The 279524-nt window shown below is 35.6% G+C and overlaps 36 protein-coding genes across 68 annotated transcripts; 6 read left to right on the top strand and 30 right to left on the bottom strand.

Moving 5' to 3' along the window:
• The first annotated feature begins 32071 nt into the window (after positions 1 to 32071).
• LOC18588655 (E3 ubiquitin-protein ligase At4g11680-like) lies at positions 32072 to 35378 on the top strand. 4 transcript variants are annotated; one of them, XM_018126475.2, is made up of 6 exons: positions 32072 to 32155; positions 32281 to 32314; positions 33011 to 33484; positions 34392 to 34514; positions 34606 to 34861; positions 34977 to 35378. In XM_018126475.2, exons 3-6 carry the CDS (start codon positions 33135 to 33137, stop codon positions 35127 to 35129), a joined length of 882 nt encoding a protein of 293 aa, XP_017981964.1. In that variant the 5' UTR covers positions 32072 to 32155; positions 32281 to 32314; positions 33011 to 33134; the 3' UTR covers positions 35130 to 35378. The 4 variants fall into 4 exon arrangements, with proteins under 4 accessions (XP_017981964.1, XP_007013275.2, XP_017981962.1 ...); XM_007013213.3 differs by having other exon boundaries at positions 32098 to 32314; XM_018126473.2 differs by having other exon boundaries at positions 32098 to 32314; positions 32965 to 33484.
• A 150-nt stretch (positions 35379 to 35528) lies between these two features.
• LOC148760653 (non-specific lipid transfer protein GPI-anchored 14-like) lies at positions 35529 to 37240 on the top strand. The gene is made up of 2 exons (XM_088810393.1): positions 35529 to 36637; positions 36727 to 37240. The coding sequence occupies exons 1-2, from the start codon at positions 36304 to 36306 to the stop codon at positions 36969 to 36971; spliced, it is 579 nt and encodes a 192-aa protein (XP_088666519.1). The 5' UTR covers positions 35529 to 36303; the 3' UTR covers positions 36972 to 37240.
• Positions 37241 to 38123: 883 nt separating this feature from the next.
• Positions 38124 to 53129, bottom strand: GRV2 (DNAJ heat shock N-terminal domain-containing protein). Its single transcript, XM_007013210.3, has 22 exons — positions 52193 to 53129; positions 51255 to 51488; positions 50665 to 50752; positions 50318 to 50526; positions 49714 to 49815; positions 49574 to 49636; positions 47195 to 49429; positions 46662 to 47024; positions 45952 to 46092; positions 45379 to 45771; positions 43815 to 44309; positions 43439 to 43662; positions 42990 to 43334; positions 41808 to 42102; positions 41277 to 41732; positions 40860 to 41205; positions 40437 to 40780; positions 39904 to 40362; positions 39521 to 39645; positions 39125 to 39248; positions 38839 to 38907; positions 38124 to 38666 (listed from the first exon to the last, which is right to left on the bottom strand). Exons 1-22 carry the CDS (start codon positions 52604 to 52606, stop codon positions 38463 to 38465), a joined length of 7728 nt encoding a protein of 2575 aa, XP_007013272.3. The 5' UTR covers positions 52607 to 53129; the 3' UTR covers positions 38124 to 38462.
• A 536-nt stretch (positions 53130 to 53665) lies between these two features.
• LOC18588652 (HXXXD-type acyl-transferase family protein) lies at positions 53666 to 55155 on the bottom strand. The gene has a single exon (XM_007013209.3). The coding sequence runs from the start codon at positions 55040 to 55042 to the stop codon at positions 53666 to 53668; it is 1377 nt and encodes a 458-aa protein (XP_007013271.3). The 5' UTR covers positions 55043 to 55155.
• A 683-nt stretch (positions 55156 to 55838) lies between these two features.
• LOC18588651 (uncharacterized) lies at positions 55839 to 60391 on the bottom strand. Its single transcript, XM_007013208.3, has 3 exons — positions 59875 to 60391; positions 57636 to 57891; positions 55839 to 56392 (listed from the first exon to the last, which is right to left on the bottom strand). Exons 1-3 carry the CDS (start codon positions 60190 to 60192, stop codon positions 56007 to 56009), a joined length of 960 nt encoding a protein of 319 aa, XP_007013270.1. The 5' UTR covers positions 60193 to 60391; the 3' UTR covers positions 55839 to 56006.
• Positions 60392 to 65335: 4944 nt separating this feature from the next.
• LOC18588650 (uncharacterized) lies at positions 65336 to 69114 on the bottom strand. Its single transcript, XM_018127584.2, has 3 exons — positions 68660 to 69114; positions 66475 to 66730; positions 65336 to 65835 (listed from the first exon to the last, which is right to left on the bottom strand). Exons 1-3 carry the CDS (start codon positions 68975 to 68977, stop codon positions 65450 to 65452), a joined length of 960 nt encoding a protein of 319 aa, XP_017983073.1. The 5' UTR covers positions 68978 to 69114; the 3' UTR covers positions 65336 to 65449.
• Positions 69115 to 70208: 1094 nt separating this feature from the next.
• On the bottom strand, positions 70209 to 74806 carry LOC18588649 (serine/arginine repetitive matrix protein, putative (DUF936)). The gene is made up of 4 exons (XM_007013206.3): positions 73249 to 74806; positions 72575 to 72799; positions 71337 to 71428; positions 70209 to 71059 (listed from the first exon to the last, which is right to left on the bottom strand). Exons 1-4 carry the CDS (start codon positions 74353 to 74355, stop codon positions 70357 to 70359), a joined length of 2127 nt encoding a protein of 708 aa, XP_007013268.3. The 5' UTR covers positions 74356 to 74806; the 3' UTR covers positions 70209 to 70356.
• Positions 74807 to 75029: 223 nt separating this feature from the next.
• On the bottom strand, positions 75030 to 79991 carry LOC18588648 (syntaxin-32-like). Its single transcript, XM_007013204.3, has 5 exons — positions 79373 to 79991; positions 77161 to 77411; positions 76886 to 77058; positions 76114 to 76317; positions 75030 to 75441 (listed from the first exon to the last, which is right to left on the bottom strand). Exons 1-5 carry the CDS (start codon positions 79620 to 79622, stop codon positions 75282 to 75284), a joined length of 1038 nt encoding a protein of 345 aa, XP_007013266.3. The 5' UTR covers positions 79623 to 79991; the 3' UTR covers positions 75030 to 75281.
• Positions 79992 to 81185: 1194 nt separating this feature from the next.
• Positions 81186 to 85919, bottom strand: LOC18588647 (syntaxin-32-like). The gene is made up of 5 exons (XM_007013203.3): positions 85366 to 85919; positions 83216 to 83466; positions 82939 to 83111; positions 82143 to 82346; positions 81186 to 81502 (listed from the first exon to the last, which is right to left on the bottom strand). Exons 1-5 carry the CDS (start codon positions 85613 to 85615, stop codon positions 81343 to 81345), a joined length of 1038 nt encoding a protein of 345 aa, XP_007013265.3. The 5' UTR covers positions 85616 to 85919; the 3' UTR covers positions 81186 to 81342.
• Positions 85920 to 86401: 482 nt separating this feature from the next.
• Positions 86402 to 88956, bottom strand: LOC18588646 (O-Glycosyl hydrolases family 17 protein). The gene is made up of 2 exons (XM_007013201.3): positions 88480 to 88956; positions 86402 to 87565 (listed from the first exon to the last, which is right to left on the bottom strand). Exons 1-2 carry the CDS (start codon positions 88947 to 88949, stop codon positions 86443 to 86445), a joined length of 1593 nt encoding a protein of 530 aa, XP_007013263.3. The 5' UTR covers positions 88950 to 88956; the 3' UTR covers positions 86402 to 86442.
• A 1646-nt stretch (positions 88957 to 90602) lies between these two features.
• On the bottom strand, positions 90603 to 95392 carry LOC18588645 (S-adenosyl-L-methionine-dependent methyltransferases superfamily protein). 2 transcript variants are annotated; one of them, XM_088809471.1, is made up of 11 exons: positions 95001 to 95388; positions 94826 to 94923; positions 94616 to 94720; positions 94447 to 94507; positions 94234 to 94309; positions 93263 to 93788; positions 93062 to 93184; positions 92744 to 92887; positions 91533 to 91639; positions 91124 to 91198; positions 90603 to 90994 (listed from the first exon to the last, which is right to left on the bottom strand). In XM_088809471.1, the coding sequence occupies exons 1-11, from the start codon at positions 95093 to 95095 to the stop codon at positions 90905 to 90907; spliced, it is 1500 nt and encodes a 499-aa protein (XP_088665597.1). In that variant the 5' UTR covers positions 95096 to 95388; the 3' UTR covers positions 90603 to 90904. The 2 variants fall into 2 exon arrangements, with proteins under 2 accessions (XP_088665597.1, XP_088665599.1); XM_088809473.1 differs by lacking the exons at positions 90603 to 90994; positions 91124 to 91198; positions 91533 to 91639 and adding an exon at positions 91685 to 92619 and having other exon boundaries at positions 95001 to 95392.
• Positions 95393 to 99801: 4409 nt separating this feature from the next.
• RTFL12 (ROTUNDIFOLIA like 12) lies at positions 99802 to 100460 on the bottom strand. The gene has a single exon (XM_018126685.2). It carries the CDS (start codon positions 100364 to 100366, stop codon positions 100184 to 100186), a length of 183 nt encoding a protein of 60 aa, XP_017982174.1. The 5' UTR covers positions 100367 to 100460; the 3' UTR covers positions 99802 to 100183.
• Positions 100461 to 102999: 2539 nt separating this feature from the next.
• Positions 103000 to 109527, bottom strand: LOC18588643 (2-oxoglutarate (2OG) and Fe(II)-dependent oxygenase superfamily protein). The gene is made up of 15 exons (XM_007013195.3): positions 109190 to 109527; positions 108846 to 108923; positions 108661 to 108710; positions 108517 to 108570; positions 108259 to 108311; positions 107467 to 107539; positions 106930 to 106991; positions 106673 to 106741; positions 106220 to 106325; positions 106035 to 106105; positions 105252 to 105352; positions 104006 to 104101; positions 103827 to 103894; positions 103548 to 103593; positions 103000 to 103279 (listed from the first exon to the last, which is right to left on the bottom strand). Exons 1-15 carry the CDS (start codon positions 109391 to 109393, stop codon positions 103202 to 103204), a joined length of 1209 nt encoding a protein of 402 aa, XP_007013257.3. The 5' UTR covers positions 109394 to 109527; the 3' UTR covers positions 103000 to 103201.
• Positions 109528 to 109615: 88 nt separating this feature from the next.
• LOC18588642 (nudix hydrolase 20, chloroplastic-like) lies at positions 109616 to 112974 on the top strand. Of its 3 annotated transcripts, XM_007013193.3 has the most exons (9): positions 109616 to 110018; positions 110168 to 110232; positions 110360 to 110537; positions 110751 to 110831; positions 111007 to 111132; positions 111930 to 112009; positions 112223 to 112338; positions 112495 to 112615; positions 112725 to 112974. In XM_007013193.3, the coding sequence occupies exons 1-9, from the start codon at positions 109713 to 109715 to the stop codon at positions 112792 to 112794; spliced, it is 1143 nt and encodes a 380-aa protein (XP_007013255.3). In that variant the 5' UTR covers positions 109616 to 109712; the 3' UTR covers positions 112795 to 112974. The 3 variants fall into 3 exon arrangements, with proteins under 3 accessions (XP_007013255.3, XP_007013256.3, XP_017982982.2); XM_007013194.3 differs by lacking the exon at positions 112725 to 112974 and having other exon boundaries at positions 112223 to 112405; positions 112495 to 112621; XM_018127493.2 differs by lacking the exon at positions 112725 to 112974 and having other exon boundaries at positions 112444 to 112582.
• Positions 112975 to 113074: 100 nt separating this feature from the next.
• On the bottom strand, positions 113075 to 118128 carry LOC18588641 (3-hydroxyisobutyryl-CoA hydrolase-like protein 3, mitochondrial). 3 transcript variants are annotated; one of them, XM_088809548.1, is made up of 11 exons: positions 117763 to 118128; positions 117154 to 117255; positions 116906 to 116983; positions 116540 to 116592; positions 115427 to 115561; positions 115217 to 115313; positions 114798 to 114927; positions 114195 to 114373; positions 113924 to 114051; positions 113697 to 113798; positions 113075 to 113379 (listed from the first exon to the last, which is right to left on the bottom strand). In XM_088809548.1, exons 1-11 carry the CDS (start codon positions 118085 to 118087, stop codon positions 113278 to 113280), a joined length of 1431 nt encoding a protein of 476 aa, XP_088665674.1. In that variant the 5' UTR covers positions 118088 to 118128; the 3' UTR covers positions 113075 to 113277. The 3 variants fall into 3 exon arrangements, with proteins under 3 accessions (XP_088665674.1, XP_007013254.3, XP_007013253.3); XM_007013192.3 differs by lacking the exon at positions 116906 to 116983 and having other exon boundaries at positions 117763 to 118126; XM_007013191.3 differs by lacking the exon at positions 116540 to 116592 and having other exon boundaries at positions 116919 to 116983; positions 117763 to 118125.
• A 676-nt stretch (positions 118129 to 118804) lies between these two features.
• LOC18588640 (alpha/beta-Hydrolases superfamily protein) lies at positions 118805 to 120886 on the bottom strand. Its single transcript, XM_018128515.2, has 2 exons — positions 120393 to 120886; positions 118805 to 119394 (listed from the first exon to the last, which is right to left on the bottom strand). Exons 1-2 carry the CDS (start codon positions 120773 to 120775, stop codon positions 118959 to 118961), a joined length of 819 nt encoding a protein of 272 aa, XP_017984004.2. The 5' UTR covers positions 120776 to 120886; the 3' UTR covers positions 118805 to 118958.
• Positions 120887 to 129679: 8793 nt separating this feature from the next.
• HCF101 (ATP binding protein) lies at positions 129680 to 135668 on the bottom strand. The gene is made up of 15 exons (XM_018128275.2): positions 135509 to 135668; positions 135283 to 135423; positions 134406 to 134548; positions 134263 to 134313; positions 133796 to 133951; positions 133495 to 133638; positions 133281 to 133423; positions 133041 to 133110; positions 132702 to 132797; positions 132363 to 132452; positions 132181 to 132234; positions 131657 to 131780; positions 131441 to 131565; positions 130732 to 130854; positions 129680 to 130015 (listed from the first exon to the last, which is right to left on the bottom strand). The coding sequence occupies exons 1-15, from the start codon at positions 135576 to 135578 to the stop codon at positions 129941 to 129943; spliced, it is 1605 nt and encodes a 534-aa protein (XP_017983764.2). The 5' UTR covers positions 135579 to 135668; the 3' UTR covers positions 129680 to 129940.
• A 1346-nt stretch (positions 135669 to 137014) lies between these two features.
• Positions 137015 to 143794, bottom strand: VRN5 (Fibronectin type III domain-containing protein). Its single transcript, XM_007013184.3, has 5 exons — positions 143594 to 143794; positions 142723 to 142793; positions 139409 to 140048; positions 138669 to 138979; positions 137015 to 138582 (listed from the first exon to the last, which is right to left on the bottom strand). The coding sequence occupies exons 2-5, from the start codon at positions 142751 to 142753 to the stop codon at positions 137402 to 137404; spliced, it is 2163 nt and encodes a 720-aa protein (XP_007013246.3). The 5' UTR covers positions 142754 to 142793; positions 143594 to 143794; the 3' UTR covers positions 137015 to 137401.
• Positions 143795 to 148112: 4318 nt separating this feature from the next.
• Positions 148113 to 150510, bottom strand: LOC18588637 (DUF538 family protein (Protein of unknown function, DUF538)). Its single transcript, XM_007013183.3, has 2 exons — positions 149855 to 150510; positions 148113 to 148343 (listed from the first exon to the last, which is right to left on the bottom strand). The coding sequence occupies exon 1, from the start codon at positions 150343 to 150345 to the stop codon at positions 149878 to 149880; it is 468 nt and encodes a 155-aa protein (XP_007013245.1). The 5' UTR covers positions 150346 to 150510; the 3' UTR covers positions 148113 to 148343; positions 149855 to 149877.
• A 1558-nt stretch (positions 150511 to 152068) lies between these two features.
• LOC18588636 (Heavy metal transport/detoxification superfamily protein) lies at positions 152069 to 154333 on the bottom strand. Its single transcript, XM_007013182.3, has 3 exons — positions 153439 to 154333; positions 153210 to 153285; positions 152069 to 152665 (listed from the first exon to the last, which is right to left on the bottom strand). Exons 1-3 carry the CDS (start codon positions 153634 to 153636, stop codon positions 152538 to 152540), a joined length of 402 nt encoding a protein of 133 aa, XP_007013244.3. The 5' UTR covers positions 153637 to 154333; the 3' UTR covers positions 152069 to 152537.
• A 2637-nt stretch (positions 154334 to 156970) lies between these two features.
• Positions 156971 to 164696, bottom strand: LOC18588635 (protein MLN51 homolog). 11 transcript variants are annotated; one of them, XM_007013174.3, is made up of 13 exons: positions 163949 to 164696; positions 162886 to 162991; positions 162535 to 162737; positions 162367 to 162438; positions 162192 to 162263; positions 162032 to 162100; positions 161163 to 161938; positions 160477 to 160591; positions 159539 to 159655; positions 158577 to 158659; positions 158432 to 158498; positions 158251 to 158357; positions 156971 to 157287 (listed from the first exon to the last, which is right to left on the bottom strand). In XM_007013174.3, exons 1-12 carry the CDS (start codon positions 164386 to 164388, stop codon positions 158330 to 158332), a joined length of 2148 nt encoding a protein of 715 aa, XP_007013236.3. In that variant the 5' UTR covers positions 164389 to 164696; the 3' UTR covers positions 156971 to 157287; positions 158251 to 158329. The 11 variants fall into 11 exon arrangements, with proteins under 11 accessions (XP_007013236.3, XP_017983771.2, XP_017983773.2 ...); XM_018128282.2 differs by having other exon boundaries at positions 158251 to 158498; positions 161163 to 161706; positions 161797 to 161938; XM_018128284.2 differs by having other exon boundaries at positions 158251 to 158498; positions 161163 to 161706; positions 161836 to 161938.
• Positions 164697 to 166720: 2024 nt separating this feature from the next.
• NIG (NSP (nuclear shuttle protein)-interacting GTPase) lies at positions 166721 to 173870 on the top strand. 5 transcript variants are annotated; one of them, XM_088809599.1, is made up of 14 exons: positions 166721 to 166960; positions 167480 to 167584; positions 168371 to 168432; positions 168579 to 168666; positions 168786 to 168847; positions 168927 to 169023; positions 169222 to 169698; positions 170635 to 171306; positions 171401 to 171565; positions 171644 to 171748; positions 171863 to 171946; positions 172525 to 172699; positions 172781 to 172826; positions 173205 to 173870. In XM_088809599.1, exons 2-14 carry the CDS (start codon positions 167486 to 167488, stop codon positions 173332 to 173334), a joined length of 2262 nt encoding a protein of 753 aa, XP_088665725.1. In that variant the 5' UTR covers positions 166721 to 166960; positions 167480 to 167485; the 3' UTR covers positions 173335 to 173870. The 5 variants fall into 5 exon arrangements, with proteins under 5 accessions (XP_088665725.1, XP_007013235.3, XP_088665724.1 ...); XM_007013173.3 differs by having other exon boundaries at positions 167476 to 167584; XM_088809598.1 differs by having other exon boundaries at positions 166721 to 166998.
• A 453-nt stretch (positions 173871 to 174323) lies between these two features.
• Positions 174324 to 181047, bottom strand: LOC18588633 (uncharacterized). 4 transcript variants are annotated; one of them, XM_088809450.1, is made up of 13 exons: positions 180760 to 181047; positions 179295 to 179500; positions 179067 to 179140; positions 178032 to 178191; positions 177835 to 177859; positions 177592 to 177681; positions 176629 to 176800; positions 176472 to 176545; positions 175989 to 176058; positions 175659 to 175730; positions 175449 to 175588; positions 175116 to 175189; positions 174324 to 174881 (listed from the first exon to the last, which is right to left on the bottom strand). In XM_088809450.1, exons 1-13 carry the CDS (start codon positions 181041 to 181043, stop codon positions 174823 to 174825), a joined length of 1500 nt encoding a protein of 499 aa, XP_088665576.1. In that variant the 5' UTR covers positions 181044 to 181047; the 3' UTR covers positions 174324 to 174822. The 4 variants fall into 4 exon arrangements, with proteins under 4 accessions (XP_088665576.1, XP_088665577.1, XP_017983802.2 ...); XM_088809451.1 differs by having other exon boundaries at positions 175449 to 175582; positions 180760 to 181046; XM_018128313.2 differs by having other exon boundaries at positions 179295 to 179578; positions 180760 to 180902.
• A 5429-nt stretch (positions 181048 to 186476) lies between these two features.
• LOC18588631 (leucine-rich repeat extensin-like protein 4) lies at positions 186477 to 189795 on the bottom strand. Its single transcript, XM_018127865.2, has one exon. The coding sequence runs from the start codon at positions 189363 to 189365 to the stop codon at positions 187095 to 187097; it is 2271 nt and encodes a 756-aa protein (XP_017983354.2). The 5' UTR covers positions 189366 to 189795; the 3' UTR covers positions 186477 to 187094.
• A 12578-nt stretch (positions 189796 to 202373) lies between these two features.
• SULTR3;5 (sulfate transporter 3;5) lies at positions 202374 to 208065 on the bottom strand. Its single transcript, XM_018126641.2, has 12 exons — positions 207707 to 208065; positions 207331 to 207538; positions 207042 to 207213; positions 206834 to 206899; positions 205868 to 205981; positions 205605 to 205721; positions 204284 to 204410; positions 203877 to 204163; positions 203594 to 203784; positions 203395 to 203477; positions 203087 to 203163; positions 202374 to 202998 (listed from the first exon to the last, which is right to left on the bottom strand). The coding sequence occupies exons 1-12, from the start codon at positions 208008 to 208010 to the stop codon at positions 202816 to 202818; spliced, it is 1929 nt and encodes a 642-aa protein (XP_017982130.2). The 5' UTR covers positions 208011 to 208065; the 3' UTR covers positions 202374 to 202815.
• A 9015-nt stretch (positions 208066 to 217080) lies between these two features.
• On the top strand, positions 217081 to 219884 carry LOC18588629 (Alcohol dehydrogenase transcription factor Myb/SANT-like family protein). The gene is made up of 2 exons (XM_007013161.3): positions 217081 to 218278; positions 219518 to 219884. The coding sequence occupies exon 1, from the start codon at positions 217221 to 217223 to the stop codon at positions 218268 to 218270; it is 1050 nt and encodes a 349-aa protein (XP_007013223.3). The 5' UTR covers positions 217081 to 217220; the 3' UTR covers positions 218271 to 218278; positions 219518 to 219884.
• Positions 219885 to 220221: 337 nt separating this feature from the next.
• LOC148760652 (uncharacterized) lies at positions 220222 to 221297 on the bottom strand. Its single transcript, XM_088810174.1, has one exon. It carries the CDS (start codon positions 221209 to 221211, stop codon positions 220315 to 220317), a length of 897 nt encoding a protein of 298 aa, XP_088666300.1. The 5' UTR covers positions 221212 to 221297; the 3' UTR covers positions 220222 to 220314.
• A 773-nt stretch (positions 221298 to 222070) lies between these two features.
• GNL2 (GNOM-like 2) lies at positions 222071 to 226307 on the bottom strand. Its single transcript, XM_018126714.2, has 2 exons — positions 225262 to 226307; positions 222071 to 225161 (listed from the first exon to the last, which is right to left on the bottom strand). Exons 1-2 carry the CDS (start codon positions 226305 to 226307, stop codon positions 222071 to 222073), a joined length of 4137 nt encoding a protein of 1378 aa, XP_017982203.2.
• Positions 226308 to 227687: 1380 nt separating this feature from the next.
• MSH7 (MUTS homolog 7) lies at positions 227688 to 236968 on the bottom strand. Its single transcript, XM_007013155.3, has 17 exons — positions 236261 to 236968; positions 235476 to 235950; positions 234943 to 235038; positions 234698 to 234753; positions 234317 to 234383; positions 233811 to 233906; positions 232991 to 233122; positions 232874 to 232907; positions 232726 to 232773; positions 232055 to 232254; positions 231838 to 231964; positions 231481 to 231758; positions 230930 to 231124; positions 229846 to 230259; positions 229616 to 229712; positions 229106 to 229233; positions 227688 to 228453 (listed from the first exon to the last, which is right to left on the bottom strand). The coding sequence occupies exons 1-17, from the start codon at positions 236569 to 236571 to the stop codon at positions 227977 to 227979; spliced, it is 3231 nt and encodes a 1076-aa protein (XP_007013217.3). The 5' UTR covers positions 236572 to 236968; the 3' UTR covers positions 227688 to 227976.
• Positions 236969 to 237034: 66 nt separating this feature from the next.
• On the top strand, positions 237035 to 237687 carry MBF1C (multiprotein bridging factor 1C). Its single transcript, XM_007013154.3, is given in 2 exon segments — positions 237035 to 237402; positions 237404 to 237687. Coding segments are annotated over 2 exon segments (432 nt in total). The 5' UTR covers positions 237035 to 237115; the 3' UTR covers positions 237549 to 237687.
• Positions 237688 to 238032: 345 nt separating this feature from the next.
• ALDH2C4 (aldehyde dehydrogenase 2C4) lies at positions 238033 to 241913 on the bottom strand. 2 transcript variants are annotated; one of them, XM_018127674.2, is made up of 9 exons: positions 241680 to 241913; positions 241367 to 241509; positions 239665 to 240048; positions 239446 to 239535; positions 239190 to 239363; positions 238958 to 239095; positions 238729 to 238866; positions 238571 to 238632; positions 238033 to 238496 (listed from the first exon to the last, which is right to left on the bottom strand). In XM_018127674.2, the coding sequence occupies exons 1-9, from the start codon at positions 241789 to 241791 to the stop codon at positions 238223 to 238225; spliced, it is 1515 nt and encodes a 504-aa protein (XP_017983163.2). In that variant the 5' UTR covers positions 241792 to 241913; the 3' UTR covers positions 238033 to 238222. The 2 variants fall into 2 exon arrangements, with proteins under 2 accessions (XP_017983163.2, XP_017983164.2); XM_018127675.2 differs by lacking the exons at positions 241367 to 241509; positions 241680 to 241913 and adding an exon at positions 240592 to 241348.
• Positions 241914 to 247242: 5329 nt separating this feature from the next.
• On the bottom strand, positions 247243 to 251397 carry LOC18588623 (FRIGIDA-like protein 4a). 2 transcript variants are annotated; one of them, XM_018128217.2, is made up of 3 exons: positions 250099 to 251397; positions 248058 to 248233; positions 247243 to 247946 (listed from the first exon to the last, which is right to left on the bottom strand). In XM_018128217.2, exons 1-3 carry the CDS (start codon positions 250952 to 250954, stop codon positions 247371 to 247373), a joined length of 1608 nt encoding a protein of 535 aa, XP_017983706.2. In that variant the 5' UTR covers positions 250955 to 251397; the 3' UTR covers positions 247243 to 247370. The 2 variants fall into 2 exon arrangements, with proteins under 2 accessions (XP_017983706.2, XP_007013214.3); XM_007013152.3 differs by having other exon boundaries at positions 247243 to 247943; positions 250099 to 251391.
• A 1238-nt stretch (positions 251398 to 252635) lies between these two features.
• Positions 252636 to 253378, bottom strand: LOC148760651 (uncharacterized). The gene has a single exon (XM_088809437.1). The coding sequence runs from the start codon at positions 253239 to 253241 to the stop codon at positions 252924 to 252926; it is 318 nt and encodes a 105-aa protein (XP_088665563.1). The 5' UTR covers positions 253242 to 253378; the 3' UTR covers positions 252636 to 252923.
• Positions 253379 to 255898: 2520 nt separating this feature from the next.
• On the bottom strand, positions 255899 to 263755 carry LOC18588620 (casein kinase 1-like protein HD16). Of its 6 annotated transcripts, none has more exons than XM_018128088.2 (19): positions 263440 to 263755; positions 262539 to 262636; positions 262261 to 262448; positions 261809 to 261934; positions 261643 to 261716; positions 261490 to 261559; positions 261333 to 261388; positions 261132 to 261203; positions 260949 to 261043; positions 260782 to 260848; positions 260413 to 260542; positions 260099 to 260317; positions 259872 to 260002; positions 259242 to 259416; positions 259053 to 259143; positions 258408 to 258565; positions 258139 to 258327; positions 257542 to 257647; positions 255899 to 256176 (listed from the first exon to the last, which is right to left on the bottom strand). In XM_018128088.2, the coding sequence occupies exons 2-18, from the start codon at positions 262633 to 262635 to the stop codon at positions 257588 to 257590; spliced, it is 1998 nt and encodes a 665-aa protein (XP_017983577.2). In that variant the 5' UTR covers position 262636; positions 263440 to 263755; the 3' UTR covers positions 255899 to 256176; positions 257542 to 257587. The 6 variants fall into 6 exon arrangements, with proteins under 6 accessions (XP_017983577.2, XP_007013211.3, XP_007013205.3 ...); XM_007013149.3 differs by having other exon boundaries at positions 262539 to 262665; positions 263546 to 263755; XM_007013143.3 differs by having other exon boundaries at positions 263546 to 263755.
• Positions 263756 to 266436: 2681 nt separating this feature from the next.
• Positions 266437 to 267111, bottom strand: LOC148760650 (uncharacterized). The gene has a single exon (XM_088810407.1). It carries the CDS (start codon positions 267109 to 267111, stop codon positions 266437 to 266439), a length of 675 nt encoding a protein of 224 aa, XP_088666533.1.
• An 8422-nt stretch (positions 267112 to 275533) lies between these two features.
• On the bottom strand, positions 275534 to 278825 carry LOC18588615 (Late embryogenesis abundant (LEA) hydroxyproline-rich glycoprotein family). The gene is made up of 3 exons (XM_018128185.2): positions 278167 to 278825; positions 276386 to 276457; positions 275534 to 275756 (listed from the first exon to the last, which is right to left on the bottom strand). Exons 1-3 carry the CDS (start codon positions 278734 to 278736, stop codon positions 275754 to 275756), a joined length of 645 nt encoding a protein of 214 aa, XP_017983674.2. The 5' UTR covers positions 278737 to 278825; the 3' UTR covers positions 275534 to 275753.
• Between the last annotated feature and the right edge of the window lie 699 nt (positions 278826 to 279524).

Here is a 279524-nt window from a genome sequence, read left to right as displayed (position 1 = left end):
TCCGTGTGGACGACAGTGAGGAGCGATTTGGGAACCTTTAGCTCCATTTTCAACCCAAACTCAGCATGTAAAATACCGAGAGTCGCCTTTGCTTAGGTAGAGCTTCACCCGTGAGAATATACCTTTTGATTAGGTACACATGAAGGAATTTTCATAATCCCCTTGTTCTAAATTCTTCTCCGCGAATAATAAAGGTATCAGGTTACTAATTACTTTCATTTATCTTTTGGAATTTTTGTTTATAGTGCTAACTTGAACTTTTTACATATGCATGTTTGCATCATAATTTTGTATATAGGAAAAGTATGTCATTTGACAACCATTGACAAAGTAGATGCAAAAGATGACTCCTGAATTGCAACAAGAAACAATAGCTTATGCATTGAATTACTTTGTTGAGGGGTGTTATGTGACAGATACTTTTAGTACATGATCATTCACATGTGCATAAATCCTCATTTCATGACAATAAGTATTTTCACCTGTAAATAAAGATAAGGGGTTCATTTTCTTCATTCATACATGCATCTAATTCACGTTTATGATTACAATAAGGTTCCAAAAATAGCTCGACCACCTAAGCCAAGTGACCAACGTGTTCATAATACGCGTCGACGAGCAAGGATCATGGAAGAAGAACAAAGTGAGCGAATGGATAGAATGGAGAGAGCTCAAGAAGAAATAAGAGAACAGTTAGCAAAGATGATGGAATTGATGATGAGTCTCAGTAAAGGAAAAAGAGCGATCGAAGAGCCAGCTCCGTTAGAAAACCCACCAGCACAAGACAGTGAAAACCAAAGGGACGATCCATCCTATCCCCCAGGGTTCACTCCACCACATGCCCAAACCTCTCAAAGGGTCCACCCTCAAGTGATGCCATCCATCTATTACAATGCACCACCCCCGCTAGGCCATCAACCGACTCAGGGGCAATTTGGGCCATACCTTGGGATAAATCCTGCTGAACCAATACACGTCCCAGATTTAGACGACCCAAAAGAACAAGAGAAACTGAGAAAAGACTCGTCGCAAACAGGAGAAAATGAAAAAGACCAGAAGAAGTACGACTTATTGGAAGAGCGTCTTCGTGCTATCGAAGGAGTTGATAGGTTTGGTACCATAGACGCAACCGAGCTATGCTTAGTGCCAGATGTATTGATCCCTGCCAAGTTCAAGGTTCCGGAATTTGAAAAATATGACGGAACAAAATGTCCCATGGCACATATCACCATGTACTGTCGGAAGATGGCTGCACAGTCTCACGATGATAAGTTACTGATCCATTTTTTTCAAGACAGTTTGACTGGGTCAGCTGCTCGGTGGTACGTACAGCTAGATCGAAACCGTATTAAGACTTGGAAAGACTTAGCAAGAGCCTTCATAGCCCAATACAAGCATGTGGCTGAATTAGCCCCTGATCGTTTGTCATTACAAACTATGGAGAAGAAGCAAAGCGAGAACTTCAAGGAATATGCCCAAAGGTGGAGAGATACAGCAGCGCAAGTTCAGCCACCTCTCACTGATAAGGAGATGACTGTCTTGTTCATAAATACCCTCCGAGCTCCATTCTATGAGCGCTTGATCGGCAATGCCACAAAAAACTTTGCAGATCTGGTCTTATCGGGAGAAATAATAGAAGGAGCTATCAAAAGCGGAAAAATTGAAGGGCATGAAGTTGCCAGCTCAAAGAAATGGAGTACGCCCAAAAAGAAAGAAGGGGATGTGCAAGCAGTTGCTCGCGACAGCCAACAAGCTCACAACTTTAACCCATATTACCCGTACCCTCCATACCAACCCTTCTATCCGCACATAGGCAACATCACACAAAACCCATATGTGTACCAACCCGTCCCGCAACCAACATTTCAAACCAATGTTCTTCCACAAACTCCACCACCAAGACCGGTAGCTTCAACCAATAATCCTAGCCATGGTCAAAGAGGACCTAAAACTACCCCAGAAAGACCAAAGTTTGATCCTATTCCAGTCCCTTACACTACATTGCTGCCACAACTCATAGAAAATCGACTCCTTGCTCGAACCCCTTTAGAACCACTCCGACCACCTTTCCCGAAATGGTATGACCCGAATGCACATTGTGATTACCATTTTGGAATTCAAGGGCACTCCACCGAGAATTGTACTGCTTTAAAACATAAGGTCCAAGCGCTCATTAAAGCAGGACTTCTAAATTTTGCCAAAAAAGACAATTCAAATGTTGATGGGAATCCATTGCCTAACCATGGAGGTCCGACAGTGAATGCAATACATGAAAGGATGATTCGAAGGGTGAAAAAGAATGTCAACGAGATTCGAACACCGATGGATAGAGTGTTTGAGGCGTTGTCCAAAATAAAAGCCATCACTCCAGAACCGATAGAGATAAAAGAAGTAGGACATGATCTCACCCTTTCTTGCAAATTCCATATGGGGGTTGTTGGACATTCCATTCAAAATTGTGATGGCTTTCGTCTTAAGTTGCAAGAGTTGATGGATTTGTCAGAAATCGAGTTTTATGAAGAAAGTGAGGAGGAAGAATTTTGGAAAAAAACAATTCCCTTTTTGTATGAAACCTTTCGATTCGTGGGGTGCAAGGCATCGGACGAGGTCAATCAGGTTCCACGGGTGTTTGATGAGCTATCAATTCATATGATCAAAGATGAAGAACCTGATGGGAAGATCCCTGTGGTGTATCCAGTACTGCCAGGAGAGGAGCTAAGCAATTGGACAGCCACGGAACTGCCCATCATCTTTAAGTCTTCGAAAATGTAATGAACAATTTTATCTAAATGCCTATGCCCAATGGTGTTAAGATTAATTTCCTGTTTAAGTAGGGCTTTCTGTTACCTTCACCATTTGAATAAATGACAATGCATAATGTGTTTCATAACTCATCAATCTTTTTGCATATTTCCATTCATCTATTCTTTTAGCCAATAAATACTTGCCCATACACCCGTCCAACTTTACCTGTTTGCAGGTCTTTAAATAATGAACACGAAGACAATCTAGACAACGATTTGAATATCGATTTTGAGATAATCCCGAACATTGATGAATTGAAAAATGAAGAGGAGGTGGATGACTACAGCTTACCCCCTGATTTGTCGAGAATGTTGGAACAGGAAGAAAAGGAGATTTTACCTCATCAGGAACTCACGGAAATGATTGACCTCGGAAGTGGGGAAGAGAAGAAAGAGGTTAAGATTGGCACCTCGCTGTCATCCGATGAACGGCAAAAGCTGGAAGAATTGCTCCGTGAATATGTGGACGTGTTTGCTTGGTCATATCAGGACATGCCAGGTCTTAATACTGACATGGTTGTTCACAAGTTACCTTTGGAACCAGATTGCAAGCCTATTAAACAGAAGTTGAGAAGGATGAAGCCAGAGATGTTGCTGAAGATTAAAGAGGAAGTAAAAAGGCAATTCGATGCTGGATTTTTGGAGGTGGCTAAGTACCCTGAATGGGTAGCTAATATAGTTCCAGTTCCTAAGAAGGATGGAAAAGTTCGAATGTGCGTCGACTATAGGGATTTGAACAGAGCGAGTCCGAAGGATAGCTTCCCTTTGCCACATATTGATACTCTTGTGGACAACACGGCAAAACATGCTTTGTTCTCATTCATGGATGGCTTTTCTGGTTACAATCAGATTAAGATGGCACCCGAAGATATGGAAAAAACAACGTTCGTGACCATGTGGGGAACGTTTTGTTACAAAGTAATGCCATTTGGATTGAAGAATGCAGGCGCCACTTACCAAAGGGCAATGGTAGCTTTGTTCCACGATATGATGCATAAAGAGATAGAGGTATACGTGGATGACATGATTGCAAAATCTCATACAGAAATGGATCATACTGTCAATCTCAAGAAACTGTTCGAGAGATTGCGGAAGTTCCAGCTCAAGTTGAATCCTGCAAAATGCACTTTCGGTGTAACCTCTGGGAAATTGTTGGGGTTCATAGTCAGTGAAAAAGGAATCGAAGTGGACCCGGATAAAATAACGAGCTATTCAAGAGCTACCACCTCCCAAAACGCAAAAAGAAGTGAGAGGATTTTTAGGGAGGCTGAATTACATTGCTCGATTTATATCCCAGCTCACCTGCAAATGTGATCCAATCTTCAAGCTGCTTCGGAAACGAGACCCAGGAGAGTGGAATGAAGAATGTCAAATAGCCTTTGATAAAATCAAAGAATATCTCACAAATCCACCGGTGTTGATGCCACCGATGGTCGAAAAACCTCTCATTTTGTATTTGACTGTGAACAAGAATTCTATGGGATGTGTGTTGGCACAACATGATGAAACTGGGAAGAAAGAACGAGCCGTATATTACTTGAGCAAGAAATTCATGGAGTATGAGTCCAAATATTCTGCGCTCGAAAAGATGTGTTGTGCACTAGCATGGACCGCTCAGAGGCTCCGGCAGTATATGTTGTATCACACAACATGGTTGGTGGCGAAATTAGATCCCATCAAGTATATTTTTGAAAAACCCTGCCTGTCCGGAAGAATAGCTCGATGGCAAGTGCTATTGTCTGAGTATGACATTGTGTATGTGTCCCAAAAATCAATCAAAGGGAGCGCCATCGCCGATTTCCTTGCAGATCGAGCTAATGAAGATTATGAATCTGTAAGTTTCGATTTCCCAGATGAAGATTTGATGGCCGTCTTGCATATAGAAGAGGTTGGTCCCAATGAACTTAATCCATGGAAGGTGTATTTTGATGGGGCATCCAATGCTTTGGGGCACGGAATTGGGGCAGTGTTGATTTCTCCAAATGGAAAGTACTATCCGGCCACGGCAAGATTGAATTTCAATTGTACTAACAATATGGCGGAGTATGAGGCGTTGGTACTGGGATTACAAGCAGCAATTGATATGAAGGCTGATGCGATAGATGTTTACGGAGATTCGGCTTTAGTGATATGTCAAATGAAAGGTGAATGGGAAACTAGAGATCCTAAACTAGTTCCATATAAAAAGCTAGTTACAGAATTAAGCAAACAGTTCAAAGAAATCAGCTTCAACCATTTGCCTCGAGAAGAGAATCAGATTGCTGATGCTTTAGCCACCCTCGCAGCGATGTTCAAAATAAAAGAGGCGGCCGATGTACGCCCTTTTGATTTAGAAGTCCGTGAAGTCTCCGCACACTGCTTGAATGTTGAAGAAGAGGTTGATGGTAAGCCGTGGTATCATGATATCATGCAATACATCAAGCACCAGACATACCCTGAGAATGTCACGGATAATGACAAGCGAACTCTTAGAAGGTTAGCAATGGGTTTCTTCCTTAGCGGAGAAGTGCTCTACAAAAGGAGTCGAGACCAAGTACTCTTGAGATGTGTGGATGTTGCGGAAGCCAATAAAATAATGAAAGAAGTCCATGAAGGAACTTGTGGAGCTCATGCTAATGGGCATATGTTGGCTAGACAAATTATGAGAGCTGGTTATTATTGGTTGACATTGGAATCAGACTGCATAAACTTTGCTCGAAAATGCCACAAGTGTCAAGTATACGCTGATAGGATCCATGCTCCACCAGCCCCATTGCATGTTTTCACAGCACCTTGGCCATTTTCAATGTGGGGAATGGATGTGATTGGACTTATTACGCCAAAAGCCTCTAATGGACATCGATTCATATTGGTGGCCATCGATTATTTCACGAAATGGGTAGAAGCAGCTTCCTATGCCAATGTGACACAAAAGGGGGTGTGTAGGTTCATCCAAAAGGAGATCATATGTCGGTATGGACTTCCAGAAAGGATCATTACGGATAACGCAAGCAATTTGAATGGTGCGATGGTGAAGGATGTTTGCGCTAAATTCAAGATCAAGCATCATAACTCGACAACTTACCGTCCGAAGATGAACGGAGCGGTAGAGGCAGCCAACAAAAACATCAAGAAGATTGTCGAAAAGATGACTGAAGTTTATAAAGATTGGCATGAGAAACTTTCGTTTGCCCTACATGCATATCGAACTTCTGTGCGTACCTCCACCGGGGCAACTCCGTACTCATTAGTATACGGTGCCGAAGCAGTCCTACCTGTTGAAGTAGAAATCCCATCATTGAGGGTGTTGATGGAAACGGAATTGGAAGATGCTGAGTGGGCCCGCTCCCGTTACGAACAGTTGAATCTGATTGAGGAGAAAAGGCTGACGGCTCTTTGTCATGGTCAAATGTACCAACGAAGGATGATGCGAGCATACGAGAAAAAAGTTCATCCCAGGCAGTTTCGAGAAGGAGAGTTGGTTCTCAAAAGAATACTCCCTAATCAAACTGATTTTCGGGGAAAATGGATGCCGAATTGGGAAGGGCCATACGTGGTAAAGAAAGCTTTTTCAGGAGGAGCTTTGATTTTGGCTAACATGGATGGGGGAGATTTGCCTAATCCAATAAATGCGGATGCGGTGAAGAAGTACTATGCCTAAAAAAAAAAAAAAAAAAAAAAAAAAAAAAAAACGGAGCGGGGTTCGTGCTGAAAACCCGAAAAGGGCGGCTCGTACCTAAAGGAGGGGGTTCGTGCTGAAAATCCGAAAAGGGCAGCTCGTACCTAAGGGAGGAGGCTCATGCCGAAAACCCGAAAAAGGGCGGCTTGAAGCCAAAAAAAAAACAGGAAGATAGAATGGAATTTGGGGATGTCAGCCTAAAGATTGAGGTAGAAATACACCATGGACGGAGCTCCACAATTTCACAAAGTAGGGGAAGTTAAGGAATCTGCAACCTACAGATTTGCTCAAAGCATCAATCAAGGACAATTCTTGAAGTCGAATATCAGATTGTTTTCTCTTGGTGGTCTGGGTGTTCATTATTGAAAAGATCTAATGTCTGCCCTGTAAATTCTGTTTACCTTGAACTATTTGATTCCTCATATATGAAGTTTTTCTTCGCCTCTTTATTTCAACTCTTTCGTTATTTACCATCCCATGATTCACATAATGATTGTCATGGAAAGGAATGATGATTGGTAAAAGAAATAAACTAATTAAGCAAGAAGTTACACTCATTGTTCAGTAAAAGACTTAATGATGAAAAAAAAAAAAAAAAAAAAAAAAAAAGAGGAGTGACAGAGCCCTGAACCAAAGGCAAAGCCAGATGTCAAGAGAGAGGGTACTTAAAGGAAAATTTGGAGTTACCTGAATTCTACAGGAGGAAAGAAAACAGGCAAAGAAGATCGAAAGTTGCAGTGAAAAATCGGATGAAGCAAGAGGAAGGTCTTGGAACCTTAATGAATCGTAAACATGAAAAGCATTCAATCATGTCAATCATGCATACATGCCTAGCCATGCACTCGACAAGAATCAAAATTAATTCATGTTCCAAGCGTCAAAGGTAGAAAGTCACTCGACCTAAAGGGTTGAGATTGTAAAACTTCAATGGAAGGATTTGAGTCTTTTCATTTCATGTTATTCCAATTAAGTTAGCATTAAAGGAATTTTTAAATCGAACCTGTTGTGAGATAGGTCGAGCCTAGATTAAGTCTAGGAATTTTAATTTTCTTTAAATCGAACCTGTTGTGAGATAGGTCGAGCCTAGATTAAGTCTAGGAACTTCAATTTTTTAAATCGAACCTGTTGTGAGATAGGTCGAGCCTAGATTAAGTCTAGGAACTTCAATTTTTAGATCAAACTTGTTGTGAGATAGGTCGAGCCTAGATTAAGTCTAGGAATTTTAATTTTGTTTGAATCGAACCTGTTGTGAGATAGGTCGACCCTAGATTAAGTCTAGGAATTTCAATTTTGTTTAAATCGAACCTGTTGTGAGATAGGTCGAGCCTAGATTAAGTCTAGGAACTTCAATTGTTTAAATCAAACCTGTTGTGAGATAGGACAAGCCTAGATTAAGTCTAGGAATTTTAATTTTGTTCAAATCGAACCTGTTGTGAGATAGGTCGAGCCAAGATTAAGTCTAAGAATTTTAATTGAATTTGTCCTAACATGGGTCAAGCCCAGATCAAGTCTATAAATTTCGTTTTTGTTTAAAATCGAACTTATTTTGAGATAAGTCGATTCTAGATCGATTTGATTAAACCAACTGGCTTCGAGATAAGCTAAATGTGGTGTCTACGTCTTTGCACTATCCTTGATTCTCAAGAATGTGCAAAGAGGGGCAACTGTAGACACATAAATAATAAAAAAAAATAATAAAATAAATAAATAAAATAAATAAAAAAATAATAATAAAAAAAAAAAAAAAAATCGGGATGGCTGGGCGTACGCCCAGCCATCCCGTCGCCGTCCCATCCCCCACCCACTACGCGGGATGGGGGTTCTGGCCACCAACCCCAGGGGTGCCAGAACCCCCCCCCTCACCGGGTTGTCCAAAAAATTGGACAACCCGGCTCCTTAAAACCCTGAAAAAAGAAAGAAAACAGCAGTTAGCCACAACACAAAAAAAACAAAAAAATCATCAAGAGAATTAGCCACAAAAAGAGGAGAGAAAGAACAAAAAGAAAAACAAGGAGAAAAGGGTGAGATCCGGGAGAAAAGGGGGAGGCCGACGGAAGGGGAGATCCGAGTGAAGAGAGAGAGAGATCGACGGAAGGTTCAGATCTGAGCGAAGAAAGAGAGAGATCTGCCGGCAAGTAGGGAGAAGAGAGAGGGAGGTCGGCGAGAAGACGGGAAGACACCGGCGCCGGCGGGGAGAGGAAGAGTTTTAGAGAGAAGGCAGAGGGAGAGTTTGGCTAGAGAGAGAAAAAAAGTGAGAAAATGAATAAAAAAAGCCGAAAAGGGATTTTATACCCAGAGTAAGTACGCCTAAACGGCGCCGTTTCAGTGAAGTGAAGGATTCCAAGGGTCGGCGCCTAAACGACGTCGTTTGAGGGAGTCTCCTGAGCCCAAAACGGTGCGTTTAAGAGAAGCCCAAGCGGACCAAGGAAGCGGGCCAGGCAGACTTCCGCGCAGCCCAGACCACTTGGGCCATCCGTCCAGCCCAACAAGGTATGACCCATTTCCTCTTTTTTTTTTTTTTTTTTTTTTTTGTTTTGTTTTGTTTTGTTGGGCTTCATGGTGTTGGGTCTAGCCCATTTTAATAAAAATATATTTTTTAGGAAAGAAATATTTATACTTAATATTAAAAATCAAAAAATTAAAATAAAAAAATTCATAAAATTAAAAATTAAAATATATATGTAAATAATAACAATGATAAATAATAAAAAATGTTAATATTATAAATATATTTGGAGGCTAAAAATAATAATAATAAAATAATAATAATAATAATTAATGATGCGAATATATATATTTATATATTATATTATATTTTTTAAATAAAAAAATATAAAAATATAAAAATATAAAAAATAATAATAAAAAATAATAATGATAATAATAAAAATGAAAAATAAATAAATAAATATAATAAATAATATAATTGAAATAAATATTTGAGTATTACCATCAAAAAGGGGCAAAGAGTTGCCTCTTTCCGGTGGATATTTTCGGGTACAAAGTCAGAGACGGATTTTCACCGAAGCGTCGGGATAAATCCGAACTCTAAACTCCAAAACCCATTAAGCCTAATAATCATTGTTAGAAAAATATATATAATATATGAAAATTTTTGTTAATTTAAATAAATATTACTAAACAATCCAATCGTTTAAAAGTTAATTAATTAATTATTTAGATAAGCTTTGTAAACAAGTAAAAAAATTGATCAACAACAAACATGGATTTAAATAACCAAAAAATAAAGTATATATTTAAAAAATAATAATAATAATAATAAATAACAAATAATCAAAATTTTTAAATAATCAATAAACGCGTGCATGTAGATACCATCATTTTATACTGTCATTGCATGCCACTCTTATTTTGCAAATGGCGCGGGAATCCCGATGATGGGATTTCCCCGAGGAGCTCGTAGAGACGAGTTCTTCCGGGATATCTCTAGGTGAGGAGGATTTCGAGACTTCACCAAAGCGTTGGGATAGTCTTCGAATAATTTTCCAATAAAAGATTACCGACTCCATCTGTAAAACCCGACCCTATAAATACATGTCATGACATACATGCACTGAGTAGCATGTTATTATGCTAGGAAAGCACATAAGAAAAGACGAAACCCGATATCGTACCTAACGGTACACTTGAGTTGATTTAACCTCGAACTAGTTCAAATAGGAATTGTAGGATGAAATTTAATATTTTATAGTTCAGGAATGACTAAAAATGATTGTTCGGAGTTCGAGGGTTCATTTGGGGTAAAATTAGAAATTTTGATATTCAAGGGCAAAATCGTCATTTTGCCACCTAAGATAATAATTTGATCATGGAGTGAAATTTTTGACCAAGATTAACTATTTGGAGTATAATTTAATGATAGGAAGTGAAAAAAGTTTAATTCTGGTGATTTTTGGAGTGTAGGGGCAAAATCGTAATTTTACCACCCATGGACAAAATTTGAGATTTTGAGAGAATTTTGATCAAATTTGACAAATTGGAGAATGGTATGAGTATAAGGGATGAAAAATATGTCTATGGGCAATTTTTCAATTTTTGGGGCAAAAATGTAATTTTTGACTTTTACGGGGGCAAAAGTGTAAATTGTAAAAATTACTCCACCGAGACTTTGGATGAGTCTGAGAATTTTATCTAAGCTATGAATATATGAGACAAGTGTATGGTGAAAATTTGGAAACAAATGGATGAAATTTTAAAAATGGGCCAATGGGAAAGTGACCCATGGCATTTTTTAATGAAATAATATTATTTTAATGAAAAGTCAGCCATTTAAACCCAAATTTTGAGTGCTGGCCGGCCATAAGGAAGAAAAACAGAGGAAATAGAGAGGAAAGGAAGAAGAAAAGAAAAACCAAAGAGAAACAAGAAAATTCAAAGAGAAATTCGCGGTTTTCGACCGTTTACGCGTCTAACGGTAAGATTTTTCGATTTTAGCTTGATTTCTACCTTTCCTATGCCTTTATTTCCATTTAGCATGCTTGAGGAGAGAGATCAAAAAGTGATATCAAGGGCTGGACGAAATTCTAGGAGAGAGAAATTGAAATTTTTAGGTTTTGATTTTTAGTTAAATTGATAGTTTTAGTTAGTTAAATGTGTTTAGAAATTAAATTGGGCAAGAAATCAGTAAATTTTCACAATACCCACTCTTGGCTGGATGCTCAATGCTGTACAATGATGATGAATTGATTTTATTCTAAGGAAAATGAAGAGAAATGATGAAAAACGATTAAACGTGATAGAAAAACAAAGTAGAAAATTTACCGAGTTAATGTCCCATTTTTGGCTGAATTTTCCAAGGAAGGGAGTGAGCTGATTTTGTTGTTTTTAGAAGGTTATTGGCTGATATTTAATGGTTAGAAATGTTGGAGAGAGAATGGGATGATTTAGAGCTAAAATGGAGCGCGTTAGCAATTTATCGGGCAAAGTGCCAAAAATAGGTTAATACCGCATTTAAGTCGTTTTAGGCTATTGCATTTCATACCATGCATTAGTATAGGATTTAAGTTAATTATATAGTGATTTAGCATCAATGTGATGAATTGTGTAAATTTTTGTAATGTGTCTAGGAGGAGAGCCTTCCGGAAAAGGCAAAGAAGTCGTACCCGACGAGTAGTGATCGGGGCGCTTGAAAGCTTTTATTTTGTACAAACGGTGAGTAAACTTATTATTATTGTAAATTATCTAGAGTTTATTTTAAATGCCCTTTATGTATTTTATGAAATGAGAACGAGATTAAAACGGGATTTTTGATGTTTTAGGAATAAATGTGACAAATAAAAATATATTGTATTGATTATGAAATTGAGTAATTGGAGGCTACAAATTGACTTGAAAAATATATATTTTCCTAGGAATGGCTTATGAGAAATGAGCATATGTGGCTATATTTTGTGAATGCATTGGGAAATTTATGTAAGTTGATTTTACTATGCAGGCTGGATAAATAAATAAAAGCCACGCTATACTGTCGAAATTTTATTAAAATTGGTGGGTTAGTCACTGCAGTGACGGGTTTCCGTGGACTGCCTATTAGAGGGGCACGGTAAACCCAGTTATATAGTTACTCCGGTTGTAGAGGCGAGGAGGGTAACTCCCGGGGTAGTATTAGAGCTCACTTCACGTCGAACCCCCACGTGAATGTGTAACTCGGCCAACGCCAAGGGACGGCTGGTTTTAAAAATAAAAATGTGTTTCACGTGTGAATATTTTAACACCCTTGGCGGACTCGGTTAGATGCCTCGGCCAAGGTATCCCCGAGGATTAGTTTTGGCTTGAGCCTTGTTTTAATAAAAGACATAAGCCTTAACAATTGTTTTGGTAAATTACAAATATTTTATGGTTTAAGAAATAAATTGAAAACATTATGAAATGGGTTGAAATTTATTGTTTAAACTTGCCTCCATTTTACTCGCCTTTAGATATTTATGATAATGTCTGTTTACTCATTGGGATTGCAAAATCTCACCCAACTCCTTTCCACCCATTTCAGGTTCAGTATAGACTGTAGATAGCTGATCTCATCGAGGACTACTATTGGATCTGCATTTTCCAAATCGTAGGTTCACAGTCCTCTTTACTTTTGTTTATTCGGGGGCCCTCTGGTTATTGTAAATTAAATTAAATATTTTGGCTTACTGTATTTCAGTATGTATAAATTTATTTAGCTTTTACGCTATAAAAATTATTCATGTATAACTTTATAAATATTGTTTTATAAGAAAATAGAATATTTCCCTTAATATTTCTTTTATTTTCTTATTTTATTCAAATAATCGTAATTTCGTTTTAAATGAAGATTTTAGACTTTTAAACTCATTTTGAATATGAATTATGTATTTTGTACTTGTATATTACGTTTTAGCCAGTTTTGAAATTTTTGAGAAAAAAATGACCAAAATACCCCTATGTGGCGAAAATTTTATTTTGATTGTTTTTGATCTAAAATAGTATATATTCTCTAAAGACTCGATATCTAACAATGATTGCTCACAAGAAAGGAAAGAAACTGATATGTAAGCCTTGCGGGGTTCCGGTTGGCATTCCGGATAATGAGTGTCAATCGGGACGTCGCGGCGATTGTCATGGGCCTGAGGGAGGTTCCGGGTCGTGACACCATCATTTAAAATAAACAAGTCACGACCTCATTCTACGCCTGCATCATATGCATACGTAAGACCAAGTGAAAAACTCAGTCTGACAATTCAATAAAAATTTAATTAATAAAAGAGGGATTAAACTAAGAAAAGGCAATATTAAGATAACTTAAGATTAAATGGTACCGTTCGCAGAACGGGCGTCACGGAGGTGCTAACCCTTCTCCGTGCGTAACCGCACTCCCGAACCCATCTTTAAAAAACGTGGACCAGTTCTCGTTATTTCGACGGACCTAAAATTAATTTAGGATTTCGTCGATTAAGAACCGGGTTAATAGGTGACCAATCACACCTAGATAAAAAAGATTGGTGGCGACTCCCACACCTTGCGATTTTAATTTTCGCCCCGCGTCTGGCGGACGGGTTCCCGGACCCGCACGTCACGACACTCACCTCTATCTCAACCAACATCTAGTGGATAATTTCTATTTCCACAAAAGTTTAAACTATTAATTTTTTAAAAAAATATCAAACAAATAGCTAATTTTGAATTAATGGTATTCTTATAATTTTATTAGATTAAATTAACCACTTAATCTTGTGAAAACATAAGTGATTCATAGAATGCAAATTGAAAAAATAGATACGCATGAATTTTTAATTAAATAAAAAATCAAAAGATGTTACATAAAAAAAATTAAAAACCATGTGTGGTGTAAGTAAAATTTATTCTTAATTATTTATACTATTAAAAATTAATTTAAACTATAATTAGACCATGACTTGTAGGTATTAAATAATAAATAAAATAAAAACTTTAAACACGTCATTAAAAAATATAAATTCAATCTAAACCAAACTTTAAACTTATATCATTTAAAATATATAACTTGTAATTTCATATTAATATAGATTTATAAATAAATAAAACTAATATTAAATTACTATGATTATGATTTGTATACGTACGTATGGTACTCTAATATATTTTAAATATATTATTAATTAAATTAACTATCAATTCTTCTTAATATATAAAAAATATTACATATATTAATATATATATATAAATATATAAAAAATTAGTTTGGTATTTTAGGTGGATTGGTCCAAAAATTTTAAAACCAATAACCGACTAAAAAATCAATTAGACCAAATATTGTGGATCAATTGATCTAATGGACCAATTAAATCGAATCGTTTTACCCAAATTGTATTTGGTTTGGATGGGTAATTGGTCAGAATTGATTTTGCTCACCTCTATCTCAACCAACATCTAGTGGATAATTTCTATTTCCACAAAAGTTTAAACTATTAATTTTTTAAAAAAATATCAAACAAATAGCTAATTTTGAATTAATGGTATTCTTATAATTTTATTAGATTAAATTAACCACTTAATCTTGTGAAAACATAAGTGATTCATAGAATGCAAATTGAAAAAATAGATACGCATGAATTTTTAATTAAATAAAAAATCAAAAGATGTTACATAAAAAAAATTAAAAACCATGTGTGGTGTAAGTAAAATTTATTCTTAATTATTTATACTATTAAAAATTAATTTAAACTATAATTACACCACGACTTGTAGGTATTAAATAATAAATAAAATAAAAACTTTAAACACGTCATTAAAAAATATAAATTCAATCTAAACCAAGCTAGGTATTTTAAAGAGAAAAAATTGTCACATCTTATTTTTGGAATGATCATGACTAACATGCATATCCATTCACATCATAAATTTCACAAGTAAATCACCAAAATCACATTATTACGAAACTTGCCAACATAATGTGTGGTTTCCATTCCATTTCATATAACATTCACAATGTATATATATATAACATCTGTGGTCCGACACACATTTTGTGCCTTTATCTTTATAGTCCTTTGACCATAGTTTTAATATTCTCATACACCCATTTTCAGGGCTCAAAACAATATTCACAATGATAAACAAATAAGGGCTTATCAACATTTATTACATATTCAAGTATCATTTAAGTATCATATCCAAGCATTTAGTTCATTTGTTGGTGCATGATCTCCCTACTTAAAAAGTAAAATTTGACTCGACACACCGTTAACTGTAATGACTAAGAAAGGTTGAAAATGAAGCACTACCACACCTACCAAGTACAAGCTAAGCTATTACTCCACAAGGTGTCTAGTCAAACGAGCTACTGATTTGTAAAACAAAAATAAGGAAAAATAGCGAGTAAGTCACAAAACTCTGTGGGTGGATATAAGGAAGGGAACAAGCTAATGGGAAGAGTTTTTACAATGAACCATACTTTGCGAATTCTTTCAAATGTCAATAACCTTATTCCAACATTTTTCAATGAATGCATTTAAAACCCAAGATGCATAAAAGAGTTTGTTCAACATATATAACTCAAAGCACAAAACATTTACAAGGAGAAAACAAGAAAAGTTCTCAACCCACGAGTTCAATATCATTCATTCATAGCATGAATGCATCATTTGATAGTCAATCATCACATCATTTCCACATAAGCACAATAATCATCAAATCATCTCTCATGGGTGTCACAATTTTTAGTTGATAAATTAGAAGTTAATTCATACCTTTGACAAATGATAAGGGGAAGATGGATATTTTTGCCCAATTCATCCCTATGGTATTCTTATCCCCACACCAAGCTTTATGAGGGAAAAAAGAGAGTACATTCGCCCAACTAGACCCTGTGCTATTCTTATCCCCACATTGGGCTTTAAAAGGGAAAAAGATGGGTACATTCCTCCAACTAAACCTTGTGGTATTATTACCTCCACACCGGGCTTTATGAATGGAAAAGATGGATACATTCAGGTAACTAAATCCTGTTGTATTCTTGCTTCCACACTTAGCTTTAGGAGGGAAAAAATAGGTGTATTCACCCAACTAGACCTTGTGGTATTTTTGCCCCCACACTAGTCTTTAGAAGGGGAAAAGATAAGGACATTTGCCAAACTACACTCTATGATATTCTTTCCCCCACACCGAGTTTTATTCAAATCATAACACAATGAGAATTCATCCAATAATTTACCAAAACCAAGTATTATACATCACATTATGACATTCATTTATCGGATTCAATAATGGGTATCTTTACGTCCACATAATCCTTAAATGGTGGAGACTTACTCATCTACTTTCACATTCTATTTTAATGGGCACTATAGCAATCACATTCACCTTTACACATAACTGTCTCTAATTGTCCACACCAGCACATATGCCTTGGTGGTTTCTCTAATTTTCCACAATCACATTTATTTGGGTGGTTATCTATTAATCCATCTAGGCCTCATTTTAGCCATGCACCAATCGTGCAACATACAACCAATTGAGAAGTATTTAAGTAAAAGCATTTGAAAAGGCTTATCTCTCCTGTTAAAAACTAATTAGTAAAGATATTTACTTATATAATATATTCGAAAACTTTATTGAAAACATTTGTACTTAAACATTTAGATTTATCAATATCACAATAGCATTCAAAATACGCAAGTGAAACCAAGTCAATAAATCATGCTAGGTTTATCGTGTAAAGTACTTTAAGAGGTGTATCCACTCACCTTGACAAGAAGCATATTCTTTTCCTAAGCTTCAAGTCACCAAAATCTTGCTTGTCAACATTCTTGAACTCTAATAATCACCTAAGAAAATAAATCCTATCACAAGTTCCTAGTTTGTAGCAAAAACCCATTTTCAAAACTAGTAAATTTATTGAATAACCTCTCTTTAAGTTTCAATAAATTTCTAAACTTCAAACTCAATCCATAAACTGAAAATTTTAACTTTCCTTACCTTCACAACCTACTTGAAAAAGCAAAATCCCTAAAATTCTTAGTTAAAAATGAAATAAATGAATTGAAGTTTGTAAAATCCTAGAATAGGTCATATCCACGAGATTTAAACTCAAAAATATGAAATCTTATCTTAGAATCGAGTTTGGAAGGTTGAATCTTTGTCTAATTGGGTTTGGAGAGGTTGGGAGATGGTTTGGATGGTGTTAGGAACAAGTTCGAGGCTAAAAAAGTGAAAAATGAATTTTAAGGCACGAGATGAGTTTTATATATTTTTTTTCACATTGGAACCTTGGGATCAACACCTTGACTTTAATTATCGATATTGGGCTTTAAATTTTTTACCTAGACTTACTGAGATCGACCCTTGGTCTTTAGAGCATCGATCCTACCAATTTCAATAGCTAATTTTTTATTCTTTTGTTATTGGGATTGACCCTTTAGTCATTGGGGGTCGATCCTTGAGTTTCTAGAAACTGTTTTAAGTGTTCCATCTTGTGATGATCGACCTTTCCTTGCTTGGAGTCGATCCTTGGCATTTCTAGTAGTCATTTAAGGATCTTGCACTCATTAGGATCAACCCTTCAAGCTTAAACTTAGGAAAATACATATCTTTGGTTTATTTTTTTCAACCATTCTTCCCACCATCATGCTTTTATGAACGTGACACAATAATACGGAGATATTAAGATCAAATATCAAGAGATTCTTATTCAAAATCATCACTAAAATATAATTCATAAAAATTCAAAATTTCACCAATTTCCATAACATAAAAAATTGGGGTTTCACAAAAATTAATAGTATGACATGAATTTCTAGAATTATTCTCAATTTGGTGAAGATAAAATGCGACAAGAAGTAGACTACTCCTAGTTATTGCAAAGATAGGCAATAAAGTTGTCATCTTCAATTTGATTAGGCGGTTAGGGTTATACATTTATAACTCATTAGTTAGGAATTAGAATCGTAATAGGCTATAAGTTTTGTTTTTCAACTTATATTTCATGTTTATTAATTATGAGCAAAAATTATTCCACGTCAAAAAACGCAACCATTTCAACTCTACCTTTTCCTAGCTAAAACCTCTTTCTCTCATTAATTTGCCAAAATTTCATTATTCAAACTGTTTGTGCTTGAAAATAGTGGGATGGATTCTTCTCTACCAATAAGAGGATGGTACTAGTTCATGCTTTATTAGTAGGATAAGGACTTTAATTTAGGTATCTTAAATTAATTTTGATACGGACTCATGTACTTAAAGTTAAAATGTAATAGTTAATTGGGTTGTTATTGGTTAAAAGAAAATAAAGAACAAAATGTTGTATTCCATGAAATGATCATTTTGGATCAAAAATAAGGAGGAGAGCCATGGGATTTGAACTAAAAATCTACACTCAATTTTCCTTTCTACCGAATCAATTGATCCAAATCCAAGAGAGAACCTAATTGGATTTTTTTTTTACTATTTATAAGAAAACAAAGAACAATTAAAAATTATAAACTAAATTACAAATTTTTAAATGCTTCAAAATATTGAAGAAAATGTGTTGGGTTAACTTATCGACAACAAAAACATCTTCTTCTTTTTTTCAAACAAAATTAGATAAATCCTATTTGTCCCAACTCTTTTACCCAATAAGATGTAATACTAATTTATTGACCATTAACACCTAAGTAAACTCTACCATATATTGCAATTAATTACTCTCGCATTGGACACAATTAGTTAGAAACAAATTGCATTACTCAAAATAAAAGCAATTGCAACATGGGGAAGTGGATTTTTATCTAAACTAATTAGACCAAGTAGTCCATTCTTTTTTAATTGACCCAAAACAATTAGGAGTATTCCCTTGAGTCCACCCTTTAGTTATAAACATTAGATGTCACTTCCTCATCTAACAAATTATCTATAAATGCCACTTCATTTATATATATATATATATATATATATATATATATAATGTAGTATAAAATTTAGAAAAACACTCAATCTTGACAGTTTTCATTTTTTTTAATAGATCATTTTAGTAACTGATCGGCCAAACGTTGAGAAAGGCATGAATTAGCCCATAACAATTTCTTTTGACGAGTCAAATCCATGTGCTATTAGCCAGTGACAATGACTACCACGTGCGCTTGGCTATTGAAAGGTAATACAAGCATCGAGGGCAGGCGATGGCTTCAACGATAAAAGAGAAGCCAAAGTAAAATACCAGTCTAAACTCTAAAATTGCTTGTGCACATAATTTCTTTTCATGTAGGACCAGAAATAAATTAAAATTAAATACGCTTTATGACACTTGAGCCAAATTATGTTGAAGTTAGGTATGCAAATCTCTTCTGCAAACTCGCTATTCAAATTGGAATTTTCTTTCTTTTCATCTCTCCTTTGTTTTTTTTTTTTTATACAAGTTATCCTGAAATAGCTTCATATGTCAAATTTGACTAAAAAATAATGGGATGGATATGGGGAAGAGTCGCTCAACTACATGAAACGAAAAGCAATGATCTCCAACACGTTAAATCCTTCGGCAAGGTTTTGACTTTTAATTTTCCCTTTTCGTTCCTGCCGGAGTCAATTCTTCAGTCTGCGGGCTTCAATCTTTTTTCCAACCCTTCCGGAAACATCGATTTGAAAATTTATTTCAAGCACCCTTAATTACCCGTTAGTGGTTTATGGAAGAGGCTTAATCTATTAGAGCGGCACAAATAGTGTAATGAACTATATTTAAGTGTGTTAAACCCCATTTACTACTTTTTTAATTTTAGGTTCAGGACTAATTTTATGGTTTGCCTGAAGTTAATATAAAAGGGTTTTTTTTTAAAAAAAAAAATTGGTTGTATAATCGTGTTAAAAAATCGGAAAGCAAACAAAGCTCCTATAAAAGTAATTAAAGCTAAAAGATTTAGTATAGGTGAGTTTTGAGGTAAGCTTGATTAATGTAATTTTTGATCTTTGATAATAAGTTATATATATGTAGAGAGAGATAAAAACTAGGTTCTCGAATCACATATATAGTATATGTTCTCTCTTTATGAATTTTTTATGTTTTGTTGCATTGATTTTGATTAGTCTAATTTCTAAATTAGTTAATTCGGTCGTTGCAACTGTGATTTGGATTGAGGTTTAAATTATAACAGAATGTTTTCAAGTGTTGAAACCAAATTCATTAATCAAGAATATTTGTCTTATATTTAGAGTAGTTGATAAGAATAGAATATAATTTTTTTATTCAAACTGGAAAAATAGTATTTCTAAGCTTAATCTTTTAAAGCCATCTATAGCTCATTCATGAATTTATTCAAATTTTTAAGTATTGTTTTACGAGATTAGATGTATAAATAAAAATTATAATAACCATTAAATAATTCTCAACATATATAGCATGCAATAAATTAATATCTACACACACACAAAAAAAACTAATGAAAAAACAACAAAGATAAATCAATATATAATGAAAGAAATTATCATAAAATTAAGATATAATATCGAAAAAGGTCTTTTAACTATTTAGAAAAATTCAAATAAATTTCTATACTTTTATTACGTTCAATTAAATTCTTGTATTTTTATTTTGAGTTAAAAGCCCTTATACTTTTATTTTGAGTCAAATAAATCTTTATAATTAATTATTGATTTAGCAAAAATATCATTTATTATTTCATACCGCTTGACGTTGATGTAATACACTAACATATCATAATTAATGATAATATAATATATTAAAATATCATAATTAATAATGACGTGATATATTAATTTGACATGATAACATGTTCATATAGTATTTTCATCATTCACACCAATACCATGTCAATATCATATGGATATGAAATGACAAGTGGCATTTTGAGTAATAGCAATTAATCAATCATTAATTATAAGAGCATATTTAATTTAAAATAAAAATATAAGTACTTGTTTAAACACAAAAGAATAAAGATTTATTTAAATTTTTTTAAAAAATTTAAAAATTTATTTAAGTATTATACCTAAAATTAAAATAACTCACACGTAATAGAACTCGAATTTAAAATTAAAATTTCAAGTCATTCTCGTAGTCAACAAGAAATTATTCAATTTTTTTGTTAAGCATTTAGAAAATTATTAGTTTGGTAATAAATTAATTAAAAGGAGAAGCATCATGTGGAAAAATTAGAACTATCATTAAGACAATTAAGAGATCTAGACGCCTATTCTAATTGATGAAAAGCCTAAATATCTTAAATTAAGCCGCATTAGGACATAATCCAAATGATGATCCTTAACATTAAGCTTTGAAATGGGTCTAATTTTTTTTTTTTTGGGAGGATGGCCCTTGTTGAACCAAAATGTGGCTAGATCTAGAGATCGTAGACAAAGGAAAAAAAAAAAAAAACAGGGCAGAATAGGTAGGCAAAAGTGGATACGGCCTAAAGCAATATCAGCCGAAAGAAGTTTTCAAAAACTAAATTAAAGCAATTAAAAACTAAATTAAATATATGGAAAGAGACTCGGCGAGTCTTTAATAAAAGAAAACCAATTATTAGAAAGAAAGTTCAGATTATCTTCAAGGGCAGGCCGGTTAACTAATATTTTTGTCCTGTTTGGTGTTTGACCAGGCTGGTCTCTTTGGAAAGTCCAAGGAAGCTTTGGTTAACGTTAACTTCAAAATCTGGAGGCTTCTAATTGCTCTGTCACATGCATTTTCCGCGCAGTGGCAGTCTCGTTATGATATTATTGGAGTTTAGGAAGGACAACGATGCAAAGTAAGAAACGGTTGTGGAGGGGGCCGTTAAGGGGGCTTTGAAATTTGAATACTCCTGGGGTACCTTTTTAGTTGTCCCGTCCCGTTGCCCGTTGGAAACCAGCGCTTTTTGGAGGGAACTTTACAATATTATTACATTACAAATTTACAACCTGTAAATAAATTTGTCATTGTTAGAATATGAAATATTATTAATTTATTTTTTGGGGTTTGATTAATCATTGAAATACTAAAAAAATATATAATTTTGGTGCATAAGAAATGTTAATTCTTGTTCCTTGATCTATGGAGCATTATTATATATGATAAATCCAAAGCAAAAGGAAAAGGCAATTCAATACAAATCTTAATTACTTTTAGGGCCATTATGAACCACTTTTCCATGGAAATTCATTCGCAGATATAATCTTTATTTTCAATAAGGAAATACTATGCATTGTTGGAAAGCCGTAACTTAGACAAAAAGCCAACTTAATTTTGGTATGAAATTAATTTGTTTCAACTAAAAAATTCGAAACATGCGATATAATTATTTTATTATAAAAAAGATTAAAAAGGAAAATCATTTGTACCGCTTCGTTAATTGGCTCATTAATGTAGAGCCATACAGCTTTGATGACATGGCTGTGATCCGTCTAATGTGGGCAAAAAGGCTTATGTCACAAGAAGAAGAAGAAATTTGAGAAAGATAACGTGGCAAAAATTCTTGATACTGTCCCAGGGAAGCATTTGGATGAAAAGCTAGCCAATTTTGGTCATCATGCGCCAACTAAGCCATCATGAGATTTGAGAAGTCATGCAAACCAAAAATGTGATGGCTCTTTTTGCCCATATCACTTGTCAAATCTTGTCTCAGTTTGTTTTTGCAAACGCATTAATTAAGTGTAGAAGGTTGGTGCTGGTTATGGTATGAAACTCGGCAACTCGCATTTTATATATATTTTAAAAGTCTCGTGCGTCGGTAAATGTCACGGCTAGCAAGTACCACCATCGCCTCATCCTTTTAATTGAGTTTCGTTGTACCTTAATTTATCTGTCACAAATTTTTTTCACCCAAAAAGAAAGAGAAATAGTTAAGCAATGCTGTCCACTTGCTCAGAGATAGAAACCAGAAGAACATTCGCTTTCGCCACTGAGGAACTCCACTGCATATTCAGCAGGGAAGTAATAGTCCTCCACCTCATTAATGGAGCCAAAATAACGCCCACCGTTGGCAACGCTAGGGGGTGACTGTGGGCGCTGTCTGTTTTTGAAACGACCTCGTTCCAGCCTCAGGGTTTGGGCTGCAGTGTTAGTGTGCTTTGTGCATTAAAGAGGAGCAGAAGAAAACGATATGTCAATATTGTACCAGCGAATCTGCAGATAACTTGACAAAGAGAAGAAGATCATGGGTTTTTGCACACGTCTTTTTAAAGATGAACCGAATCTTTATCTCTGCTGCAGTGTCTGCCTTTTTGTTTTTGGTCACAGGCTATTGTACAAGTGCCATTGATCATCAGTTTCAGTTACACTCTGTTCTTTTTTCTTCTTTTTTTCTTAGTTCCATTTTGTTCTTTCCCAGACGAAAATAAAAGGAAATTCCTACTTCTTTCCTTTTTATAATATTATTACTGAAGCAAATGATGGCTCATCTAATTAATTAACCAGAAAAAAAAGGGTAATGTGCTGCGTGTGGGCAATGCATTTCTTTGGACTCCAACTAGTATTTAAGTTTCTTTTCTTTCTTCTTTTCCTTTAAAGTAGTTAGCAAGCAAAAAGCACTTCCCAATTCCCATCACATCAAATTAAATCAAGCATTAAAAGACCAATGAAACTTGCTTTACAGCATGGACCAAGCATGCATATATGCCATTATTTTTAATTAAAAGTAACAAAATTTAAAATATTTCATGGAATATTTTGTTAATACAATTAACAAATGTCCATCAATTTCATTATTTTATATTAAAAAATCAACATATTTGATAATACAATGTCAATTTCCAACTTAATTAAAATACAATAGCAAATTCAATATTAACCTATAATATAATGGTAAATTTGAACTTAATTTTTTTTTCAATTTCATCGGGTGACTGATCTTTTAAATATTGTACTTCACCTTTCAACCAATTTTAAGTTTCTTTTCTTGCCCATACTCGATGTAAATGAGTGCATTTGTCGCATTATGAAACGTAATATTTGACAATCCTGTCTGTCTCTTGGAGTTAGCATAAGTGTTAAAAATGAAATGAGATTTGAATAAATATTTTAGAGTCATGTCATTGTGTTTCATGTTGTACCTGAAATTAACAATCTTCTTGATAAGTCTTATAAAAAATCTTCTAATATTTTAGTTCTAATATATATCTTAAGACTATTTTATAACATATCGGTGCTTATGTTATATATATATATTCTATACATTTTTAGTGAAGAGTTTAAATTTTACAAGCGAAATTAAAATATTATCTTATGTCTTTTTATTATTATATTTATATATTATTTTATTTAAATATATCTCAATGAGATATGTGAAAATTTTTTAATCTTTAGGTGAAAGTTAAAAACTCCATTGATTTTGTATTGTATATTTTTTATTAAATATGTATTGTATAATTATTCATATATATATATATATATATATATATAATTCATAGAGATGTCTCAGTAAAAAGAAGAGGAAAACAAACAGACGAAATTATAGCACATGCAGGGCCAGCATACTGCACATGTGAAATTATGAGAAATATACATTATAGGAATATTGAAATGAGATAATAATAATCCTGTAACTGTATCCCATTCTGGTACTTCAATTGCTGCTCTGATTGGAGTATAATTAATACACCTGAGCCTTTAATACATCAAAATTTTAAGGTCATAAACTGATAATTAAGAATTGTCTTAGTCATATACATAAGTAGTAGTCAATTCTTTTGCCTTAAAAAAAATAATATTATCAATCCTGTTGTGCTTTCTGTTTACTATGAAAGATTGATTTGGGGCACGTGTCGGTCTTACCAGCAAATGAATGAGACAGAAATCAGTCTTGATACAACTTTATTTTCAGGAATTAATGCTAAGGTTTGAATCATTGAAGGTTTTGCTCTCTTCTAAAATAAGCAACTCATTAATTGCTGTCGTAGAAGTTATATTCCTTTCAGTAGATTTTATTGTATACGTTGCATATTCGTTTGCCGTTAGGAGAATAATTGAGCTAAAGCTTGAGTCGCATTAATCATGAAAAGAATGGAATCAAAACTAGGCAAAAATATGGTTAGATTGTCAATTAAGCATCTTCCAAGCCACACAACCACCTTCTTCTTTCAGATATCAATTATAAGATGCTAATAAAATCTTCCAGTTTCAAATTGGAGTCTCATCATATATAAGTATAGATTCAGCCTAATTTTTATATTAATTTACTTAATTATTTGTTTCATTATTATTATAGTTACTACACTTGTACTGTATATGTAATTTCATATAAAAAAATCAAGTGATTCTTTAACATTTTTAGATAAGATAGTGCTTTGGATCTTCACAAGTCAAAATATTCTCCATTGATATATCTATAATTCATGAGGGAATTTCACACGAAATGTAAGCTATAATTCCATATTTCTACCTACACTCTTTGTAGTTAAAATTTTTCTCACATGGCATTTTGTTATTTTTTTTAACAACACATTGTGGATATTATTTTTCTCAATTAGCTCAATGCGAATAACATATATTTTTATAAGAGATTAAACTGTTAATTTTGTCTAATAAAATTTATCAAAATATTCTCAATTTAGAAGCAAAAATAACCCTTGTAATATATGGAGGAACGTTTCTTCAAAAAATATAAAGAGAGGAAAAAAAAAGATGATTCCTGCAATATTATTCTTTACGGTAAAAAAAGTAAATGGTGATTTTAAGTAAAAATTGTAAGTTTAAATTCTGGACAGATTGGTAAATCAATGTAGCAAAAAATTTTGGGATAATAACTAAAACACCCAGTAAATTTTTTCCCCTTTTTTACACATTTTTGATTGAAACCCACCAAGTTTTTTGCTTTATTGTTTCAATTTGATTTGTTTTTTAAGATGGACCTTGTTGATTGACATTCTTGGTTTCTCTTTATTTCAAACAAATTAAGTTCAAGAATTACATGTACTATGTTAGTCCAGTTTAAATTAAGCTATAGTTATTGATAAGCAAATAAGGTGAATAGATTAGAACTCCAAGTCACCAACTTTGGTGGTGCAAGAAACTTCTAGAGTTCAACTTAATGAATTTTGGTCCCAAAATGAGGTGACAGTCCAATTTTCAAAGAATCTAATTCTGGCATTAATATTCCCAAATCTAAAATTCCATTCATCGTTTCAGTAGAATCTGATCCCCAGTAGCTGGTCCACACATCATATATTCATTTGGAAAATGCTATTACATCAACACTTTTTACTTAATATAGTAGTGCCATTTTGTTTCCATAAATATTAATTAAAAGTATAAATTGGATTATATTCACTATTCATTCTCCCTTGTATGATCTTAATTTTTATAACAAAAGTTTGTTAAAGCATAAACATATTCATATCGATAAACTTGCATAAATATAAGATAAGAACTTGAACCAGTAAATTAAGTTAATTACATATTTGATATCTAAAATTTTGATAAATGCACAAATTATTAATTGAAAAAGATTACATAATTTACACTTGAAACTTTCACATCATGTATCATTTTAATCCAAACTCTAACACTGTTAAAACATTCGATCTCTACATGAAATGTAACCTGTAATCAATATTATCATGATTCATGACATTCGTGCATCACATAAAACCATTAACATCCTTTCCAACACCAATTAAAAAAATGTATTTTATTTCACTTAGGTGGTCAAAATCTCATCAACATCAACCAATTGTCAGATGTCACATGACAGCCACAAAAAGCTTTCACGAAGAGTGTCGTAATTATATTGATAAGATATACCCACATAAACAAATTTAGTTAACAGGTGTTAAAGTTTGAATTAATATATTTTTTTTGGAAAAATGGTGTTTTTATTGCTTTCATTGTCATTATGCCATTGTCAAGTCTCACACGGCTACGTAAGACTTTTCATGTTTGAATTAACACTTAACATGTTGAAGCTCAAAATTATACATTTATTTTCTCTTGAAGTATCAATTTGTATATTTCACTATAACTTGTGCATCGCTTACGTAATTAACTTTTAAATTAAAATTAAAAGAGTTTACAATGTTTTATTTCATAACAATACGTCTCTATTAACATGGATTGACGAAGTACATATATATATATATATATATATATATATAATATAATATATATGGTATGATATAAAAATTAGGTTACGGTCGCATTAAATCAAAACAGTTCGTTGCTCCAAAAATCTCGTGGTGCACAGAAAATAGTGACACCTTGAAGCTCACAACTAATTTTGCCTTCTCTCATGGAATCATTCCCTTCTTTTTATTTTTTTTCTTCTTGTTTTCTAAGGTGATCATTAATCCCGTGGTTAGAGTAGGTCAGAGTTTGTTGAACCATAATCCCTGGGGGCGTGGATCATGGATGGGTTGAAGGGTATAAGCTTTACCTCTCTTCTTCAGCTTCAGCCAGCCGCCTGCTGGGAATGGTCCAATTTTGTTGCCTCCCGTCTTCGTTTGCTTGCCAACTAAGGCACATCTTGAGCCCTGGAGATCCATGCACCACACGCATATCTGAAAAGCTAAGCACAATTCAAATGACAAAAGTATTAGACGTAAAGATACGGTAGGTAGTTGTTGAAGCTATATATATACACTTTCTCCATTCCATATTTATTGAATATAGAAAATAGATATAAATTTAAAATAATTTAAAAGGAAAAGATACACCTTCAATTTGGGATTGAAAGATATTAAATATTGAATATAGTCTTTTGAGCTGTGAGGCTTGATTGTTAGATAGCAAAATCTAACTAATCCTCCGACTCTTAGTTCTCAATCACGTCAAGTTAATGCAATTTACGTATACATAGTAAACAGTGTGTTTAGATTGATAGAATAGAGTATTTGAAAACAGATAGAGAAGTGAGATATCCGTACAAACTGAGTTTGTCTAATAATGTGGACGCCATTATAAATTTATATCAAGCATTTTATTGCACATATTTTCGAGTGGGTATACTTATCTAAACCATGTTAATTATTAGCAAATAGCTAAGGACATGCAATTTTTCTGTATTGCAAGCACATTGTTTGTTGTGTTGATTAGATTAGTCAAAATTGACAACCACCTGGTAAAATTTATATTAGAAAAATCAAGATTATAATTTGCAATGGATAAGATAATATATATTTTAGCTGATTTCTCATGTACTTTGCAATTTGTATCCTTAATTTTTTTCCCACTTGTGCAAAATCTATGTATAGCTTGCAAAACATAATAAATATGAGATTTTTTTTATCACCATTTTAATAATTTTTTTCATGTATAAAGACAATGAACTCATCATGTAACGATTAAATATAAAAAAAGCCCATTATAAAGAGAATAAATTTTAAATAAATATCGAATTTAAAATCAATTAGTAAAAAATGAAATGACCCTTATAATATTTATATATGTAGACACCTCCAACTTAATCGAAGAACGATTCTTTTATCATCACTCTAATACTATTAATTAATTAGATAAGTCAATTCTTTTGAGTCGTTGGTAATGTGATTGATGGTATTGCTCACGATTACTCCAAGCATCTGCCAACAATAAAACTCAATAAATAATAAGGAGCCAGGTTAAAGAAATTAATTAGCAAGGAATACTGATTAGGTGACAGTTAACTGTTTATCCATGATCACAATTAATATATTTAATCAGATTAAGACCTTCGAATTACCATCGATTATACACCTAATTAACCTGGACATATAATTTTCAAGAATCAACCAGCTGAAACTGCAGCTGGGGCATGGATTAATCGATCCCTCGTTACGTTGCCTTACATCGAATCGTCCTTTTCGGCAAACCAATAATTAATTAATTAACCGAAGGAATTAGATTTGATGAGTAAGTAGATGGGAAACAATGAACGCGCATGGAAATTAATAGGGGTAGAGGTATACAAGCGGGTAGCATCAAAGAGACATGGAGCACAGTGCTTGACGGGACCAGCTGGAGTGATGGGCCGCAGAGTTTATTTTCTTTTGTTTGTCCAAGTTTGTGCTAAGTTGTTATTAAAGGAAAAAGTAGTTTATGATACTTTCCTTAATTTGTTTTCCTAAAGATGCGACATTGTCTTCTTGAAATTCAGCAACAAAAAATGTTAGTATTGATGTATATAAGTCAGGGTGCCAAGGCTTTTATATATATATATATATACATTAAAATGTTTTCTTTTTCTTGTAATGAAAGACAATATTTGCATGCAAATATTACGATCATGACATGCTTAAGAAAGTCTTAGCGATATTTATGAATAAACCAACTTTAGTGCTTACTTTCTCAAGAAATTTTTTTTTTTTATTTTCTTAACATTGGAAACTACTAATATGGCAAGATGCCAACCACCTAATGAAAGAAACAGAGTTTTTTTCTTACAAGAAAGCCAACAAGAACTGCATCCAGATACTGATTAATTCAAATGAAGAATCTATCTAAAATAAAATAAAATTAAAATGTCTTGGACTTAAAGAAGATTGCATTTGACATTTGCTGCAATCACTTCAACGTCTGTCCGGATGGCATGATAAATATATATATATATATATATATATATGCAAATAATGTTTGAAAAATAATGACTTGAAATATATATTATTCTTATGGAAAAGGTCCCTAGTCCAATACGTCACATGCAACGCACAAGTTTCTTACTTTTGTTTTTTTTTTGTTATTAAAATGTTGTCAATGAATTTTCTCTTCCCTATATATGAATGGACAGAATGGTATCAGTTAAATTTGCTCTACCTAATGCATTAATTTAAAAGATATGATTTATATAGCTGTGGTTTGACAATCAATAGTCAATGCAGTTCAATTAACCCAATACTATCCCAAGCTATCCTCACTCTTCCCCAACTACTTGGCATAATGTATGCTTTCTTGCAAATTAATCAAAACCCATCGCAATTACAACTGTTTCTAACATGTCAAACATATTGGATTATGGAACAAGTGATGGTGAGTGTTTTCGTAAAAAGAAATGCCTTTGCCTTGTTCTTTTTTTCTTCTTAAATTTATATGTAAAAAGAGGATTATGCATGGACCTAAATTAATAAAAAATGAACATCTGAATATTTGATTCATTGATTGATGTATTATTTTTTTATCTAATAAAAAATAGAGTTCAAATTTTTTCTCTTTTAATTATAAAAAAAAAAAAAACTAATAAGAGATGACATAGGGGAAGTGATTTGCGAGAGGTGCCTAAGCGCCTAGCTACTCTTTGGAGTGGCGTCATCGTTGTGGACAAGTCTTTTGTCATCTGCTAATTCGGCAACGTTAATGAATCAGAAAAAGAGGGTGCTACCTAACACAATATCATAAAGTTTCTTTATGACTGTCAATATACGGTCATGAGTACATTTCTAGGTGAAGACAATGTTCTGTTAAAATTTTCATGAGAATCCATGGGAATTCAGCTTGGCAAGACTAGCATCTATGGGCCTTTTCCTTGTGGGCTTTGTCCTATTACATCTGACCCTGTTTCTGTTCGGCTGTTGCTATCTTTTGGGCCACATTGGCTTCGTTTTGCACTATCATCAAACTATTGCAAAGGAGGTCTGTTTCACTTGATATAATTAATAAAAACTTCTTTGCATTCTGATTTCTATTCACTCGCAAAAGCACTTGCCCCTAACACACATTTTTGACTCACAAACAGAAGGGCGAGGTCTGGAGCAGTCATTATCCCTCGCACAAGTTGAAAACGAGGCGGGTTGATTAATAGGCTGCTCTTCTTCAGCTTGTTCATAATCTAAACAAGTGCAAGAGCCGTTTTCGCAACGGTATGCCCCTTTACAGTATTGCTTGCACTGGTAGTCATGGGTGCAGAGAACTGGTATAGTTCTTGAAGCTTCAACTTGTAGCAGTTTTTCAAGAGGCCTACCTGCAAAAAAAAAAAAAAAAAAAAAGAAAAATCCTTGCCAATTAGTCACCCTTAGCTAGTAAAATTGGGCAATGGTGAATGAGGTAGAGAGCAATTAAACTTTCAAGATGTGATGGCCAAAACACAAACCGAAAGAGTAAGCTTTCCTGAAACCAAATCCATGTCTTCTGACTTGAGAGCTGAGTTCAAGCAGAGAAAATTGTTAAAATATATATGAAAATGGCACTACCGCATTAATAAAGCAGTTTGTGAGACTTCTGGCATTGACATTTATAGTGGGGAAGAACATACCAGAAACTAATAAATTTGGAAAGATACTTATTAATTGTGGGGTTAATTCGAAGATTACATTTTTGCTGGTACAGCCAAAGAATATTCTGCTCAGTGAATGTGTTTTTCTCTCCTACTTAATATTAAACCATTAGCCTATATGATTTATTTGGAATGATAAGGTATAATATTTTAATTTTTTTAAAAATTTAAATAATATTTTATTATTTTATTGCATTCAATAAAGTTATTATATCTTCATTTTGTATTAAAAAAGTTTTTATGATTAATGATTTATTAATTATCATTAGTTAAAATGTCACTTGTTATTTTATATTCATGTAAAATAAACACGGAGAGTAAGAATAACACGTAATTTTATAATTAGATCATCATTGATTATGTCATATCAATAAGTCATGTTTATGTAGTACCAAAAAAACGAGTGATTTTTGATAAATAATAGTTAATCAATTGTTAGTGATAAATACTATTTGATATTAAAAAATATAAAAAATTAATTAATAAAAGAATAAAAAATTATTTAAAAATTTTTAAATAATTCAAAGAATTTTATTAAGTATTATATCTAAACGGTATTTATTAAAAGAGCTTTTAATTTAATTAATGTTAAAGAGTTGCTCAAATTAATTTTTTTTTTTAGAGTGTGGTGAGAGTTCAAAAAATGTATACGAAGTTTGTCATTTGTTAGAGAATGTGCTTCAAGGATTCTAGGAATTACAATAAGAAAGCCTCCAAACTTCCAGCCCTCTCTCCCAATTATTTCTTTTATATTTTTCGTTAACTCTCTTTTTCCTTTTTTTGGGCCTGATATTTTCTATTGGTTGAATTACACTTCTTTCACTGTGTACTGTTAGACAAACACACCACAGTTATTAACAAATTTTTAGACATGATTTTAGTAATTTTGCGACAAGTGGCAAGAAAGGCTACTTGTCACCGCCGTAACCGCTGATGATGATATTCATGGTAAATACAGTAATGGGATTGATTTATTTGTAAAAAAATGGTGAGAATCAGGGGAGGCCACCACTATATATTCTAAGGCCCCGTTTGGATTTCAAAAGGAAGGGGGGAAATGCAAACGAAAAACGAGCTCAAAACGTCCAAAGCAAGTACTTGCCTTCCACCGTTTTGTTTTCTTTCTTTTTAAATGTTTTTCTTCTCTCTTTTTACTTCCCAAAATCTTACGTTGAAGAAATTCTTTTGCCCCTTTTTGTGTTTCCCTTTCAACAAACAGTGAATAGTCAAATGGCAAAAACCAAATAGATACTGTAAGTTCATTTCTTTTTTCTGTTCTTGTTGTAGTGAAAAAGAAAAGGAAAGGAATATTTAATCGAAAATTTACAGTCTTTTCAATCTTTAAGCAGATTGATTTTTTTTTTAACTTTTTTCATCTGTGATATGAATAAAAAAAATTTTGGTCTATGGTGAGTTTTTTGTTACTTATTGTTTTTTAAGTTGAAAATTCTAGTACCTGGAAGCTCTTACTTCTTGTTTGGATGCTGAGAAAACTGGAAAGATTAAAACAAAAAAAATCTTTGAATCAAAATATGCAAAGAGTTTTGAACTTGAGCATAATCTTGAGTTAAAGTTTTTTATTTTTCTTGAGTCCCAGAGAAATTGGAAACATTTTTGGTTGCTGGGAAAAATGAAGAAAGAGAACAAAAAAAAAAAAAAAAGAAAAAGCTGAATATTTTGCATTCATTTGATTTATTCCAAGAAGAGTTAAGATTCTTTGATCTTTGTGGCTTTTTATTCAAAACTAGGGGATCAAACGATTATTTTACATTATAATCGCTGAGAAATTCGAGGAAAGAAAGAACATGTTGTATAATTGTCTCATTTTATTATCTTTTTGCTATGAATAGAAATTCTTGTTTGGGAGCATATGTTTTTGACTTATAATAAATATATGCAATAGAAATTGGAGGCTTAACCGAGGACTAATTTTTGTTGGTTTGCTAAAGATATCAGAATCCCATATGGCAGCTGATAAGATTGAGGGCAAAAGAAGAACAGGTTGATCAAAGGCTTTCACATATGCTGCTTCTCTTGTCCTACTTAAGAAAGCAAGAAAAAAAACTTTAGCAAATGGAGCAGCCACCTGAAAACCTCCATGAAAAAAATGATCATGTTCTTGATATTCCAAATGATTGTCAACATGGGAATAATGTTGTATCAAGCAGTTCTCAACAACCTGTGATTCAGCCCACTCCTTCTGGTGGATCAAGTCATAGGAGTTTTATATCATCTTTTTGCTTTTGGATTTACATTAGACTAGTTTTTAATATAAGCCAGATTGTTGCATCAGTAGCTGTTCTAGTAGCTTCAAGGAACGAGAAGTCACAAGCTCCATTGCACATTTGGATTGTGGGTTATGCTGCAGGGTGTGCTGCTACTATTCCCATCCTTTTCCAGCATTGTTTCCTTCCGTATCCTACGTAAGCTTTTACCTTTTTTGTTTGATATTGTTCAATGCTAAATCCTTATTGATGTGCATAATTACATATATAGTTTAAAACGGCTTCTCAGTGTTCTGTTCTTTTTGGTGTGGAATCATTTGCTTGAATTAATTATGCTTCTTCATTTACCTTGCCTTGTTTGGGGGGCAATGGCTCTTTTATTCTCCTCATGTTCTATGCTGAATTGACATAACAACTAGCTTAGAAGAATGGAAATTTGGAGGTTTGAAGATTTTGCCTTGTCCTCTAACAGAATTTGTCAGCATTGACAAAATAGTTTAACCCTTAGTCCTTGCTACCAGAGACTCACATATCCTCAGACTGGAAACTTCTTCAACTAATTACAGTCGGTTTCATGTTGCATGATCTCTTTTACATGTCTTTGTTTCCAAACTTCAACTTGAAGTTTGGTTTTTGTTCTCGGAACCAGTCGTGTATTCCTATGGAAAGTGCTGTACTGATAATCATGTGTTAGAAGATCTTGTATCAGAAAAATTTGCATTTGGCTTGTCCAGCGAAGGAACAAAATAACTCATTGAGTCATTCCTAGATTCGTAGGAATTCATCTTTTATTGTTTCACATTCTATATTTCAAATGACAGAAGTGCTCTTTGCTGCACAGTGTTATATTTTATTTGGATAATTTCCACAGTTACTGAAAACAAGATAAACATTCAGAAATCTATTCATTGTTGTGTTCATGTTTAAGAAACATGTATTTCAGGAGTAAATTGAAGCCTCAGACAGTATGTATATATCAGTCCAATTACTAGCGCTTTTCTGTTTGGTCCTAACATTGAATTTTTCATTTTCCAAGTGTTTTAGAGATACCTTTCATCAATCTTATTTGTGAATGGTGATGCATTTTGCATGATAACATTGGCAGGCTTAGCAGATTATTTGAGCGCTTTAAATGGATGCTAAAAGTTTACTTCTTTATCTGGTTTGTTGTTGGCAATGTTTGGCTATTTGGGGGGTACTCTTCTTCAGGGGCTCCAAATTTGCGCAGGTATCAACACTGGCCTGTATAATTATTATGCTTTTTTTTTTTTGGCTTTTCTCTGTCTGAAAATCAACCAGTTTCTTCGGCTTCATTGTAGGTTATGTGTAATGTTTCTTGTCTTTAGCTATCTTGAGTTTACCATGCCCTTCATCCTGTGTGCTGTTTTAGCATGCTGCTGTGGGGACCTAGGTCTAATTAAAGGAGCCACTTCAGAGTGCATCAATTCTCTGCCAACATACACTTTCAAGTTACAGAAAGATGGTACTGGCAGCATCATGAAAACCAATTCAGAAGTTAGAGGGGTTCAAGTGGCAGGAGCAGAAAAGGACTCTGCTATTTCAGGGGATGATGCAGTAAGTTCTGGAAGGATCACTCATAAGACTAATACTTTGTTTAATATTTGAGGAATTATTATTATTACATTGTTTTGCTTTGAATTGAAGCTTATGTTACATGGACATTGTACAGGTTTGTTGCATTTGTTTGGCAAGTTATGCAGATAATGATGTGCTGAAGGAGCTCCCTTGCTCTCATTTCTTCCATACTAACTGTGTAGATAAATGGCTAAAGATGAAAGCACTCTGTCCGCTTTGCAAATGCACAATTTTGTCAAAGAAATGAGGGATTGCTTTTTACCATTGGCTGAGGTTAGCTTAGTTGGTATTCACCATTCCACTTACATTCCTCTCCCGGTAACCTTCTTACTCTGATCAGCAATCAGAGAAGGCCGAAAAATGAGAAGAAAAGAAGAAATCTTAGCGACAAAGATTGTACACACCGAGGATATTTATCATACTTAAATACAATCCTGTTGATATTAACCTTTTTATCTTTTTATTCATTTTTATAAAAATGAGAGTTAATCTTCCAGTCGGCTGCTTCATACTTTTTCTGAAGGTGAATCCGAGGATGTTCCTATGAGAAGCTCACACTTCTGTTTTTGTTTGTTTTTTAATTTAAACTCCTTGGTGCAATAGCGTGGAAGTTGCATTTAATCTTGGATTAGTTTGTCTTATCCCTTGTATCCCTCAAGAATAAACAGGCTTGAAGATCAATTTAAAAATGGTGTTTAAAGTAGGTTAGATCTCTAAACAATGACTAGAGATTACATTACTTCATTTGAGAGTGATGTTTTTGTTTCTAGTTTGTGTGACTCTCCCCAAAGAAAAGGAGGGATAAGAAGAATTTGCATGCATGCTTTGAAAGAATAACAAGGAAGAAAGCAACTTTTGGTATTTTCTGAAGGCAAATTTTGACTGGTTTATGTAAATCCAAGTAAGGTTTCTTGGTAGAAGTAATATCTCATATGCACATTTTCTTGTCACCAAAGTGTATAGGAAAGAAAGACCTTGTCAATTTTGATTGTGCATTGCAGGTGAAGAACTCTTGAATCAAATGCGGATGTCATTGGGAATGGCAAGCTCAATAAATTTGTATTGAATTACATCTTTCATTGGGATACGGGATACCTTTTCTCAAGGAATTCCATAAATTAAGTCTTACCCTTGCATCACAATTAATTAATTTCAGCTTCTTTGTTCCCTACCGATATTTTTACAGATAAAAGATTAGCAAAACAATGCAAAGACAGCTTATGGAGGGAAGAGTAATCGTAACAGTTAATATCAATATGATTGCAGCAGGAAGTTCAGATTACCGAAACTACCTAACTCTATATATGCCTAAGCATTTTCCAAACCCAAAAACCAGAAGGAACCTTGAAAAAACAAAAAGGAGTTGCCTAAAAGCAACAAACAAAAACACCCACAAAGAGTAGAAATCTTTTAGGCCAGAGATGGGGTTAAACAAAAAGATGATGGTGTTTTGCATTGTAGTAGCATCATGGGCCATGGCATCATCAATGGGGACAATGCAGGATGATGAGAAGGAATGTGCTGATCAGCTGGCAAACCTTGCATCTTGCATTGCCTTCGTGAGCGGAACTGCAACGAAGCCAACACTGCAGTGTTGCCAAGATACACAGAAAGTGAAGGCCACCAAGCCTAAGTGCCTGTGCGTTCTCATCAAAGAGAGCACTGACCCTTCCATGGGGCTTCCTGTCAATACCACTTTGGCTCTTCAAATGCCATCTGCTTGCAGCATTGATGCCAAAGTGTCTGACTGCCCAAGTATGATTAGATCAGCACATCGTAGAATGTATTACGATTGCTTCCTAACACATAAATGATTGTTGTTTGATTTTTGATGATGTTTGTAGCTATTCTGAACCTGCCACCGGATTCACCGGACGCAAAGATCTTTGAAGAAGCTGATCAAGGTTCTACCACTACTTCAACAACAAACTCCCCACCAACTTCATCCTCCTCTTCTTCATCAGCTGGGACCAGTTCGAGCTCAGTATCAAACGCAACCCCAAGCAGCAACAATGGAGCCAAAGTGAAGGTATTTCTGGGAGGAAATTGGCTTGTGTTGATGGCTTCAATAGCATGGATGTTGATATGAAGGCTCCAGCTATTACTATAACAAAATGGCTTGTTTGTGCCACAACAAAATTAGAGTATTATGTAGAGAAGTAACAGTCGACTGTATGGTTCTGGCTAAGCATGTTTTCTTTCTAATTCATAATAACAGTAATAGCAGGACTGTCAGACGATCGTCCTTTGCATGAATATGAGAAGGTTATGAGGTCGATTATTATTGTATCGGGTAACATAAACAGACCTAACTGCGACTTGTTTACATGGAATAAGCAAAGCCAAATGCATCTTTGTTTTGCCTTAAATGTTTTTTAAAGATTGAGATTCTGCTGCATCCAAAGCCCTTTTGCTTTCGTCAACAAAAGACAAACTAATGAAATGAGCTGCTCCATCCTCCCCGTCGCGTCGAAGAACCTGAGCTAGCAAAGCCTCAAGCTTGAACCCCATTGTTTAATCTCATTAATTAATGAATGAAACACTGTGTTAATAATAAAACCCAGAGCATGAAAAACAAAAGCACAATCAGTCTTCACAGTGAAACCTTCACTTGCAAAATAAAGCAATTATGACTGTTTAGACATGTAACTAGTTCTACCAGTTTTAAGCATGTAAGAATAAATATTACCACTACTACTACCTTTTAGTAACTTTCTAACAAAATGTTACGCGTTCTATTTATTTGTCTTTTGGCACTTTGCGTTCATATATACTTTGATTGGGTTTTTATATAAAATTAATAAAATTTATCTAATAATAATTTTAAAATTAATAACAAATAAAATTATTTTTTTTAATTTAAAAAAAACTTTAATTGTTGACTAACAACTGAATTTAGTGTCCAACGAAAGATTTTTTTTAAGACAGACGGTCTATTTTTCAAACTAATGAACCCATTTGAAATTATAATTAAAACTTAAAAAGTTTTAACTATTTTACTCAAAAAAAAAATTTAACTTTAATACTTTTTGCAATTTTCTAAATCTCCTTTATTTTTTATTTCAATTTTTTTTTACGAAATAAAGACTTTATTAATAAATAAATAAATTTAAGAGTTAAAAATCTTAAAAAATAAATAATTATTTTTATTTATTTTTTGACTTCTATTTTGTTGATTACCATCCACCATTCCGACAAATTAATAGCAGAACCATTATTGAAAAAGCTGGCGAACACAAACTGGGAAAACAGGCAGCATATATAGCTTGGCTAACAAAAATTGGTATAATGAACTAACCAAAAAATCCCCTCAACTATCTACTGATAATCCTCCACAACAGACCCATTTTCAATTTACAATCATCTGTATTTTTCTTTACACAGGAAAATCAATACTTTCCTTCCTCTCTTCAACGTATATATTGTAGATATCCTTTTCACTGGGAAAAATGCAACCACCACCTTGGAGAGAGAGTGGGTAAAAAGAAGCGGGATGCAAAACGGTAAGAAAACTGTACACAGTGCCTATACAAATGTGTCCTGTATAATTCTTTACTGATTATTCCTTCCAATCCTCGCATTATCGAAGCTCATCCTGCGTTCCATTTGAATCAGATACTGTGGGAGCAGATATTCTTACCTGTGTGGTCGGTGGCGGAGCTGTGAGGGCATAAGTGAGTCTAGATGAGGAATTCTCAATTAGACCAGCAACTCCGGCCGCAGCAGATTGGGCATTTGAAGGAAGGAAAAGATCATGTTTCTGATCTTTATAAGCACTCCAAACCTGCAAAATGCACACAATAACCACTAAGATATGAGATGCGTTGTAAGTATACAGATGCATAATTGCAAAAACCAGTACTAACGATACAAAAAATACATTGAAACTATCAATAATATGTCGTTTTAAAGGTTCATAAAACTTGTATCTACAGAATGCATGTGTGAGGACTTACATCAGACGCATTCAATATGTCACGCACTTTAATACAATGAGCCCCTTCGGTTGCAAATGCATGCAAAACCTGGATCACAAAAGACATAATTTCAGATATCTCGAGCACTTAAAAAGAAACGCAAAAAAATTGGCTTCAAAAGAAAAACTATATATGAATTTCAATGCAAATATAATTTAGAATGATACAATTTAAAGAAGTAATCACAAAAGAGAAATAGCAATAGCGATGATGATGTACTAGAGTCAGTCAAAGGTGAAAGTTAGCCATATGATTGCAATCTAACCTCAATTGCAAGCACCCTGCCAATAGATGCTTCTGATTCATTCCATTTCATCTGAGCGCAAAGTCCATTCCTTCCCCCAGCTCTCCAATCAAGAAGCCCCAGAAGTACTTCAACCAGACCAACCCTGCATTATTTACAGATTTTGTTTCAACATCAGAAACCACAGAACAGATTTCGAATAAAAACACAATACGAAACTCTTACACCTAAGCAAATCTAATAGCATCAGGGACATAATATTAATAGATGAATCAAATATTGAACTCATCAAGAAGGTTTCTCAGTAAAATGCCACAAGTCTTAAAAAATATTTCTTCTACTAAGCAAGAGAGATTATGCGTCTTTGTACGAATGTATTTTCAACATTTATTCACATAGCCTATAAAAATTACTTACTTAAGTCCTTGGGCGACAAGTGCATCCCTAGCTCGATTTCCAGCACCCACAACACGCTTAAGTGTTTCAAGAGCTAGAATGCTTCCACCTTGCCATCCTATAGCTTTCATTAGAAGTGGAACAACCTACAATAATATTTTCTTGGGTAAATAAGAGGATACAAATATCAAGGGCAGAACATTGCATTAATCAAAAGTATATATACAAGCTAAACAACCCATTCTGCTTGCGCATAAAGATATTTTCAAAGAAGATCAAACAGAAAGGGAAAACCAAAGTACCATGAAAACCAATGACAATGAAGAATGCATGAAACTGAAGGAATTAAGTGACAACAGAAACAGCAAGAACATAACACATAAGGCAGTTGTTTGAACACACACCTGAGGTGTTCCAACACTAGTTGCTGCCATGGCTTCAGCACATATTGTACTGGCAGCAAGTTGATGCAGAACTCGCAAACAACTGAGGCGCACACGTTCTTGTGGAGTTTGTGCAGGCTGCTCATCAGATTCATATGTTCTGTCTGCCATATTATTGCCATCTTTCATCTCCCCTGATGACATTGTTTCTCGCCTTCCCTCATAAGCCACAGCAGCAACAAGTTTGGGCACATACCCAAGATAACCAACATGGTCTGCAAGTGCAGGGTGCACTCGCAATAATGAAACCAAAGCAGCAGAAAGAAGCAAAGGAAGCTCAGGGTCAACAGATTGTGACTCATAATGTGTGGCAGCAATACATGACAAGTACTGATCTAGTAGCCCTTCCAGGAATCTCTTGGGATTTCTAAGTGGAAATTTGGGATCTTTTAGGAATAGCCTGACATAGATCCCACCAACCTACATGATTATGAACTTATTAGTTCCCCAGCACATAACTATTAGAAAATTTAGATAAAGAATATAATTAATACCTGTGGCTCATCTCTCATTTCCTGCTGTGCAGAAGCTTGCTCAGGTACATCCCAGTCAATGACACGGCCTTTCATCTGTTCACGGTACAGGTCTGACACCATAGTAGCAATTTGTGCAGACAGAGAAGCTGCCATGGCTGGTGTCCATACAAGTTCTGGTGTTTCTGTATTCTGTTCAAGGGCAGACACAACAGCTTCGCCAGGCCCATCCCTTATGACTGATACTAGGCCATCTGGAAGAAACCTTGCCAGTGTTATAGCAACTCTAGGTCCATGCATCGGCTGTGAAACAAGCTTGCCCAATAAAGAGGCTGCTGCTGCTCTTTGCTGCAAGGGAATTTCTTCTGCACATAGGCATTTCTAACATCAATAAGATCGTCTTCTAAATAGAAAAGGGTGGGAAAACCAGAATGAAATTATTACCTTGTAAAGGCAAGAGAAGTTCAAGAATGTAAACAACACCACCATGCTTGGCAGCTGCCCAAGCAAGTTCAGGCGTGCTTGCCAAAGCATAGAGAACATGAAGTGCCCCTTCACGGCAAGCTGGGGCAGAGTGGAGCATTTGCAACAAAAGAAGAAGACTAGATCCATCTGCGACCATGGCTTCCAAGCAAGGAGCATATGTAGTCAAGAGAGAGAGAACATTCAGGCAAAGTTGAGGAATGTTGCTTTCTGATGCAACAGGCACAGAAAAGCATTCAAAAAGTGGTAATAGCTTCTCTTTAGTAGAAAATATGGATGCCAAATTTGGGTATGTTGTCAGCAAGTTCTGCAAAAGAAAAATAGTGTCAGACATATTAAATTCTATAATAACCTAGTGCACACAAGAAAGTAAATTACCTGAAGTGAGGTAAGTCCAAATTGAAGGTTCTTAATCAGCACATTTTCTTCCTTATCTTTCACCTTTTTATCAGACACGGCTGGAGAATCATCAGGAACTTGCTGTTCATCTACCGATGCACCAGTTGTGTCACTTCGATGCTCGAACTTCAGCGATAAGTTGCTAGTATTAAGATTTTCCTTAACATCAGAATCCATAGAGCACTGATTGTGCACTAGAGAAGCTATGAAATCAATCAAAGCCACACAAAATGCTTCTGGTTCACTGATCTCAAAGTCTGGTTGATCATTATAAACCCTCAAATAAACATTGCCAACAAAGAGTTCCTTTGACAGTGCTTCATAGGCAAAGATGTGTGAATCTTTCAGGTCATACGAACCATCTGGACCCTGGCTAGCACGCTGCTGATCCACAAATTTCAGCAATTCTGCTCGAGTTGAAGAGTTCCATATGATCTATGATAAAGAACGAGTGAGACATGAATGAATATCAAGTTGATTAACATGAGACAAAAAAAGCACATTCTTTACCTCTGGTGACTCCAAATTTGTGTTCAACTTGGACAGTAGGTCTTTTGGTACCCTATCTCTCAACATACTGGCAAGTTTTGGAGTTAGCAAAGCTCTGAGCGCATTGACTACAGGTGCATTATAAGGTGTTGAGCTCTCATCACTGCACAACCCACTAAGCCTAGATAGAGCCTGAGATGCTTGAACAGCATGCATGTTTTTTGCAATTTGAACACTAGCACCAACACCATGGGACTCTGCTGTATCAGATTCCTCTGCAGTTGAGTCAAACTGAAGCAACAATGGCAAAAGGTACCTATACAAACCATATTAACCAATTAAAACAAGTTAATCAAGTGATTGAGAATCATAGACATAGTATACATGATTACCAAAGAACTTCTCAAGATATCAAATCCAAAACCTGTTAATCAAACAAGTAGAAACATAAAGAATAACAGCTTCAGCAGCAAGAATGCAAAACACATGATCATACAAAAAATTATCTGAACTCGGTCTCTTGCAATTCCATAATGTCACTTTCATGCATGTCCAGTAGATAATGTAAACATATGAAGATTGGTCTTTAGATGAAGCAAAAAAAAGAATCCTCACAGCTTAATATAATAGAAAAACCTAGTACAGACATTAATGACACAAAAAGGCTTGAAAATCACCCATATGTGCAGCTGCAGAAAACAAAAGGCCAACTATTCAGCCCCAGTTTGGCATTGTGACTTCTTCAATAAGCAATCGCAATCATAAAATTCCTATCTGCTTTTATGATTGGCAACAAATTCACCGGAATCGGGATTTTTAATCAGAATTTTGCGTCTTGTCTGGCATTGCATTTGGCAATCAAATTTGATGATTGCAATCAAATGCAGATCAATCCCAATACCAAACAGGCTCCTAGTCTTCTATAAGTTTCTAAATTGAAGAGGATGTTCCCTGGTAATTTAGGGGAGTAATTGACTTCAAGCAAAAGAATGACAATAGTCCCAATAGACAGAATAATGGAAAGACTAAATGCAGTTTGACAGCAGATGCAAAGAAAATATTGTGAATAGTGCAACTATGTAAGAACAGAACAAGTACCAATCAGACTAAATGTGGCCACAGATAAATTAACTAACAATGGTGCAAACATGCATGCAACTAACAGCACATGGATCAAATAGACTGAAAGGTAAGCCGATTTACCATAGCACTCCAGCCTTTATCAAGGCATCTTGCAAATCAAAGGAAACGGAAACATGAGCAATAGTCTGGAGGGCAGTATCAACAGCAGCAGGTACAAGCTCAAGTTCAGTGCAGTGCACTATGTCCTCAACAAGTCCAGGAAACTCAAGAATCTCAATCCTGGCAGTCTCAAACTGACTCAGGACAGAAAAGGTTCGCATCACGTTTGTAACGATGATAGAAGATGGTTCGTTTGCAGGAGTAGTTGGTTGAACTACACACATGCAACGAGAAAGAAGTGTTGCAAGAAGTTGTATCCCACCATCTCTTACAAGTTCTTCACCATTCAATGAGGAAGACGCACACCTAACATTAAAAAGAAAATAGGTATGAAGCAATGAAATCTCCAAGTCAAATTTAACTAGTAAACCTAAATTTACAAAAGTTTATATTGGCAAGAGGGAGTTTACGTAAGCCAAACAAGCTCGGATGCTGCAACAAGAAGAGGTGCTCTATCTGAGGAAAGAAAATTATTATCTTCCTTGTCAACAGTAACTGCATTGAGCAACATGGGATAACCAGCATATTTAAATGGTTCCAACACATCTCCATATCGTCTGTACAAGATGCATTGTCCTTTCAACAAAAGCAACAGCCTCCAGGGCTGAGGACCTTGCAGACCTTGCATTGTAGCCTATATAAAGAGAAATATAAGGTAAATTGTCTTGCAAATTAAAAGAATACGATGAATTGAGGGTACATAGGATAAATTATTCGAAAACTTCTACTTTCTTTAATTTGATACAAGCAAGTTAGTATGCATTAAGCTCAGGAGCAAACATCTACCTGAAGTCGTTCATAAGCCTTTTGTACAGCAAGAAATTTCTCCCTCCCTTCAGGATTTTTATCAGGATGGTATTTCATTGCAAGTTTCCTATATTGTCGCTTAAGCTTTTCTTCATCAATGTTCTCAATTTGTTTGGATATGCTAGAAATCTCTCCAGTCACCTCATGAGAATACTTCTGATCAGCATCATCACTAGATACTTCTTCCAAGGTAATCTCTAATATTTTGCAAGCTTCTTCCTCAGAAAGATCCATTGGTTTTCGCGTCAACTCTTCTCGCCACATTACTAGCAGGGACTGTAGAAACTCTACATGCTCAACAATTGGCCAGTTTGGAAAACGGATCTCATCACATAAATTTCGAAGATAATAACGGTGACACCACATTTCGTCTCTGAGCTCTGGATAAGTCACTGGTGGCATAGGAGCATACTCGTATAAAGAATGGCAGTGTTGTGACAATTTCTGGGGGAAATCACCAAGATGCTGCAAAACCTTTGGAAAGGAATAAAAAATGTATCAGATGAAGGTTTACCAAGTAACATTGCAACCTTTGTCCTTTATATTTGGCCTCAAAAGATATTATTCTTCTAGCTAAAGTTTGGCTAAGTAGTTTCTGATTTGCATTTTTCTGAACACAATTAGGTTCATGCATTCAGAAAAACAATAAGTTGCAAAGGAGAAGAGAGGGAACAACTTCTTTGCAAAAAAAAAAAAAAAAGCAAAGAAGAAGAAAAGGATCTCTCTCTCTCTCTCTCTCTCTCTCTCACACACACACACACACGTAAAATTTCAAATTTTCTATTATATAAAGTAGTTTATCTATTTTTCTTTAAAACCCTAGTTGTCTATTTGTCAATAAACGATAAATTAGCAAATGTAATTTCTTTAACATAATGAAACATTGATGCCAGAAGGGGTGAGCATATTTCAGTTTAAACCAAAACAATTGACCGAATCAATTGAATTAGGTTAATTCAGTTCAGGTTTTTCAGTTTCAGTATTAATCAGTTAGGACAAGAAATGTATTTCGTTATTTTAGTTTATTTTTTATATCCAAAATTTACAACCGAACTGAGTGAAAAATTGATCATTGAGAATATTATTTTTAATATAAAAATATTGTTCATATTTTTAAAATATAAATATTATTAATATATTATAAATAGATATCATATATAAATATAAAATAACACAAATATTATTAATATTTTTATAATATACATATTAGAACATATTAGAACCGACCGAGATAAGCTGGTTTTGGTTATTTTCGGTTTTTTATTACAGTTTGGTCGATTTCGACTAATTTTTAGGGGAGTTCAATTAATTCAGTTTTTGAAATTTTAGACTGAACCGACCGAATGCTCATCCCTAGATGAGAGAATTGATTCAATAAGGCATCAAGCTACTTTATATTACATCATTATCTATAGACTATACTTAAATTTCATATGGGTCCCTAAAGAAAAATCCTAGTTCTGCCCTGCCAACATCCATGCAAGTGAAAGTGCAAAGTTAAGACCTGACGTATCAGATATAGCAAATTAAAAATATGATTCACCTGACGGATCAGATTTTCTGCTCGCATTTTGTGCGTCCAAATGATCTCTGGAGTGTCAGAGTCAGAAACCATTGCTGCAGCAAATGCAAGATGTCCACTACGCTCCAATACATACAGCAAAGATTCAGGGAGAAGTCCACCCAATACGCTACGTTTAGCAAGGGGTAATGAAGAGGAAACGGCAGCCTCTTCACCACCATGAAAAGCTTGATGTACATGAGTTACCGCGAAGAGTTGCGCAATCGAAAGGAGGTTGGATCCAGGGTATGCCAGGGCAAAATAAAATGCACCTGTGCTGTATAGACGGATCATGGCCTTGGGATTTCTTGTAACAACAGCCTTCAGCAAAGCAGCAGCAGCCTCTACAATACTTGGCTCACCAGAAAGCATAGCCTTTCAAGGAAAAAGAAATAGATGCAACTGCATAAGTAAAACACTTCACAGATGGATTATACCATTTATCAACAGAAGCATATCTTACAAATCTTTCCTGCAAAAATAAAAAGTGATTCTGCAACTTCCTATTTGAAAAATCTGAAGGCGTGACTAAATTATCAATTAAAAAAAAAATACCTGTGCAATATGAGGAAGGCAACGCGGACTTGACAAAATCCGTTTTACCCTTGGAGTTGGAGTAACTATCTCACCAGCGTCATCTAAGTCCGAATGTGCAGAAACCATGCTATGTAACACAGACAATGCAGCCTCTCCTACCTGCAAACAGAATTATCAATTAGAAGGCATCAAGAAAAAGGCACATTATTAGAGAGATGTCTATTATTATATTTAATAGTAAAGCAACACTTGTGCACTAGCCAATTTGTGCTTAATTACAATATCTGTATCACAAATATGTACGATCATACATCTTCAATGTTCCCAAACATTGAATTGGGCTCAAAGAAAGATCACTTAAGAAACTAAAATGCAAACAACAGATCAATAATGCCCATTTAACAGTGCTTTAAGTAAGGCTAGTAAAACATTTCAGAAGCTATGTTCCATACAATATAAAAGAAGAAATTCAAACATGATTCAAAATACCCAATTACACACAGAATCTCCAAAAAAAGAAAAGGGAATAAAAAACTCAACAGACAATCAAATCGCATATAGAAATTCAGATTTCAAGCATTGACAAGCAGAAATTGAATAACAAGAAGAGTCCAACCAGTTAATAGAGCAAAATTATCACTCTTTAAGTGAACACTGCAAACCATCATCGAGATGCAAAAGCACTCGTGCAAGCAGTATAATGCAGACAAGCATGAGACTGACAATACCTGAGTTGGTGTAAGGACAGGAACCCGAACGGACAGTGCCCAACGAAGCTCACGAATATCTCGTAATCTCTTCCAGTCCAGCATCCCTGAAGCCCAGCACCTTGTTGTCCAATCTATAGATTTCTTCGACCACAACCTTCTGATAGCATCCTTCTCTAACGGTCCAACTTGTGCACCATCTTTCTCAGTATACATCCATTCCTTAAGTGGCTCCATAAAAGCAGTGGCAGCTATCAAATTTGATTGTAAAGGGATAGCAGTCCTCTCTGAAGCTTCATGAACCACTGTTAGTAAATCAACAGCTAGTACGCAACCTCCCACCAAAACACAAGATTCCACATTTGCTAAAATCTTCATCAAAACCTGCACATTCATCAATACAGAGTTGCTATTACTTTCAAATTATCACGACTAGAAACCAAAATCAATTTTTGACAAAAAATCAATCCTACTCCATCTACTGGCTCCATAAAATCTTACACATTAAACCTTATAGTTTGAAATATGCAATGCACCTAAATATATGTTAGTACCTTCAAAAGAAGAAGTAGACGGTGCCTCAAAGCTCTATCATCTGTCCTGTCCAAGAGAACTGTAATATGTGCAGTCCCTTCAAAAGGGCCTATTGTATTGCAATGTTGTTCATACACTATTGCCATTGCCCTAGCACAAAGCTCCCTAACTGAAGAGCCTCCACCTCCTCCAAAGCCATCTAATCTTCCCATATCACACCAATCATCAGATGAACCCATTTCATCTGGAACAGCACCATCGACCATAAGGCCTATATCAGCATCACATAAGAATCGGTGATAGAGGGCTCTGAAGAAAGCAACAGGATCACGAAGTGGAAAATCCTGTGCCCTGCCACTACTACCACTCTCAAGCAACAAGCGCAGATAATATTGACCAACACAAACCTCCTTGGATAAACTAGGATAACTAACTGAGAACTCAGAATAATTCCAAGAGATCCTTGGAACACTATCTTGGTCACTCATACTCTCCACTGTAGCACCTCCAGGAACAATATCTTCAGTGCGCTCCTTCTCAACATCCAATTTATGAACCTCAGCTTGCAAAGCTTCCCTCAACTCTTGCCTAGTACGCTCATTCCAGATCAAATCTGCACGGTTGTGATCAAGGCTAAAAGCACGCCAGAATTCAGGCCAATTACAAAGTAGACGACCGGAACCAACAGGAGTGTTCTCCACAACAACCTGAGCAGGTGCTGGAAGACCCGTGTTATTTGACCCAACTACATTGCCATCAGAATCAACTGAATTTGAAGCATTTGCTTCTGATGCTCCAGGCACATTTGCTGATGGGGCATCAGTGGAAGCAGCTGTTATGGAATGGCCATTTTGAGAAATTCCTCTGGAATATGCATCACTGGTCACACTTTGTACGGTGTGAGCAGCAGAAGATTGGGTTGAAGCTTGACTGGAATTAGGGTCTACAGTAGATTTATGATTGTTATCTGGCACTCTATGGATGCCAGTATTTATCTGCCTCACTGCATCACCTGCCTCATAACTATTAACAGAAGGTAAGGATTGCTCTTGTGATGTAATCCCCCGCCCTGTACGACCTCTCCTCTGCTGAAGTAAACGCCTCTGTCTTTTACTGGTCAATGATCCCTCTTGAATAGAATCTTCAGGTACCCCATCAGATCGCGTGTGCAAATAAGCAACAAGTCCTGGAGGCAAAACTCTAGACAGTAAATCTAGAGCTGGTTGGTAGGAATCTGCCCATAGAGCAACAAGCTGTTGACTAACCTCACGCCGCTCACCAGGAGGAAGGAAAAATGCATGTAATAAATGCCTCAAAAGAGCACCATCACGTAAAGCAGCATCTCGCATTGACTCTGCGGCAATTGCATCTTCCTCTGCAATAGTACGCATTATTACAGCAACTGTTTCCCTAACACTCTCTGCAGGATGGCCAAACAAGGCAAATAAACGGCGCCGCAAACCAGCTACTTGGCGCAATAGCTCAACAAAAACTGTGTATTGGGTAGTTTCACCATGTGGATCACATATCATAGCCTCCAGAACTTCAACAACAGCCATGGACAATAAAGGCGATACAGACATAGGTTTCAATCTGTTGACAAGGATAATTACATAACCATGCTGAGAGAATAATACAGACTTAGAGTGCATAATTGTGGCATGTTGCTCTCCTTTAGAATCTGTTAGTAAATTTGTATCCCCAGGACCACCTCCGATGAGTGCTGCAACAAGCCCTGCCGCTTCAGCAGCTACACCTTCAGATCCATTTCTCAGTAAGCCCATAATTCTTCCAACAGCAGCAGGAAAAGACATAACGTGAGAAGCAGCACTTTTGGAAGCCAACAATCTGCGTAAACATGCAACAAAGCCCATCACTGTTGCAGCTGCTTTAGGTGAAGGAGGCGGCAAGGGAGGAGACTCTGGAGGAAGATTTGGTGTTGCTGGAAGCATTGTTATCAAGGCCATCAGAGTCACCTCGGGTACTTCAATATTAGGAGGCACTCCACCATATGAAATGCATGCATTGAACTCCCTTATTCTACGCCATAGCTTAGCTCTTGAACCAGGAATAGAACCACCTTCAGCAACAGCATCTTTGGCAGAAGCAGCTAAGTGTTTCAAATGCATGGATGCACCATCCACATCAGCAAGAGGGCGTTGTTGCCCAAATTGCAAAGTAACTCTCCCACAAGGTGGATCAATGCGATGACCAGGCATTGTCAACCTTGGCAAAACAGGTACTGGGCACTGACCCTGAACAAGCAGAAGGTCAACCAAACCACATTAACTATTTATCTAGCACTAATAGAACTTATAGGTACTGACAAATAAAGCAAGTATGACAATTTAGAGAAAAGAAACCCCTGTTTGTATACTAGATAGAAAACATATACCTACTTCTGTTTGCAACACGTCACAAATTGCTGCCAGTAAGCTATCCCGTGAAGTGCTTGCATAGACCTGTAAACCATGGAATACATATTAGTTGCATACCTTAAAAAATGTTACGCTTTCAAATAAAAATAATTTATTCTCACATGGATAGGGCATCCATCATTGAATTCGATTGCAAACATCTGGGGCTCCTCTGCAAATCGAACAAGTGAGCTCACTGCAGATAAAGGACGAACAATAACAGCCTGCACACATCTAAGGAAGATTTTCAGCATTTGATTAATTCTACTTCAGAAAATTTCTCAAAAAGGATTAAGCATGTAATATTAGCCATCTGCATTGTGAAACATGTAACACTTGCCTCTATATGTTGAACTAATACTTTGATGCTTTTATTGGATATCTATGTATCCTCTGATGCTTTTTAGAACCATTAGTAGACCGATGCATTTTTCAACTTTGAATTTGTTAAAAGCCATAGTTTACCAGCAATAATTTTACACCATTAAAAACTTGAATGATTGTGATTTAGGTGTATGCATCATACTCTGCCTTTTGGCTTAACATATTAGCAAAGATGGTCGTATCTAGCATTCAGCCAACCCCAATTCAAAAGCGATTCCTAATTCTAACTCCATGTAGCCATGGACTAATAAGGCAAGTTATGCAACCAGTATACAGCATCTACAAACAAGTATAAAATACTAATTCTGATTTTGTATCAAAGGATTAAGGTTGTTAGCTTACTTCATAGTTATCTGGCCGCCTTTCAACAAGGGAGGCTTTTGTGAGGATGAGTTGACGAGAGACAGCATCACCATGCTCTCCAAGTCCTCCTTTTGGGCCAACATTGAAACTCAATCCAGGAACATTTAAAGTTCCATGAGCAGCAGAACGCAATCTTGTCACAGACCAACCTCCACAAGGGGTTTCTTCTGCTCCAACTGCCTCTTTAGCTATGTTTGATATATTTTTACAATATTAATCAAAGAAACACCAAAAGAATCATATCCAAGAAAGAGAAGAGGCAAAAAATGAGGATGAAGAGGAAGTTAAGGACTGAAAACAGGAGGAAGTTTGTTTTAGTAAGCTACCTCTTTGCTTTATATATTCTGTTGCAGTGAGAGATTGAGAATTGTCCACAGATAGAGAAACTCCAACCATTGATTTCGCAGTTTTAGTCTGCACAGATATATTTAATATTAAATTATCAATATAAATTATAAAGTAAAAGAATAATATGATCTAGAAGGATACTGAATCCAGGATAGAGCAACTTCTTTGAATTGAAAGAATTTCAAGATAAATGGAAACACAACTGCTATGTTGAAACATGAACTTTGGAGAATGGATTTGGTTTTGGTTTCTTACAGAAATAGTGAGGGATGGAGGTAAACATAATCTAAAAACTAGTTAAAACTCAATATACCTAATGTATTTGCGAGGGTATAAGCAGATGAAATTCAAATTTCCTAAATTATTAAGGTATTCCAAATGCACTACTTAATAGAGATCTAACAAGTTCATGACTTCAAAATAATAAAAAAAAAAGTCATGTTTTCACGAGTTCTATCACCTACTTTTGTACTAATTTCAAATCTTAATCACTTCTTTGAAATCCAAGTTCCCAATCTCAACCAAGGTGAAAAAACTAATGAAAGTAAATTAAAGAAGTTGTCAATACCAGGTTCAAAATGATAGCAGAATTTGTGGTCCCTGAAGCAGCTTGAAAAGCTTTAGATTTCCTTCCATATAAAGGGCAAAGAACGAAACCACCATGATCAACGTTTTTCTTCCCATAAGCATCAGCAAGTAGAACAATGGCAGGGGAGGACATATCTCTAAAATCTAAGCACCAGCGAGGATCTCCAGATTTTAAGTCAATAAGTTCAATCCCAACATATGTGACCTTCAATTTCTGTACAGACAATCAGTTGTTAACAACTTGAAAGGGCACATTCAATACATAAATTGGAAGTAACCAGTAGTAAATACTAAATCAAGACCATAGACAGTTATAAAACTACTTCTGCTATTTAGAAATTAAAATTGAGCTAGAAGCAGCTAATTTCAGACAAATTATCAGAAACAATCTGATCTCAATTACCAAAATCTCTAATCTCAAATCTCAGTAGTCAAATTTCGAATCTTTATATCTCCAATTATCAAAATCTCAACACTCAATATGTCAATAACTCAAGTCTCAATAGTTCCTAATACTCCAAAGCACCAGAAACAAAAATAACATAAGCACTAAACCCAAGTATATCACAAAATACACTAAATATAACCCAAAAAAAGCCCTAAATACTAGAAATTATAACAAAAACTTGCGAGATACAACTAGTTTAAATTAAATCCTGACTAGTTCTAATTTTTCTAGTCACTTTTTCTATCTTTTGCATCATTCTCCCAGAATATATGCTCTGAGTTTTACAATGCTGAAATAAAAGTTAAGAGAACTTAAAAGTACATTTGAATACTACGATGTTATAGAATAATCAAAAGGTAAGAGCCAAAATCAATCCAATTAGTAACTAATTTCATTAAAAATTCAAGTTTTAGAACTTTACAAAGTCAATCAACAAAAGCAAGAGCAAAATAAATCCGGCAAAAACTTACAAAAGGGGCCCACTCGGCACGGCGTCTCCGTAGATGCAACACCGGGAACTCCGCCACGGGTCCTAATCGATTCCACCTAATCCTATGCAATTCCGTTAAAATACTCGCCCGGTAACGCGACGAAAACTTTATCGCCTTAAATTTCCCTTTTCCATCGGTCCTCACATTCATATTAAACTCAGTAGAATTCTCATCCCTGCTGGTTATCGGCGTGGCAGCTTCGAAATCGGTCGATACATCGTACGAATTCGTTACCGACAAAGTCGAGGGGTCGAGCGTGATGATCGCAACATTCGAAATGCAAAGGATTCGCTTGTAACGACCGCGCCACGAGTGTTTGATGACGATGTAACGGGCGAGATACTCGGGTTCTTCCTGGGGAGGAGGGGTAGTAGCCGGATGGTGGTGTTCCATAGAGGAAGTGGGTCGGGGATCGGGTCGGGTCGGAGGTAAGGGCCGGGTTGTTACGGAGTCGAGGTAGTGGAGAGTGTGGAGAGGAGGGACATTGTTAGGGCGGAGGAAGTACCAGAGTCCCACACGTGGCGCCGGGGGGGTACGGTGAGACTGTGACTGATTAGCCCCCAGCTTCTAACCGTATTTACGAAATCTGCCACTCTGGCCAGTTTCTTTTATTTCTTTTCCGATCAGTTTTAAACACCTAAAAAAACTAACCCTAAATTCGCATCGGAAAAACGAGATCGGATTCTCAGTGTGTCCAATTTGAGCTTGAAAACCTTTCTTCTCGATTAGGAAATTGTTAATAAAATTAGTTAAGGATTAATTGAAGGGAAAATCAATCGAGAGAGAAAGAGAAAGAGAAATTGGATTGAAACGAAGAGAAGAGAGAGAGAGTGGACAGCTTGGAGAAGAGAGGAAGAGTTGTTTGCTTCGTTGTTGCGAGCAACCTTCATCACTGTCAAAACAATTCTATTGCGGTGTGGGATACCGTCACAGGTCGGTGAGTCACGGGTTTATTTGTATTTTCCTTTTCCTTTTTTTTTGGCATAACAATAATAAAGTAAAAGCCGTGTCAGCCATGGCCCCTTTGCTGACCCCGATAACAGCAACAACAAACTTTCAACTCAAGTTTTAGCTTTGATCAATCAGTAATCTTCGGTTTTTACCACCTTACATTTTGCACGTCTCATTTAATTGACAAAATCCCTTCCAAAAATTGTGATTTTGCATTAGTTATATTTAACATTGAAAAATGATGTAAATTTTTGAAATGAAATTGAAAATTTTTATTTTATCGTAAAGTTATTTATAAATATACTTTTATATAAAAATATCACCACAAATATCAATATTTTATAAAATAATATTTAATACATTTCAATATATACCAATAATTACGTATAATAATATAATTCTCATTACATATCTATTTTACAAAAATTTTCAACTTAATTGAAAAAAAAAATGACCATCCGAGTACATGGCGCGCAGCAGACTAGTTATTCACCGTTGCAATCATACGGAATCCTTTAAACATAGAAACTCTGTAAATTTATTGGTGGCAGACTCAGGCAAGCAGATACAAACCACCATAGTTCCACTAGAATCAGCGCCTCCTTCTGGCAAGAATACACAAACCTGTGGTGTTGGGGTCAGGTCTATCGGACCAGCATAAATTGGCCTTCCCCACCCAAAATCAGCAGATTCATAAATGGAAAATCTAGTCCACTGTGTTATGGTCAATTTCCCTCCGAATTCAAGCCTTCTTGGCCTGTCTGCTTCAACATAGTCAACTGTAGATCTTACATACTCTTCTGATACGCCAAGCCTGGCTTCGCGAACCAATCGAGCAGTCTCCGAGAGATGCCCCCTGATAAGATCATATACAGGGCTCATTGCACATGCCAGACAAACTACATTACCATAAAACCCTTCTTTCAATGGTGGGTTTTTCAGCTTGGGACGAGCATTGACTGAAAATGTAAGCCTAAGTTCATAGTCAAGTGGTTTTACATCAAGTGCTTTCACCCATGACCTCCAAACATGAGCTGCCATAGCATCAAAGGTAGAGCATGCAAGCATGCCATCAGGCTGAGCTAGAGATTTTAGTTGAGCTTGGAACTGAGGGCTAACTCTGTAACACTTTTGAACAGGCTTGGCTCTCCATAGACTCATCGTTAAGCTTGAACCTTCATCAATTCTCATAAATTCAGGATGTAGATACTTTATCATTGGTGGATCTCGAGGCTGGAAAAATTCCCTGTCCCAACAAGGCTCAGGGTTTGTTACCAATGCACCTGCTTTTGCTGTGGCAGCCCATGCACCAAGAAACTGCATAGCACCAAGGCCATCACAGATGCAATGGCAAAGTCTCAGGCCAAGGCTAAAGCCACCACAGCAAAAAACGGTCACCTGAGCTATAACTAATGGCATGTCAAGAACCTTATATGGCTCTTCACTGGGGAACCTATAGACTAATGGCGCCCATGCTGGGTTTGGCACTGCAAGGTCTCCTAATTCAGCCAATGCCATATTGGAGTGTGCCTCTACCACAAGTGCACCTTGTTCTCGTCCAAAAAACACTTCTAGTTTCCCATTTTTGGCCTCTCTGAGCCTACCAGATAAAGGATAATAAGGAACCAAAACTCTGGCTAGTGCATCACACAATGTTTTTATGACTGGGTCTCTAGCAGAAATCAAGTCTTTTGATCTGTAAAAGAACACAGTTGGTGTGAAAACACGTGCTCCAATCATATCATCAAGGTTTGACAGGTAAAGGCTGCTGCCAGGGCCAACAGGAATAGGAGCAGCCGGCATGACTTGAATCCTCCGATCAATGGTTATAGGGATTTGCAGGTGAGGAAAATGAAGCTCTTGAACCCCAGAAGCCATGTGAGAGAGGTCATGCCAAGCAATAGCACTCGTAGACGATTGATTTTTATTGAGCACAAAGATGCTTACATTATATTAGGGGATTTTCAAGGATTGTTGGTATGAAACAGTTGAGGCTCATATCTTTCATGTTCCACAGAAAAGGGATCTAAGATTGCATCATACTGGGCGAGATTTATTTGTTACCAACTGTGTTTTTGCATCTTGATAACAATCTTTTATGGGATAACTTATATTCTACTATGAATTTAAGATCGGGAAAAGATTAGATTCATGATGAGGGCATGAAATGAAGTCGTTGACAACAACCCCTGCCATTGTGCAGAAAACTATATGCAGACGAAAAACATGCAACTTGGAAATGAAAACATCGAATAGAGAAAGGCAATTGGTTGCAGGAAACCCCATATAAATTGGGAGGATGGGTAAGGTTGATTGCATGAGCAACGTTCCCATCCCCAATCTGCCCCTATATTAATAAACAAATCAACCAAAATAACTCTTTCCAATCCAATCTTGCACTCCACCCATTACTACCATTACTTATTTCATTTCCACTCTTTAAGGATGGGGTATGACACACCAAACAGATGCAGTATTTATGACACAAGCACTTTGCATTTCAAGTGCACCATAGACCATATTATGCTCTGCAGTCTGCATCTTACATTAAGTTCCTAGTATAAATTGCTAAAGAGAACTATCAGCACCAGGCATAACAATACAAAATATTAATTTTGATCTAGCATATAAAGAATTTTCTGCTAACATCCAACACAAAGAAGAAATACCAAGATTAAAGGAACTGATTTTTTTCTCTGAGAACAAAAGTGCCCCGATGAGAGTCACATCCACAAAAACCATTTACTGATGTTTATTTCGCATTAACAAAATGAACAGGAGAAGGTACATGTTCATATGTGAGGAGTTAAAAAGAAAAGCAAAACTCAAAGCTCTTCCCAAATTACCGCACTGGCTGCTGATTGTAGTGACTCTTCACCTTTTTCTTTGCAGCAGCAAGCCTTGCAGTCCTTGCAGCAGCCTCACTGGCAGCAGCTCGGGCAGCAGCATCCATCTCTTTACTTGATTTTTTCTTCTTTGTAGAAACCACTTTCTTCAGCCGCTCCTTCACATCAACAGCAGATGTCCCTTCAGGCTTCTCAGTTTCACCAGTCTCTTCGGTGTGATTTCCAGCATCAATGCCTTCAGGCTGGCCCTGCGATGATTCTTTCACCTCCTTTGACAATTTGTCTTTCTTTTTCTTCTTTTTGGCACTTTTGCTCTCTGCAGGAGCATTCTCTTTCTTTTCCATTTCTCCATTGCTCTCTGATTTTTCCCCCTGTGCAATGGCTGCAATCAGGAAAAGATAATTTCATGTAAGAAAAACTACTAAGTAATCAATCACGGCAAGCAATTAACAGTGGAATAGTCAACACCAAATATATAGTACAATAGCAATAACAACCACCACTTAAAGGAAAGTCTCAGTTCTGAGCCATAAGGCATGTCATAGAAGTCCAAGCTTAGAAGATTACAATTTCAACCCATTACTTTCTCATATAAATCCTCAAAAACACACTAGCAAAAGATTGCTATCTAAGTCTTGCAGTATAGCTAGTAGGTAATATCAGTAGGAAAATGTGGCAAGCAAACCATTTTAGGACAGGAGACATAAATAACATTAAGAGTAAACAGTATTACAGTTCACCAGATGGAGCTTAACCAGACACTTGTAACAAATGAACCAAGAAACATAATGACTTCAAAAGAGTGAACACTTGCTAAATTCTTCATTGTTAAACCAGGAAAAGGCATATTAATCTTGTAGACACCATTTATATATATATATATATATATATATATATATATATATAAAATTAATATTTATATATGAGTTTTTATTTTTTATGTGCTTTATTTTATTTTGATTATTTTATTTTATTTTATTTTTAGTCAAATTCCATTAGGTGTCCAATGGGCTTAATGAATAGACCCAAACACTGGGCCTGTTAGTAAAAGTAATTAAATACTTCCTATTTTCATGGTAGATATATGTTTTCTTAGACCTGCTTCAGCATTAAACTAATGTTCCATTACAACAAAACCAGACTAAGAGCCTGTTTGGCCTGACTTTTTTCTAACTTAAAAGCTATTATGAAGCTCTTATGAAAAATAATAGCTTTTAAAATTAAGCTAAAGTTGTTTGGTAAATTTTTTTTACAAGTTTTTTTCTATAAGTTATAATTTTTGTTAAAATTATCATAAAATGTATATTTTTTTAAGAAGGTAATATTGTAATTATTTTTAATAAATGAGGATATTTTTGGAACAAAAATAAAATTTTTTTTGTATTTTTAAAAGAAGAGAAGAAAAAGCTCCTCCTTGGAGCCTTTTTTTAAGTCTTTTTTTTTTAAATTTTGTTCTTAAAAAAAAAATTACTTTTTTTTTAAGAGCTTCTCAAAAGATCATGTTTGGCATGTCTTTTGCTTTTAAGATGTAAATAACCTGAAAAAAAGCTAGGCCAAACATGCACTAAACATGCATCTAAGAATGAGGAGAGACTAATATTCAGCTGCGCAATAAGCTAAATTACCATGGGAGTCATCTGGGCTGCTTGTCTCCTGTTTGGTATATCCTAACTCAGCAAGAACAGCATCCAGTTCCTCAAGCCCTTTCTTCTTCAGTTCCTTCTTTGAAAGCTGTCTTTCTGTCTCCTTAATGACCATAGCAGCTTCAGGAGGCTTCTTCATAACTGGCTGCTCTTCTACCTGGGCCTTAGCTTCATTTTCATGTTCTTCTTCAACATCATCATCAACTTCATCAAGACCTTCTTCCTCACTTTCACTTTCCTGGAATGGAAAATTAAAAAAAAAAAAACTACTACCTGATAAAAACCAAATAATGATGGCATTCATAAGACATTTACATAGTAAAAACCAGGTCCAAGATATCCTTAACACATTTTCAAGAGTTTTTATCACTCAAATTGAAATATAGTAGTAAAAGAATAATTTACAAAGACCGAAAGGGTAAACCCCCATTCCCCCTCTCATTCCTATAAACTACAGTTTGACGTTACTCAGACATTTGTCATTGAAATTGTAACCACTGCTCAGCCATTTTGCCAACTAGAATCATTTTAATCAAAGACTGACTTAACAAAGACAGTCTAGGCTGCACCCAACAAGTTATACAATCAATTAGGACCTATAATTTTCCCCACTATGAATCGCACTTTCTATAAATATCTTTTTCCATGACAGAATCTTTTTAGGCATCTAATCACACATTTATCCACAGTATCATTTAAAATTTACGTTTAAATATCTTCATGAGATAATACCAGTTTTAGTAGTAATATTGCACCTGACAAGAAGATAAATAATCTTATCTACAATCTCTAAAAAGCATTTCCTAGGCTATTGATAGAAATTTTTTGTAGCAGTTCATTTCACTCTTGCAATAAATAAAAAAAAGGCTCATGCAACAACAACAATAATTTTAGTTCCAAAGGTTCATGGTGGGGAGGCGTTTAATAATTTCAGCTGATCCATGAGCAGAGGATAGCACCAAGTCAACCAGAAACATATACGCCAAAGAGTTTCCTCCATGTACACAGGCTGATTTCACATTTAATGTATTGAATCCGACAAACTAAGTGACGACATCCTATACATTTGTTCATAATAGCAAAAAAGAAACTAATCTAAGAGTTTAATGATGACAATCAAATTATTTGGTATATCTGATCATAGTCAAAATGACCAAAAATGACTAAACATATGTGTAAAACGAATAAAGTGGCACCCAACCCTCAAACACGGGACTATAGACACCTGTTTGGTTTAAGAATCAAGTTTAGTCTCATATAACTAAATGATCAGATCTTAGAAGACCGACACAAAATCGACATCCAAAGTTCAACGTGAAGACAACCCCATACACATATAAATCTTAAAACAGTGAATACAACCAAAATGGCAATTGTGTACACATGAACACCAGGTAGAGCAGAACCATAAACAGATTACATCATACAAATGTTAGTTTTCAGAATCAAGTTTAATTTCATGCAACCAAAAGACCAGAAGAATGATCAAAGCAAGCAAACCCTGCATTTTGGATGTGGAGGAAAAAAATCTAACTCAGTAACTACAGCATGTATATTATCAACATTATTCATTCATTAAACATAATAAGCACAAAGATATAAACAATTCCTTTTATAAAGAAAATATACTTCTTTGGCAAAAAAGGATAGGAAAAAACTGATTGCTATTGAAAACAATGCATAACAGGAATGGATATGTAACCTCCATACAGAATTACTCATCATGGTGCTCATAAATCCAAAAGCATTCTCGGATCCATATTATAAGTTTCATTTCCTAGTATCTAGTGAAGCGCAGATAAACCAACTGCAAGAAATTTTAGTCAGAATCACATATAATTAAAACATTTTTCCAGAACAAACAATTTCTCTTTAAAGGAAGCATAATCATCATCTATCATAGTCCAACCCTTTTATTGAATAGATAAAAAAAAATCCAAAACCCACATTTACTAAACTAAAAAATACACAGCTTCTGGGGGAAAAAAACAGTCCACATTGATGAAAAAGCATTCCGTTCATCACCAGACAAAAGCCATACTTCATGAATAGATGACAATGCATTACATCATATCCATTATCATAAACATAATACTAAATCTTATCATCATTTGGATGATCCAAATACCAACAAAAACCAAAGAGAAAAAAATATCAAAACAAAAACTCATCATCATCTAATCATGAAAACGATAATTGAAACAAAAAACAAAGTCCTGACCTCTAAAGCAGGCTCAGGTTCTTTATGAGTGTCCCAAGCAGAACCAGGAGGAGCCATGGAGGCATAATAATCATCATCATCTTCGTCATCAACGTCAGCCCAAGACTTCGTCTTGAGAGGTGATGGGGCCCAGAACACCTCTTTCTTCTCCGCTTCCTTCTCCCCTCCCTTTTTCCCTCTGGTCTTAGAAGAGGAGCCTTGATGTTCCTTTTCACTTCCCTTCTTCTTCTTCTTCTTCAAACTCCCAAGCGCCGCAAAAACATTGGTGCTGTTAATCACCAAAGGCTCATCCCTCCTGCTATTCCCTCCTCCCACCATTTTTATATCCCCACCCTCGTAACCAAACACACCCAAAAACTTTTGAACACTTCTGAATTCTAAATGAGCAGAAGTTTACCAAACGATTTTTAAGCAATGAAAAATTCTGGGGTTGTAAAAAAAATATATGTTCTTGATTTAAAAAGCAGAAATTGAGATTTTATTCAACTATTAGTGGAATATAACGAAAAACCGATTAAAAAAAGTTCAATTTTAATTTGCGGTTTTCCCAGATGATCTGAAAAATGCCTGAACGGATTGTTATCAACGTTTTAATTCGGGAAATGGTAAGAAGAAGAAGAAGATAAGGCAAGTTAAGGCAAGGTGTTCTTCAAATCTAAGATAAGGCAAGGTAAGGCAAGGTGTTCTTCAAATCTAGGTTAAGTGTTTTCAAGTTTTCAATATAAATAGAAGGAAGGAAAAAATGAGAAATGAAGTAAGAAAACCCTTCTCTTCTTCTTTCTGTTACTTTTTTTTTTTTTTCTGCTGTGAATTTGGACTGTTTTTTTTTTTCGTCAAAAAAACGTGGGATTTGATGGGGCTGCTTAGGGCAAATGCACGTAAAAGGTTAAATTTCTTTTTTTTTTCCTCTTAATCTATGGTAAAAGTTAATTGATTAATTACGTTAATAAATCGTAAGTTATATAAAAAAGTTTTTATTATATTCAAATAAATTTTTAAATTTTTATTTTAAATTACATAAACTCCTCACATTAATCATTGATTAATAAAAATTAGTTAATGTCACGTTATTTTTTATGTGATAGATTAACGTGCCATCTTGATAACATCAATGTCAAGTATTAAATGACATGATATAAAAAATTATTAATTAAAAATTAAAAATTAAAAATTTTTATTTATTCAGATATTTAAAATTATTAATTACAAATTTTAAAAAATTTAAAAAAATAATTAGTTCAAACTAAGCCATCCTTTTTTAATAAAAAAATCTTTCACTTTTTTCAACATTTTTTAAACCTAACATACTTTATAGTTAAAATATGTAAAAAAATATAAACAGAAAATCTATTATTATTAATAAATAAAATGCAACACCATTAGATTCTTTTTTATAAATTTAAAAAAAGAAAAAAATATCATATTTTCCTTACAAATTTTATAAAAAGAAAAGAAAGATTTAATTTTCTTTTACAGATTATGGGGAAGAAAAAAAAATCGAATTTTCTTTACATATTATAGGGAAGAAAAGAAATTAAATTTTCCTTACAAATTTTAAGAAAGAAAAGAGAATAATTTGATTCTATTTTATTGTAAAATAATATTGTGTCTTTGTTAGTTTCAATATTATAAATGTTGTGTGTTATACCTTTACTCTTTTTCTTTTCAAAATTGTTTCTGGGTATTCTCATATCTCTCTGCACCAAATTTCAATCAACTAACAATAGCTTCAATCAAACTATAAAAAAATAGATTAGGTTTTTTTTGTTAGGAAAGATAACTTCAATTAAAAAGATAATATTAGTTAAGAAACGATGGTAATCAATTTGAAATAATTAAATTTTTTTAATTTTTTATTTTAGATCCTTAATCAATAATTTTTGGATATTTAAAAAGGAAAATATACAATTTCAAGTCAATAATTTTTAATAACATGTCATATATTGATATCATCAAGATCACACATCAACATGTCATGTGATAGCTAATGTGTCATAAAAAATTATTGAATGTATTTTTGACTAATGGAAGTTAGTCAACAGTTAATGAGAGAGGTTTATTTGATAAAAATAAAAAATCAGAAGTTTATTAGAATATAATAAAAAGATAAAGAGTTAAATTGACTTTTTTGACATAATTAAGAACTTTATTTGAGTATTTAATCAAGTTAATTTTATGGTAAAAATTAACGGTGTGGGTTTTAAGGTCAAGTGGGGAGGGGACTGAAGATTGCTTTTAGATGTTGGAATTTTAGCGTAGTTGGGTGAATGTGAGTCGTTGGATCTGATGATGATCAGATTAGATTTTATGTTTGAGATGAAGTGGGTCCTATAATGTGGGGCCCAAGCCCATTGAACCTTTTGGCATCTAACATCTTGTTGTGAAAAAAAGAAAATGTATGGTGTGAAACAGGTGGATAAGAAGCCAACAAATTAACAAGACATATGGCTGGCATGCAAACATGTTGGACCCACTTGATAGATGTAACTGAAATTTGGATGAGCAGGTGATTGTAATTTGTTGTATCTATTACCAGCTTACCACTGGTAATAGAAAATATTATTTGTAATAAATTTTTTTGTATTTATTACAATAATTAATAATTTATATGATAAGTTTTAATATATTAAAAAATATTAGTTAACATAATAATTTAAAAAAAGGATTTCAAGATACTCATAAATGTAAAAAAATGGATGTCCTTAGAACACTCTTTAAAGTTAGTTAAAATTCTATATATAATAATATTTATGCATTATATGCGTTGAAAGTTAATACGATAAATTTTAATAAATCGAGAGAAAATATTACTATTTTATATTATAACTTTTTAAAATATATTAACCCGTTTATTAGTAAAATTTTATAAATATAAATATAAGATAAATTATTGAATTTCTCAAATAAAATTAAGACCATAGGAGAACTATAAATATTTAATAAGGTTAGATTTCAAATTTTTAATCATTTAGGATGGAGATGGATATATGGACACTAATTAAGTTTACCCTTTGTTGGTGGTCTCTTTCTTCTTTTTGGCATGTCTTTACTATGCTTAATATTTCTTGTCTATTTGTAGTTTTTATACATTCAAAAGAAATGCTTTTCTTTCCTTTTTTTGCTTAATTAATTTCTTTCCCTTTTTCTATCTAGATACTTAGAAAAAATATTGCTACTACCACTATCTTTTTACTTTAAAGAAGGGAAAAGAAATAAAAACAGATGAGCATGGTGCAACTTACGGTCCAATAAATGTTGTCGTTTTATGTGAGAAAATAGGAGGGTTTAGCACATGTGCTAGGTGGGGAATATTGATTAGAATCCCATTAACATTATAAACTAGTACTAGGAGGGTGGATTGAGGAAAAAGCAAAACAAAAATATCCCATGTTGGGTTAAACACGCATGAACAGAAGGTCCCATTGGAGCAGGGGCCATGGCCATGGGGTCAGAAATTAAAGTGCGGCAATGTTCACGTTTTTGTTATTCTATTGGTCTTTACAATAACATACAGTTCTTTTACCATTGTCCTTTGGCTTTTGATCTGGGCAGTTTCCTCTATTTGTAACTTGTAAGGGAAAGATCCACCATTTAAAGTGTACACTAGAGGATAAAATAGACAAGTTTGACTACAGAACAAAACAAATATTTGAGAAAGTTAAATCCTGTCAAATCTTTTGGCTTGTTTGGATAAAATCTGCATTAGTAACGTGAGGATCATCTCTATCCGGACAGTGAATAAGGTAAAACCAAATAAGCATTCCTGCTTTAAGTAAGTTTAAACAAGCACAAAAAGTAGACCAAGAATCAAGATGCACGGAATGGTGAAAAGTGGTTCCCACGTGCCGAATGACGAAGCTAGGGATTTTTTTACCTCTTCAATTTCTCGACCTTGTCTACCAATGGCTCATCCCCGTTTGAAACGGCACCAGCTACGATACAACAACTGCTGCAATGGAGCCACAGTCCAAAGGCAAATTACTACAACAAGCACACTCTCTTAGCACCCGGAAACCGGCATTCCTGGGACTCCTCAATGAAGCGAAGAAACCACATTCACTTCGCACACTTCAACTTCATTGGAAAATGCACTGTCTCTTTCATTCCACATTGCAGCGATGAAGTAGCTTTTTGAGGATTTTTTGGCGGAAGCATGATGAGATTGCCCTTTCGACGAACTTTCTCTGCAGAGCAGATGGAGACCCATTGTTCTGAGGGGTTAGAAAGGAGGTTATCTCAAGATCAGCAGCCAGTGCAACTTCAACCCGTAGAGAAGAGGATTTCGAATGCTCCGAGGAGGCATTTTCTGTGTCAGAATTGTGGCTGGCTGCAACAGACTCGACAAGCACAGTGTACTTGACAACAACATCATAAATAGATAAAAATTGGTCGACGGTGGGTAAAGAGTTCCCAGCCTTGGATTTAGAGGAGAGTTCTGAAAACAGGCTGGAAAATATAGGGGCATAAAATTAGGCACAGAAAATTTTTGCTATTCAAAGACTGATTCTCTGGTGGAACTCTAGTCTTTTGATCTACTGAAAAACACACAGTTGGTGTCAAAACACGTGCTCCAATCATAATGTCTAGGTTCGACAGGTAAAAGCTGCCGCCAGGAACAGCAGGAATAGGAGCAGCCAGCGGCATGACTGGAATCGTTCCATCAATGGTTGTAAGGATGTGCAGGTGAGGACAATGAAGCTCTTGAACCCAAGGAGCCATGGGAGAGTGGTGAGAGAGGTCATGCAAGCAGTGGCACTCGTAGACGATTGTTTTTCACTGACCATAAAGACGCTTGCATTTTATTAGGAGATTTCAGCTATGAATTAAGACAAGGAAAAAAAGATTAGATTCATGATGAAGCCATGAACGAAGTCGTTTTTATATGCAGACCAAAAACATGCAACTTGGAAATGAAAACATCGAAAAGGGGAGGGCAACTGGTTGGAGAAAACCCAGTATAAATCGGGAGGATGGGTAGGGGTTAATTGCACGAGCAGCGTTGCGTTCCTACCCTCAATCTGCCCCTATATTAGTAAACAAATCAGCACGAATTGTGAGTATCCCAATCTGCCCCATATCTCCTAAGGCTTGCTCATGAATTGTGAGTCCTGCACGACTGTGATTCATCATGAGAGGTGTAGAATAGAGACTGCTGTTTTAAAGAGTATCCCTATCTTTAAGTATGGGGTGTAACACACCAAAACAGCTGCAGTATTTATGACACAAGCACTTTGATTTTCATGTGCACTTTAGACCATACCATGCTATGCACTCTGCCTTTTACTCCGAGTTCCTATAAAATTGCTAAAGAGAACCACCAGCAACTAGGTGTACTGATATACAATATTAATTTTGACCTAGCATATAAGGAATTTCCTGCTACCATACAGAAAAAGGAAACACCAAGGTTAAACCAAGTGAATTTTCCTCTGAGAACAAAAGCGGCCTGCTAAAGGTCACATTCACAAAAACCATTTACTGAAGTTTATTTTGCATTGACAAAAGAAACAGGAGAGGGTACATGTTCATATGTGAGAATTTAAAATGAAAAGCAAAACCCGAAGCTCTTCCCAGATTACCGCATTGGTTGCTGATTGTAGTGATTCTTCTCCTTTTTCTTAGCAGCAGCAAACCTTGCACTCCTTGCAGCAGCCTCATTGGCAGCTCCTCGGGCAGCAGCATCCATCTCTTTACTTGATTTTTTCTTCTTCATAGAAACTACTTTTTTCAGCCGTTCTTTCACATCAACTGCAGATGTCTCTTCTGGCTTCTCAGTTTCACCAGTTTCTTCAGCATCATTTCCAGTATCAATGCCTTCAGGCTGGCCCTGCGATGATTCTGTCACCTCCTTTGACGATTTATCCTTCTTTTTCTTCTTTTTGGCACTTTTGCTCTCAGCAGGAGCATTCTCTTTCTTTTCCATTTCTCCATTGCTCTCTGATTTTTTCCCCTGTGCAATGCCTGCAATCAGGAAATTGTTCATCTCACGTAAGAAAAACTACTAAAAAATCAATCAAAGAAAGCAATAAACAGAGCAGAATATTAACACCAAATAAGCAATGCAATAGTGAACAAAAAATATTCACCACTGAAATAAGTCTCAGTTCCAAGTCATATGGCAAGCCATAGATGTCCGACTCCAACCTTTAGAAGATTACAATTTCAACCCATTACATTCTCAGATAAATGATTAAAGAACATGCTGGCGAATAATTGCTATCCCGGTCTTGTACTACAGCTAGTAAATGATAGCAGTACAAAAACGTGGAAAGCAAACCATTTAGGACAAGAGACAGAAAACATGAAGATTAACAAGAGTTCCTGTTCACGAGATTGAGCTTAACCAGACACATAACAAATGAACCAAGAAAAATAATGACTTCTAAAGAGAGAGTGCTTCCTGAATTCTTCATTGTTAAACTAGGAAAGCATTTCAGTCTCCAAAAGGTAATGAAACACTTCCGATTTCTATAGTGGATATATGTTTTCTTCTAACTATTTCAGCATTAAAATTATGTCCCATTGAAAAGAAATCAGACTAAACATCTATCTGAGAATGAGGGGAGACTAATACACATGTGCGTAATAAGAGTAAATTACCATGGGAGTCATTTGGGCCACTTGTCTCTGGTTTGGTTAATCCTAACTCTGCAAGAACAGCATCCAGTTCCTCAAGCCCCTTCTTCTTCAGTTCCTTCTTTGAAAGCTGTCTTTCTGTCTCCTTAGTGACCATAGACGCTTCAGGAGGCTTCTTAACAACTGGCTGCACTTCTACCTGAGCCTCAGCTTCATTTTCATGTTCCTCTTCAACGTCATCATCAGCTTCATCAAGGCATTCTTCCTCACTCTCACTTTCCTGGAATGGAAAACAAAAAAAAATAAACAACTACTTGATAAAAACCAAGTAATGGTAGCATTCAGAAGACATTTAGGTAGTAAAGATCAGGTTCACCATATCCTTATCACATGTTCTAGAGTTTGTTTACATTGAATGGAAATATACTAGTAAAATATAGCTTTCAAATATACTTAAGACAACATTCACAACATCAAGTTAAAAGACTGGAAAGATAAACCCCCACTGCCCCCATTTCCCCTCTCTTTCCACAAACTATGGTTTAATGTTACTTGGTGACATTTGTCATTGATATTATAACCGCTACACTGCCATTTTGCCAACTGGTGTCATATTAATCAAGACTGACTTAATAAAGACAGTCTAGGCTGCATCCAACAAGGAATGCAATTAATTTGGATCTAACATTTTCTCCACTAATAAATTACACTACTGTAAATATCTATTCCCATGAAAGAATCTTTTTAGGCTCTGGTCGCATGTTTATCCATGTTATGTTTTAAGATCTCACAATATAATGAGCAATTTTATAAGTAACATTGCAACTGACATTTGACATAAATTGGTCTTGGATAGCCACAGAATAACCTACAATTTCAAAACAGCCTTTCCTAGACTACTGATGGAAAATTTTAATAGCAGAACATTAATTTCACTTTAGCAAAAAAATAAATTATAGCTCAGATGCAACAACAACAACAACAATTTAAATTCCGAGGATTCACTATGGCGAGGCATTTAAGCTGATACAGGAGCAGAGGATAGCACGAAGTGAACCGGCAATATATACCCACAAGAGTTTCCTCCATCCCCACATGCTGAATTTATGCTAATGTATTGAATCCGACAAACTATGAGACTATATCTTATACATCTGTTTGTAATAGCAAAAAACAACTAATCCAAAAAGTTCAACTTGACGACAATCAAATAACTTGATATGTCTGAAAATAGTGAATTCGAACAAAAATGACTAAATACATGTGTAAACCGAATTAAGTGGCATCCAACACACAAACACAGGGCATTACAGACCTATTCAATTTAAGAATCAAGTATGGTTTTGTATAACTAAGGACTGAAAATCAACATCCAAAGTTCAACATGAAGACAAGCACATTTGCGCTCGCGCACACACACACACACACATATCTTAAAAAAGTGAAAACCACCAAAATGATCGAGTATGTACATCAGGTAGAGTGGAACCTCTACACATGTTACCTTTGAGAATCAGGTTTAATGTCATGCAACTAAAAGACCAGGAGAATGATCAAAGCAAGAGAACCATGCACCAGCATCCTAAGAATCCAGGGGGAAATTATCTAACTTGGCAACTTCTGCAATATTTATTTGGTATTTATCATCAACATAATTTATTCATTAAATATTTAAAGCACAGAGATATAAACAATTCCTTTTAAAAGAAAATATACTCCTTTGGCACAAAATGAAAAGGAAGAAACTGATTGCTTTTGAAAACAATGCATAACAGGAATGGATATGAATCCTCCATAATTAAAACCATTTTCCAGTACAAACAATTTCTCTTAAAAAAAGCATAATCATCATCTATCATAGTACAACTCTTTACTTAGAAAAAAAATACAACACCCGCATTTAGTACAACAAAAAATACACATCTTATGGGAAAAAAAAGTCCACATTGATGAAAAAAAAACATTCCGTTTATCACCCAGACAAAACCCAAACTTCATGAGGATCTTTAGAAAACAAAATACCATCAAAACTTTATAGATGATCATACATTAAATCATTTTCATTATCACCAACACAATACCAAATCTTATCATCATTTAGATAATCCACATACCAACAAAAACCAAAATGAAAAAAAGGATCAAAACAAAAATTCATCATCATCTAATCATGAAAACAATATATTGAAACAAAAAACAAAGTCCTGACCTCTAAAGCAGGCTCAGGTTCTTTATGGGTGTCCCAAGAAGAAACAGGAGGAGCCATGGTGGCATAATAATCATCATCATCTTCGTCATCAACGTCAGCCCAAGACTTCGTCTTGAGAGGTGATGGGGCCCAGAACACCTCTTTCTTCTCCGCTTCCTTCTCCCCTCCCTTTTTCCCTTTGGTCTTAGAAGAGGAGCCTGGATGTTCCTTTTCACTTCCCTTCTTCTTTTTCTTCTTCAAACTCCCAAGCGCCGCAAAAACATTGGTGCTGTTAATCACCAAAGACTCGTCCCTCCTGCTATTCCCTCCTCCCACCATCTTTTTCCCTTATCCAATCCTCACCCCGTCGCCAAACACACCAAACCTTTGAATTATAAATACAACAGTAGTTCGTCAAAGAAACGGATATTAAGCGATGGAAAATTCCTCGATTGCAGAAAAATTTGTCCTCGATTTAAACAAAAAAAACGGAAAATTTGAGATTTTTATTGAAATATTAATGGAGAAACTGATTAAAAGGTTAGATTTTCTTTTTTGCTGGTTTTCCCAGATGATCTGCGAAATGCCTGAATGGATTGTGATGAACCAAAGCGTTAACGTTTTGGCTCTGCAAATGGGAAAATGGAATCAAAAAGAAGAAGATAAGGCAAGGTGAAGCAAGGTCTTCTTCAAATCTAGGTTAAGTGTTTTCAAGTTCTCAATATAAAGAGAAGAAGGATGAGAAATGAGGGAAGAAACCCTTGTCCGCTTCTCTTCAAGCAGAGGATGAAATGGGCCGCGGCCCACTTATGTGCAGAACTGAGCCTTTTGAAGTCCAAATGTGAACATTTGTAACCATGCTCTTTACCGACCATTAATAAATATATTTATTAAAGATCCAAAATTTAAAATATAAATTCTGCATGATAGAAAAGAAAAGGTTTGAATATAAAATAAGATAAAATATTTATCAATACTGTCGGGATAAATAAGAATTTTACTTAAATTTTGTCCAGATTTCAAGTGTTTGACATCAAATCCTACTGTATTGACAGAGAAATTACTTTCAAATGAAAAAATGTTAAGCTAAGTTATAGAGAATATGAATAAATGGATCAAAATCAATTAAATTCGATTTGTTTATTTTAATTTTAATCTATTTTTTAATTTAGTTTATTTGATTATTTAGATTTATTTTTTATATTTAAAATTTAGAATTGAATTATCGAAAAACTAATTGTTAAAAATGCCTTTTTAAGTATATTATATATGTAATATGTAAAGTATAAATATTAATAAACATTATTATTATTTTTAACTAATATTTTATGTATAATAGAAATAATAAACAAAATAATAAAATGGATCAAATCATTTAATTTTAAAATATAATTTGGTCGATTTAATTATTTGTTTATGAAATCTTTATAAATTTAATTTTTAAACTTTTAAGATTTAAAGGATCAAATTGATCAAACAAATTTGGGTGCTGGTTGGGACCTAAGGCATTGAAAATGTTTAACCTTTCAAGTTGTTAGGCTTGTTTTAGCTCAACAAATTAAGACAAACAGAAACGAAATGAATTCTGATATTACCAAAATGATGCAACCTGCATTTGTTACATGAGGATCATCTTTATCCGGGAAGCGGATAGCGTAAAAACAAATAAACATCCCTGTTTAAGTAAGTTCAAACAAGCACAAAAGGTAGACCAATGATCAAGACGAAGAAAGATGCATGGAATTGTCAAAAGTGGTTCCCACATGCTGAATGACAAAGCCATAGATTTTCCTCTTCAATTTCTCGACCTTGTCTACCAATGGCTCATCCCCGTTTGAAACCGCACGGTCTAGCCAATCATTGACCCGTTTCAACTGCGATAGAACTGCTGCGATGGAGCCACAGTCCAAAGGCAATGTTTTACTACCAGAACCACACTCTCCGAGCACCCGGAAACCGGCATCCAGGGACTCCTCAATGAAGCGAAGAAACCACATTTGCATCTCAGACTTCAACTCCATTGCAAAATGCACTGTCTCTTTCATTCCCTGACCTCTAGTCCACATTGCAGCATTAGGTTCTGAATGTGGCAATGAAGTAGCTTTGAGTTGGTTTTTGGCTGAAGCATGATGAGATTGCCGCCCTTTTGACAAACTTCTCTGCAGAGCTGATGGAGACTCATTGTTCTGAGGGGTTAGAAGGGAGACTATCTCAAGATCAGTAGCCATTGCAGCTTCAACCCATAGCGAAGAGGATTTTGAGTGCTTCGAGGAGGCATTTTCTGTGTCAGAATTGTGGCTAGCTGCAATGGACTCGGCAATCCCAGTGTGCTTCACAACATCATCATAAATTGATAAAAATTGGTCAATGGTGGGTATAGGATTCCCAGCCTTGGATTTAGAGGAGAGTTCTGAAAACATGCTGGAAAATATAGGGGCATAAAATTAGGCACAGAAAAACTTTGCTGACAAAATATGATGTTTGGCCTACTTAACGCATAATTAATTGATTTTCACAAAACAAAATGCATAAATATTTTGTATCAAATAAATTAAGCTGATAATCCCGACTATGAGATATAGCAAAAACTTTGGAGATGCGTCAAGTTACTTCTCACATAATTTGTTTGCTAAACATCACAACACTTGATGTAATGGGCACGAGTTGCATATAATTGCATGTGAGGATTGACCCTTACCTTAAATTCCTGATAACAGTTTCAGTAGCAATGGCCTCTTCCAATGCCTCTGCTGCAGCTTTAGAGGCAAGAACTCTCCTTTGCATAGCCTCCTACATTAAGACAGGGTAATCAAAATCCAAATTCAGTCCTTCAAAATATACCAAGATTTTAGCTTTGCATGTCTCTTGGCTAAATTAAAGCTACATTCTAGTCAAACCAATATTTCAGGTAAGCGAATTTTTGTTTTTATTTCATCTATGTAATTATGAGAATAAATAATTTAGAATTGCTAAACATTAAATTTGTGTTAAGTATATCAGCATTCCTCTGCATCCTATTCAAAGCATAAGGGCAGACTGTTGCATTGAAAAGATCAATTATTATCCTCTGGATCCAAATCAAGCAAACAAATGCAGATTTTAAATGATCAGAAATTAAAAGCATTGGTCTATGGCTAGATTGTTTATGGTTACAACTCCAATGTCACAGTGTTTTATCTAGTATTTACCCCAAAGCTTCTAAGTGCATAATGTCAACCATTGCTAACCTCACTGGACCTCACTTTCACATAAGCAGCATAATTTTTCTAAAAGCATAACTACTAAATCTAAACTTTATGATTATAACAGTCTAATTATAATGAATATTCAATCACATCTCTAATTTTTAATTCTTGAGCTACACTATTCCAATGATGGTGATACGCACTCATAGAAGGTGATGCCAGTTTTTGTACACAATCATAGCATCGTAGCTACATGTTTATAATGAGAGTACGATACGGTTTAATAGCATTAAGACATTCAAATAAGCAATAACATATATTGACAAATTATATACAAAGCTGGTTGGTCGGTAAAATCCACCCAATATTAAAGACAAAAACAGAATGAAGTTAAACCTTTCCCAAAAGCTATAATATACTTATTTGTACTCTACCAAAGCAATTGGTAGGAATCGATAGAGCAATCTAGCAGAAACATTAGGCACTCACACGTAGCTCTTTGACCTAAATCATTCCTATACCAAAAAGATAATGATAAGACGTTTTTCTCAACTTCACCCTTTCTCAATTTAGACTAGAAGATAATATCAGAAACGCAGCACTTTAAATAGGAAATTCTAATCAAACAAAAGCACTATCTTTAATGGGAAGCAAACAAAAATGCAAAAGTACAACGCAAATTTGTATAGTATTTTTAAGTCAAAAGGCAGATTTGATTAGCTTCTTGATAATTCCTGAAACCGCCCCATACCTTTCCCAGCGTTGCAAGGTCAGCAGAAAGGGTATCCCATGAAACACTGCCATCAGTCCATTTCTTTTCATGAATGGTGATTCCCAAAGCCCCACCCGCACATGTTAGTTTTGCTGTGGCCAGACTATCTTCGGATGGGCTATCTGTTGTTTTCTCATTGCTTGAGGAATTTTCATCATTAGATTTTTGACCATGCACATCACTTAAACGTCTTGAAATGGCCGCCTGGGAAAAATATCGTGTCAGAAAGTATTCGACATAAGAGGCACATATAATTCAAATTCTACAATGATAATATATTAAATATGATTATATGAAATTCCTAAACAAAAATTTCATACCCTCATTCCTGATTCTTTGAAAGCATAGTTAATTATGTTTCCACTTTCTTTAAATAGCAATCTTACATAGTTTTAAACATCGTGTGATGGTTCAGACTTCAGAGATGAACTCAGTTGAAAAAAGTTTAAACATTTCACTCTTTCTAAAAACCCATTGTGGGATATTTTCAGGTGAATAATTAGTAGTTGAAATGAAAAAAAAAAAAAAAACAATACCCAATTCTGCTAAATGCAATTATATATCGCCTTCAAATAAGTCTCAACATTTCTTTGGGCTTTTAATGATTAATTTATCAAGCATAGAAATCTACTAAAGAAAGTTAATTTAGTTACCTGTGTCCGCAAAATAGCTTGCAGATCCGGTTTACTCTTAGAAGAACCTTTCTCCTTTTGTTCCCCTGAACCTTTCTCTGGCTGCTCATCCCAGCTCTTCCTACTACTCTTCGCCGACCCCACCAGTGCTTCGGACACCTTGGAAATTCCAGCAACGATCGTTGCCATCTTCTTCTTCGAATCCCCTACAGCCGGCGAGACCTTCAACACCCCGGACAACCTCCTCCCTGGAGAAAGAGATCCTCTTCGAGCACTCGGTGATGCCTGCTTCCTTCCGTTAGGCGAAGGTTGCCTATACCTCGAGGGTACTACGATCGCCGGCTCTCTCGCCACTTTCCTGTTCTCTTCCTTCGCTGCCATCAAGCTCGGTACCACGCATTTTGACGGTACCGGAGATGCAGATCTTTTCCCTTTGCCAGCCGGAGATGGATCCCTCTCCACAACTGCCGCATTGGTTTTCTTAACAGCTGAAACGGAACGTTTGGCGGTGGCCGGAGACGAAAATCTTTGCGGCGGCTTTTCAGTAACCTTTGATTCAGATTCCAAATTTTCATTAACTCTAACATTATCTCTAGGCGCGAGAGGCTGCCTTGTTTTCGGCTTTTCAATTTTCGAATCCTTGTTTTCAGTCGGTGTTTGCTGTTGCTCCAATTTTTTGTTGGACAAGTAAACCGCAATTGGATCCACGGAGTATTCGGATTCGGAAACGGGTTGTATAACGAAATCCCTTTTGGATGACGAAATGCGGGCTATGAGAGGGTCAGGGGAACCAACGAAAGGGTGACGACCTGCAATTGGGCGGATCCCGGAGACACGTGGCACGGGAGAGTCAAAATGGAAGCGATCAACGTAGACGAACTGGCCGAGCTGGAGTCGGTTGGAGAGGATTAATTCGGTGTCGCGCTCGGAGAGGGAGACGTAGGTCGAGTTGAGGGAATCAGAGAGTTGGACGTAGAAGCCGTGGTTTGGCCAGAGGTCGGAGCCGGCAAGAGCTGGGACGATGCCGATCACTTGGAGGAGAGCGGAGCGGTGGTCACCGGTGACGCGCGTGGGGGAGTTCATGGATTGGAGGAGCTTTAGTAGGATTCCTGGAGTAAGCGAAGCCATCGCGAACGGGCGTAAGAGAGAGAGAGAGAGAAAGAGAGAGATAACGGGGAGGAGGGTTGGGTTGCTGGGGAGGATGATAGGGAAGGGGCGAGTAAAGAATAGGAAAGGGAGGATTAAGCCGTTACGACATTCAAATTCAAAAGCCCGCTAATTTGTTTCTATTGTTTGAACTCAGGTGGGGACAGGTCTCAATTCTCTCGTGAAAAAGCTGTGCCCGTACGGTTACGCTATCTGGGTAGGGTAAATAGGGGGAAGTAAGGTTGCGGCCAGTAGATCAGAGTCGGAGTATCAAATTCCTATCATCGCTCACCACGTGGCTTCTTTCTGTCTATCCCGGGAGGACGATGTGGCATCACCTACGTGAAGCGTTAATGGGCATCAGTTCATAATATTTTTTTGTGTATTTTATAATCTTTTAGAGTACTAGTACTTCTACAAAATTCAATGCGAAATTGTCAATCTTAATGCACAATAATACTGATAATAAACTATAGTATATAGAGTTCTATTTTAGAGAACCGAGAGATTCGATTATACTCCTTGACTAGAGAATGCAAATTTAAATACAGTTTAATCTCTAGTTGAATCAAATGAAAAGGTGCCTAACAGTTTTTGTGTGTGTGTGTGTGTATATATAAACTTTTTCAAAAAAGCAAAAACCTCTCTCAACGGAATAGGAGAATGAATGTGAAATTATATTTGCTCATGAGATAATTGGTTGCATTTAGCAACTAAAGTCTACAAACGAATGTGTAATTTGAAAGTTGGAGCACTAGGAGGAGGAAGAGTTCAACACAATCTGTTGGTGGAAGAGTTTACTACTCAAAAAAGGTGGGGTGAAAGTACCCTGACATTGCATACTCATAGAGACACAGAGAAGAACACTCTTATATCCTTTATTTTTTTTTCTATTTCCTTCAATATATTTATGCCACAAAAAATAAGAAAAACATGAGGAATACAATCAATATAAAGAATATCTTGATCATCAGCCAACGGTTGGATGAAATACTGTTAAGGTATCGGACCAACTGGCTCTGTGCCCCCTCCACATTTGCCAATGACTCATCCATGTTCTCGTCAATCCTGCCAACCAAAGCAGTGTACCCCGATAAAGCTCAAATCCTCGCCTTGCAAACAGTTTTCAACAAAAAACAAACAAGCACAATACATTTGAACATAGCCACTTTCCTACCATAATTTGAGTTTGACCAAACTAACACAAGGCTTATTGTAGACATGCAAGGTCCAAAGTCTTTTCCCATATACATAAGCCTTCCACATGCCTTTGATCACAACCATATCATCACTCGTGCTTTTGCTTTATTTGATTAGACAGATTAACAATTGAAACAATGTCGAAAAAATCATCTCAACATGTAAAACGTAGTGTGCAGATATGGCCAAGTAAAAACTTATATAGAGCATTTCTAAAGCACTCTCTTTGTCATTATGCATTCAAAGTGCTGTCATTTCACCAAAGGTGTTAATGAAATTATGCTGTTGATAAGCCCCAAGTTTTCAAAGATTTGAGAGCAGCATCTCAATCGTCAACATTCCAAAGAAAATATAATAATATACAGTTTATTCTAATATTCCTTTTGCTTCAAAGCTTGGCAACTAGTAATAGCAACAAGGAAAATCCAATCATATGAAATAACAAAAGTTAGCTTAAATACCAATCCAATTTGGAGCATATTCTTTCCCTTGGGGATTGGAAAAATTAATAAAAAAAAAAAGTTGAGATGATGGATAAACCTGATTGCAAGTTCCCCTTGTTGAGAAACCATGGTTGCTAGTTGTGTAAAGATATTGCTTAGTTCATGAATTGTTGACTCCACATTATGAAGAGCTTCAGCTCGACTCTGCATATAGCTGTCTTGCAGGGGAACCAATTGCTGGTGCTGTTGCTGTTGATGCTGCTGCTGTAATAAAGGCTGCGACTCCCCATCTGCCTGTTTGCTGTGAAGGAAAAACAAAATATAAGATAGAACGTAATGAAACTGTTCTTTTCTGCTCCTGTTCTTAGGTTCATATATGTCAACTGGAAAGACCTAGTCCTTATTCAGTGAGAAGTTGCTGTCTTGATTTGAAACACAACTAACTAATTAATCACGAGAAAATGAAACTTTATGTTTCTAAAGATTTCAAGAGACTTTCTATCAGAAAGCTATGGACAAAAGCTATAGCAGTACATGATCATACTAAGTACTAACAGTAGTCACAAATCCTAGCAACCAGAGATATGGCATCACCATCCAAAACAGAGAAAAATCTTTTAGTTTGCTCTTTCTTCCTCAAACATGGAAAAATTCTTACATAGACTTAACAGTCAAGAGCTAAAAGAAGATATGATCATTTAAGTTTTTATATGGACGCACAGACAGTAGTTCCGCATACAGCAAGTGGCCCACCATGTTTCTCTTCTCCTTCTGCATGCAATACCAATAACAAGATATGTTGATAGCATACGCACCCCCATCCCTCCCAAAAAAACAGAAAAAAGAAGAAGGCTTGCTAGAATTTATACCTTGGAAATAACTGGGATGATGATGTGGAACCGTTAGCCCAAGGGGGAGGACTTGTTGATGATGTAGCTGCTGATCTAGTAACCAGAGGTCGCTGGCGAATAAAAGGATTTGTAGTATCTTTTGAAGCAGTTGAAGAAAACAATTGCCTTCTATTCTCATGAACCTTCATGTTCTGCATGAATACAAGAATACCAAAATTTAGACATGGCACTGACATGAAGAAAATGTTATCACATTCTAAAACAACAATGTTGTACCACAACATTCAAACTACCTCTGTTCGCATGGTGAGGACTTCTTTAAACTCTTTAGTGGTGCTCATTAGTCGATTCTTTAGGTTATCTACAACTGTGGTTGAATGGGTTGTGGTGTCACTGGAGATATTTCCACTTTCATTTTGTGAGTTGCAAAGCAGTTGGAGGTCCACTACAGCAGAATTAAGTGCAGTAATATCTTGCTTTATTACAGATGTCAGTTCTTGGATCTCAGCAGTTGGATCATCAAACACAGATGTTCTCTTTGCCACTGGGAACACAAAAATAATACTTCAAAGTAAACAATACTGTTTAACTTCTATCATAATCACAAAATAATTTCGTTCCCATGACGGTTAGCACTCTCTGCAGTATTTAGAAGCACTGAATTCCAATATTTGGAGTCTTCGTATAAAGCAACAAAGCAATACATGATCATATGTGGAAAATGGATCAATAACATGATGATATTGAGAACATAAACAGAACAAAACAATGCAAGTAGCAACACTTGTAAAAACAATTGCAACAAGCCTTCAAGCCAATAAGACCCCAAAAAGTAATGTATCTCCACAGGAGTTTATTCTGGTATTCAATCGTCTGGGACAATACTTAAAAAAAGATGGGCCCATATGAAGCAATTTTCAGTAACTTTAGGAAATGGAATGTAAGAAAATGCCATTCCATAAATAAGCACAGAGAAGTTTACATGTAAAAATCCAAAGAACTGCAATAGTAATTGGTGCAATTACAACTACATCGAAGGAAAAGCTATGGTGATTGAAAAGGAAATGATCCGACAGTGTAAACTGTTGCTTGTAGTCTTAAGCTAATCTCATTCATTAACAGGTGCAAAGTTATGATTGCCCAGATCAACTTGATATGTTAGACATCTTGGAATTTTTTTTGTTGCATGCAATAAATTTAGCTTCAACATGGGTATGAATCATGAGTTTACCAACAAAATGATACAAATAATACCTGCCTAAGTATTAATTTCAATTTGAAATTATCAACCAAGTAACAAATCTAACAGTCATTTTCTATTAAAATCCAATTGAAACCCAAGCACTCAAACTGAAATCAATTCTTCTTATTAGCCAGCATCGCTACATGATCTCACATGTACAAATAGAAATCAGCAGTAACAATATACTGAAGCCTTTATTCAACCAAAATTTAAGCTAGCCTATGCACAGAATGACCCTACAGTACAATTCTTAAATAACATCAGTGCAACAGAATTGTGTTTAATCATTATGCCTTCAATAATTCATGGAACAAGTCCTCATTACATTCTTTAGTTTAAGGCCAAATGTACCCTCTTCAGAGGACACTCCTCCACAAACCATCTAAGGTCTGAAACATCAGAACAACTCAAGACATCAAGCGAGCGTAAGACCCTTTTGCCAGACATTCAGCTAGATTTAGTTCATAACATATCAAAAACAATGCTTGTGCAACGTGTCAACTCACAATCTAATAGCGTTTGGTTAAATCTATCATGACTCAGGGAGTTGCTGCATGTTCTAAAATCAAGTTTATGGCTTCCTGCTCTATGCTTGGTTATAGGAATATAACTAATTTTACAAAAATGATACTTTTATAGCTTCCAGCATAAGTTGTATAGTTTTTTTTTCCATCTATTTATAACGAAAGCATGTCCACACGTGAGACACTCACCTCCATTAGCCCATATTCACTGCATGCATTATATAAAAAAACCTAAAGTCATAACCATGATAGAAACACACCAAGCACTCAATGTTGCAGTCATCACCACATCACACCATAGCTGTCAAACATACAAGATAATTCGCCACCATTTTCACAACTCCATCTGCATCACTACTATTATAATCATCTTACCCTAAAGCAAAGACTAAAACCACACTGCAAACCGACATAATCTATCGCCCCATATGATAATGCATCACATAACAACTAGACGAATACTAGTTTCATTCCAGACAACAGCACTGTCAACCTGGGAAACCTCACAAAACCCCAAAAACCTTTCTATTCCTGAAAAATTAAAAAAAGAGTAAATAATTCACAAATACAAATTCAATCAGAACTTGGTAATTCCTCTGCCCTAACTTCCTCATTAAGAATGCAAATGAGCTAATTTCTCCCAGGTAAAAAAAATCTCAAAGAGACATTCAAACAATTAATTACAGAAAAGCAAATAAACAGATGAAGTATAAAATTCTATAAATTGTATCAACTCACATTTTGCGAGCTTAGCTAGCTTCTGGGATGTCTGGTGGATACCGAACCCGATCTTTGAGGCCCTTTTGTTGAACTCCGACTGAATCGCCACGGCAGATCTCCGATTCTCGGGCTTGGCGCCAACGCTACCGCTGCTATTACTCAACGACGCATTATTGACCGACGAAATTGTCTTTTTTAGCCTTTCCGCAACGCTCAGAAACTCCTGCGTTCGGTCCCGACACGACGATTGCCCAGATTTCACAGGCATTTTTTTTGTACAATTGTATTTACCAGACAATTAATGTTTCATAAAAAAAGAAAAGTTCGAGGAATTTCAACACGTTTCTTTGATAATTCTAACCATTTTAAAGGCACGAGGGAGGAAAATTTTGTGAAAATCTGAAAATGAATTGAGCAAATCTGAAACCGTAAATTAAAGAGATTGGTGAAGGTGTGATTTGGGAAGGGCGCACCTCGTCGTTTGTGAAGAAATAAGGAAAATGGTAAAGATTAAGAGAAGAGATCGGATCCAGCTGCTCCCCGCAAGCAAGAATTGCAGAGAACAAGAAAGAACTAAGAACCATCCAGCAGATCTACCAATTATCAGTTCGGGTTTGGGTCACATAGGTTCCGTACGGTGTCGTATCAACACAACACGGTGGTTTGAATTTGATTCTTACATTTAATTTAGATAAGGTCACATTTTAATGATGACAACATATAGTTTTTTGAGTTACATGGTACGTATTAATTTTAAAAAATCATATTTTTTAATAAAATAATAATTAATCATTTAAAATAAAAAATAAAACATTGTATTTTTCTGTTAATAAAAGCTTTTTTTTTTTGTAATAATGTATGTTACGCGACAAAAACTTCAAAGTCGGCAAGTATGACTGAATTTTTAAATGACAAAATTTTAATATTATTATTAATTATCTTTAAATTAATTTTTAATAAAAATATGAAAATTAAATTTATTAAAATTAAAATTAAAAAAAAAAAACGAAATTTAAACTTGGAACTTATATCCTGCTGGTTTATTAAAACTTGTAAATAGGCGTCAATATTCATTTTTTCTTTACCAATGTTATATTAGTTAATTTTATGGTGTTAGTTCTAGTTGGACATAATAATTAAAGCGTGACACTCTATCATATTTAAAAATGAAGGTCATCGTACATCTATATTTACACGATAATAATTTCAGACAACGTATCACATATTATAATTTTTAAGTAACTAAAAATATTCTATTACTATCACTATTCGCATTTACGAGATGATAACAGAATATAATGTCCATGTTTTTGCATAGAAATTCGTTTTTACTAAAATCATAATATCATAACAGATACGAAAATGATAGAACAAATACTCCAACAATTCTCAGTAAAATATCCAGAAGATTACCATGAAGAAGCATGGAACAACGATAAGCTAATTCTATCATGACTGGGAACTGAACTTTCTTGGAGTCTCATCAGTGACTATAGCCAGACCAGAGAAATCACGGTCCCAAAGGTGCTGGTTATTAACCTTATAGTACATGTTGAAAGCATAAGATGCATTTCCTTCAGCAGTTCAGTGATTACAGGAGGAACCGTAACCCAAAGCAGGACAGTCTGGTAAGCTGCAACTGCAAGCATAATTAACACTTTCGGGCAACTCTCCCGTATCAGTTGCTTCAGGGTTGGGAACAAGCCATCTTTCTAGTTGGAATTTTACATCCTTCACTGGAGTTAGCCTACTATCAACTTCCAAACCTGTTAAATCCAATTCATATTTTGGCTTTCCAAACCTGTTCAATCCTTTTAGCATTTTCATGGGGGAGACTAAATTCCCCAGTTGCATTTTTAGCAACTGAAGTTTATTGGCAGAAGGCTTTACTACTCAAAAATGGGGGTGAAAGTACCCTGAGATTGCATATATATATATTGAGAGAGAGAACTCATATATCCTTTAATTTTCTATTTCCTTCAATATATTTATGCCACAAAAAATAAGAAAAACATGAGGAATACAATCAATATAAAGAATATCTTGATCATCAGCCAACGGTTGGATGAAATACTGTTAAGGTATCGGACCAACTGGCTCTGTGCCCCCTCCACATTTGCCAGTGACTCATCCATGTTCTCGTCAATCCTACCAACCAAAGCAGCGTAATCTAATAAGCTCAAATCCTCATACATCAATTAAAAAAAAACACAATAAATTTGAACTAAGCTACTTTCCTACCATAATTTTGAGTTTTGACCAAACAAAAAGAGGTTTATTGTAGACATGCAAGGTCCAAAGTCTTTTACTACAAATATGAGCCTTCTGCATGCCTTTGATCAGCATATCACACATGCTTTCACTCTATTTGATCCAACAGGTTAACAATTGAAACGATCTGGACGAAATCATGCCAAAATGTGAAAGTAGCGTGCAGATGTGACCAAGTAGAAACTTAGAAAGAGAGTTTCTAAATCATTATATTTCTCATTATGCATTCAAAGTGCTGTTATTTCACCAAAGGTGTTATGGAAGTATGCTGTTAATGAGCCCGTAATTTAAAAAGAAATTGCGGGCAGCATCTTAATCTTCAACACTCCAAAGTAAACACAATAATCTACAGTTTAATATACCATTCCTTTTGCTTTCAGAGTTCAGGAACCAGTAATAGTAATAAGGAAAATCCTATCATATGTAAGAACCAGAAGTTAGCTTAAATTCCTATACAATTTCAAGCATTTCTTTTGGTATTGGGAAAATTAAGAAACAATTGAGATGATAGATAAACCTGATTGCAAGCTCCCCTTGTTGAGAAACCATGGTTGCTAGCTGTGTGAAGATATTGCTAAGTTCATGAATTGTTGACTCCACGTTATGAAGAGCTTCAGCTCGACTCTGCATGTAACTATCTTGCAGGGGAACCAACTGCTGGTGCTGTTGCTGTTGATGCTGCTGCTGTAATAAAGGCTGAGAGTCCCCATCTGCCAGCTTGCTGCGAAGAAAAAAACAAGAAATAAGATAAAAGGTAGGAAACTTTTTTTTCTGCTCCTGTTCTTAAAGTCAAAGATGTCAATTGGAAACACCTAATTCTTATTCAGTGAGAATTTACAGTCACAATTTAAAACGAAATAACCAATTACTCACAAGTAAGTGAAAACTAATGTTTCCAAAGTTGTCAAAAGACTTGCTACCAGAAAGCTGCGGACAAAAACTGAACTACTCTATGATCATACTAAAAATAGTCACTAATCCTAGCAACCAGAAATAAGGCATCACCATCCAAAATGGTAAACAATGTTTCAGTTTGCTCTTTCCTTCTTTTGCACACTTCAAACAGGTAACAAGCATGGAAGATCTTACATAGACGGTTTTAAGCTAAAAAACGCAATAATCATTTAAGTTTTTACATAGAGCCATATACAGTCGTTCCACATATAGCAAGTGGCAAAACATGTTTCTGTCCCCCTTCTACAAGCAATAACAAAAACAAGATAGAATGTTGATAGCATGAGTATCCCCCACTCCCAACCCTCCCAAAAAATAGGAAAAAGAAAAAGAAGAAGAAGGCTTGGTAGGGTTTATACCTCGGAAATAACTGGGATGATGATGTGGGACCATTAGCCCAGGGGGGAGGACCTGATGATGAAGTAGATGTTGATCTAGTAGCCAGTGGTCGCTGGCGAATAAAAGGATTTGTAGAGTCTTTTGAAGCATTTGAAGAAAACAATTGCCTTCTATTCTCATGAACCTTGATGTTCTGCATGAATACAAGAATCCCACAATTTAGACATGGCAATAACACAAAGACAATGTCCTACCACATTCTAAAACAACAATGTTGTACCACAACATTCAAACTACCTCTGTTCGCATGGTGAGGACTTCTTTAAACTCTTTAGTGGTGCTCATTAGTCGATTCTTTAGGTTATCTACAACTGTTGTTGAATGGGTTGTGGTGTCACTGGAGATATTCCCACTTTCATTTTGTGAATTACAAAGTAGTTGGAGGTCCACTACAGCAGAATTAAGTGCAGTAATGTCTTGCTTTATTACAGATGTCAGTTCTTGGATCTCAGCAGTTGGATCATCAAACACTGATGTTCTCTTTGCCACTGATAAGACACAAAAATAATACTGTTTAACTTCTACCATAATCACAAAATAAATTTCAACCCATGTTAATTGCACTCTCTGCAGTATCAATTTTACAGCACTGAAATCCAATATTTGGTGTCTTAAAACAAAGCAATGAGCGGTCATAAGTGGAAAATGGGTCAATTAGATGGAGATATTTCACACACAAAAAGAAGAAAACAAAGCAAATAGCAACACTCGCAAAAACTATTGGAATGAGTGCTTAAGCTAATGAGACCCAACAAAACGAAATGTATCTTCACAGGAGTTCATTCTAATAATCAATCATCTAGAAAGGTACTTAAAAAAAGGATGCGCTCATATGAAGCATTTTTCAACTTAAGGAAACAAAATGTAAGAAAATGACATTCCACAAAGAAATACATAAAAGTTTACATGTAAAAATCCAAAGAACTGTTATGTCCTTATTGCAAATACAACTAAATCGACTGAAAAGTTATAGATTGAAAAGGAAATGATCAGATAATGTATCCTGTTGCTTGTAATCTCAAGATAATTCCATAAATTTACAGGTGCAATGTTTCATGATTACAAAGATCAACATGAAATTATAGATATCCTGGAATTTCTTTTGTTGCATGCAATAAATATTAAGGTTCAATATGGTTATGAATCTTGTGGTTACAAACAAATTGATAAAAGTAATACTTGCCTAAGTATTAAGTTCAATTTGCAATTATCAACCAAATAACAATTCTAGCTGTCATTCTCTATAAGAATCCAATAGGCAAGCAAGCACTCTGCTGAAATCAATTCTCCTTATTAGCCAGCTTGCTACGTGATCTCACATGTAGAAATGGAAATCCTGAAGCCTTTATTCAACCAATTTTTAAGCCAACCTATGCCCCGTATGACCATCCAGTAGATAAATTCAGTACAACATAATTGTGCTTAATCCTTATGCCTTCCAATAACTTGTGGAACAAGTCCTCATTACATCTTTATTTTAAGGCCAAAGATACCCGGTTTGGAGGACATCTCCTCCGGAAACTTACTGAAGGTCCAAAATCAGAACCATTCAGATATTATAAGAACATAAAACCCTTTTGGCAAACATTCAGCTAGATTTCGCTCATACAAGATCGAAAAAAATGCCATTTCAAAGTGTGGACCACAACCTTTAAGCATTTGGATCAATCTATCGTGACTCTGGACTCACTGTATCTCTAAAATCAAGTTTCTGGCCTCCTGCTCAATGCTTAGTCATAGGTATATAACTAATTTTATAAAAATGACACTTGTGTAGCTTTCAGCGTAAGTGGTGTAATGTTTTTCCATTTATTCCTAATAATCGCATGTCATGCGTGACACTCACCTCCATCCTGCTGTGCACCTAAGATCTAGAAAAGAACCAAACTCATAACAACGATAGACACACACCTAGCCCAGCATGTTCATATCATCACCACGTCACACCATAGCTATCAGATATACAAGATGCTTTGCCACCATTTTCATGACTCCATCCGCATCATTACTAATGAAATCATCTTACCCAAAAGCAACCACTAAAACCACCCTGCAAACCAAGACAAGCTACCGCCGCAATCACATGCATCAAATACCAACCAGAGGAATACTACTTTCATTCCAAACAACAGCATTGTCAAACTGGAAAACCTCATAACACCTCCTAAAACCTTTCTAATCGTGACAAATTAAAAACAGAGGAAAGAAACAAATTCACAAATACAAATTCAATCAACGGTAACTCCTCTGCCCTAACTTCCTCGTTAAGGATGCAATTAAGTTAAGTTTTCCTAGTGAAAATGCATTCAAAAAGACATTCAAACAACTAATTACAGAATATCAAATAAGTAAATAAGTACAAAATTCTATAAACTCTAACAACTCACGCTTTGCGAGATTGGCTAGCTTCTGCGATGTCTGGTGGATACCGAACCCGATCTTCGAGGCCCTTTTGTTGAACTCCGAATGAACCGCCACTGCAGATCTCCGATCCTCGGTCTTCCCGCCGTCGCTACTGCTACTATTACTCAACGCCGCATTGTTGGACGATGGAAATGACTTTTTTAGCGTTTCCGCTACGCTCAAAAACTCCTGCGTTCGGTCCCGGTAAGACGATTGCCCAGATTTTCCAGGCATTTTTTTTGTTTACAATTGTATCTAAAAACAATTTTTCCTAAACATGAAAAATTCGCGTAATTTCAACACATTTTTGTGATAAATACTATCATTTTTCTTTGAGTGCGATGGGAGAAAATTTTGTGAAAATCTGAGAATGAATTGGTAAAATTCCGAAACCGTAAATTAAGAAATTGGTTAAAAGTGTGAAGCTGGAAACGTCGTCGTAAGCAAAACGGGAAGCAGGAAGGTATCGAGCTTAGCTAGAATTACAGGGAACACGGAAGACGCAAGAAACCCAGCAGATCTAATGACCTACCTTAAGTCGATTCGGGTTCGGGTTAAATAGGTTCTGCCAGCCTCGCGCGCTCTCGTATCAAGCCTTACCACAAAACACAACCTTCTTTGTCGTTTTATCAGGCCAGTACATTAAACTTAAAACGTGCCAATATTCCTTTTTTTTTTTAACCAATATTACTATATAGGTTATTTTTATTACTAGTTGTGGCTGGACATGATAATCAAAAGGTGCGACACTTCATAATTAAAAATGAAGATCTTTCATAGTTTATATTATCATGATAATTTCAAACAACTTATTACATGATATAATTATTAAATATATTATTATTAGTAAATTTTATTTATATTTTTATATAATTTTAACTTTTTTTGCGTAATATTTTATAATATAATAAAATTTATTTTATTATCACATATGTGAAAAGAAAGATATATTATATATATATATATATATAATAATCAGCGGTAGCATTTATGGGATGATGATAAAAAGAATATAATCCACATGGTTTGTATAGAAATTTGTTCTTACTAAGATCATAATTTCATAGCAGAAATGAAAATAGTACAACAAATACTCCAACAAGTCTCAGTGAAACATCCAAAAGATCACCACCATGAAGCAGCATGGAAGAACCATAAGCTATCATGACTGGGAACTGGCAACCTTCCTCAGATGGATTCTCATCAGTGACTGTAGCCAGACCAGAGAAATCGCAGTCCCAAAAGTGCTGGTTGTTAACTTGATAGTACATGTTGAAAGCATAGGATGCATTTCCTTCAGCAGTTAGGTGGTTACAGGAGGAACCATAACCCAAAGCCGTACAATCTGATAAGCTGCAAGCATAGTCAATACTTTTAGGCAATTCTCCCATGTCAGTTGCTTGAGTGTTGAGAACACACCATCTTTTTTGTTGGTATTTCACATCCTCTACTGGAGCTAGGCCTTTATCAACTTCCAAGCCTGTTAAATCCAATTCATATTTTGGCTTTCCATCGAACTCGAAAATTCCCCAATGTCTCTCAAAGCCACCAGGTTCAATGCTTTTAGCATTTTCATCAAGGAGGCTGAATAGATAAACTTCAATCTTACCTTTCCGAGCTGGGGTTCCCGTTCCACTCAAAGCATGCTTGATCAATCCTTGGTTAAACCTCTTTGCATTCTGGATGTTGGCGTTTTTGTCACCATCAGTTGGCCACCCAACTTCTCCAACTATGACCTCCATGTCAGAGAATCCAGCTTTACTCAAAGCATAAATGAGAGTATCAAGGTTTGCATCAAATGCATTTCTGTAAACATTAGTACCATCTCTAAGAGGCTTGCTTGCTCCATCAAAAAATGCAAACTCCACAGGGAAATAATCGTTGCCATAAAGGCTGAGGAATGGATAGATGTTGACGGTGAACGGTGCCTCATGCAAATATAAGAACTGGATTATTTCAATAGCAAGGTCCTTGACCTCGGGCCTAAAGTCACCAGCAGATGGAACTGGATTGGATTCTGGGGAGTTGTAGATGTCAGCATTAAAGGGAACCGTGGCCTTGTAATGACACTTAACCCCAGATTCATCAAGGGCTTTCTGGATATTTTTAAGAGCTGGTAATGTGTACGGTAGATAGGTGCCATTGTATGTTTGAAGGAAAGGTTCATTTCCTACGGCTACATACCTGCAAAACCAATTTTCCGAAGTAAATCCATGTTTAAAAAAGCAAAACTGGTTTTAGAATTTTTGTTTTCCAGACAGCCAACAACAGTAAAATTAGTTACGTAAGGACGGAACTTCAACTATCAAGCAGGACATGGAAAATGACTACTTTGATATGCAGCGTGTTCAAAAGCCCAAAAATGACCACATGAAAGGGTTTTACTGAGCTAAAATGTTGCCAGAAGATCCTGGAGAATCCAAGTAGATGTTTTCCCTTTCCCCCTTTTAGATATGCAAATACAAGGTCAGACATCCAAGTGGGAAAACCCCTGTGAAATGAGTCACCTCCAGCTAATTTGCATGGGAGAGGATGCCTTTTGACTGGATGCGGTTCTACAAATGTGTGTGACCTTTTTTAGAAGTGGAGTGTGTTGCTGTCAAGGCTTGGCAGGACCTCAGACAAATTGCCATATTGACATTGACGGCTAAAGAGGTGGGCCATTGACATAAAAATCCACTTACAAGGAAGAGTAGGGCTCTAGATGCCCAACAAAAAAAGACTCAATATTCTTTAACAGAATCAAGGAGTCTGCCCATCCTAGTCTCATGGAGAATAAAGGCTTAAAAGATGAAAGTTAAAACCCTTGAAGAGAATAATAACCAGTGTAATAAACCAGGAGGAACCATTTGAAAACTGCAAGCTGATTTCCAAGAAAGCAGAGAAACAGGCTGAAGAACTAACATCATGACTGACAAAGAAAAGAACTAACAATGAAAAAGAGAAATGAGAAACCCGACTCAAGAAGTCCATTGAAAGATTAAGAAAAAATGAGAATCTTGTGAGTGAAAAATTTATAAAACGGTCCAAGAAGAATGGAGCCTGAAGAAATGTGAGGCAAGAAAAATCATGAACTGGGAGAAACTTTGTTACTCAACTTGATATTGACTCCCCCATCATAGCAATAACCACTGATGTTATTATAAACATAAGAAGCAGCAGCTGCTGGATCCTCACTCATCTCCTTCAACATGCTATTAGGAATTCCCACCATCACTTCAATATCTGTCCCTGTGAGAGCCGTCATAATCCCCTCATTGTACTCAAAAAGCTTCAACTTATCGACCCCATTATCTCTCAGCATATTCACCACCTTATTTGGAGGGAGTTGGTGAGTTGCCATGGTTCCCCAGTTCACTCCAACAAGATTTCCATTTGGAACCAGAGGCATTAGGGCAAGAAACAACAATACCAAGAGATATCGGCAGTCTAACATCCTTTTTGGTGACATTTTTGGTTTCTTTAAAGGGGTTCTCTTGGAATCTTTCTTGGATTCAGAAAGAATCAAGAATGATGATTGGGAGCAAAAACAATGATTGGGTTTTGGAAGGTGGAGGTATTGGATCATGCAAGATAGTTGGAGAGGGAAAGGGGAATATTTCTGGTGCTTAGTCCGGATTTTATTGGCCCTGGAACACGGAAAACGAGTAGGGTACAACACGGAAAACGAGTAGAGTACAACACTCTCTCTCTCTCTCTCTCTCTCTCTCTCTCACACACACACACACACACTTTATTTGCTTTTGAGAAGCTTCATGGCCAAGTTGAGGGATTTCTTTTGCTGGTTTGGCTTTACTATACAAAAGCAGAAAAAAAAGAGAATGGAAGATTCGTTGCTTAATTCAGTTATTCAGTTAAATCGTTTCCAGAGCAAGATGATTTGTGTCTCAAAATGGTTTAGCTATATTTGTTTAAAGACAGAAGCTCTTCCCTTTTGACACGCTTCATAACTCGTCCTCGCCTTCACAATAAAAAGATCACTCATCTTCACATAACATTGTTTAACTTTGTGACCATGAATTCAGATTAGATCATATAACAAATGCTATCCGGAGTGTATTTTTCTGAGTTTAGCCTCAAAGAAATATTCTAAAAGGTCATCTACACTAGTTAGCGTATCAAGCTTGGTATTGACTTCGGAGTCAAGGCACGGTGAAAATAAAGAGACAAATTCATCTAGCACAACACGATACAAAGTTGGGAGACCTTGGCATTAGCTTTGCAGCTTGAGTTGAAATCCCATTGACTGCTTTTTTGAACAAGATAAAAAGAATCCTCTAAATGTTAACTTTACACCCAACCTACGTGTCTAGGTTTAATTCGTTTTTACCTTGCCTTGTTTTTTGTTTGCACCAATGTATCTGGGAGATTTCAGAGGCCAATCCCCCTACCACTGCCAGTGGGGCACAGGCTTTTTTTATTTCTAATAGGAGAAAGGGGCTTTTCTTTCTTTTTTATCGTTTTGTTGTAAAGTATAGGGCAAAGTTCACCTCTACGCGTTAGGCCTTTTATGTATGTTTACACAAGGGATCTAGCAGAGGATACGGTTGTACTATTATAAGGAAACCATGGCCAAAAAAAATTGCTAACTTCACCCTGCGAGATACTCTGCTTCCCAAAAGCCTTCTCTGAAAAAATGCCACTTAGGATACTAGGGCCTACCGGGACGAAAGAGCCTGGATTATGAGCCCAAGTGTTGGAGCAACCTAACTCTCTCCAGATGGTCCATTGACTGAATCAAAACAGGATCACTACAATCATCTTTTTGTTTTCTTCTTCATAGCAGTTTTCAGCGTTGGCTGGCTTAGATCGAATCCAATTTTTATACAGGGCAACGTTTTTTTGTGATGCTAAACAACAACTATCGGCCAGTTTTTACATTGAATTTAACTTTGGTCTAATCTTCATGAAGATGGATTGTATGATAAAGGTGATTCAATCCTAGCTATAGGATCAAAATCATAGTGTAAAAATTGAACAGTGATGGCTTTAGGAAGAACAGCTTGTTAACAAAATAATCAGTTACCAGTTACCAATGTTTACAACTCAACGTCAGGATGATTTCTTGGATGAAAACTGAAAACCAATGGCCCCTTTTTTGGCCCAAACTCTGAACTTAAGGAAGCAACGCATTTGCAATTTACATGCAAGACTAAACTCCATACCAACGTTCAGTTAACAGGGCATCCAGGAGTTTAGGTAGACTTGAGAGAAAGAGAGATCCATAAAGAAAGAATTTCCACTATTAATATTCGGTAATTGAAAATTTATTGCACCATCGTATACATGAAAGATAAAGTTTTTTCCCCTTTTAATACATCCAGTAATAACACCATTTGTGCAGGTGGGATCGATTAAATTAGTTGTCTTCCAAGTGACAACAAAAGGTGAATATCCATCCATGACAAAACAAAAGTCTAAGCAAACGAAAAAAGAATGCTGGGTTAGCAGCACTGTCAAATTTCTTTAGTTTTTCAGCTATTTAGTGTTAGAATGCCACAATAGTGACAGCGAAGAGACGTGTCATAATCCACCAGTAGTATGACAGGTACTGTCAGTGATGTCTTCAATAAAGCATGCTTCTGGCAGCCTAAAGCTTAAGCAAAACATCGCCTGCGCCGTAGAGCATTGGTCAAAATAGAGGCCGCAATTGCAATCCATGCAAATTCCTACTCCATTCTAAAGAGGGATTGAGGGGGGAAACAAAAAATTATGACAGATGCAAATGCCACTAGTTTGTACCTTGTTCGGAGCTACATCCCTAACCCTATGAAATAGTGGGTCCTGTATTTTGGCATTTAAGGCAGTCTCTGCCTCCTGTAGAAGATATGAGAAATCAGATACAGATAACAACATGAATTAAACAATGACATTAACCAAGAAATTTTTGCATCCTATGGACCTTGCCAGATGAACTAGATTGAAAGTGGCTTATGTAAAGGGCAAGATATTAAAGGGAAAGAAAGCCATCCATGTTGTGGACTGATATAAGCAACTTCAAGTAGTTGGTAGAAAGATTTGGAAAAAAAAAAAAGAATAATGAAATGACCTAAAACTTCTCAATCCAAGAACTTACACCAGATAACATACAAAACTATTTAAACAAATTACGAGAGAAATACAACTTACAACGCAGCAAAGCAAGACTTACAGATATTATAAATTCTTTAGTTTCAGTTGCTCGTATGAAGCAATAGCAGTGAACCAAGGGAAGAGGCCCCTTCCAATGTTTTCTTGAGAAAATACCCCTAAATGCATCTGCAAAAAAAAAAAAAAAACTATTTTGACTAGATATTCTGTGCAGAGAACAATCATGAGGCAAAATACAGCACACTGAAATGGACAAGTAATTACAAATAATAAATGTTGTTCTCTCAAAAGAAGATAGCAGAAAACAGTGCTTAAAAAACCAAACTGGACCGGCCAATCCACCAGTTCAATCAGAAACCAAAGGCCTGCTTGGTCCAAAAGAGTCATTGAACCACCTTCAGTATCAAACTGATCAAGAACCGGTTAGACCACTTTGAACCAGAATTAAACTGGTTTTATCTCATTAATTTACTCTTTATTCTTTCAAATAATGTTGTAATTGGTGAGATTCAGACCCATTCCTGCTTAGCCTTTACCTAGAGGCTTTTATCATTAAGCCAAACGTGTTTTTGTTAAGCATAGACCATATTTAATATACCAATAACAAAAATGTATTTTTAAATAAAACAACCTTCAATTGGACCAGTTGAAGCAGGAACAGGCCCCCTCACCGGTTCAAAAACTGGTCCAGTGATTAAATCCTTAGAAAAAGCATCAGCATTGGGTGAAGAGTTGTATGTGTGGACTGGTGATCACCCAGTCCCTTTAACTAGGGACTATTTTCCCCTCACCTCCACCCTGGGGTTGGGGAAAAAAGATGCATTTGTAATGAAGAAACAAGATTAACAGGATGCATCTCTCCAATGAAAGGATTAAGTACAAACAACACTAATCGGATGGATTTAGAACGTAATTTGAATGGTGCCAGTTCATTGTAACGAACTCGATATTCAAGAAAAACTGAGCATTAATAATATACAAACATAAAAAGGCTAGTTTACCAGCTAAAAATCTTTTGGAATGTCAATATTTTTTACATAAGTAGAGTTCCTCAATTGGAACACAAATCCTAAAAGAAGAAAAAGAAAGAATCCAGAAGGAAGGAAAGATGAATTGACAGTAACTGTAGAATCAACATATCTGTCCACCTGGTCAGCCAAAAGTTTATGTGTTCCATAAGGAATAATGGACCAGTAGGTCGCAGAGCAAGCACAAACACACACAAACAAACATATATTGATATAGAAAGATCACATTAGACAGAATTTATACCTAAGAATTGTAAAGCAGAAGCAGGAAGATTCATTATCACATGATCAACATGCTCCCAGGCCTTAGCTTTGGACAAAACAGACCCTTTCATCCTCTTCTGTGTATTTCCTTTTTTCTTATTTACACTCTGGGCATTTCCATTCTCTGCAATGTGAAGGCAAAATTCTCACTATTTCAATTTGAAGAAGCAAGAACTAAATAATTACATATGTAGATTCTAACTTTCCAATCTGGTGGAATATGAAAAAACTAGCAAATATATGATCACTGCATGTGCTTTGGGGATAACCTAATGCCTGATGCAGGTGCTTGTCATACCTTCTGTGAAACAATCTGAAGGTCTTTTAATTGCAACTACAGATGCATATACAGTCCTAGAAGAATTTTTCATGCCCTCCAGCTCATCTTTGGCATCATTACCAGCTACTTCTTTCTCCTCAACTGAAAAAGATAAGAAAATTTGGATAAACTTATACCAACTTAAAGGAAGATGATGCATAAGATAATAACAGACAATACCACCAAGCTTTCTGTCTTCTGCCTTTGCATCATGAATGCCCTTCATGCTGAAAGTATCACAAGCTTTGATCATGGAATCATTAGATTCTAAATTAACTTCAGAAACTGGTACTGCCATCAATTGAGAAACGAATTTCCTAGCATCCACATTATATGCAAAAACACAATCATCAACCTTATTGAGTTTTGCATTGATCTTCAAATAGTGAATGCTGTCTGGATTTAAATCATTTGCATACACTAAGCATCCTTTCTGTGCTGCTGGAATTGCAAATGGTCCAATACCAGCAAACATGTCACAAATTGTCTCCCCTGGCCGGAACAGAGATACAACCCTTATGTGTTCATGTTCCAATCTCGAATTCCAATAGACCAAGCAGTAATCTAGCTTGAATGTTGCCCCATATTGCTTCACTTCAGTAACCATATCACTTTCTCCTGCTAAAATTTCAAACTTTGGCACTCGAAACTCATTTGTAATTGTTCCAACTTTATTCACAACAGTTTTAATTCTTGGGTAATTTTTCTGCCAAGAGATTATATTTGGAGCAATCAGTACCACATATGGACAACTGGAAGCAAAGTAGTAACGAAAATCATAATACTACAGCAACTCAATGTTCAAGAACTGCAGACACTGAACAGCAAGTGGTATACGGTCAACAAAAGAACTGGAAATAGATCCAATAATATTAATATCAATACAAGAATCTCTGCAAACAGAAGGTTTCAAATAGAAACCTAGCAAGGAAAATTTATATATTAAGTGCCATAAAAGATTAGTTTTATCAAATAGAAAGCAAAGCCTAGGACTAGAGTTGCTCTAACATAGAATGATTAATATAGAAAAGGACATTGAATGCAAGTAACAGGTCCAATACAGTAAAAGAAAAAACGAAAAACCCTTATTTCCTTAAGATGCCAATGAAGAATGACTGAAATGTTCAGGACAGAGACAAATGAAAACTTACATCATAAATGACTTTTGCAATCACATCCTTGAAAGGAAGTAGCTCATCATGTATGTTTAGATGGGCAACGTGACCTGCAGAGGAAATACAAATTGTTAGCCACCAATGATATGGAGAGCGACAGGAGGCCAGCAAAAGGTAACAGGAGTCCGAAAGGAAATAGAGGGTGAAAAAACTTAAAGCTCAATCGGAAGGTAAGTTAAATACTTAACTATTGTTTCAAACGATGAAGGTACCTCGACTCCAGGAGGCAGAATCTGTTTCAATATATGATCTACAAAATTGTAAACCACCCTTTAGACACGGATTAAGACTATACATAAATAAACTTGAAGAGAATCGACTCGACTGGCATTTAATTAGAGAGAAGACGGCAACTCACCAGCCGTCCAATAGGAATATCCGAGAGTCAATGAATATGGAACTACTTCAACCTCACATAACTTCCTGAGTTCGTCAAGTTTTTGGCTTGGAATGTCTGATAAATCTGTTCTATATAAAAAAAAATTCAGTAGTGAGGGGAAAAGAACAGAAAAAATTAAATTTTAAACAACAAAAATTAAGACATTTTCCTATGTTTCTTATTTCTTACCAGGATTTTGAACTTGTTCAGACAAAATCATGTAACGGTTCTTTTCACTTGTTGGATCTTCAGTTATAGGTTTAACACGAGGCTTATCCAGCAAGTATCTGCAACACCAAAATCTTTTACAAAAATCCTAACAATAAAATAACAGAAATTTAAAAAGAAAAAAGAGCTGGCGTACCCGTTGAGTAAACGAGTGGCGATCTTGCAGAACTCGCGAGGGATTCGAAGTGCTAGCAATTGGAAGTTCACATCAAACTTACTTTCATCCAACATTTTCACGGTTTCTTTTCTCCTTCTATTTTTTTAAAAAATTTTTGGAGGGTTTAAGTTTTCGCGGTTTGATTGATTTGGACCTCCAACAAAAGGAGGGAAAAAAAATCAAGTTCTACCGAGAATTGAGAAGAAAAACAAGCTAAACAATGGAGCTTCAACAAAATTTAAAAGCAAGGTTGAAAATATAACTTGGAAAACCAGCTCCGATAACAGTTGCAGCAGCTCAAGAGTTTAAAGTTTTAGGGTTTATGGCGATCCAATTTAAAACATATTGATTCCTAGGTTGAGAAGGGCACATGCAACATTGTTCTACTTTTTCATATGGGTTTGGACTTTGGTTTGGGTTTTGATTTTCGAGCTTTTTAAAGAGGCAGTTTGGGCTGGGTTTTCCTATTTTATCCACGTATAAATATTATTATGAGTATTAGTTTTATTGTTTTTACAAACTGATTAACGAATTTTATTGGCTTTTGACCGATGGAGGGTTTTTTTATAATTTAGAATTTATAAAACGGTACCGTTACAACATACAACAAAAGTATTGCTTGAATTACAACAATACAAATGTCACTTGAAAAGCTAAATTAGTATTAAACAAACCAAAAACAACAAAAAACAAAACAAAATTCACTTGAATCTAAAATATTTTGTTCTATGATAAATCTGACAATTCGTATTTTCGTGTCGTAAACGTGTCAGATACGATTAGATACGAAATACGTTAAAGCTAAACACGAACACGACATGTTTAATATTCGTGTCTTAAATTTAAAATACGTACATGCATACGTTTAATAAACGTGTAATACGACACGATACGATTAATACGTTTATTAATCGTGTCAATATATGATACGATACGATTACTAACGCGTTTGACACGATTAAATAAAAATATTTATAATTAAATATAATTTTATTATTTAAATATAAAATCTATAATTATAAAAATAATTATAGCAAAATAAAAAAAATAATAACATCAAATATAATAAAATTTAATATAAATAACATATATAAAATTCATTATCATATAATATGATAAAATACATCATTAACATCTAACCTTCAAATACTAATAATATTAAAAATTATTCATAATTTTCAATTGTAATAATTACATTATTACCTTTATAAAATTAAAAAAAAATTATTAAAATAAGTATTTAAAATTATTTATATAAAGTTAAAATAATCTTTAATTATTAATTTTTAATAGGTTAATAAACGTGTCACATATACACGTTTAAACACGATAACACGATTAAGTAAACGTGTTTAAACGTGTTTGTCGTGTCTGACACGTTAGATACGAAATACGTTAAGATTTAACCCAAAACTTATTTAACTCGTATATTTTCGTGTCGTATTCAAAATTGTCAAGTAATTAAACTCTTGCCCTTCTATATTTATTTGAGTTCAATTTGAAAAGTTAAAATAATTATCAATTTATTTTGACTTGTCTTAAATATTAAAATTGTCTTTATATATACTCTTTTAAATTTTTTAGATGACTTTTATATCTTTTCATTGTACTCAATTCAGTTTTTAAAGTATTGTTTTTTATTTATTTGAATTCTTTTATTTAGATGACAGCTATTAAAATTATCTATATTTATTTATCATCGTGATGCTCCAGATTGAGTCTTTAGTAAATGCTTTGAGGGATTGCAGCAAGTCAAGGAATTTATGGCTTCAAACAGATTTATATACAGGTGATTTCTTTGATGAAGATCTGGAACAATGGACGTTGAAAACTATAACGAATAAAATGTCCTTTGATAATCTTTCATGGAGCGTTATTTTTGTACAAATTGTATAGCTATTACGGTATTGGATGAATATGGAGCTATTTGTTGACTCTTTTCACTTGGCCTCTAAACGCGTAGCAACAGATTCAGATTAAAGCAAAGGAGGCATGGGATATTCTAGGTAGAGAAAATCATCGAATTAAACAGGAAATTTTGATAGCCTGAGAGAAGCCTAAGAAGGGTTATGTCAAACTGAATGTTGATTGTAGCGCACAAGGGCAAGCAGGAACGGCGACATTTGGTGGTGTGATAAGAGATAGTGGGTTTTAGTCATAAAATTGGTATTGCATTTTCCTTATCAACTAAGTTATGGGCATACACCATGGTTTGAAACTTAGATGGATCGGGGGTTTTAGGAAAATTGAGGTGGAGATTAAGTTTCTAATCAAGTTTCTCTATTGGATTCGAATGGTCAGTTGTTGAGGGCTATAAAGGAGTTGCTCCAATAAGATTGGGATTGCTCAATTTTTCATATATATCATGAAATTAATCAGTGTATCGATGGGATAACTACACATTTTGATAATCTATTTAAAATTACATATTTTTTTATTCTCCTCTACTTAGTATTCACTTTTGTTTATATACATATTGTTTAGACATATTATAACTTAGAATGGTGTAATAAAGTTTTTCTATTATTTTCCTCTAATACAAACAAAAAAACACATAAAGTGACAACTAGAGAGTAAAATATGCATACAAACTCAAAATCTGACCTAGTGTGGAATTTCTGGCAACTCAGTATACAAGGCATTGTTTCTTAGTTTTGCATGGATAGTGGTTTCAGGGAAATGCCATTAAGCAACGTTGTCTAGGTGCCACGTATTAGAACGGGCTTTCGTTAGATGGGTTAGGTTTGGTTGGAGGGGTTTATCCCATCGGTGGCATTTAGTATTTTGTAAAGAATGTGATTGTTGGAAGTATAATTGTTGAATATGTAATTATTGAGAAGATAATATTATAGTGTTTGATAATTTTATTAAGAATGTAATATAAATTTATAAAATTATGGTAATTTATGAAAATATAAAATTGAATAAATTTATATTTTAATGTAAATTTTAAACTTTTTAAATTTATATCTTGAAATAATAAGTAATAGTATGACAAAAATAATATTAAAATATGTAAAAATACTAAATATTTATTTTTAATAAATTAGTTAAGTTTTAAAAAACTAAATTAGTTAATTTAAACTATTTCATAAATAAATTAGTTAATTAGTTAATTTAATTAATTTATAACCGGTTACTTTTTTATTTTACTCAACAAATAAAATTAATTTATAAACATAAAATTTAATTAATTTACAAATATTTACTCTTGTTTTTTGCTCTTTGTACAGTAGGCTTGAGTATTAGTATTGAAAATTTTTTGTTAACCAATAAAGCATGGATGAGCCATTCACAGTCATGGCTGTTCATCCTTCTTTTGTAACCAGGGAAACCTGGTATTTTTTTTATATGAAATCTACCATTGTAATTTTCAAAAAAAAAAACAACTCTACTTTCCCTTGTTTTTTATTTCTTCTTCTTTTTCTCTCTTTTCTTTTTTTTTTCTCTCACCTTCCTCCTTGCACCCATTTTTCCCAGGCAAACATTGGCTTAAAGAAAGGTAAAAGAAGAAGAAGAAAATAGAGAGAAGAGAAGGAAGACAGAAGAAGAAATCGGGGCTAATTTGAAAAAAAAAAAATTAACATTCTCTTTATGAGTTAAGGGAGGTGACATTCCTTTAACTATTTGTAATAACTTTCTTGTTGCAAACACATTCCTTTTCATCATTACAAATTAAATATTATAAAATTATAGTAATCATTTAAATTACAAGAAACGTATTCTGTTTTTGCTATACCAGAAGCCCCCCCGTCATTCTTTTGCTTTAAATATTCAAAAAAAATAGGCCAAATCTACATTTTTTGTTTTCGGCCTCAAAGCAAACCTAGGTTGAATTAAGTAGAATTGATCATGTCCAACGAGGACAATGAAAGATATGGACATGGGCAGCTAGTTAAGAAACGTGTTCTTTTGGTATAGATGTGACTAGTCAACCAATGATTGAGCAATAGCTATACAGTTTGAACAGAAAAACCGGAGACATGAACGGTAAAACATTTGCGATTGAAAATCGACATCATCTGCTTGTTATTTCATTGGTTTTCATCTCCTTACTGTTGGGAGTAGCGGTTTAGAGGAAGATATTACAGTAATGATAATCTTGGATGGATGGTTAAATGGGTTCAGGTGAATGAAGTTTTGAGATAAACTGTCCCTGGTTGAGTACACTGACTAACTTTGCCATCTCTAGAATACAAGTAAAGGTCGGCATCTTTGCCATCTTTGTGCACGAATGTAACAGTAATCTGACATGAGATTGCTATTGCTTTTATGCTTTGTAAAGATTTAAAGAGTTGTTGTGTTTGTGCCTTATGTTTCTCCTCTTGCACAAGACTGTTTTAAGTTTCCATATCTAAAGAGATTTTATTCTTTTGCAATATTACACATATTACCAGTATTTTTATTTTTAGATTAAACCCATTAATCTTTTAGTTAAAATAATTTGCGAGTATCAAATATTATATATATTGATGACCCTAAAAATGAATCCAAATATGGCTCTGCTCACCCAAATCTCAATTAAGTTGATTAATATAAAGAATTATTCACATATTGAATCCGCACCCATCTATTTATGAACTGACTGAGATTCACAAATCTTTACCATTAACCGTTGTAATCATCAATATAGTTTCTTAAACATGTTTTACAACTACAAACACAATAATACTATCGATTAGCTGTTAACATTTTCTTTTTCTTGGTAACGTTAGTATTAATTTTATAACAACATAACAAAGGAAAGCAAATTGAGTTTCAAGTGTGAATAGACAAGGAAGACGGAAACGGAGTCAGACAATTTTTGCATTCATATGAGCAAAAGAGAAGAAAATTTTTGAAGAAGCAAAAATTGGTTATTTACACTTTGCTCCTTTATTTTTTGGCATACAAATGATTGCCCCCTGAATCCATTATCCAATCCCATATCCTACCCTATGGCTGTTCCTAGTTTCCTAATCCTACCTTAGAGTTAATCCTGTTTTCCATCGGAGAGACCAAGAATGGAGAAACCCACCAGCGCTTGAATCTTGACCTTTCCGAATTACGCAGCTTTTTTTTTTTTTCTTGTCATCTGAATCTTCAGACCGAGATTTGTCTTCCAAGCTCCAACGGATGCCTGGAAACAGCTTGTCCTATGAATAAGTAGTTTGTAGTAGAACTCAATCTGAAATAGAATGATCATGCCAACACAAAAGCATGGAGATACAACGTCCGAGGATATAGAACCTAGTTTTCTGCTGCTTTGCCATCAACAAACAACGCTTTCTGAAACTGGGTTTCCGAGGCTTCTGAGACCTGCAGCAAGGATTGGAGGTTGAAAGAAAGTAAGAAGTAGTAGACATGGCTGGGCGGACTGACTGAGGATTTTGGTTGTTGATTTTTTGCTTAACAAGGAGCACGAATGCAATGACTGCCTTCTGCTCTTATTGTATAACATTTGACGACTGTGGACCCTTTTTTCATATAGATAGATGTCATTTCCAGGAAGCCAACCCTTTCAGCGTATGACATCATTGCCCTTGCTCCAATATTTGGTGTTTTGCCCTTTTTCTTCTTTTGTATTAGGAAATGGGCAAAAGTAACCCTGGCAAAAGTAACCCTTTTCCTTTCTTCTAAAGAGAACGGAAGCAAAGTCAAATAATCCAAAGCAGAATTCTATTCTTTAGAGATATAAAAAAACTATTAGACTCATATCATTGGACTTGGAGCACCATTTTGAAGATGAGAGTATGGTGAAAACGAATTGAGAAGTGAGAACACCAACCTTAGTGCAAGTTGGATATAAAAAGAATCTGAATGATAGTCAAGAAGATGAGAGATGATGGGTTTTTTTTTTCTCCCAATAAAACATAACATATTTTGTATTATTTAGTTTATGATTTGCATCTTAGTCGCTGATTGAGTGCTATCATGAATAGTGGGTTATTAACAAGGAATTTGAAATTACGAGGTGAATGAATTATTTATTGATAATAATATAAAAGTAATGCACGGAAGTGTATTATTACTTGTATTCTTTGTATATTTGTTTTGGACTGAAAAAAAAAAGCTGTGGCTAGTAACCGTGACTGACTTTTGATATTCAATTTGGGAAAATCCAGAATATATCACCAACCAAAGAAGGAAAACACTAAACCCTTTTTTGCTTAGTGAACAAAGGAACATTTTGCTTTGATATTCATGTAAAAGCAGGATAAAATGGTAATTTAGAGGGGTAGGGGCATTTGTTCTGGTCAAAGCAACAGTACGATTCTGCAGACAGGAAAAAGATTGAAAGACCCATGGGCCAAACCAAGGGGAAGCCGTGTAGGGACCCGAACCAGATGCAATGCGGCCCCCCACCACCGTCTATCCCCCACGTGGCACTCTCGTCGTCATTTTGCACACGTTTCCTTCTTTACTCTGGCGGCCTAGAGTGAACTGGCCTGATTCGCTCGCGAGAATATGAATATTTTTTGAGATAAGATTCATAAGAAATAAGTGGCAATTGGAATGGAGGTCGGCCAGCAGCAGCATGGACGAGAGGCAACCGTACCGTGGCATTTTGGAAATTTCTCGCCGACAGTTTGTAGATACTAATTTTAATTGCATTTTCAACCTCTAAAGTTTGAGCTAAGTTTTAATTTAGTCCTTTCAGATATCGAATTCTTACGATTTTAAAGCTTATTCTTGATTAGGATTCCTCACCAAGGATTTGGTCCTTTGACTTGCAAATGTTTTTCTCCGTAGACTCGTAGGTGCGTTATAACGAATGAGTTTGTAAAAAGATGGGTTAAAACTATCAAACAGTAAGCTTATTCTAGCCACATTGAGACATGGTTGTTAACATCAAAATCCCAATCGATGAGTAGGGACACGTGGCTGAAGATGCTTGCAACTACCACAAAGTCTTGGTCTAATCAAGAAAACTTAACTGAAAGAAAGAGGGATGGTGATGAATATCTTATAATTGAGTATTTTATATTTATTTAAATCAATTAAATAAAATTAAAATATTTATAATTAAGTTTTAATTGAAAAAGTGTTTTTCGTCAAGGATTTACGTAGAGTTCGAATAATGATATTAAAGCACCTATTATTTGAATTTAATTATAAATAATAATTGTTTATATATTATTTTTTATTTATATAATTAATATAATTCTTACTAAAATCTATTAATTATTATAAATATTATTTTAAAATTTAATTTATTTTTTATGAATTAATTTTAATTTATTACTTTTTAAAAATTGATTTTAAAAATTCATTAATCATATATTTATTTTAATCGAATATTTAAATTGTTCAAATGTTTAAAGCAATATTTAAAATATTTACATACAAATTCGAATAACAGTTTTAAAATTTAATAACATACCCATAAAGTTCAGATTTTCTATCAAATACTACTTGAAAAGAATAAATTGCAATTAATTTACAAATTGCAAGAATTTAAGACTCTAACGAGTCAATGGCCGCAGTAAAAACCTAACTCAAAATTAATGGTCCAATATTGTAATTTGGTTATTTTTTATAGTCATTTATGCAATATTTGCTACCAGCCTTATCCAGTCCAGTCATCTCGTCAAAAGCCGTCTCGATTCAAGGATTTCTTATTTCATATTTTCGGCTGCTGCTGCTGTTTTGATTTGAATTTATGTTATGGCAGGCAGGTTACCATCAAAGAGGAAAAACAACATCCGATTTGGGACCCACCTTATCTTCCAGAGGGTAGGCTTGGATTTTCTAGTTTAAGCAGTGATTTTTTGTTTCTTTAGTTTTTGTCTCTTTTGCTTGGGGTCAAGCATTCCATTTCATGTCTAGAGACTAGAGCCCACGAAAGTGCGGCGACGTAAAGATATCTCAATCTGACTTAAAGGCTTGGCATTTTTTCTTTGAACAACAGAAAATATTACTATCAATGGCCAATGGGATCATGCTCTATGGCCCAAATTACAGTGTCCCAGTCCGAGCCGAACAGACAAAAAAAAAAAAAAAAAAAGAAGACCAACCATTACCTATTTAATTTTATTGGTTGATGACAATCAACATCGAATGGCACCAGAGAGCTATTGAGCTGTTTCGTTCTTATGAAATGAAGATGAAGCTTTCTGGATTATTGTTATTATTAAGCCTACCTAGCATTAGGAGATACGATAAAAATTAAAGCTGGTAGATGAGAGTATACAGGGTCTTCATGTTTTCTTGTAATATTTGTCAAGGAGCATCTCAGAATACTCCCCAAATGTGAGAGTGCCCTTTGCTGGTATCAGCTGAAACCAATGCACAGCAAAACTTCAGTAAGTAAATAAGTATGTGCTCCCTACGCATCATTAAAAGTAATTTTCTATTTTGGTTCCCGAGCACTGGTAAAACGTTCAATATTATAATTAGAATCATAACTATGTAGCACGCAAGTTATCAAGAAAGTTAAAGCTGACTTTCTAGCTTTAAGTTACTTCATAGCACGAGTGCAGGTCTACTGGCTAGATTGGGGTCCACGGACAATTGAATTTTACTTCGACTTTTTGCATCACATACCTCTTTATGAATATGAACCTGCTCAGGGAAGTTGAGCTTTTCATCCCTACAATTTAAAAAGAAAACAAGATTACCAACTTCAAACTGATTTTGGTAACATATGAAACATAAACTGCTGAGCCGAAGATAGAGAAATTTGTCCATTTAGATCCATGAATAATATCACTGTTTGTAAAAGAAGGCAGGACACCATCATAGTTCCATTATTCTACCATTAAAACTAATCTCACACGAGTCAAGTCAATAAACAAATATAAAATGTATTGATGATTAACATACCAATCAGGTTGCATAAATAATGCAAATGTTGATCGGTCAACACCAGAAGCCTCCTTTCCTTTTGGTGCCTAACACAATCATTGAATAAAGGATATTATAGCGAAGGGCAAAACAATGGAAAATAAACAGTGGTTTTTCCCCCGAGAGAGAGAGAGAGAGAGAGAGAGAGTTGAAAATACCCGAACACAGTGAGGTGTTGCACAAAGATAACCTTGAGAAAGAATTTCAGTAGTCTCACCAATTTGGTATGCTATTTCATCTTCTCCAAAAATGGCCTAATGCATTAAAAATCCAAGTTAATAGAATTGATATATGTTCTAAAGTATGGCAATCATAGGTAATACAAGGTCATCATTTCACAAGTTCTTTGCAATCCACTTATAATGCAGCACTGATCATTTTTACTCACTGTGAATATAAAGGGCAGGAAGGAGTTTCAACTTTAGATTAGGTGTTCTCTAATCTGCTTTCAAAAGTACTAATTCTGACTCTTTTACCTCTGAATTAACAGTCAAAACAATATAAATCTCACCGTATGTAAGTTGTATGCATTTTATGGTTGTTGTTTGAAACAATTGGTTAAAGCCACATTACCTTCTGCAGTATAAATAAGGAAATTTCTAGTTTTGTCCCATAATATTTGTCCTCCTCCTATGCTTGCTAACAAAACATATTGAATCTATAAAGAAAAAACCTGTTTAATCTCAACCACAGGTTCGACACAGAAATTATGATTCATGATTCCACCATCACTCTAATTTCTAAAAATAATACGGCTAAATCTTGCCATATAATTATTCTCAAGAGACCTAAAAGATATCTATTTTAATACCACTACCATCTCAAGCAAGCCTATTAGCGATCTCTCAAGTTACAAACTCAACAGACTTGGGAATATTTGTTAAGATTTACAAAATATAGAAAAGTTAGGGGAATGTTAAGATCATCAATTTCAAGCATACTTACATTTTTCCATCCATTCTGTGGTCCATCAATGACCAAACTTTGTTCATTTGATACACAAGCATAGAAAGTTCTCTATTTTGACAGTAACTAACATTTTTGTGGCATTCTCCAATGCTAATCATTTATAGTATATGTCATTTACTTGCTTCTTGGATGCAAATGGAACTGGCACCAAAAGAGTGTATGGATAGCACTTTTCAATCTCATTCTTTCCAGCATTTTTTAAATTTAGTACCATTCACCACTACTTGAAGGAAATTACAATATTTTAACTCCACCATATGATCCCACTTGAGGAGAGTGACACATTTGATAATATGATGTATAAAATTTTGAAAAGCTACTACTACTAGACAAGGAATTATGATGAAGAATGCTTTACAAACAAGTCATCATAAATAGTCATTATCATCTCTTGAATTTACTAATAAGTAGAGTGCTATGACCAAGAATGTTTACTTTGACAATTTCACCTGTCCGTGTTCTTATATAAAGGCCAGCAGCACTATCAGGGAAAGATACTTCTACACCATCCCTCTTAAACATGCCACAAGTCAGACCTACATATTAAATTGAAGCAGAAATCAGGGACAGACATAGTTGACAGCCATGATACCAATATTTTGCAATCCTACTAAAAGAAGTGGATAAAAAATAGTGTCTGACCTCAAAAAAGTTACCACTTCTCTTAAAATGCTAAACAAGTTTATTTCATAATCCAAACAAGTTTCTCTTTAATCTCCTTATACTTGTATCATCTTTTTAACTTAAAAAAAGATATGCCTTACATCAGAAACATCCTTAGTTCTTACTCATTAAAGGTCTCACTTCTTTTTGAAGTTTGAATTAGGTATTTGTCTGTGTAACTGAACTAACTTTATGCCACCATGGAACTAGTCTTAATGTCTGAAATAGGCTCATCTACATTTTCAGTAAGTGAAATGGACCCATTTCATTGCACTTTGAACAGTGGATTTGTGTTGACATGCCTTGGAAGCAAAGCAAAATGATCCCAGTTCTTCTGTTGTTGGCAATACCACCAAAATATCCAAATATTGCAAAACAAGTTTTGTTTTTTCATTTTAAATATCCAGATAGGTTAATGGATTTAAACAGGCATAAATAGACTAGCAAGGTTTCTCTTAATTATATCCTTTTTACTGATATAAGGTTAGACTTTAAGAATGAGGTAGCTAATAAGGTCAACTAACGAATAATAGGATGAGACTAAAGAGACATTACCTGTCAGTGAGGCAAAGTCTGTATGCCATCCACACCAAGATGAAGTGGAGTCACCATCTTTTCCATGATCACTGCAAGTAATGTCATTTTTACTCACTAACTTCTAGAAGCCAGAGAGAGAAGGGGGTTTAACCGTTCAAACTAAAGAAAAATATATAACTAGAAATCTACTAGGGGGAAAAAACCTCAAGTGTGCTGGAAAGTAATAAAGCAAACGGCCTTTGTGACAGCGAGAGTGAAGAAGTACTTCTTTAAGGCCTTCATCCTTTTGCATTTTCATCGCCCTACATACTGCTCATGTAATCATAAGTGAAAGAGTAACTCGAGATGACAAACACAAAACTTTGTTTTCTGTTTAAGATAAATTTGACATGCAATAGAATCAAGAAATTACAGTAGCCAATTTATTCAACAGGACTAGGCTCAATCCAGCTCATACATCAATGGTCAAATGTAAAATTACCAAATTCAAAATATTGAAATGTGGTAACTCCTTGATTTTTAAAGTTCTATTCTCAACTATAAAAAGTCTGTGATGCTCTGTCCATGAAAATGGTATGCATAATTTAAGTCTAGAAATGCAACTAACCATTTTCATATTCTCTGAATTTAAAAGCTGGAATTCTAGGGGAACTTACCATATTGATCACAGTGATATATGACCATCAAACCAACATCAAAGATCAGCTTTCCCAGAGCTTTGAAAGCTACAGAGTAGAGGCCAATAATCAACATTCAGAAAATCCTATGTCAGATTAAACATAAGATAGAACTTGAAGAACAAAACAAATAACAACATTTGCTATTATTTCCCCAGCACCATTCATAACTTACTAAATGATTAAGACATGCTTAAATTCCATTACTTTTCCAAACTAATGAACTGTGGACATACCCGCTTCAAGTTCTGGCAATGCAGCCTGAGGCCATATATTTGCTCTACTATATGATGGATACCTACAAAAAAAAAGAGCATGGCGACCAATTGGACATTAAGTAACTTGAGATGGCAAACACAAAGACTTTGTTTTCTGTTTAAGATAAATTTGACATGTAATAGAATCCGGAAATTACTGTAGCCAATTTATTCAACAGGACTAGGCTCAATCCAGCTCATACATCAATGGTCAAACCTAAAAATACCAAATTCAAAATATTGAAATGTGGTAACTCCTGGATTTTTAAAGGTCTATTCCCAACTATAAAAAGTCTGTGATGCTCTGTCAGTGAAGATGGTGTGTATAATTTAAGTCTAGAAATGCAACTAACCATTTTCATATTCTCTGAATTTAAAAGCTGGAATTCTAGGGGAACTTACCATATTGATCACGTAAGGCATAGTCTATAGGAACCGGTCTCTGAGCCAATCTAAGACAATGCTACATAGGGAAAATGAAAATATTGTACTCATTAATGTTCCTATCCACTTTACCTCTCAATCAAGTATGCATCAGTTGTTGGCACATCAATTAGTGGATTTGCATAGAATGAACCTTTCAGCAGATCTGCATAGCATTAAAGAGAAATAAGTTGAAATTGTTGAAGGGAAAAAAAAATTTAAAGCACCCAAGAAGAAAAAAAATCACAGTTCAAGCATAAACTAAACCTGATATCAGAATCAAATATATAGGAAGAAGCGGATATTTTCAAGGGGTTTCACACCACTTCACATATAGAAAAAACACCCAGGATCTAAAATCCTGCAACGAGTATGGACTGCTTTAGTCTCTTAATTTTTGTTTCAGATCTGACATCAAGCAAATTGATATAGCCTTTCTCCTCTAAATGTAACTTAGAGTTGGAAATATCTGCAGCAAAATTTCACTCAATGCCTCACTTAGTCCAGTTTGTACTGTCTTTCTCCAAACAAGACCCTTTCCTCTCTGCCTGTAACTTAGAAGCATGCTATTTTTACTATTATGTGAAGAAAAAAAAGATATTCTCCCCATAAATGCTGGTAATTGAGGAAGAATAAGAGAAGAAAAACATACTTTCCCTCAAACAAAGAGGCCTTTTGCAGAAGATTGAAGTTTATAAGCAGTTTTCAACATGTTTGTAGTATTTTGTTCAACTAGAATATTAGTTAGGCCTACCTTGTATCAGCAATTTGGTTCTTTCTGATCTATGATTACATACAAATACATAGAAAAAAGAATAAACGACATGCTAATGACTCATGTTTAATCATGTCAAGTTGTAAGATTCAAAGCATGCAGACATTTACCTTGTTTCCCAGATTCAATCTGCTCTTTCCCATGACTCCATCCAAAGCTGTACCTATAGGTAAAAAGTGGTTAAAGGGAACAGTGTAGAGGCGACACTGCAATGTACTCCAGCATGATGCCTTCATACTCTCTTTTAAAAATTTTACTCATATGCAAATTTAACAATTATAAAAAAGAAGTAGCATTAACCTCCTAAATGAATTCCCAGACGAACATAAAAACATTTTGATTAGTAGAAAAAAATCAGCAAATATTACCTACTCTGAGGATCCTCAAGTTCCTTCTTCACTTCTTCAGGCAGGCTAGCTAATCTGTTAAAAGAGAAGGAAATTACACAATATTTTTCAATTTTCGTTGATAATGAGTCCTAAGAAAAGTTTGTTTGGCAGCTCATATTATACCTAGGAGCAAGGTCTAGAAGATTTCGACGCAATGTAGTAAATCCTGGAACCTGTAATAATGATTAGAAAGTCAAACTTAAAAGGAAAATCAAAACATGTTGAAGAAATTGATTGCCTATGAAAATCAGTCAAGCCCTAAACAAAAACCTTTCTGCGAAAGAAATATAAAGGTTTCAGTATCCTACATCTGTAATTGATAGAATTCCCAGTCCATTCGGTCCAAATCCTTCCTCAATTTTCATTGACAGGTCAGCATCCTTGTCCTGTTTCAATCATTTCAATAATGAAACAAGAGTATAAAAAATATCTGAAACATGCAGATACGTATACGCACAATCCAACAATCTAGTTTAAAATAACACGTCACCAACTCTGTTTGGTTGCCAAGAAACTGCAGGAAAATAAAATGAAACTAACGATTTAGACCACATGATCACGGTCAACTCTGTTCGAAATCCCATTCAAACGAGTCAACCCACCAGAGTCCCGCGTAGTCGTAGCAAAAGCTGATTACTGATAAGGAACTCACCGTGAGTTCAGAATAAGATATGGTAACGGTCCGGAGAGTTGGGAAAGAGGTTTGGGAGGAGGAGGAGCAAGACATGCTTCGACACGTAATCGGATGGCAAAATCTCTGGTTGGGACTCGACGGAGAACCCGCGGGAACGTTTAGGAATTGGGAACGAATATGGAAAGAGTCGTGAATAAGCGGTTTAAAGAGAAGGGAACGCATTTGAAGTGTGAATCAGCCAATCAGGATGCTAAAGCATACGAAAATTTGATTGGCGGAAGGGAACAAAATAGCACGTTACGTTTCCTCTCAAAGAAAAGAAAAGATTTCTTTTGAGAGCGTCGCTTTGCATGGACAGAGGACTATTCCGCACTCTAAGACCGTACGTCTTTTTTTTGAATAAATAGCTAAGGGGCTCGATTCGGAAAAAAAGAAACAATAAAAAACCAAAAGTTATCAAAACAAAAGCGACGTCGTCGACAGCATTTTCCATTTTCCCAACAAGCGGAGCTTTCTCCCCTTTTTTTTCGCTTCGCTCTCGATGGCCTGCAATCCTTACCACCACTCTCACAAAATCCGACATTCAATCTCATCTCTCTGTAAAGTCAAATACGCTTTGCCCAACAGTTCAATAACGGCATTTCCGTTTCGTAACTCTCCTTTCCATCCAATCAAATTCTCCAATTTCCGTTCTCTATCAGCTTCATCTACAGCTGCTGGCACTTCTACCCCCACCACTTTCTCTTGGGACGACGTCGTTCGAGTCTCTCAACCCGAGTATAACCCACACGATTCTTCCGGTCTCCGAGGCTTCTTCGACAAAATCAAAGCATGCAATCGTGGCTCCGTAAGCATCTCTCCTCGTCTCCATTTCGCCTCTTACATATAATCTTTTTTATTTTTAAATTTAACTTCCAATTTTTTTTTATGTTTAAAACTTTTCTCAGCAACCAAACAGAACAATTTGTTATGGTTATTAGTTCTCTGTAATTACAGGAAATGCAATCCGAGTTCCTTCCCTTTGTTATCGAAGACCAAATTGTTGGTTACATACATGGGAGGTAAGGTTTTCATTATTTTATATTACATTGAACACTATCTTAATCATGTTTAGGCAATTTTAAATATATGTAAATGTGAACTAAAAATGTGTTAGGCTAATTAGGATATTCGTTTAATTACGTGCAGGTTTGCTGAGAATTTAAGGAATTTTCAGAATGTGTTTATATTATCTAAAGATAATTGTGATGGAGGTCATGTAACGTTGCACCGAATGTTAAAATCAGCGGAGGATAGAAGTAGAGCTGTGGGAGAAGTGATCAAATGCTTGGCTGAAAAAGAATTGATTCCAGGTATAAGGAATGAGGTACTGCTTAAAATTGACTGTAAGAAACAAGAAATTGGTTCCTTACAATGTTATCCTTCTTTTTATGTGTGTTTTCACATGTCGGAATAAATTCCCCTTTTGTTTAGAAGCTCCCAATGGCTATTTCCGATTGAATTGATTGAAGCTCCTTGGAGTTATTGTGAACTAAGGAATTTCTTCAATAGGATGACTGTTATTATTGATGTCTAACAGCTGTACCCCGTGACATCATCGTTTGGTGCACCGGTCTTTTTCTCCGTTGAACGTGCTGCTGCTCCTTATTTTGGAATCAAGGTGTGTTTATGCATGTGGGCTGTGGCACATGATTGCTTTTATACTTTTCCCCAAAGAATTTGCTTATTGGGATGTTATCGCTATGGTTTGGACTTTACACAAGATTAGAAGCTGAAATGTTTATATTTCTGATAACGTAAATCTTTTCTTTTCAAAATGACTTTTCCAATCATAGGCTTATGGCGTTCACATGAATGGCTATGTTGAAAAAGACGGGCAAAAGTTTCTATGGATAGGAAAAAGAAGTCCAGTGAAGCCTACTTTTCCTGGAATGCTTGATCATCTAGTTGCTGGAGGACTGGTTTGTAAAAACCTACTATTTTACTTTGTTATACTTGAAGAGTTAACATCCACGAGGAACTCCTGTAGTCTCTTTCTGTGTGACAAAAGGAACTAAATGCATAATGCAGAAACTTTCATTTTTAGCATTACTTCTTCCTTTCTGCTTATATCCATGAACTTCACTTACATGTTGACTCTGTTAGGGGTCTCCATTTTAAAAAATTATATTCGTGAAATAAGTGGAGAGTATTTCTTTCTGTATGTTTTGCCTGATGAAAGTCAATAGATGGTTCTATGAGTTTTCAATTATTAGGAAAAGTTACTGCAAATAAGGTATTTAGAAATCATGTCAAGAGAGTGAAGTTTGTTTCCTTGGATGTGATTTTGCAATATATATCTTCTAGCAAGTAAGGGGTTTGAATTGCTTAGTTCTGTGAAAATGTAAGTTGGGCTATTATTTTTCATAATGTCTGTATAGAGAGTGCATGTATGATAATGATATTGGTTGGATTAGGAAACTGGGAAAGATTCATTTATGTCATTTGTTTTCTGATTTCATAATACAATTAGGACAACTTGTTATTTTCTTTGGTGGTGAAAAGCTGAAGCAAAAGACAAACCTAGTACCTAGAAAAAGCTTATTATGAAAATCATGGTGAAAAAGTGGGAAGTTCTTTTCCTTTTCCCTTAAATATTTGAAGTTCCATTTGCTTCTTGCATCTATTGACTTCAGAATAAATTTAAAGGCCATTTTCATTTACAACACTTTCTGCTCTTCCTCTTACCCTCATTTAGTCAAATTTCCATGAATCATAGCCTCATGGAATTGCCTGTGGAGAGAATCTTATGAAGGAATGTGAAGAGGAAGCTGGAATACCAATATCCCTATCCAGTAGGTAAACAATTCCAGCCATTTGACTCTTTGTTCAAGTTTGTTATATCTTGCATGCCTTGTATTGGATTGGAAGCCAAACGTTGTTATGGACATTGCTGATGGCTTGATGCAGTTCATTTTGATTGCCATATCTGTTCTCTCACTCTCTTTCCTTGCTTGATTTTACAGTTTGCATTATGGAAGGGTACTTAAACTGTTTGTTTTCCTCTTACAGAGCTATACCAGTTGGTGCTGTTTCATATTCAGATATTGATGGGCACAGATTCAAGCGAGATGTCCTATTCTGTTATGATCTAAAACTCCCTGAAGGTTTTGTACCAAATAATCAAGGCAAGTACATGGAAGCATCACTACTTTCTGTTGAAAATAGGACAAGAGTTCAAATTTTATCAAATTGGTAATACTTGGAGAACTTATTATCTATGATGCTTTTAGGTAGAGAATCATATCAATCAAATGTTTCATGACGTGTTAAACATGTGGCAGATGGAGAGGTAGAAGGCTTCAAGTTGATCCCTGTGGCACATGTTGCTAATGTCATAAAAAGGACACATTTTTTTAAGTCAAATTGCTCCATTGTCATAATCGATTTCCTGGTTCGACATGGGTATTATTTTGTCCTTCCTTCCTTTACAATTTTTCAAAGAGCAATGTGTTGAGCTTCCTGTTTGTTTCAAACTCTTTAGGACATTGATTTTTGTCCCTAATCATTGCAGGTTCGTAAGTCCTGAAAATTTTGGATATTTGGATCTTCTACAAAGTTTGAAGAGTGGAGATTGCTCCTAATTGTACTTTCTTGTGAAAGACATCAAAAGCCAAAGCCATCTCACGTTTCTCTTACAAAAGAAAGCTTCACTCATGTTGGATAAGTGAATAAACTGGGTAATGGATTCTGTAGAACTTCATCGTCAATGTGTAAGATAACAATCGTGCTTAAACGATACGTATACTGTCTTCCCAGGATAATTTTAGTGTCATTTTTCTTTTCCTTTTCTCCCCTCCCAAACAAAACGTGCACAATATATTCATACTGTCTTAAATTGATTGAAGATAGAAAAAATATGGATTTGACATCAATGTGCTTTAGGATCACAATATTATTAAAGCCATAAGTGTGATCAAGTATATAACAGTATCAATAAGCAACATGAGTTCATGCCAAAAACTGACGCACGTTTTTCGGCTCCAACTTTTGTATTTCCATTATTAGAATCCATTCATCTTCCAAACCAAACAAGGAGAGACGACTTGATATGTGAAGTGTGAACCTTACACTTTCAACTCCTCAATTCCTGGATTTAATGGCTCAAAAACTGCTTCCACTTCCTTTTCATTAACTTCATCCAAGCTTGGAGGATTCCACTTTGGATTCTGCAAAGATATAGTGAATCACGACCATGAACAAACACAAATGGGTGCCACTATTAATGAAAATACAACATGAGCTTCTGAGTCCCAAACGCAAAGAAGAATAACAGACAAGCAAAGACATTACAAGTGTGTGCAGGAAAAATACAAGCTAAAGAAATAAATTTGAATCATCAGTATAAAAGAAGAATTCAACATATTTGAATATAATCAAGATTTTAAAGAAAGGAATGATGAAAGATAGAAGTTACAGCTCGTAATATATTTTTTAGAAATATTAAAATATAATCCTAGTAAGGAGCAGAGCATGAAGAGCCAACCTGATCCTTGTCAACCAAGACTGCCCGGACACCTTCAGCAAAATCATTTCGCAGAGATGATCGTAAGGCAATGCGATATTCAGTTTTCATAACACCTTTTAGCTGGAAATAATCAATGCAACACAAATACAGATGTTACTGAAAAGTATTGCTAAATGAAATGAGAGAGAGAGGCATCAGGTGGAAAAAAAAGGAAGACAGTTGAACTGACATATCTCCAAACTCACCGTTGTGCATTCATTGCCATGTTTACCATATCCAGATGCAACTCTAGAAAAATACTTTTGTGTCAAGCAGAGAGAAAAGGGTGCAGCCTTTCCAAGACCCTGCAAAGCCTCATTTGCCCACTCTACCACTGCAGAAATAAACGATATAAATATATATAAGTTGGCTTCAGTGTCATCCACCAACATCCACAAGAAAAGGTTTTCCAGGAGCACAAGAATGATGCATATGCAATTCAAAATGATTGGATTAACCAGTTTTAATTAAGCTTACCTGAAGCTTCTGTACTCTGCTGATGTTTTTTAAGCTCTGCAATTATCTCCTTTACTGACTTATCTGAACGGAAGCATGATGTTATCTGAGGCAAAAGCAACTTCAACTGAGCTTCAGACTCAGGGTTACTGCTGTATTTTGCCAACAGCGGTGTAACAACCTTGTGTGGATCCTCCAAACTGTGTGGACAGTAAACATATCATTTACAATTTTGCTGAAAAGAAACCATGAATATTTATTTTGCAATAACTATTGCATCTCCAATTTGCCAAAGACATCAGTTTCAATTTTATCGGCAGGAAACCATGAATTTTTGTTGCTAATAGAACTACTGCATCTCCAATTTGGAAAAGAGCACACAACAAATTCAAAACCCTTTTGTTCAGAAAAGGAGAGGAAATTGCATTGCAAACAGCAAGATGAAATACAATAAAAACCAAGTCAATTGAGGAGTTGAAGATCAAACAATATTGGTCCTAAAAACTAAAATTCCTGAAGGCATGGTTTTTTGGCAAGCTGATTTGATTTAGAATGTCAAGTAAATACTTCACTCCCGCACTCAAAGAGAAAATCATCAAACTAGAAAGATGATCAGAGATATACAAGGTACTGGCTAGAAGGGCCTCCTTCAGTGAACCTAAATTCCCAGATGGCACATAGTGTGTTCCAAGACCCACAAATAGCGCATCTGAAGGTGTTGATATCCTTTTCCCAGTCATTCCAAGATAAGCACCTGCAAAACACCGAAACTGTCAATGATGAGTGCAGGGAAGCAACTCAGAGTGGGCTGAAAAGAGCAAGAGAACTAAACTGGTCTTTGTGCATGCCTGTGTATAATCCAATGAGTTTAGCTTTAGGAATTCAGCATCTCCAAGAAATTTTATACAGGATTAAAATAACCCTCCTACCCTCCCACTTCTACCACAGTGCTTCTCGTTTAATTTATAGCATCCTATTAAACAAAGCCTTTTAAACCATTTTTGCAACTCCTAGAGCTTAGTTTTAGAGTAAAAGAACCATACCAACAGAACCCTCTCCTGGAGTTTGTGCTGCTATATATGAAAATCCAACATCCGGAAACAGGCCAATTCCATTTTCCGGCATAGCAAGAACAGTCCTCTGACCCAGATTTATGCAAGAACAAAACATAAGAGAAAGAAATTTGTAAAGCTATAACAATTTAAAATGCAAAACAATATACTTATCTGCACAGGAAGGAGATTGATCTGTACCTCAGTTACCACTCTGTAGCGACCATGGCCAGATAGGCCAATTCCAAAGCCCATTGTTATGCCATCCATGAATGATATATAAGGCTTCTTGTACTCTGAAATTTTGCATATTAGAGAATACTCTGCAGTGAAGACCTGGAAAAGATGCAGCAGAATAAGGCTACATGACAAGACTATTAACTTCAGATGTTAGGTAAATGTAAGGCACCAAATGATGGAGCACTAATGACAAACATCATAGCATAAACAGAACACTTCCCGATAAGAAATGACATCTAATCCAACATGTCATGCACATATGGGAAACTCACTCAAACTATAAAGTACAAAATTGAGAATCGATCATCAAACATGCAGATGAATGGTGCAAAATACTACATGCTAGTCATCCCCAAGGCAAAACAATCAATGTGCAGAGGTACCATGCTTACATTCTATCACGTCATCAGCTACATCTTGCAAATGTAACAATAGCTCAGCTTTAATTTTGACACATTTACAAAACAAAACACTTCAAACATATCTTGAAAGTACAAAGCACCCGCAGCAGAACAGTCAGGTTTTAAATATGCTCCTATTCACATGAGAAAAAGCAAATTTCATCTGGAAACCAAGCAAAGCAACCATAGAGGCAACATTATGAGATGAATTATGCAAGTTGTAATTACATGTAAGCATCCAAAATTTCCTTTCCTTACCTTTCTTTTAATCAAAAATAAAAAAGATTCATATCACCTACAATTATTTTCACAACAGTTCTATAATTATTAATCCCAATCCCCAACCATCCCCACTGTTAGGGCCCATTATGTGGAGCCCACATAGACCCCATAATTGTGGATGGTTGAGATTTCAGATTTGCATACAACTCATTGTAGGAGATATGAAAAGAAAAAGAGGGTGGTGGGCTTTCAAATTGAGGAGAAGCATGAAGTAAAAATGGTACCATTTTCTTTTCTTTATAAGCAATCATAAATGGTTTATGGAAGGTTGAATGTATCATAGCCATGGCAATAATAATATTTAAAAATTGGAGAAACATGGTAGACATCTTTGTTGACTTGATTTTAACAAATTGAAAATGTTTATAATTATAATGGTATATAATTTAACCTCAATCATATCCGAGAGTGTGTTTTTGTATGTAATCTGCTTCACATCACCACCTGCATATAAGCTAAGATCTAAGTTATTAATTAGAGAAACATTGGGTGCTTTAACTTAAGGAAAGAACACCACATTGAATCCAAAAAACAAAAAAAAAAAGAACCAGAAGAAATAGAAGTAAAAGGATATCAGCCTTCAACCCCCCCAACACCCACCAAAAAAATAAGGAAAAGAGGAAGAGGAATAACTAAGTAAGGAATAATGAAAACAAGTTATAGCTTTCAACAGTCTATATAGCAAGTAACAATAATAATTAAGTAAAGCAAGCTAGCAGGAAATGTTTGTGGCACAAGGCATGCAGTTACAGATGGAAGGAAAAGGAAACCTTTGGCACAAGAGGTGTGTTTCTGTCCTTTTGGATTTCACCAACAACACCTTTAATATCCATTCCTGCATTACCCATAAATGGTTAGCCCCAAAAACTCCCCTAACACTAGCAACATGAAAAATTGCCTACAAGGGTAACAATATGCAGTCTTCATTACAAAGGGCATCTAGAAATTCTATTTTAGGTGTATCTTTGCCCTGCCAAAGAAGAGCCTTAATTTTTCTTCAAGTACCTGCACAAAAGGCACGAGGTGAGCTGCCCTCAATCAGAACACATTTGACCTTCGGATCCGATTCCCATTCTTCAAGAATTTGCTTGTACTTGATATCCATATCTGCATTATCAGAATATACACACATCTCATTGACAGAACTCATCTGTGAACTCTTGATTCATACCAAATCCCAAGAAAATGCCACAAGACTATAAAATTACACTAGCATATTTGTCCACTAATTCTTAACAAGTGCTAATTTATGTGGATACAAAAAAGATTCTTCTTTTACTATGATATGTCACAGGAGCATTACAAACTTCTTCAAATATACTCATCTCCAAGCTAGCTTATCTTCCAATATCAAATATTAGCAATTATTGAACAATGTCTTACTTTCCTTCTTTAACTCTCACTCTTTTGACAGCTTTAAAACTTTATCTTTACATTATCAAGGGGAATATTGGTAATTAAAAATCGAGCTAGAACAGATCTTCCAATTCGAATTCGCTTTCACTAAAATCAAAGTTAATTTTTTAACTCACACAAGAACGAAGTAAGTTTAAATAGTATTTAGTAAAAAAGGAAAAATTTAAACGGAAATAAAAGAGAAATAACGAAAGGGACCTAAATTCATGGCGTTGAGGGCTTTGGGACGATCGAGAGTGATGACCGCAACGCCGTTCGGATAAACATTTCCCTTAACCAACTCTTCAGCGCCAGCCATGGTGGAGAAGTTTCTGTCACGACTAAAGAGCGAAACGTTTCCGAGCGACGATCTCGAGGTGTCACTGTAAATAGGGAACCGGAGGGAACGAGGAGCGCGACTTGGAAAGCGAGCAGTGGCGGTAGCAGCCGATGTTGCGGGGTTGTTTGGGAACAAGAATAGTGGAAATGTTGAAGAAGATTTGGTCGCGAGTTTACAAACTGAGACCACTGAAAAGCATTTCATGCTTTCCCTAGTTTAATTTCGCTTTGATGACTGTGACTGTTTCAAGTAAAAGCCAGATGATCTCGGGGATCATTTCCCCGTCCGGTTCGCCTCCAAGACTTCCTGGTACAGTTCCGAAAACATTGGGCCAATTGGGCCATGATTATGTTTTTTGATTGAACACCTATTCCCTCAGCGTTTTCTTTGGGACTGCATAGACAATTTGGGTTGGAATCGGGGCCGGGTCGGTTCTGGTTCATATTGAAATCCCACCTCTCCGAATCCGCTTGATGTATGAGTTTAAAGTTCCAGGTTGAACCATTTCTTTTCTTTTCTTTTCGGTTAGGTTAAAAAAGGATTGGCTTAAATTAGGGCTCACCATTGTTGATAATATTTTGTTTCAATAATTGAGAAAAGGTCCTTCATGAATGGTTTTCTATCAACTTATGGTTTGGATTTTATCCTTTAATCTCTTAATTGATTTTTTATATTTTAATAATTATTTAGTTGTAATCTCATAAAAGAAAATTAGGGTTTATGATTTTGTTTCAATCTAATAACTTCTTTGCATTTGTCTATGCTTTTTTTATTTTTATTCGAAATTTTGGACCCATCTTCTTACCTTTAGGATATAAACAAAGCTACAACCACAAAGTATGTTCAACCATATCAAGACAATCACAATTGCTTCCTAAGTAGAATGCTGATCAACAAGATTCAATCCAAAGGCACCAAAACTAGAAAACAAGAAGCAAAACTAACGTTACTGATAGAAGACTAGATTTTACAGGCCAACCACCATCTCCCCTCCATCCCATGAAGTCCTAAATACACAACGCTATATCCCAATGGGGGCAATGGGCAATTATTTCTGACCTTATCTTCTTTATGATCAAATCTCAAAGCCTAAAACTCTACCTAGCACATCAAGGAACTCAAGATGTGCAGTCAACTGTGGGAAATGGCCATCAGCCTTGACAAACTCCACAGTTGATTTCCCTTTGATCTTCTTCTGCATGTAGTAGGCAACTGAGTCTGGCACAACAAAGTCACTGGTGGTCTGAATGATGGTGCATGGGGTGGTAACCTTGTCGAGAATATCCCTCTCGTCGGATCGAAACACTGTTTTCGCTAAGGGGAGTGCAAATTCATGTTTCATGCTCTTCAAGCATTTGGAAATTTTTTCAACCGAGAGGGGATCGTTGTTGTCCACAACAAGAGTAGGAAAACTCGAAGTCCAATTCTGATAGTTGCATTCTACGTCTGAGAGGAGGTTGTCAATAGCTGCAGCCTCAAATCCACCTTCATACTCATCTATATTAATGTACCTGTTATTTAGTAGCATAAGAAACATGAACTACATAAATATTGAGAATATCATACAGTTTAATTGGCAAATGAATATACTCTTCACCAGTTATCAATTAACCCATCACATGTAGTATTAGAGTATAACTTAAATATATATTTTAGCTAACAAGTGGACCAATTTTTCAGATCTCTGGCCGGCATCAACACTCAACGGCATATAATATTTGATTATGAAGTAACTAACTTATCACAGATGAAAGCTCATACATATATATATATATGTATATCCAAGTTTGTTTTGGCTTGCTATATGAAAACGTCAAATCAAAAGAAACTAAAAAGAAAGACAAGTTTTGATATGTTAGCTAATCGAATCCAAAGCCTTTTGCATGTCCTCATGCTTGTCTGGTGAGTAGTACTCATAGTATTATTGAGGACACAAATAGAGACACTGATATGTTCATAACATTTTCAGAGTTGCAATCCACCACACAAATTTTTGAAGCACAAAAGTACAACAAAGAACAAAGTCCTTTAAATCTATCATAACCGACCCAGATCCTCCTGTCCACATGTTTTGCTTCACAGTTTCTTGAAGACAGAAATTTTAGACGTCTAATCACAGCTTTATCATTGATTTTATACAGTAAAAAAATTAAAGCTGTTCGGCTGGTAACTAAAATCTTGTGTTGCTTGCATGTTGAGGAAGAAAGAGAAAAGATGATTAAAAATATAAAACGGATGAAAAGGAAGAAATGGAATAACCGAAAGAGGAAAAAAGAAACAGAAATAGAAGAATATTTATTACTAGATGTGGCAAAGCATTGAATCATATGTCTTTTTTGCTTAAAAGAAGAGCCTGATTATGATACATGCTTCAAACTGTATATGCAAGCAATTAACCGGATCAGCAGCAGGAACGCTAAGTAAAAGATAGAGTAGAAGCCAGAAAGAGAAGTAATTTTTCTAAAACCCTTTTTTTTTCTTCGGAAAAAAAAAAAAGGAAGAAATATACCTAGGAGAAGCTCCAACGAGTATGAGCCTGTTAAAAAGTTCAGGTCTTTTAATGGAAGCAATGCATCCTATCATACCAGACATGGAGTGGCCAGCAAAGACTGAGGATTTCAAGTCAAGCTCATCCATAAGAGCTATTAAGTCATTAGCAAAGGCATCATAGGAAGAGTATTTCAAAGGATCAAAGAGGTTGGGATCTTTTACAGCTCCTGAAAAGAGCCAGTCAAAAACGACAACCTGGTAATGCTGTGTCAAGTAAGGAAGGATTTTGTCCCAGACAGATTGGTCTAGTCCAAACCCATGTGCAAGAACCATGGTCTCACCGCCAGAGCCAATTATTCTTGCATTCATGGATGCTTGAAGACTCTTTTCTAGCATCACCATGTTTGGCAGAAATTAAGCAGCAGGATATATAGACTGACAGAGGGTGTTGGGAGAGAGACAGAGGGGAGAGAGACCTGAAGCTGAATTTGGTGGTGTCTGCTGTTGGTCTGGGCTCTGTTATATAGGAAAGAGGATTGGTTTAACTCAGTAAATAAAAGAAGAGAAAGAGATGTTAACCTTTGGGCAATAACAACAAATTTGTTTTGGCTCAGAGGCGCAGTGGAAGTCTTAATCCATCATCAAAAACCCCACCTAGATGATTAAATGAATGGTTTTTTTGGGTGGTTTCAACCTTTTGGAGACCTTTAAAGTTAGAACCATTTAAATCTAGAGGCATTAATTAGGTATGGAAAATATTAATGAAATGAAAATTTTAGCCGGATTGAGACCATTAACAAAAAGCTAATTTACAACTCCCCCCATTTACAAAAAGCTTTTCTTTTGGGTAATAAACAAGATTTACATATGTGTTCGAAGGCAGAAAGTTCACATGCAAAGAAGTTTACAGCTACCCTTGTCAGTGGGTCACAGAAGAGCCTGTTCAACTATAAACCACAATATATATATATGCATGATTACATGCATGTACATATATATATGTATGTGTATGTGCATGATAATTAGCATTAATTTGTTGGTAATGTCCAGCAAAATGAACAATTAACCATGTGATTAAATTAAGAGGAGTCAATCTCGGCACCAGGTCAGCTTCGAATTTCAGCAATTGCTGACTGCTGCATGAATATGTTTTATGGAAAATTTGATATCAAATTGATCAGAGTAGCTGGGATCATTTGCTCATTTTGACTTCTGGGATAATATTGCTGCTAAAAACAGGCCCACGGAGAGGCTATCCTCATTCCTCCATGAGGAGCGTTTAACACTACCTTAAATGTTTCATGCTGCTTCGCTCATAAAAAAAAACCATTCATAGTCGAAGTGTTTGTTTAGTCTAATTTTTTTTTAACTTATTAACTTCTTAAAAATAAAAATAAAGTCAAACATAAATTTTGAAAAACTCTTAAAAAATTTTTTAAAAATAAAAATAATTTTTTTTTTTAAAAAAAAAAGAGTTTTTGTAAAAGCTCTTATAAGGAGCTTTTTCTTCTCCTTTTTTTTAAATATAAGAAATTTTTATTTTTGTTTTAAAAATATCTTCATCTAGTACAAATAATTATAATATTACTCTATAAAAAAATACCCTTTTATGATAATTTTAACCAAAATTATAACTTATAAAAAAAAATTTACTAATATAATTTCAACTTAATTCCAAAAGCTATTTTTTTCATTTCAATTTTATAATAACTTTTAAGTTAGAAAAAAATCAAACCAAACAGGTTCTAAGAATGTTTTAAATTAAAATGCATGAATGTGATAATATTGTACTGTCTACATAAATAAACCGACACACATAGTACTCCTATGAAGCATTAAAATACACATTAACATTAGAAGAAAGTTAATTAGATACAAAAGTACCATCCTTATTCTAGATATAGTTTTAGTTGTTATCATCCAAGTTTTCTTTTTATATTATTAAAAGAAGATCAACCATTATAATTTATAAACTTACATAATCAATATCTATTTCTGTTAAAGTTAAGAATTTAAAATATATATCCATATATAGAATCTCTTATTTTTTTTAATTCGTTCAAGTGTATGTATCATCCAAAGAAAAAAGAGAGAATCATTGACAATATTGTTATTAGCTTTAGAATTTTCTCAACTAAAAACAAATTAGAGTAAAAAGGGGCTTGGGGCTTTTCTTTATCAAGAGTTACATTGAAGAAAGGGGAGGGTGACAAGAAAACAAAGAAGGAGGGGGAGAGCCTGGGGTGAGCCGCCCTGGTGGGACCAGGAGGGAGGGAAAGCAGAACCACAAAGAAATGGCCGAGTGGCACAGGACAGGTGGAGGAGAGATGAGTGTCAGACACAAAAGGACCTGTTTGTCTTGTAGTGTTTTATTGTTTGGATATCGGGAGTTGAGAGATAAGTCCAACGCCCACCTTTTTCTGCCATTAAAGTTGGTCTGCCCCACCACGTTCTCCTATTCCAACGTCATGGCAAGAAAATTGTACCTTAACTTTACCCCACTATTCCCTTCAATTGTCCAATCCCTTTATTTTACTTGCAAAGTTGCCACCGACTCCCATTTCATTCAAAGGTGCCAACACTTCAAACACTTGCCTTGATTGAATTTAATATTCTCTTTTCCACTTGTAAAAAACACACGTTAAAATTATATAGATCTTGTAGAAAAGGTAACCATTAGGATTTACACATCAATTTCTTTTGCTATCTATTAATAGATATACATTATAGAGTACAAAATTTATGAGAGAACTAGCTATGTTACTTTTTTTTATTTTAATTAAATTTTAATCATATAAATAGGATTCTAATTTTGTCATTATTACAAACAACTTTTTAATAATTAATAAAGTGATGTTTATTCTATCATAAGGTTATAATCTAACGTCCCGCAGAATTTGATGCCCAAAAAATACAAATGAAAATCCGAAAAATGTTTGCCTTGCCCTTAGTTTAATGATTTAATATGGTCCAGAAACCAGAAAATAATGGACACTCTCATCTGTCTTTGTTCTAGGTATTAGGGTCATTAAAAGCCCCTGAATTTATGTGCAAGATATGAGAGATTGAGAATGAAAAATGACAAGCCAACTAAATTATGTGGATGGCAATGGAATTAGTGGCTTTGAGATAAAGCAAATTCTAGCGTCCTGATCTACAATTGAGGCAATAACCAATTTCTAGGGTTCCACCCGAAAGAGATCGCAATATCCTCCAAGGTATTTGTCAAATTAAATATTATATATATATATACACACTCATACATTTATCTCATCAAACCAACTTGAGAATTTTTTTAATCAAGTATAATTTTGAAAGAAAAATATCTTTAAATTCAATTTATTAATTGAATATAAATACATATATATATATATATATATGGGCCTACTACTAAATTTAATATGTACTAAGTTTGGCTTTTTATTAAAACTTTGACCATTGCCATAATTACATGTTAATTCTAATTCAAAATGGACAGATAGCATAAAGTCTTTCGGAGTAGTTTCCTTGCACACCCACCAAAAAATCCTATGTTAGTATATAGTAGTAATTAAACTTCAAGACTCTCTCAAAAACTTTATTGAAGCATGATAAGCAATAATAATAATGGCTACCTCACGGTGATGCAATGATGACAAGCCAAAAAGGTAGCAGTAGTTGTAGTGGCTGCGCTGTTGGATGGGCAGTTTTCGGATGTGCGATTAACTTCATCAAGAGTTCATTTGTATGAAACCACCATGCTTAAAAAAAATTTCCTTGTGTGAAAGGATTCATACGAAATGGAGGCCCCATCACGTACGGCTAGCTTCTGCCAACATTTCTGGCAGTTAGCAGCACAGGGACAAGACAACTTATGGGAACAATGAAAAGGCGTTTATCATTGTAACACATTTTGATTTTAATTACATTTCTTTGGTTAATATATATGTAATATTTTTATTAATATATATAATCCTTATAATTACATTTTATTCGTAATACTGTTATAAGTTTTTACAGTACAGTCAAATTTATAAAAAATATTTTTAATAATACATTTTAAAAATATGTAATCTTAAATCAAATTTAATATAGCGCATGAAAAGATCGACATCTTGGAGGCTTTAAATCTTGTTGTGAAAGGATAGATTAATTGAGGTTTAGAGAGGTTTTAATTATATAATCAACTTATGTATATCACTATTGTATAAGCGTGATCCCCTTTGCATTAAAAAAAAAATTCAATGACAAGACAAGAGTAACCTTTATAAATAATTTGTCCTTATTCATATATACGACAAATATCTACAAGCAAAAAAAACTCCAACATATTAATTTTATAATTAAAAATAGAATACCCTAAACTAAGGCTAGAGGTATCTTGCGTGTCTGTGGATGATTACAAGGAAACACAGACAAGTGCAAAAAAGCCAGACTCAGGACAACATTTTCCTTTCTTAAATTCTTGAGGCTGTCTACCATAACAAAAAAAAAAAAACTATTATATTAATATATAGATGTTATTTGAAACGCGCTATCTGATCTGAATTTTTAGATGATAGGATATGGAGGGCCCAGTGCCGTTTATAAGCGACCCTATCTTTTCCTTAAACTATTTAGTTTTTTTTTTTTTATTCTTGTTTGAATATAAACTTGTATATGATTGTTCTTGATATATACATATATACATATATACATGTATATATGTATATATGTATATTATTGAGAAGCACTAGATCTTGTTAATTTTTATGGATTTTTTATTTTATTTTAACATAATATTTAAAAAAAATTAAATTATTTAAATTTTTTTAAATAATCTATTATTCTTTTATTATGTTTCATTAAATTTTTATATTTTTATTTCAAATCAAATAAATTTTTATGATTTATAATTGACTAATTGTTATTAGTTAACTTGTCATTTTTTATATCATGTAATACTTATGTGGAGGATGAAAATATTATATAGTCATGTTATATCATTATTCGTTATAAAACGTTAACATGTTACGTTAATACCACAGTGATATAAAATTGATAATTGATCAACTAGCAGTTAAAATATCTTATTTTGTCTAAAATAAAAGAACAATAATTTGATTGAATATAATAAAAATAAAAATTTATTTAATTTTTTTTATTTTTACAAAATTAGAAGAGCATGTTGACACTCAAACTTTTTTTTATATTCGATACAATTGATTAGACTAAAGAAGAAGAAGAGTAAACATGTGTATGTTTATATTCTTTGACATATTTTTATATATATATATATATATTTTATGAGTTTTACATTTGAATTTATTTTATTTTATTATTATCAACGGGTGGAGATTGAATTAGGTACTATGTTTTACAAAGGAATAGACAACGAAAGGTTTCTTCAAGAATCTTTTGTTAAATCTTTAACCAACCCTACCATTATAAACCTTGATTTGATTCTTAATTGTGTAGATGTTTTCATCTGTCGTATTATCGCCCTACCCTACCATTAATTATAAGCCCCATTTGATTGTTAAGTTAACTACATGTTTCATGGCCCTAAAATATCTTCTTGTATTATACAGTACTTATGTATTATTAATCTCATTTATTGGTAATTCAAACTATTGTAAAAATGACATTTTTGACTTATTGCTTTGTACAGATTAAAGTCTTTATTATAATGAAACAATTGACATGTTTAAAAATATGGGAAATTTGTGTGTTATTTATAATTAATAGGATATCTTATTAATTAGAATTTGAAATTTCGACTTTAAGATAAAAATAATAAGATTTATAAAATGAGAAAAAAAATATCATTATAAAAAATTAAGATCTAATTAATCCACTAATGTACTGTAAAGATGATGAACTGTGTCTAAATGTGTATCTCACCTCTTTAAATCAAAGTTCTATGTTTGTGTCTGAAATAAAATATATATATATATATTTTTGGAAAAGTAACCCCATAAAGCATGCCAAAGAAACATAATTGAGGCAATTTGTCACCCTAAAAGGACAAACAAAAAGGGGAAACATCAAGGCACGCGAGGCTCGAACATGGGGGGAACATATCGAATCTCCACTCTCAAAAGGCGACTAGACATGAAACGCACGGCTTTAGACCAAATTAAATGACTTTAAGACTTCCATTCCATTCCATATTATATAAATATATGGTGGCTTTCTTATAGTTTACAAAAATTGTGAGAATTCGAAGATTGAGTAACAGAAATAATAGAAATCTTGGACATTCTTGTCGATGCCTCAAATCAGTTTCGGTAAAAGGGTACATCATCATAGACTTTGGTCTAAAATCAAACAAACATGATAATTGGCCTAAAGCCAAAACTTGGGCTTATCTTCCTTTTTCCTCATATAATGCTTTAGCCTCAACCCCTTTAGATTTTTTTAATGAGCCAAGCTAGTATTAAATTTTGGTCAGAGTTACTGCGCCCCCCCTATCACTGTGATGGATGCGGGTAATGATACACACGTGCGCATGCGCGCACACGAAGCATGCAATTTGAGAGATTCGTTTTCCACGTGTAATGATTTAACACCAAATAACCACCGGTCTGCTTGAACCTTTTCTTGTTTCTTTTATTACACCAAGGAAAAATTTGCACTTAAAAGTAATTTGGTGTCAGTTTGGAAAGTAATCTTCCATTTGGCTAATTCGGGTAATTTTACAAATAATACAAGAAGATATGAAATTAAATAGATTTGAGTTTAATTTTATTATTTTTTGTGTTTAAATCGTTAATACGTTTAAAATATATTTAATTAATTATAGTAATCGTATTATCATATTTAAATATATATATATAAAGTCATACATTAATCAACTCGTTAAAATTAATAATCAAATATTATTTTAGTTTATTATTATTTTGTTTTTATTATATTTGTTAGTCCTATTATGTCTAATTTTATTATATTTGATGTTATTATTATTTTATTATAACCATTGATTTTAAATTTGAATAATAAAATTATATTTAATTATAAGTATTTTTAATTAATCATACTAAACGTGTTAGGAAACAAATTATGTTAATCGTTTACTCATGTTTATTAATCGTATCATATTGTATAAAAAATCTTGATATGTTTATATAAATATATTAATCGTATCGTGTTATATGATTATTAAACTTATCTATGTATGAAAACATAAATAATTATTAAACGGTTATCAAACGTTTATATAAATTATGCATTTCAGATGTTGACACGAATAATTATTCGTATTGTGTTTATATTTATTTATATAATCATTAATATTTTATATTAATATGATATAATTAAGATAAAAAATATGAAATACTAAATCTACGTTTGACACTAGATGTTTTTGTTCATGAATTGTTTTAATGGTGTCTACAAGGGTATTTAAGAGAGCAAACATACGCAGTGGCTCGTCAGCCCAACACCAAAAGCATGATGGGTCCCTCAATTAGGATCCGTCGAGACAAGGCGACGTTATTTACATCATCCCTTAAAGTTGCAAGAATTGAAAGATCTCTCTTTTTGGAGGAAACCCATGTGCTAGCTAGTTGTATTCGTGGTGTTGTATATGGTACGTGGGAATTCAGGCCTTTCTAGATTCCGTAGCTTGTTTCTGGTAAATGATCATCGCATGACTTCCATCCAGCCTTCCATTGAAATCAATCAATAGTTTACGAAGATTCAACTTATTTAGCTTTTGTTTAGAGTATGATGGTGTTTAAATTGAATCTAGTTGTGGAAAATATATATTCAACGTCCAAGGTGGCTTAAACATTCAATCTACAGACTTTAGATATGAATTAAACCTTTCCAGAAACTTGTTGTAAAGTCATGGACGTTGTTCATGTTGTACTTCAAACCCTGGAAAGAGCAGGCACGATGCCGGACTTAAACACCACCTCACGTTTTGCTATCAACCACGCGTGGGTTGCACTGTCCATATGGCAAGCAGAGCACTACTAAACTACAACCCTGGAGCTATCCAATTTGCCAACTGCCAAAAGATTGAATGAATCTCATTAAGCAAGAGCATTGACTATGGAAAAGACATATATTTAAGGCCAAAAGGGCAAAAGGAGAGGGGGGAGGGGGGCATTAAAAAGGGGTCCCCAAGGACAGCGGTTGAAGACATTGACAGTTTCCTGAGCCACCAAAATTCTGATCCCTCTAGATTAGACGTCCTCAAGTAGTAAATAGCTATTACTCATTAAATGGGCGGTTCCTAACGTTGTTAATGCTGATGACCAACGAACTTCTTTAATGCCTACATACTTTTATTTATTGCTTTTTTTTCTTCTGACATTGCCTCTTGTGAATCCTGCCAGTATTGCTGCTGACTGTTCTTGCCAGAGTTTTTCATCCCTCTCTTTTCTTACTTCACATTTATGTTGTGAACTGCTAATTCTAACAATTGTTACACGTATGCTTGAATGAAATTTTGTATGTATTGTGCTGTCTTTGTATCTACATAGCAAAAGCAAAAGTTGTCGGCAAAATAATAAAGCAAATAACAACAAAAACTAATCTGAGATATGATACATAATTTTTAAAGATAGTTTTTGCTCTTTTTGGGGTATAAAACTCAATGTAAAAAAATAGTAGTATTTATTTTTCAAGATTCAATAGATTCTTCTTAATTAATTTACACAAATTATCAAAGATATTAGGAATAGCAAAAAATTAAAACTAAGAAATAACCTTAAAAAGTAGAGAAGAGGAAGGACTTATAGGTGTGTTTTGAATGACTCTGATGCATAGTATTTGTAGATTGAAGATTGAAAAGAATCAAGAAAGATATGTTACAGAAAATTAATAAAATATTTTATAAATAAAATCAAGTTAGTTTATTTTGTAACATTATGTAATATTTATAACGGTAAATGATTGCATCACAAATTAATTCTTTTTTAGTAAAAAGATTGAGTCAAAAAAGGGAAAAAATAAAGTTGACTACAAAAAGTATAAAATATCACTTGAATTTAATTTATGTGTGTACTCACATGCAGAGCGAGAATCTACATTTTCTTAAGATTTGGCTCCTTTTTTTTAATATTTGGCTCAATCTCATATGCATATGAGTCCACTTTCTTTTTTTATTTACAATAAGTTTATAATGAGTTTGTTTATAAAAAGCACCAACTTTTATGAAGGATGGATAGAAGTAAATTTTACAGAAACATCTGAGTATTCTATTTTTGCTTATAAATTGTGGTTTAAATTTCAATGCTTGGGTTGATTGCTAACTTCAAGCATTTAAAACTTATAAATCATGTAATAGATTTATTTGTTCATTACTTAGTGTTGTACCTTAGCATATTCCAGCAATAGTTCAGGATCAGAAATGCAGGCGAATTAGATTGCGGAGAGTTCTTGAAGATAAAAGTTATACATCAGGATATTCAGTCCAGTACACATATGCATAGAATCACATTCATGATCTTTTTTTAACAATTTGAAGTACCTGGGTTTCAAGTCATGTCCTAGTTTCGCTTTGGTTCACATTTGACCTGATAGGCTTGTAGGAGAATGCAAGCATTCTTTGTTTGTTGGAGTCAAGTTGTCGATCGGATATGCCACGGGAAAAAATTATCATGATTGTACAGATGTTGGTAGAGGAAAATCAACTAAACGCTCCATCATCTGGAGCTGATCGTACGGAGCAATCTGTGAAATGATGAAGAAGTTAAAAAAAAAAGGATAGTTATACATAAGAATGAAAAATAGAACTGCTTATACTAACTTTGTTAGTAATCATGTTATATTTGCATTAGTTGTTTGCACTATTTCTAATGCATAATACATGGATATCCAGGTATAATGAGATGACATAAAATTCTGTACCAACAATTAATCCTGCATTCCTGCTCCATATGATTTTCATTGGTAGCTAAGTCAATGCTGGTGGGTAAATATCATAAATGTGCAGAAATTATTAAGCGCAACATGAACAGAAGGATTTTCTGAATGTCAATGAGGGCCATGCTTCAACTGAAAATGCACAAGACATGAACTAGTCACAAGTTTATCCCTTGTTAATCACCATCTTTTTTACAGTTGAACTGCTAGATTACCAGCCATTCCGTTTGATTAGGAACTGAAGATATTGAAGGTTAAGACAAATACAAGGAGGTGTAGTTTCCATACTAGCTACTCCCATTATCAGGTTTAGCCCTAGTTATGTAATAATGTTTCAATTGAAAATTAAATTTGCTGAAACCTCACTGACGCCAAGTTGTTAGTTATGTTATTGCTGTTGATATTAGGTTAGTCATGAAGTTGACAATTACTTGCCCAGTAATAGCCAATTCTTTATCGCTCTGTGGTATTGTAACAAATCATAGTCATTCATAGAAAAAGAAACATTGAATAAGTCAAGTCACCTGGTTAAATCCATCTGGCCACGTTATTGACACGGCATAGTTTCCCATAGGCCGAATTTCTTCAGGTTCAATATCTTCTGGAATGTCACCATACTGGAGCTTTTGCTCCCCAGTCCACTCATCCTGTTTTGAACCAAGAAAAAGAAGACTGAAGAGGGGGAAAAAGGATGAAGCTGAATTTAAAAAGAAAATTATAGTAGAAAAAGCACAGCACAAAGAATTGTTAAAGTAATTTTTTCTTCCTAGAAAGTAACAATTTTTTTCTCCAAATCATTAGTCAAATGGCCTAGAGTAGCATTTAGATGGCTAGAAAGGAACATTTTGTCTGCTCCAAATCTTTGGTCAAACGGTCTAGCACAGGATCTTGCTTGCTTCTACCATCTAGATTAATCTATTGACTTTGTTAAAGGCTAAAAAGTATATGGATTTGACTGTGGACTTTTTGTTTCTATTTTTGTGGTTCTACACTACAATTTGTTTGTGACTTTTTGGATGCTTAACGACATAAGCGGCTCTATAAAGAGTCAAAATCCTATAGCACCAAATAAGCGGTTAGACAACCCGACACACAAACTTATCCTAAAAGACTCGAAGACATTTCTGATGCATTTCTCCCTATCTATACCAAAATATTAGATATCAAGTATCTTAATTTCTGTCATGGCCTTCTGCATGTGACTGTGTCCATGTAGAAAAAACACCCACGTACCACACTTTGGGCAGAGCGGTCATTCCGTCTTACTGTTGCAGGATGAAGAAGGAATTCTTCCTCTGAATCTGGTACCTTAACCTTTATTGCCTTAATGGATTTGTCATAGGTAACTGCTGTTGATACTAGAACCAAAGAGGATAAAAAAATTAACATTTTGCTTCACCAAGAGCAACTTGAAAGGGATCAGGTACATAGAAGACAATAGGTAGGTACCTTGTTGGCGAATTTTGGCACACTGTTGCACAACACAAACTCCAAGGTTCTGAAATGTCTTGGCAACTTCACCTTGAGGATCAGCCACCACTTCAGGTGTTCCACTATCACCAGAAGCAGAAAGCTGCAAAATTAAATGTAATCAACTATAAACTTGAGTAGGATTTCCAGCACATTCAACACATTCTATTTTTATGTTTAATACATAATGACAGGATGTAGTTAACAAGAAGCACATCAATGATCAATAATTGAGTAAGCCATAAAACTGATGTGCTTGAATAAAAGAGTCTTGAGGCTTGCTCAGGAAAGTTTAAGAATCACGGAAAGATAAAATAAATGCTTACATGCAAAGTTATCTAACTAGAGACACACATAATTAAGTACAGATGAAGCTTACTAAATATACATCCTGAGAAAGAAAAGGAAAAGCTGATGCAATGATGCTTTCTGACCAATTAATAACAGAGTTATTTCAAATATGCAACAGAAAAATAAGCACTAAAGAAAATCATACAACATACTGTTGGTCTAATGGGAAGATCAAACAGATGAGGGATCCCAAACTGCTGGACGACCTGTAAAGGAAATGAAGTAATCAGTTATGCAATTTTTCTGTTGTACACAAATGACCTGAGTATCAGTACTTTAAATTATTTTACTATCTATTAGGAATGAAAAGTAACTTCAGGATAACGATGCATGCCTGAGAGCCCGAACCTCTGCCAAATGGGTAGTAGCGTTTCCCATCAGCATCAAAGTGGCACATATTTTCAACCACAGCAACACATGGCACCTATATGCATTAACAGCAACACAATATGTTAAGTTATGAAGCATAAAATTAAAGAAGGTTTCACCTACTGATAAACTTGCAATTCCTTCCTTCAAATATGCATATCGAAATATATCTAAAAGCAGGTACAATATATGACGCTGATGTTTTAATTTAAAGCTAAGCTAATAATATGCCATAATAACATTTATCTCATACTCGTCGGTTTATTTGTAAATTAATGCTAGGTTGTATGGAGAAAGAGGAAACCTTAAGCTTCGAAAACATACGAACTCCTTTGGCAACATCAATGAACGCTAGCTTCTGAGGGGTGGTAACAATAACAGCAGCTGTTAATGGGACTACCTGATATTTTCATTTTAAGCAACATTAAACACAATACTGTCAAGATTAAGAAAGTATGATAGATTACATTACATGCAACAACTATAATAATATAGAAAAAGGGGATGTTGCTAGCTATTTTTGTCCACATGGGTATGCTTAACAATTTGAAAAATCACGAGAATTTTACTTTAAAGAAGAAAGAAAAATATGTAAGATTAGATAGAAAATCTAGTATTGAGGGCAGATATCATAGAAAAGAACCTGACATAGAGTAAGCTGGATATCACCGGTTCCAGGGGGCATGTCAATAACAAGGTAATCGAGCTCTCCCCTATAAATAAGAAGCAATCAGATTTTCAGAGTGAACATTATAGTGCCAGAAAGTTATAATTCTAACAAGATAAAATGATGCATATTCGTTAAGCAATGCACAAACAAAATTCATACAGTTTACCAAATCTTGTAAACAACTCAAATAGCATATTCAGAATCATGTCATACCACTCTGCAGTTGTCAGAAGTTGATTGATGACCCCAGAAACCATTGGACCTCGCATTATTGCACGACCTTGTCCGGCAAATCCAAAGGATACCATCTTGACTCCCAAATATTCAGTCGGAATGATGGTTCTCTTTTCTGGGTTCTGAGTAAGATCTAAAAAGTCAGAACAACACCTATGTGCAAATAAGATAAATGTGAAGTTCTGAATACTACCATCTCTAGCAATCGGTTTTCAGGGGAGACCATTGTTGGTAAACTTGGTCCATAAACATCAGCGTCAAAAATACCAACTCTAGCTCCCATTCCAGCCAAAGTATATGCCAGATTTACAGCAACTGTTGACTTACCTACACCCCCCTACAGAGTTTCCACATACAGGATTGATGAAAAAAATTCAACAGAAGGCATTTAATTTTACTTAGTTTAAGTTTCCTGCAGGAAAGACAACATGGCTAGAAGGGCACAAAACATGTAAATATATTTACCTAGCAATGAACTAAGAAAGAAAGTTTACCTTGCAACTTGAAACTGCCACAATATTTGAAATTGTTTGCAGACCTGCTGGAAGTTGTCCAGCAAAAATAGGTTTCGCTGGTTGTGCTGACATGGTTACACTGACTTGACTGACCCATGGAAGCCTGGCCACCACCTCATTTGCTTGCTGCTCAAACTGTCATGCATTAAAAATCTTGTATTACTGTTTCAATATTCAAGCCAAAGATAACATATATTGCATTTGCAAAGAGGCAGGCATAACAAGAAGATGCATTACTGAAAATAGTCTGCTATTTGTCCATAGAAAACAATGCGCACAATGGACAAGATAAGAAATAGAAAGAAAAGTAAAATGAGTTTCATTTTTCAAAGGAAGATCCACAAGTTCTTATTACTACTTAGTTTTGAGTGAATATATCAAACAAAAGTCTACCATTCCTAATATACATCAGTTCTTGATCAAAAAATGGTGATTGTGTCATTTACCATGTCCTTGATTGGACATGCTGGTGTTGTGAGCTCCAATCGAAAGGAAACCTGAAATGCGAAGTTGAAACTTCTTAGCAGGTGCTTTTTTTCCCCATTTTTTAATGTATTTTAAGAAATCTTCAACATATTTTCCAAGTGACCTCTCCCAAAGCTTCATCAATGAGCAGATCTTTCACAAAACCACAGGAGACAATATCTGTTCCAAAGTCTGGATCCATGATTTGAGACAAGGCTTTTAATACATCACCCTCAGCAGTTCCAATTGATGTGGCCGAAGAACCAGCTGCCACCAATCAAATTAAAATTTAGATGACTTAAAATAAAATCCTGAAAACATTTTAAGCGATAGTATTACTCCCATTGAACAATAAACCACCTATATATTAGGCAAAAAATGGGGGTAGAACGGTTTCTTTGTGCGACACAGCAATATGGCCACAAGATCACTTGGTCATCTCCTACCATCCTAACAACTTAGGATATATATATATATATATATCTATCTGGAACAATGATAGTAAAATGCAAACGGGTTAAATCTTTCCAAAAGTTTTATTTTATTAAAAGGAAGTATTCACTTTAATTCAGAGGCCAAATTAAGCATGCCGGGCATGTAGACATACAAGCTTTTTATAAGAGACTGAGTTATATTCTGACTTTGCAACACATTAAAGAGTGAAAAAATTGCAGATTTCACAGCAACGAACTTAAAACTTTGATTTTCAGGTTGCCTAAACACCAACAAGTAAAATGACACATAATAAAAATAAACAGTAAAAGAACTACTTCTTTTCAACACAACAATAAGCACAACAGCAATATCATCCATCTTTAAAGCCATTCCATATATTTCGAGAGCCAAGAGATAATCATGCTTCCCGCCAATGTTTTCAGCTTAAAGAATCTCTCTGGCTTGAAAAGAAAAGCACTGCACATGTGGGATTTAGAATGAAGCGGCAAGATAAAGTTTCTGAATGCCTGGGTTTTGCCTTCGGTATGATATATATGGAGTATTACCCTCAAGAGAGGCAGCTTTTGGGGTAAAGCAGCTAAAATTGGACCGTTTATGTGATACCCAGATCGACCTTTCCAGTTTTTGAGGCTGAAAGAAGCAGTAGGCAGCTGATGGTTGAAGACATTTCTCAAGTGAAAGCAGTCCTGCAATGAAGAAACAGAAACCTTCAAGTAAAAAACTGAACTAGTTTCACTAGTTGCTGCTAACATGAAGCACATGTTAAGCTACCTCCTTTTAGATGTTGCTTTGTAGTTTGAAAGGAGAGATGAGGCCAGGATGGAGCATGAAGAAGTTGCATTTTAGAGAGGGAAGGAAATGAGAGAACTTTTTCTTCAGTGTTTGCAAAGAGACATTATAAGAAGTTAGCGGTCGGCCGTTGTGAGCCTCATGTTTCAGTTGTCCGAGTGATAAAATTAATGGTTCAAGAACTAGAAACGACAACGTTTCATCACGCTGTCCGTCCACGTGGCATTTCGGTCTGGCTCTGCATTACAAGATTTAAAAAATTGCCCACTTTTTTCTTTACGTATTCTATATTCAACCCAGCCTCATTTTTGTTCATTTCTTTTTCTTGGACAATTGGGATTTGTATCCATCCAATCTACACAAATATGAACAAGCTGCATATGGCAGCAAATTAGTTTGCAACAGTAACAACATCAAGAATAAAAGCAAACATTATACCAGCAGCATCTTCCTCCAGTCCCCAATTTGTAATGAGCATCCCGTTGATACTGTCCCCTGCAATCTCCTGTAAACCTTGAAGCCTGTATCTGACAGTTTCCTTGACACGGTTGAGTGTTGCTGAACTGGTATCGGCCTTTGCACCATAAAGTCTCCTTTTTCTCTCCAACTAGACAACGGAAATATAGGCACTCCAGGCTATCCTTGGCATAACTGCTATCAATCAAAGCTTTTCTTTTTAAGGCTTTGCTGCACCCTTCTGAATTCACTAGACCAATCGAATTGAAGGATTTGGCCCCAAACCTGCTTAGTGTAATTGCTAGTCTTGAAAAAGTGATCCCTGGTTTCCATTTTCTCATCATAGAAAACATAAGTTTGTGTTGCGAGAGGAGATCCCCCAAGGGCTAATTCCATGCTGAGTAGGTAGCCTGTCCAGAATAACCATTCAAGCAAATAATGCGATGCCTAAGAATATGATACTTAAACCATATAACCTTGACAAAGGAAAGGGAAGTATTCGTTAGTTTAAGCAGTTTCTTCCATCCCCAGCTGTGATTTTGAGAAGTTTGAATTTGCCATAAGGTCCTACCCTTGAGAACATGGATTTGCATCCAAACTATTCCAGATGGATCTTGCCTTCTGTCCAGAAGGTTGAATTTTTGTTGATTTCAGTATCACCCTTGAACAATTTAATTTGAATTTAATCACGGTTCCATTGAACTACTAACCAAGGTCCGAAAGAATTGTTCCCAGTGTTGCCCCTGTTTAGAGTTTCCTCTTTATTTCAATAATACAGTGTAATTCCAAATGCTTAGGCCTTCTGCATATAAAAGAAAAAGAAGGCATGTTTTCTCTATCATTTTCGTGAAAGAGTCATCGCTTCCTCGATGAACTGGCAAATAATTTGCCAACAGAAATTACCAGTGACATTGTGTTACTGCACCAATTACTAAGCAAGAGTGAGATGCAAAATTCTAACCTTTTGTTCAATAGACATGAAGACAACACAAAAACAAAAGGGTAGAAGAAGAAAATTGAGGAACAAATATGTGACCAAATAAAATTCAAGATTAATTCATATACCCTTCTTTGAATTAAAGAAGGCAATAAAGCATCCATACATATATTTTCTCCATGATTAAAAGTCTACAGCTTCAAATGTAACTAGGATGTTTTAGGAAATGAAAAGTGCCTTCTACAACATGAAAACTCACGTTCAAGGCCCCCCTTCAACTAAAATAGGAATTGTGCCAGCAATCGGCATCCCAAATCTTTTGCTGAACAATCTAGTCCGCAATACAAAGAATCACCTTCTGAAAGTGATTAGGAAAAAATGCCTGTACAAAGTTGGTGAAACAATCAGGGGTAAGTTATCACAAGAAAAGAATAATCATGAAGCAAACAGCAATCCTGTATTTTAGAATGCCCTGCACTAATTTAGTGCCACAGCTTACTACAGAATCCATTTCGTGGCCTCTTGCTAGATATGATATCAGAAAATGAGTCAACCAACTGCCCTGCCAAGCTACTTGGATCATCAATCAAGGTTTGAATGAATGTGTTGACCACCCTACGTTCCTGCTCTGTTGACCTCAAGCTAAACCATGTTAGTAATTTCAACCTGAATTCTTGGTTAATATAACCCTCACATTCTAGCCATCTGATTATCTTCACACAGGACTCAAAATTTTCATCCAAAGAACCTGAATCATTTGAGATTCGAAATGGTGACCCATTTATGAGAGTGCTATCACAGTCATGTGTCTCTTCATGTGAGTTTTCCACTCTTTTCCTGCACAACTCCGTATGGGAATCAACAGCAGGCACTTCCCCTGTTGGCCCATTAGTCCAGGTGGAATCACCACTACCATGTGATCTTGCTAATCCATTCTTCTCTATTTCATGAGAAGCAGCATCATCATCTGCCTCCACAGCCTGTTCTAAAGTGCAGCAACCATTATCTTCATCCCTGGAGGACTCAAATGGAGGAGTTAGTTCTTCATTTAGATCAGGCACAGAGACAACATTTAAGTCAAGCCCACGTGAAACAGATGGCATATGATCATCTTCTCGAGTTTCAGGCATAATAATTTTGCTGGCTCCACAGCATTTTTCTACATCAGCACTGCAAAACCCTTCAAAGCAGCCTTGCTCTTGAGCCCAAGCCAGACGCAGGATCTTTCCAAGGTCTCGAACCTTAAATCCAGAAGAACCAACTGCTGGGAGCTCCTTTGAACCTAAAGAACTTCCTTCAATATGGGTATTCTCTTTCTTCTGATTCATGACAGCTGTGGGATTAGGATTCTTGTGAACTATCTCTACACTCTTGGTGAAACATTTAGCCTCAGAATGGCCCAAGTCACCAGCTTCAGTATAAGAAACAATGCGAAAGGTGTACTCAGTACATGGCTGCAGATTAGATATCAAAATCCTTCTCTGAGTTCTTGGAAATACAGAGATAGGTTCTTTTGTATGTGTCTCGTCTCTACTCTTAAAATACCAGAGCTTGTAGCCCTTAATATCATCAGGTGATGCAGTAGACAGTTCAATTAGAATAATTACAACAGATGACGACGTCACTTCTTCAAATAGAAACCTGCAAGCAGCGGGACGTGAATCTGCCCAAAAAGGAAAAGAGTTGCTCATATAACTAACTTCAAAATAATCAATAGGAGAAATAGAAACAGCCATTGTGAGTTCTAACCTTGGCACTTTGGGCTAGTATTAGACATGGTCGCCAGCCATTCATCTGCTTTTTCAATTGCAAGAGAGCATAGTTTCTGTATATCACCAGCAACAGAAAGCCTGCTGACAATTCCCCGTGCCATTTTGGCATGGACTCCATTCACTGGGCCCACTTCTTTTTCTAGTTTGGCCTTAGCATCTCTCACAAACTCATGCAGTTCTTTAAACCGAGAAGTCTCATCTAGGAGCCTGTAACTCAAGTATATCCTATAACAAAGAACATCCAGGCGGCGAGCATCCTTGGCTATACTTAGTTGCTTCTTCCAACATCTGCCAGTAGCAAGCAAATCACACCAATCCTGTCAGCCCAAAGCTGAAAAACCTATACCAGAAAGATAGAAATAACAGTAGTTACCATATTCTCTAACACCTGATTCATCACATTGAGATTATTTTCCAACATCAAATTTGTTACAAGCAGCAATAAGTATGTTTGATGGAAATGTCTGTTTGATCCTAACAAAACAAGAAAAAGAATTCCCCAGCTTCCTAACAAAAATATGACACAATGATAAACGTGGACATTCTGAAGACAAATAAAGTACAATAAATTTTCTTAACAAATGAAGATCTCAACCAGACTGGACTTGAGTCATTGCTTGCAACCACTTCAATGCAAACAAAATGCAATTTGTAAGGTTAGAAGAGGACAGAATTCAGCAAGTTGAATGAGGCATAAGCTGCAAGCCAATAACTTACCCCAATATACCTGAAACTTTACCACATGAAGCACAACAATAACTACCATCTAGCTGCATCAATTGGCCAAGATCAACGACCCCCACCTTCTCACGTTGAAGAGCACACTCAATATGGCATGACAACCCACAATAATCCCCCTCGCCAGATTCAGAGGTGCATACCAACCAAAGACTTGGGTCCTTATTGTCATCAAATAAGTGACAGATGCAACATGAGCATCTCTTGCAAAATGTGTCATCTATGGACAGAACAGCTCTGCAAGCAGAGTTTTTACATATCCATGAGTTAGAAAATCCAAGATCTGGAGGCAGCTCAGAAGCTGGGAGCACCCGCATCGGGTTCTCCCCCTTTCTGTTCTGCTTCCTAGAGGAAGGCTGACTGTTCGCAGTGGATGAGGCCTTTCTCAACTCTGGCTTCTTGATTGTCTTGTTACTCAACCTTAAAGCTTCAGTCATTTTGCTCTTTGAAGAAGCTGAATTTTTCTTTTCTTTATCAAAACAGGTTCGAAGAAGCTCCTTTCTTGGACCTGATTTCAGAAACTCCTGCAGGAGTTCTGGACTTCTTGAAGCATCATCTGAATGGCCATTTTTCTCTGGGGTGCTTTGCACACTGGATGAAAGACTCTGTAAGCCAGAAACTGCACAGAGAAAATCAATGTGAGACAGTCTTTGGTGGGGCGAAAAACACTTAGTAGGAACTAAAACCAAAATTTCAAAATGAGGACAACAGATATCACACCACAGTTTTAAGCAGAAAGTAGTACTAATAGTGTGGATAAATTAAGTACTAATAGTGTGGATAAATTAAGTCATGAAAGAAGTCGAGCTTCAGTGTTCTGTGCAAAGAGGCATGAAACATAACTTTTTTCTCCTTTCCAAGAACCCCCATTCATGAACCTTTTCTTTCAATAGTAACTTATGTGAGATGTTTGGCTATCATTTAGGTGATATACTTTTTTGGCCCCTATTCTCAACCCCTTGACATATGTAACTCCCACAACTCAACCCTTTCTAAAGACATTAACATAATTGGCAAATGTCAAAATTGGTTTCTATACTCATTCTCTAAATTCAATATTGCAAGCTGCCAATTGGTTCTTAGAAGGTAAATATCTAGATGGGAAAGGAAGTCAAAAATAGCAAGACTTCAATAAGTCTAACTGCAAAAAAATAAAAAGATAAAGATAAAAGAATAACATGAATACCAGCAGAACTAGATAAGTGATGCATGTATAAGGAATTCGTAACCAAAGTATAAACAGTGCTGGAAATATTGATAATTTGACAACTAAAATGACAAAGAAATGAAAGGAACAATAAGGAAAAGGGAGTCGATGCATGTTAGGCTACTGACAACTCATGGTTATATTCACTATAAATAAATTCATCCACGATCAGTTGCAGACTTGCGTTACATCCGATTTTCACCCAAAAATTAAGGGAGAAGGAAAGATGGGGGAAGAAGAAATTCTAATCTGGTCCACTTGCTCAAAAGATTTCTCAAACAAATTATCCAAATTCAAATATGTAAGACCCAAATTACAATTATCTGCATGCATCTAGGCCATATCAGATCTTGAGGATCACTTCATTTCGCAAAGCAACAAAAGAAAAATACAGAAATAACAAGCAACTTTATAAAGGATAGCATTGATGTGAACCAGATGTTCCAAGTATTTACTAGAAATTTGGAACCAGATGGCATATGTATAAAATAAAATCTTCTACAAGAGAAAAAAGCACCCTTTTTTTTTGTTTAAAAAAAAAATCACACAAAAGAAATGAAATCCCATTTCTTATAAAATGAAAAAGAAAAAAATTTGAAAGCTACATGAACAGGTATTTTTCAACAAAGAATTAACAAAAATTTTGCAATAAACGCCATTCATATTATGAATAAAAGAAAAAGAGACAAATTTTTCAGTCCAAATAAAACGGCCACGAGATACCTGATGGACACCAGATCCTTCTTTACAATGGAAAGAGAGAAAAAAAAAACAAATTTTAAGAATTTCACACTGGAAGAGCATCCATGGAGCAAGCTGCAGCACAGATTTGCAAAGCAGCCTGAGTTACAGTTAGGGTTTCAAAAGAATCCCTTATATTTATATGCTCCATAGAGAAAAATATCTATTTGGACCGGGTTATTGGACTCGACTTGGTCACACAAAGATCCATATGCAAGTAGTCAATGGTTCAAACAAGTTTCCAATATTGACACAGAGTCAGATTAGTAACCTGATTGGTCAACATCACATAATTCACAATCGTTTTAAACATTCTACCGAAAACAGAATCACAGAAAAAGGTGTAAGCAGATTAGTTGTAAAGACCAGTGACATTAAGTTCCTTATAAATATGCATACCATTTATCCATGATATCATCAAACTTTAAATTAAATGAAAATGAGAGGTAAGTGGTTTAATTTTCATGGAATTAAAGGGGAGAAAATCCTCCAACTCATGCTGGCAAGAACCTAAATTATAGCCAAATCTATAGCCAGCTATTCCTTTTCAATCCAGCAGTAACCAACGTCTGTGGTTGGTTTGATTCATATACCATGTTACTTGCTCATCTCAATTTAAAAGCAGTTTCAAATTCTGATGTGGCATTAAAATTTGTCATAACGTTTTTCCTCAAAAGCATGAAACTTGGTAAAACACTGAGATTGAGATTAAGATTAAAGATTAATTTTGTCGATGTGGAAGAAACCAGCACATTTATCATACATACCATAAACATCATGCAGAAAAATATGTGAGAAGAAAGGAAGGGTTCAGCAGCATAATCAAATGACTGAATATGATAATCCCCACAATAATTTATCATATAAGTGATTAAGTTACTTAAAGATAGGGTTAATCATAGTCATTATTCACCCTGAAATAACACCCATGCAAGAATTTGTTTCACTGACCTTGTAATGAAAATGGGAAAGAGAAAAGCAAGTCAGGGTGAAAGGGGGATTGCATATATACTGAAGATGATTCTCAATGAATTCCATTTCATACAAATGATTTAGAGTCATTTCATCAGTAACCAGGATTGGCTTCCATAGATTAAAGTCCACTAAACACCTCACGCAGCCTTACAATCCATTAACATAATTTAAAGTATCTTTTCCCAAGGTTCAGAGTCAGTTATCTCAGTACTTCAAACGACAATACAAACATCACAACATAAAGCTAGAGTGACATTAGTATCTTAAAACTCTCCTTTGACGAACAATCTCTTCCAAGATCAAGGATTCAGTAAGATAAAAGCAGGCAGTTATAGAAAAGAGCACAGAGCAAATATGAAGAAGATCATACCTTTAGCAAGGAATTTATCTTCTAAATCCATAATTTAAATGTTGAAACCCACAAAGCTTACCTCTCCCCCCCTGTAAACATTAATCAATATTGACCAGTGAATTATCAAATAATAGACTAATTACTTTAAATTAAAAAAAAAAACAGAATCACAATTTCCTCATTAATGAAACCAAAAAGAAAACAAAAAAGCAATAAAAGCTTTCCTCCTATCTGCATGTGGAAGAATATTTTACTGTTTATTTAAATTTTATCCTTCCTATTTCTATCTCTGCAATGCAGCTTACAATCAAACAAGAAAAAAAAGACAACAATAAATAGCAAATCGACAATTAAAAACTTTGCAGCAAAAAAAAAAAATATATTATCATTTTCTCATTAAAACAGAATCCATGCAATAAACAAAATTTTCCAGCCTCTTAAACCCAACAAAAAAGATTTAAACTTTTTCACAACATTGCAAAAATTGATTGCTTTATACCATTAGAAAAAGAGAAAATAAAACAAAAAGAAATTTCATGAAGAAAAGCTTATTTAAAAAGCAAAATAACAACAATGCCTGTGAATTTACCAGTGAATAAATTCAAGGAGTTAAAAAAAAAACACATTAAAAAAAACCGAATAATAATTCAAAATTAAGGAAAATCAAATGTAGGATAAAGTAAAAGAGCGTAAATTTAAAGCGGTTAACTGTACCAAAAAAAAAGGAACGTAATTTGACAGAACCAAACGGAAGTTTGAAGAAAAGAGCCAAAACTGAAACGAGAACGGATCTGAACAAATAAAAATAATAATAACAACAACTCCCATAAAAATCATTTCCAAAAAAAGGAAAACAATTAAAAGAGAAAAAAATGTCTAAGATAAATACCTTCGTATAATGGGGAGGAATCTAGGGTTTTAACGAAGCCAAACCCCCCAAAAAAAAAAGAAAAGAAAAAGAAAAAAACTTTGAATCCAAAGAGAAGGAAAAAAAAAAAAGGAGAGAGGAGAAAGACTCTTCGTTGTTAGTTGGCTTTTGAGGAGAGAGAAGAGAAAGCTTGTACGAGTTGCTAACGCTTCGGAGCTAAAAAAGTTCAGGGGAGATTCACGCGCGTTTGATTTGTTGTTTTATTTAAAAAGCGGGGTTGGTTTCTGGTTGAGCAGAAAAAGTACGTGAAGCACTGTCTCTTCTTCTGATTGATGCGTGATGTAACAGCTACTGGGGTAGCGCGTGCTTGATTGTTTTATCCATAGATTATCTATTATTTATTTTTTAAAAATTTAAAAATTTAGGGTTTGTTGGGCCAAAAATTTAATGATCAAATCAAAAATCGTTTAACGTTCAGAACCGTTGGATCAGAGGCGTCCTGGCTCTTTTCTCTTATTGGGGAATCTAATTTTGGTTTTTTAAACTGTTGACCAAAAGACTAATGATTTCTAATTAATGGATTAATTAATACGTGGAATTATGACACAAGTATTGGGGGAAATTAATTGGAGGGATTAAGGGAAACTCATGGGATTCAGAAACGAAACAAGAACGCAACACGTGGCAGTAGAATCTTCAAAGCAATGGGTGGGGGAGGCAAAGAAAGGGAATCAGTCAAGGAAAATTTGCCGTGTCAAGTAGTAGACGAGAGAAGGTCGTACTTGTGAATTTTCATGATTCACATTCAAACACTTTCCCTTGTGCTTTTGTACTGAATTAATTAATAATATAAATGATAAAAAATTCGCGGGCAGGTGAAGAAATTGTTGCCTTTTTGTTGACACTTATATCAGTTCTCACATGGAAATACTACAACACATGTCCCTTTTGCTTTTTCTTTTCTGCTGATAATGACTTCATGGGTTTTCTTTTTCTTTTCTCTTGGATTTTAACTTACCCTAGCTAGCTGGGTAAGCTCCTTGAATCCAAGTGCTTGCAAAGTTAGGTTAATGAACGAGTCAAAGAATCTAATCAGTTTTTAGGGTTCTCGATATATAACACTGAAGAAGAAAGTCTAGTTCAGAAGAAGCAGCCGTAAGACGGTAACCACAAATTTCAACTATCAACACATACGTGCATATGATGAACAAATAGGATGTAATGCTTGCTGTACAATTTGACTTTAGGGTTCGGTAGATATGGTTTTCTGCTCTAGCTAGGAAAGATAGCTGAGGGAAACCCTAATCCATGCAAAGTATTTTGTTTTGGTTTTTTGTATGGGGGGCTGGCATATGGTTATGGGTTGGTGAAGAACAATAATCATACAAAATCTGATATGGAGTCGTGAGTTTTGTGTGGTTCAAGTAGGAGCTGTTGGTTGGCATTGGCAAAGACAATGCAGCTGTTAGTTGGCGATGGATTGGAGTCTTATCATTATTATGGATTCCACAATATCCAAAAACATTGAGTACAGCGACATAAATGTGTCCTACAGACAATTAAAAAAGCCGACATAAGATGTGACCCTGTATCTAACGCGATATTTGCTATCTAGCCATGATAAAGTCAGAAAAGCTCTCTGCAATTCCCCGCAAAGTGGATCTAATCTAATCAAATTGATATTACTACTGCAACCACTAGTACTATGCCTATTTGTATACAGTAAAATTGCAGTAAATTTTTGTTCCCTCAGATGGATAAATTACTTCAAACCCAAATTAGAATGTATAAATTATATGATGAAATTCGAATTTAATAATTATTTATTGATGTTAATACTAGTTTTGTCAATTGAATCAATTTTTATAGGTAAATTTTGAATTTATAATTAAATATAGTAATATTGGACACAACATAAAAAGATACAGAATTAAACAATTTATATTTAATTTTTATCGTGTTTCATATTTTAATCGTATTAGATACAATTAACAAGTTTAATTAATCATGTTATCATGTTTAAATATGTATAAGTGACATGTTTAATGTTAATAATGAATTTTATATATATTATTTATGCTAAATTTTATTATATTTGATATTATTATTATTTTATTATAATTATTGATTTTAAATTTGAATAATAAAATTATATTTAATTTTAAATATTTTAAATTAATTATGTTAAATGTATCAATCGTGTTATGAAAAAATCATATTAATCATTTAATCATATTTATTAATTATGTTGTGTTATATAAAATTCTAACACGTTTAATAAATATGTTAATCATATCGTGTTACATAATTATTAAATGTATTTATAGATGTGTTTCAGATACTGATATGAATAATTATTTGTATTATGTTTATATTTAATCTTATCATATTTCATATCTTAATGATATCAACATAATTAAAATACAAAAACATGAATTATCATATTTATTTATAATCATTTACTGACGAGAATAAATTTATCTATTGAATCAATCCCTCGCGAGCAAAAGTGCAGTGAAATAGTTCTTCCTTAAATGCAAAACCTGTTACCTGTAAAGGAATTCATTTGCTTGGATTGAAGATTTTATGACACATGCAGTAGCAGTAGCTAATCCTTGAGAAAAAACAATTGCAAAAACAGCAAAAGCTTTAAATGTCTGCTATTTTAATGCATGGAAGTTGAGTTAAAGGTATTCGGAAAATATGACAATTGCCTTTATCTGAACAGGTTATAAAGATATATAAATACTCACGGGAAGCTCCCTTTTTAATGCTACTGTTCACCTAACTTTCTACCCGGCCAAACCAAAGATCTGATCGATTGGTCTATTAAAAACACATGTTAGAGCAGTAGTGCATGATTAACGGATCTGTCTTTCTGGATCCCAGGTAACGTAAGGGCATCCTATTAAACACAACCATACAGGCATTTTTTTTTTTGGGAAAACAACCACACAGAATTGTATATGCTTAAGTGGTAAAAAGAATTGAAAAAATGGAAAGGACAATTGTTTATGTAAAATGGTATAATTTTTTTTTAGTTTAAAAATCACATCACCAAATAAATTAGAATTAGGTTAAATATTTTGTACAGTATCACATCAGCCCTTCGTATCCGGCATTGTAAACATCGTCCTAAAAACACTATATACATGGCAGCGAGACTGGGGGCAGGCGTACCATACGGCGGTGACAATAGAGAAGGTGATTTTGTCACATTTCCGATGAAAGATTCGGTGATGGGTAAAGTGTAAGCAACCTAATCATAGCCTGCAGAGTGATGAGTCCTCTCCAATGTCCAGGAGATAAAAATCGTACCCCAAGAAGCCAATGGCTAGGGGCACACACCATCTCAGCTGGCATACCTTGATGGACGTAAAGCTCCTCGAGTTCAAACCGAAATTCATTCTAAAAGCCCAACAAAAAGGAGTAAAAGAAAAAGGGGGACAATAATGAAGCCTCCCTGGCAGTACTTCAATTTACTGCCAAGCACTGGAAAAGAAGTTTAACTACTAAAGAGGACTGCAAGTATGCCTGCATGTAGCTGTCAGTTTTCTCTTCTCTTTTCCTGGTTTTATATTTGACGTGAGAGATGAAACAAAACAAAACAAAGATGGTCTGTAACGAGTTTTATTCAGTATAGCTATATAAACATTCAGCACGGCTGCCTTGTAGCTGTTTCACATTTGTTCGGGTACTCTTTAATTTGTTCCAAATTATTACCGTCAATGCGAAGGCTTCAAGTTTATATTTTGATAATCATGCAATAAATAAGTGTTAATTACAAAATCTAACGCTAATCTCTTATCTGAAGCTAATCATACACTTTGGTAAAACATAAACTTGCTTATGGTAAAGTCTTCTAGTAATATAAATATGTAATATACACAAGAAATGAGTCCTCCCACCCACTATTGAAAATCATTAACCACTCGAAAAGGCAGAGGAATAGACCTTGAGTCAATTATATGATTCGAAACCATCAAGCATATTGACAACCTGGGGTGGGTGGTTTGGATTCCATATTCTCGACAATGATGACAGGAAAAGAAAGTTTTGAGGGACTCATGGTCATGGAGCAGTCATTGGGAAAATTAAGTTGTATGTATAATTGTTATTTGCATTTTGGACGGCTTGGAAAGTGAGTTAAGCTAGAAACTTGTTAAATAGGTTTTTCAAACCACCATTCACCAAACTCCAACCCTCATTTTGCCCATGTCAACTGTAATTCCTTCCAACTATTCAACCCACCCACCTGAATAACCCTTGAAACTACTACTAACGTATTATATCTTAGTTTCCATTGAATTTTTACATACCTTCAGGTAGCTGCGTAAAAAACTAGGTCATATTTTCTCTTCCTGCAGCATGTTAAGACATGACAATGTACCAAACACGAATTTGTTGGTTTTGATGTCAGAAATTTCGTAATCTTGCTAGCTTCTTCACAATTTAAAAGGTAATGATTGTCATGATATCGGTTTTCAGATGAGTACATTTACGAACTTGCCATGTGGGGTCAAAAGAGAAAAGAACAGGCTTGGAGTAAGGGAGAATTTTACCATAACTAGTTTTAAAACATCCACAAGACCTTCAATAATGGGGACCAAATATAAGGAGAAGATAACACTACTGCAGAAATCCGGGGTACATATACACAAATAGATTCTGGGCGATAAAATTATCAGTAGGCTTAAGTCTAGATGAGACTAAAATCTTACAATTACAGAGGACAGATGTGTAATGTAATCTGAGCAGCAAACACAACGCCCTGTGAAGAACCATAAAGTAGCAGGTTAGGATTGAATGATAAAAGAGACAAGCAATTAAAACTTGGAAAAATTGCACTTCACACCAAATGCCAAGATGAGAAATTATCAAACTATCTATGCCTCATCCATTATTCCACTAAAAGATCCACTCAATGATATCTTTCACACATTCTTCCCACGGCTTGAAAATTTGTTTCATGCAGTGTGCATGTCATGGTAAAATCTTAATACAATAAAATTACTAGTTTATAAACAATATAGTTCATTTGAAATGCAAATCAATTTATCCTCGCCGTTCACAATAATCTGACTTTTCAACAACAGTATCATTGAAGACAAAGATTAACTCAAGCGGGAAGCCCAAACAAAATCAATAACAAGCTATATGCTGAAAGCATGACATTTCAATTTGAAACTATGTAAATAAAATATCACAAAAAATAGCTCCACTTGTAAACGTATATAACCCAATTTATGCCTAGTAGGCTAGTAATCCTGTCTCCATTACCACCCAGAGAAGAGGACTTTAGGAGATAAAGTAGGTAAAGTTGTCCTCTCCACAGCCCTTCATAGCAGATCAAACTTCAGCATCAGTTTCAAATTTCATCTCTTCTTCAAAGTCTCACAGTAGGTCAATTCAATTAAAGTTAGATGTTCATGATCATGGAAATTCAACAGAATTTCACTTTCATTGTATAATTACAATACCAAACTTCAAATAAGCTTATTCTACAAGAATATATGTTCACATTTACATCTAACAAACTAATAGCCCAAATTATTCAAATTTTACTGCATCACAGGGTTGGTGAACATTATGCAAGTCAGCTACTTCAATGATGTACACACTGCAGGATTAGATTATTAAAAAAAAGCCCCAATAGGGAGGAAGTGGCATTGCAATAAGAGACAACCTTCAATACATCAACACAGCTAGAACAACATAATCCAGATAACTCTTGATGGCTAATTATTATATTAAATAACTGGACAATAGCTTAGATTAAAAAAAAGCTTCATCAAACTAAAATAAAGACAGAGAACGTCACATACTGACACTAGCATATGCCCAAATCAAAGACCATTATTGGAAAAAAGCCACTTATACCCATTTAACTTACAAGTTCATATATACAGTCCCATCCTCCTAAATCAACAAATTTGACATCTCATTGCACAAAATTAAAACTCAAGTGTTCAACCTCAAGCAAGCTTCAAAATTAGACAATCGAACTGATTATTCAAGGTCAATTATAACTAGTCCATTAAAATTGGCAGAAAATTTCAAACCCATTACCAAATTTACAAACTTTGATCCCTCAGTTGGGAAAAAATCGTCACATGTCGCTTTCAAAGAAATTATCAACAAAAAGAATTGGTACCAAAGAAAGAAAGACAAGCAACCCCATTAGCACTAAAATCTTCAGTTACAAGGTTTTCCAACAGAACAGTTAAAATTAAATCGAGGGAAAGGGCACTTTGAAACTTTTCAAAGTTCGGAAAGTCAAACCTTTATTATTTTAGTAGTTAGTTTTAAGAGGATGAATGCTGGCCTTCGCAGAAGGGGCTTTCGTCGAAATTCTTAGCTGGATATTTAGCCGTAACCATCCCAACTTCAAAGACCAAATTATCCCCACTGGATCGGATCCCCGTTATGGACCACCACTTGAACAAAGCCCGGACTCGGATGCCGTCCAGCTCCGCTATCTTACCCTGGTCAATTTTCCCCGTTATCCGCTTGGAGTACGTGGCCAGGTAGTTGTCAGGCGGGAGCGTGATCTTACACGTGCCACCAAGCTCGACGGCGAAGTGGCCGGATGATTGGTTTAGAGTGTACTTTTGGACAGAGGCGGGAAGGAGACCGACTGGGAAACCGTAGGTCGTAAGCTCGGTGTGAGCCTGGGTGAGTGGCGGTTTCGGGATATTTGGGGTCTGGGTTTGGGAGGAGAAGGGTAGAATAATGAAAAGGAGAAGCGAGAAGAGAAAGAGAGAATTCTTCATTTTTCTTTAAATTGGTCTCAATTTTCCTTGCTCGGTGCGAATGAGGGTTTTGTTCTTCTTTATATTTTTTCCTATTTTTCTGTTTTTGTTTTGTTGTTTAGGGGCGAGGTTAGTTCAGAGGAAGAAGGACGTAGGAAAGACAGCAGCAGTTAAGAGTTGGATGACGACATGACGTGTTGACGAGGTAAAGCCATAAAGGGCAGAGAAACGACATCGTTGTAGGTTACATGCAAAATGCCTTTTCACCGCCCTTATTCTGCCGAGATGGGCCTTAAGACAATTTATCTAGCCCAATCACGTACTATAATTTCTTGCTTGAGGCCCATGACTCAATAATTTTAGGCTTGAAAAAGAGACCTTTATCCCCTTACCCTTGACCCAGGTTGAACTTGGTGGCACCGGATACCCAACCTGATTCCTGACACATACCATATATCCTCTTAATTAGCAATTGAACTGTGTCATAGTCAGATAATCTAGGCTGCCGACTGCCACTCCGCAGAGAAGCTGCCAGAGGACCCTCCATTTACATTATTGTGCGACGGCCAGCTCAGTCCCAGGCAGCTAGCTCTCTATTTGTAGCCATAAGATTTGGCTGTAAAAATTGACATCTTTTTTGTTTTTTTTTTTTCATTTCTTTTTCTGGGCAATGAAATTTCGCAATCTTGAGTTTGATTTGTTTGTTTGCTGCAGAGGGCGCAGACTTCCTCTTTCGCCCTGGAACCTCCGGTCGAGGGTACAAAGTACAAGCAGAACCTTCCTGCTTTGGCGTATACTTTCATTCATGTTAGTGGGTGTCTGGTACCGTTTATAAATTGCATAAATAGAAATAAGGCGTTTAGCTTTTAAATTTTAAGTTTGGAAGAGAAACTCATTTGAGTTTTTTAGACGAAATTATAAATTAATTTTTTAAAAAAATTCTAATTTTTAATAACAAATATATATTTAGTGCCATTTCTTTACTTTCTCACTTTACTTTTTAATAATTCATAAAATTTTATTCATCTTTCATTAGTCGATTTAAAATTTTCTTTTGATTTGTTAAATTTATTATTTTTAATTATTTTTATTTATTTATTTATTTTTATTCTAAAGTTTAAAATTTTATTTAATAAAGTTGAATTTTATCATCCAATAATAATTATAAAACGTTGTAAAATGTTCTAAAATAAAATTGAACACAGTGGGGTTGGCTGGGCTGAGACGCTGCGATTACCAATACTTAAGCCCAAATTTGAAAATGTCGGGGCGCATCACACATGCAACGTTTGCCTGTATCGTTTAAAAAGTATAGCCACACATGAACAGACCTGCACATCAAAACTCTCTTTGTATATCTAGGTATACATACATATATAGAGGAGATTGACATAAGCAAGTCCCAATTTCCATTCTTCACCATCAACAATTAATCACCAAATGAAATTCAAGTGTTAAAACTTGAACTGATAAAACAAGTACTATCTACCAGACCTTAGATTTTCTTTTCTTTTCTTTTCTTTTTCATTTTTTTGGTTGGCCTTTCCATGAGGCGGAGACTAGGTCCAAATGTTGGTTCCATTCGAAGCCACATCTTTTGCATGCACGATAGTATAGTGAAGTTGGATGGAATCTGGGCCTGGATGGGTCCAGGTCGATTTCTGTACTAATCAAACTCTTAAAAACACATGAAATGTCCTCCAAAGATCAGGACAAAATCACATTAAACGAACAGTGTTTCAGGTATCAATCACCACTGCCACGGGGCAATGTTTGATGCCAAAATGGCAATTTTATATCTATGCCAGCAAAGAAAAGAAAATCAAAGTACATAAAATACTATAAAATATAGTAATAATTACAATATTGTTTTGCTGCTAGCAAAATACGATAGCAAAGCAGAACCTGGATGAGCTTACACACAGTCTTTTAAGTAGCTGTAGTGCAGTTCTTTCTTTTTTTCTTTTTAATAATTTAGAGAAGATAGATTTGACTTAAAAGATCTCTTTAATTGAAGGAATGGCCAAGATCTCTTCCTTTACTCTCCTCTACAGAGGACAACAAGAACTTGGACAATTCTATAATAATATATAGTACTGTACGTTTTAAATCCTAGTAATACTACAGAAGTTGATTCTTCTTTTTCTTCTCTATCATCTATGGTTTTTAGGAGGTGCAGTGGTAGCACAGGAAAGCAAAATGATGTTCATCCATCAACAAGGAGAAGTCCAAAGCTCTGCATTTTTAACCTTTGAGACACTCTCCAGCACTTCAAAAGGGATTATATCACCAATTACAACCACCCTCTTGCTTTCCAGGTCTACTTTGTATGAGGTCACTCCTGTTTTTTCATGGAACAGGCTGGAATTACATTACAGTAATAAAACAAAGACACAAACTAAAAAGGTATACATAGAAGCAAACAAAAATTGCAGCGCAAGCAATATACTGTATGGATGAGTGATGACCCTTGTGCATTTTGGCCAATCTATGCCTTTACTTTTGAGTCTGTTAGGTTACTGAAGTCTGAAAATTGTTAAACAACTGATAAAACACAATTTAAAAAGAGAGGGGATGTATAGTGGGGGGAAGGTAGAGAAAGACAAGATTCAGAGGGTCAATGAACGGCTATAATGCTTTTGAATAATTTGTTGTTGTTTAGTGTTAGGTCCTTTGAGATCACTTAATTGATTAAAAAAATGGAATTCATGCATTCTTGCAGTAAAAGTAGTGAAAACGGTGATATAGAATTTCCGATGAACTGTATTGCAGTTCTTGGTTTGGACAGGTAGAACGATGAATCTTTTGAACAATAAAAAGAGGGGGGAGGGGGGGGGGGGGGGGGGGGTGGAATCAGAGAGATAAAGGAAGAATATGTTGCTTACCATCCAGCTTGGAAATGTGCTTCTCTACTTTTCTTGCACAGCCATGGCAATGCATTGATACCCTCAGTACCACCATCTGCAAGGTTAAATCAACAGAAAAGATTCTCAAATTCCCTTCGATCCTTATTGACAACCCTCTACTTAAGCCATCTAGCTATTCATGTTTTCATTGACTATATGGTCTACTTTAGAATAAAGGAAACATTAGAGATAGATAAAAGAACCTTACCTTAGGCTTAAGTTGAAAGGCCAAGGTCTGATGATTGCTAGCAACGACATCTTTCAATCTCAGCAACTGGGTTTTTTCAGACGTTATCAATGGCTTTTTCTCGAACTCATCTTCCAAGGTGTTCATGCAGAAACAAGAGCATGAGCCTGAAGACAGATATAAACAATCTAGCATCTTGCCAAAACTGAGTTTTCCCATTGCTCCCAAATTTTCTAACACACAAAGACAAATATAATCTCTCTGACCCTCACTCACTTAGGAAACAGAAACATGCATACATAACCAAATGTCGAAAATCAACCAAAGCAAACTTCACGCCCCCTGCATTATAATAATATATGTAGGGAGACAGAGAGGGAAGCTAAAGGTCAAAATTTCTTGGGAGACACAAAAGCTAGACAGAACCTAATGAAGCTATTGAAGAAGAAAAGAACCTTCAAGGCCAATTTATGTTCGAGAGTTGCCTCTAGTCAACAAAGTTTTCAAAAGGTCACTGGGCAACCCAAAACCAAAAAGGCACTCTTATCTTCGGTTTTCACCGCCAGCAGCATTTGTCATGTGGTGAGCTACTAATAAAGACAGCATCCACATGAAAAATTATTCTATAAGGACTGAAGGGGAGGGATAGGGATGTTCATGTGAGATTTGCAGTTGGCTTGATTTGAAAGCGAGCATTCACTGTTTTATGTGACTATTCTTTTTGCTTATGAAAGAAAATTTAAAAACACACTGAAAAAAGCAAGTGAAGAGGGCTATTATTTCATATGACTAATAAAGGGGCAGAGAAAGCAATAAAACAGGGGTCACAGTCACCAGTGCAAGAAATTGCCAAGGACAGCTGAAACCTGGCATGGCATGTGATGATAGCTATGAAATAATAAGAAGATATATTTATCGCCAAAGACTTGTTAAGCATCTTTAGTAGTGTGTATAAGTACATTTGGTAGATGATCATGGCGCATGGCCTTGAGCATGCATTTTTAAGAGATCAAAAACAACTTTATAATAATCAAAAATAGATGAATATGCTGTATATCTAATCAAGTTTCTCTTTTTTTAATTTCAAATTACATCACATCCTTTGTTATCCCTCGTTTTTTTATATGTACATAAATTAAGGATACACTAGCTGTCTGCATGATGAATAAACCAAAGCATGGAAGGAGACATGAAGATTGATTTTGATTAAACGAGTCTAATTTCCCTACCTGTTCATGACATTAACATATGATATTAGAAAAACTATCTTTTTGGGGTGGTGTTAGTCTCTTGGAGGGAGATGTGATGGGATGGAGTAATAATTCAAAAACAGTGAGTGGGAGTTGAAGTTGTTGGCAACCTTGTCTTGATCTTCATTCTTTCAAATATTAATATAGGGAAGAGGGGGACAGGCGGCATTGAATTGTTGGTGCCCCCCCTGACCTCAGAAGAGATTGGAAATTATTGGATGATTGAATATAATAGTATATTATTTCTTTCCTACAAGATTAATGGGACTGTTCTCTAAACAGGTTGGTCCATGTGACGATGGTTCCTTTTAGTGGGAGGAAAGGGACGAATTTTCGAAGAAAAAGAAAAGTTAGTGGTGAAGTCATGTTAGGCACGTGTTCGTCACATGACCTTTTGGGCATGCAAGTGCAACAAACCAAAGCCGGATTTGCCAATTTTTCATGTGGAGGCATTCAAAGAAATGTGGGTGACAGAGAACCAGCAAAGTTAAGGGGCCAAATGTTCTGTTTCTGGTGACTAAAAAGGCTAAGAGGAAGCACCGCCACTTGGGTTTATTCTGGGCAAACGTTCTTCGTTTTCTGGATCACTAAAATCTTTACGTAAATGTGAATCAATCAGTGCTCTTTAGTCTTTACTGCAACGTGAGTGCACCACTTAATGCTGCAGAAACAGAGCAGTGTAGCAAAAGAAGCATTAACTCTAGGCACCACTAGTACAAAACTTTCAAAGGTATCTTGTCGACAACTTTATGTCATGACGCGGTTCCCCCTCCCCCCCAGTGGAATCGAGGACAAGACCATGCAAATATGGCTGAGCCAGGCGCTAAAGGGAAACTTGGAATGGTGCAGAATGTCTTCATCAAACTTGGGGGTGTTTAGCTTGATGGTTCAAAATAATCTTTTTTGGGGGGTGAACCTAATTCCCAAACCCCGAATATCGACTAGATTTGCTTCTTCTAAACAAAAGGGTTAATGGGAAAACACAAAAAAAAAAAAAAAATTGTTGCTCAACTATCGAATCTAATAAAAAGGAGGATAAATTTCAATTTAAAATATTTTCCTTCCTGTTCACGAGGAAATTTGAACAACACCAAGCTTTGAAGGGTCTGGGCTCTGGAGAAAAGGGGAAGCAAATGTGGAAGCAATAAGTGGATTTCCCACTAGAAAAAAGAAAGCGCAGTTCTACTTGACTGAACTTAATTATAGTATTAAAAGAGCTCAGAGTTTAATGTTGTACCAGATGATAGAGATGAGCAATACATAGTAATACAAACTGAGAAGATGAAGGCATTTATTTTTTGAGTGGGATGAAGGGGGCATGCTATTTGGTCGAGGAGGCATGGCTCGTCCCTTCATGTAGTGGTCCAATTCCACATTTCACTGCCTTACAAACCAAAAGAATATTGAAGCTGAAAGGTTGAAATGATAAGCTACGGAGATTGGAAAGGCTACCTAATTCCATGTGATTCTTGTACTTTTATAATCGCAACACACAACTCTCAACATTATTTATATTTAGGGCGTGTTGGGCTCCCCATTCTTACAGTGTCCATCTGGAATCCTGTACTCGTAATAATATTCTGGGCGGCCATGCATGTTTAGCCGCTCATCCCCAAGATGACAAACTTAAACCATTAAATTATTATCTGATTCTTTTTCTTTTCTAAATCTTGGATTGAGACCCCCATACAAGGAAACATTATCCACCTTTACAGTTTATAGTAGGAATTTGGACAACATTACAAGCCTCTGCCTCTACCTCTTGCCTCTGCACTGGAAGGAAACGATTCTGCCGGTAAAAATTTCAAGATTCGTAGGCATCTTCCTTCCATTACACATAATAGTTTCAAACGCAGGGAACTAACGGTCAGGACCACCGACAGTAGCAGCAGATATCGAGCAAACTACTCCCAGAAAAGAAAAAGAAAAAGAAAATCATCACATGGTTGACATTCCCGGTTTTCTTACATATACTACTACTACTACCCATTTGCTACATTCGCTGCCACCCATAAATATAAATGCCCGATTCATAGCACAACATTCTCAACATCTTTTCTTGATCACATAGTTATACGGGGTGTGTTATTTGCCAAAAGCGGCACAGTTTGTTGCACTTTTTTTTTTTTTTTGTTTTTGAAGAAAACATTCATATTCATATAGCACAGTGCTAATGTATATGAGCGCCAGTGATAACATCTATTATAGCATCTATTGCCTTAAATTGTTCCTTCTCAACTTTTCTTAAAAACAAAAATAAATAGGAGATTCAGCAAACCAACAGGAGTTAAGAGAGAGACGGATAAGGAAAACAAGGCTTAGTTTTCAAGGAGTGACAGTTGATATTGTTCCTTATTTTCCCTCTGTAGACACTCTTCATATTCCGCAAAAGAAAAATCATTTTTCGAACTGAATATCAACGAAACAGAGGAAAACATAAAAGCAAGCAGAGGAGTTTCGTGATTTTGTAGATCTCAAATCCGAAATTTTAATGGTTCCTGTAGTATATGAGTTGAACTGCAAAGGCTACATTAACATCGAAACTGCCTCTTGTGGAATCAGTTTTCAGTCATAGTTCAGCTCCCTCAACTACAAAATTAGCAGGCCATGTTCTGTACAGCTGCATTTAACAAAACCAAAAAAAAAAAAAACGATTTAGAGTATGCACCCAATGGCCCAGACGATAAGCATTTCTAGGATTAAAAACTCGACAAGAAACTAAATTTGCGAATGTACCATCAGCAAGCTTACTATGGATGAGCATGCATCCATGTCCAGAACATTTTTTCATCAGTATTCTAATGCAGAAAGTGCATGACATGTCAGTTAAGTACAACCGAAAAACTTATTATTGTGAACAAATATTTTATTTGAACACTAGAGGAGGCCGCAGGGACTTGACCATTTTGCAATGTCGCTTGGAGGGTGTGGATGGCTAAAGGCCTACGAGATAACATCACACGCCCATGATGCAAAAATATGGATGACAAAATTTGAGGTGCAACTTTTGAAATTTTCATCATTCTAAAATATCTTCTAACAACAAAAAGGAAAAAAAAATAAACGCTTTAGCTATAAGGGTGCACTCCAAATTAGAACATCTTATTCAAGTCTTCAATTCCTAAAACAAGATCCTATTTGGAACCTCTAAAATACTTATAAATCATTAGATAAAATCAATTGGTTCATAATGTATATTATCTTAATTACACCATGTATAATATTTAAGGTATGGCTAATTGCGACCATTCCTATATCAACCTTTTTATGTTGCTAAAGAATTCCCATATGAGAAAGCAAAGCTCTTATCAAGATTCTAATAAATTGGACGTCAATAGGTTCCCTTCCAATTACCTTAATCTATGCGAGTTCTAAACAACTCAAGCAATCAAGATATCCGGATGTTGGTAAAAAAATCAGCATCAAGAAAACAATCGAATAAAAGCTTATATAGCCAAAAGGAAAAAATGATTGCAGATATACAGCTTGAAATATAAACCGCTGCATGAAGTAATTCTAGTTAAACCAGGGAACAAGGAATGAAAGCTAAGCAAAGGAAACCATTAAGATGTTATAGACTTACATATAAGAAATGAAAGACCACAAATTGGAGAACCATCAATCTCTGAGCTGCTCGATTATAAACATCCAATTGATGCAATTCACTCCTTCATGTTCATCCTTGAATACCTGCAGAAAAGACAGCCACAAGAAACAGGGACATGTACATCTATCCAGATAGATACATAAAGAAAGTCACTTGCCTTGTAGGCTTGAACTTTTGTATTCCACAGTCATTGTTCACTCGCTCTGCAGTTTGCTCAACATATCCTATACGAGGACAATAACTAATAGAGCAAGAATATACGCACTTCATGCACAATCAAAAGAACAAACCTCAGAACTAACCAGTCTCCAAAGACAGCAGACTGCCATTACTAGATCCAGATGAAACTGCTTCATTAGTGGGTATGGATGTACATGTTGCATAACTGCAGAGATACTCAGCAAGTCAGGTTTGCTTCACGTATAACTGATATCCTTAAAAATTTAATAGCTCAATAGGAACAGGGAGACAACTATACATAGAAAGGAAAGTAGATTTCCAGGGAAAGCAGAGAATGGTTAGGGAAACCTTAAAAAGGAATCTAAACTGAAACAAAAAGGGGAAAAGCATTGCATTTAGAGCTTAGCAGATTAAAACATGCTATTCAATTAAGAAGTTTAAAGATAATGTAAAATGTATGCGGGTGCAATGCAATAGAACAAACCAGAGTGATCACAGAAGATTTGGAATTTCGCATGCAATATAGTCTACTTGGAGAAGCCAACATGAATACATGAATAGATTATTGATAAAACTTAAAAAGACAAACAAAACATTCATATCATAACAATTCTAATCAGTTGCAGCTTTGCAAACATGAGTACATCTTATTTACCAATAGTAAAAATTGTTAATACTCTGGGTAAAATGTCAACAGTTTTTAACTTGCTCATGCATGAAGATCAATTTTTGACAACCGTAATAGAAAGAAAACAAAGCTATATAGCAGCAAAAGAGGCAAACCCGAACACATTGCCAACAGTGACCACAATCACTCTCTCTTTTTCTTTTCTTGCTTTTGCCCCTGGAAGAACATTACTAATCTCTTTTTGTTCAATAGATTGTAAAAAGTTAATGCTAACCATGCCTTCAGTGCTACACAACATCTTGACAGAATCACAGATTCTTCGAACTTTATGCTATCAAAGATAATGCTATAACTAATCTGTTAAGAGAGGAAAAGAAAATTTATATAGCATATTTCAGACATAGTAGCCAGTGCAGAGCGATTAGAGACAGTAAGGAGTAGTTCATTGCTACCCACCTAGCATTATCAACAAAAGGCGTTGTCAAATTACCATAGCAGCTGCCATCAGAAGCAACACAGGGAGGATGATATGTGGCACCTACAGCTGCAGCAGCAGCTGGTAAAACCGGTAACCTAGAGAAGTCACACCATCGTCAAATGGCACAGACGAAAAATCAAGATTAATTATCGTGGCAACTAAGTCAACACAATAAAACTTCTTTTAACCATTAGTGTCAGAAAAGATATCTGCAAGAATGAAAATCCTGAAATCAACTTGTTTCAATAAGTACTGTCTGCATAAGAAGAAAACAGAAAGAAGCAAAAAGAGCATACCCGTTTAAATATTCAACCATTTAAACAGGAAAAATACCAAATGACAAGGCAACATAAAGGAGCAGTGAGATCATCTCGCCATTCTATTTCTTCCAGAAAAGCTCAACAAGCTTTTCTAAATCATCTTTTCTGGACCCTAGTAACACTTCCATTCATTTTCTTCAATTTAAAAGACATTGACTTTCAGGAGAATGAGTGCTGCAGTATCATTTGCTAAAGACTGTTATTTGAACCTTTTCCCCTATCATACAGTGCTGATGTAAAAGTTGAAATTTGTTGCAGAAAGCAAGTAAAATCAATTACGACAATGATGAATCATGGTCATAAGCGAAGTATATATGGCCATAATCTATAAGCCTCTAATTTTATTTTTAGTCCAAGAAAACTATGACATAATTGCAATCTTTGGTTAGTTTATAAGAGAGAGCCTCTTGATGAGTACAATACTCCACAACTTTCATTAATTAATCGCTAAAAATCCATCAAACTGACAGGATACCTATCACCTGGACAAAACTCAAGGAAGAACTTCGTTATTTTAGAGCTCATGCATTGAAGGGAAAGAAGGAACTGCAACTTGTGAAAGAAATTTCTCATATATATAGAGATAATTAGCGTACCATGTCAGGTTGGGATTCCTAAAATGAACTTGAGGTTCACCAATGTATCCAGAGGACGTCATATCAATCACAGGATTGCCAAGTCTACCATGATGCAGGCCCCCAATTGGCATAACTGCTTGCCCAAACATTCAAATTCAAAATGAATGAAGATCGTCTGATAAACTACAAACTTCTTTGATAGATCATACTTTGCAACTACTATAATGTTAGCCATGCCTTGACAGTTCAATGTGTTTATAGTTTACTTTTAAACTGATATCACCACCTAATCAGAATCCTCTACCCTGCACCAAATCCCTGTAGTAGGATCCACCACCGTCAAATGATTAAAGAAAACTAAGAGCTTAAATTACAGATAATATAATCAGGCTGACCTATTTACTCACCTTTCTTCAATTACAACAACCCCCCCCCCCCCCCCCCCCCCCCCACCTCCAAAAACAAAAAAGAATAGAAAAATAAGAGTATTGAATGGCACGTAAACCCACATTCCACCTAGTTAACCATCATATATCAACTAAAGGAACCTTGGCTAACAACCAAAGTAAAATTGGAATGATAGAAGTATTAATACGCCAATTATATGTATGAATCATAGTAACTATTTTGATGGAGCTACAATGTCAAGTAACCAAAACTTACTCTATCAGTTCAAAGGGAGAAAGGAAAAAAGAATTATATACCAGGAAGCAGTACTGGGGTAGCATTAAACTTTTGGTCACCCTGTATTCCAGAGTACCGAGGAGGACTAATGATGCTGCTTCCAGTCCCCGAAGACACCACTTTAGACTGAACTGAGACTGCGAAAGATCCCAATGTTCCAGATTCATTAAAACTCAGAGATGAAGCTTCAACTAATTTCTGAGATCCACTCCCAAGGCATGAATGCAACTGCTGAGTGGAAACTTGTGATGAAGGTTGAATTATACTTTCAACAGACATTCCTTGAACAATGGGCTGCTGTGCCAGAGAAGAAACTCTATTTAATTGGTTAGTAAAGAGCGTTGCTTGATGAGTAAATGGTATTGAGAGAGATGAACCAATTCTCTGGTCTCTTGACTCAGGATAAGGCATGTATGTTGACCCAGGCACTGAATACCGAAAAGAATGTTCGCAAAAATAATTTTCAGGAACTAGACTAACTCCCTCCTTAGCATCAGGAATGTCTAGCACAATATTTTCTGGTAAGTACTCATTGGATTGTGGCACATGGATAATCTGATTTGGCTGCACAGAAGCAGGAAACGTCACATTTCTACTTCCAGGTAGTACCATCCTTTTTTGTGTTCTGGAGTTATCAAGATTAAAAGAACTTGCAGGATAAAATGCTTGCAGGTAAGAACTCATGTTAGCTGCCAAAAGGTGCTGATCAAAGGGAAGCGAATCAGAATCTGCATTGAACCGATGGAAAGATACACTTGCCGGATCAATATATGACACCATTTGCAGGTCCCCGGAACTGAAAGGTTAGAAATAAATAAACAAAAATCAATTTAAAAAGATAAATAACAAAAAAGGTTTCAGAAAAGAAGTACCCAAAAATATAACTTACTACTTGCTCTTTGTTGAGAAAACTGTAGATGAATCCATATCCCTAGTCATTTCAAAGGGCTTTGCAGGCCTAAAAAGATCATTCATTATTAGACAAAATTGCAATATATTCGGAGAACATAAAATTTCAAGGAACAAATGAATCCGAAGTTTTAGCTTACTGCTTGCACTTAATTGATAATGCTCTTTCTGATGAATCAGCATTTGATGTCTTCCCCAGGAGCCGTTTATATCTGAGGTCAGTAAACTACAATGTCATGGAAACAATAACAATGGAACAAACCAAAGAGTTAAAAAGGTATAATTGGTGCATGCATGTCGGTGTTTGTAACTTACTGCCGCCTGTTATTTGCTGAAATTACTCTTGCTGAACTTGTTTTGGAACTTGTTCCTTGCGTCTTCTCAAATCTGAAAAATCACCAAGCAGCAAAAAGCAGTCTAACAAAAATACTGGATGAAGAGAGCATTGTCCAAAGAATGAATTTATCCAACATGTCAGCTTACTGCATGCTTTTCATTGGTGAATTTACAGAGCTGCTCCTTAAAAGAGGCTTATATCTAACGGGTCCTCGTCCTTTAACTATTTTTGAAGAACTGCCATTACTGCCAGATTTGGAATGAGGTCTGGAATCTTTTGCTTTATAACCACCACTTTTAGTATTATCCTTGTTGCGACCTTGCTGGTGACCTTTAGAAGTCCTGTGTACCTAGTGAGACAATTAATAAAAAAAAAGGTGTTACAATGGTGCTTTCATTGCTGTTAAGTAAAATCTGCGACAATGTGATATCTTTCCCACCACCATATAAAAAAGCATCACGAAATGGAAAAAACAGTATTCAGCATGTAGACTGAACTTCAAAGGCATTCAGTTCATTATTATGTGGTTTCTCCAGTGTCATCTCTTCAAACTTGTCATGCATCCATTTTAATTCATCTTTGGATTCCCAGATGTACTTTTTCCTGAAAAAAGAAAGACAATAAAGATGATAAATAAAGTGTACTAACATAACAAAAACAAGAAAGAAACTACACAGAATAGTTATGTTAAAAAAGGTGCGAGGAGAGAGAAAAGGTACATAAATCACCAAAAGCAAAGACAATTGATTAGGAAAAAACCAAATCCATCATAAGACAGTATGTGAATTTCTCTGCATTTTATTGAATTATTTCTCTATCATTAACAACCAACATAAACAGCCATGAAATCCACTTTTGAAAAATTAAAAAATAAATGGTCTGCTGATCTAGGAAGGTGACGCAGAACATATAATAACACCCTGAAACATTATCCAACAGAACTATACAATGCATAGGTCTCAACTGATGTGTGATTAATAGCAAGTATAACAGTAATTAAAATCTTACTGTGCTACCAAAAATATTGATTAAATTGTTCTGATGAATGTTACCGTATTAATAGTAAAGGATACGAAAAAAGGTAGACTGAGCAGACATCTCCTATTGGTTAATTACAGTATGGCCCAAGGTTTTAATGCAAATCTAAGTGGTTAAATGAAGCAGAACTAAAGTGTTAACTGATCTAGGCATCAAAGTGTTAGCACATTCTTATTGTCAGTTAAATTTTCACCGTTTAACTCAACAATACTTTGCCCCATACACACCAGAATATTTAATGCACATTATTTATAGAAAACAGCCATGTGTACTAACATCTATAAAAAAAATTAAATTAGCTTGAACAAATCAATAATTTAAACATATTAAAGGCTCATGAAGATAGTTTAAAATATTTGAATCAAAATGCAGTTCAAACATTCTCATCATAACAAATCGAGACGTGGTTCCTTTGTTAGCGGAGAAAAATGAATCTTATGTTATAATCGTAGATTGAGTATAGTTCGATGACATTTAATCGTTTTACGTGCAAACTCGAGTTAAACAGAAAAACGAAGGTACCTGCGTTGATCGCGACTTCGACGACGAAGACCGCCGAAACGATCGTCATGCATGTAAAACGCACCGGTTCTTGGAACCGCAAAGGGGTCGATGTCGGCATCGTTTACCTTCTCTTTTCCTCTCTGTTTCGTCGATGTTACTTGTTTTGCAACTTCCTCTTCGCGTTCTTCTTCTACTTCTTCTCCAAGCTTTTCAAGTTCATGGACGTACGAACCTTCCTCATCATCATCATCTTCGTAGAACTCCGGTGCTCCACTGCCACCATCCGACTCATCAGCGCAACCAGTCCTTCTAACACTTCTACTAAACCGTACAGGCATCTTGTTTTCCTCCATTTCGACGTCCTTATCGTCGTCGCTCGCTTCCCTTCTTCTCCGCAATAACAACGACTCATCCGGTTCGCTCTCGTACTGTGCTTCCACTTCTCCCGAGTTTGCCATTTTAATAATCCAAAAGAAACCACAAAAAAAATAAAAACTATACCTAAATTTCGAGATTCACTCCTCTAAAATATGAACAGAGTAGTAGGTTCTCGAAACCAAACAAGTTTCTTTTTATTGTAAACGGAGATGAAAGGTCGAAAACAGAGAAACATGAAAAAATTTAGGGTTTTTTCATTTCTTTTCAACTAGTCGTTTCTATTTCACGCATTTTGCGTTTTGATCTTAATCCTCTTCACAGCAGAGCATAGAGCGCGAAATTTTCATCTCTGTTTTTTTTTTTTTTTTGTCCTTTATCTTCCGAACACAGCGTCTTAAAAATAAAAATAATAATCCAGAGCATGAGGCTTCCCTCTCCCTATATTTTGTAGGCTTTGTTCTCTTTGTCCTATATTCTTGCCAACTCATCAACAGCTGGTCCCACCTCATAACCACTCAAAATGGACCCCACTTCGTTTTCAATGATCTTCGAGTTTGGGCCATGACCAGGACCCGGCCGACGAGGTGGAAAGAGAAGAGAGGAGGAATTATTGAAAAAGAAACGGATGGGATTGGGGGAAAGCTAATTGGGTTGCGAGAAGTAGCTTTCTTCTTCCTCTTCGTTTTTTTCCACAAAGCATTCAATAACGAATGGAGATTATAATCGGCGGAAAGCCAACTTTTTTTTTCTTGCCTTTAAGGGGGTCACCCTTTGCATTATTATTATTATTTTTTTCTTTAAACTCGTGACAATAATATTGATTAGGTGTAAGCATGTTGCAATATAATACCCGTTTGTAAAATGATGCGATGGTGCTATTAATCTTGATAACCATGTGTCAATGCATGTGCATTACAATTCAAAAATGCAATTCTTTTACAATGACTAAAGCAAATGTTTACACTCAACCCTTTTGGAGTAATTATGGACTATTGCCCTTCATCATTTTATCTCTCTTGTTTCACTGTTCTTTCTCTAATTAAAAAATAAATAAAAAAATTTAAACGATTAAATAAATCCATCAATGGGAAAGATATGGATAATGCTATTAGGTGTGGGAAACAAAATTTCCCATGTTTTTTCTCTATAAAGGTTGTTATTATAAACTCTTCCAATTCAGTGGCTCATAATAAGTTCAATTATAATTTTAATATATTCGAAATACACTTTTGACGAGTAATACATATAATTACATATATAAAAAAATCAAATATGTATATTGTTTTAATACAATGAATTTCTACATAATATCATTTATCTAAATACCTATTGGATAATATCTTTCATTATGAGAACGAGCATACTAATTCCTTCATATTACATAGTATTACTTTGGAATATTACTTATTTTTTGTTTGAATTAACATTAAAGGTTTTTTTTTGAATTTGTTATATGTTAAATCATTTGTATCCTTGAGCTTCAATCCAACACTAGTTTTATGGAGTGTGCTATATGTTTAAACAACGTTGTATAAGAAATTGGTTTTTTATTCTTTATAAGCAAATAATATGCAAACTTTTCATTTTGGGAAAGTACGAAGCCAAAGACAAAAGAAGAGAAAAATTCAGTATGAACAATTTTAACAACTTGTGCCAACCACGAAAAGAAAGAAAATAATAATAATAATAAAAAGGAACCCGCCGATTTTCCATGTATAGATCCCACATTCTAGAAGTCTCGGTTGTCCATTGAAAGAATGAGACAGCATTTAATGTTCAGCACAACATAAAAAAGATTATATAAAAATCAAATGCAAAAAGATTAAGTAGACATTTGAAATTTGATCTTTGAAAATTCATAGTTAAATATTTCAATTTATTTTTAAAAATAATTTACCTTTGAGATTAATTTTGTTCCATTTAATAAAAATAATAATAATATGTGTCTAATTCATAATAGATTTTATTTAATATCACTCATTTTGATTAATAAGACTAAAGAAATATATAATAAATTTAATTACCTAATTCAAAAGTTTATTTTTTTAAATATCAAATCAATAATTTCACTTTGAGTTAAATGTAAAAGAGTAATTAACACGATGTAAAACATAAAAAAAAAAGAAAAGAAAGAAATACAGTTGTAAACCTGTAATCTTAATTCGGGTTATCTGGCAATGGCAATTAAGTAAATAGACTTCTTCACAGGTCGTCCTTATTCAACAAAATAGACGAAAACCGTCAAAAAGTGGGTAACTGCACGGGACAAAACCTTTTCATCTTTGCTCTCCTCTGTCCGATAACACAGTAATGTAATAAAAAAATAAAAGAAGAAAAATTAAAAAAATCTCCGAATTTATCTCTCTCTCTCTAAATTTTAGCATAAATAAAATCTTTTTTTTTTCTCTTCATATTAAGGAAAAAAAACAATTAAAATAATAAAGCAGCCTTTTAGTATTTTGTTTAGGCCATAGCTGTACCAAAGCTTCCCTCTGTAGTTACCAACGCCCCTTTCAAAGATCTACAAATTTCTCCCTCCCTTGTTCTCTTTCTCTCTTTACGCTTAATCCAGTTTTTATTGCTCTGTTCTTACTTACATAATATTCTTGGCTTTGGATCGGAATTATTTGATTAAAGCTCCTCTAAACCAAGGTTCGAAACAAACTTTTCCTTTTTCTCTCTGATTCCAGGTCAGTTCGCTATCTCTTTTTTTTTTCCTTTTTCTCGGTCAACTTTTCTAGGGTTCCAAACACGTTCTAATTTGTCTGTTTTTGCTGTTTTGTGTTTTAAGACGCTTTGATCGCTCAGATCCGTTGCCTTTGGTTAGTTCAATTTTTGTATGTTGTACTTTTTTATTGGTTTGGCTAGCAGGAAAATGTTGGCTTGGTAAGGAAAAATAAGAGGTTTGCAGTTTAGATTTTTAAATCTTTCTTTGCCAGTGTATGGAAGTTAGTGTTTAATCGATTTTATAGAAATGAATAATGTAGAAGAAGCAAAGTTGGAGTTAATTGGATTAGAATTCTGAAATTACTTAATATTTTTTGTGTCTTCTGGTGATTAATGATTGTTTGGAGAAAATTCATGTGGACTGCTTTTGTTTTATTTTTCAAAACTATCTGTTCCTTTTGTTAAGTTCTATAATTTGGTCTTTGCTTATTTTGATGTAGGAAGGTTGTGATGGCGAGTCGAGTGAAGGAAGATGAAAAAAATGAGCGAATAATTCGGGGTCTTCTCAAACAACAGGAGAATCGTAGATGTATTAACTGCAACAGTTTGGTATGATTTTTTTTTTTTTAATTTTGGTTCTTGTTTATGTTTTGATCCTATGATTATAGTCAGAGAGCCAGCATTGAATATTTGATGATTGTGCTGTTGTATTATGCTATAGATTGATGGAGTAAAACTCTGTGAATTGTTCATCAAGTACATTTGCTTTTTGAATTTAGGCATAAATATATTTTTTGGATGAATAATTCGAAGTTACACATCACTGAGGAACTAGGAAGTCGTAAACTCACATGAAATACTGGAGAAAAGTGTTATTGTTGGATACACTTGTTTATATATGTAGGCTTTGAATTGATTGAATCAGTGTTGTTGATGAAATCAATAATGCTTGTGGTTCATTTATTATTTATTATAAAGACTATATTATTGATACTTCTATATTTATATCCCTGCATACATGGAAAATCAACCCATTTATTTTGAAAAATGGAAAAAAGCAGGTTATCCTTAGGCTGGTAATTGTAACTGGCAATATGTTGTATATGTTTGAACACTAATATGAATTTCTTTACAATTAGAAAGCCTGATGCAAGTCTTGATGATTTTGGAATCTTCACTCTTAACCTTTTGGACAATTTTGGTTGTTCCGCAAAATGTATGTGTGAATTTCCTCCCAAAATGTTGCTTCTGGAAATTTTGCAATAGAAATCTGCTTTTTGCAGCATTTTCACTTGTGCTAAATTGAGTGTCGTTTCTTTTAATGTGTAAATTTTGAGTGCATATACTTTCTTTGTTATGCTGTTGCCATCTGCTAACTTCTTGTCAGCTGAGCAGGGGCCTCAATATGTTTGCACAAATTTCTGGACATTTGTTTGCACTAACTGTAGTGGAATACAGTAAGTGTTCACATTTTTTGGCACATTTAAGTTTTCTTCATATTTTGGCTGCTGCCTGCTGATTAGCTTATATCTGAGACTATTGGTGCCTTTGTAATGATAGTCAGTAGATTACTAAAACTGGCTTCTATTTTAATTTTTTCCAGTCGGGAGTTCACACACAGAGTTAAATCAGTGTCTATGGCTAAATTTACTTCTCAAGAAGTTAGTGCTCTTCAAGAAGGGGGAAATCAGGTACAGACAAATCCTCTTCCCCCAAAAACAAAAGACTTCTTTTGTGTATGTGTAATTTTCTTTTCATTTTTAATATTTCCAGTTTCTCATTTTGCCTGGCTTCCCTCACTTACATGCAGCGTGCAAAAGAAATCTATTTTAAAGAATGGGATCCGCAGCGTAATTCTGTTCCTGACAGCAGGTTAATACTTGACTGTCTGATCTTTTGGTTCTGTGCCTACATTAGTTATCATGTTTCTGAGTCAAATTTTTGTTGCCAGCAATGTTGAGAGGCTTCGGGACTTCATTAAGCATGTATATGTGGATAGAAGATATAGTGGCGAGAGAAACTATGACAAGCCCCCACGGGGAAAGATGGTAAGATGCCCTTCCCTATTCCTAATCTACATTGAATATCAGTCAGTTCTAAAGTTGTGAGATTTATGATATTTCAAAAGGTGAAATAATATGTTAGGTTCCTGCTTCAAGAGGAAGGGATTTTTAGATATTTTGATATTATCAAATCTGCTACTGAGGAGTGTTCTATTATGATTTTCTGAATGGTGCATTATGCAGGGTGACAAGGAAGACTTGTATGAGAATAGGAGGACAGATGGATATCAGGGAGGGTCCAGAAGTCCACCATATGAAGATACATATGAACGCCGTTACAATGAAAGGTCCAGTCCTGGGGGAAGAAATGATGATAGAAATTCGAGATATGGTTATGATGAAAGGCGAAGTCCTGGATATGATCAAGAAAGTCGACAATATGGTGATTACAGAAAAAGTCCTGCTCGTCCTGAAGTTGTCAATGACTGGCGTCGAGAAGATAGATTTGGTAATGGGAGGAAACCTGAAGATCGTAGAATATCTGATGGAGATCCAAAGCTGGAAGGGAGGTCACCTGAGCGACCAAAAGAGTTAGGCTCATCCAGTCCCCCAGTAGTTCGCCCTGTTAGAGAAATTTTGGGTGAGAATGTAATACCACTTCGTATAAGTGAACCTCCAAAGGCAAATGGCAGCAGAACTGTTGATGTCCCTCAGACACAGGTAGTTTCTGCTATGTGCTAGGTAGCCATAGTTTAATGTTCTGATTCAGGGTTTTGCTTTGGTTTAATTTGCAATGTTCGCAAATCTTTTCTCGTTTTTTGTGCTTTTCAGATTCTGCAAAAAGATAAGCTTTCCCTGTTCCCTCCCCCATAAATGTAATTTATTTATGTCTTATCATTATGCCCTTTTGAATTCTCTGCAAAAGCTATAGTTTTAATGTGATGCCTTTTGCCATAATTACCCACTTGGCATGGTTCTCATTCTTTTCAAATTTACGTTTTCTCCTCTTGTTCTGTAATTATAGTCAGAGTATATGTCCTACTTTTAGATGTACTTGATAGTTCTCATCCTGTTGGGATTCCAACTATGGTATCTGATTTTCATTAGTTGACAACCTTTTATTGGAACTACTAGTTACTTTGTGTAGGAAGTGACTCTATTCTAGCCATAGTGATTGGCATTCCATGCCACTAATAATGGTAATTTTTTGAGTTATGATCAATTTGATTATGATATCATGGCACTGTGCTTTTTAACGCTTTTACAATGTTTGGCATGTTAATTTATACCTTCAAGTTAAATAAACTTGTACTGGAAATAAAAGCATAGCAGGGTTGTCTTTCCATGACATCTTGTTTGCGTTTGTTTTGTGGTTAATTATTTTGCATGTTTAGGTCTCTCTCAGCTGGTCATGTGTGAATTCATGTGCTTTTTAAGTGGTATATAGGTATAACTTGGGTGATATTTATCACCAAGATGGATGCACTTTATTGCTATTCAAATATCATCAATCTAGAACTTTGCATGGTCATGTATTAAGATTCATTCGATTTTTCATTATTGTGTGAAGAAAAAAGATCTTTTGCTGCCTGCCTTTATTTGTGCTCAACTTTTATTTGGATAAAGAATGGATTTACTGTAGTATTACTTCTATAGCAGAGAACTGCATCTTCCAGCAGCTTGGGATCTACCAGCGGGAATCCAGCAGAAGTCAAATTGGAAACAACTGTGAGCTTAATTGATTTTGATGCTGATCCTGAGCCTCCAGCAGCTCAGGCGGTTACTCAGACACAACAAACAACAGTGACTCAATCCATTGTGCAGCCAACAAGTTCTACCAATGACAACAACTGGGCCTCTTTTGATTTTGCCCCTCAGACAAAAGTTTCTCAGGCCCCTTCAAACATGAACACCCTGGACTCTGTTCTTTCTCAATTGTCAGTGCCAGCATCTGTGCCTGGTCAGATATCAGGACCATCTACCATTGTTGGTGGTCAGATACCTGCTCCTGTGGTCAACATGAGTGTAGCACCTCTTGGTGGTAATCCCAATGTTGCATTCACAGGGCAAATACCCTTTGGTGCTGGTGCTCCTGCAGTTGCACCAGTTAGCAATTTCTCAACATTGCCTCCTGCTGGTGCTTTGGCAGCTGCTCCTGGATTAACTCCTATAATGCCTGTCAGCAGTGGTAGTTCCCAGGTCAGTGTAAATAATGCTGGACTATGGCCTAATGTGCAGCATCAACAGACTTCCTTTTTCTCTGCAGCCGGCAGTCAGTCTACTGCCCAACAATTTATGCCACCGGTTGATGGAGCTTCAACCAGTCAGGTGGGCTGCATTTGCTAGTAGTCTTACATTTTGTGGGGTTTTATAGATAATTGAGTCTTTCTTCACCTAAGTTTGTGTTGCACCTTTTTGGCAGCCATGGAATTTTGCTCCTTCCCAGCATATGCAGGGGCATTTGAGTGCACCTGCTGCACAAACACCTCAAGCTGTCTCACAATCAGTGCTGGATGTTACTTCTACTGGTGCATCACAGCCTCCATCTATAGAAACAAAAGCAAGTGGAAGAAAAGAACTACCTGTGGTAATTTCCTTTTTAAACCAAGGACATAGCAGTTTTGTGTTGTGAGGAATATTTATTATGTTAACTTGTTCTTTACAGGATTTATTTACTGCAACCTATCCAACATATCCTGCACCTGCAGCAGGGTGGCAAACTGGCCCACCCCGTGGTATGGGGTTCATTATGCAATATAGTACTGCAGTGGTAACGATTTCATCTCACAACAATTAGGTTCATGAGTTAAATCTATTTTCCATTACTGCATATCTAGTTACTTGATGACTCATTTATAGTTCTGCATGCATTATGTTGTTACAGCCAATGTCTGCTTTTCCGCAATCATCAAAGTCAATAAACCCATTTGATCTTGGTGGTGAAGCACCTCCAGTTCAAAATCAAACAGTATGTTATTCACTTCTTTTGAACTATTTCAATGCTTGTGGCACTGACTGACTTAGTCTTATTGTGGTTAAGAATTCTGTGATAACATTATGATAAGTTATGATGCTGGTGTGCTTGTCTTTTGTGTTTGCATAGAATTTAAGACTTTCTAAATTTTAGGTGATATATATATATATATATATATATATAGAGAGAGAGAGAGAGAGAGAGAGAACAAAGGTATTCTTTATTATACCCAAAAAAAGAAAACAAGGTTATTATTTAAGTGTCTTGATGCTATGTTGACTGTTTTGGCTGTGCCTGGGAGGAAACTTGGGTGTTGATTTGACTTTGTGGATTGTAACTGTCTAAACTGGATTTTCTGGTTGACAATCTTGAACATGACAAATACCACGAGTGCAATTTTGCTTGTTGGGTTTGGAGATGCCATGAAATTCATCCAATAACCATACTTACCAGCCTACTTTCACTTTTTGAAATCCCAATGCTAAGCCACTAGCCGTTGAACTTATCCAGGAGTTGCACATTTAACTTTTCTGCAATCTTTTTTGTTTTTTTTGGTGTTGCTTGTGGTGCAGTTCCCTTCAATGGCTTCCTTACAAGGTGCCCTACCAAATGTGCCACCTGCTTCTGGCTTAGTACGCGCTTCTAGCCTTGGTACTCCATCATCAGCATGGATGCCAGCTCAGGCTTTACCTTATGCATCAGGGATGCCATCCCAGTCACTGCCTTATGCATCAGCAGTGCCGCAAAGTAAAGCTTTTTTATTCCCCCTTCTTTTTGTATCTCTTTATTTTGTGACTTTAATGTGCTCAATTTTTTAAAAATTTACAGGGGCATACACCGGAGCACAGTTACCTAGTAACTTGCCACCTTCCAGGTAATTACTTCTCAGTTCTTAAGGATTAAGTTCAACCATTCAAGCATTGTAAAAGAGAAAAATGAAGAAGAAGAAGAAGAGAGAGAGAGAGAGAGAGAGAGAGAGAGAGAGTACAATTACTTGGAGTTTTCATGGATGCTCAGGCTGTCTTGACAAATGTTCATGTCGGACACTTTTCCCTATCTGAATTTGAATGTTTCCTGATGCTACTCCACAAGCCCATGTAATGGCCATTTTTTGTTGAAAATTTTTGTTCTGTTTCATGGTTTGGCTTGGTCTTGGTTAACATCTGTGTCTGCTGCTGTTGATTACCGTAACTTTTAAAGTTTTTTATAGGTTTATTTATGTTCCTAATCCGAGTTATTCTTCGCGTTGCAGCCATCAAATCGGCATTGGTAGTGAGGCATCTTTTGGTTTTGTAAATGCTGATCAACAGGTGGCTGGTAGATTCTCAGCACCGACTACCCCACAGCCATTCTCTTCTGTTGGCGGCAACCCATTCGGCTGAATATAAATAACAAAGCATCACGGACCCCATATCTGGTTAAGCATCCTCTTGTTGCTACCTGTTAAATTGATGGGTGGAAAGTTTTGGTTTTTGTTCAAATGATCCAAGCCCTATTATAAATTTTCCGTTGTTCGTTTCCGGGTACAAGGATCTGATATCCATACTGGCCATAGATAATTAGTTTGATGCTCGCACAGAGAGAGAAAGAGAGAGCAAGCCAACGAGTTGCAAGCTGGGATTTACAAGGAGACTACGGATAAAGCTTGTGGGGGACCTAGGTTTTATATTTTTTCCTTCTTGTGTGGATATGATGTTTACCGTAATTTCCATGGAGTGATCTGTGTGTTGCCTGAAAATTGTTATCATTTCACCCCTCCCCTTTCTTTGCCTTCTATTTTTCCCCTAGTGTTGTATGATTTTGCAGTCTCTCAATGACGATCCGGTTGACCGCTTCAGAGCACGTGAAAATTTATGAAGTTGTCACAGTTTGTAACTTTGTAATGTAATATTATTGAATATTGAGATTATTTGAAGAATTTGTGATATCTACGCCATCATCCTCATCGACGCAATTCAGATTATCTTTAAAGCACGTGACATTGTGGACCTTCATTTAATGAAAATTATTTTCCCATCACAAATAGAAACAAGAATTGGAATTTAATTATATGACTACACATTAAAATGACAAGGACTGCTTGTGGACTAAATTTGGTCACATTGAAGTGAAGTGGCAGATGAATTGTCAGAAAACTGTCATCCACATATATATATATATATATATATATATATATATATTTATGGTTGGTTGCCACTTTGGCAGATGACACTGTCTTTCACAATCAAACAGTAAATGGCTTCCTGCATTAAAGTATATAAAGAACTTTTTGGTGTCTTGGATGAGCTCTAAAGTCCAATGTCCAAACTTACCCATTCGGGTTTTCCTTTTTAATAATTGAAAAATAATGGTAATCGAAAAAGACAAGTCAGATGAAATTACAATTTTGCACTTGAATTTTTGCATTTAGAATTTCGCAACCTTGGACTGTCCCAGAAAGCCCATGGCTAAAATTGGGCGAAGGTGGCAATTAAATTCCCTATAGAACCATTTATTTTTGTAGGGAGAGTAGGCCACCAAAAATGTAAATTTCCAAGGGTTTGAAACTTTTTCTTTTCTGAAAGATAGTTTATATCTTCCTTCAATTGTGTATTTACAAATAATAATTGGCATTCTTCTTGACAAATTTCAACATACTGTGTAATTTTCTTATTTCCCCTTTTAGCTGAGACAGAGGAGGGTTGAGCATCAATTTTCCTTCAGCTAGGCAAAAGAATTTGGATGTTTGGTGTTGCTCCAGCTCTAGCCAATTATAAGCAATGCCACTATGCTTCAAGTCCTATCTGCAAAGTAGACTGATGACATTTATGTGACAGCAAATGGCTTGGAGCAACTGCAAAATGAATTTCAACACCCTTTCCAAAAGCTTTTCATGCAGGTTCACTTGTTCGTCCGCACCTCAATATAACAGGAGCCACCAGCATCCACACTGCAAGAAAATAACCTCATCTTATTGTTTGGATAGTAAGCCTTATCAGCCTATCTCCTACGCTAGTCTTTAAGATTTATTTCAGTCTTTAATCATCATTAAACCATCTGAAAGTCGGGAGGATCTTGTTTTTTCATTATATTTTTGGAGAAAAGGAAACCTATATGTTTGACAATAGCCCTGGCAATATAAGGATAAGTTTCATGTCAATTGTAGCTCTAATTAAGTACTTACAGTAAACGCAGACGGCTAGCCATTCATTCACGATCCTGACCCAAGTACTGGTCCAACCAACGTCGATTGTCCATCTGCAAAAGAATAATGGAACTCTTGCTTTCAGCTTTCCACAGATGCTTTAAGTTTCTGTATTACTTGCCAATCAATTAAGAACATCCGCTTGAGATGTTTCTAAGAAGTAATTTCAAAAGACACAGTTTGCTAGAATCTCATAAATGCATATTTCTATTTACTTAACTAGCAAATAAATATCCAAAGTTCATTATAAACCAACCTTGAAATGCATGAAGCAATAGTGACAAAAATAATATGGCAAAGCAGGGGACATACTTTTTAATAGTATGATGTGTATTCCAGCCAATCAATAGCATTGCGAAGTACATTGCTCCTGTGGCAAAAACAAAGTGGAAGAAACCGTAACCATATGCTACTGCATCTTCAGCAGGTGCTTCCTTTTTCCTGATCTGCAGCTGTTGTGAGATGCATTCTCATGGCAAAGGGAGATAACTACTAAACATTTATGAAGCTAGTGGAACAAACCTGAAAGCATTGAGAATCAATACCGGTAGAAAATGTGGCAATTACCATAGCCAGTAGCGCAACAACAAAGCTCTGAAAGCATAAGAGATTAATCATCATGCTTGCATTTGTGGTAATTGAAACTGTGAAAGCAAAAAGTTTACAATGACTTGTTATTTGTCAAATATCATAAAACCTCTTTGAATATTCATCTATGTGGTCCTAGGTGGAGATAACACAAGCACTTCTTTCCTTATGGGGTGTAAGTGGTTAAGATGCAATAGTTAGATTAGCAGTCATCAATACTTGGTTCAAAAATTTTTAAGAGATTTTGAAAGAATGAGATATTACTATGATAGTCAGCCAGTCTGTTTTGTTGGAAGCTTCTGCCTTCCTGTTGCAACTTTCCCCTGCTGGTTCACTGAAAATGCATAGAAGTAGTAAAGTTAAAATTCAATAAACTACTTAGAAAAAACTGATAGTTCTCTCAAACTCAAGAGATTTAAAGGCTAATGTATTCAATTTGAACTAATGAACACAGGTACTTTATCTTTGCCACTTTAGCAATAGATACATTACTTCAACTAGTCATGTTGGCACAGAAGGCTGGACGACTGTATATTTTCTATTTACTTGGGGTGGTGACAGAACTCAAGGGGCCTGTTCCTTAGGTCCTTATCCGTAAATCACCTCAACCCTAATTGATACTTGATTCGTGATTGAAATTGGTTTCAGAGGTTGCAGTTTACAACCATGAAAATTGAATTGTTCATGAATGCACTCTGAAATTTCTCAAACTAATTAATTATGATCCCAAAAGCTAAGAAATCATGCCTTCGAATGGCACACCAACAGATGAATACCACATAAAGTCCCATGAGCCCAGGAGACAAGAAGCCAGAATTCACCTGTTTCAGGAAGAAATCATGCATTTGTTAAAATGAGGTTATAGGATTTAAGAAGTGAAAAGCCAGGAGTGACCAGAGCATACTTTGGGGTGGAGGGAAACACTGGTCATGAGCTGCAGGAGCACGAGTGTCCATGTGATGAAGAAAATGTTGAGGAGACAGGATGGTTTGGGTGCATACCAGATGTACATCATGATGATCCCCACTATGCATATAACATATGCAGCAGTTGCAAGTAACATCACATGGATGTGGCTGCAGCAGAAGTAAATTTTCATCAGCATTGGTACCATATACATACCGAAGAGTAAAAAACTAAATTTCTTTGAATGCCACAGAAACACAGGTTTACATTGCCAACATATGTGCTAGCTTTCTTTGAACAATTGTGGGAAATATCACATATGTGTTCCTCAACAAATAATTGTGCAAATGCTGGACAGATCTGATTAAAAGAAAATGGCTCTACAATTTCGAACAACCTTTCAGGCAATAACATTAAAGAGACTCAATTATGTGATTTAACAGAGCACATAACATATAGTTCTAGCATTTTTTTTTTTTAGAAGAAAGTTCTAATCAATTCATATCTTGAACTCAGACCAATCATGAACTCTTATTTCTGCGATTAGTACAACATAAAACATGAAATAAAGAATGAATTCAGACTTTGGAATTTGCTCTAATTTTCAGGATAAAACTTCAATGGTGATTAATTCTTACTACTTGTTATTGATAAGAATATTCATTCTTCTCAGTGGGTGAGAGATCAATCAGTCACTTACAGATGATTTATATAAGAAATGCAAATATGTGCAAAGGCCAAAAGCAAAATCATATTGGTTGTCTCATTGTTTGACTTTCAAGAAAATTGTTTCCACTCCCTAAAAGCAAGACATTTTGAGATGCTTTTGTGAATTTTCCCAGAATTTCTCTTTAGCAATATGAAGAGGAACTTTTTTACTTTCAAAAATTATCTAATAAGAACAGGATTAAAACTCATCATCTAAGGCTCAGCATCAGTTCTACCCAGGGAAGAGTCTTACCATCTTTCTGCATTTTTATCAGACTGACAGCAATCGTTCAGCCATGTAATGAAACTGATTACGCTTACTAGTTGAACTAGGAGAAAGATCCTGAAAAGGATATGCAAAGAAGTCCTTAAAACAATAAGATTGACTGAAGTATAACTTAGGAAGCATCTTCAACTTCCCAAACAGACTATTCTAATAAGATTGTACATGTTTTATATAGAGGAATTTATAACAGAAATCAATGATACCCCGTACCCGGCACCAAAATGCGCAATCTCCCCTGCCAAAAAGAGCAAGACAAGGCAAAAAAGAAAAATGAAAAACACAATGCATCAGAGCTTTGATCAATGTCTATAACAGCAAAATAATAACTGATGCTAATATGGATTAATTATTAAAAAAGGGCGAAAAAGAAATAATGGTGGAAGATTTTTAGAGAAAAAAACACGAACCATATATCTGTATGATGAAAGTAGGAACCAAAAATGAGGTAACTGTCAAGGCAATCCAAAGGCCAATCTTTGCAGACCACCATCCAGAATGCCATGAGTCTCTGCAATTGTACTTCCTTTTGGTACCAGCAGTTGACAGAAACATTACAAAATAGAATGCCTAAAATAAAAATTAAGGAATAATGCAATGGAAACAAAATAATAAAAAATTAAATTGAAACAACTGAACTATGTAGAAACCAAGCTTACATGTTATGCTTTGGAATGGGTCAAATGCAGGTAAATTTCTCAGTGTGTATCGAGAGGCACAACAATGTGAATTCCATATGTAGTTACGTTAAACCTCATCTTTTTTACAGGTAGTTGCCAGGACAAAATAGCATTTATGTTTGTTTTAACTTCAAAAATTTTCTTCACATTCACGATTAAACTGCAATTCCATACTCCTTAGTGTCATGTTTTGACATGATCATATTTCTAACTTCAATAAGCACTTCAGGTTTCTTTCTCCAAAACCCAATATCATTCATAAACTTTAAGCAAGCAAGATCTGGAAATTTATCAGGTAGACCAAAACAGATATAATCTCCATTCATGTTTTTTACTTTTTCCTTTTTCAAAAAGCTTCATCTTATATATGAGAAATTTGAATCAATAATATTCAGTTGTGAAGTTCATTTCCATCCCAGAAAAGAACTTTTGGATGTTTGCTCCTCATTTTTCTTCTTCATCTAAACGGTTTGAGAAGAGAGGGTAAAGTATCACATTCGATTGCAAAATCAGGAGACCAAGTCAAGAACATCAAGTCCTAGGAAATCAAATAAATATTCCGGTTGATATGTGTATACTATATACCAGGATTTTCATTTGATTTGCTGGGACTTGATCTTCTTAACTTGGTATGCTCATTGTTGCAACTGAGCGTGATCTTGTTCAGCATTGTGGTATTTGACATTCTAAATCGACCAGCTGCGCTCAGAAATGTCGTTGTTTATCAACAAATAAATAAAATCCACCATTATGACTTAAGGATACAAAGCATCCCAAGCTCACACGCAGGACTCCTTCTGCACCCAAACAACCACGGCCACCTTGGCAATTCTTCAGTTCTGCAACCACATTCCCACAAACATGCTGATCAACAATTATCAATGGGACCAAATAAGTTGAATATGAACTACGAAGTAGCTGATGATACAAAATACATGTCTCTTGACACATATATCATAGGAATACAATGTCGAGGCAAACAAGCAATCTTACTTTCCATTTCTGGGAAGGTGTTCCGGCCATAATCTCGGACAGCCCAAGCCAGCAAATTTGAAACTAGAAAGATCAATGCATAGACATATCTAGCCATCCAAGGATTGGAGCCATTTCTGAACTGGCTAAACCAGGAGTCATCCTTAAACACTCCATGTCTCTCATTGCTGTTGCCTCCTACACCACTCTCCATTTCACTTGTACACCTACCAACACCCTCCACTCTTCATCACATTACCAACTCAATGTTCCAAGAAAGTAGAAAACTAGTAGATTCCAGTTCACTAAAAAATGAAAATCCTGTTATCTGCTGTCAATATATATATATATATACTAATCTAATATAACCATTGTTTTGTCATAGTAGATCCATGTTACCGGTACCTAAATGTCAAAAAGTGAAATTATCGAAAATCGTGCTTATAAGAAAAATTGGACTTGGGCTTTCGATGATTTGGGTTTATGACAAAGCCTAAGAAAATTCAATGGGATTAAATGAAAGTGTCCATTAAAGTAACTAACCACAAAGAAATCATTTCCCCACTGAAAAAACTTTCTGTTGCAGCAAATGAGAGGCTCAATTTATTGCTTGAAATGCACGACAAGTTTCCAACTTTTTTGTTTCCTTTTGTTGGAATTCGGTGCATTTAAACAAAACCATTGGATCTAAATAATTTTTGGCGGTGAATATTTTTTGTTGGTTCATGCACATTGAACAACGCAACAAGCATTACGAGATCAGTGAAGAATCGAAAATTATTTTTTGCTAGAAAATGAAAAAGAAAAAAACATACCCAATAATGGTGTTTTGTTCTTTTGCATGGAAAAGCGTGTAAGGATTAACAGATGAGTAAAGGAATCTTTGAAATCTTTTACTTCCCTTGCAAGCAGTCTTTATCAAACAAAAACTCCAGTCAAGAACAGAGAACAGTCTTCGACTGTTTGGGACGATTCCACCCTTCCTACTCTGCCGGTTTCACGAGTTTTACAGTTAAAAACAGGGGTAACGTTGTCAACTTGTCATTACGTTTACACAGTCGAATGATGTTTTTAAGTGTTGGATCGTTTGTTTTGCTTCCTTGCCCCGTCTAGTTAAAGTACAGAACAACAGCTAGGATTCTCTGCTAAGGTTGGTAATGTCCTACGTATTAACTGGAAAATATGAAAAAAAAAAACCGAGACAAATATTTCCAAAAAAAATAAAGAAACTTCACACATTTATTTTCCTGATTGGTGTGAAATGAAGGAAAATTACAAGAGAAAATAATCAATCTATTTTCTTTCACAATCTGAAACATTTCTTTGATATCATTTGCATGCGTTTCTTACAAAAAAAAAAAAAGAAATGCAAAACCAGTATAAAAGTTTTCAGCTTTAAACTCAGAATCGTAATATCCAAAACAAAGAAACAACAATGCTAGAGCTAAAGTTACAGCAATGAAATCTTTGAAGAAATGGAATGTACCTGAAAAAATGGGTTGCCCCCAAAAGTTTAAGATCCAAAAACAGAAACGTTTCTGCAAAGAAGAGCTCTCTCTTTCTCTCAGAAGCTGAGAAAGCAGATGAGAGAAACAGAGATTTTCCCTGATTTCTTTCTTTACCTCCCTTTTCTCTTTTTTGGAGGGGTGGGGGTGATATTAAAATGGCGTTAGGAACTGTACAAAAGAGAGAAGAGAGAGATTGCTTTTCTGAATTTTCTTTGCTTTCTTCTTTTTCCCGCCGTAAGCTTCCTGTACCCGTCTCCAACATCGTACACTACAAGACTTGATTCTCTTATTAGCTTTTAATCTTTATTCCTCTCTGTTCCGTTCTATTTCTCTTACTTAACTTACTCACTAATCATTTACTTAGTATTTTTGAAGCAAGCTTTATTGTCTTCATATATTATTAATATCAGTAATTTGTATTATAGTTTTCAATTGATTATGTCTCGAAGAGTAGCTTTGGGTATCTAAATCTGGAAATGCTTAACATGCACTCATGAGGGTTGGATGGGAAAGAGGGCACATGGCAAAAGAAATCCATTTATTGATTGATGTTTTCACTCAAAGGCACAATAGATTTGGCATGCACGCTTAAGACAATGATGTTCTAGGAAAATTATTGTACAAAATCCCATGCCATTGTTTGGTCGTACAGAAAGAAAAAAAAAAAAAAGAAGGGAAAACCAAGTGGGAAACTCTTGGTCTAAAACCATGTTTAAATTTGCTTTAAGAACAAGGCATTTGATTGGTTAAAGTTGTTTGTTTTCGTTCGGTTGCCTACTTGTACACCGGTCGAAGCAAACCAAATTTGGCACTCTCCCTAACTAAAATCTAATGATGGCAATGGCTACTGACATGTGCAAAGCAACATTAGAATGAAATCCTTTCAAATTTACCGAGATTTACAAAGTCTTAAGGGCTATAGATTTATGGTGAGACTGAGAACAAAAGTGAAAAAGGGAGGGGTCACTCTATTCGAGTAAAGATATGTCATTGTTTGCCACCTTTTAGAGGAGCATGTTGCAACTTTTATCATAAATTTTTGACACATTCACCGCAAGTAATCATTGAAGCTGTGCTGTAGTAATTGTAAATGACGATATATGAGAGATTAAGCCAGCATTTCTTCTTCTCGGCTAGAAGTAATAGAATACATAGCTTTCTCGTCACTTAATGGTGAGGATGTTGCACTCAATTTAAACTCGAATTAACCATTTTAGTTTCTATACCCATGTGGTGCATCATTGTTATGCTTAACAAAGGAGACAGAGAGATGTACATATAAAAGACAAAACCCAAAAAAGAGCAATGGTCCATTAAGCAATGACAAAGCTAAAATAAGCTTGAATGATTTCATGATAAGGCAAATGTGAAAGATTCCTAGAGTGGGGTTTTTGAAAAAAAAAAAAACTTTCTATCTTTTCTTTTTGCTTAATTTTTAATGGAGCTGAGAGTGTTTTCTTTGTACTCTTCATTTGTAATCACATGGAGTTTCATTCGGACCATACAAAATCCGACGGTGGATAATTCCTAACAGAATATAAAGAACATTCTCCAGGGGAACACCCGTTTTTATTTGTTTTCGATTCAGAGGGAAGGCTCATATGGGGAAAAGAGCAACGAGACAAAAAATCTTTTGTCATGTCGTGTTTTTGGACCATATAACTCTGACCCTGTTTTCGACTGTTTGGAGGTGGTACGCAAGAATGTCGTAGAAAATGCTTCACTTTTATATACATGATCTAATGCTCGGATCACGTGCTTGCTTGCGCCTGGCAATTCGAGACTTTGTCCACAGCTTATAATGCTAGTACACAACTATTTAAGAAAAAAAAAAAAAGAGAGAAAAGGAAATAAATCTGTAACTATTGGAAAAGAGAGAAAAGGAAGAAAAAAAGGGTTTGATGTTACTCAAATAACGCCAATCAAGGAGCCTTTGTGGCTTACTATCAAAGGTTAACAACACCTTTATCGTGAAAGTCGTTATTCATTGCTCATACCGAGAGTTGTCTTTATTATTATTATTATTATTTTAGGTTTAAAAATACAGAAGAGAGAAAGCAGTGAAAGGGGCATGGAATCCTTTGAGATTGAAGTCATGAACCTGGTTGGGTTGTGGTGGGACTGGGGGCAGGATTGGAGCTTCCAGCTCCAACTTGAAAGCGAAAGTTAGGCCATGTTTGAATGGGGGTTTGAGTTGGGCTCCCTCAGCAGGCTTGCTGCTTATAGGCCGCAGTGCTTTGATTGAATCAAAGAGGCTATAACTTATCTGGGAGTTTTCATTCAAATTGGGCTGAAAGAGATTCGGCTCATCATGAAAACAAGTTTGAGAGCCCAAATTATGAAAGATTGTCATTTAGTTTAAATGAAAATGTCATGTCAGAGCTCAATAGACCTGAATCCATGGCCTGTCCCATAGGCTTGTCACCACATTTGGGCTCCATTTAACTCCTACGAAAGAAAGAAAGAAAAGGGTTTTGGTTAACATTTGCTTACTACTCAATGCACACTAAAGGGTTCATTTCCTTTGTACCAGAACCATTTTTCGACATGTCATTTCCAATGGATCAACCCTGTTTTGGTGCGGGGAAGAAGATACGAGTAGTTATGACTACCTAACGCTCCTAATGGAATTATTGACACTATGGTTAGATCTAAGACTCGACCACCAAATGCCTTCACCGTATCAATATGGGGACCAGTTTTTATATAGTAATTTGACAAATTGGCTCAAGTAGTACATCAGAGGGGCAATGAATGGTATCTAAGTGTTTGTTTAAGTAGCATTAATAAGCCAGCACACCCCATAACCATTTGCAACAATTTAATACTCAAAAATTTTTGGGACTGTGAATGTTCATTGATTCTTAAAGAAAATGTTGCCTAAAACTAGGCAGTTCCGCATGAATCAGCTTCGGCCGCCCGACCTACTCCAACAACTAATCTAGATCCTCATAGGTTACAAATTCTCTTATTAATTATCTTAGTGGCATCTGGTTAACTATTTGTATGTATTTGTTTGTTTTTAACAATACCTAGTCAGGAAGCATGGGCAAAGGTTTACTATAAGGAGGACTCTAATCATAGGGCATTTGGTGGAGAAATTGTTCTTGGTTTAAGGTTATTCTTTGCGGTTCCTGTATCCTTTTTCATGTGCTGATGGGGTCAATTTTCACAAGCATGACTTTATAATGTGCCATTAATGTATGTGACCTAATCACAGCCTGTCCAAAGACCCCCTAATTAAATGATAGTTATGTCCCATTTTTGAGGTAAATAAACACAAAAATCAAAAACAAATTCATTTTGGCATTCAAGTTTTACATTGTGTTTCTGATGTGCAAAGCTCTAACAGCCCACGTGACTAATCACCTTTTGTAGGGGCCCCCTTTTTTTTTTTTTGTTTGCTTGAGTATCTTTTGGTGGGATATACTTGCATCTTATCATTGAATTGCAAATGGAAAATGGACAAGTAGAAGACCTATTGGCTTTTGCTTTAATAAATTTTAAGCATAAAATTTAAGCTCAAGACTGGCAAGGTGATGAAATTTTAATGGCAGTCCTTTAAATTTCAGAGCTGGGATAGTGACCCTAGATTGCCTTGTGGAAGGGTTCCTGCACTCAACCACTGCTTTTATGGATAGTGGATTCTTCTTGTAATGGGAATATCTCACAATCATAGACTGAGTGAAAGGATAAAGCTTGGCTGCCAGTACTTAAGGTGGTTTTATCCTGATTTCTTTATTCATATTATCTTTATGGTCACTAGTCACGCTACTATGCACAGCCGGCTCTTCTTTCTTTATTGTTCCATTCTCTTTTTCTAATTATTCTCAAAGGAGAATAGTAGAGTACAACTTTTTACCCTTTATTTTAATACAATCCAAGGCCAGAAAATCACAAGAGCAAGTAAACTGATTATGTAACTCATTAAAATAATGCAAATTGGAGAAGAAAGGGATTAGCTGGGGACATGATTAAACACAAATGAATGATTAAAGTCAGCATCTTTCCTTTTATTAATGGGATTGTTTTAGCAGTAGGAAAAAAGCAAAACTCTGATTTAGACCAGTGAGATTTTCTGGTTTCTTTTAACGTTATTTAGTTAGGGGCCAAAACCACCCTCCAATCTTCAAAGTAGGGGTGAAAAAAAGTGCAAAAAAGCAGCAGTTGTGGTGAGTCACATGCTCCTATCAGTGCCAGACAGGAGTTCAGTAGTGTTCTTTCTTCTCCATTCTCAAAAGAAAACTTGACAAGAACGGAAACAAAACGCATTTTTGGAAGAAAGCAACACCCAATCCAAATTGGAAAAACTTGTGCTATTGCGACTAAATTGCCCAACCATTCAGAAATGAGTTTTCTGTCAGAAAGAGACTTCCCAATGTACGGTATCGAGAGGAAGACCCCAAAGTTGTGCTTATCCAAGACAGGGTTAAGAGTCCCGAGACCAGGAAGAAGGAATGTGCTTTCAATCGAGGGACAAATTTTGTGCTACAATTGAGAATGGCTCCACGGGACAAGTGCACGTATGAAACTGCTGTGGCTAATAGTGGGCTTGGCAATGATGTTGGCATGCTGCCGCGGTTGCAGCCTGGCATTGATGTATTTTAGATGCTGATATTTGTCAAGAAAAACAAGGTTTTCTTCTGCCTGTCATAATCTAGTTAATTGTGATGGCAGCTGCTATTTATCAGTGATTTTGATTGATAGACCATTAAATTTCATACTGTTCACATTCCATGACAGCAAGGGACATCTATAACAGCTGCAACCAAAGCGCTTTCAGATGGCGCATGTGCCAGGAAAGCGAGGCATGAATTTTCAAGAGATGACCCCCTGAAAAAAGAATACCAGGCAGGGATGCCTGGAGGAGTTCCTGCCAATAACTTTGGGAAAAAGTGGAGGAACAGGGGGCAACAGTCAACAGCACCAGCCACCAATCGTGGCATCTAAGGAGTTGGAACTTTTCATTTCCAAATTCCAAAGGGAAAAAGTGTGAGCGTGAAGAAATCTGGTTTGAATTCAAAATTTCAAACCCACCAATATTAGGGGGTTGCACATGGGACTAATCCCAACAACATTAATCAAATTATAAAAGTTGAGTCACAGACTGAATCCACCACTAATTAAGGGGGGACTTGAATTGAGTGGCCTGTTTTAGGACCCACTAAAGATCTCAATTAGCCCCTGCCGCCTCGATCGGAAATTCAGGACTCGGATGAAATCAACTCGGAGACACCCAAGATCTTAAACCCGACCCCCCAAAATTTACCTGGAAAGCTGGAACTACAGGCAACCAAAACTTACTCAATATAAACTTCCATGGTGCCAAAGATGGAAATTGGTTGTTAAAAAATGTTGAAAGATGATAAACAGGAAATTTTGCTTAAAGAGGGTGACTTCTCAATTTTCACCCTCACTGATTTCCTGATTCGAGAGATCAACTAAAGGGTATGAAAGGAAATGATAATCCACAGCAACCAATATCATTTTCATTCAAATTCTAACTCGTACACTTAAACTATTCTTTCAATATCACCTAAGCTTGCACCAAGAATCAAGTAATGAACTTGTGCTGCGCAATGCTAAGAAAATATGAAGGAAATGACAAACCAAAATGCAAAAGGAATGAAGGCATTGGTGATACGCATCAGTCAAGACACAGAAACAAAGGATAAACACAATGGAGAATTGGGAATTGAAAAGAAGGAATTTCTGAATTCTGGAAAATCATCAATACAAGTAAAATGTTCATCGGATTATACTATAAAATGAGAAGCAAAAAAGAAACAAAAGTATGATAATAAAAAGAAGAGAATAATAACAATAAAAACCCACAAACTAGCAACAGCAACAGCAACAGCAGCAAGAAGAAGTGTTACCAGCTGCTGCCTTTGTAAGCCTGGATAATTATGGTTCTCCAATTCATCCCTATACATACAACTTTCTCTGCAACCTACTCTCTCTTTCTCTGCCATTTTTATTTCACAACTCCAAATATCCATAACAATTCGAATAAATATGGGAGAGAATTTCTCCTCTTACCTCTCAATCTATCTTTCTCTCTTCTTTCCACCCTCTTCAACAACATTCTTTGAAGAATTCAATCCCACAAATTTCGCAAGTGATAGACATTTTATCAATCTCTTCCATGAGCGATGAGAATTGCTCCCAAGGAGAAAGAAGAGTTTCTTTTGGTCATAATGAAGTGCAAAGAAGAGGAAAAAGAAGCCGTGATGATAGCCAAATACAATTTTTGTGACATTTTTTTGGGGTATGTGATGAAGGAAAGGTTAGAGGAAAATTCTCAAAAGAATCAATAGAAAGGTGGTGGCGGAGGTGAAGCGTATGACACTCCAATTACCGGTGGCAATGGCCCCTCATACACAGGAGCTGGCGGTGGAGGGCTCTCATAAACAATTGGCGGTGGTGGCGGCGGCGATGGTGGTGGGTTTTCACATGGGACTGGTGGTGGCGGTGATGTTGGGGGAGGTGAATGGTAATGAACTGGTGGTGGTGGTGGTGGTGGTGGTGGTGGTGGTGGTGGTGGTGGTGGTGGTGGTGAGGAATATGTTACAACCGGTGGTGGTGGAGGGGAAGGTGATGGGGGTGGCTTGTAATGAATAGGGGGTGGTGGTGATGGAGGTGGTGGAGAGTACTCGACACATGGAGGTGGAGGTGGAGGTGGTTCTATACATGGCGGAGGTGAAGGTGGTGGTGGAGAATGGACTGGAGGAGGTGGGGAATAAACAGGAGGTGGTGGCGGCGGCGATAAGTATGGATAAATTGGTGGTGGAGGTGAATGTGGCGGTGGTGGTGGAGAGTGTAGTGGTGGTGGTGGTGAATAATGGGGCGGTGGTGGTGGTGGTGGGGAGCTATGGTAGTAAGGAACTGGTGGTGGTGGGGAAAACAATGGAGGTGGTGGAGGTGGTGAATTTGGTGGCGGAGGAGGTGGGGACCTCACGCAATATGGAGGTGATGAAGTTGGTGAAGGCGGTGGGGGTGACGGATAAGTAGGTGGTGGTGGTGGCGGAGGTGGGGGAGGTGATGGTGGGGGTGGGGATGGTGGTGGAGGTGGTGGGGAATAAACTGGTGGAGGAGGTGGCGGTGGTGAAGGAGGTGGAGGTGAGGGCGGGGGTGGGGGAGGTGAATAAATTGGTGGTGGAGGTGAGGGTGGAGGGGGAGGTGGAGAATAAACAGGTGGTGGGGGTGGAGGTGAAGGTGGAGGGGGAGGTGGAGAGTAAACAGGCGGCGGTGGGGAGTAGACCGGTGGTGGTGGTGATTGCGGAGTAAACACAGGTGATGGGGGTGGTGGTGAAGGTGATGGCAGAACAACGGGTGGCGGAGAAGGTGGAGGTGGGGCGGGTAAAGAAGGAACAAAAGGAGCACATCTAAATGAGCTGCAGTCCACTGGCTTAGACAAGAAGGACTTACATTGCGCCGCGCTTCTTTGCAAAGGTCTTGCAGGCAAGCAATTTCTTCGGTCGTCGAAATCTTGTAAGCTCAAGCAAACTGGTGGCTCTCCAGTGAAGAAGTTGTACGAGAATGTGAAGTTTTGCAACTTGGGTAACTTGCAAATGCTGGCTGGAATTTCACCGGAGAGCATATTATGTGCCACATTGAGTTGCTCAAGGCTGACCATCTCCCCAATTTTGTCAGGCAAAGGACCCATTAACTCGTTGAAGCTAACATCGAAGACAGTCAAGTTTTTGAGCATACCGATTTCTTCAGGCAAGCAAGATCTGAAACCATTGTTCATGAGAATGATTTCTTCTAGACCTGACATGTTACCGAGACTCGAAGGCACGCATCCGTGGAACTTGTTGTTGGCTAGGACAATAACAGAAACGGGAGAGTTGCCAAAGTTGTCAGGGATGTTGAATCTGAAGCGGTTGTGGTTGATGAAAATGGCATCCAAGTCTTTGTCAAAAAGTTCTTTTGGTACGGTCCCTTCGAACTCGTTGAACCTCAGATCCAAGAACTTGAGCTTAGGCAGCTTCAGAACCACGTCAGGAAACTTACCAGCGAACCGGTTGTTGCTAAGATCCAGCTCGAACAGTATCTTCAAGTTTATGAACTTGTGTGGAACAGTACCACAAAAGCGATTGGAGTTGATGTGGAACAATGCAAGATCAGTGAGTAAGCCAAGCTCCTCTGGCAAGTACCCAGCAATATCACCATGGTTTAGATCAATGCCAGCAACGGTCTTGATTTTCTTGTTATCAGGTGCGGCAGCACAGAAAACCCCAGTGTAGTTGCAAACCTCAGATCCAACCCAATTACCTGTGAGATTGAAAGGGTCAGAAAGAATAGCTTGTTTCCAAGCTTGTAAAGCTATGTAAGCATTTCTGAGTCTTGGGTTTTCAAAGACAAGAGATGGGTCAACAGTGACTCTTTCCCCTCTGTCACCAAACTCATCCCTGTAGTAGAGAAGCTGGCGCTGCTTGATGTACAAGACTTCTTGGTCAGTGAGGCCTCCATGGCTTGAAATGGAATGCTGCTCACAGGAACAGAAGCCAATAAAGAGTGAAATGAGCAGGAGTGAGAGATGAGAAGAATGGAGCTGGATATGAGTCTTCTTCTTCATCTCACATGAGACATCTGATTCAACAAATGCCACTTTCTTTTCTTTTATTGTTTCCCTTTGCCTTGGCTCTTCCTTGTCTGTCTCTCTCTCCCTCACTCTCTTACTCTTTGCAAAGCTTGGATTGCAAATGGGGTTTTTGCAGAGGTGTTTATGCTGTTGTTTGTGGTTCACTTGGAGATCTAAGAAGAAAATGTGGGGAGAGGAAACAGAGAAAAGATAGGGATTTTGGGTTTGAGGAGAGAGAGAACGGGTGAGGAGGGTTTTTTCTAGTAGGGATTTTGGAGATATGTGTGCGTGAGAGAGAGAGAGAGAGAGAGTCTCTGCCAGAAAAGAAATAATAATAATTCACCAAAAAGACAGCTAAATCACAGCTCAAAGCCCACCAGATTCTCTCTCCTTCTCTCCCTGTCTTCTTTTTTTATAATGTTTCCCTCTTCCTTTATGTTATTTTCGCTCTCATTGCAAAGCTGACTTTATTCTTTCTGAATCCCATTCCCATTCTTAAGAACAAGTCCATATAAAAATAGGCAAATGTCACTCAAAACGATAATTAAGTTTAACTAACAATAATTGTCAACAATTTTTAATTTAAAGTTCAAATAATGTAAAAGTTGTTAAAGGGAAGTCGGTGGATGAGCCATCTTCCGGCCACTGTTTGACCAGAAAAAAAAAGATCCGGCGGGCAGCCTGTTGATATCACGAGATTGCAGTGAAAATTTCACGAGTAATTGGTACATAAATTTTTTGTGGTGGAACATGAATGGGATAGAGGCAGAGAGAGAGCGAGACACCCAGACGGTAGAATTTAATCCAACTTTTAAGCTGGGTGGTGAAGTAGTTTTGTTTGTATAGGTGTCAATTGTCAAACTCTTTGTAGTAAATGAACTGCCAGTAACGCTACGCTCCGTCAAATGACTTTGCTACCCTCTTCGACTCACTCACTGTACGTTTTTTGGTGTCACTTTTTCACTTTCTTGAGCATCACATTCAAGCTTTCTACTTTAGTTTGCACCATCCCGGTTGCTTGCTGCCCAATCTTTTAGAGTTTGCATTCTCAATACTTTACACTTTTTAGACAGTTCGATTTTTTTTTTTTAAGTTTGAATAGGCAAGACAAATGAAAATTTCCCTTTGTTTTGATGATTAGACCACCCCTGCTTACAATGTTTTTATCAATTGGTTTAACTTTCAATAGCAATGCGTCTATCCAACCGCGGACGGACATTGGTAAGACAATATAACTATATTGACATAATTCAAAAAATACATATAAAAATTCTAGTGATGTCAAGAAATTCATTAAGTCACTAAGTTCATGATTAATTTAGAGACATTTGTAACGTACGTATATGTATATACATATACATAATAAATTAAAAATCAAAAATCAAAATTAATTACTTAATTTATTGGTGATAATTAAAATTGTAGATGCATTTCACATGAATACGTGAAAATGCAGAAAGAATCGTAATACAAAAATACAAATCCACCCTTTGCTTGAATCCTAGTCTCAATTATAGCTTACCCAAAATAACAAATAAGAGGCTATTGACATTTTCAATTCCTACAATTTGAATGCTTGCACCTGAACTAGTATAACATGCAACCGGTTCCAACCACAACCGATTATTCGGTTGCATATGATCAATTTTCTTCCATCAAATTATGAGAGACATCCATGCATTCCAAAAGAATCCATTTCGTGTTATAACTTCAATGCCACGGGTGGGCTGTATAATAATTTGAATCACAATAAAAATTAATAAATACAACTCTCAACTTTCATTTATATCTTGTTAATGGATCCTAGGAGACAAACAAAATTTTAAAAAAAGTATACATTAGGAAAAAGAAAATAATTCTCTCTTATAGCATAATTTTTTTTTTAAATATTCAAATTTAATTCGTCAAAACAAGAGAATTAAAAATTTTAAAGGATTATTGTTTATTTAACTGTAAATGATCTAATTTTAAATGCTAATTATTTGTAAGATTAATGGGATTCTTTAGTAAAAACCAATTGAGGGGGAGAAGGGCAATTTAGACAATGAACAATGAAGCAGGTAAGCCGTGCATCAGGGGTACGCAAAGAATTTAAGACATGCGTTACATTCATACTAGCATTTATTACGAGACGAAACACCACTTGGCAAAAGTTTTAAGATTTGGTTTGAACTCGGATCGAAAGATCCATGCATGTTACTCGTCCACATCAGGCTTGATGTTGATGATCATTCATTAAGAAGACACGATCATCATCAATTTTATCAACACCACCCATCAACATTAACATTACAAAACCACCCTTTGGATTTGAGAACCCAAAAAAAAAAAAAGAGTGGGTCCCAACCCACATCAAGTGTCTCAATACAAAAGAAAACGACATCAATCAAACGAGTGTTTGGCCCTTTGCCGGGACCCACGTGTCACGTCTTGCACGGCTGGACCGTCGGCGCGGCCTCGAAAAAGAGAAGCGGTGGGCCCGCCCTTCCTTGTGGAGTTGCACCGAGTCCGCGTCCGCGACCTCACCATCTCTAATGGAGGCTAGCCTAGCTTTTGCTCCTTTTCTTTGTTTTGTTTATTTCATTGACCGAAAAGCCCTTGCCAGAACAACAACACTAACCCCTTCTTACTTTATTGGACGCGTTTTCGCTTACCTCACACCAACGGCAATCTCCAATTTGGCATTTGCTGCTACTGATGCGCCGTGTCTTGTTGGGTTTCTGATATAACAGGTAACGGATGAAATTCCCTGTCCAAACTCTATATTTCAGACTTTTCTTTTAATTATCTAAGACCGCCGCGGTTGCTTGTAAAATGATTACAGTGGGAATGAGAAAAAAAAGAAAACAATTTACCACTACTGCTACATATGGGTTTCCACTTTTGAGATTGTTGAGTGAGTCATTTGACCAAATTCCAATCCTTTATGTTTAACGTACACGCTTAATCGTCCACAGAAAATTTCAAGTACTTATACTGTCGTTCACAATAATAATGACAGCAAATTGAGTTATCTTTCCTTTTTCTTTTCATTGTGTTAGGGTTGCTTGTAGATATCAAATTACCTTAAAAAACTTAATTTGATACTTGTTGTGGGATTTTTTTGTTATTATAAAAAAGATAAATTTTTTTTTATATTTTTAATGCATATGGAAAGTGAGTTCCCAAAACAATTTTTATTTTGTTTGATTTTTTATAATACATTATTTATTTGATCATCAAATCGATATTGAGTTTGAATTATTTTCATTATCTCTATCATGTAAGCATTCGATTGAGTTTTCATGTTGGAGTAAAAATTTGGACTTATCGATATGTTTAATGAGGTCACTAAAAGTTTAGAAGTTTCAATCTATGTTTCGTGTCTCATAAGAGATTGACAATCATTTTTCTTATAAAAAAATGAATCTTTTAAATATTTGCACACAGAGATGAAAATTTATACGAATTTATTTGATGGCAACATGAATCGTGATGGATGATTAGGACGGGAGGGGGAAACTCGTGTGCAATTTTTTTTCCCGACATGCAGTTACGCTATTTGAAGAAAATCTTTACTATGGAATGCATTGGATTAAAAAAATAATATATTTAATATTTAACTATTTAATTAATTGATTGATATATAATTTTTTTATTTAAAGAATAAGACTCGATTTTTTTTTAAATTACAAAAAATAATACAATTATAGAATGATGAAGACTGAATGATTTGGATGTTTGACTTTTGTTAATTGTGAAGGTAAGCCGTCAGATCCACAAACCACCACCTGTCGTTGCAAATGGTACAATTATTATATTTTTAAAATAAAAAAATAAGTACATGGCCAACTATCTAAAATGTGATGCCCAAAGCATGGCAACATTGAGTAACACGTGTAACCCCCGGACTGACCGGATATATCTTTTACTAAATTTTAACACTCTCAGCTCACCACAAATACAATTGAAGATATTTTTCAAATGTCCTCTTTATCCCTATTTATTTTATTTGGTTTTTTCTCACTTTTGGGGCCAGTGTGAAACATTTGTGGTCTTTCGGCCGAAGTGGAAAAACATTCTCAAGGCCATTTGGTAGATAGGAAAGAAGGGGCCTTGTACTTCTCAACAGTAAGAAGTAAGAAAGCAAAGACATGATCTTAAAGTCATAATGTCATTTCAAGTTAATAATATTTATGTGGTTATTGAAATTTTTAATTGTTTTGCATCGTATGGTTGGTACAGTAATTTCTTTGAGTGCGCTTACAATATCATATGCTAAATATATAAAAAATAAAACAAAAACGAGCGATTCTCGTCAATTTAGGATGAATTTAAATCAGCTGTAAATAATTAGCTACAAACTATTCATCTAAAGTTTTAAAATGTTATATTATTTAAAAAAATTATTCAATTTGAAATGAAAAGGAATATATTTTCATTACATTTACCGTATGTTTATATTGAGTCATATTTATATATTCAAATATTATTAAATAATCACCGAAAAAAAAAGGTCAAATCGTTCGGGATAACTATAAAACTTAAACAAAAGTCCTCGGATCATTATCTCTCGACAGTATTCTCTTTCATTCGAAAAGTAGGAAGAGAAGAAGGAAAAATACAATACTTTCTTCCAAAAATATCATTATCAAGCCAACTTAGGAGCGTACTAAATGGCATTTTCAAGCCACTTTAGGCGTGAGTTTAAACGGCTGGTACAGGTCACCGAAGACAGCGTGGGACTCGTAATGACACGTAAGAAAGCGAACCCATTAGAGCCTGACAAATGCCAGCTATACCTCTCAAGACGACACGTGTCATCTGAAAGATGCCCCCATTTCGTCACAGAATATTCCTGCAGGTCCCAGGTGGCAAAACGACCGATTCCTGGCCTCAGGTTTCGTGGGACCCGAAGAAAGTTCATACCTTCAATGCCACATGCTCTTAACAAGGGTTTAGGTCGAAAGGGCGATTAATGCAATTTGTAGTTAAGCACAATGGGATTAACCCTAATCACTCCCCCGCCAGCTAAACTACAAAAGAAAAGTTTTCTAGTTTTGTATCTTTCTCGATGCTTCTCACGCCCCCAAATTATTTTCTTCTTTCCGTTAGCAATAGCAATATTCTTGTGTGGAACAAGAGATATATGTCCTTTAGTTGATTGACCAAATTGCAGACAAAGTATAGTGATTAATAGAGTTGTGCATGTGGGCTGTTTTTTTGCAAGAATTAGATTAGTACAAATTGATTTGGTTCGTATCATATATTTCGAAATTAATGATTGAAATAAGTGAAGTAGATGATTTATTCTTATTTGTCTTTTTCTTTTAAATGCTTAGCAAAATACGAATTGAATTGAACCTACACTTTTTTAATAATTATGTAAGTTTCGTGCTAAATTTATCTCGTATTTATTAATTGCCAATCATAAATTAAAAATTTAATATTTTTAATTGAATGTCACATGTAATAGGTATATAAATTCATTTATAAGAATTTTAAATTTCCTTATCACTATGTGAAATAATAATTTAATGAAAATAAAAATTGATTTGAAATGTAGAGATAAATTCATCTAGATAACATAAAGTCGCAAGGGGAATACTAACAGTGAAGGTGAACGTTAAAATTCAACTTTTCTAAAGCCCAAGTGGGGGGTTGACCATTCTTTTACCGTCTCTTTTCTTCTCATTTTTCCGGGAAAACAAGCATGTTTAACGTGCAAATCCTGCATTTTCCAAACAAATATCTTACGAGGTGGATAAAAAAAACGTATGCCAGAATTCAAGGCATGCAATGAACATACATTTACAACATGATCTCCGTAAAATTAGGTCAAAAAGCAAGACTTGACTTGGCAAATGGACTAATGCACGCAAAAGGTGTAATTAAGACGAGGCAAAAGAATTTCAAAACAATAGTAAATAAAGAAACCGCCAACAGTGGTCTAAAGTCAATGTATATATATACAGAAAGAAGAGAAAATAAAAATTATAAGGGGGGTGGCCTTAAAGATTAAGGTTAAGAATAAGCTGCGCAAATTACGGACACAAATTTCCTTTAATTAAGGACTCATGCAAAGTTTTGTTGTTTACATTTCGTCGGCAGGAAATTAGTTTTTTTTTTTGTATATAGTTAAAAAAAAAAAAGACAATGCAAAATACATTCCCTTTAATGGGTGGGGTATCTCGACCCACGTGGACCAAGAAGCTTTAACTTACCCTAAAAATGCCAATTGGGGGAGGAATGGTAGTGGGCAGTGAGTGCTTGTATGATCAATGCCCCCATGAACATACAGTTGAAGTTGTATTCAAATTTTCCATAAAAATCTTCACCTTTCTCCTTTCATTTACTAGTATTTTTTTTCCTTCCCAATTATTTATAAGGATTTTTGTTTTTGCAATAAAAAGAAATAGTTCTTTAATTACTTTATTCATTTTCCATGTGCGGTATGAGTTTTTCCTTTGGATTTATTTATAGGACGATTTTGACCGATATCTTGAGCAGTTTACAACTTGACTAAAACTAGCAATTTTTCATTAGAAAAAAGAAAATTTAAATTCCAATTATATCCTTTTTCTAAACAATCAGAATGGTTGTTATTAAGATTATGATAATTAATCATAGGAATTGAGGTTGTTATTTGAAAAATTAAAACTTAAACAATTGATTACCCAATCATAAGATGAGACAAGGCCCTTCAAAGTGGTCCCTGAGTGACAACTTTGTCCTTCGAATGCCATGTGGTGGTTCCTCACCTTATCAATAAAAACTGGGTACCATTGGAGATAAGATGCTCCCCCTTGACGTAAAGAGCTGAAATAAAAAAAAAAAAAAAAACAAACGGACTCTCAAAATCTAAACTTTATTTATTTATTGGCTGTTCCTAGTAAACGTCAAAGTTTATTGCGTCCAAATCAGTATCAAAGCCATGTGATCACCCAACAGAAAAGAAGAACATGAAAAAACAAAAAAAAAAAAAGGGAGAAAGATTGTAGCTAGGCTGGTAGGCAACTTTGATTTGGACATTTGAAACTAGTCCAAGCCACAAACAAAATATTGAATTGCCCCCAAAGGCATAAGGGTGGATGCCCATTTCATTGCCAGTAGTAGCAGAAAAGAATCCGATTCAATTGTAATTGGCGCTTGGAGTAGCAGCTCAAAAACGCATACCGCAAGGGCCACAGGCTTAAATGTTATGCAAAAAGAAGAAATAATTTAAGAAGATATGGAAGAAAAGAGGGCTAGGGATTAAACTCTCTGGACCTGTCATGTTTTCGATCTTCTCCCAAGTCTTGAGCTCATCATTGTGAGACAAGAACTTCCCCCCATAATAACTCCAAAAGATTAACATGTCTCAAATCTTGTTTGCTTTTTCAGTCCCAAAACCTTGATGATTTTCTAAGACTGCAACGACCCATCAATTTTGCGTCTAAATCGATAATATCAACAGTCGATGCGTTGATTTTAATACCATGAACCACCAAGTCTAGTCCCTACGTCCAAATATCAGTTGTCCCTGGGCAATGTATGCCCATGAATCTAATATCACCAGAAAACCTGTTCGGATGGTAGGGAGATAATGGGCTCAAATCTCTTAATATCTCAGAAAAAGATCTAACTGTGTTTAGGGTACAACAGCAAGAGCTGTTGTTTTCACTGGACCAGTCCATTATCGACGAGTCTTCATGTCCTTAAATGTTAGTTTGAGTTGTAGTATTCTTTGTTTACTTAACGAAAAAACTAAATCTTGTTTAAATTCCAAACAAGCTCAAACTGTACATGGAATCTTGAATTTCTATAATTGAGTGGAACTCGAAAATTTTTGTTGTATGGCAAGTATCAGTATCACATTACAAGACTTGCACATGAAGAGACCACCGGTCTCTTGTTGCTACTTGTGAAGCTAATATGTTTTGACCATTTGAAGAAGCAGATGTCATGTGAGTGGATTTCAGAGGTAAGCAGTTACAAAGGAGGTTTGGCAGAAGCTCAATCCCTTTGTTTTCCCAATTTTATCTATGAAAACCTGTCGGCATGTGAGAACAAAAAGCCTGTAACATTCAACCTAACATGGCAAAAGTTAGATTCGCTTTAAGCCAGCATTTGGGGAACCTCGCAACCAACCACAAAACAAAAGAAAACTTAAATTGAAAATGCCAGCTTGGGTTTCTCCTACCCGACTTATCTAACTATAGAAAAGAAAAGGAAAAGCAAACAGAAAGAAGTTGGAAAAAAGGATCAAAGAATTCTTGTGACTGAAAACTTTCTTTTTCTTTTTTACTCTTTTCGGTGAACATGTTTATGATTGTTTGATTCTTGCTGCAACTAATGCTTAACAGAGAGAATATCAAATGATTAGCCATGATTGGGACATTTTTTTTTTGTATACCTGAGTCCTTAATTAAAAGGTTTAATATTAGAGAGAAACTCAAATAGAAGGGAATGAACATGTTCTTAGTTATCACAACTATTCTAAGAATATTATTATACATGTGAAGAAAGATGTTGGAAAAAACAAACCAATATCATTTAGTTACACAAACAACATTACAGATGAAATCAGCTTCGACCTTCCGTAACCTGATAACATATTCATAAGTGGAAAAAATAAATTAACACGAAAGGAAAGGACTTGATCCAAATCTACCAGAGGATCTGAACAGGATGCTCAACATTTTCTGCTTTATCTTCTTTTTGCTTTAGGAAGTTCCTTTGCATCTGTAAAAGTGTGAAGCATCACAGGAATAACTAGACTTGTAAGGAACAATAAAAGAGGAGCTCTTTTTTTTTTTGGGGTGTACATGGATACAGAAGGGATACAGGTCAGCCAACAAAGGAAATAAAAGCAACAGAAAATTCTGTGAGGTCAATTTTTGAGATGGAAGTGGAATGCTACAAGATTATTAGCTGATGTTGGTCCCGCCTGGGAGGGGCGGGGCTCTCGTACGGTACGAGTAAACATTTTTGGTTCAAGCATGGAACCCGCTTTACTATTTACTTCTACAATGTGAGTCAGCTTTATGTCTCTTGGCCGTTGATCAGGGTTCAGTCACCGCATGGCTCCACCTAGGAGAACCACCCCAACTATCAAAAAAGCTGTAGACTGCTATGAATCACAAGTTCAACCATCTACCAACCAAAATATAAATAGATGATGGGATATGTGACATATCGATTTCTTGATATCTTTTGCATGATTGAACATGTGAAAACATCAGTAACTCACGAATGCAACTCCATGAATAGATTTAGCCGTTGGAACTTAATTAGAATTTTCTAAGAAATGATCTGATTTTGTGACAGAGAAAGCTGTCACACGGAACTCGATCTTCTTTCTAGTTTTTTGTTTTTGAAAATGCACGCCTCTGTTCAAATTTGCAGACTCTGGCTGCAAATAAGATGCAAGTGGAATGGAAGTATCATATGATGTAAGTGAACAGCTAAACTATGGACTTCAGAATTAATTATTTAGAAGGTTCAGAATAAATTTTCTCAGTGCACCTGAAAATTAGTGCATGGCAGCTGGAATATGCTGTCTGGATGACAGTTAGTGATGTGGCACAAGTCACTGCCATCTCAGCCTAACAAGTTAAGGAAAAACAGAACAAGCAACAAGAATCAACAATATTGACATCATTTGCCCCCACAGGCCACAGTATGCTAAAATTATAATCTTTATACAATGCGTATTTGGAAGTGGGAGGGTGACAGGGTGTAGTTTAAGTTGTTCAACTCGACACCAAATTCAATATGAGGAATAAGTATAAAAGAAGAAAAACAAGCTTGCTAATCCAACTTCATATTGTAGCAAAACTCCAATCAAGAACATGGATGAGCTTTATACTTAGTATGCTTGTATTGCAAGTAAAATTCTAATCAAGAGCATGGGGGAGGAGGCATCGCTTGTATTTCTGATGCAGGCAAGACAAACAAAAGCGATGGCAACCTGACCTACACCTCAAACACGTGTGATAATCATATTTAAGGTAACCATGCATGAGACAATTTCTCAAGCAAACAACATGAAGAGGACTTCTATTTGCATCAGAAAACTAAAAAAAAGCTGGTCGCAATTAACACTTCCTAATTATTTTTCTCACCTAACTTAATCACCTAAGACAAAATAATAAAGAACCCCGTTATTGGCCTTGAGCAGTGTATCTGCAAAAGAAACTCTGCTAAACATAGATAACTGACAGCAGTGAAGGTCGGATGCTGTCTGCTAAAGTTACAGACCTCTGAACAACTAGCCACCCTTGTAACCACTCTAGAGCATAATGAATCAAATTTGTGCAGCTTAGCTTCTATGGCAGGAATCTAAGGAAGCTAGTCTAATGGCCTATTCATTCATAAAAGTTCACATGGCAATAGGGGAGCTAAGTGGCTGCTGATATTTGGTGCCTTCAATAAACCTTAGCAAATGATACAAATTCTAGCCTTTCAGAATGTTACCTAAAGTGCAGCTCCCTGCATGTTCTTTGTGTCACTTTTTTGGCTATTGAGAACTTGATCATAATACGTAGGGGCATTTAACAGCAATAGGGGTTTTAACTACATTGATTTGTTTATGCTTTCAAGAGTTACAAGTTTTACATAAATGGCTAATTAACAATAATAGGCTATGATGTTACATGGAGTTGAGTTGGAGGGAGAAAAAGCAGCAAGGAGTTTCTCTAGCAATAGGAATTTGCTATGAACTTTGACCAAATTTTGTATTACAGAATTATAGCAGTTGAAGTTAAATGAATAGTCTTAGCATTAACAATTGCCATAATTGAAAGCATCAGAAACATTCTAATTCACAGATAACTTTTACAGTAGCATCTGAATTTACCTGTAAGTTGCTGCATTTCATAGCTGAACCATTGCATCTCTATAACAAGCAAGTATAATGGGAAATACAGGATGGAAGCATGCTGTCGATACATTGTGCATGGGTATGTTATTCAGGTTTCTGAACTCTGAACAGAACCCATAAATTTGTTGTTCCACAACTGTATACTTGAACATATAGGACGCTAATATGCGAGCCCTATGATACTAAGAAGTTTTCCATACTGTCCGGGTATTTACTTTAACCAGTTATTGTATGGTTTATGAACATCATCTAAGAAACCAACACATTTCATTCATTTCAAGATGGTCTCTAATGTAAAATTTGGGTCAGGAAAATCATGATTCCATATCTGCAAAAAGAATATCTTGTAAAATCACGCATAAAAGCACAGTGCCTTCCTTGTTAAAAGTTAACAGGTCTCTGAGGACCATTTGCAGTTGCACTATTACTGTAAGATCAAGAAAGGCAATTGCAAAGGTGTTGTTTTACTTAAAGACTAAATGTTACTTTGCAGCATAAAGTGAGAATGCCCCTAAAGATTCCGAGTCCAATCTTATTGTAGTCCTAAAACTTGACTAAATGAGCAGTTGAATACGTTATCAGATTGTGTGAAAATACATATGGAAGTGTTGGATGGACAACAAAATCTTAAAAGCTCTGTATTTAAGTCAAAAACTTTGCTAGAAACTTGTTATTGGCTCTGGCAACTGCTTACTGTTTATATGCAAAAAGTTTGCTGACCAGTTTACAAACACAAACTTAGGTGTCAAGCAAATTGCAGTGTGAAGAACAAATTATAAAATTAGAAGGAAGAAGGGCACATAGGCACCGTGACCTCAAGAATTTGCTAAGAAGTAGATAGAAACATTTAGTCAGCTTTATGGAGACTTTTACCTTTTCAATTGAATGGCAGCTGAAAGAATTTAAACACCAATGAGCTGACAAGAATGGAAGTTGCAATAAAATTTCAATGAAAACATCTATGAAATCTATCACAAGTAGGATTTCAACCAGAAACATCATGCATATATCCATCATATTGAATGGAAAGAGCAGCCAAAAATCATTAAAAATTCAGCATTAATAAGACATTGTCCAATAGATTATAATCTACTTTCTGTTTCTAGTTCAGTAGTAAGTAGAAACTTCTCTAGCTACAACATAACTCTTCATTATCTAAGCTAGTAGCCATGTCACATGGCTAATTTTCTGATCACCTTTTTCTCCAAGCCACACACAGTTGGCATTAGTTCAGTTAAAAGTATCATCTTTAATTCTCGTCTTCTCAAGTAGTTACAATTCAATGGCAACAATTTATCATCCTTATGCATTGGGTATGTTATGATGCTTTTGTGCCTTTAACCGATGCAATAATCTCCTCTGTTTTCTGATACATGTGTAAGATCCAGGTTTTGACAAACCACAGCTGAGTACCTCACATGTTGTCTAAATTGGTAAAATGCATCAAACTTGACATGTTAGCCAGATCAATCACATAGTGCTGTGGGTTTCATTCTGAATCAAATTCTCAATCTACAAACATTGCTTCTGCTAAATTTATGTCCTTTTAGTTACCTTTCTTGCATTCGTCTGATATGAATAGCGTTTCCTTATTCTCACATTGCTACGACATTTTCAGACACTAATTTATACACTAAGACTGCCAGGTGATCTCAAGGGCCAGGCCGAATAGTGATCTTATGCTCAAAATTGATAATTCCATGTAAGTGTATCAATCAAATTCTTTCATATATAATGCAGATAATGCCTGTCAGAAGAAGTGAGGAACCCGCAACATTAACCTATCATTTCATTTTTCAAAGAAAAAAACTAAAAGGTTATTGCTATCAAGGCCAAACTGAACTTCAAATGATTAAGGTTAATAAAGACGAATAGATTCCATTAAAGTGGTTGATTTTCATACCATTTTCCACTTCAAGAGTAGTTAATAGGCCACTGGGTCAGCGGGTGGAGGATAAAAGTTTTGAATAAGAATGATATTTTCCAGTTTTAACCGTTCTTCTTTTACTTTATTTTTTTCAAAAAGAATTAACTCATTATAATGAGTCAAGATGGTGAATTTCCAGATTGGTCAAAGAAATGACTGCAGAGAAGCTTTTAGAAAGAAGAAGATGCAGGGCTTGGTGAAGACATTGACAATCATAGTTGGAGAATTTGGGTAAAAAGGAAAAAGGTTGCTATTATTAAAAGAAAGGAACTGGTTCATCTTTATTAGCACGGTACATGTACATGAGCTACATCCTCTAACTCGAAAATATGATCAAATTACAAGCTGAAGAGACCGAATAACATGAAAAAGAAGAAGAGGGAGATACAAAAATGATCATATTCATTTAACAGAGGATTATCACATGAATTTCTCATCATTTACATACCAACAACTTGGCCTACTTCAATCACACTAGCATGAGAGAAATTCATGAGATAAACCTCCGTTAAATGAATATGGCACCTTTTTCGTCGTTTTCCCCGCAAGTAAACAGAAAAAGACATAACTGCATCCTCATATTAATAACCCCCTTTTTGTTGAATTCGGGACATGGAAAACTGCCATGGATTTGTGGAGCTAATCGATGATTAATAGGCATATAACCAGTATATTTAAGCGGCATCTTCATTGTTTGAGGATCCTCCCGTTTCTTTCACAGTACTACCAAGTGAAAATTGACGGCTTTGGATTGCATCTTCAATAGACAAGAAGAAAGATTCCTTGCCAATGGCATCTACGAATTTCGCTAATGTCATTTTCTCTAGAACTTCAATCCTGGGGTTTATTATTGCTAACTGCACAGGATGTTTAAACACATATTTTTAGTTTCTTTCTTACTTAAAACAACAGCCTTCAATGAAAAGGGAGCATCTTTCAGTTTACCTTGATATGCTTTCCTTCCAAGATTCTACGTAGTTCGGTAAATGTTTCAATCCCTGTCATGTCAATGGATGAAACTCCTGCAAACCGCCATAGTCTAATGTTTCAGTCGAAATTGATGAGTATGGACAGTTGTTACTGTTATATGTATATTTATTTCTTCTTAAAAAGAAATAAAACAAAGGCTCTACCAAAATCAAACTCTAGTGGCTAGAGGATGTTTATACTAAATTGTATTTGGCACTACAAGATTAGTCAGAGTTGGCAAGTGGCATAATTGGTGGTGGATTTTGTAAGAAAATGTTCATTACCTGATAAGTCTAGTAAAAGATGCTCAATTACATCACTTTTAGAATCTGAAAGGCCTTGTTCCTCCTGAATATATCTCAGAATCCTGCTCAAATTTTGGCCAAAACAAATTAGAAATTACCATGGTTGACCGTATTCTTTTTGGTACTAATTAATTGAATATTCTAATTTGTATCACATTGTTTTTGCATGAAGATATACCTTTCTCTTATATAGGAGCAATTTGCAAAATAAATTGGGGAACCAAGTTGAAGAACAAGGATTCCTTGCATCGTTGTTGAACCCGGATATTGCTCTGTGTCTCGGTACAAATATGAGTTTGGAATTTTTCCTAGCTTACAGGAAGCAGGCCTTGCCACGTACAAAAGTGCTCTTAGTAAAGCAAGTCCCACCTAAAATAACAGATAATATTTCAGTTAAGAAAGCAGAAACAGAAATATTGTCCATTCAATTCTTCTTCTGATAGCTTTGAAGAAATCCTTACAGAAAGCATGAGCCCGACATCCATGCTTATGAAACTAACACCAAGGAAGGCCGCCATGCAGATGCAAAAATCGTATTTGTCAACTTTAAAAAGGTGAATCATCTCCTCATAGTTGATTAATCCAAACATTGCAGACATGATAATAGCAGATAGGGCTACCAGAGGTGTATAACTGAAGAGAGGAGCCAAGAACAGAAGTGTTAACATCATGCAAAATCCCATGACTACATTGGACATTGCTGTCCTGCACCCAGCATTGAAGTTCACAGCTGTTTTTGAGAATGGCCCTGTAGATCAAAACGTCAAGAAAAATCAGAATCTTATATTACTTCATAAATTGTTTAAAGAAAAAGATTAAATTATGGCCTTTTTAACTTCTTTAGAAAAACCTGAAGCATTATATATACCTGTTGTCAAGTAGCACGACGTGAAAGATCCAATAATGTTCATGAAACCAAAGGCTATCATTTCCTTGTTCCCATCAGTTTGTTCATTTTTCATTATGGCAAAGCTCCGTCCTATTGCTATCCCTTCCTGTAAGTTTCAATTCGAAGATAATTAATTTTAGGGGGCAATGGCGGTGAAGTGATACTTAAGCATCTGTTGGGTTGTCCAGGTGAGGATTTTTTTGTGGTTGGTGGGTAAAATTTCTTGGGATGAGTTTCTAGTCAGGATGTGAGTTGTTTCCGGATTGAATGGGATTTTGGAGGGAACTGATAGGTTAGATAAGCATTAATTGGGAGAGAAATTGCTCTTGGGCACTGAATCAATGAAGATATAGGAGGAAATTATGAGGTAAATAGTCTCTGTGTCGTTTTGTTTTGCGTTTAAGAGATTGCTATCTTATGGGGCTTTATCTGTCTTGAAGTTGTTTCGACGTTGCCACGAAAGGGTGATAAGGTGTTTTGATCGTATGAGGAGTTTGGTACCATGTTGGCATGAAGAGGGTGTTTAGCGTGATAGGTACTCTGTTTGGATAAAGGAGGATGCTGATATTTTATCTACCTGAAGGACCTAGCAGAAGGTTACTGAAATACTTACTGTCTTGGCCTATTTTCTGAGTGTACCACTGCCAGGAATTTTAGTGGTGCTGTCCTTGACTATGTTTTTGGGTGAGAACAGGGTGTTTGGTGAAGGTCTGTGAGTGTATAAGAGCATGTCTTATGAATGTTTTTTGGCTGTCTATTTTTGTCTTTTGAGCAGGTAAATTCCTGTTGGGACTGTTACAGGGTGGGTACTTTTTTGTAAAGGGCAGAGTAAGGATGATGTTGTACAGGAAACTTGATCTAAGTTGCTATTTTGTCTCCATACGGAGGATTACAAATTGAAGGTAACCTCCATTTATTAATGAAAAACCATGGTTTATCAAAAAAAAGAGGGGAGAAGGAGGAAGACAAAGCAAGAGGAGAAAAGAGGGAGGAAATAGTGAACGACTCTCTCACTGATAGTGATATGATAAAGATGGATAAAAAGATGAGGAAGAAGGCGGGCGGAAGAGCTATGGAACATTGTTGGAGGTTAGGTGAATCGCGTGGATTCTGTGGGTGGGAAGTATTTAGGTGGAAAGTAGGAAATATGTAGTGAGAGGAGACGACGGTATGTTTACTTGGAGTTTTACTTCAAGAAGTATATATGGTGCTGATGTTGGAGAGGTTGAGAGCTCGTCTACAAGTTAAATCAAAGATAATTGGTATAGAAACATAAAAGAAAAAAGGTTGGGATTCTTACAGCCATAGCAATAAGCCCAGTGACAAGACCAGCCTGCACAGTTACTGGAAGATAGCGGCGATCAAAGTTCAAATATTGAATCGAGGGAGGATTTAGTCCCTTCTTCAAGTCACCAACCTGAAACAAAAAATGAAAAAAAAAAACAATAAATAGTTGGAAATCAGAAGAATGATTGGTTATAAGATCAAGAGGATGTGACCTAAAAGGAGAGAGTAAAGAAAATAATTTAAAAAAATTGAAAAATCAACTAAAAATGAACTCACAATTTGGATTCCATGTTTCTCTGCGTGGGCAAAAAATGCAAAAAGACAACCAACCACAACAACGACCATTGGAGCCATAGCTGATACCCAAAATAGTTTTGGTTTTCTTTGCCTCTGCACATGCCAAAAACATAGTAAAATATATATATATATATATATATACCCAAAATAGTTTTGGTTTTCTTTGCCTCTGCACATGCCAAAAACATAGTAAAATATATATATATATATATATATATATATATATATATATTACTTCTCTACCATATATCTAGATAATACTAGTAAATAATATACCAAAAAATAACACTAAATAATTAAAATAATAAGTAAAAAACAATCAACACAACCCCACTCCCAAATTTGTGTGTATAATATTTGGGCAAATATGAAGGCTGGAATTGCTGTTTTCATCAATAAAAATCAATAGGCCTCATATTTTTAAGATTTATTTATAATTTATAAACTGGTTTTAATGTGGATAATTATGAAAGTGCAAATATCTGTGTATGGAGTAAATATTGATAGACGTATTGGGTCCAAGGACAACTAGCTGTGTATGCTAGATTTTTTTGTTAAAAAAAAGAATGAATTGATTTTCTCAGTGAATTCACGTTAAATCCGTTTTAATAGTCAATGGAAAGGTCAAACATGGTCACCTATACTTTTGTTTGGCATTATGGTTGTCATGACAGTTATGATTTGCTATTAATGGTGCTATGCTATAAATGTTATCCACTTGTTTTTGGCGTATCTATGGCAAAATATGCGTATGACATCACAGATGATTCTAAACGGTGACAACCTCACTCGTGCTAAAAAAAAGTATTTTTTTTTTTTTCCATATAGACAAAGTGAAATTTAAGGAAAAATTAGGCAAAACTTATACCGTAAAACGGAATTGAGTCTAAAAGTTTGTTTTTGCTATTTTCCTATAGGCAATGGGTAAGACGAGAGAAAGCTCACCAGGTATCGAGTGAATTGGAGGAAACAAAGGAAGATTATACCCACAACAGCACTCTGCCACCTCCACTGCGTGCAGAAACAAGAAATTTGGGGGTCAGTTATAAATTGCCAGTTCAAGATTAGAATTTTAAGCAATTATTCTATGAATAGCATGACAGAGTGATCAGTAGTTAAGAAGTTTATATTGTTTTTCTTTTCCCTAACAAACCTCTTTTCTATTGCTGAAAATTGCATGCAGAACCGAAACCACATCAGTATGAGTTGTGAAATGCTTTAAACCAAAGATGCCCTTCAGTTGTTGCAGGCAAATTATTATAGCAGTCCCTCCCATGAAACCAGTGATTGTAGAATGTGATAAGAAATCCACCAAAATTCCCAGCCTGAAACAAATATGTGTAAAATAAGAAGGAAATAAATATGAACATGAATACAAACCCAAAGAATAATCTCGGAATGGTTATTGAAAGATGCATAAATTATTTATATATATCGCTGACCTCAAAGAGCCTAAAGCTGTCTGGAAAATTCCGGTGAAGAAAGTGGCTGTGTAAACTAAGTGAAGATACAATGTGGGATCATCTTTGGGTGATACTTTGGCTCCAATGGTTTCAGATATAAGCAATGAGCATGCTGCCACTGTTCCCACGGCAAGGTGCTTCGAACTCCCGAAAATGGCATAAACAAAAGGCGGTATAAAGCTCGAATCTGCAGCATATAATGTATATATTGATCCACCACATTTTCAGAGAAACGAAAACAATCCCATTAAGCCAAACAGATTTTTGGCCTAGTTATTGGGTAAACTTTTTCAGTGAAATTGGAAAAAAAAAAGAAAGAAAGAAATACTCCATATGTATTAACTAAGGAGCTTACAGAGGCCGATAATTGGAGGAAGATCACCGAGTTTGGCATAGCTGATTCCTTGAGGGATTGCAAGGCTAGTAATGGTGATACCGGCAAGCAAATCATATCTAAGCAAACTTAGATTGTACTTGGGTAACCACTCAAACAATGGGATGAAGTATTGGATTGCCTTCTTGGCTCTAACCAAAGGCTTGCCATCCTTAAACTTACGAAACGGATCGTCAGGGAAGAAGGTTTCTTTGCAATCAGATTTGAAGGTAGTCGAAAACCCTCTCGGGGTAGAGAAATTCACCGGATGGCTGGAATTCGTCATAGCTATAGCAAGAGAGTAGGAGATTGAGACAGAAGAGGAAGGATCAAGAGAGCGGAGATAGTGGGGGTTAGGGAAAGAGAGGTGCAACTGGCATTTATATAGAAGTCACCTAGTACCAAAATAGTGGAGAACAACGCAAATTTGACAAAGATTGGATAAAGTCTTTTGACGGGTGATTCCAACAACGTTATTGAAGGAAAAACAATATTTCAGAGCTGACACGATGCTACTGGTTGTCTAAACAATTTGGTGGCGTTTGGTACAATTACTTTCTTTGTAAATTTTTACTTGTATCACAAATTATCCGCAATTCTTCGATAAAGCTTACATAATTTATCTATAAAAAAAAAAACTAATACTAATATAGATTTAACAAGCTTTACACACATTTGCAATTATTATTTTACCAAAAAGTTACAGGAATAAATAATGGGCACAACAGTAAAAACAAAAACTAATAAAAATAAGAAAGAAATAGAAAGGATCAAAAAAGAAGGAAAAAAAAAAAATAAAGGCAGGTCTGTTTTAGCTGTGTCTATGAGATGGGGATCGAAGTTACTGTTATGGCAACTGCATGCCACCCAAGACGCTTTATATAGATCGTGTTTAGTTGGGGGCTAAATTTTTTGCTTAAGCTCTACTACAACAAAATTGAGTTTTAATCACATTTTTTTAGATATTATATTTTTTCGTATATTAAAATTTTAAAAAGTACACCTATTTAAATTTTTAACTTCACTTTTTTCACATTTAGTAATAATATAAAAAAGTGCTACTTTTACTAGTGTATGTAATTTTTATAATTACATTTTATTTATAATGCATTTAAAAATTTATATAGTGAAGTCAAATTTACAAAAATGTTCTAAAAAACGTAAAAAATTGTTATTAAAAATATTTTTAGCAGTATATTTTAAAAATGTGTTATTTTAAGTCAAATTTGTTGTAATGCCCTTAGAGTGTACAAATGTGTCATGCATTTCTGACCCCTTTTTGTATACTCGGACAGATAGTGTTAATAAATCAAAACGTGACATATCATCTCTTGAAAAATTAATACTATTATCAAGTTTTGTGTATATTCTTTTGACCATATAATTTCTAACAATGTGTTAGAATATGATTTTATTAGTTTTTTTTTCTTTTCAATCTTATGAAGTGTAAGCCACAGCCTTATGCTTTGGGATTTGAATCCAGAACATCCAAATTAAAATCTCTAACAATAATGTTAATAATGAAAATTAATAATAAATTATATGTCAAGTAATAAAAATAATTAATTAGTTAAGAGGTTGCACATTTTTCTGTCATGTATAATTATTTTTAAAACGATCAAGGTTTGCCCAAGTTCTACTTAAATCTAATCTCCCATTACGTGGTCTTAAAAGTGCATTCCTCTGTATCGTCTTGATGTATTTAGGATTTTCCCAAAGTGATAACTTTATTGTAAATAATTTTCATTATTTTCTATATTTTGTCAATTTATTCCATCAAATTTTGCTACCTACAAAGGCAATGGTAGCTGTGTGTGAGCCCTTTTTCACTGTATGTTGTATATTATGTGGATTAACACTATTTTTATGTGATCCCTATTATTAATAAATTCTACTATTAAAAAAATACACAATTTAGAATTTTACATGAAAGGTGAGTAAAAAGTAATTATAAGAGTAATTTTGATATACATATATTATGTAATATATATATATATATATAAAGTTTTATACATATATAATAATAATAAAAGAAAATTAAAAACTGAGAGTGGTAGCCGTTACCATGCATGAATAGACTTTTTTTATTATTTTTTTTCCAATTATACGTGCATGCACTTAGTGTGGAATTAATTTCAAACCTACAGTTAACAAAACCCCTGTACAAAGAACAGTTAGCATTCTTGATTTCGGAATGCTTCTCCCCATGTTTATATGCATGGTTTCATCAAGATTAAAGAAGATAATAATACTGTCCTTATAACTTCCAAAAGATCAGTACTGGTGGCTTGTTGCCATCCATCAAATTGCTTGTTTAATGAGGAGTCTCTCCCAGCTCCATGATTTCATTTGCTCACCTTTGATGAGATCATGCTGTAAAGATAGCGGCCTTTGCTAGTTGTCCGCGTACAAAGATTATGACAGTTAGAATCCGAAGCTTTCTGGGGGAGACAACGAGAGGGGGAGGGAAGATGGAGGTTGTGTAATTGATAAGACTGGACATAACTTCAAAGATTGCGTAAACTTTTCCTCACATAGGTTTCTTATCATTTCCTTAACAACAATTTCACAATTCCTTTTCAGTTTAATAAAGAAAATAAAAGAAATATGTCCAATTGCTTGAAAATTGAAATGCTTTCCAAGTCAATCAGACGTATTTTTCCCATTACCCTCACAATAAATTCCAAAGCAGCACCTCTCATGGAAAAGTTTTTTTTTTTTTTTTTTCCATATTAGTATATGAGAGATATTGAGGCCTGTTCATTGATTCTTTCTTTCTACTGTTAGTTATGGGGCGGTTTGAAAAATAAATAAATACTCTAGCTAGAAATTAGAAAAACAAATTACATGGTATGATAAGGACCGTACAAATTGCTTCTCCTTTGATTAAGACAACTTATATGACAATAAGAGAAGGCAATTAATTGAAGACAATTAAATCAAACATATTGAAGTGCTGGGAGAATATTTAATAATAATAATAATACTGAATCTACTCATGATTTAATGCAAAACAAATTGAGACGATATTAAAGAGAAATAAAGCGAAGTCCATTCCATAGAGTAATTTCATGCATTCTTAAGCATGGACAGGTTTTTTGAACTAAAATTTTCTAAACAAAGTAGGGCAGCCCTTTCTAGATATGTATGAAATCCCATCGAAAGCATTTCTCTGGACCAGTTTAAACTCAACTTATAGAAAATATTAAACTTTGCCCATTGATTGAATATGATCATTCATCCATTAGGAAGGGGTCGACAAAGCAGGCAACGCGTCTCCTTTGATTAGACAGTCGACCCTGTTTGACTCTATGAACACTGTCCCGACACTACAAAACCTGACCTGATCGATCCCCCCAGCTTGATATTGTAACATTAACGTAGAACCCCGCGTCGAATTATTTAATTGAAATGGAATTTGATGGTAGAATCTGATATGAGTTGAAAAGGAAAGATTGGAAACGTTTTGTTAGATTGGATTTGCACTTCCCGCCACGAATTATGAGCCATAGCCCTTAAAATAAACGTAATTTAGAAGTTGCTACTTTTCCTTCCATAGCCGTCAATTATTTCTATATGAAGCCTCCCTCAGTTATCCATGGCACAAGGCTTCACCTGCTTCAAATGGCGATAATGTGCAACACATCAATGGACAATTAATGGATTGGAATAGGAGGGAGAAATCTATTCAAGTTTGAAACGTAAACTTTCTCTGTTTTTTATTTTTCTTGGTGTAGTTTGGTGAGTGTGTGTGGGCTTCTTTTTACTCGCACACTAACTTTTCAACCATCATTTCAACAGCATCAATCATTGCCCTGTGCCTCCCCAATGGGAATGGAATTTTTTTTTTTAACATACATTAAACAATGGAAAGCAAAATTTGAGTGGGTTCTCCTGCATGTTACATCCTCCCATTATAGGTTTTCAGGTTTCACAGATTGTTCCCGGAGTAAATTTCCAGGAAACATGAACCCTGGACGAAATGACATAGCAGCCAATCAATTATTTCTATATGAGTCAGTTTTCAGAAGAAATATGGAGTGACAATTACTTCTATGTTGTAGCTCCGTGGACCCCGAAACCCACATTGATGTTGCTTTAAGGTGAAAGCTTTTTCGTTTGTTTGACAGTAAGTGTTGGTTCCAGCTCTTCCTGGCATAAGCTACTTTGGAATCTTTTAATTACCAGTCATTTGATGGTGCTATATTTAGCATATCCCCTCTTAATCAATGCAATACTTGATTACGTATATTCAAGATTGAGCCGATTCAATTTCATATTTAAATATAAATAAATGCTGGATCCTTTCTTATTATCCACTTAAACTATAAAGGGTACAAATTAAGCACCAACAGGATCAGCAACAGAATGAAGCAGTTCAAAACACAAGTTAGCCGCAAAAGGTCCGCAACAAAAGTTTCACAAGATCTGCAGACCAATTCTCAGCTAACAGGATTTACAAATTCTTGTCTAATTGAATTCTAAGCTCTTCAGTTGAAACAAGCATTTGAGTTTGAATTATAGATAGCCATGTAACTTACATATATATATATATATATACACACACACATTAATGATCAATCAAAATTCTTGTAAATAAATGCACTTTCTTTGAAACAGACATGAGCTTTTTTTTTTTTTTACCACAATCTTCTCCCACAAAAGATTATTTGAATCTGCATTTTCTGACGCTGCTTACTATAAGGAAAAATTGCATATATATATATATATATATACGATGGAGTCCCAGTGCAATGATAAGATGCCGCGGAATCTTTCCATTTTCATCGATGGATTACAAAATAATAATGCTCTTCTAGGGGAAGAGGCAATGATCAGTAGATCATGATTCTAACGCATGTTAAAACTAAATCCACGAAACAAAAATTAATGAATGTTTTGCTCCACTAATCCTTGGATTAATTAGCTGGAACAAGAATAAATTAGACTCCAACGTCACCTCAGATTTTCTTTTGATTTTAAAAATGACTTCTCAATTCAAGCCACTCTCCCTGATTCTTGATTTCCCACTTCCTTTTCTCTCCTATTCTACACAGACCTTTCTCGAGACAAAACTGTTGCTTCCACTGCAGAAATTTTCCCTTACAAGATGCAGAAGCAAATGGATCACCGAGTGCCCCCGAAACCAACTTAACACCTCAAATATGTGGAAATACGCGTGGCCTCCATTATTACCCTGTTTTTTGACAGTAAAGATAGATACATAGCTGACGTATCAAGATTTTGGCACCTTGTCCACCAACTTTGTATAGCGTAAGCTACGTGATGATGTTCATACATGAACCCTACAAAGATACCGTGGAACTAGTGAGACATAATCTAAGGCTTTGTTTGGAAGATCCCAGAATAATTTCTGATATTAGAGCCTGTTTGATGTTGTTTTTGAATTTGCGTTTGATTGTAGAATAGTGTAAAACAAGATACAAAATTACGATTAAAACTTTCGTTATGATGAAATCATAATTTTAATCGTAATCACAATAATTTATTGAGTTTCAAACGTATAACGTTTATAAAAGTCCTTTAATGAAGGACGGTATGCCTTGCTGTTAATTTCTTTAGGAATATCCCTAGAAAGAAAGAAATTCTAGGTGGTGTTGCTATTATGGGGAAGTGCTTGAGGAGTTGAACTCCGATGTTATCCTGCAGTTGTTTCCAAACACGACCTCCTAGTTTATACCTTGGCCTTTGCTATAGGATTTTTCTGACCTTGACCTTTAGTGCCTGGAAAAGTCAAAATTTCGTGTAACTTGTGGCCTGGGAGTTGTGAATGAGAACTACAACTCAAATAGATAAATCAAGGATTCGTGGATATCCCACTTCAATTTTGTTGGAAATTTTTATTGTATATTTTCACCTTTTTGTGTTTTGTGTGGGAAATGGGTTGTTAGGAGGACTCAAAAGGAGGACCCTTTTTAGAATTTAATATATAGAACCTAAAGGATATTTTCGAGGATGCGGTTCAGTTCCATAGGGGTGCTGTGTTCCTATCCATTGGCAGGTTTGCAGATTCGCCAATGGGCAACTATAGTAATTTAGCTATAATTCCATTAAACAATAGCTTTCCAAAATGATGGCAGGCAGAGCTTACAAAGTCTTATATCATGATGTTCTTCAGATAAAAGTGAAACATACAAAATTGGAAAGTTACCATCATGAAGTGAGGGATATTACTAATTCTTTGATTGAACTTGAAAGACTAATTAAAAGATTATGAAACTTATGGATACATCCTAAAGCAATGAAAGAAAATCTTAAGTATTAACATTTCAATAAATTTAGACAAAAAACAGTTTCAATGAAGGTTGATAGCTAAATATTGCTTACTCGTAGTTTTGCACAAACTTTAACTTTTCATTGATAATTTTGAATTTCAAAGTGAATCATCAAAATAAGATGAGAAGAACCGTAAATTTCATAGATATAGAGATAGACATAGGTCAAATCATCGACAGTGTCAAGATGATGCTTCTCAGGTTTTAATTTTCTTTTATTATTATATGTATAAAATTTTACATATATATATATATATAATATAATTACTCTTATAATTATCCTTTAAAATCCTCTCATACAAAATTCTAGATTCGCCATTGTAGGCTATGAAGTTAGCCCAAAAACATGTGAATAATTGAGTCACATTCCATGATAAATAACAATAAATAGCAAAAATCCATTATTACTCTGTTAAAATAGCAATAAAAAATTTAGTTCTATAGGCTTCACCATGATAACTCATTTTAAGTGCTTAGAATTCACTTTATGTCATTTCTTTTTGATCAATTGGAGCGTTGACGGATTTCCTTTTTCTTTTGCTTTTTGCTGATAAGAAAAGGACAATGATGTCTATGAAGTCTGGCTCATTATAATGAGATGTTAAATAATGCATGTATCCTTGAATTCTAAGAGCTGAGTTAATTGGGGGACTAACGGCCAATGTTATCAGCTTTGCTCTAACAACGTTTATCACGAATAACGTGTAAATGCCTCAGAGAGCAATACCATCAGTTGACTGCAAAACAAAGCTATTTCATAATCTTCATCGAATATCATCGCCAACCAACGTGAAAATGCCTCAGGAGATTTGTCAAGTTTCACATTCATCTGCTAAAACAGCATATAAGAGCAAGCCAATTATTATGAGAATATACAGTTCGTCCCACTAAGCCATGTGTTAATTCTCCTCCCCTTTAATTATTTCCTTGTTGACATACCCTTTGGTTGGATTCAAAGCTACAAATCTAAAGCTATAGTTAATTTGTTCCACGAATTGGAGATGAAGTGGGGCTCAAGCTTGTGCCGAAATCAAGCACCAGGGGTCAAAAACGGACACAAATAATGGGCTGGGAGTGTGTGTGGGACATACAAAAACTTTCGGTATAAGTTGTAAATACTCTATTAATCTCTATGGTTCAATTTTGATCAAATTAATTCCTCATTTTCAGATATATATATATATATATGTTAGACCAAGAACAATTATTAATACCTTGAGAGAGTACAATTCAATGAACAACATCTCCATGACTTGGAGCTCACATGGCATTCTTTGCAAAAGAAGAATGAAACTAGATTTTAAGGATTTTTTTTTTCTGAAGAGGTGAAGCTTCAAAGCCTCAGAGAAACATGGTGTTATTAATCAATGGTGGTCTCCCATTGCAAAAAGTAGAACTCCATATTGTTTTAAAGCATGATTATTATATATATTTTTAAAGTGTCATCCTGCTTGCTTGTTGATGGTACTATATGTTTGACTCTGACTTCACTTTTCTGTACAACAATCATAATTGTGAAAGTCCACTGCTGTTTACTTGGATGCTTTTTCTTTTCTAGAAATGGTTTCTCTGAAACTTGAAAATGCACAACATGTTTTTTGGGAGTGATGAAATGACAATACAGTTTTTGTGAATTGGTATGTCTTTTTACCTTAGGCAAAGTAGAGGGTAATGACTAATAATGAGTCAATTCATAGTGATTGTAGTCTTGCTTTTGGAGGCTTTTAAGAGTGATGGTGTCCTAGGTGGTCATGGTTTAACTTTTGTCAGACCCGGGCACAATAGCTAAATCAAATATATTTTCCATGTGTTTCTTGTGTTGTTTAATTTCTTTGTTGTGTTGAAACATAATTTCTTATTAGTGTTTCTAGAAGTTTATATATATTTAACGGAGCGTTTTGGATTCCTAAATTGTGTAATTAAAGCACTAAACTATGTCTATGTACTTAAAATGAATCTAAACATCTATCTAAAGGAGTTATGGTCATTGTGTAATCAATTGAGATAAACAAAATGCATAATGTTAACAAGTTATGAAGTGTTGAGTAAATGTGTAAGATAAGGTGTCTTGAGCAACATTTCTATTACTATCATGTCTAAATAAAAACAAATTCGTAAAACATCTCGAGGATTATAGCAGGGATTTGGAATTGAATTGGAGAGAGTTATAAAAGGGGAGGAATGGATTTTGTTCTGTGCCTTGTGTCACTTTTTCCCACTTGTTCCTGGTGAATCTGAAACATGAAATCTGGACCCAATAAGCCCCATCCAGTTTAGCAGGTTCATTCTGGACCCAAGACCACTTTTTCTAGCCCGGCAACAGATACGATCACATATCCAATAGACAGCCTAGTCCATGTTTTGGAAAATGTTTAGTATGCACATCGACCTCATTGCATACCATGATAGACAATAACTGCTGTAGAATTCCCCTGATTTTCTATGCTTCTATCATGATAGCCAGGCTTCTAGTTATTGTTGGCTACTTGGCTTCATGTTTGCAAGGTTATCTGGGTCCAGGAATCAGAAATTAAAATTTGAAGCTAAACCATTTGGTTCTCTGCAAGATAAATGCAGTGGAACTGTTACAAATTACTCCAGCATAGATTCATCAACATGAGGCAGACAGCTGCAGTTAATATGCTGTCGTGGTTAAGGCAAAGCCTTCACCAAGATGTCCTAGTTAAGATGCTGGATAGCAATGGCTCATTGCCAAGACAAATTTCTTATCAACCCGAACAAAAGAGAGTTGGGGGGCGGAATACAGGTGCTCAAAGCATTTCGTTAAGTAAGTTAACAGGGAATTTTTTTGGAAGCAAATCGCTGTCTTTGTTTTTCCTCAAACCCTAAAAAAGAAAACTTGGAATGCAGGCTTAACTCTTTTTAAAAGGGTGGCCCGTTATTTTACTAAATTAAACCAATGATGAAGCCCAAACTCCAAAATCCAAAATTGCAAAATCCAGCCCACAAATTCGGGGTGGTCACCTCCTTCTCAACCCGATGCTTCCAAATCCTAACCCTAGAATTTTCAATTACGTTCAATTGAGGGTTCGTTCTGCACTCAAAAGCTCAACCTTTCCCTCTAATTTCCCCCCAAAGCCAAAAGCTCCAATTTCAAATTCTTGTTAAACCGAACCAATCAAACACATCAAATTTCTCAAAACCAAAACCCCCCCGAAAAAGAAAACTTAAAAAGGAAAATGGACGATATCGATGACGATTCTAGATGCCCAACCAAACCCTACTTTTTTAATCGCCTAAAACACCCTCAATATCCACGTTCGATTAGAACTCGCCACGTATACAACTACCGACCAGAAGAAGAAGACGGTGAAGAAGAAAACGACGACGTAGAGGACGATAACGACAATGACCCAGATGTTTATTACCGTCGTTTTAAAGAAAGCGAGCGTTTTGAAAGGTACCCAAAGCGGCAAAAGTTGAGAACGTCAGCTCCCAGCTACCAATTCGCGGCCGATCACAGAGATAGCTTCACAAACACCTATGATTGGACCCAGCAAGAAATTTATGTTTTGTTAGAAGTTTGGGGAGATAGGTTTCTACAATTGGGAAGGAGGAGTTTGAGGGGTGAAGATTGGGTTGATGTAGCTGAGAAAGTTAGTGATGCTTTAAAAAGTGAGAAAAATGAAGGGCAATGTAGGCGAATGATTGATGGGCTGAAGAGGAAGTTTAAGAAAGAGAAGTTGAAAGCTGAAAGTATGGGGTTGAATTCGAGTAAATGGGTGTTTTTTAGGAAAATGGAGATGCTAATGGGGTTGGGTTCTTCATTTAGGCAACCAGAATCAGGGTTGGCTTGTGGAGTGGATTCAGGGGAGTTTGTTTTCATGAATACGCAGGTTTATTTGGATAGGTCTAATGGTTTTGATGAGATGAGGGATAGTCCTGCAGAGTCAGAGATGGTGGAGGATGATGAAGAAGAGGAGGATGGAGGGTCGAGGATGAGAATGGAAGGGAATGATGAGCATTCAATGAGGATGTTGGCGGATTCAGTACAGAGGTTTGGGAAGATATATGAGAAGATTGAGAGTAGTAAGGGGGAGCATATGAAGGAGTTGGAGAAGATGAGGATGGATTTTCAGAAGGAGTTGGAGGTGCAGAAGAAGCAGATTTTGGAGAGGGCACAAGCAGAGATTGCAAAAATAAAGGAAGAGGATGATGCTGATGATGAGGAGGAGAGTGATGACGATGATGAGGACAATGACAATTCCACAGAAAATATCAGCGAATAGGTTTTTTGGTGTGTACTTATTGTGTATATTTGTTTTTGTAGTTGACATATCAAAGTGCTTGCTGTAATTATAGACCATTTAATGTTGGAGATTCTGTTTCATTTGTTTCTCCCGTTCATATTTGTTAATTATCGCTTTGTCTTGATTTGTTAGTTTTTCTTTGGAGAAATACCAAAATAGGGAAAATTCATAGCATACCTTTTTTACCTAAAAGTATAACTAATATTTGCTTTTTTTAACTGAATTTCCTTTGTTTGGATTGACACTCAACACTGCTCTTTCCTGATAGCAGAGGATTCATTTGTTACTAGTAGATAGAATTATGAAGCTTTTCTAGTGGTTTTCTTTATTGAGAAATCAAGTTTGAATGTAGCTTAATAGTGGACTGGATTCACCTTAAGCTGATCGGCCTGCTGTACATTACCAATCATTATAACTGAGTGCCAGTCCGTAACCTGTACAGGAATTTGCAGAGTAGAGTAGACGTTTAGGCAAGTGAAAACAGTATTGAGTTTGAGCCAAAGGCCTAGCTTTTATTGTTACCAATACATCTTGCTTTTAAATCTTAATATAAGGAATAGATTAGGTGTCTAGATGGTAAAAATCTAGTTGAAATTGAAATGAATAGGAAGCTTATATTAATAGTCCCATAAAACTACACCTCGGCCTTGAATTCTTCTCTTTTTTTCCTGTTTGTGTGAAATAGACTAGTACTTATCCTATTGACTCTTCAGTATTTCTGAACAATTTTTTGATTTGCCATGTGAAAGAAACAATTATAGTGTGGTGATTGGTGATATGCACTCTTTTCCTCTTGGGCATTTTGTGTGTTCAACTCTCAGTTCTTTTTTATTTCATCCTTTTCTAAATAAGTATGTGCTTGGCATAATGGTATCTTTTTCTTTACTTATTTTCGACTGCTGCATTTGGCTTATCATTTTCAGTGTTTGGTGATATAGAATCCGTTATAATCATAGAAAATAGAATCTGTCATAATTAGTTCTATGATGTATTTAGATTCATGGTTGTGGACCATCTTTTAGTTTTCAGAATTGAATCCCTTGGTGGAAATTTTAATGGCCATATAAAAATATGTATCTGTCAAATTTTTGTTATATTTTGCTATAAATTAATATATGGAATCATCATACTAAATTGAAGTCCTGCTTAATTTCCGACATTCTAAATGTGGTGTTATTGTCAAAACCCCTTTCCATTTTTAACCTTTGGATTTCTGCTGTTTTCAGCTTTTGAAATTTTGTAAAGGACGATTACATCTGAAGCTGCCACAAGTGCGGTTGACAGAGGACACCGTGCTCGCTACTTGTTAGATGACTTGCAGAAGTTGAAGGTATCATATACGATGGATGTTTTGTATTTACAATCTAATAAACCTATGTTCAATTAGTTTAACTTTCATCATCTTCCTATGTTGCCCTTTGAATTTATCGGGCTCATTTGGCAGCTTTACAGTGGCTCCTTAGAAGTTTTCAGGTCAAGCAAATGTATGTAGATTTTTCCTTTTCAGTATCCTGTTTTCTAGTGTTATCCTGGAACATTATCCTTGGCTTTCCACTTTTTTTCTAAAATTCAGTTCGATAATTTGTTTCTGAATTTCGGACATATTTCATGACGTTTCCTGCTTAATTATTGTCTTGCAAATTAAGATATGTAGCTTGTACATTGGCAAGCTAGGATGGAACATTGATATTCCCAATTAAGCTGCAGATGAAAGCATGGTGATATTTGAAGGTAGTTTACGGCAGATTGGAAGCCACTTAGGTGAATTTCTGGTCAGGGATGCATCTCTGGTTGAGTTCTCTTTGGAATCTGGCTTAGAAATGACCAGATGCGATTGAGCCTTTGAGGTCCTATAAGTTTAGAGAACACTTAATATCAGATTTGGTTTTGATTTGTTGAGTTTTAATCGACCAAAATGCACGCTGATGAAGGGTTGTTTGATGCTTCTGAAATGTATTAATTGCTTATAATTAATAACCCAGAACGACTGCTTAAAGAAGTTCTGTATCAGAACATTTTCTTCTCAAGATTTACATGCATAATAGAATACAACGTTCATGACCGTTTCAAAAACAAGTGCCAAAGAGTACATGGATATCAAGACTGGTATTTCCCACATACAGATGCCCATGCACATTCTCAATTCAAATAAACATTCAACTAGCCTAAAGCCCATGTTACTTAACAAAGCCATAACTAAGGCTGTTTGCCGTCTTCCTTCCATAAGATTTTTAGCTTTCCATAGTGAATCAAGTCCGTAACATTCACTCTCCAACACTGATATAACGTTTGCCATGTTTCCCACGACCATTAAATGTGCAAAAATTACGCAGAAAGGTATGCCTAGGAACCCTAGAACACCCCAGAATCCTAATGCTGTTGAGCAGATTCCCAACGCGTACAGTATCTTTGGTGCTGCTGCTAAACCAACAACCAACACTCCAAAGAGGCCAAGTGTGATAAGGAGCTCCCAGAATCTTGTGTGGAGAAGCTTAATCCAAGCCAAACCGCTTCTCATTAGTAGCCTTCTTCCATCAAGATTTATTCCATTGTAACCGTCAGAAACAGCTTGGACTGTGGCAGCTCTTCCGAGGAGGGAGAAGGTGATGGAAGAAGGGAAGCAAATGACGATGTGAACTACTGTTTTGGATACTAAATTGGGCAGGAGATGTCCAAATAAATGATCTGTGATTGAGATAGTTAAGGAAGGAATGTGGAGGAAATGGTGATTGAGAAAATGTGATAAGAAAAGAGAAATCGGAAGCGGTGAGAAGAAGAAGATGGAGATAGAATGAAAATGAGTAGAATGAAGAAGGATTATCCTGATGGATTCTCTAAAAATCTCGGCTGTGTTCATGAGATAGGTGGACTCAAGAACTTGTGCTGTTCTTCTTGGCATTGTGTAAAAGAGCAAGAACATAGATGGCTGAGTGGATGTGAGAATTTACATAAATGAGAGTCTTTTGAGGGGTAGGATCTGGGTTGCTGTTTGCTTGCGTGCAAATTTATCATGATTGAGTAGGTTTGTAGGTCGGTTATATCGTACTCACAAAAAGTCTATGAAAATTGGTTTGGCTCTTATGGTAATTCTTTTAACTGCTTTTGATCAAAAGGATGTGGGAAATAGTGCGGGAGGTTTGATGTTTTCTGAAGAGACCTAATCTGCTACTTCCAGGATCATTGAAAGTTGTACTGCCCCTGCTGCAGATTATGGAACTTTGCCTTCGTATTTGCTGATATATAGTTTCCAAAAACTATGATTGGTAAATTTCTGTTGTTTTCGAGCTCTGAAAGGACCTCCAATATGATTTGGCTGGTGGTTGTCTAGTAAATTATTGCTTTGGTCTTAAGAAGATAGAGAGCAAGAAAGACATTTATTGTGGGGTCAAAGAGAGCGGTTAAGGTGATTAGAAAGACTTCATAATTTTGCCCTGTTGTAATGAGCTTCTGTAATGATGTGGGAAAGAGCTCACGTCTGAACTATATGGAAAAGGGGAAGGAAAATTAATGTCAAGTTGGGATTTAAGTTTTATCAACTTGAAAACAAAGGCAATTAGACATGTGAGCGTGGGCCAATGCAGGACAAAAGCTAAATGATTAAATGTCAAACGTTCAACCTATGCTGTATCAGAGAATGGTAATTGTAGAAGAATGCGACCCCAAGAAAAACAAAAGAGGGGAAGCATAGGAAAGCAAGAAAGAAAGAAAAGCCAGATCCCTCACTACATGTTTGCTACCTGATGGAGCTTGAAACCAACCTTACTACTATTCCACTTTGTTCATAATTCATCAGGAAACAGCTCCTCCTTGAGTGAAGGAGCTATCCATTGTATCTGAATGTAGGTAATTTCCCATAGATCATCACCATCCTTGGGCACTAAAATCTCTTTCTCTTGCATGTTTCTGATCATCTTCCTCAACAGGTCTGGCACAACTTCCTGCAAATTTGTTTCACCATATTCTCCCAAGTCAGCTTTCATACATGTATCCATTCGTCTGAGAATGCCTAACCAGAAAGTCCTAAACCCCGGATTCTCTGCAATCACTTTTAGGTATTGTAAGTACACATCTGTCAAGAGCTCCATTGAAATCTTAAGAGTCCCTTCCATACTTCTCATCTCCCTTTCTGCATTTTCACGCCTCGAATATTCAATCATCTTTTCATGCTGATCATCAACCATTGCAAATATGACAAGGTTAAAGCAGTTGATACAACTGGTCGACGAAAATTCCAGTTCTTCAGCCAATTGAAAGCCTCTCTTAAGAGATGCAACTGCACAGTTTCTTATCTCTTCTCGCCGTGCTAAGCTGCTCTTTCTAAGGGCTTCCCCTAGTTTGATAAATAAATTCACGGTAAAGTTACTAGACCCTATGGCTTTTGAGTTATCCTCCCATGAAGAAGTACTAGTATTGCTTGCAACACTATAACTACTTCCTGGATCCGAGTGAGCAGTTTTATACCATTGGATTAGCCAATTCACTGAATCTGACATTAGATCAAGGATCTTCAAGTTCTTCTCAACAGGACTGTTCCTAAGGGCAATAAAACCAAATGCACAATCAATACAGAAGGCATAATTTATCCGTGATATATGGAAGGCATCAGACATCAACATGATGAAAGTCTCGACTGCCTGATCATAGGTTTCTGGGTGTCGGCCTGCGACTTGTAGCAAATGAAGGGTTGATTTCCATCCCAGTTGAGTCTGCAAATTTGCTGGGTATTCTATGAGAATCTTGCTCACTGACTGTATTATGTACTCACAACACATGTCAAGAACTTCTTTATCTAACATCAAATTTATGGACTTAAAAATGAGCTCCTCTGGAATTTTATCTACTTGGTATGAAGCTAGAAGCTTGAGACAGACTTTGAAAAGGCCTACCATGGCTTTTTCTGCAAATGGGATCGGGGAAAATAGAGGAAGTTGAGCGACTGCTAGCAAATAATCATGGAAAGAAGGCCAATACACCTGGAACCTGTGAATGTTGGACAAAGAAATGGCGATGATCAAATCCCAACAGAAGCCAGCAGTTTCTTCTTCTTCAATTGGTGTGCTAAACTTTTGGCCTTTACCAGCAGCTGCAAATATCAGAGAACGCCCAAGATTCAGCAATGCCTCAATAGGCAAGTTAGAACTGTTTCCAAATATACTCCCGATTCGGCACTGTTTGATAATCTTCAGATTCTGTTCAAATTCACTCATGCCCAGAGATATCGACTCTTCCATGCTATCTATTGATAGAAAATGAGAGAATCGACTAACCATGCCCGAAGTCTGGCGCTTGGAGAATTTAGGATCATGATTAGGAAAAATTACTCCTGACTCAGACTTGAAGGCTTCTGTGGCATCAGATGAAGAAGTGGACGCAACATCAAATTCAATCACAGATTGGGGAAGTAGCTTAATCCTTTTGAGTTTCAACAGGCAGTCTACAATGTTTCTCCAACCCCCTCTAATTGACTCTCCGAAATTGTTTGCTATAGTAAAAACTGCAAGAGTAGCCATTCTTGGTTTCATATCATTGCTGAATGCAAACAAGGTTTCTTCTGCAGAAGCATAAGGGTTTAAAAGTGTTGTAAATCTGCAGAACGAGGCAACCAGCTCATCCAGCGTGTCTGCCAGTCCAAACTGAGCTATCGTAGCTACAGAAATCAGTCCTTCAATGCATTCATGGAGCATTTCATCTTCATCAGCATGCTCAAAGAATGCAGAAAGAGCCGCAATTGTTGGGCCAGCAACACAAGCAAACATATCTCTTCCCAGACGACGATCAAAATCACAAAGGACATATGATTGCATTAATTTGGCTCGGTTCATCAACTCAACCCATCTGCTTGGGTTCATTTCTACTGCACCAGATTGACCAAAGAGCGTGATTGCATGGTTTGAGATGGAGTCAAAAAGCTCGGAGAGGTATTCTCTAGGGAGATCCTGCCCTCCATTAATTAATCTATTGTTCCTTATAAACTCTTCCTCTGTCATCTTTTTCTTGACTTGTGGATTGTGTTGATCGGTATTGAGCATAATGAGAGAATAGCAAAGAACGAACACCGAATCCTTAGCCACAAAAATATCCGAGGATTGCTGATCAAAAAATCTCTCTGAGAAAACTTCTAGTATTCTCTGAATTTTCTGGGACTCTCCTGGGAGCCGGAATGTCTCAAGGTAAGTTCGAAGAGCAGAATCAAGAATCATGCCTTTAAATTCAAAGGCTCCTGTGAATTCTTTAAGAACTTCAAGGTGGAACTCATCAGGGTCCCCAAGATATTCTCCTATCATGTTCTTGTCCAGCCCCGGAGTGAAACGGAAGAAGAAAGCAAAAGCTTTTGGATTTGGAGGATCAGACACCAACTGACAATGTTTCAAGTACTCCAAGCCTTTCTTTTCATCTCGATTATAATGGTTCCCAGCAATCAATATCTTCTTCTTTTGTGCTTTCCTTACCCTTATATACTCCACCCAAGTTGCTAAATCGTCTTTTGGTTTATCTACCCAAAAGGGTCTATACTCGGTAATTTCGATGGGGTATGGCTCTGAGGTGCTTGAATCATCTTCTTTGTCAATGTTATCAGAAATGTTGTGAATCATGATAACCAGTCCTTCAAAAGCTTGGACTTGCAAAGTTGTCATAGGACCAGTCCCTGGAAAGGCGTGCTTGCACAGCAATTTCACGACCTCCTCAAATAAATTTCGGCAAATGGGGTCACAATCATAGTTTACATAAGCTTCAATTACAAACGTTGGTTGCCTGAAGAAATTTATAATTCCTTCCAGTGCCACCTCCTGAAGTTGCAAAGAAGCTCCTAGAGCTGCAACTTTCAACAACACGTACGAGAAGAAAGCCTCTAGTTGAAGGCGTATGAACCTGCAAAAAGCAAAATAACAACTTGATTCCAGTTTCATTGCTTTTGATGACAAAAAAAAAATCGGTTCAGAATTCTGATTTAAATCCCTTTAAATCAAACCTGCGAAGGAAGTGATAGATATTCAAGACGGTACTGCAAATCATGGAAAGCACAAGTGGGCTCGAACAAGTCCCATAATGGATCAAATGGTGAAATAAATCATCCTGGATCATCCTCAAAAGCTTTGGATGCTTTCCAATTCCATCACCACTCAATTCTATAGCACAATTAATCAAAACCAAAGCGAAAAGTTGAACATCTTCGTCAACCGTATGCCATGTTGAACCGTCGTTCTCCACAACTTCCACCACATTCAGCAAAGAACATAAAAACTGAAAAATATCAACCGCACAACGTGTTCCATACCCTGGATTTTCATCTATGTCTTCAGTTTCAGATTCTGAATTCTCCCCTTCGTTATCCCCAGCGTCAGGTAATCGCAAAAAGATGATCTGAATCAACTCATGCATCGTATACCGCGCGCTGCGTTGAAGCAAATCTCCTCTGGTTACAGATTGTTGAACAACCTGAAAACAAGTATTGACAATAGTACAAACCGCCTGATCCGTGAGCAAAACTGAAGCATCATGTCTCAGGATCCCTGTCAAAACCTGTAAAATCTTCATCATGACAGCATCCTCAGAAACCGGGTCTGTTTTCTCCAGGCGACAGCTTGTGATCCCAGAAACAACAAAATTTATAGCTTCTTTTGCACCAGGGGTTTTCTCATCGAATATTTCGAGTTTAAGAATCTTCAAAATTGCCGACAGGGCCACTCCCGTGGCTGCAGCTGGAATGTCATCACTTTGTATAACATCAAGGAATGGGGAGAGATATATACAAGGATCGGTGGTTCGCCATTCTTGATGGGGATTGAAAATGAGACCCCGCAAGGATTTTAAGGATTGTTGAATTGAAGAGTCATAATGCTCTTCCTGGGGAGAGATGAATTGAGCGGTGGGGTCTATGGGCCGCCTGATCACGGCTAGGACAGCCCCTACCTCGGTGTTCAACATGCAAGAGAGTCCTAGCTCTTTCCTTCTGGATTTGCCCGTGTCTTTCTTCTTCTCACCGCATGACGGGCACCTGTTTTGTTCTTCTTCCATTTTTGGGTTCAAACCAACTTCAAGAAACGGTTAAGAATGGAAGTTTTAGATCGTGCAATGACCATTTGTTTTTTTTTTTTTAATTTTTTGAATTTCAGTGTGGAAATGGAGTGTTTTTCTTGTGATTACTGAGAAAAGTGAGGGGCATGGAACGTGGAAGAAAGAAGTTAATTCATTCAAAAAAGTTTGGAAGGAAGGTAGCCGGATTGTTTGCTAAACTAGAGGTTAATGAAAATACTTTGTTAATCAAGAGCATTAGTAAATTTGTATGGTTAAGGCTAAATATTTGAAGACTTCCACCACTAATATCTCCTTGTTTTGTTCAATTCTATTGGCTAAAAATTGGTCTGAGAAATCATCAAACGGTTTTGAGTTAGAACTCATGCATTGCCCACAGTACCTACGTCCGTGGAAGTAGATAAATATTGGTTTGTTTTTTACATCTCATGTCTCCCTCTTTCTTCTGTGTTTTTTCTCCCTCAGAGTGTCAAACTTTAATCCCTCTTTCATCATATTCTGCCGTATCTATGGAACCATTTCCAACCTCCCCTCAAGAGACGGTAAGAAAGGGGATGAAAAATTGACAGCTTCCTCCACCAACTAGACGATTCTCCCTCCGAGCATTCACTGATTAACAACCCCTCGATGAAATATACAAAATTAACAACTATCAGCCCTGCCCTAGAAGATTGAAACCCCAACCCTAGAAAATGATTGTCAGAGTCTATTTTCTATCTACGAGCATACTTCTCAATTTTCATGGCTAATAACGTTCTGATAAAGATAAATTAAATATTAGTTTCAACATATCCATTTGGCATGGTATAGTAGGGAACAACAAAATTAAATTATCGAGATTTTAGATTTCATTTCAATGTATAACAATAAAAAAAGGAGAATTTATTGTATTTTTTTATTTAATTTTATTGAGAATCTGACTTTGAATTCGTATATAATAATCCTGCCATTTAGAGAAAATATTTAGTACTCCTTTGAACAAAACCATATTGATGTCATCATGTCAGGGTACATAGCTTTTTATTAAAAAAGAAAAAAAAATTACGACATGGACAATGACTCATTGATTAGATGGATATAACTATATGAAAATTTTTTTAAAAAAAAATTAAAAATAATGAAAATTTTCTTAGTAAATGATAACTCAATTTAACAATTTGAAATATAATCAAAAGTCGGTGAAACACAAACTCACTTATGGAAATATTATTATATAATTAAAGTAAGTATAGTAAACTAAATCCATTCAGGATACGGCAAAAACATTTTTGGCTGAATTTCCTGCAATTTGTTTGCATATTTTTGTAAACAATGCATCAACTTTCAACTAGAATTGACATGACGAGTTGAAGCCTAATTCCGTTGGGCAATTCCATCCTTTCATTAAGGAAAATAGAGCATCATCAACTAGACTAGATAACAAGGCATACATCTTGCGGTTCTGTTCGGGACCTCTAACGGTCCTTTCTCAAAGACAACCCAATCAAACGGCCCAGACAGAAAAACGAAGCCAACTAGCCCAATTCCAAAAACTGCATACACAGTAAAGGTACGCATCTTTCCATTTCTGGGAAAGGAAAATTGATATAAAATTACAAAAGAAAAAAAGGATTTTTTTACAATGCAATTTTTCAATTAAATGCTTTCGCTTTTAGCTGGAAGCTCTATATGCATTTTTTAGTTCATGCCACAAGCAAAACAAGGTATCATAAGCATCACCCTCATCCAAGTTACGATTACCAACCTGCGAGACATTTACTAGGGTCTTCAACCACTCTTCATGGAGGGTTGAGAATTCTGATCTCTGTTCACTTGCCCTAAAACTTTCTCCAACGGATCTTTTCATTACTTGTGCAGCCCCTGAGGCAGCGTCCACTACATGTTCCGGAATCCCAGCCATGATTGCAACTAGCAAACCATAGCTCTCTGGGCATGGTCCATTGGTAAGCCGATATAGGAAAACCAGCTCCTGCTCACCTTTAGAACAGCTTTCAGACTTCAATTTAAAGGAACAGGCCATGTGTTGCAGTGTAACGTGTGGATGAGATGCAAACTCCTTAGTGAGGGGATGGTAGTGTGTTGCAAATAATAGCCGACAGTGAACCTTTTCAACAAGATGGCGGAACACCTAGACAACATCAACAGTAGGTTGTTTAAAAGGGGTATGCATACTCAAGCTTTAAAATTCGTAACTAGAAATGGAAGACAAAATGCATTTTCATAAACAAATGGTTAACAAAAAGTAAGCACTTCTTATTAGCCTTCAAGATTATTGCAAAGGAATTGCGGATTATTTTCAGTTCCATCTGGCTAAGATGTTGCCCCTAAAGCTATCAAATAATATTCCTCTACACTATGTGCGTAAGCATAATTTCATTTCCCAAAGATTTGCAACATCATAAATAAAATAGTGAAACTACTTGTTCCTGCCTTTCACAAACATGCATCATCATAAGGGGCACTATTTTTTTCACACGGCTAAGCACAAATAACAAAGCAATATTTATTATCACCATCACTTAAAGCCCAAAAATATTAAAGCTTTCCTAGTTATATCATATGCTTTTACTTATGCAAGTGTCAGTATGTGACCATATGGCTGACCTCGTGTAGAACATAAAAGAAAGAAATATCTCGACTAGAATCATGGCTGTGTCCGGGCATAGTTTAAGATGGGATGAGAAAATTTCATTCGAAGAGTCCAAGATGGCACGGTAATCCTCCTAATACGTGCAAGAGGAGGTAAAGTTGTATTAACTAGGAAAGTTAAGAAATCTCACTGCATATGCAATAGCATATCCATCAAAAGTGCTTGTTCCTCGACCCAGTTCATCAAGAAGAACGAGAGAATCTTGGGTAGCATTTTGAAGAACTGATGCTGTTTCCGTGCACTCCACGAGGAAGGTACCTACAAAAGTTGGTTGCATAATCAAAATCTATAACTGAAAAAGCACATGCAGTACATACTCGTATGTAAGGGTATCCGCACATTGAGGAACATGCTTGTAACTGTTTGTGCAATCCTGACATTAACTTATGTTGAATTAATTGAGGTATTCAGCAATGGAACTATTTATTAACCACAGTTTGGAAAGACAAATTTACAAGTTTGAAAATTCCAACAGTTAACTATATAAGAATCAAACATGTCCACAACTTCCAACTCCCACTTCAGTTTGAAAAAAAATAGCTTCATGAACCAAGCATATTAATTAGGAAGACAAAGCCAACTTTGGACCACAAGAAAGTCAATGAACTCAACTAACTGTTGGTTTGTAATGTAAACTTACTCTCGCCAGTCATGATTCGATCAGTAGCACCAAGCCTCGTAAAGATTATGTCCACAAGAGAGAGAACACATGTCTCGCAGGGTACATAACTGCCCAGCTGCATATCAAAACATTAACATGTATGAAACATAGTGGCAGTGGGTGAGACTAATATAAAAACATACTTATCACCGGCAACCTATGAAAGCAAGTATTTAATACCAGCTCTTAGGGACCAAAGAGAAACAAACCTGGGCCAGTATAACAGCCAGACAAGTAGCTCGTAAGAGAGTCGATTTTCCACCCATATTTGGTCCAGTCAATAGCAAAGCACGGGGATGATAGGCATTTACATCCTCACCCACGAAAATGTCATTTGGGACAGGCAGTCCCCCATTCTCCCCAAGGGCAAACGGATGCCAAAGCCCTTTAATTTTAAGTATTGGTCCTCCTGTTTCTTGGTTCAAAGTTACAGTTTTTGATTGTGGCAACACAAGAGGCCTTGCCATAGCCCCAAATGAAAGACTTGCAGTTACTGCAAAAGATCTTAGTACATCAATGCAGTTTAGGGCATGAATGACTTGAGACCATTGAGCGGCTTTTTCAATAAATAATTCAATCAGTATAGAAAGCGTTTCAGCATCCGTATCTGTTAAATCATGGTTCTGGTAGAGATAATGTCAGTTATGTACCCAGAGCGCCAAAACAAGAAACTAAAATCGTTGCTGAAATCTAATCTGTTTACTAGAAAGAATGTCCTGTGACTTGTGACTTTTCTTTGGCAATAAATTTACCACCCAAACAGTTTTAATAGCTACATGTCATGCCACCAGGCCAAAAAATGACACGTCATTCAACCTGTTCAATTGTTCACACAAGTTAACAGTGCGTGTTGGTTACACTCCATTTCCGTGGGGATTTTATCTTGATGTGGAAAATCTCAAAAAGATGAAATTCTGATTTGGAATAAATAAAATGTCTGATCCTAACATAAGCAATGCCTGAAGGTTAGATCCTGATTTGAGCAATTAGCCTTTGGTCAGCTAGCACTGCCACATGAACAGATAGAGGAGGGCCCTTTTTAACATCAATAATCCTCTTATATCTTGTATCTATTTGGAATTTAATATTCCTTTTTTAAAAAAAAAAATGGAACATCTAATTCCCATATATAAAATGCAGATTTCTAAGACAAATATAAGCCTACAGCAACTTATTTGGCCAAAGCAATGCCTACCCTAAGAGATTAAGAGTCCAAGAAAAATAAAAACTAAAAGGACAGTGAAGCTTAATAAAATGTACTTTCTCAGAGTAATACATAACAAGAAAACAGACCTGGTAATTTGGGAAGTCACTATCTATGGCTGCTTCAAATTGACCAAGGAATTCATCAAGCCCATTAGTGCCACTTAGCATTGGAAGCTTAAAAACTTTTGATAATAGAGATACCACATCTGCATCCTTTTGTAATAGTTTTAACAAATCCATTCCAATCCTGAGACCTTTGACAAGAGTCCCAAAAGCTTTCACCTGTACCACAACAGAACAAATCTATCATGATCTTTAGAAAAGAAGTGATGGAAAGTCCGTGACTAAAAGACCAGAAGAGCAACAAGTTAACTTAAGATCTCAACATCTTCCTTGTTTTACATGGAACCCATCACTGAAAAACAAAATAAAAGAGCCCGAACTATTCTTGCCAAAATTTTGAGGAATAGTTTTGAGTCAACCATGCAACTATACAAATATTAACAATGAAGGAGACACGTTCCTAAAGATTGTTTTCCAGAACATGCAAACAGTATGAAACAATTAGCATTTACTTTCCAAGCTACTTCACCCAGACAAAGCTATAGGAGTCTACCATTAAAAGAAAGGAGAGTTACCAGTTGTTTCAATACTTTTTTGCCTATCATGGGAAGAACAAGAGAAGCTGATGATTGAATGCTAGCCTTAACACGTCCAATTAGCCTTTCTAAGTCTGGAAGTTTGCGAAGATATTGAGCAATGAGTAACATTTTTTCTGAATGTGACATTAATTCTTCAACCACATCTAGCCTGTTGTTAATGCTGTCAACATCTTTCAGAGGATGGCAAATCCAGCTCCTCAAAAGCCGCTTACCAGATGAGGTCACACAGTAATCAAGATACTTGTACAATGTACCTGAAAATAGAATAATCTTAAGGATTACAAAAATGCCTGTCAGAAATTTTGCTTAAAGCTAAAGAGATTCACCACTTGCCTGAAGAACCACCATCGGCACTATTATTGAAAATCTCAAGATTTACAAGTGTCTGTCCATCAATTCTGAGGCAACCTTGGTAAACTTGGTAGGGTAAAACCTCTCCACTCCTTAAAATGTCATCCAGCTGCATGAAAGAGCAATTTATCAATAATATAAACAGATAGAAAATTGTGCATATTTACATGCTTACATAAATGCTAGTCTGCAAGCCTACCATCAATCGTGATAGATGACTGACTAATCCACCAAGTGCACACAATGCAACATCAGGGTGCATTACACCATCAAGAGCATTAATATATGAATTAAGTGACCCTTTAAAGTACCCATTTGACTGAATCATATTTCTAACTTCAGAGGCATCCAAAAAATCAGTGACCGAAAGTGCAGGACTCAGTTGAACTGCTGTAGATCCTACAAGATAAACCAAAATGAGTACCCAACATGACTCACCATGATTAATATAGTTTTGTCAAGCATTTTCAGCTACCTGATTCTTCAAAAATAGAGAATCTAAATGAAAATATGCAACAAGCAAGGCTGATTTATGACATTTCAATTATAAAGTTGCAGATTGTCCAGAAAAGAAAGAGACAGAGGGAGAAAGTAGGACGCTTTTTTATCATCATTATAATGCACATGGCTCATCAAACATAAATTCAGCTTTATCATATGAACTGCTTTCTTGATTAAACCAATGGATTACAGGCTTGAGAATCTAATAGGAAAACAGAAAAAACTTATGAATCCAAGAATTACTCATTTCTGAATCACAAAATACTAGCTCTTAGTGAAAGAAATACTCAAATAAAGATTGACATGTATACATACATATATAGGGAGTCATACTGATTCTGCTAATCAGAAAGTTGATAGAATGCTCACCAGTAAATGAGTACTTTTTGAGTGCTTTATGGGCTTCTCTGGGCAGCCCTGAAATAATTGAATATATACTTCTAATTATGAGGCAAAACTTTTATCAAAACTAGCCTTCAAGAGAAGCAAACAAGGGGAGTGAAATGAGAAAGTTCACCTGCACTTTCATATACGACTTCCTTAGGAGACACCTAAAATCAAATTCCAACCAGCACATTAGAGCTTAATTTTCCAAAAATATTAAAAAAAAATTGCAGGAAAATAAAGAACCTACTTGCATCAATAGAGCTCCCAGAGCAGAACAAGTACTATCATCGCTGATGGAACCAACCCAAAATTTTAAAGCAGCACAATCAACAAAAGCAAACCCATAGACAGTTGAACCTTTCTCCACTCCATAGTTTCCCTAAGAGCAAAAGCATTAAGCAATCATAATATATTCCAATACATATTCAAATTATAAATTGTAAAGTAATAAATTCTAAAATGGAGATAAACTGCAATAACTTATGAAAATCTACCACATCAACACAGGTAGAAAAGGAGGAAGCATGCATGCATAAAAACATATATATTCATTATACATATACTTGAGTTGACCCTCTGAATCTGACCATTCTACCTCCCCAACCCATAATTACAAAAAAAAAAACACAAAATGAGGAACAGAGATAAAGAGAAAGGAACGATCAATTCAAGGAGTCAAAGAAGGAAAACAAAGTAAAATACATTCATATACAGTGCAGATAAGCTTCAAGAAAACAGCTGAAAACTCGAGCAAGAAAATATCTTATGAGAGATAAACCACATGTTCATTTAGCAGATTCCACCTTTCCAACCCATATCTACAAAATTAAATAAGAAAGAAAAAAGAGGAACAGAGATAAGAGAGGAAAGATCACTGCATGAAGTCAAAGAAGAACATAGTAAAATACATCCATATACAATACAGATAAGCTTCAGGAAAACATCTGAAAATTCAAGCAAGAAAAATGGTATGACAGATAAGCCAGAAATATTCATTCAGCAGACACTGCAAAAATAAAAATCTGAATGCATAAATATGAGCAAAGCCAATACAAACATAAACAGACCTCCTTTATAGCAAGTAGATGAACGGCATCAGGCCCAATGTTACCATCAACTATTGTTGATGGGGTGATTACTTGAACTAATTTTCTTGGAATTACCTGAAAAATCCAATGTTGCTAGTCAAACTACTTAGACAATTACTGAACAAATCCATAGTGTAGAGTTAAAATCATGAAACCACCAAGGAAAGATCAGCACAAGTAGCTGAATGTTTATTCAAGAATCATATGCAGAGAACTTTGGTGGAGAATCCAATTTGATGAAACCATAAAACACCATAACTTTGTGTTACATACCATGTCAACATACATCAAGGCAAAGCATATTTTTGCAGTAGGAAAACTTCATAGTATTTGTCTTCGAAGCAAGACCATACATGTGAGTTTTAATCATATGCAATAATCATGGCACATGAAGGGTGACATATCAAAGATTAGCTAAAGGAAAACAACAAATATATAAGAAAATTTATTTAAATATACATCTCAAACATGCAATAAAAACTTACAGAATTTGCACCCCTAGCTTTTGCTTGCTCAGATGTCTCTAACTGCTCCATACGTCCCACTTTGTATCTTCAGAAAGAACATTAAAATTGAATCACAATATGGTGAATTGAGGAAAGAGAGCAACAATCTAGTACTCAACATTGCACTCACATAGAAGATGACCAAGGACATGGATTATCATTCCTTTCTTGCACTTTCTATAATCAACACCTCTCAATTTCTTCCTCCACATTCCAAAAAGATTAAAACACAACATTCTCATTTCAGAGTTTACACAGTTTTTATTTCAAAGGATTCTACAATGTAGTATACACAGACAAGGAATGATGACAACCAAATCTCCTAATCGTTCTTTAAGACCAAGAAAATTGTTATCTTACCCACGAGCAACCAGCTTTTGAACAGCATCATCAATTCCACTTTCTGATATACCAACCTGACCATAAAGGAAGACACTATTACATCTGCACCGCTGCTTTGAATGGGCATATATGTATGTATATATACATATATACATATACATATACATTTATGTATATAAATACACATATGTGTGTATGTGCGTATTTATACACACACGATTATATATTACCAATACATGAATGAAAATTAAATGACAATCCACCTGGCGGCATTTGCCAACTCCGCTTACTGTCATTTTCCAATCAAGCTCCTTGTGGCCAATTTCAGCATCTATTTCATAGAGCTCATAGAATTTCCCCTGTTAGTGAACATTAAGTTCTTGAATTAGGTAAACCTGATTCACAAAAGAAATTTAAAATTCATAACATACATCAGCAAACTTAACTCCAACTTATAGACACACAAAGGGAGAGCTCGCATAATGCAAAGAGGTTGAAGAATAGAAAATCTAAATGGTGATATTACTCACAACACCCAAATTAATATACACTTGTTCATATTCCCCTATACAAGTAATCCAGTTAAAGGTTCATTTCACATGTTCTAGCATGTGATCCACTCACCAGTGTTCCAAAATAAAGGATGCCAGCATGCATCCCTCTTACAGCCATTAAAAAAATATACACCTTACAAGAAAATTAATTGAGAAAAAGGCAATATGACTAGCATATTATCCAATACCAGCAATTAGCTAATAAAAAAATGAAACTACAATGTGATGAAACAATAACTAACCACTTTAAAGAAGAGAACAACATCCATATATTGGCATTTGACACTCCAATATTGTTTTTGAGACGCTGACATTTTCTTGAGAGCATCCGGAGGTATATAAAGAGTCTTCTTGTCATAAAGGGAATCACCAGGCCTTCTTCTATTAGAATCCTTGATGCGAGAAGGATCAAGCCAATCAAATTTGCTAGCAATATCAGCGACATCCTTATGATTCTTGTTCCCAACATTAGAGTCCTGGAGAAGCTTTACTCTTTTACCAGAATCCAACAAAGAACTATCCTTCTTATCCCCAAACTTAGGTAAGTCACCTTGAATTCGCTTCAGACGAGAAACACCAGGCCGAGTAACAGGTGTTTCTGGCCCGAGATCATCATCAGTCTCAATACTTAAAACTTTGGCCATTTCAGTTGGTTGAGCAGTTAATTCCACTTTAGGCAATTCTTCTATATTAGAAGAGTTGGTACGTGCCCGGTTACTGCGAAGTTAACACAGATTATTAACAAAGGCTATCCTTTGATACTTGATAGTTAAAATTTTAAATTTAAATTTATAAATAAAATTGAATAATATTTGATTGGACCGCCAGTTTTCTTATCCTCCTCAATTCTTTCAAATATTAAAAAGCATGTAAAATTTTGCTTAAAGCAAAGAGAAATAAAAGAGATAAATTCCAGCTGTGGCCAATTATTAACAAAATTAAAAACCCTAGCAGTACGTCTAAATAGTTAATTTAAAAAAAAAAGAACAAATTAATTTAATACGAGTAAAATGAGTCGAAAAAATACCTCTGACTTGCATTTTCTTTGTCGTCAACCCTCACAAACTTGTGCATGATACTAGAAAACATAGAAGAAGAATCTCTGGTCCCGGTATTGGCCGCAAAGCTCGCAGGCAAGACCTTACGTGGCACCTTCTCTGGTGGAGTATCGGTGCCTGTGACTTCCAAAGACGAGCCACAAACGGCGGCCGCATTTTGGTTCTGTTGCTTTGAAGGAAACTGAGAAGCTTCTTGGCCTTTTACCTTTCCGCCGATGCCGTCTTGGCTCGCCGGTGAAGGTTTTTGCAAGAACGAGAGTATCGATTTTTGGCGCTGCATTTTAGATTCTGAGAGAAAGGGAGCTTCGAAGGCGGTAAAGAAAATTAAGGGATACTTTAAGAAGCAAAAATTTGGCGCCAAATTTTGCCCCTTCGAGATCCTTTTAATCTCGAAAACTGAATTTACAGTGTTCTCTGCAGAAGATCTCGACCGTCAGAATTCTACCGCCCAGTCTGAAGCGTCCGATCTATTTCACCTTCGGCCACCTAGGAATCGCACTTTACGTTAGAAGACTCAAACAAATGAACGATCACCACGTCACCAACTCAATGAGATATTTTCCTTTCTGTTTTGGCTTTTTTGAGTTTTTCCTTGGGCATCACTCTAATTACAGTGTTTTTATTATCCACGTCAGCAAAAGAAACAATAAGGAATTGCCATGTCATCAGGATCACAAAGTAAACTTGCGAAGAACCTTCCAGATACTATAAAACCGCCGGAACTTTCCAGAGTCTCAGCCTTTTATATAAACTCCATTGTATCTTTGCAAAATCCAGTGGTTTCGATTTTGTATGATCAAAGGTGTTTTACGTTGTCTTCAACAATGCCGAGCAGATTTGGTGGAGCCGTGACTCAGGACTGGGAGCCCGTGGTGCTACACAAGTCGAAGCCCAAGGCCCAAGAGCTACGCGATCCGAAGGCAGTGAACCAGGCGCTGAGGTCGGGGCCACCGGTCCAGACTATCAAGAAATTCGATGCTGGTTCGAACAAGAAAACCGAGGGGCCGGTGTTGAACCCGAGGAAGCTTGATGAAGGGACGGAACCGGCGGCTATAGACCGGGTCTCGGCGGACGTTAGGCAGGCGATACAGAAGGCGCGGCTGGAGAAGAAGTCAAGCTGAGTTGGCTAAGCTGATAAACGAGCAGCCTAAGGTGGTTCAGGAGTACGAGAATGGGAAGGCGGTGCCGAACCAAGCCGTGCTGGCTAAGATGGAGAGGGTTCTTGGGGTGAAATTGAGGGGGAAGATCGGGAAGTAATGTGAGACAACGTATGTGTCTTGTGCTTTGAACATATATGCGTTTGTTTGTGGTTTGGATTTCAATGATGGAAACCAACTTGTACTAATCGTTGTAAAGTTGTAGAAAAGTGTTCAATTTCCAGTGTTCTTGTGTGAAATTTTCAGCTTTGATCTGTAAATTCATGATGTTCCAGAGTTCCACAAATTAACATCCCCCTTGAAAATCATAATTTCACTCGAAACAAATTAAAATAAGAGGGACTATAAAATATTAAAAGAACTATGAGAGAAGAAATGAAACAGAAAAGACAAAAAAGCAAGCAAGGGAAAAGACAAAAAAAATGAGAAGGGGGACGGTGTGGATGGCTTCACAAAGCGTGCTTCAAGGGGGGCGGGCCAAAATGAGAAATGAACTGTTACAGGAATAGTGTCAAATGTGCGCAAGTATCATTAGAAATTCAAAGTTTTTGACATTTTTAAACTTGGGTAAATTAAGAAGCCACTTGATCAAGACTGACATTATGAAATTGCATTGCGAAAATCACAAAGCAAGGCCACATGGTTGGCCTGATTGCCCTGTGCATAACAAGGTAGTGCCCTGGGCTCCGCTGTTGAAACCACTGTTTATTTTGTTGGAACTTCATGCTCCTAAAACTACATTCCGGGTATAACTTAGTACTACAATGGTTAGTTTTAGTGCCAGGGAGAATCGTGAATGGGAGTCACAACGGACTTGATTTGGTGATACTGGTTAAGGGCTTCCAATCCATAATCCCTTCCGAAGCCGCTCATCTTGTATCCTCCGTAGGGGCAATCCACATCAAACGCAATGTAACAATTGATCCAGATGATGCCGGCACGGATCGATCTCGAGACGGTGTTCGCCACGTTCAGGTCCTTGGTTATAATCCCAGCTGCCAGGCCATAAGTTGTGTTATTTGCCCTCTTGATAGCCTCTTCCATGGTTCTGAAATGACCAACAAATTCAGTAATATGTTTCATTTAACAAACAGAAGGGAGAAGAGAAAATTAAAGACTTACTTGAACTTCATCAATGACATTACAGGTCCAAAAATTTCTTCCTTGGCTATGATCATGTCATCCTGTGCACAAGTTTTTGGGAGTCATTGAGAATCTAAAACCAAACTTCCAACAACACCATAGTTTTAAGGTTCTGCAGCAATTGTAAGAAAGCCTACCTTAACATCTGCAAATATCGTGGGCTCGATGTAGTATCCCTTCTGGCCCACACGCTTACCCCCTGTTAGCAAAGTAGCTCCTTCTCTTTTGCCATGCTCAACATAAGAGAGAATTTTCTCGAATTGCTTCTTATCAACCTATACCATGTGAAGGCCAACAGTTGATCAATTAAAGGAAACTACATACATACACAAATACATTCATGTGTTGAATCATAATTAGTCTTACCTGGGGTCCTTGATGAACTTGAGGGTCAAAAGGGTCCCCGACAACTGATGACTTCGCCTTCTCCACCAACTTATTCACAAACTTTTCATATATACCTTCTTGAACATAAACACGAGAACTTGCCACGCAGATTTCTCCCTACAGATTTAGAAGATGAGAAGAGATAGCACAGCCACCAAATAAAGGTTGGATTGTAAAATTTTAACCGTCATAAAAAGCAAAAATAACTTACTTTGTTAAAAAACATGCCACCGAAAGCAATATTTACTGCCTCGTTAATATCAGCATCATCAAATATTAATAGAGGAGATTTGCCTCCCAACTCTAACGACACCGGTTTCAGATTGCTTGCTGCTGCTGCTGCCATTATCTTACGTCCAACTTCTGTAGACCCCGTAAAACTCACCTATAACAAGACCCAAACAATGTGAGCTAATTTCTTCATCAACGTGGAAATTTCTTATCTTATACATGAAATTAAATCTCACTTTATCAATGTCCATATGAGCGCTAATGGCAGCTCCAGCAGTCTCTCCAAATCCATTTACAACATTGATCACTCCGTCAGGGATGCCAGCCTGATTAATTTGAACACAAACAAGAACAAAAATTAACAAAGCCAAACAGAGAAGGGCACGTTAACCAACTATTTTAACGTTAATTTTTCTTTTCAGAAGAGTTCGAACTCAATTATTACCCAAGCTTACCAGCTTAGCAAGATGAGCATAGTAAAGAGCTGAAAGAGGACTCTGCTCAGCTGGCTTGACAACCATGGTGCAACCTGAGGCTAATGCGGGGGCAACCTTCATGAAAAACATAACGGTGGGAAAATTCCAGGGAATTATATGTCCGACTACTCCTATGGGTTCCCTGAGAGTGTAGCCCTGAAGCCCCTTTGACAATTTTAAAACTGTCCCATGAATTTTATCGGCTGCACCTGCAAAGTAACGCAGAGTCCTTGCTGCACCTGGGACATCCAAGACCTTGCCATGAGCATACAGCTTGCCCACGTTAATGGTATCCAACGCAGCTATTTCTTCTATGTTTTCTTCAATTAAGTCTGCGAACTTCATCATAATCCTTCCTCGCTCCTGGTAGCCATGAAGGGAAGAATAAAAAAAGATGGACTAATAAAGTAGCAAGAAAAGTGGCAATATCTAGCCCTCTATTATTTGGCATATATATGTATTTTGATACGTAATTAATATATAAAATATTATGAACAACTTACATACATAACTTTATGTATTATATAGGAGACTAAATATTACAAGTAAAAGTTAGAATTATAATTAAACAATTTTCATTACGTATGATAAATATAATCCATCCAAAAAATTAAACAAATCAAACAAAATCAACATAATATTAAACTAAATTCACATATAATAGAACTTGAATATGAACTTAAACCTTTGAAGAACTCTTCTTTTCTAATAAGATAAGAGAAACATCATACAAGTACATTTTTAATGCATTATGACATATTCATCTCAACATATAAATTATTTCAACTCTAACGTTAGGATGAAAAAATAGACTATTTTATATCGACGTACTATTTATAAACGCTTATTAAGTACGGTAAAAAGACAAAAAGAACTGATGATTTCATCTTGCATATCACATTTTACCGTGCAGGGGATGGCCTCTGCGGGTACAACTCCACATATATGTAGGTCCCTCTCTCTACTGTTTGTTTTTGAAAGACGAGATTGTCAGATGGTTTAATTAATTGGTCAATAATGACCCTGCGCCACACTTCAATTATTCACGGTGGCCTTTTCGTCCGGGGCATCGTCGATTCGTGAGCCCCCTATTGCACATAAAAGACGTACAGAACCCTGGATTCTGGAACGTGGCCATTCGGGTTATCAGGTTGTCCACTTGTCCTCTGGTCTCGGCTTTCAGAAATCAGGACGTGTTGCGGCCAGAAAAAAAATCAGGGCCTAGTTTTTTCATTCTCATTGAGAAAATAAATTCAAGTTGTTTTAGAGGTCAGATTTGGAGAGTGTTTTCACTTCCAGAATCATAAGAACAAAAACCACAAAAAAGAAAGAAAAAAAAAAAAGGTTGATGGAGACAGGCTATAACACCAAAAAAATTGACTTCCTGAAAATATCTTCTTTTGGTACATATCCTGAAAATAATCTTCAATCACAATTAAAATTGGTGAAAGCAGTGCCTAGCTAATTTTCTAAAAAGCTAAACTAAGATGGAGTCAGTGTATAAGCAATATTCAACATTAATTAGTAAGAAAAAAAGTTAACTGTTGGACCGCTAGGTTTAGTTAAACCGAACGAGTTGAATTAACCAACTGTACTGACTACTGAGGCTAATTAGAGGAGAGCATCATTGCAGAAAGGTTCGGAGGTGAGGATGAACAGAAAAGTAGTAATCATCACATACAAAGCCAGACAAGCGAGGCCAAGGGCCATGGTCAAATGCGTGACGTGCAGCCCCAACAGCCAAATCAATGTCCTCTGCATCTCCTTCTGCAATTCTTGTTATCACCTCCCCTGTTCTTGGATCAACCGCCTCGAACGTTTTCCCTGGTGTAACAAATCATTCTTTCATTATTCTTATTCAAAGATACAAAACTGAAGAGCTTTTCGAAACTACCATTACCATACCCCCAACAAACGAGAAACGTCAAAGAGACAAATAAAGAAGAAGCAAATTCCGCTGATATGGTACAGAAAAACAAAGCCTGGAACCATACCTGAAATCGAATCAACGAACTTGCCGTTGATAAAGAGCTTCGTGAATTGTATTGGTGGAATCCTGTCAAAAGATTCAGATTGGTCAGAACTTCCGTTGCAGTATTTCGCCATTTCTAATTTCTCTGTTTTGTTTTCTCCCCCTCTCCGTCTCTGTGTGAGGTTCGGGCAAAGCAACAAGAGGTTGTTATATTTCTTTGGCAATGTAATCGCCCATTGCTCTGTATTTAATGCAAAGGGCTAGGGCTTTGACAGAAACCATAAGTATTCGTGGAATTACCTTTTACCTTGAAGTCAAATTCTAGGATATTTTCTTCTCTTTTTGTCCAAGGAAAAATAGAAATAAAAGGAAAGAGACAAGAAGCTCCGTTCCTTTCTTTCCCATTAGACTCTTTTATCGTGTCTAACATAGAAATTGAAACAACGTTTTTAAGCCAGCTTTATTGTCTAAAAATATCATACGCAGAGGGAGCAGAAGAATTTTGTTCTTTTTTAAGTTTAACCAATAATTTCCATTAGGCAACAGATCATTACGTGTGCATATGGAAAAGTCAGACTGTGTGGCCTCATACAAACAAAAAAAAAAGTCTGAATGTACCAAAAGCTGAAAGAGAAAATATTGCTAATTCATTGTCGGGAAACGTGCCAATCTTTTTCATGATACGCAATGGCGAACGAATATTCGTATTTAACAACGATATTTTTTTATTAATAATATTTCTAATTATACATACTATGTTTATTTTGCCTTGCAAAATGTATAACTCCCTATCATGAATTACATTATGTACACAAAAATCATTATGAATTTTTTTTGTAACACAATTATTTATATCATTTTAAAGCGTATTACATAAAATTTTTATTGCTAAATCTTGCATTTCGTATAGTGTAATTTTATTGATTATTGAAGATGAATAGAATACTGATGCTTATTTTGAAATCTTTGCTTCAATCGTACGAAATCTTAGAATTGAAGTCGTCCGTCGGCTCGGGCTTAGAGAGAACCTTACCCTATTATTTAGGCTACAATTAAATAATATTATTACAGTCAAAAGCTTTATTTCCCTCAATTTATGGTTTTGTTTTATAAATAAGGGGGAATTATGGGCTTTTTGGCCAGTTAATATCTTGTATTATTGTTTTAGTTTGCCACTTTCGTGCTTCACCAGGATGAAACAGTTGAACGAGGACTGACGAGAGCATGCAGCGACAAAATGCTGTCCACATTATTCACGAAATATATAAATATTACAACATTTTTTGACACATTCAAATTAAAAAATGGAAAACAATTGGTCTCGATGGATTATCACTGAAACAAATTGCCACGGCCGCCACCGCATAGACAACTGGCTTTGTCGTGTCGGCTATTCCACCAATCCTAGAAAATTTGATGGGAAAAAGTTCAATATAAGCATAAGATTGATTGATCTATGAGCTATTATTGTCTTTAGCCAATAACTTCAACTTTTTTTTTTTTTGTTTTTTTGGTTGAATTTGATCTATTCTTATGTACCAAGAGAACAAGGCTTGCTTGTTAGAATTTGAGAATGCCCTTTTGCTTGAAGGACGAAAAGTTGTAGAGAAATTCTTTTGCAGGAAAAGTTTTTCGTCAAGTGGATTGAATCAATGACAAAACCACGTGGATTGACACATACAAAGAATGCAAGAAAAACTATGTACTATGAAAAACATGTTGCAGTGAATGGACGGGGCAGCAAATGGGAGAATAGTTGGGAACATTCTCATTGAAATGTAGGGTATCGTACAAAAGCTGAATATATGCAGACTGTACATGTGTAACCACATGAAAGAGAAAGCTATAACTAATCCTAAAATTGATTAGCTTAATTAACTTAATTAACTTTTGAGAAACACCATTTATTAATAAAACTCTACGTTTTAAGCATTCCATTGCCTTCCTCTTGTCCTTAATAAAATGGTACGTGTAGAGGCTTCATGTTGTGAAAATTGCCCAAGAATCAACAAAGATAAAATTCAGAGAAAATAAAAAAACAGAAAACACAAGAATTTACGTAGTTCGACCTCTTACCTACGTCCGCAGAGTAAAACTGTTCTTCTATTATTGAGAATTTAAAGTACAATAAATTGATCTTTATAGTTCTCAAAATCAACCCAAGATCCCTTGCACACTCTTCTTCAATAACCTCCCAATAACACTCACCCAAACCACTCTCGCTCCACCTAGAGCAAAAGACAGAGTTACAAGATGTTCACTATTTAGAGCTCTTAAAGCACTGCTTGCAATTTTAAAACCTAGAAATCCACTTTTATAGTATAAAAGTCCAAAGTAGAATGTGATTAGGATTCGATGTGGAATAAGAAATTTAAAACCATACAACTACTTAATATTGTATACAAACAAAAATCCTAATCAAATAAGATCTAGAATTATAGTCAACCTAAAACTCAAAACCTCCATTGTCTTGTTTATGGCTTATTTTCTTCATAGTTTCGATTTTTTTTATTGGCATGGCAATGGGTATCTTATTATAAAGTATCCGTATGTACCCGATCCGATTATATACAATTAAGGTACCTTATAATTGAATTGAGGTTGTAGTAGGGTTTGAGTACCACCCCTTGGATACTTGAACCAAATTATAGTTTTTTTTTAATTTCATATAATTAAAGACAAACTTATATTACTAATTAAATTAATTCATGAAACTATTAGTAATTAACTTGTAATATTTTTTAATACATATGCTTTATATATTGAGTTAATCTATAAGGAATATAATTACTATTAAATATATGCTTTTATACTTTAAATATAAACATTTTTACTTTATATTTTGTGTTAACGTTGCAAAAATTATAACTTATAAAATTATTAATTATAATATATACCTTTGTGTATATAAACTTATAAAATATCTACCTAAAAAGAAATTGTGAGATTAAATAATTTTGGAATCTAGTTATTTTTTTTTAATTTCATGGGCAAACTCATATAGTTAATTGAACTTGTAATGTTTAAGTTGTTGTTTGACTATTTATTTTTAGTTATTTAAGTTTAAATTTGAGATATTTGTTTTTGATTATTTAAATTTAAAATTTTATTATTTGTATGCTTTTATAAATTTTATTATCAGTGAATTATATGAAAAATGGATGAAAATATTATTATATATAGATACATATGTGGATTTGAGTTTGAGAAATTGGGTATCAATGAAGAGCATTTTAATAATTTTTTTACATAATCAAATTTTTAAACAGATTCAGGTAATTATCAAGTAGTGAATATGTATTAAGATTCAGGTTAGGACAATAGATTTAAAAAATATTCGGGTAAGTATAAGATTTGAGTACCTTATTTATTAATTGAGTTCAAATTCGATTACTTCAAACTTAGTGGATACCCTAACTGTTAACAACTCTATTCTTTTATTGTCCTTTTTTCTGGTTCAAGTTTATCATATTAAATTGTTTAGATAAAATATTAAATTAAGGTTTAATTTATCATATAACTTTCTTTTATTTTCTATTAAGATTTTAAAAAAATTAAAAACACATAAACAAACTTTTAAAACCATAGTTTATTTAAATGAAGTGATATTCCCCTAAATGACAAAAAGATAAAATATTGATGGCCTTTGTTCTGTTTTGTCATAGTCAGACCCTGGCCTGTTCTGGCTGATGGCGAATGGTGGATACTTCAAAAGAAATTATAGACAAGGCATGACTTCTAGTCTAGTGGGCACCCAGCCGCACAAGTTCGTTCTATCCCATGGAATTGACCCGTGATTCGTGACTGAAAGCATTTATGATGATTACTTGTCATTTATTGTCAATAAACTATTGCTGGTCCTTCTTAGACTTTGTGAATGGCGTGGAAACATTTCAAGTCAATGGAAACAGCCCAAGTAAAATTATTAGTGAAGGGTTAAGTTAATGCTATTTAATTATTTTTCATAATTTTAAAACAAGCAAGTTGCTTGTTTTATATTTTATTGATAATATAATTTTTGTTGGACATTATAATCTTATGTTTTTAATTTTCATAAACAAATTCAAATAATTGATACATGTCTTTTCGATATATGACAAATCAAATTAAATTCAACGATTAATGCTTAATTTTTAATTCAATAGATATGCATATTAAAAAGAAAGACAAACAAAAAAAATGAAAGAGAATATTAGGTAAATAAAAAAGTGGATCATATTGAAAGTGAAACGTGTAATCATACTTGGAATATATCTTCGAGGTTCATGCTATATATAGGCCGAGGCAACACTACGTAAGAGACCATGGCAGGTGGAGTGATTTTCATATCATTGCAAATCAAGTGGGAATATTTATATATTTTTTCTATTTTCTTTCTTTCTTTTATTTTTTATGAATTTAAATTTTACAAGTTAAACAAACACATTGATTTTAATATAATAAAATCATAATTTTATTTTTTTTAGGAATTGATATCTTATTCATTTTAATGTCAAAAAATAAAAAATCATCAAAAATAAATTTAAAATATAAAAGGTATTTTAATATTAAAAAAAATTAAAAAATGGACAAAGCTTTTTTTTTTAATAATTATACATCTCAAATGTCTAAAGGAAGAAAAAATTAGTCATAGACTTCATTTATGGGCTGGACCAACAATTAGGCATGAGCTAAGGAAGAAAAAATAGGGGGGACGGGAGTGGGGCCCCGCGGGCCGAGGGGCGGTTATAAATTAAAACAAGAGCCGTAACCCTAGGGGCAGTTTTAATTATTGTGCAATGTGGTTGTGGTGGTCTTAAAAAGTCGTAACAAAAGCAAAAAACATGGTGATTTTCATTGCAAAGAAATTGTATTTATCGCTGTGGATGAAGCCCCGGAAATATGGATGTGTGGTGTTTTCAAGTTCCGACTCTAGCATGCCCCAAAATGGTGACCAACATGCAATTTCTGGAGATACGCGTGTCAAAAAATCCACCTCTTTGGGCTTTGTGTTGCCCTGGTGCTCTCAAGGAAGAACGCTTCATCCCGTCGCAACCCACAAATCTGGAGGTGGGGTCTGCAGATCTGCAGACATTGTGGTGTCATCGATCACTGTTACGTCAAACTCATTAATTTTTTCAGTACTAGTATTAAAAAAGCTTATATTAGGGGTCAAAGATTTCAATTTCAGATTTTTATTCAAAATTTTATCATAGTTTTTATTGTTTGAGTTGAGTGAGCGTGACAGTTTTAATAGTGTCTACACCAATTACGTGATAGAACCTTTTTTCTTTTTTTTTTTATTGAGATCAGGTATTTGTTTTGGCAAAACATTTTGGTACTTAATCAAAGCTTTGGACCAAGGATTATCTTGAGCTTGCTCCATGTCCATGACATAAGATCAAAACTTTGCTTCCCCAACTTTTCAGCTTTTCACTATAATCTGCTCCTCCCGGTATAAGGGTTCCCTTTGTCTCTGATAATGCTTATGAATTTAGAAAGAACAAGCACATTCGTATTTTAAAAAGGTACCTTCACACTAATCTTATTACATAATATTTCATTTTCATACTATTTCAGGTATCTGAACCATTTCAAGCTTTACCTTCGATGAGAAAAGATGATTATTTATTAAAACCAAAAAAGGGACTACAAGAAAAAGAAAGGCTTCTCAATACAAGGACACCTACAGGGATTACACAAAAAATTCCTGGACCACGTTGCCGCTTCCACACTATTGGGTATATGATGAAGGTTGGTATGCAGATGGCGGCGCAGAGACATAATCATATGCCCCATAACTAGTTTGACCCCCAAAAGCACCGCTGTTCCGATAACCAGCAGCACCCACATTATCCACAGGGTGTGGGTAGTGTTGTTGAGTAACTGCAGCAGGACTTTGAGAGTGGGCCACACCATATGCTGCTGCATATGGCGCAGTAGGACCCTCAAAAACATTCTGGCCAGCATAGTTATATGGTCCAGAATATCGTGCAGCTGGACTATGCTGTGCTGAGGAAGCTGGGTTTCTACGACTGAAAGGGGGATAGGAATTTGAAAATTTAGCTGCTTTAGCTGGACGGAAAGCAGATGGTCCACTGCCCCGGCTGCTACCAGCATTATGGCCTCGCTTATTTTGAGGCTTTCCAGTGGCTGATGAACTCTTTCTCCTATCTGCCTTGACTTTCTCCAGCTGAGTGGCTCGCTTTCTTAAGCTATCAACAGAGAATTCTGACTCAAGCTTATGGTCTTCAACACATTTGATGATGGCTTTGATTGAATTCAGCTCCACATTATTCGACTCCTCCTGCTAGACCAACTATCTTTAACCAGTAGTTCTTTGCTTAAGGGACAAGAAAACGAAATTCTACATACATGATGTAATTGGTATGTTAAATGGAAAAAGCGAATGTGTACAAACCGTTGCAGCTGCACTATAATTTTCATTCTTCAATATAGTGGTGGCATTCTTTTTGGAGTTCCTGAGATAGGACTTGAGCAGAGAAACAGGAGAAAATCTTTCTGTCAAGCCAGCCTCCATGGCAAAGTACACTGCCTCTATCTCTTTACCATTCTTTACTAGCTCATCAATAATATCTGAAAAGTTCAGAGATCATTCACTCAAGGAGGTGCAATTTAAGTGAATTCTCATATAATGATGATAAGAATAAAACAATACAAAGTATTTGTACAATGTTTCTGGTTGTATTATCTTTAAGTGATGCCAACACCATAATTTATGAACTGATTCTCATTTTCTTGGAAGGGGTGTTTATCCTTTAGCTTTTACTTTAGATTTGTGCTGGCACAAAAAACTGGGCAAATAATCACAAAGAGAAAGCCAACGACCCAATTCAGTATAATACATTGCAGGCTATATTACCTATTTTTCTACCTTAATTTAACTAGTAATTTTTCATGATCAAAAAGTATAATTTACATGAGAAACACAGTATCATAGATCTTTGCAACCTACAGTCAGAGATGGTACACAAGCACTAACATGACAAATGTGCATGTGATTTATTTAAGGAATAAAAAAAAAAAAACCATTCAAAAATACCAAATCAGAAAATTGTGTCTCATTATATAACTTACAGGCATAGATTTGCTCAGGCTTACATTCCAAATACATTTGCCTAAAAGTAAGTTACAAGTGTAGGAGCTACCAGTGTGCATGTGTCGTCAGTGCGTCTGCACATGCAACATGAGGCACTGCATGGCCAATGCCTAACATAAATCCTACAAATCTTGTTTGTATAGGCTTACATCAAATTTATATCGGTATTTGACATATGCATCCGTATTATAGAGAAATGCAATGCAAGCACATACTCCAAAATCCATCTGTGCAAACACAGACATGCATGCATGTATGTATAATTTGGCATCGCACACAACGGTCCACTCTGCTATCTTGTAATGCAAGTGGAATCTGTGAAGCATGACTTATCACTTGGGAAGGAGAGTTTCCAGTTCACAAAGTTAAGTACGAAAGTACCCATGCACGATTTTGATAACATACAACTATCATCTAAAACAGCAAACACAGGGGGGGATGGTGTGATGGGAAGCTGATTTATAAACCAGCTGCTAGACATGACAAGTTCAAGTGAAAGATGTAACAAAGTACAAGCAAATTCCAAAAAGGCATAAAGCATCTAAAGGATGTAAAAGGCAGGGTGAGTTGTAAGCTAATTAAAAACCTCAAATAAGGTTTGGGGTAGCTAGGTCCACTCTTATCTATACCTACAGACAGCACCCTTCAATATAGCATATCTTGTGTGTGTGTGTGTGTATTTCAAAACAGGTTATCTTGTGCAAATATTACATATAAACATATTCATTTTTCACCCAGTCATACGTAAACTAAATAATTCAAGGAGTGAACATGCCTTCAGCATTGGTCAGAGTGACCATTTGCAAGGCAATGCACTATAAATCCACGGTCTAAACAGGAGATTTGAAATGTAAAGGAGTCCTTGGAAAACAAATACTAGAAAATAACTTTTAATGAATTCCATAAAGTGCCACCAATTAAAATTTTAAAAAATTCTATTTGCATTAATCAATTCAATCCCCAAAATATTCTCCCAATCAGAATGTTTAACAATAATAACTCAGCCCTGATGCAAAAGGAACCAGTTGACTTAATCTCCATGAATGACACAACACAATCTTACCCTACCAAATTGCTTGGATGCATTACAAAGAGTGCAACTCGAAATCAAAGCTTATAACAATGTTAAATAGAATTCTATTACCTAACCACAAATAATTTAATCCACAATCAAGTTTTTTTTTTTAAAAAAAAAAAAAACCATTTTCACTCATTTATTATCCTAAGCAAACTGAAAGCAACAACCAAAAACACATAAGTGATACGACAGAACTTAAGAAAAAATGTTTCTTTAAAAAAAAAAAAAAACTGAAAACAACCCTTTGAAAGGAAGAGCACAAACCTCCCATTTTATCACCAAACTCCAAAGCAGCAGCAAGCTTAGCCATATCCCTCCGCGACGCAAAATCCACAACCAACTTCCTCAAAAACCCTTCTTCAAACCTCTCTTTCAACTCAAACCCAACCACCATTTGCAAAAACATAACTGCCTCTGCCGCCCCAACTACTTCTCCCTCCCCATCCAACTGCCCTTTCCATTTCTCAACCACCTTTGCCGCCCTTTCTCCAATGCTCCTTGCAAACTCCGGCCCTTCCCCTTTTTTTCCCTTCCAATTCGCGTCTGGAAACAATGCCTGAACCAACATTCCGCATGCCCATCTCTTATCAGTCAAACCTCCCGTCTTCCCAATTTTCTGGGAAACAAAGTCGTCGACGGCTTCTAAAACAAGCCTGGGTGGGTCAACGGCTTCGTATAAGGCATTGGAGATCTCAGCTCGTAAGGAAACGGATTCTTTTCTCTTGGAAACTATGAATTTAACTAATCCCGTCGAGTCCATACGGCGGGAAAGGGATTTTAATGATTCGGAGAGTTGGGCTGAGGTATTGGGGTTCTGGAATTCGGCTAAAGCGGATTCTTTCTGGGTTTCGATGCGGGCAGTGACAGCGGATTCGCGGTCGGGGATAGAGGATTCGCGGAGGGAAAGGGATTCTAGGGTTTGGGAAGAAGTGGAAGAAAGGGAGAGGAATTTGGAGTCTAGGGATTGGGATTTTTGCGAAAGGGAATCTTGGAGGGAGGAGAAATGTTTGGTTAGGGCTGTAAATAATTGGGTGCATGTCGATAGGATTGTCTTGTGGGCTTCGAGGTCGTCGATGAATTTCTGAACTCTGTCGGTTGAAATCGCCAGCTCGGTCGACATCGTCGATGTAAAACAGCGCCGTTTCGGTGGGAGTGGAGGAAAAACCCTAAGCCCTGGGCGGACGGAACAAAATGCGCGGTGTCCACCGGTGTTTTTATGCCTGGAGGGAGATTGGTAAGTTTTTGTGTAATGAGGAAGATCGGTTTACTTAATCTAAAACGACGCCGCTTCTGTTGACGGGAGAAAAAGGTGTACTTAAACTAGTGGACCGAGCTCATTATGCATGAAAATTTTGGAATTTCAAAATTAAGTTCAGCCCAAGTTTTGACTATGAGGATCGAATTAGGCCACCGATATTTCAGATCCTGTCTGGGCCTTTCTGACAGTTAAATGTCAGCTCTAGTGAAAATCTTAAATGATGGAAACTGCTGGGTTAAGTAGAAGAGAGTTTTGATGTAAACCATATGCTACTAAAATTTGATACATGAAGGGATTCGCTTGCCTTTTATTTCTAGCAGAAATAACCAACGATTTAACGCAAATTTTGGTTACAAGTGAATGGTAGAGATAAAGGTATCTCACAGGCTCACACTCGCAAGGACATTGCCTTGTTGGATTACCAGGTTTCTCCACAGTACGTTATCTTGCAAGTTGCAAATTGCAATAGATGATCCATCGTTTTCGGCCCTTGATATCTTTGATGCCTTAAGGTAAACCCAAATTAGCATATTAGCATATTCTTTCCAAAGCATTTATTCCAAGGTGTCCCACAATCTCTTTCCAACTTGCACTTGCCCCTTGACTGAAGATCTATATGGTGTTGATAAGTAATCAATGCCCTTTCCGAGTACCATCCAAACCCGAATAAAAAGAAATAGCCACAAATCCTTTTTTGGGGTCTCTCGTCCATTGGGAATATGTCTCTATTATTAATATGCCATTTGCCGTGTACCATTCCCATAAACCAATGTTAGAAGATTGTTGCAGGTTCTTTTGAAAAGATAAGAGACAATTCTATGTCTAATTCTATTTGTGTGTTTAGCCTAGGTAATTAGCTATCAATAGTTAACAAGAGAATGTGGACAACAAGCCATAAAAATGATACTGGCGCAGACCTAACAGTCAGGACTAAGGACTATGTAAGATTTGGAAATATCAACCGTGTATCAGACACACATTAGCAGATAAGGACGCTACAGCTGTTAAATTGTCTTCCTTCTTCAAACACACAGCATGATAGAAGACTGATGTCGACTTCCCTTCTAGCATGTTTCAACACTACTTTTCGCCTAAGCTAACTGTGTTCCATGTCTGGCCAAAGTCATGTTTGGAAATTCTGATATATATATATATATATATATGAGAATCCCATCTGGTTTTACAATTCCAGCGAGCTGTTGCTGCCTTGTAATATATGCTGAATTTGCTCCAACAATCACAATTCACAAGCATTTCTTTGTTTTCTATGGGTTCTTATTTTTTTCTTCTTGAAAAATGATTTTTTTTTTTTTTTTTTTCCCCTGGAGAGTGTGAACCCGACATCCAACCACGTTGACGAGATTCCTAGTGCGATTAACTTCTGACGGCCTTGTCGACCACATGAAAATGTCAAAGGCCTTGCATCTGGAGTTAGTGGTTAATCAAGCTAATTAAGAAGCTACACAGTTGATAGAAGTAGAACAATCAAGCTTATATGCCTCTTTTATATTTCAAGGGGGCATAGGAACGCAGGGAAGAATACTTACCAGTGAAGATATTAATACTGATCAAACATTGGCATTACAGTTGCAAAATCAACAAAGATCAGAAATTTCAGAAATAATTTTGTTTTCTTTCTTTTGGGGAGGGGGGAGCACTGCAGTTTCTCCCTCTCTTTCTCAAAACAACAGAGTATTTACAGAGGAAATTAAGATTGAATGGGGCAAACCCTTTTATCCACAATGAATGAAGACCAGCAGATAGCTTCAGGGCATCAAAGATAGAAAAAAGTAGACCCACCAAGTGCGCTTTTTTTTGTGTGTTCCTTGAACTAGACTGCAGCTTTCCTTAGAAAAACACTGGAAGGATCAGCAAACCTCATAGAGAACGATCGAGAGAGGTTATCAGGATCGTCCCATGCAAAGCCCTGATCGAAATTCTGCGAGTAGGTGTAAGGATCATAGGGTACCTGCGCCGGAGACTCGCAAATCTTCCTCTTCTCTTTCTTGAACTTCATCCAGAGCACTTTCCACTTCAGTTTGTTTGACCCAGTGGTGGTGGATGAGGAGTTCACAGGTTCAATCTCATGGTAGACCAGGCCTAAGCAGCCAGTTTTGCACCCTGAATTGCACCAGTTTCTGAGGTCCATTGCAGTGGAAAACCAAAGTTTTGTTTCTGCTCTCAGCCCAAAGAGTGATACTTGAAAACTGAAAACTGAAAACAGCACTAGAAGGATTCTAGAGATAATATAAGCACATGGCTCTTTGCTTCTTTAAAGAGTGGTTGGGACCTGGATGTCCTTTTAAGACCACGATGGTCCAACTTGGCTAACTTATTTAGCGAAACTTGATAAAAAGTAAGACAGGAGCAATTAAGTGTTGACAAGTGCAAGAGAGTGTTTTGTTTGACCCTAGGCCCTTGTTTCAGTGGTCAGGTGTCTTCCTTTAGCGGTTAGGAACATGGATTTCTTATTCAATTTTATGAATAAAATTGATCAAGTAAAGTTATGCATGTGATTAGGAAATGCGTCTTAAGCATTAAGGACTGCATTTTCGGACCCATGTGCTTGCGGGGGGAGCTCAAAAGATTAGGCTGAAGCCTGTAGGGCTTTTGTCTTCGTGATTTGCAAGCAATATAGCTTCTTTTACCGCGTTGCTCCAAACAAACCAAAATTCCTTTAGAATTCGATCGGTAGGGAATATGAAGGAAAGAAACCAAGGACCATTGCTATGCCATGTCCACCATTTCCAAAAGCACCAACATGACCAACCTTCTTTCAGAAAACACTCACAGGGAAATGGTTTTGATAGTGACTGTAGGCCTCACGAAATCATTAGCCTCTTTCCACGTCTTTGTGCAAATGAAACTATTTTTGTACATCATTGTCACCATTTCACACCAACTTGCGAGATTGTTCATTTTGACTTGTTGACCATATTATTTTATCTCACAAAAAATGCTTTATAGATTGAAGATAATATGAATTTTAAATGCGCAGTTTCATTCTAATACACAATTTATGTAGGATTCATGGCTCTTCGTTGGGACCATGATATCCTCTCTTAATGTAAGATTCATGACTTTTCACTAAGAGTGTAAAATTCTCATAGCTCTTTGATGAAAGTGTACAACTTCTTTGATGTGGGATTCACGATTCTTGTTAAAATCGTGACACAGAACTTCTGTATTAAAATTAAACTAATAAGAATTAACAAGCTTTTTATATAATTAGTTCAAATTTACTTCGGTAAATATTCATATGGTTCAACATACACTTGTATCATGTGACAACTTTCTCACCAAATTATTGACCCCTTAGTCAAGCACGTTGATAGCTCTTTCACCAAATTATTGATCCTCTCCTCAGGGGATCCACACTTTATATGGAGTCCGATGTCCCAGTGCTTCGTAAGTGGGATCCACACTTTTATGTGGATCTCACACTATAGTGTTTTCAGACTACAAATTATTTACACTCTACGTAACTTTTCTTATCCAATAACCATCTCATCAAGGAGATCCACACCTTTATGCGGGATACGATGTCGTATCGCCCTCGAGCTCTCACGATGCATAGTCACATTTGTACCTGGTAATAGCTCTCATTTAATCCCCGATACTCTCGTCAAAGGGATCCACATCTTTATTTAGGATCACACCGTGGTGCTTCCAAGCTCACATGACACCCCATTACTTGCACCAAGTGATGGCTCTTTCACCTAATCCTTGATATCCTAGTAAAACGGATCAACACTTTTATGTGGGTTCCGACGTCATATTGCTTCGAAGCCCACACGATCCACACTTTGACATTGGTATCTCAAGCCCACAAAGTGGTATCCAAAAGTGACTAATGCCACTAATTACACGAGTCTCGACCTAAGAAACTAGCTTATTGGGTTAATTAATCATCTCTTTATTTAAATACAAGACCACTTGAGTATGCATTTGATGTGAGACTCACATATAATGCATGCTTATATTGATTTTGGTCATATGGGATTCATCACGTACTTGCACCACATGACAAGTCTCTCACCTACTCCCTAACCCTTGGCACCCTCATCAACGAGATCCACACCTTTTAAGTTAAGTCCAACGTCGACGTAGTGCCTCTCGAGCTCACAATTTACATTTTTACGCGAGATTTGACACTGTAATGTCCCTTGAACCCACATATGATAAAATACTTCTAATATTACTAGTCACGGAGTCTGGAGTGTCAACCTTAAAATCTAACCTACTGGATAAGGTAATCATTCCTCCAGTCAAGGTCAAGATCACTGAGCATACATTTGAGTTGAGACATACATGCATGCGTATATTTGCTTATGCAAACTCTAATTTTACTGTTGTATCTAACTTTTATCAAAGAAAAAAAAAATTTCTTGGTACATTTCCATATTCTGTTATGCTTCAGCTCAGAAGCAGAACCAGGAATCTCTCAAACCTGGCATGAGGCTCAAAAGAAAAAGCTTCTTGAACATACATTACTGTTTTACCGCTAGAACCCAATAAGTGGAAAATTAAACGTAAAACAAAGTAAAGCTAGAGTACAAGCTTGACCTACAATTTTTACATTCCCGAGAGATGACAATTTATGGGTTTAAATCATCGACTTTGACTAGGATCAAAACCGTGAACGAAATATTAACATGTATTGATTTTGATTTCAATGAAATAAAAATAATAATAAAAAAAGTTATTAGCTAGGTTAGAAAGCAACCCCACCAGATAAAACTTCCCTAAAAACTTAGTTAATATGTAATATGAACAATAATCAGAAGTTGGAAGCGAGACAAGTAATTGAATTTGCGTGGGGGCAAAATTAAAGGTTTCTTTCTCTTAAAATTGTAGTAGTTACATATTACAACCATGGAAGTTTTTAAGGATTTCAGCCCATTGTAAATCCGTCTCTGATACTAAGTAATGATTTACATTCCTCATCGTTTGGGCACTTTACAAACTTGGCAGGTTTTCTGCCCAGTTCAAGCTTTTTCTGTATGCTAAAGGTAGGAAAGAGCATCTCTGTGCATCTCCAACACTTTTGGTATCCTCCTGAGCGGCAGGCAACAAGCAAATATCTATTGAAACGATGACAACATAATTAAAACTTCCTAGTCTAATAAATGGGAACTTCAAACAAGTTTATGGTGCTAAAACATTGATGCAGGTTTAAAATGTCAAACAGGCAAATCACATCGGAAGACACAACTTGAACCCTAAACAGTGAACAATCTGTTAAATGCAAAATCCAGGCAAAGAAATGCACTCTAAGCCTATTGGACTTAAAAAGTCCAATAATTCTGGACCTTACAAGAAAAAAAGAGAGCTCTTGTCTGGTTTAGAATAGAGATATAAAATTCCAAAAGTTTGGAATTTAAGCTTTAATAAGAATGTTAGACCCTTGCTCACTTGAGCAAATTTTAAGGTTTTAGACTACTGAAAAACTCTTATCCTAGTTTGCTGGGGAAATCAGTCATACACTTCCAGCTGGGGAAAAATTCCAAATCACACAAACACAAAGTGGGTTTGTCTAAATCTAATTGAAAGATCAAAATCAACAAGAACATGAATCTCCAAATTTTTACCATTATGCAAAAGGCAAGGTTCTTTTATCCAGTCACCTACTAAATCAGGCGAAAGAAAACCCAGAAAGTCCTGGAATCCTTTATTATGCTACCAATCCTAGCCCTAAAATATGACTGTAATGTTGCGATGGCCATAGGAATAAGAATGTAATACAACCTTAAGCATATCTATGTTATTGCTAAGAAAATGTGCATAAATTAATAAAAGTACAATTGGCTAGACCAGTACAGTACTAACATGGTAACTAATTTCAGGTGCCCCCACCCCATAAGTCAGTACACAAGTGACAAAGTCCATAGTTGAGCCCCAATGGATTTGAATTTTGAATATATAGGATTATTTTGCAACAGAGTGTCAGATAATAAAGATGCAGTTACAGACATGAACGATATTCAATCATAGGTTTTTTGGTAATAAAAATTCACAATTTGAAACAAAAAATATTATCTGCTGATCTCTTTGCAGGTTCAAAGCTATATCGTGCAATTATCACTCCACAGAATTATAAGATGTTACATTTCAAGATCATACAGTCCACCACAACAAAATTCCTTTCAGGCATTGTACCAGATAAATAAGCAACTATTTTCAGGTGTCCAGAAAACATCCAGACGTGGCAACTAGTGCAATAAATATATAAATAGACAACCATGATGTAACATAATCAAGGATGGAAGCAAAATCATAATGGTTATTCTATGAAAGGAAAATTTTGTTTCAAACCATCAAGTATTTGGCAGAAGGAAAGGCGCAATAAAATGAAACTCCCATGAGACTCATTAAGGATTCTAAATTTCAAGGCCACAAACCAGATCAAGATTTGATTGACATTACAAGGCTAGACCAGAATGTTTTACCTGCCTTGAACATGTAACTGCAGTGACTCGTTCCAAATACCAAACTTCAGGACACTGTCCTCCCATAGCAAATACACGAAATATACAGATTTTTCAACCATTTATCCTGCAAAATAGATAAAAGCAAAAATCATTAGCTGGTATGGGATAAATCAAATATTTATATTAGAATTTAAATCCTTAGTAAGTTCTTATTTGAGAATTGTATGAAAATATATTGTATAAAAATAATTCTTCCAGCAGGCAATAGTGAGCCTTGATGATTTGGAGCTAAAACTAGGTTTACATCCATGGTTGAGATTTGTGGACCATAACTTTCTTTATTGAAAATGTAAACACATGAAAAAAATACAACCTTGTATAAATTGAACCTTTTTAGTTCATTTCTAAGCTATAGAACACGATTCAATAAGTGAAATTGTCAAGTAAGGTTCACTAGGTTGCATGACAATGACATCAAAAGAGCTTTTCAAGTCAAGTTTCACAGCTTGAAAGATAATCTAACATGTCACTGGAAGACTGCTTCGAACACCAAAGATAGTTATATAGATAATATCATACACCATTAAAGAAGAAAATCATGCAAAATTAAATCACCTTTACATGGGTACTAGGAAAAGCAGTTGTACGCAAAGTTTCTTGCATTATATCTTGTGATTTTCTCTTGGGTGCACTAAGTATGAATGCAGCTTGGTCCTGTGTAGCTGCTGCTGATGTAATCCGATATCCTTTCTCCCATCTTCTATGAATTCCCTCACTTGGATAGAGGAAATCAAGTTCAACAACCTAGTCAACAAGAATAAAAACATGTAAGTGATTGTTGCAGTATCATACAATTGAGTATTATTAGACTGGAATGGGACAACCTGACTAGGATAGCCTGCATTACGGGACATGACAATGCCCCATTTGCTGCCTGCAGTGGTCATTGAGGTTACAGAGAAGCCTTCTTTCCACTTCTTATTAATCCATTTGAAAGGAAAGACATCACTAACTTTGTAGGACTGTTGCGTGTAGGGTGTACCTTTAGTTGAAATAAGGAGAAAAACAATATCAGCATTACCAGCATGAAGCTTCACAACATCAATTGCAAGATAAAGTTCACGGAAAAGTGATTGATCAACATGATAATCATAACAGTAGAATTTTGTCTGTTTTCTCCTAATCTCAGAATTTAGCTTCATCTGAAATGCAATACTACATCAGTAACCAAAGGCTAAAGTCCAGCAATGCCAAATCCAGGATTTTACATGAGGGGTAACTAAAAGGTAATTATAAGGGTAATTATACTATATATATCAAATTTTATACATATAATAATAAAGAGAATTAAAAATTGAGGGGTGGCGACCGCCCCTGATGGCTAGCCTTGTCAATTTCACATTAACTCACTACACTAAAGTTACAAACTTAACCCTTATAAAACAACCCACCCTTTTGGATAATTAATAAAAACTGCAGTGAAAATAAATACTTGAAAGACAAACATGATGTCAAAAAGCTTTGATTACCCTTTGACATAACAACCAGTGCACTGCCATTGCCTGCACCAGCAACTGAAGTGATGTAGAAATTCTTGTCCCACTGTTCCATTATCCACTCCTGATCAAATAATCAGTAAGAAGGAAAAAACTTCCTTAGACTTCCTAATTAGAATAATAAAACTGAAAAGCTGACAACTGAGAATCAGTTACTTCTACCTTATGCAAAAAGATTGGTGATAACTCGAAAACCTGAGCTGTGAACCCTGTCCCTGCATCCATAACAATGGCCCACAGATTCAAAGATGAAGCTACACAGCTGATATACAAGCCATCTTCCCTTCCCTTCTCGACATGCTGGTAGAGTCTTGAATCCATAACATTGTAGTGATACCTGCAATAAATATTGCGAATTCTTGATAACAAGTGAAGAAGAATCTTATACCAAATTGACAGGAGATACCAAACTCTGAAATGAAGCAGCCATGGTTGCCCCTCATGACCTTATTGTTCTTTTTCTTCTTCATCTCTTTTTTATGCTGGTGGGGGGGGGGGTGTTTGCACAGTCTGGCTACATAACAGAGTTTCTCCGTGAAAATGGGGTTCAGTTCTAGAGACTATCATATGATAGTCTGATGACAGGAAATTCTAGCATTAGTATCCTATTGTCACTTTGCCTCCATTGAAAGTGGTCAAAAAATACATTTCCACAAGGCTATTGCCCCATTCAAATGATGTGTGAAGCATATGAAGCAGCCAAGACACGGCCATGCACTCCTAGACACATGGTCAAAGAGAGTGGCAGCTTATACCAAATACAACATCTTTGGTTTTGAAGAGAATTTTCACCTCTGCTTCATCGAAGTTCTGGAATTATAGATTGAGATCCACTGAGAAGCTGGAGCACCAAGCCGAATTTTCTTCTTAAGCTGCTCACCATCTTCCAACTCAGCAAGTGATCTTCCCCTTTTTTGACCCGCCTGATGAATTAAGGATTCATCAAAAAATTCTAAATAAAAATATAAAATTTTGTTTCAAAAAAGTTATTGGCACAAGTTAAAATGCCAGGTAACAACCTTAATAGCTCCATCAATTTGGATAGGACGTATTGACGAAGTAAAATCTATGCTATTATGAAAAAGCGAAATGAGCTTCGAGTAATTGGGCTCTTCATCAAATTTCATATTGGTCACAATCTCAAGAAACTGTTGAAAAGGAGGAGGACATAAGTAACAAAGCATCTCAGGAGAAGTTGCCATCTTCTTTTTACAAACAAGAAATCCTTTGTTCTCCCCCTGCATCAAAGCACAACAAATTAATGACAAAAAGACAGCAATTAAGCTACAAATTTCGAATTGGACATACAAGTTGGAAAACAGTTGAAACTTACAATGTAACCTTGCCAGGGAAGCTTTCCTCTAAGTAGAAATATCAGTGTATAAGCCAATGACTCAAGGTCATCCCTTCGACTCCCTGTCCTACCCAAATGAGCGTGTACACTTGCATAACGTACAGTTCCCCTAAAACAAACAAAATAAAAATAAATTCAAAGTGGCAATCTGAAGATTCAAAATCTTGTGTTCCTTCAGTCTGAAAAGTAAGTGCAGGCAAATAGGCTGGGAAAATTATGCTAGCTATTCAATAAAATCTATAAGCATATATATCCATAGAAATAAAAAATAAATAAAATAAAAATGGGAGTTTTCTGACAAATGTTCATCTTCAAAACATAGCAGCCTTAGTACTTAGAGTCAGTCACCTAAAGACATCAGGCTTTTGGTCATAATCAACATGACGTCCAGAAGCTGTCTCCTTCCATCTTGAAGCTGAAAAAGGTCAAAGAACTGAATTATAAGCCATTCCAAAAATAATATGCTATAAAATAGTAAACAACTCCAAGATGTAAAGAAATGAAAGCAGCTATACCCAAACCAAGATCAATTAGATATAACTTCTTCTCATTCGAGGTCCCAGGCTGGCCAAGCAAAAAGTTCTCGGGCTTAACATCTCCATGTACAAAACTGAAGTGGAGAAAAGAAATGTGGACAAAATACAACAGGCAGTAAAAGAAGTGAGGAAAAAAAATGGAATGTAACAATTTCAAAGTACCCTTTGTGATGAAGCTGCTCAAGAATTGATATTGCCTCCACTGCTATACAAGCAACCATCTCTTCAGTCAGCCTATACCCAAAGCAACAACAATAGTAGCAACAAGGTTTTAGATACAAAATATTCAAAGTATACCATTTTAGGAAAACTGATGATAATGTAAAAAAATGAGGGGGGAAAGAGAGAATAATAGTTCCGTACATCTGGTTGCTTGAGTTCCAAACATCCCATAAACTTGGACCCAGCATATCCATGACCTAGATTCACAAGATTCACAGAAACATCAATAAAGACTCTTTTTTTCCCTTTTTTCAAAAATACAACAGTGAAGTTGACATTCTATACTAAAGGAACTCACAAGAATGTAGTAGTCTCCTAGTTGACCTTTGTAATGAACCAAGGGAAGTCCATAACAACCATTGAGAGTGCTGAATGATAATTTCGAGACAGGAAAATAAATTAGCTCATAATATTCAAAGTTCAAATGACTGAAAGAACAAAATCTGCATACCTATACACTTGCCACTCATAAGGAGGACCAGAACTACATCCTTTACCATTTCGATGTTCAAATTTCAAAGCAACCTACAAAATGTAACAGGATAATGGCATTAGTAACAGAATTAACTTCCCATGAATTTTGTTCAGCTTCACTGGAGCTGCAAGTGAAACAGAACCTCAAAGGCATCAGGCCCACTGCACCCTGTGCCACCAGAGATCCTTCTTCCAACATAAACTTGTCCAAAACCCCCTTTGCCCAGCTTTCTATCTAACTTGTACACAGGGGAGTTACCAAGCTGAACCTGTCAAAAGAGAAGCATATGGAACATTTAGTAGAAATCACTTGAAAAAGAGGCTTGGCATGAAATTTGACGATGAAACATATGTGTAAGTTGTCGGATTTGACCATACACAACACTTATAAAATCATGCATAACCAGAAAGACAGTTATTGTGCCTCTTCTTTTTCTTGATAAGGGAAGTGGGAATGTTGACGCAGTTGCTTAGGTCTGTCTGGTCATTTACCTCAAACAGTCTGACATCCCCACCCACTAACACAAGGCTCTTAATCCATTATCACTCCATTATAACAACTAAAAGGCAGATTAACAGCGAAGAAAATTAGTACCCTTTCAGGAAGTGAACTAGTGCTTCCTTCTTCCTCAACAGCAACCAGTCTTTCTGCACTTTTCTCAACTACCTGCCTCACTGGCAAGTTTAATCCAGTGCAACCCCTGCCACAGGCAGCAGGACCAACAAGCTTGCCATTGTCATCTTGATTCATTGCTCTGCGCCCTCTACCTCTACCTCTACTAGCTATGATGGATTTACACAAGAAAACAGCAGGTAAAGTGGATTGATTTGAAACATAAAAGATTTAAAGATAAAACTTAAAAGAGTTATTACCAGCACCACGCCGAGCAGTTGGAACTAAGGCAGCAGGGCTCTCCTGGTTGTCATTGATCCTCTTTGATCGTCTAATTCCACCTCTCAAATCTGGCATTCTTTTCCCATGCAAAAAAGAAACCTCCTCCTATCAAACCATTATTCACAATATTTTCTTTAATCATCAAAACACCCCTTAGCTAAAAACTACAAATTTTCAACCAAAGTATCTCAAACCCACAGAAAGCAAGCGACATATATGTTGATGGGTAAACATATAGTCTAGCAACAACAATCCCACAAAATGGGAATTCATAACATAGTGTAAAATTCATAATCCATTTCAATTTTATTGCAACCTAACACATTCTACTTCAACAATTATACATCACAAAGACAGAACTCAAGTGACAAGTAACCATAGTTAAATTGCATGATTATAACATCAAGAACTAAGTGTAAAGCATCATCTAAGTAAAAATGCACTGCAATATCATATTCATCCAAGCTGCAAAAACCACACTCTGATCATCATTACAAAAACCAGAAATCAACGTTGATCTTTTAGCTAGGCAAAAAACACACTTAACTCAAAACTGAATCCAAATCAGTTCTAAACACAAAAATATCATCGAAAGTCCAAACAGCAATCACTTTCCTAAATATAGTTTCAAGCTTTACAAATCAGTTTTCATTTTTATTTTAGTTTCAAACTCCAACAAATTTCAGCATCGGCCCCAAACAAAAAACTGATCAAACAAACCTCAATTTGGATATTCACAAAACAGACGATCATCCAAAAACTGACCCTAAAACAATAAAAAAATCACAAATTTTCTATTAAAAAAGCACAAAAAATCAATACCCAGAAACCGATTGCCATAAAACAATGCACCCAAGAAACAAAAACATTACAACATACCCAAATCGATTTGCCTCTTTTACTGGGTTTTCTTTATCGTTTTTATTGCCTTTGTTTCAACAAAGCCAAAAGACAAGCAGATAAAACGGAGCGATACGATATATACCTTTTTATTAGAAGAAGAAGAAATTAGAATGACGCAAACTAATCACGTGCTTTAAAAAGCTTGGGGCATGAAAAAAAAATTTTGAAGAGTAAATGGAAAAACTAATGCGATCGAAATTTTTTTTTTTTTAAATGGAAAGACAGAAATGACGGTGGGTGACTTGAAGCCAGAAAAAGAGAGAAAGAAGAAGGCAAAGGCATGGACATGGAAGAGGCAGTGCCCACGACTTACAACGTAGGATGCCATTATGGAGTTACGTGGAAGGAGCTGATTGGCTTGCATTTGCTTATTATGGGTTGGTGGAGTAGTGTATCTTCCCCTATCAGTACAAGGATAAAGCTAATCTTTTATTTGAGATCATTTTTTCTAACATGGATTTTCAACTTTTTTTTTTAATATATTGTCCTATTAAAAATAGTTATAACAAAATTTTGAGGAATTTTGAACTTAAATTTTATTTAGTTGCATTCTTTTAGTTTAATCAAACTAAAAATTATAATTCTCTTTGTATATATATTCAGTTGGGCTTGATAATGGTATGAAGCCCGAAAAAGTTTAATGGTAACCTTGAACCATTTTGTAGTTGTTCTGCCTTTTTCACTAGTCTATATTATCAATTACAAAGAGATAAATATATTGCTAATAAAAAAAAGGATGTGTCTATTAGATAAATTATTAGAAATTAAAATTTTAAACGATTTAATTTAAAAGTCGATGAGATAGAGTCTTTGAATGAGCAGAGCAGCGGGGATGATGGTCATTGAGTTAGGAAAAGAGCAAAAAATAAACTTTTGAATTAATTTTAGATAAATTTATGGGTTACTAGATATGAAAAATTTGTAACTCGTTACTCACTTTGTTGGAAAGAAGTCTGAATATGGTGATATGCCTAATGTTGTTACATTTCTCAAAAACGATATATAAAATGCTAGACCGACCTTTGGACAATTACAACAACTTTTGCATAATACATTCTGAGTTCTTACATTTGTCGTTTTTCATGCTAGTATTTGTTGCAGGGTCTTTATTTCAAAGGAATGAGAAAATAAATCTTATTACTATTAATTTATTGTTATAATTGAAAATTTATAATCAACTTGTTTTTTTTTAGATATTCATGCTTTTATACAGGGCGGAGGGAGACTTCAGTTTTTAGATTTTTTTATTATCATATATATAAAATTTAAGATATTTTTGTCATCATTAATTAAATCAAATAATTTTTTTTGAAATAATGGTAAGTTTTAGGTGGCATTTGGTACTTTATAATGTATTGTGATTACAGATAATGTGATTGCATGTAAAGTAACGTTTGGTACTTTACAATACAATGTGATTACAAGCAATTGCATATAATTAAAAGCAATGCAATTACAGAGAAAATAACATTATAATGTTTGGTATACAAGCAAAATAAATTTAAAATATAGAGAAAATAATATTACAACGTTTGATTTACAAGTATTTTGCTATAAATGTAATATTAATTTTTAAAATTACCCTTATTTATTAAAATGTAAGTTTAATATACTTGTGTTTTTTATTATTAATTTTTATATAATATCATCTCTTAAATATATTTTTAATGTCATATAATTTATTTTCATTTCTTATTATAATCTTATATATTTTATTTTTATTTCTTTAATATAAATTTTATATTATATATTTTATTTTAATTTCTTTAATATAAATTTTATATTATATATTTTATTTTAATTTCTTTTACCTATATTATATAAATTTTAATTTCTTATATTTTATTTTATTGTAGTTTCTAATTCTTATATTATATATTTTATTTTAATTATAATATTACAAAATGTTTTTAACAGAGTAATAAAATTGAAAGATAAAAATGTCTTTAATAATATTATAGAGTGTAATATAATATGATTATATTCATTTTGGACTGCAATCATATTACATTCCTTGATTGTAATGCGATTGTATTACAATCTTATATTACAGTGATCTATTACAAAACAAACACTGTAATGTAATTTAATTTGACACATTGTAAAAAGTGTGCTCTTACTTCTCTAATACCAAACACTACCTTAGGTTCAATTCCTCTTAACTCAAATTCTAAAATTTTTTCTCTTTTTTCTTTTTTCCTTTTTTTAAAATTTTTTTTTCCTGGTTAGACATTTTTTTTCTTTTATAAATTTTTTGGAGGAAAACCTTTTTTTTAAATTAATCAAACAATTATCATTAATGAAATTAGAAAAACCTTTCATCAAATTGAAAAAACTCTTTCTCTTTTTTTTAATCAATTAAACTGTTATCATACATCAAATTAAAAAAGCCCTTTCTCCTATTCTTTTTATCTTAAATCAATCAAACAATTTTTTTCTTTTTTTTTTCTTCAAACCAAATAACTACTAACATGTATTGGACTATATGATTTTTTTTTTTATGAATTAATCAAACAATTATCATTCATCACATTAGAAAAACCATTTTTCTTATTCTCCTTTTCCATGAACCAATTAAACAAATTTTGTTATAATTTTTTCTTTCCAAACCAAATAACTATTAATATGTATCATAGGATTTGGCTTTAGCATATATTTTCCTGTAACTAGATTGATGTAAGTTTGAACACTTGGCATAATTATGTAAAAAATACATTGTGTAACAATTTTGCAATACGTAATGTGAAAATTTAATGTTAATTTTTTCTATTTTATATCTATTTGTATTAGTGAATCTGAAAATTATATTTAAATTGTTAAAAAATTTTATATTATAAATTTTTTTTTGAAATAAAATATGAATTCATTATCATCACTAAATAAAAACAACTGACAAATATATTTTGAAACAACATTTTCAATAAACATTCTTCTCAACACTGCTAATCTCCTTCGACCAAGCTTCCAGCCTCTTTAATGATAGCTTGTTAAAAATCCTCCGGCATTTGAGAAAATATTGAACCAGGCAATCGCTTCCTCTCTAATTTCTTTTGCCTTTTTAGCTATCATGTGCGCTACTTCATTACCTTCTCTTGAGCAATGGAGGATATCAACACAATTAATACTCTCCATCAAATTGAGGCAATCTTCTACAATAGGACTCAGAATACCAGACAAATGTCTTCCTTTTATCCATTCAACCACCATCTTACAATCCATTTCAATTTCCTTAACCATGATATTCTCCCTTTGGCAGCAGCGAAGAGACCAAGCTAAAGCAGACAATTCAGCTTCCTCCACCGATTGACCCATAACCATTCTTCTTACTCCAGCCAATTCAACTTCTCCTATTGCATTCCTAACAATAAATCCAACTCCCATCCGCCTTACACTTGAAAGCTCAAAAATAGAGGCATCCACATTTAATTTGCTCTCAACCGGAGCTCTCCATTCACATGTTCGATTAATCTGCAAGATCCTCCTTCTTGACCTTACTCCCTTAACAAGCCTGTCTTGCTCTAATAAATTGCCAGCTAACTCAATAATTTGCAATGGCTCAAAGCTCTTTCCTTGAAAAATCTTCAGATTTTGAACTTTCCATAAAGCCCATAAGATACATCCGATTTCTTCAATCTCTTCATTCTCCATCATTTGGAAAAAATATAAAATATCCAATCTTGTGCAGAAGAGAACAACACCTCTATGTTAGTAAAACCCCACTTAGAAAAATTCGAAACTGCTCTTGCTAATGGACAGCAACAAAGACAGTGGAAATCAGTTTCCAGCTCATTGTCACAAGAAGGGCAATTGTTTTCAGATATGATGCTCCTATAAATTAAGGCTTGGCGGGTTGGGAGAATACCATTTAAAGTCTTCCACAAAAATAAAATAACCTTCCTTGGTAATTCCAGATGCCATATTCTTTTCCAGAAAGCCATCATATTACAACTTGAACTCTCCGCTACCTGCAAGTCCAATAAAGATTGAGCCATTCTATACCCAGATTTCACTGAGTAGTGACCATGCCTGTTAAAGAACCACACTTGGTTGTCATTGGGATGCCTGTAGCTCAAAGGAATGGACAAAATCAGTTCACGTTCATAAGTAGGAAAAATCTCTGTTATTTTCACATCATTCCATGTCATGGTCCTTTGATCGATCAACTCCGATACCTTCATCTTTCATCAATCAATTGATTAGGAAAAGATAGAAGCCTAGGAGATTCATACGGAATCCAAACATCATTTAAGACACTAATACTCTGTCCATCTCCTACCCTCCAAATTCTAATCAGCTGTTGGCTTTCCCGAATGCTTCTCCATAAGTAGCTTGGGTTAGTACCAATTAGAGCATTCAAAAAATCAGTTGTGGGGAAGTATCTTTCTTTGAGCACTTTGTAGGCAAGTGTGGGCACTTGCAACTGAAGTTTCCATCCTTGTTTCGCAAGCATGGCTAGATTGAAGCTTTTTGTATCCCGAAATCCCATTCCGTCTAAAAATTTTGATACACACATAGATTTCCAATTCTTCCAATGGATTTTTTGAGTCATATTATTTCCACTCCACCAAAATTGTGCAATAACCGAATCAATATCATGACACAAAGAATTCAAAATTTTGAAACAGTTCATACAAAAGGCTGGAATTGCTTGCGCCACGGATTTTATAAGAATTTCTCTTCCCGCTGCTGATAGCATTTTGTTTTTCCAATTAGAAATGCGTTTACAACCCTTTCTTTGAGGAAACGGAACATCTGTTTTTTGGACCCTCCTGCAACTAAAGGCATACCCAAGTACATTCCGCCCCATTGAGCTTCATTGATACCAAGAATTTGACTTGCCATTACTGTTTCCTCAGTTGGAGTGTTTCTGCTAAAAAGCAAGCCTGATTTGTCCTTGTTAATTTTCTGTCCTAAAGCAGCTTCATATTTTTCAAAAATTCCTTTCAATACTTGTATTTCCTGCCTTTTGACCTTTCCAAAAATCATACTATCATCAGCAAACAATAGGTGGGTGATATTTGACCCTCTACGGCATATCTTCAATCTTGAGATGATGTTTGTCTCCTGTGACCAGTTTATAAGGCCAAAAAGAGCTTCAGACATGATAACGAAGAGAAAAGGAGAAAGAGGATCTCCTTGACGTAAACCTCTTGATGGAACAAAACTCTATCCTGGTACCCCATTGATTAAAACCGAGTAAGACATAGTTGAAATGCATCTCCAAATCATATCCAAAAACTTTCCTTCAAAGCTCATCTTTCACATAATGCCTTTAACACAGATCCACTCCACTCTATTATAAGCCTTGCTCATATCAAGTTTAAGAGCAAAATTGCCAACTTTCCCCAATCTCTTGTTATGTAAACTGTGAATGATTTCCTGGGCCGCAATGACATTGTCTGCTAATTGCCGTCCTTGAACAAACGCGCTCTGATTTTCTGAAATGATTGAAGGCAGAAAAGGTTTTAATCTGTTTAAGAACTTTGGAGGCTATTTTGTAGAGGGTGTTACACAGACTGATTGGCCGAAATTGGGTCACTGACTCCGGTTGTTTGACTTTTGGAATCAAGACAATATGTGTGTGGTTAAAGTTCGGATCCTGTGTCCTTCCTTCCAAAAACTCAACAACATATTTATAAACATCATTGCCAATATTTCCCAAAATTTTTGAAAAAATATGGCAGGGAATCTGTCAGGTCCAAGAGCGTTACTGGGATACATTTGGAACAGAGCAATTCTTACCTCTTCTTTCGTAATCTCTTCATTTAGCTATCCATTTATCTCAAAACGTAACCTTCGATTTAATTTTATTTTATTTTATTTTAAAAGTGATTAATTTTTGCTTTGAATTGAATCATTAACTCGATACATGAACTTGTATAATTACCTTTTAATCATTCTTTGTTCAAAACCTTAAATTCATCACTACTTTTATTAGTATTAATTTATTTATTTATTTTTAATTATAATATTTAAAATGATTATAATTTAGATATATATTAAATAAATAATATTGAGTCAAGTAAATCACTATTTAATGAGAGCGATTTAATAGAATTAAAATTCTTATATATGTATAAGATAAATTTTATCACTATGAATTTATAATTGTTATTGAAAATATAATCAATAATATTTATTTAAAATGAACAAAGTTTATTGTGTGTATTAATTTTTTTTACATATAAATAGATAGAACTTATTTGAATAATTTAAAAGTCTTTTTTAGATATTATATCATATAGTTATTCATTGGATGAGATTTACAATACACCAACGGAAAAAAACCAAAATCTCCCACTGAATCCATAGAGGGAATACATATATTATACATTGTCATTGGATAAATATTATACTTTGAATATGAATATTTATGAAAAGAAATTTAAAATTGTAAGAGTTTATATTTGATATATTATCAGTGTATAAATTCTATACACTTATAATAAATCACATATCATCACTTCATCGGTGAAAAATTTAAAATTTTTTTAAAAAATTAAAATAAAAAATTTAATCCCAATGAACTTTAAGTGTTTTTTTCCTAAAATTTCTATAATGATTTTCTTTTTCTTCAAATAATGGAATTTTTGGGGATCGGTATATTTAGTGTCTCTTGGGCTTCCTTCGCCTTTATTGATTTGGTTTTTTTTTTAATGTTTCGTATGGATCTTTTATATTTATCAAAATAAAAAAAGTTGTATTATCTCATTAAAAATTAAATTAAGTTATGTATTATTTTGAATGACTTCTAAAATTTTTTAGTTGTCATTATCGAGGTGGTAGAGTATGATTCACTATACTCGTATAAGATTTATTCACTGCAAAGGAATTAATATTTGCTTAAAGACTTATAAATTGTTAATTTTGTTATGAAGTATCAATTTTTTTGGTCGATTAACCATACATAGTATCAAATATAAACTTTATTGAATGAGATTTACAATAGAGAGATGGAAAAAAAATATAAAATTCGCTGCAATTTCTGTCGCTGAATTCATGGAGAAAATACAAAAAGAAAAAGTAATATATGAATAAAAATCAATGGATGAGGTAGGTAATTGCCAGGGCAACTAGGAGGAGCATGTAAGCAATTCCTTGATCAACCGCGGTACCATCGTTTGGTAAAGCAGGAGCAGGTGCAGGAGAAGAACCCATGCTTTGCCCGTAACTGAGTTGCAAAAGTGCGAAGAACAGGAAACCAATAACTGGAAGAACAGGAAACCTCATCGAACGCATCTTCAAACTAACTAAAGAAAACAAGCAAGACAGTTCCTGGGTGTTTTTCCTTTTTAACAGGGGAAGGGAGAGACGGAAGAAATTAACAGAGCAGAAAGGAAGGTTGTCTTGCGAGGAGATGTTGGAGACGAATTGATGATATATATAGTGGGAGTTTTCCGTGGTATAGGCAATTTCCTGGAAGGGCGATGTATTGGGAACTAATGTGGTCTTTTCCAGACGCGTCCACAGACACTAGAATTTTTGACCGGGTTGGCGGCTACGCTAACATTGAATAGCGTACTTATAAGTGTCATGGTGCCATTGGCTAGCCTGATTTCTTTTACTCCCCTCGTGCCCTTTTATGTTTCGTTTACTCCTTTTTCTCCACAAATATATATATATATACATATATATCACCATTTTGGCCAGCAGTGTACTGTACAAGGGTTTGATCAGGGATATTTTCCTTGCAAGTGAAAAAATGGAAGGAGATAGACATGTTTACAGTTGGCATTTGATTACGTGTGCATTGGTGTAATACAAAATAGTGTAAAAAAAAAGGTTTGGTCATGGAGAAAAGAATTGATGCTTAAAGAAGAGAATTTATGCTGGCACCATGCCAGCTTAACATTTCCACTGATATTCTGCTTGGAATCATTACCCGATTTTAGATAATAATTGCATTTCTTGGGTAATTTACGCATGTAATGAATGATGATCTTATTACATGATAGACAATTCAAAGTTTTACTTTTATTGCAATAAATAATAAAAGTAGGAGCAACTGTCAACTATACCACACCAGCGGTCCTTGTCAGTTTGGGCACACCGAACATTTCAAATTAGAAGGTCAAATTGGTTTGCTTTGATTTGGAATGGTTTTACACATGGATGGAAAACGACAATTGACTTTTATATTTATCAAAGTCATCATCAATTGCAACATTTACTTAAAAAAAAAATTGAAAAATACCATATGTATTTGTTAATAAAAAGAAGTACAGGAATAGCTAGTAGATTGGGTTGCAATCAAGGATGCCTTGCCATGTAGCCTATATGGCTTCTGGAAATTGACTGATAGAACCATAATAGAGAGTTCAGGAATTCAATTTGCTTTCATTGCGTACGGACGAATAAGATGTTGCCTAGCTAATGCTTGATTTTGCTGTTAATCAGCTAGATTAGGCAGTTGACTAATCTTCTAAGTTTCATCTTATTATGCTAATATACATTTATTTTTGGGGTGAACACTTGATGATTAGTAACAAATAAAGCAAGGTGTTACTCCCCAACATTCCATCAAAGATGTTGGTATTACACAAAATTGGTTTTGACATGATTTGTTAATTTTGGTTTTATTTATTTATTTGAGTAAAATATTTTCACTCTCTAACTTTTAATGATAATTTTACATGAGTCTATTAGTTTTTGAAATGAACAATAAGCCTACAGAATATTGTAGACCAAGGTAATGCTCCAATGGAGAAAAAGCATATAAATATCATTGGGCATGTACCAAAATTGAATGGTACAAAAGGAGGGCATGCATTACTTCAGAGAAGAAAAACACCCACAATTGAACAAGCCCATTTGGCCAACACACAGATGCCAGCAGCCCCTAGAAGAAGTGAGACATTTGCTCCTAGTTGAAGCCTAACATTGCTTTGCAACCTTGGGTTCATGGAAATCCGCAGCCATGTAAATCAAAATCCCAGCAGAAGCTGAATTGAAAACCCCTTCAACAATTAGTGCAGTTGGGCTGTTGTCATTGTAGAAATTGCAATTCCCAATGCCATTGTTAGGGACAGAGACTTGAATTGTGCTAGTTCAAGAGAAACTGAGTCTTCTTCTTCCTTTATTTGTTCTTTCTTTGCGGCTTTTGATTATAATTCTACATTTTTCCTTCATAAAATTAAAGAAGCCACAAGGGACGGGCCAGAAAGAAATCTCTCTTCTTTCCTCCACATTGCTTTTGCTTTCCATTGCCTTGTTAACAACAGAGGTAAATCCAAGAGCTCGTACCAAGTCACCAAATAGGAAACCAGGAACCAGGTCAAATTAAAACGACTTGCAATTTCGTACTGCAAAATGCAGACGGGGTAATGGGCCTTCGTTCTCTTAGGCTGAAAAGCCTGATAAAGCTTAATTCTAGTAACTTTTCTTATGTATAAGATAAAGGGCCTCATGCCCAAATCTCAAGAGCAACTAAACAAGCTGAACTAACATGAATGAGGATCTTGGCCGCCTGATGGCATATTTTCTTCGACTGTAATAGGTAGGCCATACTGATTATATTATATAAATCAAAAAACAATTTCTTTATTTATTATATATTGGTTTTAAGTTGGATATCAATTTAAAATTTTAATTTGGTATTAAAATAGGCTTTGACTCTATTTGTTGATTGCTCTATGAATTTAACTGTGATTCATATCACGTGATAGATCCATTATCTTTACATGTGAAGAAAAATATTAAAATAATAATAATAAATCTCATATCTATTAAGTTAAGAGTATCTTAAACATATAAATATAATAAGAATCTCTTTATATGTTTGTCAATTGGTTTAAGGTTGAATATCGATTTAAAAATTCAATAAAAAATTTTATTTTCTCTCTTTTATTTGCTCAAAAAGAGATATGGTTGATTGTTATTTTAACTGCAAGATAATACTATTATTAAACTAAATAAGTAGTATAAATCACTAAGAAATACTGGAATCATGTATATCAGTATTTGAGAATAACGTTTCCAGTTATTATCTTTAATGGATGGAAGACTTGTCCGTTGTCACCTACTAGGAGTAGTAGTAGTAGTATAACAACAATTCTAGAGGGACCGAGAGATGCAGATGGGACTTTGAAAATTCTTCTGAAGTGATTGCCTTGTCCATTAGATATGGTAGTCCCAAAAACAGCCTACTATGCTTTCCCTGGTACGTGCCAAAAACAACCTACCGCCTTACTACATTACTACTTTTACCCAATTACACGCAGTGTTTCCAGTAGTATGGTGACAAAAAGGCATTGTCGTTTGCTAAAATCCAAGAAGAAATGTGCTTTTGACGAGGATAGGACTAGGAAAAGCGTCAGCATCAGCTCAACCATTGTTCTTCACACTCGTAATTTCCACATGACAACAGCCCCTGTTCAAAAGCCAAGCCTAATTTCAGCTTCCGCCTAACCAAACTTTATCCCGCGTGGAAAAACATGTGCAAGCTTAACTTAAGCAATCACCACTTACCGAACAAAGGAAGTTTCAAAAAGTGACTAACTAAAGTGACCTGATCAGAGTCGTAATCTAAGTCATGCAGGCATTAGGAGAGAGACTTTATAATCTGTCAGGACAGAACCGTTGAGGTGCTGCCACGTTTGACATAGGAGGCCGTGGCAGCACCTGATTTTGAACTGGAATCATTGAGGGCAAGTATCTGTTTGTTAGGCCATGTTTTGGACTAGTGGGCATATGAGCAGCTGCTGCTTTTGGACGGATCTAAAATAAGCACCTAGTCGAAGCTTTGAAGATAAAGCAAAAGCTTTCTGGAATCAATCAAAAACGCTTTATGCTCAAAACTTTCCTTGCCCACCTCTCCTTATTCCTTACTTTCCTTCCATCATATAATCTCACCGGTGCCTAGATTCTTTGCTTTTTAAGCTCTGCTCACACAGCAGCAACATAATACCACCCAGAGTGAGAGGTAGAAGGGAGAGAAGGGGCAAAAAGAAGAAAGGAGAAACAAATGTGCTATACAAGCGTTCCTTCCGTTGGTAAACAGGGCTTGGTGGCGCAACGCAGATGGTTCGTTTTGCAGGCATCAATGATGGCTGCTGCGCGTCATGCACCAAGAGCTGGGGTGGCAAGAGAGACTGGTGGAGCTGGCTCGACCTCGATGAAGCAGTGTTTGTGTTCACCTACGAAGCACCCGGGGTCGTTTAGGTGTAGGCATCACCATGCGGAATATGTGTGGGGTGGTCGATTCATCAGCAAGAAATGATCGCACCACTGCGCGGAGGACGTCTAGGTTGGTCGATTTGTAACAAAAGAATGACCAGTAGTTTTAGTTGAAGGTCTAAAATCATTGTACAAAGGAACCAATGATTTGAACACTTCTATAACTATATGGACGGCCTCCTCTTCTTAGATTCTTCATTTGTTTTATTTCCTTGTGAATTTACAAACAAAATATACAGGTTGATTGGTCAATTCTGCAAACCTGTATCTGTTTTCTCAAAATTTCTTACCCCATTATAGCTTTTGCCCACGATACCTGCGCCTCCCTAACCTTTTCTTCGGTAACCCCCTTTCCCCTTCCCTTCTGTCCCTCTTATCTTAGATAAAGCTGAATATGCCATGCCACAATGATAGGACGGGGGGTTTTGCAGATGTTTAATATTGGAATTCAGTATCGAAAAAAGAAAACTGTAGAAATCAGGGTAATGAGCTTCAGTTTTACCATCTTCGTAGATTGACCACCCACCCTTAAATAAGTTGATAACCTTAGCATGGCCTAACAAATTTACCCTTCCATGTGAACATTAAAGTGCAAAGATTGAACTTCTTCCGCCCTGTTGGCCATATTCAATTGTACAAAAGTAAAAACGAAAACAATCGACACCCACCAAACTCTTCATGACGAGAATTGATAAATTAACAATGAATAGCAGCAGCAAGAGGATTTCCTTTTTGTCCTTATTCAGCTTAAAAGAATATAACTACTGATCAGCAGTATGGCCTGTCTGTGCAGTTAAGAGCAACCTGGAATGTAAATTAAATTTCACATAGAACTCAAATCTAGGCAACCTCATCCGTGTAAATCTTAATAAATGATATATGTAAGATACAGGAAAAAAAAAAATAATGGCTTCCTTTCTTAGTTGAATAAACCGTTTTCATCCAATCATTAGTTTACAACTGCTAGTTAATATGCACCAACTAACCAAACTAGATCACTTACATTAACATGTACAATATAACCAAAGGGCTGACAAAATCACCCAGCATCCAATTCTGTCCACTTCTAGTACATATATGGGCTGAAAAGGTAGATCAGAGCATTGTCCACCACATTACTGTAAAACACAAAACCAATTCATGGGTTATGATTAAAAATGTAAAATATATACTACTATATTTTATGAAAAACATGACTACAGGGATTAAAAAAGTCTTCTTATATTGATAGCAGGAAGCAATCTCAAACCAGTCCTTAGCAAGTAAAGGAAGAAAAAAATGGGTTGAGGGATCTTGATGTTCCACATTACACTAGTTTCAGTTCACATGGAACATCAGAAACCACAGAATAACGCATAGAAGGAGGAGCAACCTGCTTTCCTAACTTCTTTTCCCCTCTTTTTAAAACAGAAAAAAAAATGTTTTGAAACTTTTCCTGCACCATGATAATGGGTGTGCCAATGATACAAAAGCAAATTTTAATCCAGCTTATCAAGTTCCCAATTCTCTCAAATTGATCATGACCCCCAAATTATAATTTATGTTGGCATATAATGTCAATGAGCAAGCAATGTCCAAATCAGAATAGTTGATCATTTTGTCTGAAAGCACATTAGCACACGCCTAGTTCACACACTTTATCAAGCAATTCCATATATACTTCAAGTTCGTATCATCCTTGTAATGTGGTTTACAGACCTAGAGATTAACTGTAATAAAAGAGGGATAACAAAAAATGGATCCTCACCTCCGCATAGCAATCCTGACGAACAATTGTCTGGTTATTTGTATTTACATATACCTCACATGATACTTCTGCCTGAAACATCATAGAAAATTAGAAACATAAATCAAACGTAGTTGAAGCATAAAGCATTCTCATTCAGCATGCAGAATTATTTAAAACAACCATTAAAAAGGAACAGAGTGAAGAATTCCGGAAAATAAGCACATTTTAACTTTATTGTACCAAACAACAATCCTCAGAAAAGAAAAAGAAAAACAGGTTGGGGGGTTAGCAGGGATGCAAGGCCTTTTCCACATGTTCATAAACATAGATGAATGCTGGCTGCTAACTACGAACTTTGCATTTTCAACTAAATGCTCAAGACATATAAAGGTTTTCATATGTATTACGCATATGAAACAATTTCCAATAAGCATAAGCTACAATTCTGTTGGTAAGGACTGTACTATTATAAATACAATTTGTACAGAATGATGCTAATGAATCATTGAGTAGGTATCAATAACAAAAAAGAACTTTGAAGCATGGAAACACTAATCCTTTCATTGCTTCTGCTCAATTAATCAACCGACTTGTGTGCCATATCTGAGCAATTTGGGCCCAATCATAGGCTTGCTTTGTCGTTTTAGCACAATAGTTCTCCATCTCAATCTGTTTCAACACCTTCACACATCTGCTTAGCTTAGCTGTTTTCAATTAGCCATCTCAATGACCAATAAACAAAACCTGTCCCTTCCCCAGAAAAGATAAGAAAAAGTTTTCACTTTACAAAATTTCTGCTCATTCATCATAAATTATGAGCGTTAATACATTTATAGTCAAACCCAAGTAATTAAGTACCAAGATTTTCAAAGGTCTCTTTGTCACTTTTTGACACAAACAAGCATCGACTCATGTTGAACTAGTTTTAATCACTCCATAATCATGCTGTGGTTTTAGTCACAAAGCTCCAATGGTCCAGTAGTGCAGTCATCCAATACTTTTAACCAACTTATTAAATCCACTGCGAATGAAAAATTCTCTCGTGATGGTGTGATGTACCTACTTGTTTTAACTAGCCATCTACGCGTCAACTAAAATTCAAGGATTTAGCCCTGCTTCAGCTTTTTGTACCAAGTAATTAATGCTAGAGATATGATTTTATTTTAAGACAACTTTATTGAGTCCAAAACAGCATTGATCCCTTCAAATAAAAAAAACTACATCGAACAACCAAATCACTATAAATGAAACAAAGTTGACATTTTGGCCTGCATTCACAGTGTACTGCACTAGCAAGCATTCTCCAAATATGCATTGGTAAGATGTGACTGAACTGAGAACATAACTGCAACTAAAGGAAAACCTGACCCATGCGTTTGGTGTGGCTAAAATAAGGTTATTAAAAAGTGGATCATGTTTCTACTCAACCACCCATAAGACATTAGTCCCTTTTTTGGGTTGATTCATCTTCCCTGGTCAGCACTTAAAACTAAAATCCAATAAGCTAGGCTAAATAGCTAGGTTCCTTTCAAAACGTTTCTTAACCAAGTTGGAAGAAGCACCTATCATCAGAGCTAAGTTTTAACATCGCCAATCCACCAAACAGCAATGTGCATCATCACCAATAAACTGATTAACTAAAACTCACTTGCCAGAGCAGAATAAAACTCAAATGCTAAAAAAATGAAAACGTATTTTCATCACAAAATAATACTCTTCAAACCAATTAAACTATCAAATTGAATGCAGAACCAAATTCAAGAAAACCAGTAAAAAGGGATTTTCTTTTAACGGCTAACCTTGATGGGAACTTTAAAGAGGAAAAGACCAAGATCTCCATCAACCTTAGTATTAGTATCAAAGGGAATAACCCCTTTGGCCCAATCCGCAATCAAATAAATCACATCGTGAACCACCTCAAACCCATTCAAATCAAGCGTGGCGTTCACGTAGGAGCTCCCTCTAGCTCTCACACGCCCTCCTTCCGAACTCACCACCCCAAGCTCCCTCCCTCTATACCCAACCGAAACGACAAGCTTGTCATAGTCCAAAGAAAAGAAGTCCCTGTTACGGACCCTGATGGTCAAAGAAAAAGAGAGGTCGAGGGTAAGTGCGGGCGACGAGTTGACTCGGACGTGGTTGAGTTGGAGTCGGACGAGTTGGAGAGTTGGATCGGAAGGGTACAGGAAGAATACGGCGGCGGAGAGGAGGACGACGATGCCGGTGAAGATGAGGCAACGGCGGAGACAACGGTAGTTTTGGTTCGGGCGGCTGTAATAAACTGGTAAAACGATGACGTTTTGCTGGTTAGGGTTTGAGGGGAGAGCGGCGTACGGTACGGACGAGTCCCGTCCGTCCCGTTTCGACATTTTTGTTGTTATCGTTGGGGTTTGGATCTTGTTTCTGGTGGAGATTTTAGAGTGGATGGGCCGAAAGTAAGGGGTGGACGCTTCTTCAGTGTACCAGGTTGTCGTTTTATATTCGTTAGAGTTACACGTCAGATGGGGCCAAGATATTTATTAATTTTTTTAGATCATTCGATTTGGTATTGGAAAATTTGTAGGAAATTTATTTTGTTTCTTTTGCAATAATTGAGCAATAACCAACTTTAAATATTTTACCCCAAAATTTTAAGGTATAAATAATTCATTCCTTTACTAAACGCACTAGTTGTCATCATTATTTTAAATTTAAAGAGTACACACTAAGTCTTGGTTGGTGTTTTAAGATATTATTAAAGCGATGTCAAATAATAAGGTGGGGATTGCCAAAAGATTGGGCATTTTGGTTTTGAAGATAAGAAGCTTTGAAAATTTGCAATTGCAAAAGTAGGCAACATGGCAATGGGCTGAAAGTACAATTATGCTCTCATTAGTTTTTCTATTGACAAAATCCTTTTTTTTTTTTTACTTTTTATTGGAAGAAAATAAACAGGAAAATTGTGGATTTTGAGTAGCAAAACTTAAAAGAAAAAGCATGATCATTGGATAGAATGTGTGCATTTTCAATATTTATTTATTATGGAAAGAGTGTATAAAATTTTAGAGTTGAATATAAAATTGGAATCAACTTTTGAGTGTAAAAGGTAAAATCAATTCCCAATATCCTTTTTGTTTTGGAATAATTACATTTTTCCTTTAAATATTTTATCATGTCA

The sequence above is a fragment of the Theobroma cacao genome, chromosome 9, assembly GCF_053813885.1.
Source record: "Theobroma cacao isolate CCN51 chromosome 9, ASM5381388v1, whole genome shotgun sequence".
In the NCBI taxonomy this organism is placed as follows: domain Eukaryota; kingdom Viridiplantae; phylum Streptophyta; class Magnoliopsida; order Malvales; family Malvaceae; genus Theobroma; species Theobroma cacao.
This window is presented reverse-complemented; position numbering and strand designations above follow the sequence as displayed.

Excerpts from the sequence above, each read along its gene's own strand:
- LOC18588655 (XM_018126475.2), top strand. The coding sequence starts at position 33,135 with ATGGAGCAGCCACCTGAAAACCTCCATGAAAAAAATGATCATGTTCTT. Across the intron at positions 34,515-34,605 it reads GGGGCTCCAAATTTGCGCAG|GTTATGTGTAATGTTTCTTG; the intron begins GTATCAACACTG and ends GCTTCATTGTAG. Across the intron at positions 34,862-34,976 it reads CTATTTCAGGGGATGATGCA|GTTTGTTGCATTTGTTTGGC; the intron begins GTAAGTTCTGGA and ends GACATTGTACAG.
- LOC148760653 (XM_088810393.1), top strand. The coding sequence starts at position 36,304 with ATGGGGTTAAACAAAAAGATGATGGTGTTTTGCATTGTAGTAGCATCA. Across the intron at positions 36,638-36,726 it reads CAAAGTGTCTGACTGCCCAA|CTATTCTGAACCTGCCACCG; the intron begins GTATGATTAGAT and ends TGATGTTTGTAG.
- GRV2 (XM_007013210.3), bottom strand. The coding sequence starts at position 52,606 with ATGGAACACCACCATCCGGCTACTACCCCTCCTCCCCAGGAAGAACCC. Across the intron at positions 41,733-41,807 it reads CAAATTTGGAGTCACCAGAG|ATCATATGGAACTCTTCAAC; the intron begins GTAAAGAATGTG and ends TCTTTATCATAG. Across the intron at positions 38,908-39,124 it reads GCAGGGTGCTTGCAATTGAG|GTTTTGCATGCATTTGCAAC; the intron begins GTTAGATTGCAA and ends TTTGTGATCCAG.
- LOC18588652 (XM_007013209.3), bottom strand. The coding sequence starts at position 55,042 with ATGGCTTCTGGGGTTCAAGAGCTTCATTTTCCTCACCTGCAAATCCCT.
- LOC18588651 (XM_007013208.3), bottom strand. The coding sequence starts at position 60,192 with ATGGTGGGAGGAGGGAATAGCAGGAGGGATGAGCCTTTGGTGATTAAC. Across the intron at positions 57,892-59,874 it reads AACCTGAGCCTGCTTTAGAG|GAAAGTGAAAGTGAGGAAGA; the intron begins GTCAGGACTTTG and ends TTTCCATTCCAG. Across the intron at positions 56,393-57,635 it reads CAGCCCAGATGACTCCCATG|CCATTGCACAGGGGGAAAAA; the intron begins GTAATTTAGCTT and ends TCCTGATTGCAG.
- LOC18588650 (XM_018127584.2), bottom strand. The coding sequence starts at position 68,977 with ATGGTGGGAGGAGGGAATAGCAGGAGGGACGAGTCTTTGGTGATTAAC. Across the intron at positions 66,731-68,659 it reads AACCTGAGCCTGCTTTAGAG|GAAAGTGAGAGTGAGGAAGA; the intron begins GTCAGGACTTTG and ends TTTCCATTCCAG. Across the intron at positions 65,836-66,474 it reads TGGCCCAAATGACTCCCATG|GCATTGCACAGGGGAAAAAA; the intron begins GTAATTTACTCT and ends TCCTGATTGCAG.
- LOC18588649 (XM_007013206.3), bottom strand. The coding sequence starts at position 74,355 with ATGGCTTCGCTTACTCCAGGAATCCTACTAAAGCTCCTCCAATCCATG. Across the intron at positions 71,429-72,574 it reads ACCTTGCAACGCTGGGAAAG|GAGGCTATGCAAAGGAGAGT; the intron begins GTATGGGGCGGT and ends GTCTTAATGTAG. Across the intron at positions 71,060-71,336 it reads ACTGTTATCAGGAATTTAAG|CATGTTTTCAGAACTCTCCT; the intron begins GTAAGGGTCAAT and ends TATATTTTCCAG.
- LOC18588648 (XM_007013204.3), bottom strand. The coding sequence starts at position 79,622 with ATGCCTGTGAAATCTGGGCAATCGTCGTGTCGGGACCGAACGCAGGAG. Across the intron at positions 77,412-79,372 it reads GCTAGCTAAGCTCGCAAAAT|TGGCAAAGAGAACATCTGTG; the intron begins GTGAGTTGATAC and ends TTGTGTTCCCAG. Across the intron at positions 75,442-76,113 it reads CAAGGGGAACTTGCAATCAG|GATTGACGAGAACATGGATG; the intron begins GTTTATCCATCA and ends TTTGGTTGGCAG.
- LOC18588647 (XM_007013203.3), bottom strand. The coding sequence starts at position 85,615 with ATGCCTGGAAAATCTGGGCAATCGTCTTACCGGGACCGAACGCAGGAG. Across the intron at positions 83,112-83,215 it reads TCCTCACCATGCGAACAGAG|AACATCAAGGTTCATGAGAA; the intron begins GTAGTTTGAATG and ends GTATTCATGCAG. Across the intron at positions 81,503-82,142 it reads CAAGGGGAGCTTGCAATCAG|GATTGACGAGAACATGGATG; the intron begins GTTTATCTATCA and ends TTTGGTTGGTAG.
- LOC18588646 (XM_007013201.3), bottom strand. The coding sequence starts at position 88,949 with ATGATCCAATACCTCCACCTTCCAAAACCCAATCATTGTTTTTGCTCC. Across the intron at positions 87,566-88,479 it reads GATGGGGGAGTCAATATCAA|GTATGTAGCCGTAGGAAATG; the intron begins GTTGAGTAACAA and ends TTGGTTTTGCAG.
- LOC18588645 (XM_088809471.1), bottom strand. The coding sequence starts at position 95,095 with ATGTTGGATGAAAGTAAGTTTGATGTGAACTTCCAATTGCTAGCACTT. Across the intron at positions 93,789-94,233 it reads TTGCAAAAGTCATTTATGAT|AAAAATTACCCAAGAATTAA; the intron begins GTAAGTTTTCAT and ends ATCTCTTGGCAG. Across the intron at positions 93,185-93,262 it reads AGAAGACAGAAAGCTTGGTG|TTGAGGAGAAAGAAGTAGCT; the intron begins GTATTGTCTGTT and ends TATCTTTTTCAG.
- RTFL12 (XM_018126685.2), bottom strand. The coding sequence starts at position 100,366 with ATGTCTACTACTTCTTACTTTCTTTCAACCTCCAATCCTTGCTGCAGG.
- LOC18588643 (XM_007013195.3), bottom strand. The coding sequence starts at position 109,393 with ATGCGTTCCCTTCTCTTTAAACCGCTTATTCACGACTCTTTCCATATT. Across the intron at positions 107,540-108,258 it reads GATTGAATCTGGGAAACAAG|ATCTGCTGAAAGGTTCATTC; the intron begins GTAAATGTCTGC and ends AATGCTATGCAG. Across the intron at positions 106,992-107,466 it reads GATGCATACTTGATTGAGAG|GTATCCATCATATAGTAGAG; the intron begins GTAAAGTGGATA and ends TTTTTTTTGTAG.
- LOC18588642 (XM_007013193.3), top strand. The coding sequence starts at position 109,713 with ATGGCCTGCAATCCTTACCACCACTCTCACAAAATCCGACATTCAATC. Across the intron at positions 111,133-111,929 it reads ATCTAGTTGCTGGAGGACTG|CCTCATGGAATTGCCTGTGG; the intron begins GTTTGTAAAAAC and ends CATGAATCATAG. Across the intron at positions 112,339-112,494 it reads TTTTGTACCAAATAATCAAG|ATGGAGAGGTAGAAGGCTTC; the intron begins GCAAGTACATGG and ends AACATGTGGCAG.
- LOC18588641 (XM_088809548.1), bottom strand. The coding sequence starts at position 118,087 with ATGAAATGCTTTTCAGTGGTCTCAGTTTGTAAACTCGCGACCAAATCT. Across the intron at positions 114,928-115,216 it reads TCCAGGAGAGGGTTCTGTTG|GTGCTTATCTTGGAATGACT; the intron begins GTATGGTTCTTT and ends GGTGTTTTGCAG. Across the intron at positions 113,799-113,923 it reads ATGGCAATGAATGCACAACG|CTAAAAGGTGTTATGAAAAC; the intron begins GTGAGTTTGGAG and ends GATTATTTCCAG.
- LOC18588640 (XM_018128515.2), bottom strand. The coding sequence starts at position 120,775 with ATGGTGATGCTAGAAAAGAGTCTTCAAGCATCCATGAATGCAAGAATA. Across the intron at positions 119,395-120,392 it reads CTCGTTGGAGCTTCTCCTAG|GTACATTAATATAGATGAGT; the intron begins GTATATTTCTTC and ends ACTAAATAACAG.
- HCF101 (XM_018128275.2), bottom strand. The coding sequence starts at position 135,578 with ATGCAACTTCTTCATGCTCCATCCTGGCCTCATCTCTCCTTTCAAACT. Across the intron at positions 135,424-135,508 it reads AAAGCAACATCTAAAAGGAG|GACTGCTTTCACTTGAGAAA; the intron begins GTAGCTTAACAT and ends TCTTCATTGCAG. Across the intron at positions 134,549-135,282 it reads AAAAGCTGCCTCTCTTGAGG|CTGGTTCTTCGGCCACATCA; the intron begins GTAATACTCCAT and ends GATTGGTGGCAG.
- VRN5 (XM_007013184.3), bottom strand. The coding sequence starts at position 142,753 with ATGGATTTAGAAGATAAATTCCTTGCTAAAG. Across the intron at positions 138,980-139,408 it reads AAAGTTTCAGGTATATTGGG|ATGTTGGAAGAAGCAACTAA; the intron begins GTAAGTTATTGG and ends TGCTACTGGCAG. Across the intron at positions 138,583-138,668 it reads TACTAGCCCAAAGTGCCAAG|ATTCACGTCCCGCTGCTTGC; the intron begins GTTAGAACTCAC and ends CTTTTTGGGCAG.
- LOC18588637 (XM_007013183.3), bottom strand. The coding sequence starts at position 150,345 with ATGAAGAATTCTCTCTTTCTCTTCTCGCTTCTCCTTTTCATTATTCTA.
- LOC18588636 (XM_007013182.3), bottom strand. The coding sequence starts at position 153,636 with ATGGGAAAACTCAGTTTTGGCAAGATGCTAGATTGTTTATATCTGTCT. Across the intron at positions 153,286-153,438 it reads CCTTTCAACTTAAGCCTAAG|ATGGTGGTACTGAGGGTATC; the intron begins GTAAGGTTCTTT and ends TTAACCTTGCAG. Across the intron at positions 152,666-153,209 it reads GCACATTTCCAAGCTGGATG|GAGTGACCTCATACAAAGTA; the intron begins GTAAGCAACATA and ends ATGAAAAAACAG.
- LOC18588635 (XM_018128281.2), bottom strand. The coding sequence starts at position 164,388 with ATGGCAAACTCGGGAGAAGTGGAAGCACAGTACGAGAGCGAACCGGAT. Across the intron at positions 162,439-162,534 it reads TCACCAATGAAAAGCATGCA|ATTTGAGAAGACGCAAGGAA; the intron begins GTAAGCTGACAT and ends GTGATTTTTCAG. Across the intron at positions 162,264-162,366 it reads TCAGCAAATAACAGGCGGCA|ATATAAACGGCTCCTGGGGA; the intron begins GTAAGTTACAAA and ends TACTGACCTCAG.
- NIG (XM_088809599.1), top strand. The coding sequence starts at position 167,486 with ATGGCGAGTCGAGTGAAGGAAGATGAAAAAAATGAGCGAATAATTCGG. Across the intron at positions 168,433-168,578 it reads ACTAACTGTAGTGGAATACA|TCGGGAGTTCACACACAGAG; the intron begins GTAAGTGTTCAC and ends AATTTTTTCCAG. Across the intron at positions 169,024-169,221 it reads AGCCCCCACGGGGAAAGATG|GGTGACAAGGAAGACTTGTA; the intron begins GTAAGATGCCCT and ends TGCATTATGCAG.
- LOC18588633 (XM_088809450.1), bottom strand. The coding sequence starts at position 181,043 with ATGTTGGAGACGGGTACAGGAAGCTTACGGCGGGAAAAAGAAGAAAGC. Across the intron at positions 178,192-179,066 it reads GTGTGAGCTTGGGATGCTTT|GCATTCTATTTTGTAATGTT; the intron begins GTATCCTTAAGT and ends TTTTTATTTTAG. Across the intron at positions 176,059-176,471 it reads TGTTGGTGTGCCATTCGAAG|TGAACCAGCAGGGGAAAGTT; the intron begins GCATGATTTCTT and ends ATGCATTTTCAG.
- LOC18588631 (XM_018127865.2), bottom strand. The coding sequence starts at position 189,365 with ATGAAGAAGAAGACTCATATCCAGCTCCATTCTTCTCATCTCTCACTC.
- LOC18588629 (XM_007013161.3), top strand. The coding sequence starts at position 217,221 with ATGGACGATATCGATGACGATTCTAGATGCCCAACCAAACCCTACTTT.
- LOC148760652 (XM_088810174.1), bottom strand. The coding sequence starts at position 221,211 with ATGTTCTTGCTCTTTTACACAATGCCAAGAAGAACAGCACAAGTTCTT.
- GNL2 (XM_018126714.2), bottom strand. The coding sequence starts at position 226,307 with ATGGAAGAAGAACAAAACAGGTGCCCGTCATGCGGTGAGAAGAAGAAA. Across the intron at positions 225,162-225,261 it reads ATCTATCACTTCCTTCGCAG|GTTCATACGCCTTCAACTAG; the intron begins GTTTGATTTAAA and ends TGCTTTTTGCAG.
- MSH7 (XM_007013155.3), bottom strand. The coding sequence starts at position 236,571 with ATGCAGCGCCAAAAATCGATACTCTCGTTCTTGCAAAAACCTTCACCG. Across the intron at positions 231,965-232,054 it reads GTCATCTATCACGATTGATG|CTGGATGACATTTTAAGGAG; the intron begins GTAGGCTTGCAG and ends TCTTTCATGCAG. Across the intron at positions 230,260-230,929 it reads GTGACTTCCCAAATTACCAG|AACCATGATTTAACAGATAC; the intron begins GTCTGTTTTCTT and ends TATCTCTACCAG.
- ALDH2C4 (XM_018127674.2), bottom strand. The coding sequence starts at position 241,791 with ATGGCGAAATACTGCAACGGAAGTTCTGACCAATCTGAATCTTTTGAC. Across the intron at positions 241,510-241,679 it reads GTTCGTTGATTCGATTTCAG|GGAAAACGTTCGAGGCGGTT; the intron begins GTATGGTTCCAG and ends TTGTTACACCAG. Across the intron at positions 240,049-241,366 it reads GGCCTCGCTTGTCTGGCTTT|GAGCGAGGAAGGATTATGAT; the intron begins GTATGTGATGAT and ends CATGGCTACCAG.
- LOC18588623 (XM_018128217.2), bottom strand. The coding sequence starts at position 250,954 with ATGTCGACCGAGCTGGCGATTTCAACCGACAGAGTTCAGAAATTCATC. Across the intron at positions 248,234-250,098 it reads GTTTGGTGATAAAATGGGAG|ATATTATTGATGAGCTAGTA; the intron begins GTTTGTGCTCTT and ends TGAACTTTTCAG. Across the intron at positions 247,947-248,057 it reads ATTATAGTGCAGCTGCAACG|CAGGAGGAGTCGAATAATGT; the intron begins GTTTGTACACAT and ends TAGTTGGTCTAG.
- LOC148760651 (XM_088809437.1), bottom strand. The coding sequence starts at position 253,241 with ATGGACCTCAGAAACTGGTGCAATTCAGGGTGCAAAACTGGCTGCTTA.
- LOC18588620 (XM_018128088.2), bottom strand. The coding sequence starts at position 262,635 with ATGCCAGATTTGAGAGGTGGAATTAGACGATCAAAGAGGATCAATGAC. Across the intron at positions 260,003-260,098 it reads AAATTGATGGAGCTATTAAG|GCGGGTCAAAAAAGGGGAAG; the intron begins GTTGTTACCTGG and ends TTAATTCATCAG. Across the intron at positions 258,328-258,407 it reads ATGCAGGCTATCCTAGTCAG|GTTGTTGAACTTGATTTCCT; the intron begins GTTGTCCCATTC and ends CTTGTTGACTAG.
- LOC148760650 (XM_088810407.1), bottom strand. The coding sequence starts at position 267,111 with ATGGAGAATGAAGAGATTGAAGAAATCGGATGTATCTTATGGGCTTTA.
- LOC18588615 (XM_018128185.2), bottom strand. The coding sequence starts at position 278,736 with ATGTCGAAACGGGACGGACGGGACTCGTCCGTACCGTACGCCGCTCTC. Across the intron at positions 276,458-278,166 it reads TCTTTAAAGTTCCCATCAAG|GCAGAAGTATCATGTGAGGT; the intron begins GTTAGCCGTTAA and ends ATGATGTTTCAG.